The 288,358-nt window shown below is 38.2% G+C and overlaps 3 protein-coding genes across 3 annotated transcripts; 1 reads left to right on the forward strand and 2 right to left on the reverse strand.

The window, feature by feature from the left end:
* Positions 1 to 20,090: 20,090 nt before the first annotated feature.
* ARHGAP31 (Rho GTPase activating protein 31) lies at positions 20,091 to 157,063 on the forward strand. The gene is made up of 12 exons (XM_058184764.1): positions 20,091 to 21,116; positions 90,444 to 90,546; positions 93,127 to 93,271; positions 103,437 to 103,519; positions 105,737 to 105,844; positions 118,654 to 118,808; positions 121,912 to 122,110; positions 124,001 to 124,125; positions 125,132 to 125,191; positions 129,572 to 130,192; positions 142,623 to 142,912; positions 146,126 to 157,063. Exons 1-12 carry the CDS (start codon positions 21,017 to 21,019, stop codon positions 148,541 to 148,543), a joined length of 4,407 nt encoding a protein of 1,468 aa, XP_058040747.1. The 5' UTR covers positions 20,091 to 21,016; the 3' UTR covers positions 148,544 to 157,063.
* Positions 157,064 to 161,340: 4,277 nt separating this feature from the next.
* Positions 161,341 to 190,488, reverse strand: UPK1B (uroplakin 1B). The gene is made up of 8 exons (XM_058184765.1): positions 190,357 to 190,488; positions 175,123 to 175,210; positions 173,896 to 174,096; positions 167,955 to 168,029; positions 167,303 to 167,425; positions 165,610 to 165,789; positions 163,901 to 163,984; positions 161,341 to 161,504 (listed from the first exon to the last, which is right to left on the reverse strand). Exons 2-8 carry the CDS (start codon positions 175,189 to 175,191, stop codon positions 161,454 to 161,456), a joined length of 783 nt encoding a protein of 260 aa, XP_058040748.1. The 5' UTR covers positions 175,192 to 175,210; positions 190,357 to 190,488; the 3' UTR covers positions 161,341 to 161,453.
* A 29,559-nt stretch (positions 190,489 to 220,047) lies between these two features.
* On the reverse strand, positions 220,048 to 235,511 carry TEX55 (testis expressed 55). Its single transcript, XM_058184766.1, has 4 exons — positions 235,278 to 235,511; positions 230,233 to 230,649; positions 226,375 to 226,437; positions 220,048 to 221,098 (listed from the first exon to the last, which is right to left on the reverse strand). The coding sequence occupies exons 1-4, from the start codon at positions 235,353 to 235,355 to the stop codon at positions 221,042 to 221,044; spliced, it is 615 nt and encodes a 204-aa protein (XP_058040749.1). The 5' UTR covers positions 235,356 to 235,511; the 3' UTR covers positions 220,048 to 221,041.
* Between the last annotated feature and the right edge of the window lie 52,847 nt (positions 235,512 to 288,358).

Raw genomic sequence — 288,358 nt, forward strand, 5'->3', positions numbered from 1 at the left:
AAACAAATGGGGGTGAATGAAAAGAAACAAACCCCCATAATGGAGAGAAGGGGAGGGGGCTTCACTGTTTCTTGCCAAAGGCCTGGGTACGCAAGCCCCTTACTTCTTCTACACCAAACACTGCAGATCTTAAATGCAAATTGATAAATGCAAGAAGCATTGTAAACAAATTTCCTGAATTTATCCTTTTTTTAAAATTTGAATTTATATCCCGCCCTTCTCCAAAGACTCAGGGTGGCTTACATTGTGTAAGGCAATAGTCTCATCCTATTTGTATATTTATATACAAAGTCAACTTATTGCTCCCCCCCAACAATCTGGGTCCTCATTTTACTTACCTTATAAAGGATGGAAGGCTGAGTCAACCTTGGGCCTGGTGGGACTCGAGCCTGCAGTAATTGTAATTGCAGGCAGCTGTGTGTTAATAACAGGCTGCATTAGCCTGGTGAGCCACTTCCCAGCCCTTTTTGTTAAACATTGGTACATTTGATATTATATTTGTTTGCGACACATGGCTAAACTCATCCCTCCCTGACTCCATTATTTCAAACAAAGAGTATCTTTTTTTCCGATCAGATTGTGAAACCCGCAGAGGAGGTGGAGTGGCTATCTTTTACAAAAAGTCACTGAATCTAAAAAATATTCAAGTTGCACATAAACTTTCTCTTCCTGAAACTATTGTATGTGACCTGTCCCTTAACATCACACTTCAATTCTTACTATGTTACAGAGCCCCTGACTACAACATCACTCATGCAAACATGTTAACCTCACTGCTAACATGGGCTATCTCCTGCCCATATCCTCTCATCTTCCTGGGTGATCCTAATCTACCTTTTATTAACTGGATAACAAATGAATGTACAGCTGAACCCATCCATACTGCACTATACAATGCTGTTACAAACCTAGGTCTTGAACAGCTAGTAACTAACAACACAAGACTCAACAACTGCCTTGACCTCATCTTCTGTAACAACACAAACTCAATTTATGGACTATAAATAAGCGAATCCTTTTCCAACAGCGACCACAGCATGATAGACTTTTGTCTCAATATATGACCTTACATAAATTGTCATAATAATAGTATTCCAAACTACAATTTCAAAAAAGCCAACTATGACTTTATAAACAACGACCTCTCATCTCTTGACTGGAAAAATCTGTTCTCAACCTGTATCACTGCTGAAGACCACTATAGAATTTTCCTACTTGAAGTCAATAGAGTCATTAAACTTTACATACCACAAACCACCACCAAAAAAAAAAACAAAAAAACACCTCCTGTCCATATCAATTAAAAACTGCAATCCAAAAAAAAATCCCTCTGGAGAAGAAACAAAAAGGGCTATGTAGCGAATTTCAAAAACCGCTACAGAAATATATGCAACCAAATAAAAACTGAATGCACCAATTACCACACCAAGCAAGAAGACCTTCTGCTCACAAATTCCAATCGTGTTTTTTATAATTTTGTGAACAACAAACTTAAAGAGTCAAGATCCATCCCACCACTAAAAGAATCTAACGGCAAAGAATATAATGATGAAACAGTTAAAGCAAACATTCTTTGGCTCAGTCTTTGTTAACACTAATGGTTCATACCCAATATTCCCCAATTGTACTAACAATGAGTATAACGATCTAACACATATAGACTTCATAGAAGATAATGTTCAAAAAGCTCTTTGCAAACTGAAACCATCCCTATCTAATGGCCATGATGGACTATGTGCATACTTCTTAAAAAAATTTTCCATAAATATAGCAGAACCCCTAAACATAATCTTTGAAAAAGCTTTCACGACCGGTTCCCTTCCCAAACTTTGGTCACTAGCCATGGTCATCCCTGTCTTCAAAAAAGGAGACCCCAGCCTAGTTGAAATTTACATATCAATCTCTTTATGCTGTGTCACCTGCAAAGTAATGGAATCTATCATCAACCAATCCATTACCCTCCACCTAGAAACAAACAACCTACTCTCTAATAAAGAATTTGCTTTCAGAAAAAAATTATCATGTAATTTACAACTTCTTCACTGCAAAAACATATGGACTACAAATCTTGATCAGGGCAAAGCAATAGATGCGATCTACATAGACTTCTGTAAAGCTTTTGATTCAGTAGTACATGATAAACTTCTCCTAAAACTAAAATCCTATGGCATTTTAGGGCCCCTCCACAATTGGATAACAGCTTTCCTGTCAAACAGGCAACAAGTGGTCAAAATTGGCAATGCTCTATGAAGGTAGTGTTCTTGGACCAACACTCTTCATACTATACATAAATGATCTCTGTGACCTCATCTCAAGTTATTGTGTTCTCTTTGCTGATGAGGTCAAACTATTTAATACCACTAATAATACTTCTACCCTTCAAGAAGATCTCGACTTAATTTCCGATTGGTCTAAAACTTGGCAACTCCAAATCTCAACCAGCAAATGCTCAGTCTTACATATTGGAAAAAAGAACCCAAACATCAAGTACAAACTTAATGGACATTACCTAACTGACGACCGCCACCCTGTCAAAGATCTTGGAGTTCTCATATCAAATGACCTTAATGCCAAAACCCACTTCAACTACATAGCAAAAAAGGCCCTAAGAGTTGTAAACCTAATTCTATGCAGCTTCTTATCTAAAAACTCTACACTACTAACCAGAGCATACAAAATATTTGCCAGACCTATTCTTGAATACAGCTCATCCGTCTGGAACCCATACCTCATTTCTGACATAAATACAATAGAACGAGTCCAGAAATATTTCACTAGAAGAGTTCTTCACTCCTCCGAAAACAACAAAATACCTTATACCAACAGACTTGAAATCCTGGGATTAGAAAACTTACAACTCCGTCGACTCCGACATGACCTGTGTTTAACTCACAAAATCATCTATAGCAATATTCTTCCTATAAAAGACTACTTCAGCTTCAATCGCAATATTACAAGAGCAAAAAATAGATTCAAGCTAAATGTCAACCGCTTCAAACTTGATTGCAGAAAATATGACTTCTGTAACAGAGTTGTTCTCCACTCCTCTGAATACAACAAAATACCTTATGCCACCAGACTTGAAATCATGGGCTTAGAAAATTTAGAACTATGCCGCCTTCGACATGACCTGAGTTTAACTCATAAAATCATCTATTACAATGTCCTTCCTGTCAAAGACTACTTCAGCTTCAATTGCAACAATACACGAGCACATAATAAATTTAAGCTTAATGTTAACCACTCCAATCTTGATTGCAGAAAATATGACTTCAGTAACAGAGTTGTTAATGCCTGGAATAAACTATCTGACTCTGTGGTCTCTTCCCCAAATCCCCAAAGCTTCAACCAAAAACTGTCTACTATTGACCTCACCCCCAAAAGCCAGTTTTCAGGCCCTTAGAAATATCAGCAGGATGGGATTGTAAGGATCTTGGCGAGAACTTGAGTTGCAAAGGACAGATGCTGTTACACTTGTTGCAGCTAGACACGAAGTATAATTGAAGTGCTAAAAATGAAGTATAATTTGAAATAAAATGTATTTTGCTTGTTTAGTAATTGACTGCCGAATCAGAGTAGTTCCGCTGACTTGTTTAGCAAATTAGCATCTCCTTTAAATCTTACTTCCTAGTTTGTATGAGATGAGAAACCAGAAATTTGTTACTGCGCAGGAAAATTAAATTCTGATTTATTTCTTGCACAGAAGGAGAGGGTGGGGAAAGCACACAATCTAAGTATAAGATTATTTAGGATTAATCACAGAGCATCATTATCTCAAACTTAAAGCTGTGCCAAAATCTGCCTTGCAAATTTCTTCCCTGGCAAAACAGGTTTCTGTTTTTCAGTTTTATTCCAAAGTGCCCAAGCATTTCTTTTAACCTTTTCTTGATACTGTTATTACCGAGAGGTTGGGCTTTTTGTTATACTGTTATGCTTCTTTTTTTAGCATTCTGAACATTCCCTGGGATGCGATGTATTTATCCTGAGAAATTTCTTTGAATTAAATGGAAGTGGCGGAGACAGGAAAGCTGCAGAGCAGAGTAGCAGAAAGATGTTTGAACAATATTCTGCTGAAAGACAGGAATTTCACACAACTTCCACATCTTTGTAGCTAAATAAATGCAAGCATTCCATCAACAATTCATGTGAATTTTTCCAAAATGGGTTTCCTGTTTGAAAGTACTTTACAGATCAAATTTCTTTTCATATGCACCAAGACAAATTCCTTGTGTGTCCAATCACACTTGGCCAATAAAAAATTCTATTCTATTCTATTATACTGGAAAAAAACACTATATGCTAAATTTCTATTTACAGAATTACTCAGGCTATTAAACATCTATATAGTTCAGAAACCCTTCAGTTTTTCAGTCAGAGATTAATACAGGAAAACCTTAAAAACAAATATCAATTACAGTCATTAGAAACCAAGCACCAGATACTGATTTTGCATCATGAGGACCAAACCATTAAAATAAAAGCAGGAAGATTCTAATCTGTTATATATATATATCTGTATGTCTATTTAAGAACCCTGTATTAAGCTCTGTTCATATATACTATATCCTGAATGTTCAGAAATCAGAAATTTGTGTTTGACTGTGTCTGGAATGGGTAAAAAAAACACCTTTCACAATTCTGAAATTGCATCTGGATAACCAAAACACTGCAAAAATGGGTATTAAATTTGCTAATGGAATTAGCACAGATGGCCAAGTTCACCCTTTAATCAAAGAAAAGAACACATCTAACTTTGTTTCTGTTTGGAAACTTCTGGATTTCAAACAGAAAAAACAGAAAACAGAAAAAAAACAGGGAAAAAAAATGACATTTTGGAATTTACTGATTAGGCAAGTTTGTTATGGCTAGTTCAGATTATGTATGTAGTACCATTTCTGTAACAATAAACTTGCACATTATGTATGTAAAAGTAAAAGAGGCTATAATGTTATTATTTTCATTCTACTGTGCTGAAGAGTCAGAAGTTAATGCTTTTCTTTATTTTTTCCTTTATCTTACATTCCTTTCTCCCCCTTTTCCCCGTCCACATTTTATCATTATTTTCATTTGTATTTTATACTTTGGTAAATTTAATAAAATTATATTTTAAATTATATTTTCTTTTTAAAATTATGTTTAAAAAGAATGAATAAATTCCCCATAGTTCCTTTGCATTTAGAAAGGGCATCCTCCCTTAACATTTATCTTAGTTTGGTTAGACCAAGAAAAATGGAAATAAGCCATTATTTCTAGATGTGTTTCTGGTTGTGACCAAGTGTTCTTATGAATGATCCCTTTTGCACCATTTCAAAGCTTTATAAATTGTCATTGAATTACTACCATTATTGAGATTGGAACTTCTGTTCCTAAGCAATGGGGTTGTTAAGTGAATTGTACCTGATTTTATGACCTATTTTCTTGGGTTGTTAAGTGAATAACACAGATATTAAGCAAAATCCCATTGATAATGCTTAATAGAAGCACCCTGGGAAGGTCACAAATGGTGATCAGGTGATCCCAGCATGCTGTAACCATCATATATACATTCTGGTTGCCACTTGCCCAAATTTTAATTACATGATTGTGAGGAAGGTGCAACGATTTGGGTGAGGGCGAGGACCAGTCATAAGTCATTTTTTCGACACCATCATAACTTTGAACAGTTGCTAAACGAATGGCTGTAAGTGGAAGACTGCCTGTAATGGGGAGGGGAAAGAGAAAGGGATGTAAAAGAGAATAGGTTGTCCTATTTCCAAACCAGCACAGAACCAAGATATGCTAGGATATCACTTTCCAAAAATTGCTAGCCAGAGTGATCGATATTCAAGACTGTTGTAAGGTGTGTACCCACAGCTATACCTTCATGCACATCACGTTGTGGTCTGGAAAAGCAACCTGCCTCTGTTAGACTCTTCAGTGGTTCTGAAGTGCTTCAGAGTCATCACTTACAATGGCTTTGCCCATAGTATTAACTGAGCTGTATTTATGAATTCTTTACAGGTTTTTTCCCCCTGGGCTGAACAAACCAACCAACCAACCAGCAATCCTGTGGCATTGTTTGCATTGTTTCATACTCTGTATGGCATAATCTGTGTGGGCTTCATGCCACTAGATGTCAACCTCTGCCCCACTTTCCCATCGTGCCTCTAGGAACATATTTAAAAGATGCCTTCGAGCTTCTGATACGACACTTTCCAGTGAGGTGATGGATTTATGTATGTTTCCTTCCTTCAGCAAAAAACATTTCACCTGGTTAAGTGGCTTTAATTAAGGTTGCTAATACCATTAATGTGAAGTTGGCGCAGGTTTTCTCTTCTCTGCTTTTTCTGCAGGAGTCTATTCTACATGGGCTGAAGTGAGCTCCCTTTTGTTTGGCAATAAAGGGGACAAGGAAGAGATACGGTCGTTCAGAACATTTCCTTGTTGCTAAGGAGTATAAAGCCCTGAGTTCTTTCTGCTAGGTGTAAACCGACAACAAAGCTTTTTAGGATTCTAGAAAAAAAAGATTTGACATAATTCAAGTTTTGGTGGAATCAGGAAAATATCTTCGGAGAAGTGAAAAAGCAGAACTGGGTCAATAGTACAAATTGATAACATCCATTTATGTTCCACAGGAAATGCTTCAACATAGAGATTTCACGAGCATCGGTTTTGATCCTAGAAGATGCATTCAAATTCTTACAGTAACATTAATATTATTTTTCTCTCCTGCTTTTTCCCACAGAAACTGCAGAAATATTGCTTACATACTGTAACATTATTGCAGATCTTCTTTTAAGGGAAAAAAGAGAGAGAGAGAGATGTTTCTCCTTGTGCTACATTATAAAAAAGGATTGCAAGTTATATATGAAAAATGTATGGATATTTTTATTTATTTATTTATTTATTTTGTCAAATACACATTAGATAATATATATAAGCATAAATTGAAAACATAAAATGAATACAACTAAAGGATACCTAAGGACAGGAACGGTAGGCACGCTGTTGTTCTTATGCACGCCCCTTACAGACCTCTTAGGAATGGGGTGAGGTCAACGGTAGACAGTTTTGAGTTAAAGATTTGGGGATTTGGGGATGAGACCACGGAGTCTGGTAGTGCATTCCAGGCATTAACAACTCTGTTACTGAAGTCATATTTTCTACAGTCGAGATTGGAGCGGTTCACTTTAAGTTTGAATCTATTGTGTGCTCGTGTATTGTTGTAGTTGAAGCTGAAGTAGTCATTGACAGGAAGGAAATTGTAGCAGATGATTTTATGAGCTAAGCTCAGGTCATACCGAAGGCAGCGTAGCTCTAAATTTTCTAAACCCAGAATTTCAAGTCTGGTGGCATAAGGTATTTTGTTGCGAACAGAGGAGTGGAGGACTGTTCTTGTGAAATATTTCTGGACACCCTCAATTGTATTAATGTCCGATATGCAGTGTGGGTTCCAGACAGATGAGCTGTAATCAAGAATTGGTCTAGCAAATGTTTTATATGCTCTGGTTAGTAGTGTAATCTTACCGGAGAAGAAGCTACACAATGATATGACATGATAGAAGGAAGGATGATTTGCAAAGATAGGTATAATGATTGTTATTGAAGTCAACTAGATGGAGCTATGTTTAATTTTCTATTCTTACCTTGCAGTTTATTATTGCTTATTCTCTTTCTGAATTTGCATAATGTTGTTTGCCGAGAAAGGCTAGGATGGTTATGCATGTATAATGGTAGTATCATAAAATGGTATAGAGGTGTCCATTCACTGGAATATTTATCCTTCCATATTAATTATTTATAATTAGGGGTACTATACCTGTGCTGTAAACATCAGTAGGTGGCAGAGAGTTAGAGTAAGGGTTAGGGTGAACCAGATTTTTGTATCTGAGATACTGCCATTTCTGGCTATAAGGCTGCTGAAAAACTCCTGGTGCTAAGACAACTTGCAGAAGTGAATGCTAAAATACTTATATATTTTATAGACACTAACCAACAGAGTTGTACACAAGGGTCTATTCATTAGAAACTAGCCAGCTAAAATTAATTGAAGGCCAGCTAAAACAGGAAATGGTCAACATTTAATATTCCCACGCAAAAACAGACAGAAATGTCTCATGAAGAATTTCAAATAAAAAGCACAAGGAAAGTCATACACCAATTCCCTTGAAATATTCCAAATCAGCAGCCAATGTTGCTGAATCAACAAATTAAGTCAACGTATTCCTGGGTTTTTTGAAAGCAGAAAGGAGGGAAGAGGCAAAGACTGTAATTCAGCTATCTAGCAAAAATTCTAACAGAAGCCTATGTGCCTTGTATAGCCATACATAACCATACACTAGTAGTTGTTATCATGCTGCTGTGTGGTACAAAGGATTTATTGGCAGTTAACAAACTATTTAGCTTGCAGTAGCCCAAGAAAAGTAATTCTAGCAGTCTATTCCAATATAAATAATGCCAGCAATGATATATAGCCACAAAGCTGCAATATACTGTATGTGGAGGTATGAATAAACCATAAAGGTACCACACACACACACACACACACACACACACACACACACACACGTTACTGGATTAACATATGCTTATTAGTTACATTAACATTTATTTATTAATATACTAGTTACATTAACATTTATTTATTAATATACTATTCTTTTATTGATTAATATACTATTATGTAGCCTAGGAGTGTCAAACTCACATCATCACACCATCATCACGTGATGTATCGGGACTTTTCCCCCTTCGCTAAACTGGGCCTGGGCATAACTAACACGTGACGCATCCAGCCCGCAGGTCATGAGTTTGACACAGCTGATGTAGCCAATGGCCTCAAAACAATTTATTTATCCATCTATCAACTTGTCCGCTATCTCAATCATAAGAAATAACTCTGGCAGCTTTACATTTAAATTTAAGGACTTATGCAGGAAAAAAGAATAAAAGCCCAGATAAAGTAGCAATAAAAACATTTTTAAAAGGCAATCTAGTAGTGAAAGCAAGAGAACAAGCACATGAATGCCTACAGTAAGAAATATGTTTCAGTTTTGCCTCTAGGTCTACTCTATGCAGTCTAGTGGGACCTGTGGAAGGATTTTCAATAAATTGGATGAAACCCTGTAGAGAAGAACCTGTCCCTGATGATCACCTAATGGGTCTTAGACGAGAGACTTCAAAATGACTTTAGCCATTGGGCAGAGGTGGATAAGGGGAAAAAGAACAGACCAAAAGCAGCTGACTTAACTGGCTGCTGCAGTATTTATCCAAAGTAGAGGGACTGACTTATACTGTAGGTACCAAAGTTTAAGTTGTTGGTTGTTGTTTTTTTAGGAGAAGCAAACAAAAATTTTGAAAAAGACTGGAGGTGCTTTGCCATTTTTCAAAGATCTTATTTTATTATATTGTTAAATTTATTGATCATATGAAAAGGGCTATAGTAGCCTGATTCGACAATGCCCACAAACTACTGAGCTTCCAACTTAGTCAATTCATCTTATCAATGGCTATGACAATACACAATCACACCAACTGGATCAAAAGTCACTTTGAAGATCAAAGTGGATCCTCATGGACTTTCTCCAAGAATTGGCAAAATATTTCATATTCTTTTCTAAAATCTGGCCAGACTTTGGTTATATTATCTGGAATTCTAAAAAATCTCATGTAAGAATGCTGAAATTTCATGAAATTTTAAAATCCCAATTTAAGACCATTAAAATATGTCTTTTTGTAAAAGAATGGGAGGAGGATGTGTCTTATGAGTATAAATACACATGGAAACCTATGTCCACCCAAACCAATGTTAGCAACAATGGATAAGCACTAATCAGGCTTGTGAACCGCCCTGAATCCCTAGGGAGATAGGGCGGTATATAAATATGAAAAATAAATAAATAAATAAATAAATAAAAAATAAATATTTGATTTTAAATGAAATATTGAAATGTTGTTGAGATCTTCCCAGGTTTTGGAACAGAGACAGTGACTTATCAAATAAAGGTATCAGAATGTGTTTTTTTTTAATGGGGAGGTAGTGTCTGCGGTTCATTCAGCACTCCTGATATTTTTTTTTCAACCAAGTTTTTTTTTCTTCTGTGAAATCACCTTATGCAAATAGAAGGTAACTTGCCTATTACACAACCTTCCATGCTATATTCTACAATACAAACAAGAATAGCAATAACAGTTGAAGAATTGAAGTTTTTAGAAAAAGCATGTACAATTGTAATACTCAGCCTGAAGATGGCAGGACATTAACATAAGTTATTTTTATGCTTTTTTTTAAAGTGTTTCTCCAAATTTGGCTTAAAATGTTTGCTTTTTTTTTTTAACCCAGATGTTATAATCGTTTTGAAGCCAATGTTCTTGTGCTCTGCCCAATGACTCTACCAACTGAAGGATAGTTTTAAACACTCATAGATTGGTGGCATTCTGCCAGGAAGGACTGAAGAGTCAGTCTGGCAAAGCTCAAAGGGTTTTGTGTGGAGTCACTGCTTGTCCATAACTGCTGGGCATTGAAAGGCAGCTCTTAGAAACGCTGAACTCAAGGAAACGCCTTTTGCCTTCCATTTCTATGGTACAAAATATTCTGGATTTGAATATGCTCTTTTAGAGAGACTTTCTGGTTCCTTTGATGTCTCCCAGCCCCCCTGAGTTGTCTAGCACAGATGAAAGAGGGGCTGACTAATCATAACCCATTTATTCCATTTAATCTCTTTTTATAACTGATTTATATTATTAAACTCAGGCCTGCCTTCCAGTTTCTCCAAAAATATAATTTCCTTACAAAATAAATTTCACATTTTCTATTTAATTCATAGGATGTTCTAGAATTTATAACATCCCACCCCCATGGGTGTTTTTGAGCTTACTGTGAGATGTGGAAATTGCTGCTTGTATTGTTTTACAGTTTCCCATCTTTCAATCACTCTGCAATTTCCCCAGCTGTCCATGCTTCCTGATCTGCAAAAGATCCAGGACTTTTTTAGTCAAGCTAATTAGATTTCAGATTTTAAATGGAATAGCTTTTCAGATGTGACTTTTCTCTAGCAGTAACAATGATTTTGGCTCTTCATAAACTGCATCCAACATTTACACACTGCTCTCCAACCTGGATACACTTTAGTAGTGTTAGAATACAGCTCCCATAATTCCTGATAACTCATCAGAGAAAGATAATAGGATCTGAAACCCAGCACCATTGGAAGGGAAGGTATGTTGTTTTTGTTAGTTGCGAAGTAATGTCCGATCCATCACAACCCCATGGACAACATTCCTCCAGGCCTTCCTGTCCTCTACCATCCTCTGGAGTCCATTTAAACTCACACCTACTGCTTCAGTGACTCCATCCAGCTACCTCGTTCCCTGTCGTCCCCTTCTTCTTGGCTTCAATCTTTCCCAGCATTAGGCTCTTCTCCAGTGAGTCCTTCCTTCTCATTAGGTGGCCAAAGTATTTGAGTTTCATCTTCAGGATCTGGCCTTCTCAAGAGCGGTCAGGGTTGATCTCCTCTAGGACTGGCCAGTTTGATTGCCTTGCAGTCCAAGGGACTTGCAGGAGTCTTCTCCAGCACCATAGTTCAAAGCCTCAATTCTTTGGCGCTCAGCTTTTCTTATGGTCCAACTTTCACAGTCATACATTGCAACTGGGAAAACCATAGCCTTGACTATACGCACTTTTTTTGGCAAAGTGATGTCTCTGCTTTTTAGTACGTTGTCTAGATTTGCCATAGCTTTCCTCCCCAGGAGCAAGCGTCTTTTAAATTCTTGGCTGCAGTCCATATCTGTGGTGATCTTGGAGCCCAGGAAAGTAAAATCTGTCACTACCTTCATTTCTTCCCCATCTATCTGCCAGGAAAGGGAAGGTATAGCAAGGATAAAATCAAATATAATTTTTAAAATCAGAATTACATTTCAATCCTATTTCCAAATAATTGAGGGTTACAAATAGTTATCAAAAATCTAAACACTGATGGGTTTGCCCTCAAGAAAACTGGCTCCTTGCCAAGCAATTCTTTTACGTTTCATTGTTTGGTAGGAAACAAACAAGGGGAACAGCAATGGGTGCGCTCATATGAGGGTCTAAAAATAGAATGGCAGCTTTAAGGAGCCAAACTTCTTGACTGTCACTTCCTCCGCAGATTAAAAAAAAATCCACCTTGTTTTTTAAAAGGAAGCCAAGAACAGGCACTCAGCTAGATATTTGTCTCCAACCATTTTGCAGCAAATGGCTGCAACTTCTGCGGTCATGTGGCCAGCAAGACATCACAGAGTACTGTTACCTTCCCACAGACATGGTACCTATTTATCTACTCACATTTGCATGCTTTCGAACTGCTAGGTTGGCAGTTCATCATAAGGATGAACCTGGATCACAACGCGGCATGAACTGGTTGGGTGGCTTGAAGGGAACTGTTATGTGACTCAAACCCCATTGTAAAATAGGATCGCTTTGGGATTCTTTTTCTCTGTGTTGAAGTTTGACAAAGGAACCAATTAAATAGCTGAATGATACCTTTCGCTGGATAAAAAATGGGTGCTTTAATTTGCAGCTGTCTAATTGACTCCTAATTTATTTATTACATTTATACATTCCCCGTCTCTTTATCAAGCGACTCTGGGTGCTAAAATTTTGTTTCTGCTACACTACCAAGAAACCAGGTCATGTGTATTCAATGTTAGTAGTATTTAACAATTTAATACTCCTTAATAAAGGAGTCACTGTGGATTTTACTCTGCTAGTGGTTGCTGATTATAGGATGTGGTGCTTATCTTTGTTTTAAGACCATTGACCCAGCATTGTCTGAAGACATTTCTGCGGTCATGTGGCCAGCAAGACATCACAGAGCACTGTTACCTTCCCATAGACATGGTACTATTTATCTACTCACATTTGAATGCTTTCGAACTGCTAGGTTGGCAGAAGCTGGTTGAAGACAGGAGCTCACCCATCACATGGCACTCAGGTCTCGAATCAGGGCTTTTGGCTTTCCAGCAAACAAGCCCAGAGTTTTAACCATTGAGCCATCACCCTGCCCAATAGTATTGAATATTTAGATTAAATTCATGCATTGTATTTTCCCTGCTTGATAATTGCCCAAACTTTGTCGTGAAAACTGTCAAGAAACAATTTTTTTTGGTGGGGGAGTCAGATTTGGTCTTGTTTTTTCTCCCATTATCAGACATGGTTGACAGTCTTTTTTGGAGAGCAGAAATGGATGGCTTTGCCTTTTATTGCCCCTTTGTTGCATGGTTTGTCTGCTCCATTACCTGAGCAGACTATCTGTGCCAGAGCACTTTAGTTTGCTAAAGGCTACCCTCAGCAGTTCATTAATTAATTTACAGAGGAAGGACTATTTCTTCAAATCAGTCAATACTTATCATGCACTCTAACAGGTTCTATACCTACTTTTCTCAGTACTGAAGAAATAATGTAGTGGTTATGAACTTGTATAGCAAAAAGAAGTTTACTAGTTCAAAATTGGCTAGAAAAATGTTTCTTGTTTGACTTTTAAATTCATATAAGTTTTTTTCCTGGAGTATATAGATTCCTTTTTGATAAATACTTCTGTTAACTGATAGAGAAGACCTTCAGTTCTAAACTGAAGAAGTTTCTTGGATAAGAAGTGAAACTTTTTCAAAGAAAAAAACCAAGAAAGTCCAGTTGACTTTTGAAAAGCACCTTTTGGGGTCTGGATGTTTGAGAATCTCCATAGACATATAAGGTTTAATCAGAAACACGTCACACCTGTGTTATAGATACAAAAATGGATGAATTGGGTGGTATAAAAATTAATATATACAGTATATTGCCCCTTTTTGCTAGCCAATGGTGTCACATCACTCTGGCTTGTTCATAATGTAATCTGAGTTTTCATGGCTTTTTCAAAATCATTTTTATTTTGTTTTCCAGTTATGTTCAACTAAGTTGCATATTATTTTGTTCGAAAACTGGGAACTCATTCTAAGCTGCTTCCCTTTATTCTTATTCTGAACAGAGTTCAGCTCTTTTGCAATGTGACTCAGGAGCACTGGGAAATTGGATAAAGAAGGTGGAGAGGGAAATGATGTATAGGAAGAAAAGAAAGTTGGGAAAAGTTGAAAGAGGGCAGGTCACATGCATGTATCAGGTCTAACAGTAATTTGTGTGTGACAGGAAAGCAATCCTAGCAGAAGAACTATATTTAGGCGAGCTCTTTGCTTTCCTGTTGTTCAAATCTTTCTCCGCTCCATTTTCCTCTTTGCATTAGAAGCTGGCAAGAAAATTGATGGAAACATATATAAAAGTATAAAATATATTAAAAAGTCATAGATGGATCTAAGTTTCACGCAGACAAATAATGCTATAGGGAAAATTTCTTAGCTGTGCAAAAGATTGACATAAACCAATGTTAATTTTTTTAGATCAGAGAAATTCAGCAGGCCCATTTCTTTAAATGGCTTCATTCTGGAAGCTAGCATCTGAAAAGAAAAGATATGCAGGATTTTGGGGAGTGTGTGTGTGTATGTATACTGCGATACTCTTTCAGCTACAGGTAGTCTTCGACTTACAACCACAACTGAGCCCAACATTTCTGTTGCTAAGTGAGACAGTCGTTAAGTGAATTTTGCCCCGTTATAAGACATTTCTTGCCACAGTTGTTAAAATGAATCACTGCAGTTGTTAAGTTAATAATATAGTTTAAGTGAATCTGGCTTTCCCATTGACTTCGATTCTCAGAAGATTGCAAAAAGTGATCACATAGCAATAGCACTTAGACTTATACACCACTTCCTAGTGCTTTACAGTCCTGTCTAAGTAGTTTACAGAGTCAAACTCTTGTCCCCAACAATCTAGGTACTCATTTTACCCACCTTGGAAGGATGGGAGGCTGAATTAACCTTGAGCCTGGTGAGATTTGATCTGCCAAACTGCTGGCAGCCAGTGATCAGCAGAAGTAGCCTGCAGAACTGCACTCTAACCACTGCACCACCACGGCTCATCTGACATGATCCCAGAACTCAGCAACCGTCATAAATATGAGACAATTGCCAAGCTTCTGAATTTCAATCATGTAACCATGAGGATACTGCAATGGTCATAAGTGTGAAAAATGGTCATGTCACTTTTTTTCAGTGCCAATGTAACTTCAAACAGTCATGAATTGAATTGTTGTAAGTTGAGGACTACCTGTAATTGACTGCCAGGATAGTGGTTTATAGTGCTTTATCCTTCTCTATGGGTTTATAGAGTCAGCATGTTGCCACCAACAATCTGGGTCCTCATTTTACTGACCTCGGAAGGATGGAAGGCTGACTCAACCTTGAGCCGGTAAGGATTGAACTGCCGAACTGCTGGCAATCGGCAGTCAACAAAATTAGAGTGCATGGTAAGTATTCACTGATTTGAAGAACTAGTCCTTCCTCTGTAAATTAATTAATGAACTGCTGATGGTGGCCTGTAGCAAACTGAAGTGCTCTAGTACAGATAGGAGGACTCAGGTAATAAAATAGACAAACCATGCAGCAAACAAACAATACAAGGCAAAGCCATTCATTTCTGCTTTCCAGAAAAGACTGTCAACCATCTCTGACAAGAAACAAGACCAATTTTTTTCATGTTTCTATCACATGTTAATCCATTTATTAAATAATTAAGCATTTGATAAGAACAGAGGCACTTTACCTTCCTCAAATGGGAAGATGGCCATCAGTTTAGAGATTTAGAACTGGGCAAATTCAGAAGAGGCTGGGTTATCAATGGTTGCTAGATGGATGGCAGTTCTGAAATTCTGAAACCCAGAGTATTACATATATGTATTTAAAATATTTCCTAGAATCCATTTTTTAAAATCACTTGAGTATTGAGCCATTGGTTGCAAGAGACATTGACCAGCCAGTTTGTCATCTGAGCCTGACATCATGGGCTGAGAAACAGTGACTGGCCCAAAGTCACCCAGCTGGTTTTCATGCCTAAGGTAGAACTTATAGTCTCCTGGTTTCTAGCCTGGTGCTTTAACCACTAGACCAAACTGGTTCACCCCAAGGTATAATATTTATTATCTACAAATTCTTTAATTCCAGTTTAAATTTCAGTTGATATTATTCTGGCTCGTTCTAACTATTGCAAAATCCAGAATGTTATCTTGATGGACATAGTTTCATGCAAAGCTTTAGCAACCACCCAGTTCTGATCACTATTCTGTTCTCAATTCCCTGACTAATGCCTAAGTGTTATGTCCTTTTCAGGTTTAACAAAAGACTCACCCAGTACTTTTATAACATCCCTCTATATTTCAATGTTCAGAATGGTGGCATTTCTCATCTCTTTCACATGGTGGGTGCTGGCATGCTAGGAGCATCTCATCTAAATTTTTCTGAAAAAAACAGTATGCTGTCTTACGCTGAAATACTGGGAGGAATGTTAGATTCTGCACTAATGAGAACACACCATTATATAATTATTGTTATTCCTCTACATAAGAAATCTCATATTCCTCGACATAAGAAACATATTCTGTTGCAATTGTAGAGCAGTCCATAATCAACTGATGGACATGTCTTAGGTCAGTGGTAGTCAACCTGGTCCCTACTGCCCACTAGTGGGCATTCCAGCTTTCATGGTGGGCGGTAAGGGTTTTGTCCAATACTGAAGCACTTTCCTTTTTTTTAATTTAATTGACTTTTTAAAAAAATTTCATAGCATTATTTAAAAACATTTTCATTAGGTTTTCATAAAATTCCCCGTGACAATTTAAATTTCTGAAAATATACTATTTGTATTGCCCGCACATAAGTTTAGTTCACGTTACGTAAGTAAAACTAAATGGCGCTATAGTGCGACCGCAAACAAAAGAGCCTCATCCCAGAATAGCTTGTGCATCTCCCCCCACACCACCCAGCTGTACCAGACAAGCAGAACTGGTAGCTGGCGCCCCCCCCCAAACCACATGCATGCGCAGATGATGATACATGGCGCATTACTGTGGAACCAGTGGGCGGTTAGAAAATTTTATTACTAACAGAGATACAAAAGTGGGTGGTAGGTATAAAAAGGTTGACTACCCCTGTCTTAGGTAGATGAGGCTCTGTGTAATATTTGAGATGAAGGATTTAGGACTGCAGGTGGCAAATAAAGATGCAAATGGAAGTGGCCATTGCACACTTTACCATGACCTTCATTTTTTGTTTGGCAAACCTAGCCAGCATATTAAAAAGCAGAGACATTATCTTGTTGACAAAGGTCTCTGTAATCAAAGATATGGTTTTCCCAATATGCATGGCCGTGAGAGTTGGACCATAAGGAAGGATGAGCACCAAAGAATCAATGGTTTCAAATTGTAGTGTTGGAGAGAGTCCCTTGGACTGTAAGGAGATCAAATCAGTCAATCAATCATAATCAACCCTGGCTGCATTTTGGAAAGACAGATATTGAAGCTGAAGCTCAACGAGAAGACAGGGCTCAGCAGAGGATTAGATGGTTAGATAGTGCCATAGACACAATGAACATGAATTTGATTAAATTCCAGGAGGACAGAGAGGGACTGGTGTGCTATGGTGCATGGGGTCATAAAGAGTTGAACATGACTTAACAGCTGAACAACAACAAATTTTTATTTTTGCCTGTTGTGAAGGAATATGTTTAGGGCTGGTGCCTTAATATAGGGAAAAAACAATCCATTGCTTTTTCATCATTTACACACAAGAGCCTCAAGCATCCAGGAAAAAAGGATTCACTGGCATAGTTTGTCCACTTGTAATTTAAAATCATGTATAAGACCATTTTTGGCTATTTCTCACCAGGCAACATTCTGGATTTGCTGCAATATTTCTTACGTTGTCTAGAGGTGTGTGAGATTGATTTATAATTTATTTAAAATTTCCATACAATCAGATCACTGTCTCCAGTTATATTTTTCAAAAAGCAAGGGAAAAAAAAGAAAACTAAGATAAAAATCTATTTCTTAGAGGTCCTTTGTTAGACACATTAAACACATGGCTATTATGAAGTGTCTTCATCTGAAACACTATTATTCTAGCCTTCCCATTAAAATCATACATACATCTGATAATTTGTCACAAGATCCAACAAAAACCATGTCTCTCTCTTAAGACCTTAAAAATAAATACAAGACTCTGTTCCATAAATAAGTTTGGAATAGACTTGCTCAGTGAAGATGTCCCAATGAAAGAACTGTTTAAAAATCAAAGTTTATTTTTGCTTCTGAACAAAATAGGATCCCATATGTTGCTTTGAGTATAACTTCCATAACTTCCAAATTCATGCTAAGGTTCAGGGAATGTTTAAGTTATATTCTAGATAACTTGGAGGGCACCAGTTGTCTGCCTCTCCTAAAACGTATTTAATTTGCAAAAAAATTCTAATAGTTGCATTAGATGGTTTTTGGATAAAAATCACGTAGTGCTTGTATAAGTTACACTATGTTTTTAAAGATTGTTCATAGTGTTGGGAGTCTTTATCAAAGCACTTTGAATACTTGCTTTGTTTTTTGTCCCAAAGGTGCTTTTTCAAGAGGCAACTGGACTTTCTGGTTGTTTTTTTTTATTAATTTTGTCATAACAGTATACATAAACATTGTCAAAAATAAAAAACATATCATGAAGAATATATATATGTATATATATATATATATATAAGTAAAGAATATGCATTAGCTATATTAATTTGATATAGTAAAGGGAACAATAGGACAGGAACGGTAGGCACTTTTGTGCTCTTATGCACGCCCCTTATAGTCCTCTTAGGAATGGGGTGAGGTCAATAGTAGACAGTTTTTGGTTGAAGATTTTGGGATTTTGAGTAGAGACTATGGAGTCAGGTAATGAGTTCCAAGCATTAACAACTCTGTTGCAGAAGTCATATTTTCTGCAATCAGATACCTCTCACCGACCCGTGCGCTCTCACAGAGAGGGACTCCTCAGGGTGCCGTCAGCTAGGCAGTGTCGTCTGGCGACGCCCAGGGGAAGGGCCTTCTCTGTGGGGGCTCCCGCCCTCTGGAACGAGCTCCCCCCAGGACTCCGCCAACTTCCGGACCTTCGAACCTTCCGTCGCGAGCTCAAGACACATTTATTCATCTGTGCAGGACTGGCTTAGATTTTAAATTTACAGGGGTTTTAAATTGATTTTAATATTTATACTTCTATTTTTAATAATAGGGCATTGGAATAAGTTTTTTAAAGATTATTTTAATTTTGTATATTGATGTTTTATATGCCTGTGAACCGCCCTGAGTCCTTTGGGAGATAGGGCGGTATATAAATTTAAATAATAAATAAATAAATAAATAAATCAAGTTTGAAGCGGTTGACATTAAGCTTGAATCTATTTTTTGCTCTTGTAATATTGCGATTCTTTGAAGACATTTTGCTTCTCATCTAAGAATTTTCTTCAACTCTAAAGAACACACTGTTTTGTTTTGTTTTTGTACTTTATAGGCTGTCTTGTTTATTTTTTTAAAATCGACTAAGAAAGCCGATTCCTTTCCTTCTATTTCAAGAACTCTGAAGTGAAAGAAATCATACCAACCCGAACTATTTAAATCACTTTGTATCATTCAATAAAGCCATGACAGAAATAGCACATATTGAAATTTCCATGTGCTTTAACTTTAGAACAGTAGGATGTACAACTATTTCTTTTCAGAAATTGCTGGATACCTTATTGACTAGTTGTGGAATGCTGCAGCTAGGAGTGGCAGGTTACGATCTAATTTTAAGGTTGAAATTTAGGATTCAGTACTGTCAATTGCTTTGAGGAAATGAGTTGTGTTTGTTTTGTAGGTCTTAGGCTGAGAAACCTTACAGTTTCGTCCACTTTGCTTTCTTCATTACTTGCTTGCTCAATCTCTTTCCTCCCTCCCCCATCTCTCCGATTTTAGAAAACAGAGGAACACTCAGTCCAATATGAGGAAACATGGAGAGAGAGAGAGAGAGAGAGAGAGAGAGAGAGAGAGAGAGAGAGAGAGAGAGAGAGAGAGAGAATCAATCAAAAAGAGTTGAGCATTTATTGAAACCAGTTCTACTCCACCCTCCTCCCCTTGCCCCTCCCTGAGTCTTTTTTAGAGTTGACCATTTGTGGAACAGGAAACGTCAGAGCACAAAGCTGCTATGGGCCCCTGCTCTGTGGAATGATTTCCTTTTAGACTGTCCCGTTATCTTTTAGCTGGCAGGACATTCTTCTCCCTCCCTTCTTTGCTGAAAACTACTCTTTTTGCTTCCACTCCCCCCTTCTTACTCTTCTTAAACACACACTCACTCACACACACACACACACACACACTTCACTGGCCATACTGCCAAAAAAGTCCATCCTCCGCCCTCCCCTGCTAACTTCCTTTCAGCATTTCCTGAACTGGATAATCCCAGAATTTGTAAAAGCAGAGGAAAGGGGAGAGTGAGAGAGACTGCATTAAGGAAGAAAGCCAATTCCTTGTTCTCCTAATACTGTCCGATAACCCTAAAACAGAGTAAAGGGTTTAAAATGTAGAGCCTACATAGATTTGTAGCTCTTCATCAGTTTTGTATTTTTCTCTTTTTCTCTCTCTTCCTTTTTTACAAGTTCATTGGGAAAAAATGGATTTGGAGTGTCTGGTTTTTTTTCTATGAAAGACCCAGCTTGATTTAATTTGAAAGCCAGCTTCATTTGATTTGTTGGGATGCATCAGCAACGAAGAACCTCAGCCAAAATCTGATCTCTGTTGCCAGTTGTGCTGGAGACACTGGTTTCTTGACTCCCTCATAGAGAACCATCCTGAACTTGGGCTACAAACTATATGCTGCTTCCTGCTGGAGATCTCTGTATGTACTGATTGTTCCCTTCTACAACAGCCTTAGTTGTAACAGCTTAACATCTGTTGGAGATTAATGTTGAGGCATCCGGCTGAAAGTTCTTCTGGGCTTTCAATGTTGCTGACCAGAAACGGGACACAAACAGCACAAATCTAAGAATAAGAGGGGAGAGCTTTTAACTTATTTGGTGTAAAAAGGGGGGTGGGGGGAAGGAAGGAGGGGTAATCCTCTTTTTTGGAACTAACTCATGAAGAACAAGGCAGGAAAGCTGAAACTCAAGAGGAAAGGAGCCACGAACGTCTTTGGCTGTGAGCTGAGTGAATATCTGGAGAGTTCTGGACAAGATGGTAATCAAACATGGTTTCTTTCTTTTTTAATTTTTCTAATGATGGGTCTGCTGTAGTTATTTAGGGTTGGGAGACTTAGTGGTCAAAATATGGAATTTGTTTATTTCATGTGCATAAAATTTTTTTTAACCTGTTGCCTGGTTCTATCAGTGATCAACCAGCAGGGTGCTTGGTTCTTGTAAATTTATCGCTATCTGCCAGTGAGAAAGGAGAAAAATTTTCCCTAAGACTTGAAGTATATGGAGAAGATGTGTTATATATACACCAAATTGGAAATGGCTTCCTTTTCAAGTTATGTATGTATGTATGTATGTATGTGTGTGTGTGTGTGTGTGTGTGTATGTATGTATGTATGTATGTATGTATGTATGTATGTATGTATGTATGTATATACATGTATCTTTGTATACATAAACATACTATTGAAAGGAATGTGGGGAAAATGGACAAATGTGGGAGAAGCAACTAGTATTTCCTGTGCATTTTATTAAACACCATGTCTTTTGCTTATGATTAATGTTCTCAGATGAACATATGATGTGTCAGACTGTAGGAGGCTGAAGTCCTAATCTGTTTTTAAAGTAGTCAAAGGAAGAGAAAAGCAGATTCCACCCCCAAATGGGCTAGATGATGAGACACAGTGCTGCTGATATTTTTGGAAACTACATATATGATGACAAATGTTTAAGGATTTCTCTGCACCTTTGTGCCATTTGCACAATCCTAAAATGTTGGTCCTTTAATACAAAATGATCTATTAGCAACATAGTTTTCTTTATATCCAATAATAATGGGTGATAGTTATTATTGTATCTGTAGAACAAATGCCTCATAAAGGAAGTGCATTTAGTGTATTTGAAATAAAGAATAGGAGATTGCTGCACAGTGCATTGCTTTGCTCTTGGGTGCTCTCTCAGATACATTTACTTGCCTCGACCATGATATCCTGCTGCGCCGGTTGGAGGGGTTGGGAGTGGGAGGCACCGTTTATCGGTGGTTCTCCTCCTATCTCTCTGACCGGTCGCAGACGGTGTTGACAGGGGGGCAGAGATCGACCACGAGGCACCTTACTTGTGGGGTGCCGCAGGGGTCGATTCTCTCGCCTCTCCTGTTCAACATCTACATGAAGCCATTGTGCGAGGTCATCAGTGGCTTCGGGGTGAGTTATCAGCTGTACGCTGATGACACTCAGCTGTACTTTTCCACCCCGGGCCACCCCAATGAAGCTGTCGAACTGCTGTCTCGTTGCCTGGAGGCCGTACGGGTCTGGATGGGGAGAAACAGACTCAGACTCAATCCATCCAAGACGGAGTGGCTGTGGATGCTGGCACCCTGGTACAGTCAGCTGCAACCGCGGCTGTCTGTTGGGGGCGAGTCACTGGCCCCAACAGAGAGGGTACGCAACTTAGGCGTTCTCCTGGATGGACAGCTGTCGTTTACAGATCATTTGGCGGCCGTCTCCAGGAGAGCCTTTTACCAGGTTCGCCTGGTCCGTCAGTTGCGTCCCTTTCTGGACCGGGATGCCTTATGCACGGTCACTCATGCTCTCGTCACTTCCCGTCTGGATTATTGCAATGCTCTCTACATGGGGCTACCCCTGAAGTGCACCCGGGGACTCCAGTTAGTCCAGAATGCAGCTGCGCGGGTGATTGAGGGAGCTCCTCCTTGCTCCCGGGTAACACCGCTCCTGCGCAGTCTGCACTGGCTACCTGTGGTCTTTCGGGTGCCCTTCAAGGTTTTGGTTACCACCTTTAAAGCGCTCCATGGCTTAGGGCCTGGGTACTTACGGGACCGCCTGCTGTTACCGTATGCCTCCCATCGACCTGCACGCCTCACAGAGAGGGTCTCCTCAGGTGCCGTCCGCCAAGCAATGCCGGCTGGCGGCCCCAGTGGTAGGGCCTTCTGTTGGAGCACCTACTCTGGAACGACCTTCCCCCCCGGTTTGTGTTTAATATCTGACCTTCGGACCTTCCGCCGGGAATTAAAAACTCATTTATTTGTTCAAGCGGGACTGGACTGATTTTTAAATTTTTAAATTTTAAATTTTAAATTTTTTAATCTTCTGTAATTTTATATGGGGTATTTTAAAATGGTCAATCTGACGGTTTTAATTCGGCCACTATTGAATAGGTATTTTAAATTGATATTTTAACTTTGTATATTTATTGTTCTTATCTTGGCTGTATACCGCCCTGAGTCCTTCGGGAGAAGGGCGGTATAAAAATTTAAATAAATAAATAAATAAATAAATAAATCTAGTAATTTCACAAGGAGTGTCATATCAAGTTGGTCTTCTTACAAAGCTGAATGCATTTTACAGAAGGGCATGGCATCTATGGACAAGTATGGCTATGTAAATTACACGGTAACCTTGTCACCCCTGCAGTACAGCTTTTTTCATTTGATGTTCATTAAGAACTGAAAAGAATAGTAAAGAAAAAACTGCAAAAAGATATCTCAGTTATTTCAGGTCAGGGCACTGCAACTTTTGACCCACCAAATCAAAATAGGCACTGTCAGTCAACTCTGTTAAAGGATACTTAAACCTAACTCTCCATGGTGTTTTTATTAAAATGCCTAATCCATATCCCACAACTGGAAACTTGAGCTAGCCGAGACAAGGTTTTTCAACTATGGCACTTTGATATTAGAACTTTTTATTACATGAAATGTAACAAGTATCTTTTCAGTCAATTGTTGGTTTGGGTTGAATCCTTGTTCCCTTGCTATTTTAAGGAGGAAAGTTGCTTAATGGTAGAATATTGTATACACTTCTCCTGGGAAATTAGGTAGGGCCAAGAAAAAAAAACTCCCATGGGGACATTGAAAGGCCATTGCCTTAATGTTGAACAAAAAACAACTTCCTATTAGGAGTATCAGATTATAAGGATAATCAATCATACTCTGTCAATTATTGGAATCAAATATTCAAATTGATTTTGAGATATTTCATTGAATACATTGCTTTTGAATCAAAAACAACTGAGGACAATTTGAGACATGATAACTGACTCAAATGTTACAACTTTTCTAACATATAGGAATAAAACTTGGCTTTAAGTAGTGGTACTCTTAAATTGGTATAAATAAACCAATGAGTTTCATTATCTCTAAAAAATTTGCCTATTAGAAGATTGCTGCAGTCCTGTTATTGGTTGAACCATTGCTGCAGAACAATGGTTCTGCTATACAGTAATTTGTTTAGGCAGATTCTCTAGAAAAGAAGAGAAATTTATCCAGTTGCCTTTTTTTATCCCAAAAGATAAAGATTTCCCCTGTCCAGTCGTGTCTGACTCTAAGGCGCGTTGCTCATCTCTGTTTCTTGGCTGAGGGAACCAGCATTGTCTGAAGACATTTTCCATTGGCTATATGCCAAAGGCACATGAAACACCAAAGTGTTTCCCTTCCCATCAAAGTGGTACCTATTAATCTACTCACATTTGCATACTTTCAAACTACCAACTGGGCATTAATGGGAGCTCACCCTGTTGCATGACACTTGGGTCTCGAACCTAGACTGTCAGCTTTCCAGTTGACAAGCTCAGCATCTTTAATTGCTGAGCCATCATTTGTTTTTTATATGATCCTTTATCTTTTCCCTGATCCATAGCCATATATTCTTATTAACTTTCCATTTGTTCGGTTGAATTTTAGAATGGTTCGGTTAGTCTCTGTATTTAATCTGACTGTTGTATTCAAGTTCCCTGTTTATTTTCTTTATTTTCTTTTACTCTCTCCACTACACCCCAAATGAAAACAAACAACAAAATAAAAAACAAAACAAAACAAAACAAGAAAAAGCTTTGATCATGTACTGAATGAGTCTTCCTTGCATGAATGTTATTAAATTGTAGGCCTGCTATTAACTATGCATCACAAAGACTATGCACCACAATATATATAGTATGTTATATATGTATACTATATATACAATACTTTATGTATACAATATGCATCCACAACTCTTTCTTCTATTGTTGGACATGGGTCATTTTCTTTCTTTTTTAAAAAAAATTATTTATATATTTTTTTCTTCTTTAAAATGCATAAGTGCTTAATAAACAGTGTATTGTCTGGATCATTTTGTTTATACAAAGTATTAATGAAGTAATAGTGAGAGAAATATTAATAATAACAACCATAGTTAGAATACTAATAATTACCTATAGTAAAATTCTTGTATCATTTACTTGTAAATATCAGTAATCTTTCATCTTCTAATTTCTACCTCTATTATCCAACCATTGATAAAACAAATCCCATGTTAAAAAATATTCTGTTTCTTCCTTATCTTTTATTATTAATGTCAATCTATCTAGCTCCGCAAAGTCTAATATTTTTCTAATTATTTTTCCAATGTTGTGCAAATACAATTCTCACTGCTTTCAACACATATATTATTAAATATACAAGCTTATTATTTTTTTTTTGGTATTATACCTAACAAAAATATTTCTGGTTTTAAGTTCATGTGTTGCTTTATCATTTTCTCTAACCATGTATGTATTTTTGTCCAAATTTTTTTTTGCTTTAACATGTGACAGTATGAACCCAGTATGTGATTATATTTCCAACATTTTGCGGACATATTTTTAAACATCTTTGCTAGTCTTGCTGATGGCAAATGCCACCTATAAAACATTTTATACAGGTTTTCCTTGTAGGTAGTTGCCATTGTCAATTTGTAATTTCTAACCCAGAATTTTTGCAATTTATCTAATTCTATGGTATATCCAAAAAATTTTGCCCACACTATCATCATTTCTTTTACCTGTTCATCTTCCATTTTAATATTTAACAAATAACTATATATTTTCTTTATTAATTTTTCATCTATCCCTAAAAATATCTGATCAAGTGCTCTTGGCTCTTTACAGAATCCATGCGTCTTTGTATCTTTCACATATCTTGATTGTATTTGCAATATGTCACTTTCTTAAGAATTCATTTTGCCATGCCACTGAATTTGCCAGCTCAAAAAAGCAAGCAGAGAATGGTGGATTTATTTGTTTTTATGTTCTTAAATAAGAACTTCCTTTGTAAACAGTTTTCAACATTTTATTATAAATTGAAGAAAAATACTTTCCATATTAATTAAGCAGAACTTCTTGGAAGTTGAAAAACTTCCTGAAAAGTTCAGAAGCTGCTGTGCTGGGTGTTTGCTTTTTTTGTTGTTGTTGCATACTTCTTATTTCTGCATAGATCCATTCTGCCCCAAATGTTGCAATTGCAGGTATTTTGATGTGTCACCTTTACAGTCTATGTCATAAAATCTTACTGAATTCTATATCAGTTCGACCAAACCTTAAAAGCTAAACAAGGTTGTTAATACTGGAATGGAATATCTGGATTATAATTTAGTTAAAAAAATAGCTGAGTTTGAATACTCAGCTAAATTATAACCCAGATATTCCATTCCAGTATTGAATTGAATCTTGTTGCATTCAAGATGGATCTGGGCTGATTCATATATATCTACAGTACTTCCTTATGTTTTAGTGAATATATTTTCTATCTAATTTTCTCTTTTTATTATTTGATTGCAATTTTATTTGTAATGGTTGCCATGCTTGGGGCTATATGGCCTTAATCAGCGGTTCCCAACCTTTCTGGTTTCACGGACTGGCAGCGGTGGCAGCAAGTGGTGGGAGGGGATGGTTTTGTGTGCGCAACCTTATCTCGCAGCTTTGTATATCACAAGCTGTGCTGTTTTGTTTTTGTTTTGTTACAGTTAAGGGTTAAGCACACACATACACAGAATCCAATCCTTTATTTATTGTGAAGACAGATATAAGGAGGGCTTATATTTCTTCCCTGAGTGGGCACTTTCCCATCAGTGATTTGTTTCTTTGCTGGATGATTCAGTCTAGCACAGAGGTCTCCAACCTTGGTCCCTTTAAGACTTGTGGACTTAAAGCTGGCTGAGGAATTCTGGGAGTTGAAGTCCACAAGTCTTAAAGGGACCAAGGTTGGAGACCCCTGGTCTAGCAGCAAAGATCAAGTGAGGGGATTAAAATGAGTGAAATGTTGTTTGTTGTTTATTGAATGGCATGTCCTATTGTTTACCACCATGCAATCATCTAATAAAAATCTATATGGTTACAGGAACAATTAGAAGGATGAGAGGTCAAATAGTATAGGTTCAACTTTAAAAATAATAGCAGAAGAGATTTGGGAGTTTTGATTCTTTTGTTCTGTGACAGCTCAAAGAACTAGAATAATATTAACACCAAATTTATCCCTAGGTAGCTGTGATGGCCGACATACATTCAAATGTGACAGTTATGAATCTTGCAGCTGTCTAAAACTCTTGATTGGAATCTTTGAGATGAATTTATTTTTGTTAAGATGGAAAATCAGCCATTGGAAAAGAAGGACTCTTATTCAAATATTTTCTAATAATTAGAATCATGCAATAATATTGAAATAAGCTATTTTCTACCTCTGTGTGAATGACTTGATCTGTGAAGCAGAGAGACTGAACACCATAATAATTGGTAAAAAAGATTTAAGATCTAGCCTCTTTAGTGAGAATTCAGCCGTAATATACAAGATAAGACCTTTTCCTTGATTAAACATTCAGATATGGGACTATGTGGAAAGTGATGTACTTTTCCTTCCCCTGCCACTATAATTTGGATTAATCATGAAAGTGGATATTTATATCACTCTGGATCATAAGTTGCAAAACCATTTATAGATGATATAAACCTTCATTAAAACAATTAAAATTACACACGAGTCAGGAATTATATCAGGCAAGAAATTATAGAAACCAGGAGATTGGGGAAGAAGCAATAAAATTTTATCGATGTTGACTAATCCTAATAACATTTTTGCCTATATTTTTTCCTCATGAACCAATATGATTTTTAATTGGATTTTTATACTAATTGGTTCAGCTTTATTCTATCTGAACAGTTGAAATAAAATTCTATCTGTGATCATCCAAAATCCTAGTTGTTACAGTTTTAATAAGGCCACCAAGAGCCAGCTCCCCAGCTGAAAGCATAGCCTGCTTTAAAGGGAAAGTCTAGATGTAGTCACGGGAAGTGATCTGGCAATTCAATGAAGTTTTTTTCCCTCTGGGTCAGTTCTTAACAGTTACCTTTGGCTTATGCAAGAAGGAAAGGAGGGTGTTCATTGTGCTCCTAAAAATGCTTATTTTCTGCTTTTCTCTCAGCCTAACCATTTATTTGATTGCCACAGAAGAATATTTCATTTTCATGGGGTGCCTCTGAAAAACAAAGATGAAACTGCTGTGGTCCACAGTTTGGAGCAAAACAAAATGCAGGAGCATTTCTTATGGCCCAGTAGTCGGCAGTTGAAAGAGACACAATATCAGGGTTGTTGAGACACTTGGAATAGCTCAATAAAATATATTTAGATGAATCATGATTTAATTGATTGATTAGGTTATTGAAAACTCCTAGCATCCCTGACTCATGATGAAACTTATCTGCTTTATTATTGCCATTTGGGCCTTTTATGACTATAATATGTTTCTCCTTTAGATGAAGTTAAATCAGAGACAGGTAGCTTGATGTTCATCAGATATTTCAAACTTTTTATTCCATTTAGTCAACAGGGTCAGTAGCTGTGGTTTATTTTATTTATTTAGTGTATGGCATCTAAGAGGTCAATCATTGATATACAACGCTAATGAACAACATGATACATACAAACACAAATATAAGTATATATGTGTTTGTGTGTGTGTGTGTGTATGTATATGCATATGTATATAAAATATATGTGGACAGTACAATATATGAGGTAAAATATTAAATTAAGGTAAAACCATAATTAAATCATGATAATATGGAGCCATAGAATTGCAATGGGACAGATGGTATAACTCAATATCTAAGGAAGCTAACCAGCTAACTGCTTCTGATATGGCTGTGATGAGATCATCCCAAATACCTTGAAATTTCCCAAGGACAGATTCTCAAACTGTGTCATGGTCAGAATCATGGAAATTGTAATGTGAAATATCTGGATTCCATCAGATTGCATCTCAGATCTGGATGATAATTCAATTCACTTTTTGCATTTCCCCCCTCTATCCTGACTATTTTATCTGTGAAGAGGCCACTTTTTGCCTTCAAGGGACCACAGTGGTAGGGGACATTATTTATATAAAACCTCTTGCTCCTACATTTGCAATGCAGCTGAGATGTCTTTTTTTATTTTTTTGCTTGCTCCCTTGGTTCCTGGCATATTAATATCATGGAAACTGCTGGTTTTCTGCTAGTGCCTGTTTATACAAAAAACAGAAATCAAAAGACTCCTTGTAGTGAAGAAACTAGAATGTCACAAGACGTTGCAAAAAAAAAAAAGTTGATTTCTTGCCAGGCTCAGTAATCATATAATTCATAATGACAAGTAGAATTCTCCACTATGTAAATTCTATTATCAGAGAGCCATCAAATCATTTAAAAAAAAATCTTAATGGTAATAATTACAAAACCAATCAGTAGAAAATAAGAAAAAAGAGAGAATAAACAGGAAAGTTGTGAGCAGTTCCAGTGGGCCGCACCAAGAAACTTGAAGAATATTCTGTATTGCATTGTACTTAGATTTTGTGTCCTTTAAAAATTAATCCATACCTGGAGAAACTTCTCGTGGGGGAAATTTCTCATTGAATTCATGCATTTTATTTTATGTACCTTTGTATAATTATATCAATGACAGGTATGGATTTTGGTGATACAAATCAAACAAATGAAGAAACAATGAATGAGAGAGGTATTGTGAAAGAAGTAAGAAGAATGGGGCAAATTCTAGAAAATCTAAGACACCTTAGTAAAGGTAAAGGTTCCCCTCGCACATACGTGCTAGTCGTTGCCGACTCTAGGGGGCGGTGCTCATCTCCGTTTCAAAGCCGAAGAGCCAGCGCTGTCCGAAGACGTCTCCGTGGTCATGTGACCGGCATGACTCAATGCCAAAGGCGCACGGAACGCTGTTACCTTCCCACCAAAGGTGATCCCTATTTTTTCTACTTGCATTTTTACGTGCTTTCGAAACTGCTAGGTTGACAGAAGCTGGGACAAGTAACAGGAGCTCACCCCGTTACACGGCAGCACTAGGGATTCGAACCGCCGAGCTGCCGACCTTTCGATTGACAAGCTCAATGTCCTAGCCTCTGAGCCACCGCGTCCCATTAAGACACCTTAGAAATGGATGTATTTTTCTCCATCTGTTTCTCTTTGCTTAATGCTATGCCCTGCTTGTGTCTCTCTACAGGATTAACACATCCTGGCAACATCCATTTCTGCTATATCATCATAACATTACTTTTATCCCCAGCTCATGAGTGAAAAATAACTGTTAGCTGTACAATGAAACCTCAATTTAATGGCCCAAGAAATACTTCCATTGAATACACACTGAATATGAAATTCTGTTATTCACTTCAGTTTATTTTATTTGCAGAATGACATCTTCGTACAGATTATATACATTGATGTAAATGAAATAAATTAATACAAATAAAATAAATTTAACACTCTCCTTCTCTTTAAGTGCCCCCTCCCCGACTATGTCCAGTGCCTGCTATTTCAAGGAATGTCTGGATCCCCCCCCCTGCTGAGTGCAAATCTTCTAAGTAGGGGTTCCTAAGCTCTAATTTTGCCATTGAGAATAGAAATAATGGGTCAGAACAGTAATTGGGAATAAGGATGATGGAATTTATGAATTTGTTTTTCTGTTGACTTTGGGTGGAAATGCTGTAACTCGGTATTGGAGAAAGACTCATAGGATGTGGTTTTCATGGTAATGCTGTTTGTATGTGAAGAGTTGTTATGGGTGTTTTGTAATAAGATCAAAGTCTTTTCTGCTCCTGGTGAGCTGAAAGTGAATACGTTGAAGGTACAGGTTACTAATCACAGGTCTGTTTTTCACATTCCTACTATAATATGCCAAGAAAGATACTGTGTGTCTCAAAATACACCTCAGCTATCCGTGTATCTCAATCACAAAGGAAAAAAAAAAACACCTCTCATTCTTTTTAGTTATTAGCAGAAGTGTCAAGAGGAGATGTATTAATTCTTTCCTTTTTCTCATAATGTTTGAAGCTAGCTAAATTCCTGTGTTGAGAGGCTTCCTCAAAACTTGAGGATATTTTTTTGTATGGTATCTAAAATTGGGTAAGTCATGATGAAAACGTCACAAAAGGAAATTTCTCAGACTAATTGCAACTCTAGTGGTTGCACATATACTATATTTTGCAACCTTGAGACATATAAACTACTTCTTTGTTCTATGGTTTTATTTTTGTTCTATTTTGTTTATCCCTGGTGTATGCAGGGTAGAATTTCTTATTATGAAATACACATTGGAAAACTCATATTTTTTTCAGTCTAGTCATAATTTCTTAATCAAAATAAATTGCTTTTATGGCAACCTTCCCTAATTTCATGCCCTTCAAATATATTTGTCTGAATTTTCTTGTAATTTCCAACAAGGGCATTAAATATAGTAGCCTTCAGGTAATCCTCATTTAGCTACTACTTCTTTATTGAAATTACAATTGCTGAATGAGGAGAGTTATGACCGTTCCTTGTAGTCCTGGCCATCACAGCATCTCCATAATCACCTGATTGTGTCAAGCTTGGCAACTGGCTCACAAATACAAAAGTTGCAGCACCTGGCAGCCATGGGATTACCATTTGCAACCTTCCTGGCTTCTGTCAGTGGAGAAGCTGCAGGAGATCACAAGTGGCAATCATGTGATCATCTCTTCTTTTCTATTTTTGTTAATGGAATGTTGCATTTAATTCTTAAGTGTATTTTTGCCTTTTGTCTGTATTTTCTATATTTACTAAATTTACTAAACTCGAATCTAAAAGTTCGAGTGATAGGATGGTGTTTGATGTAGCTCCTCCCTGTTTATATCTGTTCAGAAGTCTCACAATATTTTTCTTGAACTTGTAATTACATATAGATTTACTTATAAATACGTTCCCATTCTGTAGTTCTGAGATTCCACAGACAATTCATATTGAGGTAAGTCTAAATTAATATAATGAAATGCTATGTGTGTCAGTTAAAAATAAGAGCAAAGTTACAAATGAAAATGGAGCATTGGCCAGAGCTTAGAGTTGCCAAAAGAGAACCAGAATATGTGATCGATCACAAGTGAGATACAAGGCAACAAGATTACACGTTCTTCTAATATGGAGACAAGTTTTATTTTATCAGTTTCCATCAGTCATCAGTTTCATTGTGCTCCACTTGTACCTTGATGAAGGTATCTTTTCTTTTATGTACACTGAGAGCATATGCACCAAGACAAATTCCTTGTGTGTCCAATCACACTTGGCCAATAAAAAATTCTATTCTATTCTATTCTATTCTATTCTATTCTATTCTATTCTATTCTATTCTATTCTATTCTATTCTATATGAAATATTGACCTCACCCCATTCCTAAGAGGACCATAAGGGGCGTGCATAAGAGCACAAACGTGCCTACCGTTCCTGTCCTATTGTTTTTCTTTTCTTCTTCATATATATATATATATATATATATAGGTCTTTGGTTGTTCGGGTTTTCTCCCGTGTAAAATTGGAAGTGTCTTGGCGACGTTTCGACGAAGTCTCATTCGTCATCTTCAGGCTTCAGCTTCGTGCTTCTGGGAGCAATGTGTGATCGCAGCTGTTTCTTCCTTTTAACTGCTAGTGGGGGTTTGAACTGATTGGGTGGGAGCTTATATATATATATGCTTATACCTCCTAATATTTACTTATATATATGTTTATATACTATATAATCTTTTGTATGATACCTATATATATTGTTGTGACAAAATAAATAAATAAATAAATAAAATAAAATAAAATATTCAGAAAGTTCTGAAATTTGTATTGTGATTTTTCAAGACAGATTTGCTTATGTAACATTTAAAATAACCCATTAATAATTTCTTTTAAAAAAATTAAGAGATTCAGGATTTTAAAAAAGTAAATACACTAGGAATATGGTTGTGATCTATTTTAACCTACCATTGTCTGCAACCAATGATTATCCACGGACACTAAACTTTTATTCCACAATACTACAGCTGTCTTTCTATTATGGAAAGAAAAATTAATATCTCAGAAGGTTCTAGCTTTGGTCTCCAGGTGGGGCTGGATGTTGCTTCCTGTAGGTGGAGCAGCACGGAGTGAAATAGAGCAGAGTCTGACTTGGCAGCTACTTGTGTTTCATGACTTCCTGTGTGAGCACATAATGAAAGTGGTCAAGCTGTCTTTTTTAGAGATGCAGTAACAATAACAGATTGTACTACCACTCTAGGATCTTGTCCAGTTATCCAACAGTGTTTTTCTTGAACTTCCTTTAGGAAAACACAAAATTAGACATCAAGCAAATAGGAGAAGGAATAGGAGAAGGAAACTAGGCTTTCATGTTTGATGCAGGATTTGTATTTTTTTTTTTGTTCTGTGATACTTTCAGGGATACTTTCTTTAGACTGCTGTCTGAAAAGAAGCTTTAGTTTCTTTAGTTTGAGCCAAACTACAAATCTGCTGTCCAGATGTGAATTCAGTTTTCTGCATTATTTTTTTCTCCTTTTCTCCTCACTTCTATTGGCGTATACTTTTACAACAGGGTCATGTGTTCTTCTCTGGATATGTATGAATGAAGGAGAATACATTTTCCCTTGATTGTCATACAGTTTTGGCTTGAGAAAATTTAAAGACCCTCATAAATAAATTTAATGATTAGCCTGTTAGAATGGTGCAGCTAGTTAGTTAGAAGAGTGCTCCATTCCTGTTCTCACAACAGAATATCTTATGCCACTAGGCTTGAAATTTTGGGATTAGACAATTTAGAACTACGTCACCTTTGATCTGACTAAGCGTAGTACACAAAATTATCTGCTACAATGTCCTACCTGTCAATGACTACTTTAGCTTCAACTGCAATAATACATGAGCACACAATAGTTACAAACTTAAGGTAAACCGCTCCAAACTCAATTGCAGAAAATACAACTTCAGCAACAGAGTGGTCAATTAGAACAACTAGACACAAGAACAGTTTTTTCCCGAAGGCCATCACTCTGCTAAACAAATAATTCCCTCAACAATATTAAACTATTTACTACTACTATAATCTACACTACTATTAATCTTCTCATTGTTTTCATCACCAATCTCTTTCCACTTATGACTGTATGACTGTAACTTTTTGTTGCTATCACTAAGGGTTAAATTGCAACCTATGACCATCATTTGTGTTGTAAATGTTGTACCTTTGATGAAGGTATTTTTTTCTTTCTTTTTCTTTCTTTTTCTTTTTCTTTTATGTACACTGAGAGCATATGCACCAAAATAAATTCCTTGTATGTCCAATCACACTTGGCCAATAAATTCTATTCTATTCTATTCTATTTCAGAGCTGAATAATCTCAACTTCTAGGGTGGTTATATATTTCTTTCCTCATACTTTGTAGGATTGAGTATATAATAGAGGCAGAAGACATAAGAATAGCTACTATATAGTATTGTGGTGGGATTGCAGCGACTCATGTGGGTAGAACACTGAGTCAGAAGACCACTGACAGCTCGTCAGTTCGAAATCTGAGAACGAGCTGTGTGATGGAATGAGCGTCAGTTTGTTCCAGTTCCTCTCAACTTAGCAGTTCAAAAGCATGCAAATGCAAGTAGATAAACAGGTATCATTTTGGTGGGAAAATAACAGAGACATGAAAGGATCCCCTTCAGGCGTCCCCTGCGCAATGTTGATGTCACTGGCAAATTCTTTCAAACTGGAAGTGCCTTCGTAGGTGCTTCTGTCATAAATGTGGTAGTATAGGATTAAGGACCTCAGAGCTAAGGTACTTTAATTGCACAGCCAATGCTATTATGCAATTCTGAGATCCCAAAGCCATTGTGAGTGTTGGGGGGGGGGCTAATCTTAAAAAGAGGGCAAGTCTTAAAACCTACTTTTTGACTCAGGTTTTTCAGTGTTTGGGAGATATTTAGCAGTTAGCTGTCATGTTAATCTTAGAACAGGATTTTAAAATGGTTTTATGATGTTATTTAGGTATACGTGTATTTCTAAGGCACCTACAGCCATTGATGTGGCAAATCAATCAATCAATCAATCATCACTCATGTCCATTGCTGAGTAGTTTGTGAGATAATCTATGTGTCTGTGGCATTTTGATTGGGAAAAACTAATTCAAGCTTTTGTAAGTTATTTTTTAAATGTAAAAGTGAAGAAATTTTCTACACATTTTGCATTCTGCTGGATCTGCAAGATGCACTCTTTCCATGCCTCTGCTCAGTCAGTTTTGCTGCTGGGTTGGTTGATCTCATGCTCCCTTCCTTGCTGACTGTTAATGTGAAATGCTGTGTAGCGAGCAAAGTGCATAGACAAGCCAGTTCTTATTTACAGCACATAAACAAAAGTCAAAGAGCTGCTTCTACTGAAATTAGTATATGCTGTAGGCGTACTTGCAGTGGATGTTGGCACAAAATATCTCTGAAGATTCATCTGTGTGGAATTTTAATAGACCAAAATCATGCAGCTAAGGATTTGAAAGACCTAGAGGCCTTTTGGAGCTCAGAGCATGGTTGAATTTGAGGCTGGCCTGTCTATGGTTCATTTTCACAATTAGATATATCTCAATAAAGACTCTCTGAATGTGGTATAGGATATGATCATGGATGTACAGGATATGTACTTTGATATTTGAACAGCAGTAGCCTACTTGCCAATTTGCAAATGAGACGTAGAATGCCTTATCAAGTTTGAAATCTGATACCATTTATTTATCAAATTTATAACACCACCATAACATTTCAGGGCAGCTTGCATTAAAAATGATAGGTAACAATGGAATAAAGGATGATATGTATTATAAGTGTAGAGCGAGGGGGAGAAGGGAATAAGAGGAGGAGATTTTGGAAGGAAGAGGAGGAGACAGAGGAAGTGTGAGAGGAGGAAGGAGGGTTTGTTTCTGGGGGGAAAAGGCCGGAAGATAAGGATAGGAAGGTTCCTATCCTTCCAAGGCTGGGGAAAAAGAAGCCTGAGATGATTAAAAAAAAGGCTTAAGGGAGAAATAGAGAGTGGAGGCCTGGGGAGAGGGAGTGAAGGCAATAGGGAGGATAGGAGAGGGTTCTGTGGGGCAAGTCTGAGGGAGGGACCAGTGTGGATCGGCATCCATAGCAAGAGGGCCAGGAGAACCTGGATTCCAGTGGCCCTTTCAGGGGTAGCACTACATAAAGAATAAATAGATAAATAATCAAACTACCATGTAAAGTCATATAATCAGTTTGTCACTCACCCTAATCAAAGGTCTGAGGAAAAAGCCAAGATTTTGAAGGCTTTTAAAACACAGCTGGGTGTGAGGGCCATGCAGATCTTGGGAAGATGCTATACTAGAGTGCAGGGGTTCTTCTCCATGATCACTGACTGAGAGGTAAGAATGAAGGAATTAAATGTTTCTACTGCAGGCCTGTGCATCCTTCTTACCTGACCACAGATAGTTAATGAGATCTGATTTCTATTGTAATGGATTCTAAAGCTATAAAAGTAGAGAGGCTTTTCAGTCATACCATATTTTTACTTTCAATATCCTTTGGATATTTAGAGCATATTTTGATATATTATTTCTGCCCATTTCAAAATATACAATTTGAAATTCAAAACTTTTACCCCCTCCAAGAATCACTGCTACCCTTCTTTTTTAAAAAACAACCACCACCACCCAATGTGCTTATATCACCCCCAAATCACAGCTTTGTCTAACAAATGCATAGGTTCTAATTAGATGTGTCAAATGGTTTACATTAAAAAAACCTGTTTAAGAATAAAAACTGAAGACAGAAAGAAATTTGGAAGATTATCCAGCTTAGCTTCCAGCTCGAGAACTCTGGGATTAGATGTATACAGGATGCTATGCCATGGTTTCTTTAACTATGGTTTCGTGACTAATTCTTAATTGATGGGAAAACATGGTGCATTCAGTTATAAATCATGGGTTATAAAGTACAGTGATTGTCTTTATACAATATGCTTAATAAAAACTGAATAAACTACCTTAACATTTAATGTGATGTGTGAGCACAGCCTGTTATTCTGATGCTCTGATATCAGCCTTTCATTCTTTCTCATAGAAATATGGCTTGTCCCATGGGAAAGCAGCACCAGAATACAATCAGACAGATGGCTCCTAGTGCTACTAATTAAAGGCACTTTTCGCAACAGTTTTATAGAAGAATATAGGAAAAAGAAGCAGGAAAAAAGAAGTAGGGAAAAAAAAACATGTAATGTAAGAAAGAAGTAAATGGTAAAGGAGTCCCTATGTTGTTTATTCCATTAGTCATAGATGTCTTTAAGGGGTGGTGCTCATCTCTGTTTCTTTGAGCCAGCACTGTCCAAAGACGTTTGGCCAACATGACATCACATTGCAGCACAAAGCATACAACGAAACACGGAATGCTGTAACCTTTTCTTGAAGTGGTACCTATTTATATACTTGCATTTACATGCTTTCAAACTGTTAGGCTGGCAGGAGTTGAGGCAAGTGACAGGAGCTCTGTCATGTGGTGGTAGGATTTGAACCACCAAAATACAGACCTTTACTGGTGTCTTTAAGTCACTGAGATACTGCGCCTCAAGAAAGCAGAAGGAAAGTAGAAAATAATAGGAAAAGAAGTAGGAAAGATGTAGTAAAAAGAAGATGTAAATGTAGGCAAACTTTTAGGATCACTCTGGATCATATTATTTGGTTTGAAGCTGCAGGGCAATGTTGCCAATGACATTGTGATATAATCAGAGTAGTTGTGACCAAAACTTTGGGTCCAAGTATTTTTTTGCTATTTAAATATACTGATTTTTGAGAGGACAATTCGTGATCTTTAAGAGGTAATGCTTAAAGTCTCTACACCTATATGTCCCTTAACTTTCCCCCCAAGTATGTGATCTATGTGATCCTGATCTCATCCCAGCTCTTCTCATTTTTCCATGCTGCATCTATTTTTTAAAACTTAGCAGATAAAAATGAAAGATATTTGGGGATCACATTTCATCCTGCCTAGTGAACAACTTCAGTATTACTATATCTATGATGGTTAGCCATCCAGCCTCTGATTATGTAACCCTAGTTGACTGCATCCCAAAGCACTCAATTCCATAATTACATTTTTTTAAAAAATTCCCTGATATCTAACCAAAATCTACTATTTTGTAATTTCCACCTATTGTTTATTGTCTAGACTTCTGGATAAGTTGACCTGTTTCTTAGATGACAGTTCTTCATTTACTTGGAGATAATTATGAGTCTTTTTAAAATGGCAGATTTGGTATATAATAAAAATATTATTAAAATTGATGGTGTATAACAGGGAACCTTAAAAAAACCCCCAACCCTGATCTATAGCCTTACTCAGGCATGATGAGGAATATAGAGTTGTAATACAACATCAGAGAATCGCATATTTCCTATGCCCTTATTTTATATGATCTCTCTCCACTAGTTTCCATTCCTAATTTGGAAAGGACAAAATGTATTTACAAACAACTTCCTCAAAACCTTAAGCAAATGTTTTATATATACATGGATGAATCTGAAAATGAGTTAACCAAAACAAAAAATAGAATAACAAGTTTTACTTGGGGAAAAAAAATCTGCTTAACTTGTAAATTATAAAGCAAAGAAGCAAAACAAAATCTGTTCAGACTATTTAGTGAAGACAGGGAAAATGTATTTTGAATTTGTAAATCTAAAATTCATAAATAAGTTATTCAAAATACAATTTTAAATATTTCCAAAGAGTTTATAGTTTGTTCTTTCTTAAGCACTCACTGGAAACTTATAAAGACTACTTCAGCTTCAATAGCAACAATACACGAGCACACAATAGATCTAAGCTTAATGTAAACCGTTCCAATCTTGATTGCAGAAAATATGACTTCAATAACAGAGTTGTTAATACTTGAAATACACTATCAGACTCTGTGGTCTCTTCCCAAAATCCGCAAAGCTTTAACCAAAAACTATCTACTATTGACCTCACCCCATTCCTAAGATGTCTTTAAGGCGTGTACATAAGAGCACAAGCATGCCTACCGTTCCTGTCCTAATGTTCCCTTTCATTATATCCAATTAATATAATTATTACATACTTATGCTTATATATATGCTTATATATCGTATAGTTATTTCATGCTTATGCTTATATATACTGCTGTGACAAATAAATAAATTGGGGCCGGGATAGCTCAGGCAATAGAGAAGCCTGTTATTAGAACACAGAGCCTGCAATTACTGCAGGTTCGAGCCCGGCCCAAGGTTGACTCAGCCTTCCACCCTTTATAAGGTAGGTAAAATGAGGACCCAGATTGTTGGGGGGGCAATAAGTTGACTTTGTAAAAAAAATATACAAATAGAATGAGACTATTGCCTTATACATTGTAAGCCGCCCTGAGTCTTCGGAGAAGGGCGGGGTATAAATGTAAACAAAAATAAAAATAAAAATAAATAAATAAATAAAATTTTAAAAAAAATATCCAGAGAGTCTTCAAGCAATCAAACAAGGAAGAGACTGTTCATTAAACCACAACCTGAGTTTGATGTGCCACAATTTACTAAGTGTGCAAATATACAGGTAGTCCTTCACTTACAATTACAATTGAGGCCAAACTTTCTATAGCCAAGCAAGACAGTTATTAAGTGAGGTTTACCCCATTTTACAACCTTTCTTGCTACAGTTCCTTGTTTGCAACCAGCCTGTATTTGCACTTAAATGTGTGACCTGAAGAATGTTGTCAGGTTTTTACAAATTCACTAGTAAGGTAGTGCTGGTGGGACTTCACTCTAACCTGGGATTTTGCACCCAGAAACCCTCCTACCCTACAATCCGCACAAATTAGCATTTGTGGGAGTGGTGAGAACTGTCCTTGTCACTAATGGGGAGCTTTTCATAAATCATTGTACCATTAGAAAAGCAGAAGAATTCCCTTCTGAGTGGATTCTAGCAAGAAAAGCATTCTCTCTTCTCTCTCTCATCTCCCCTTCTTAGAACTAGTAACTTCTCATGAGATGGAGCAATGAGTTGTTTCAAAAAAGCAATCTGATTCCCCTGCCAGTCAGAAGCATGTAAGAACACAGATATTATTGGGAGGAGAAGCCATCTGTTCGCTGTTGTACTTTCACTGTTCTTTTTTGTTTTGTTGTTGTGAGATTCTGTTTTCATTATTTCGGCAATCTGCTTTTTGTTTCCTGGGAGTTGTGTTTTAGTCATTGCAACTGAAACATTTGTGCTGCTGTTGCAGTTCTCTGCATTGTGTCCCCATTTCCTTTTCCAATAGTAGCTGCATTCTGTTGCGTTGTATATCCTGTTTTGCATTTTCCTCAGCAATCCTTGGGTGAGGGGTTTCAGCTCCCTTGCTTCTTCCCAGACTGTTAAAGAAGTATCAAAGCTTTTGGCTGTGGTGCCTACTTTCCAGATCTGTTTTACAAGGATGGTTCTTATTTATCCCTGCTCTAGTCCAAAAGACATTCATTTCATTTCAACAGCTTCTTGTGGCAGCTAATGTTGAGGAGAGGTGGGGCGCCTAGAGCAGGTCTTTTTTCAGTCATCAAAAGTACAGGCATCCTGGAAGATGAGCAAAGACACAAGGAATGAAAATAAAAAATAATAGGATACTGTCTGACCAGATGCTATTTTGCAGTCTGAGGTTGAAAACCATTTGTAGTTTTATTCAGAAGTTTCTGCAAAATTATGTATATTGTATTATATCAAGAGATTATAGCTGCAGTAAAAATACAGCTGTATTTTGATTGTATGATGCATATACTTCCATTCTTAAAGTTGACTAATTGACTACTTCACCTGGGGAGGGAAAGAGGGAGGGAGGGAGGGAGGGGGAGAAAGAGAGAAAGAGAGAGAGAGATTCCTTATATTAACCTTGTGAGGTAGCAGAAATCAAGTGCCTTGTGTCCCCTTTAATAACTAACCAATTTATTATGGTATCAAAGTTGTATACAGGGCACCCCTGAGTGGTATAAACATTTGTGAAGTATAGTTCCATTTAGGTCTTGCTTTGTTTTTCTTTTTAATCAGAATCCTTCGGTCTACTTTATGAAACTAAATTGTATATATATATAAATTTGTTTTGAATACCAGAGCTGAATTAATGTCACAATTCTTAACGTACACATCCATCACTCCTGATATCCTCATGCTATTTTTATTTTAGTAAATTCACTTAAAGCAGAAGGTCGAGTAACTTATTTCCTGCGGCTCTTATTAACTAGGGCAGGATATTACTCTTGAGCTATACCAGTGTTTCTCAAACTTGGCAACTTTTAGATGTATGGCCTTCAGTTTCCAGAATTTCTTAGCCAGCATGGCTGGCTAGGGAATTTTGAGAGCTGAAGTCCAGATTGGGTTGTACCAATAGTTTCTCAACTGCCTTCTTCACTCTCATGGTTAAGTTAAAAGACTAAGGCAGAGATGAGCTATATTTCAGTGGGTGGGATCTGCAAGTTGTGCAGAGAATAGTTGCAAAATGGTGAAGCTTTGTTATACCAGTGTAACCAGCATTTCTGGAGATTTTTTTTCAGGGTTTTAGGTTTTTTTTAAAAAAAAATACAGCTGTTGAAATATAACTGTTGATAATTCTGAAAGTTGGGGATAGATGCATCCATAGGATGTGGTAAAAGAAGTGCATTTTTTTTGCAATTTATTAAATTTATATGTGAAGCTCTTACTGTTTCTGTTTTTTTATGTGCTTTATATATGGGACACACATAAAAAAATGCTGAGCTTCTATGGTAACTTCCTGGATACCAGCCTGACTCTAAAAGTCATTTGTTTGATTTCAGCTATTATAGCTTATAAATCATGGCACATGGCTTAGCATATTATACTAAATCAAGAATTTGAGGCTTATTTAAATCACAGTTATCAAATTCTTATAGGATGCGGTGGCTCAGTGGCTAAGACGCTGAATTTGTTGATCCGGCAGTTCAGCGGTTTGAATCCCTAGTGCCGCATAATGGGGTGAGCTCCTGTTACTTGTCTCAGCTTCTGCCAAGCTAGCAGTTCGAAAGCACGTAAAAAAAATGCAAGTAGAAAAATAGGGACCACCTTTGGTGGGAAGGTAACAATGTTCCATGCGCTTTTGGTGTTTAGTCATATCAGCCACATGACCACGGAGATGTCTTTGGACAGCGTTGGCTCTTCGGCTTTAAAACAGAGATGAGCACTGCCCTCTAGAGTCAGGAATGACTAGCACATATGTGTGAGAGGAACATTTACCTTTATCAAATCCTTATATGCTATCTAGCATGGTAAACCTTGTCATAAGCCAGAATTGTTAACTAACATTGATCTAGACTTTCCAACTGATGTGAACAATATAAACAATATTCATACTGTATAATGTTCATTTGTACTCTTTTGCACAAATTTGTACAAAAATATCCACTTCTCTAGAGTAAGTGCCCTCTATTTCTCATAATAATTTTTATTGTTCCTTTTTCAAGCCCTATGTATATATTTTGTCCTTCCCCTAGAAATCAATAATCTGGCTCCACTATTCATGCAAAAGAGATGGAAATAAGTTGCATTTGCATTCATTAAAATAGAGGACCTATTAGTTTCCAGATTGAGTTGAATAAAAGCTCTCTTTAACAAACTTGTCATTAAATGCATCAAATATTCCAGAATGCTAAACTGGCCTTTTGGGAATTGCATTGGAGAAGCTTTTTTCTGGACAATTAGAATTCAACATGATATTAAATGTAACAGATTCTAGCCTATAAATTGGTTTGAAAATTAATAAAAAAGGAAAATAGATGTAACAATCTGTAATTGGCTGGTTTCTTTTTCTTCCCTTTTCCCATTTTTTTTCTCCCCCCTCCCTTTTTTTGTCTATGTGAGGGCATCTTGATTTTGATCTGTATTGAAAGGCATGTTCCCTAACTGCTATTAGCTGTGGAACAAAATACACACCATAAACTATAACTTTGATATTAAAGCCAACTTTAGGCTTTGGAGTGGAAACATTGATATGAAGCAAGAAGAGGAGAGGATTAAAATAACACATTCCTATTTTCTTCTGTTCCAGGTAGATAAACCAGATCTACACCATATTCGTTTTGATCTTTTACTTGATGATAATGCAGATTGTGAGTTTGTGTATTAAGTACTATCACAAAATACTTTGTTTGAAAGAGAGGGTCTTAAATTCCAGAGCAACCTTAAATACGTGAGCCATTAATGGAGCCATGTAAGAATATGATATAATATGATATGATATGATATAATAGAATGGAATGGAATGGAATGGAATGGAATGGAACGAACAGAACAGAATTTTTTATTGGCCAAGTGTAATTGGACACACAAGGAATTTGTCTTGTTGTATATGCTCTCAGCATACATAAAAAAAATGTTCATAAAGAAGCATAAGGTACAACACTTAATGATAGTATAGGGAACAAATAAGCAATCAGGAAACAATATCAATATAAATCGTAAGGATACAAGCAACAAAGTTACAGTCATAGAGTCATAAGTGGAAGGAGATGGGTGATGGGAACGATGAGAAGATTAATAGTAGTGCAGATTTAGTAAATAGTTTGACAGTGTTGAGGGAATTACTTGTTTAGCAGAGCGATGGCGTTCGGGAAAAAACTGTTCTTGTATCTAGTTGTTCCGGTGTGCAGTGCTCTATAGTGTCGTTTTGAGGGCAGGAGTTGAAACAGTTTATGTCCAGTATGCGAGGGGTCTGTAAATATTTTCACAGCCCTCTTGTTGTCTCATGCAGTATACAGGTCCTCAATGGAAGGCAGGTTGGTAGTAATTGTTTTTTCTGCAGTTCTAATTATCCTCTGAAGTCTGTGTCTGTCTTGTTGGGTTGCAGAACCAAACCAGACAGTTATAGAGGTGCAGATGACAGACTCAATAATTCATCTGTAGAACTGTATCAGCAGCTCCTTGCACAGTTTGAGCTTTCTGAGTTGGTACAGAAAGAACATTCTTTGTTGTGCTTTTTTGATGATGTTTTTGATGTTAGCTGTCCATTTTAGATCTTGCAATATGGTAGAACCTAGAAATTTGAAGGTCACTACTGTTGATACTGTGTTGTAAGTCTAAGCAGGTAAGTCTAGGAGACAGATAATTGGATTTGCATTCAGGCTTCAAGTTGTCCATCCACAATTTAGATCAAGAATGCAGATCATGTAATTCTAAGGGCCTATTTTGATCAATTTAGCCCCAAGTTTGTTATTCTTGGAAAGACAAGAGAGGGAGGAAGGAAGGGAGGGAGGAAGAAGGAAGTTGGGAGGGAGGTCGGGAGGGAGGGAGGTCAAAGAGATGATTAGATTTTCTATCCAGTTGTAATTCTGCCTTCATCCATTATCTGTTTCTATCTGCAACAATCCTGAAGATGGCAGATTTTCCTGATGACATGTGGCACCTAACTGAAAAGTTTAACATGTACATACTATATGGCATTGTCCTCACTTGTCCTTCTACTCAGCATGTTCATGACCAGGCAACCCCTAGTTCTGGGGCCTAGTTTTCAATCTAGGCCCCACAATTTTGCTTTCATCTTGCACAAACCTATATGTGAAATGCTTTTAAATCAACTTAGATGCACTGACATAGAAGTAGCTTTCCTTCTTTTAATTTTCCATTATTGCACTGCAATTACAAGGAGAGTATAAAATGCTGGATCTGGAGAATGTTTTCAGGCATGGTATATTCTCTCTCTTCTGGTCACTAGCAAGCTAGCCTATAGCATAGCCATTCCCTCAGACTTTATGCTCATTCTATTAACACTTAAGTTTCTTGAATTGCTTTCATTGTCATTTTTCTCCCCTTTCCCTTCTACCAACTTTTTTCTCAGCTTCCAACAAAGAGAAAATGAGAAATAGTGCTTATTTAGGGAAGAAGTAAGATCATGTTTCCATGACTCAGGTTTATAACAGTATTCTGAAATGATCAGATCTCCGCTTTTTTATTTTGGGAATATTCACTATTCTACTGAAACAGTATTTTAAAATATATATACACACCTTAAGATATAGAAGTCTATTGTTCAGCCTTGCAGTGGGCAGAAAAAAAAGAGAAGAAGGGTGGGTGGATTAAAATAAACATTTGTTGCTTATTTGTCTGTTACTCTGCATCTGCCAGTATCAATGACTTAAGAAACTTAAACATCCAGCGCCTAGTCTGCTTCAGTTATTTTCTTCTACAGGACCTACATACATTTACGGTAGGGCATGTGAGAGATCCTGATGGGAAGTTTGAAGGATAGTCTAGAATGGCAAGTCTGATTTTTTCCCCCTTTTGCCTGTGATATGTTGAAAAGGAAAAACCTCAAAGGAAAAGGAGAAAAACAATCATCTTCCATTAGAAGAGAATATCTGTGGCAGGTAACCCCACAATCAGTCACACTGATGAGGTTACCTAGTTGGTAATGAAATATCTGCAAGCAAACAGCCAAGTTCAAAAAGCATCAAGGACTCAACCACAATCCCCTTGGCTATAATGAATAACATGCTTACAACACCATTTGTTAGTGACTTGGAAAACAAGGAAAGCAGGAAAGGGATTGGTAACAGGGACAGCTATGCTGTTATGTTGTTATGCTGTAATTGCCAACTCAAAGATGGATAGATAAGCACTTCAAATCAGAAGTAAGTTCCTATGTTGTCTGAGCAGTTTTAAATTTAGAAAGACTGGCTTGGCTTGCAGCTGTTGTAAGGTACATTTAAAATGCTTAGTAGTATACAGGGGTTCTCATAGTGATCCATTTGAAATGGAATGCATGGATTGTCAACTTAAAACTATCTTGATGGTTTTGTAACCACTGGTGGTGCAGTGATTAGAATACAATATTGCAGGCTAATTCAACTCACTGCCAGGAGTTCGATCTTTACCTGCTCAAGGTTGACTCAGCCTTCCATCCTTCCAAGGTCAGTAAAATGAGGACTCAGATTGTCAGGGGTAATATGCTGACTCTGTAAACCACTTAGACAGTGCTGAAAAGCACTATGAAGTGGTATATCTATTTAGATATACTGTATCTGAGATGATTCCACTGTATTTCTTTTCTTTTTGCTATAAGCCCATTGAGAACAAATGAACCCTTTGAAAGAGTTTGTATAAATGCTTCAAATCCAATGGACTGCAGGCTTCATTAATTCTGTCTGCCTGAGCAGTGATGGTGATATTTAAATTATCCACTTTGGCTTTTTAAAACAAGAACAGAAGTCCTGGTTCTTCAGTAAAGACTGACTGACTTTCATGTGCCACTCAGGATATTAAAAAAAAAAAACAGTAAAGGAAGGACATTCATGATATAAGGGCCTCTGATGACCAAGATTCCTCAGTGACCTCATGTTTTCAATCAGTTCTCAATTTTTCTTACATTAGCAGCTGTTTATCAAGAGACACCTTCACAGTCTGGTTTAATTTGTGATGCTTTGCAAACTTGTTCTTTCTAATGTAGGTGATCACATAAGCTTGCATAAGTACAAGTTTATGTGCAGTGCCTTCTAATTTCAATTAATACTGGATGCACTTTCTCTGCTACAATGCGATCTTGCGCATTGTGCCTTGATGGGCTTAGAGGCTCCTTTGGCAAAGCTTTGTTATATTCATCCTTCTCTGCAGCAATAAAAGGCGGGTGGTGGAGGAGAAACTTATACAGTACCGGTGGATTCTTAACTGCCTGCTGAGAATTTTGGAATTCTGCCCTTGCAGTTCCGCAGAATTCACTTCCATTCATCCTCAGCTGCTTCCCCCCCCCCCGTATTTATGCCTGCCCCCCCTTTGCAAATCTTCCTTTTTTCCTTGTCCACATTCAAGGTTGTCCACCTACAATATATCTACCTTTGTAAATTAATGTTATCCAATAAATTCTCATATTCTCTCCCTCCCTCCCTCCCTCTCTTCCCCCCTCTCTCTGTCCTGAATCATGTCAATTTATCTGCTTTCTTCAGGTAAAACACTTCTGTTAAAAAATGCAGGCAAAATTTACTTTTTAATCTTTGGGTTAGTCTCCACTCTCCCAGTTATAGCTCTGGTAATACAAGTGTTTACATAGCAGTCCTGCACCTTATTTTGGAAGAAGCTTGTAGATTAAGGCTGATACTGAGCCATAAAACGTTACAATGTGAAAGGGTCAAGGTTTCTTCACAAGAACATTTATTATGCATAACTGCTGATCGTGTTTTTAGGCTAGAGATATCAAAAAAAGAAGAGCTCAAAAGACATTTTGAAAGAAATGTGGAACCTAGTGCTTCAGAGAAACTTCCCAGGAATTTTAAAAGGAACAATAAAACAAAACTTCAATAAGAACGGAATACCCTGTTGGGAACCCATTGCTGGTAGAAAATATTTCCCCAAAGCAGGCAACTTTTTTAAAAGCTAAATTATATTCTCAAAAATGCAAACCAGGAAACAATGATAGAATCATATAGTTTAGAAAAAGGAGGATATAATTTAGAAAAAGGAAGAACGATAGAAGAAAAAGAATGTCAGTAAGACAGGCAAACAAACATCCTTGGGAGCATTCATAAGATAATAAGATTCTGATTCAGAAGATTTATTCTAGGAAATCTAGATCATCTAGAACAGGGGTCCCCAACCTTTCTGGCTCGATGGACCAGTGGAGGCGGGGGGAAGGGTGGGTGGGTTCATGTGTGCCACTTTCAAAAACACAGCTTTGCATGCATTCATAGGCATTCACATGGTCATCCACCATTTTTGTGGCCTGGTTCCAAACAGGCTATGGCCTGGCACTGGGCCATGGACCAAAGTTGGGGACCCCAATCTTGAAGTATGTACTAATCAGAAATTAGTTTCACCTGTGAATTTTGCAAAGTAAAACATAAAATTGAGAGTCATCAATTTCAAAGGGAATTAAAGCAGGTTAATATGCCATTTTCATTTCCAGCCATTCATAGCCAGGTGACTTCTAAGTATACTGGTTTATAATATCTAGAACTTGTTTTCTGCTCTAATTGATAACAGGTGATATTTTAATTCCAATATAGAATAGAATAGAATAGAATTTTTTATTGGCCAAGTGTGATTGGACACACAAGGAATTTGTCTTGGTGCATATGCTCTCAGTGTACATAAAAGAAAAGATACGTTCATCAAGGTACAACATTTACAACACAATTGATGATCAATATATCAATATAAATCATAAGGATTGCCAGCAACAAGTTATAGTCATACAGTCATAAGTGGAAAGAGATTGGTGATGGGAACTATGAAACGATTAAATAGTAGTGCAGATTCAGTAAATAGTCTGACAGTGTTGAGGGAATTATTTGTTTAGCAGAGTGATGGCCTTCGGGAAAAAACTGTTCTTGTGTCTAGTTGTTCTGGTGTGCAGTGCTCTATAGCGTCGTTTTGAGGGTAGGAGTTGAAACAGTTTATGTCCAGAATGCGAAGGATCTGCAAATATTTTCACGGCCCTCTTCTTGATTCGTGCAGTATACAGGTCCTCAATGGAAGGCAGGTTGGTAGCAATTATTTTTTCTGCAGTTCTAATTATCCTCTGAAGTCTGTGTTTTTCTTGTTGGGTTGCAGAACCGAACCAGACAGTTATAGAGGTGCAAATGACAGACTCAAGATATGGATGGATGGATAGATGGATGGATATGATTTTATTATATTTTTATTGACATTTTGTGACTCTATAAATATCCAAAACAATTTGGACTATAGGTTAAAAAAGAAAAGTAGTTGAATATTCAGTATCTCCAAGTAGATACTTGGAATCAAATATTAAAATTTGATTGCAATGAAAGCTGAGGCTCCTGAGTAATATATAACAACTTACTTACAGAGTTCATCTGCCAAGAGTTGATAGAAGATTGTTTTCTATATTTTATTTTAAGCTATAATTTATATCTTCTGGCTATCAGATGTGTCACTAGTGCTTAAAACAGCACTCAACATTACAAATTAATATTTTTAGTTAATAAAATTCAAAACGTTAGAAACTACTCCAATTTTATTTTCAGAGTTTGCCTGGTTTGTAATAGGCACTGTCAGGTCTAATACAACTTTGCAGTAACTAATTGCTTAACTACCATAACTGGTCCCCAAATTATATTTTGAAGAAAAGTATGTATCTAACAATAGCTGGAACAATTGGGAGAAGGGATTGCAGAATCATCTTTCATGCCCTAGGCATCTTATACAGTTCATTCAAACTGAAAAGTAGGAGAATATAGTTTTTAATTTCTTTTAGTTCAATCTGTTGAATTGAGAAACACTGGAAATATATTCCCGAATACTTTGTAATCAAGGTTTTTTTCCCCCTGAATATGTTCAGAAAAAGTTTAGGCTGATTAGGCTGACTTTTTTTTTTTTTGATAAATGGATGAGACAGAATCAAGCTGATGTTATAAAAGCATTGTTCAGAACAGGAATTGGATGGATTAGTAACCCTGAGAATTCCTCATTTTATGTTCATTCTGTGCAGATGTAGAAAGAAAGATTCTATAACAGAAATGCTATATTTCCAGACATTGCTTTTCAAAAATGATGGTAAAAATAAAGTATTGTTTTTCCTGAAAACTCATTTTAATTTCAATACATTAATACATCCAAATAAAAAGAAAACAAGGGCAACAATTGGCAGTGGTGATCCTACCATTGGGCAGAATAAGGCCAATTCTCCAAAGAAAAGTACTGGAAGTTGGCAAGAAAATGTGAGAAGTTAGAACTGGGTTCTGTAAGATGCTATCCTATTGCCAGTATTGAAGGGGAAAAAATGATTGCTTTTTTAACGAGGAATAAGGGGGCATCAAATTGTTCTTCACTTAGACACCAACATTTCTTGAGTGAGACTTGATAGTAGGAATGATAATTTTAGTATGCCGTGAGCTGCTGCTGCTTTCTGAGCAATTAGATGCATTTGTCTGCCAAAGAATGTTAATACGCACATGTAACATATTGATAGAAGAGAAGAATAAGTACAAATTGGAACTTGGACATTGGTACTTCCAGTAGATAGCCTGGAAAAAGGATGGATTACTAATTGCCTTTCTAGAAGTATACAACTTCACTAGTGAAAGAAAAGCTTCCCAGGGAAGTCAGCTCCCTCTCTGACAGTAGTGATTAGGAAGTGAAGGAAGCATCTAATCTGCAGGCAAGGAGGTAGCAAATCCTAATTAAGTCTCAATTTTACCCTACTGAAAAAAATCTGTCGCTCACTCTGTCAAAATGAGAGGTGGGGAAACAGTGCATGGGAGATTAACGATCGCCCAAATCGTCCCCAAGATGGAACCCTCCTAAGTCTGGGGTTATGAAGCTGAAAGCTGTACTGAAGCTGTACTTTTAGAATAAGCCATGCCACACCCGTTGTTTCTTGGAATGGAGAGCTCTGAGGAAAAGCAGGAAATAAGATGTTGATGATTCAGAGTTGTTTCCTTTAGTTGCTGCAAAGGAGACCTTTTGGATACAAGGCCTTTTAATTGAAGCAGAAAAGGATGTGCATATTTTTTTCAAGAATTTTTTTTTAAAATAACTATCTAGTTAGACTTAAAAAATATCATACCATTTTATGATAAGTGCACATAATAATTAGCAGCAAGATGATTAGTCCAAATAGATATCTGTGTTCTTTAACTTCCCATTCTGGTTTTGAAAAACTATCGTATCTGTAATATCTAAAAGGTAAGAGAGGGAGATAATAAGATAAATTGGAAGTGACAATGCCGTTCTGCTTAATTGCAAACTTCCATGTAGGTCTCAACTGATCTGATTAGACCTTTAAATGAGGAATCAGTCCTTATGTTGACAATTAACTGGGTAAGTCACAGAGATAGCGTAGCAGGAAAAAGAAACAAGGATTTATGCCAGAAACGAGGAGGTGGAGAAAGTATGGCCTTGTCCAGTGATTCCCAAACTGTGAGCGGCTCCCAATATCTGCGCCCGCTGGGTCCGGCGCTGATGCGCCATTTCTGGGGCGTCTGGTGCGCATGCGCAGTTGCAGGTCGGATTTCCGGGGAGCCGCGGGCGCGTCTGGTGCGCATGCGCAGTTGCAGGTCGGATTTCCGGGGGAGCCGCGGGCGAAAAAGATTGGGAACCCCTGGCCTTGTCCATCTTTGGCTCTGGCTACATCCAGCTCTCAGTTGAAGAAAGCTTCCTTCCCATGGATTAAATCAACAAGAAGAAAAAGAATCACATGGCAAACCCAAAGATTTGATAAAAAGTAGCTCAGAATGAAATCAGCCTCTAACTATTATGGATTGATTTAAACAATATAATACTATTGTGTAGGAAGCCCTCAATTTACAACTCATTGTTTAATGACTTGATGGCCACGGAAGGGGTGTCTTGTGGCCCATAAAGCACTTCTGGCTGTTGTAAAATATTGCACTGATCCTTGTGGTCACCACATTTCAGGTATTTGTCAACTGGCTCACGTTTAGGATCAGTTGCAGCATCCTACATTTTTGCTAGTTTCTTGATTTTTTTGCCAGTTTTCGACAGAAAATGCCCATTCAGGAAAATGGATTCAGACTTACAACAACATGATTCACTTAATCACCATATGAATCAGAGTTGCACCTGCCTCATTTGCTTAACAACTAGCATAAAAATGGTTCTAAATCAGGTTTGGTCATGTGGGTATCTTGACTTACAATTATCACGACTTACAACCAAAATTCCCATCCCAATTGTGGTCATAAGTTAAGGATTAAATGTATGTTCTCTCCTTTCTTCTCCATCTTCTGGTTCCAATACTTATTTTCTAGTTTTATTGAAACCATTATTTGCTGTTCCATCCAAAGTGCTAAATTAAAATTTGCACCTACAATCCAAACCTGAGCTGAAAACTATAGTCTGTAGTTCATTTATAATCCTACTTTGCAATGCAAAAATGCAAAGCATCAGTTGTTAGCTATTTATTACTTTAGAACAATACATTCATTTTAGGTGAATATTAAATAAATCCCCACACATCAGTTTAATTTGGAAGCAATATTTTTTAGATTAGACTGCTTGTTCATCTAGGCCAGAGGTCTTCAAACTTGTCAGCTTTAAGACTTGTGGTCTTCAACTCCCAGAATTCTCTAGCCAGTTTCAGTTCTGGGAGTTGAAGTCCACAAGTCTTAAAGCTGCCAAGTTTGAAGACCTCTGATCTAGGCCATGCTCTCTACTTCAACAGGGAACAATTTAGAGAATAGTGGGAGGCTTTCCCATCACCTCCTGTGTTTAAATATGGGCATTTAAAGATTGTTGTTTCCCCTAGTATCATGCGATACAATTGAATTTCAATTTAATCCCTAAATTAATTATTTAATTTATATTGAGCAAGTCATAGGGGATTTGAACCTGGGTGTCTGATCTTTATATCCTATATTACTCAGTGCAATTGCTTTGATTAGTGAGTTCAAATATAGATACTGATGGGTGTTTCACACCTACAAGATTCAGAGTTGTTACTTCGTGGTCTGGGTGTAACTTGCTCTTGTTGGAAATCTTCACAAGATGCAATGGCTTGATTTAACACCTAAACCTAGTTGAATCTGTTGCACATGTTCTAAACTCATTGTTTAGCATTTGGGCCAGAAAATGGCTGAGCTTCAGAGAGAGAGACAGAAACAGTGAGAAATGGGACTTTTTATTTGAGGAATGGTTATAAAAGAGTGAACCACAAAATGATGATGGTCACAAATAATGGAACTCCTTCCACTCTTCTATTTTGTCTTCAGGCAGCTATTACATGCAAACAACAGTTACCGAAGTATAGCAAAAATATTGCATTGCATTATCTCTAACAAATTTGTATGATTTTTGAGTTTTTGACTAGCAAGTCAAACCCTGCAGCAGGAAACCAAAATGTGTCATAGTGGCATTCCTTTGCCAATACCAGCAAGGACTCTAATTTTCTATATAATCTCTTTCCCCATTAGCTGGAAACAGGAGGAGATCAGACCTATATATAAACAAAGATCAAACTCCTCTCCCTTCCAACACTAAAGATGTTATCTAGTTGGGTAATGGAACGTCTGCAAGAAAACAGCTAAGCTCAGAAAACACCAAGCTACAAATATTATCTTCTATGTGAAGAGATCTTCTCTGACCTGTTCCTTTCTGTAGATGTTTGCATGATGATTAGTTCATTTATACTTCAGGAACATGGAGGCTTCAATTCAGCCAATGAGTAATGCCCAATTATTTTAAGTTTAGGAAGCAAGAAAAAAACTGCTGGCATGTGAGCCTTGCCTCCCCAGCTAAATAGCTTGTTGAACTCAGCTTTCTTCAACACTGGGGGTGGGAGATGACAAATTTTAGTCTAGTCAGATTATCAACAAGGGATGTACCAGATACGTTGGGAGCAACTTCCCTAGCTCTAAAATCACATCTACCTGAAGGATTAAGCTTTATTTATGTAACTTATTTTTCCAGCCTTTTAATGCATTGTTATATCCCATCAAATTCTTTTGAATTCTCTTCACTTTTTTGCTCTAGGTTGATATTTATATAGCTATAATTACATGCATTTTTGTGTATTTGGAGTGTACACAAATCAGTATTCACCCTTGCTATCTCCAGGCTACCTAATAGCTGTGTCTTTTGAGTATATAGCCATGAATGAATGTCCCTTCAATTACATAAGGTTGCTTAATGAAAAAGAAAATCCATTCACCCCCAACAAGAAAAGAAAACAACTTGTTAATGATTCCCTCCCTCTCCTCCTGCTAGTAGTCCATGTGTTTACCTACATTTTGTCTAGCAGTTTGCAAAACCCACCAATCAATCAAAAACTGTTATGAGTGGCCACTCTAGGAAAGTTTATAGCAAAGGGGAGTAAATGTAACATGGTAAACAAATGCTCCAAAACCATGCTAATGTATCAATAACCCTGCCCAAAGAAGCAAATGGCATTAAATATAACAGCTGTATGTCTCCCCATAACCAGGAGAAACATCTGGTGGACAGACCAGCTAAGTGCATTACAGGGCGGAGAAGAACTGTCTCCAACATTAATCATCTGAAACACAACACTTAGCTATTGAAATGAATATTTCAATTCTAAATATAATTTTCTATGAATTAAGTGACATGGAATTGATGCAGTCTTTTCAACCTTATTTTAATTTCCAGTTTATGATTCACGCAAAGGTAATACATATATGAAAAGTGAAGGTAGTTAATTGGATGAGGACTGGAGTGCAGCATGAAATATTTATTTCTCTCCCCCCAGAAAAAATAAACAAATAATAATAATGAGTGGAATAAGCCAAATACGGATAATCTAAGAAGGATAATCAATACCTTATTATGCTGGCTGTGGCTGGTGCTCAGAACTGGAAGGCACTAAGTTTTCTATGTTTCTCAGCTATGTTCAGAATTCTGCATTGGTCTGTTGTTTGTCAGAAGAAAGTGTGGAAAATGTATTTCTGATTAAAGTGTATATATGCATTGCTGCTGGAGCAAGTATATAACTGATATAAAGTATGATTCTGCACTTTCCCATATTTTTCTACTTTGTGAGTACCACATATTTTAAAATGTATATATTTATTTAAAAATATAAAAATAAAAATAAATGAAACCTCACAAAATTCACAAGTTCTCAGTTCTCAGACCACTGATTGAATTGTTCATGAGGCAATCCACATTCCTAAAACAGAATTAACTTTGTGAAACTATTGTTGTCATTTTACAGAAAAAGCCTTTTGTCATAAATGGTTTTGGGTCACTATTTTGAAAATGGATTTTCATGACCATAAAAGGAACAACATTTTTAAAAATCATTTTAAATTTACTAAAATAGGGCAGACATCTTAAAAACTAACATGCGTAACCTGATGTAATTATGTATTTGCTTGGCTTTTGATGCCACAAGCTTTCTTATTGTATTCATTGAAAAAGAATAATATCACTATCTTTCTCAAAATTCTTAACCCGCCCCCCCTTTAAAAAAAAGGTTTGAAGAAATCTTTGGATAGACTTTGGATAGTAAGAATATTTTCTTGTAAGTAAAAATATAGTTGTTTTAGGCTATGTGGGAAAAACTACTACCAAACCATTGTGGGCAGGCAATATAACTCACTTTTGTGGCATTTTAATCATATTGGCAAATAGAGAGGGAAAATGAATTTTCCACTCTTTCTGGCTTACTTCAGTCATTATTATTATTTGTTTATTTTTTCTGTTTGGGTTTTTTTTATGAAGTCACAACACTACTTTAAATATTGGCTGTTCATTTCTATGGTGTTTAATGCCATTCTGGTTCCATGAGTTTACTCTACCTTCCTACCAATTTAAAATTAATTTTTAAAATTAATTTTAGGCTTGGCATATGGCTGTTCCAGCTTTCATTTTCTTCCATATTCAAAAAATATTTTCCCTCTCTATTTTATCATAATTTGCATAAATGTTAACTGTAGAAAGATAGGATTCAACAGCAGTTTCGGATGAGCAATTGTTGATGATCAATCATATAAATGTCTAGATTCATTTTGTATTATACAGGTAAATTTAAGCTATTGTGAAAATACGCATGTGAAATAATCTTTTAATAGCTTGGAAATCAAAATATGGTGGATTTATAAGATGTTGGTGGTAATTTAAAACCTTCATATCCATGGAAAAATTAAATGTGTAACAATTGTTTTAAAGAATCTTATTTGTTTTGCTCCTCATTTATTTGTTCGTTAGCTACAGTACTCCTTTGTGTGCATCTAAAAATGAATGACAGTTTAGGTTTAACAAAAGATATTGAATTTGTAATTTAATATATTATTGTTTCAACATAGAGATGCTTTGTTTTTAATCTATGTGCTTTGTAGAACTGCTGTGCATTGGATGACCTTATAAATTTAAATTATAAATAAATAAATACTTGGCAGAAAAAGACATTGCCCATTACACTTAAATAAAATCAACTTCCTAAAGTTGTTAATATTCATAATTTTTATGAAGTCTTTAAAAATAACAGTATCTGACTAAAACTCCAGTTATTGTGTTTATTTTTAAAAGAACAAACAAACAAATTAAAAACCACAGCATCAAAAGCCATGAGATAAAAAGGAAGCAGGAATACCAATCCAAATGCCTGCTCCCTATTTCATCAGAGCAGTTATACCTTTTCCAGTTATCTATGTCAGCGGCCCCCAACCTTTTGGGCACCAGGGACCAGTTCTGTGGAGAGACATTTTTCTGTGGACTGAAGGGATGTGGTTTTGTGTGCTGCCTACATCCCGTGGATGGGGCTTGGCTTGTTTGTGCAGTCTGGTTTCTGGCATGCTGAGGACCAAGGCCTGTCCACAGACCAGGAGTTGGGGAACCTTGATCTTTGTGATGCTGGTTCACTAGTTAGGTCACTCTCCCTGAATGGCAGTGGGATTCCACTGTGTATCCTGAAAGCACAGCTTTGAGTTGGATTTGTTTGAAATCCTATGGATCACTTTATATCAGGGGTGTCCGAACTTGGCCCCTTGAAGAGTGGTGGACTTCAACTCCCAGAATTCCCCAGCCAGCATGAGCTATAAATATGAGCAAGTTGCTGGCTGGGGAATCCTGGGAGTTAAAGTCCACCACTCTTCAAGGGGCCAAGTTTGGACATCCCTGCTTTACATAGTCAAGACTGAGCATGACATTGGTTTTGGGTTGCCATTGAAAAGACCATTTTCAGGAGGCAATTGGACTTTTTTGTTTTTTCTTTTGAAGATGTTTTGCTTCTTATCCAAGAAGCTTCTTTAGCTCTGACAGGATAATGGGGAATGGAGGGATTTATATTCCTTGCAGACAGTTGGTCATTTGCATTCTTTTAGAGGGTCGTTGAAGCACTTGGAGGTTTATCTGTGTCCTGATCCTGGTTCCTGTAGCCTGCAATTTTTTCCTCTGGAAATCCATTCCTACTCCCACACCATTCAAAGGACGTTCATCCCAAATTGTATAGCTAAAAGTCGGTAGAGATTCCCAGTCATCCAAGTCATGGAATCCAATTTCATATAGTTATTACATACTTATGATTATATTTATGCTTATATATTGTATAGTTATTTCATGCTTATGCTTATATATACTGTTGTGACAAATAAAATAAATAAATAAATAAATAAAATGGTTGTTCCAAAGGTGCTTTTTCAGACGGCAACTGGACTTTCTTGTTTCTTGTCAACAAGAAAGCCCAGTTGCCTCCTGAAAAAGCACCTTTGGGACAACCATCACCTGGATGACTTGAGAATCTCTACAGATATTGAAAAGAACAACTCTGTTTCTTTGTAGCATGATGAAATTTAGTTATGAATTTCCTCAGGTCATCACCCTATTGGACAAAAAGATGGCACTGGAAATTGCATTTTCAAGTTTTTAAATTATGCTTATCCAGGGGATCCCGGAGACTATTTTGAAAAGACCAATCATTAACAATCCTGTGATATGTCTAATAAAAGGCTTCTGAATAGATGGCATTTTACCAAAGTGTGGGACTACAATTCTTATTAGCCCCAGGTAGTATTGCTGATTGTCAGAGAAAATGGGATTTGAATTCTAAAATAGTTGGTGGGCCCTAGACTGGGGGAAATTAGCTCATTCAAATGTCATCTTCAGGTTTAGAGTTCAGTAGATTAAAACCAATATTGTCATACTATGTTGCTTATCACCATTAAATCCTTAGGAGAGAAAATATGGACTCCTTTTTAGCCTTTCATGCTCTAAATCCTGACAAGAACATGGCACATTTTCATTAGTAGGGCTGTCTGACCCTTCACAGCATCAACACATAACCTCACAGAGAAAAAGTCTCTAAATTGCTTCAGTGGAGTAACAGAAGGGATTATTGCAATTGGATTAATACTTTAGCATATTTGTGGAGAGACAACACTTTTGCTGGACAGATCTTACTTATATCCCTTTTACTGCAATAGGAAAGGGCATGATTTAGTGACTCATTTAGAAGGGCCTGAGCTGTTGAGTCATCCAGAACAGTGTCTCATTTTTTCTTGGAAGTTCTTCCTTTTAAACATTGGGTGAAGTTAATTTATTAGTGTTAAAAGCAATTAGAGAAGGAGGAGAAAAAACAATTAAGTAATTGGTAGGAAAAAAGTAGGAAGAAAATAGTTGGTTGGACAAAATGCTTGAGAAAATAATCGTGTAAGTACTGGACTCAAAAGCAAATGTGCTATAAAGTTGAGGGGGAGGAAAACCTGTTTTTTGTTTGAACTGAGAATGAGGTATTTCATATTTGCAAAGCAAATAGGATGAAAATAGGATAACTTCTTAGGAATAAAGTACTATTCCATAGATACCTCCCCAGTGCCTGTTAGGCTCCTTGCCCTGACTCCTTATTACTTTTAAAGTACCTTTTAATTTAAACCCTCAGAGTTTTTACATGTTGCAAAACAAAGCAGCAGTCCGCAATAAATAGCACAAACAATTGAAAAAAAAACCTGACTCTGGGCACAAAATAAGAATTACAGGCTTCCTTATAAAATGGAAATGATGTGTAGCTATAGTCCAATGTTTTTCTTGGAACTCTGTCCTTCTTCTAGAAATAGGAGAAAGGTAAGGAAAACTGATAGGAAACATACTATCAATGGGAGGCATTGGCAAATAACGTTTTGTAACTTTATGCATTATAATTATATTTACCATGGCAGTCATACTGTATTATAAATGGACATACCATCACAGGTAAATTGACACAACATTTAATTTCTTGAAAATCTCTATTTTCCTTTATTTTTTTAAAAAAATGGCAGTTTTAGTCCGGAAAAAAACCACCTTTGAGAGAAACAGCTGAGCATGGCTTCAGATATGTTTCTCTTATGTATCATACAATGATCAAAATATGAATAAATTATAGTAAGCAACATTATGTTCAGATTATGCTGCTTGGTCAATTGCAAGCCAGATAATCCAGCTTTTCTGGGAAATACCAGGTTATTGATCAGAAATTGGATTTCATAATTTCATGAAGTTGAAAAAAAAAGATATTAGAATCTTCTAGTCCAACCACCTCCTACAATTCCATATCTAACTTTTGCTTGAAAAAATTCTGCTGATGGAGCACTCATGATCCAAGAAGCAGGCTTTCCCACAATTTAATAGTTCCCATGGTCAGGAGATTTCTGTTTATGTCAGGTTTGGAATTTCTACTGTAAATCTTCAGCTCACTAATTCTTGTCCTAAATTATCATGTGTTGGAGTGACTCATTAGATTCTTCTCCTAAATTTTATTTATTATCATGTCAATAAGCAGAAAGAGGAAAACTGGAAAAATAATATGTTGAGAGAACAGTGACAGCACCCTTCACTAACACACATTCACAAAATGATATCAGCAATAAAACTAAAAAAGAAATTGTAAGGAAATTCTAGACCAGAATGAACTAGAAAAGCAAATGCCCGTTCCATATGAACACCAAAGAAGGAATCGAAGGATAGATTATGGGATATAATATGAAACTGTGGAAAATGTTACAAACAACTTCTAAGGATGAGAATGAATAGAATAGAATAGAATAGAATAGAATAGAATAGAATAGAATAGAATAGAATTCTTTATTGGCCAAGTGTGATTGGAAACACAAGGAATTTGTCTTGGTGCATATGCTCTCAGTGTACATAAAAGAAAACATACATTCATCAAGAATCATAAGGTACAATATTTAATGATAGTCATAGGGTACAAATAAGCAATCGAATCATATTAGGAAACAGTCAATATAAATCATAAGGATACCAGCAGCAAGGTTACAGTCATAGAGTCATAAGAGGAGATGGGTGATAGGAACGATGACAAGATTAATAGTAGTCAGACTTAGTAAATAGTTTGACAGTGTTGAGGGAATTATTTGTTTAGCAGAGTGATGGCGTTTGGGAAAAAACTGTTCTTGTGTCTAGTTCTTCTGGTGTGCAATGCTCTATAGCGTCATTTTGAGGGTAGGAGTTGAAACAGTTTATGTCCAAGATGCGAGGGGTCTGTAAATATTTTCACAGCCCTCTTTTTGACTCGTGTAGTATACAGGTCCTCAATGGAAGGCAGGTTGGTAGTAATTGTTTTTTCTGCAGTTCTAATTATCCTCTGAAGTCTGTGTCTGTCTTGTTGGGTTGCAGAACCAAACCAGACAGTTATAGAGGTGCAGATGACAGACTCAATAATTCCTCTGTAGAACTGTATCAGCAACTCCTTGGACATGACAAAAGCCAGCTTGCACATTCTACCATTTGCCATCCTCATTCCTTTTCTAGAAACTAGTCTTAGCCTTAGCTTTCATTCTTAAGATTTGGCAAGGATAGTTTGCTTAAACCAATGGTTTACTGTGCTATCCAGATGCTTTGGATAATAATTGCTGCAGTCTCTTCCCATTAACCATGTTGTCCAAAGGAAATGAAAGTTCATTTCTATAATAGAGGTCACAAAATCTACATCCAGTGGCATTTGCAAGGGATGGGTGCATGGATAAAAAACTTTAAAATGCTGGGCATAATGAGGGCAATGGATATTCCTACTTATATTTGATTTTAATAATCTTCTAGCAGGGGACCATATTTTGAGTAAATCATTATGTGAGGTAAAGGTAAACCATATTACAAACGTGCCTACCGTTCCTGTCCTATTGTTTCTTTCCCTATATAAATATATATAAATATATATATATATATATATATATATATATATATATATATATATATATATATATATATATATATATATATATATATATATATATATATACACACGCTTATACTTCCTTGTTTCTCCTCATATATATGTTTATATATTATATAATCTTTTTGTGTTATGCTTGTGTATATTGTTATGACAAAATTAATTAATTAATTAAATAAATAAATATTAATAAATCATGGATTGCTTAAACATGGTTTTAAACATGATTGCTTAAACATGGTGAATTATTTTTCTATGTATAAAGTGAAATTCAAGACATTATGGAGCAGTGGGTTGTGTGAGCTTGCTTTTGAGCTTGTTTTTTTGTGGCTGATGGATACAATACAATAGCACATAGACTTATATACTGCTTCACAATCCTTTACAGCCTCTAACCAGTTTACAGAGTCAGCATATTTCCCCAACACTCTGGGTCCTCATTTTACCGATTTCAGAAGGATGGAAGACTGAGTCACCCTTGAACCAGTGACATTCAGACTGCCAAATTGCAGTCAGCCGGCAGTCAGCAGAAGTAGTCTGCAACTCTGCATTCTAACCACTGCACCACCACAGCTCTATACAATAATATATGTATGAAGGATACAATAGGAATAACCATTGAAAAACATTGTATTTGTTGTACTAAAAATGCCAAATCCTTCCTTAACAAGCAAAATATTATTCAGCTGGTTAAATCTACAGAAATGATAGAGCTTTGTTATCCACACTTACAAGTAGTGTTGTGATATTTAATCAACAGGGCATTGTCACATAGAATGATATCTGCACCAAGACTGCATACAAGACTGCATGCAATGAACTTTGGATTCTATGCTTTCTCATTTATTGGTCAACATTATCCCATGGTGTTTTCAAGATTTTCCTCCTGCAGGCATCAACACTGAATACATAATGAGTGAAGGAGAATGACTCTTTCAGTGCTGATATTATTTGAATCCTAGCATGGAACAGGATTAATAATGTCCCTTAGATTTAAATGCAGAGCTGGCTGAGGAACTTTGGGAGTTGAAGTCCACAAGTCTTAAAAGAGCCAAGTTTGCAGACCCCTGGCAGATCTTTACATACTTTTGAACAACTTATTTTGAACAATTTTCTTGATCTCAGAATTAGTTTATAAGCTTAGATCTTACAAAGTAGAATATCTGGAGATTGGGGGTGGAGGTGGGGTGGGGTACAGATTAAAAAAACAAAACAGACAAAAAAAACCCATCCACTTATGGGATGCTAATTATCTGGTTCATATGGCTTTCCAAGTGATTTCTTTCTTTCTTTCAACAACCTACCCATATCCCAGGTGTTTAAATAATAACCCTTAATAAAGGATAGGAAACAAGCAGAGGTGGGTTTCAGCAGGTTCTGACCAGTTCTGGAGAACCGATAGTGGGAATTTTGAGTAGTTCAGAAAACCCGTAGTAAAAATTCTGACTGGCTCCGCCCCCATCAATTCTCCGCCTCCCAAGTCCCAGCAGATCAGGAGGGAATGGAGATTTTGCAGTATCCTTCCCCTGCCGCACCCACCAAGCCACGCCCACCAAGCAATACCACGCCCACCAAGCCACGCCCACAGAACTGGTAGTAAAATTTTTTGAAACCCACCACTGGAAACAAGATATCTGACATGGAGCCATCAGGCTTCAGAAATTAGATCACCTAATGCAGGGGTCTTCAACCTTTAAGACTTGTGGACTTGCATTTTGTTTGCAGTGTAATGGCTAAAATAACGGAGATAACCATGTTATTCTTTCTCTCTGTGTGTGTCTCTCTCTGTCTCTCTCTCTCTCTTTCTCTCTCTCTCTCTGTGTGTGTGTGTCTGTCTGTCTGTCTGTCTGTCTGTCTGTCTCTCTTCTCTCTGTCTGTCTCTCCTGTTTGTTTATCTGTCTATCTATCAAATTTATTTGCCATCTCAGGTGACTGTTTTTGTTTGTTTGTTTGTTTGTTTGTTTGCTTGCTTGTGGCTTTTCTGTCTGCCACAGTGTTTCTGACTGTGGTTTGTTTGTCTCATAATACAAAGTAACAGTGTTTTCCAATATTTTACAAATACTTCTTTCAACAGAGCTTGGAAAGAATACATATTACTATTATTTTAATGATTTTAAAAATTCTGTTCTAACTTTCTTTTTATCAAGCAGAGACTATACCTAACCGATCTGACTTTATTCTTTTCATCAGTTGAATTTTTTTTTTTTGAAATATTTTAATATTATTTTTTAAAAGGGACATTTTAGAATACAATTTAGACTGAAATTACCTCCTGAACCAAAAGTTTGCTGGTATTTCTAGTAAATGTCAGAACAGATGAAAATACAGGCGAAAAGAAAGCATTAAAGAATAATGTATATATTATAAGAGTATTAAGTTAATCTATGAATCAGGAAGGTGTCTATTCAAATCTTACTCAACCATTAACTTGCCAGCTCATCTATTTCTCCGTAGTTCCAAACTCTTGCCTAATTTGCAATTTGCAATATTGGGTATAATAAAACTAATCTGTCATGGCAGACTGTAAGTGAAATAATGCCTGTTAGCACTTTGAACAGAGGAAACACACAAGAGAGAACCTCAAACAGACACTGAAGACTTTATTGAGTTTGAGTCAGCAACTTTCCTGATTAGCATCAGCCACAATGCAGAAGACTCTTTTGCTTAATTAGTGTCCCTAAAAGTTAAACATCTTATGAAATAATACCTACAAAAACGTATTTTAATTATGAACTGCACATTTGCAAAAAAACAAAACAAAACCCACGTAATCTTTAAATATAAAAGCTAACAGTTTTCATATCTGAGATTTTATCGTTAGCAAGTCCATGCAGGTGTCTATCATTTGATGTCTCAAATTTTCTTCTGCTAAAAAATGTTTTGTTTTCCTATTTTTTTTTCTCTAGAATGCGTTATGCTTTTTTCTTGCCGGTACTTTTGACTATACTTTGTAAAGTCAACGTAATTAATTAAAGTATGATTAAGGTATCTGTCAAACATTATTTGAAAAAAGTGCTTTGGAACTTGTCAAACTGCAGCACTTCTTTGATGTTCATGAAAGCAGATGACCTTTCTCAAACTTTCTGTAAGTTTTGAAAAATATTGTTGCTGTTTTAAGGAGTTGACTCATTCAAGTTAATGCAAGTTTTAAAACTACCGGATCTGAACAAAAGCCTTCGTTTGACCCAGTTTTGAAGAAAACAGAACTCTAATCAAGTTGATGGTTCCCCCACCCCCATATCCTTCTCTCACAGTTTCTCCACACTTCTTTCCATGACTCTGATCCCCTCTAGCATGCTGGAGGCAGTTCTTTGTCCTGAGCAGAGACAAGGGGATCAGTCATGATGTGCTCCTTAACTGAAGCATGAGCATCAGAAGAGCTTAGACTCTCAGACAGACTATTATTCAATATAAACCAGAACACTTATTGTATCCCTTGGTCATTTTGCACCTAAGTTTATAAAATCCAAAATTTCAATAAAGAACTCTTCATATAACAAAATAAACATTTTTCTTTATCAAATTGAATGCTGATGGTTAAAAATGCATTCAATTGTTCAAGCAAATCACTGGTCTCATGCATTTTGCAACTGATGACTACATTTTTTCCTCTTTAGCATTTTGAACATTTTAAAGCAGGGGACTCCAACTTTGGCAACTTTAAGATTCATGGACTTCAACTCCCAGAACTCTGGGAGTTGAAGTCCACAAGTCTTAAAGTTGCCGAGGTTAGAGACCCCTGTTTTAAAGCACTGCTCATTCATTACTTGTATTGCCTCCATTTTCTTTCACACTGAACCTGATTGAAATTTCCTATTGGATATTCTCTTTTGGTCACCCTTACATGACTACTGTCACAAGGCCACTGTTTGCAGCAGTTTCAGACCACACTTGCTAATCCTGTAATGACAACATCTTACGACTACCAACCTTACTGGAACTTGAGTCCAACTCTTGTATCCATAACAGACCTCCTCTACCTGCCTACTAATGTTTATTGACATTAGACCAAAGAAAAAGTTTTGTACAGTTGAAAGACCCAATACAACAGATTATAGTTGTGCCTGAATGCTATCTTTACTTTTCAGTTAAAATGTTTGAGAAGAAATGCTGTGTGTATTTTGCATAGATGAAATACAACGGGCAAATGAAAGCTGTTGAGCGTATGTTGGTATTTGTCAAACAATTTTGTCTCTCCATTTTATTTTCTACAAAATGTAGCTACAAAAAATTATTGTCTGTCTGTCTGTTTACCTACCTACCTACCTACCTACCTACCTACCTACCTACCTACCTACCTATTATCTTCTCTCTCTCATATCTCTATTTTGTAACTGAGATTTCTTCCTTGATCCTGTACGTAAACTGTGGATTGTACCATAGATCTACATTAAAATTGTAACTGCTAAATGGTTAAATAAATGGAAATTAGCAGATAGTGACATGTCCATCCACATGGAAATCTGCAAAGGGTCAGGTGAAGAGATGGAATGAGTATCATTCATGCTGAGAAGCAAACTATGCCCTTACTACTTTCAAGTGACTTTGGAACACATGGAAGGGGTGGGGGAGTGAGAGCTTGCATCATGATATCACAATATGATTATTGGCTTGGGGGTAACTGTGGTTAGGAATGGATGCCTATGGAGATAGTACTGTTTGTTATTCAGACATGCCTGATGGCAGCTTACATTTTTGTTATATTAAAAACAGCAGGAGGCTCCAGCATTTCATTTCAAAGAAAAAATACTTTAATAGATATATTATGTTGACTTTTCTCATATAATTTATACTAACACATTCAGAGATTAATCATGCATATGTCATAATGCATTACAGAATCCATTTCATTACACTGTAATGCTGGATTCTTGGTGTATTGATGCATAACAAAATGTTTGCATTTCTTTTCCTTGGTGATTCCAGTAATTATTTCTATGTGGGTTATTTTTGCAAAAAGAGAGGGAGGGAGAGGGAGGGAGGGAGAGAGGAGAGACATTCTTGACCTAATTAGTGGGGGTGACCTTGAGCTAGACATTTTCTTTCAATCCTAGGAAGGAAACAGTGGTAAACTATCTCTGAAAACCTTGGTAAGAAAATTGCAGGGACTTTTCCAGGCAAGCTCTGAGAATCATACATGCAATAGAGGAAGTTCTAGGTTAGATATTTGGATATCCTGCAGATGGCATCAGTTATGGAAGTTTCATAGCCACAAATTCTTCAAGGCAGAAGAAAACTAAGTTTCTCAAAAAAAATTTCCCAACTTATGTTACTCATTATGAGTAACTGATAAATCACTGATTGATTGATTTATCAATCAATAGGCACCCAGGTTCAGAGTGAGCTCATGGAATTTCTTAATGAGAGATCATTAAGAATGCACAATGTGCTATCATACCTTTTAAAGGAATTTTATTCATTCATTCATTCACTCACTCACTCATTCATTCATTCATGCAATTTATCTCTGCTTCCATCCACAGGGAATGGGAATGTATATTAACTAACTAGCCCACTCTGCAAGGTTGAAGCAACATATTATGAGTGTGACTGTTGTTGTAACAGCTGAGACTGTTAGCAATATCCCACAACTTTCTATTTTTCATTAGTTATGGTATATTAAATAAATACTATATATTGACTCCAGTAAAGTTTTAAAAACTGATTTCTATTAGAGTCAAACCTGTGAAATGTTAGATGGAGTGTAACTATTAAGTAAGAATGGCATCATTATTTTTAAAGGATTATTTTATCTTTCATTTTATAAGTTAAGAGAGTCAACATGGATATTTTGAAATATCCATGCTACTGGGTATGTTTACAATTATAGCTGTAATGGTAGTTATTAATTTTACACAAATTTGAGAACGATTCTAATTTAAATTTCCCTAAAAGCTAAAAACACATTTTTTCTTAAGTGCTATTTTCAGGACTATATTCCAGATAGACAAAAGAAACACGCAAAATGTAAAACTTTACAAGTCTTAAATGTCACCCATTAAACATGTAATAGATGTTTTCTGGACTTTTATTAGCTGTTGTGTTCTCTCAGCCAACGTAGTAATTTGAAATAATTAATGGTACATTCTTGGATCACCAACAGTAATGATAGAACTATAAAATTTAGGATTCCCCCAACTATTGTATTATCTTCTGAGATCCCAGAAGCTGTTCCTTGCTTCATTTCTCTGTCAGTTAATTTTGTTTAGTAGGCAATTCTTGCACACAATAGCTATAAACATCATCTACAGAATAGCATTAGATAGTAGTATCAGTGAAATGGATAATTGATAACAATGTAAGAAAATTAGTTCATTTGTTTTGCTTTCTCTACTTCTCAATTCTGTGTTTCAAGAATATCAATGTGAATTCTAGTTCACATCAACTCAGGATAGATAATGATGAAGGATAACAGAAACTGACATCCATCAATATGTGAGATGTATGTGTTAACTTCTTCCCCCCTGTATTATGCAAACCCACAAATCTGAACCCACTTCAACTCTGTCTTCTGAAGGCAGGATATTCCTTGCTAAATAATGCATCTAAGACACATTTACATGTTTCATATACATAATGAAGTGCAAAATAATGCTTCTAACTATTTGCATTTTCACAATACTGTAAAGTTGACCCGTCGTAAATTTGACAATAGCATCTATGTGTTTGATTTAATATGCATATTTTCTCAATTTATAATGTTGGCATGTAGTATAGTTAAATATCATTTGTTACAGTTAAATGCCTTTTTTCTTTGAAATTCTTTTCAGGATTGGCAAAACAATATTTTGTATGTGTGATTATAATTAATCCTCCTCCTTCCCCTCCTTGTTCATGCTTTGTAAATGTACCAGAAATGGTAGATTAGGCGCTTAAAGCATCAATGAATGTTCAAAGGTTCACAAATATTAGGGTTTTGTTTTGATGAAATACCAAGTGATTGCTATGAACCGTGTGATTATGAAACCAACCAATTCATTTTACTGGTATTAGAGCGGGGTCTCCAACCATAGCAATCACTTGGTATTAGAGCAGGGTTCATAGCAATCACTTGGTATTAGAGCAGGGGTCTCCAATCTTTAGAGCAGGGGTCTCCAACCTTGGCAACTTTAAGCCTGGCGGACTTCAGCTCCCAGAATCCTCCAGCCAGCTTTGCTCTGGGAGTTGAAGTCCCCCAGGCTTAAAGTTGCCAAGGTTGGAGACCCCTGCTTTAGAGGACTACCTCAGTGTTGTTTTATACTTTAATGTATGTAATTATTAATTGCATTCAAATATAAGTCTCATATCGTATTCATAAATAGGTCAATTAAATTTCTAAGTAGCAGTTCTGAAATGTCCCATATGGGATAGGTAGAGGCAGGTAAAGATTTGTTTGGTTCTCTGCTTAGCATGATCTTCACATTAAGACCATGTAAACACATAGAAGGTGCCTTATCAATCTAATGGTTAAATACAATGCCAGATTCAATAGAATGTTTGTTGATCAATAGATGTTTAATGAAATTGCAAATCTATTTATTTATTTTATTTATTTTATTTATTTATTTATTTATTTATTTATTTATTTTGTCACAACAGTATATATAAGCATAAGCATGAAAGTAACTATATAATATATAAGCATATATATATATATGCATAAGCATGCAACAACTATATTAATTTGATATAATGAAAGAAAACAATAGGACAGCAACGGTAGGCACATTTGTGCTCTTATGCACGCCCCTTACAGACCTCTTAGGAATCTATTTTTCCCTGTAGCCCCACATTGAACACTTTAAAAAAAAAGACATGATCACTGAAAAAAATATATAGAGATGGAGAGAGATTACATACGCTTTGTATATAATAATCTAAATTTGAAGACACATTTGACTTAATTTGATAAAAGAGTGGATCTCAGCTTTCTTATGATGGGAATATGAGCCTTGATATAATGCAGCATATAAGCAATGTCTACCATTCTGTGACATGATCTTCTAGACACATAAACTGAATTTGGAGAGTGATAAACTCAGTGTTAGGTCAACATATAAGTATTTTTCATATACACAGATTATTCAGCAATTCAAACATACCTTCATATTGGTAGTGACTTACATAGAAACCCAGGCATTACTGTCAGTAAACTATGGTTTGTATGTTATGTATATTCAATCAACCCTGGCTCATTGAATGAACTATGATTAAAACAATATTTAGATTAGCACAATATGTGATACTTTTATGATCACATATATTTATAATGTATTGCCACACTTTGGCAAAATTAATATTAGACTAGGTATGTTACTTATATTTAATGTTTATGGCTGCAACCACAACTTCAAAGATTGTGTTGTTTTGGTGTAATTAGCATATAGATGTTTCCTCAACATGCTCCTTTAGAAATTAATCTTTGTTCTCCTGCTGCTGCTTATTTTTTGTAGCCATTTTTTATATTTACTTTGATTTGTCTCTGCTTTCATAGGTTTTAGAGCTATGTCCTTCTTCATAAACAGCCTGGTATCCTGTTTTGCATTTTCCCATGTAACTGCAGCTAGAAGATTTGAGGATTTTTCCATTAATAATCCCCACACCCTTTTCCTGGCCAGTACACTGTTTAAGAAGCATTGAGGTAATTTATTCAAGAATAGAAAACAGTAATAACTAAGGAGAAAAACCACGTATGCCAATAGAAAGAAAATGTGAGCTTGTCAGTGCTGACTGATTTACTTTTATAAAATATCCATCTTAACAGGAAATACAAAATATACTGTATCCTTGCTTTCTATCCAACTTTCAGAAATCTGATCAGAAGCATCATCTATGTGACACACATGTTGTCATCATGTGACGTATCACAACTTTTTACCCCTTTGCTAAAATGGGGGTGGGCATGGCCAGTGCAAGATGCATCTGGCCCACTGTCTGTGAGTTTGATACCCCTGATCTAGGTTTTCTGATGTGCAATTTAAAAAAGCAAGCCTATTCAAATTTAAAAGGATGTGATAGAAATGGGCATCTTTATTTTATAAAGATGGATTTTTATGCATTTGTAGAACCAATGCAGTAATCAATGAGAACTTGCCCACAGTTTTCAATGGTGACCTTCTCCAGTATCTCAGTTTTGAAAGAGCCCTTAATCTAGTTTCTCAATGATTGTAAACTATGTGGAAGGGTGAAGTAGTTTCAAAAATATTAGAATATATACACACCAGTTTCAAACCATGAGCTAGTAAATTCTTTATGATCCCAATTTGTTTGGCAACAAGTGTAATTGTTATTTAATAAATGAGAAAATATGTTTACATATTACCTCTCAGCTTGTTTTTCTCTTCAGGTAAATTTGGGACCATACAAACTGCTAATTTGGACTTGGCTTTTGTATCTTGGACCTGGCTTATCTTTTGGCTACCTTTATATATAGATGCTATGAAAACATTTACACTGAAATTTTAAAAAAATATTTAAAATAATTCCTGACTTGGTACTCACATTACTAAGAATCTATTTTACATCTCTAATTCACCAGTGGAAACTAAAAAAGTCGGGACTCTTTATTTATGACTGAAAAACCTGCCTGGAAATTTGAGTTAAACAGAAGAGAAAAATTGTTTCATTATTGTTGCATGTGACCTTTAGACTGGATTTAGAGCTTGCACTAAAATATGGTTTGTTTTAATCATTGTTTATTGAATCAATTACAGTTGGATGGATTTACACATCTCTTTGATTTAACTCATAAACCATGAGTTACTAACCAAATGGTGGAATTAATAATCCTAGTGGAATCTGTACAAGCCATAGTGGTGGAAGGAATACAATATTGTCTTCTTGCTCCCTTTCTGACTACTAAAAATAATAGAAAACTTGAAAATTATTTCTTTCTGTGATTTTGGCCATCAAGCTAGTTGGGGAGGTGTCTTGCAGTATCTAAAAATGGCAAGTTGACCATCCCTGATCTATAATATTTTTTAAAAAATGACAATTATTTTTTAATGTTTAAAAAGGCACAGAAATGTATGTGTTAAAATTGCTTCTAAATACATCATCTTTGGATAAAAAGGTCATCAATCAAACAGTGGGTCTCTATTCTTTTTAATGAAGCTTTTAAAAAATCCATTTAATTCATAGACTCATAGGACTAGAAAGGACCTCAGAGATCTTCTAGCCTAAACCCCTTCTCAGCGGTATACCATCCCAGCCAAATGTCCAATCTATTTTTGAAAACTTCTAGTGAATGAACACCCACAACTCCATAGACTTATTGTTCTCATTGTCAAAAACTTTCTCCTTATTTCTCGGTTGTATTTTTCGTTTATAAGTTTCCACCCATTACTTCTTATCCTGCCCTTTGGAATTCTAGAGAATAAGTCAATCTTGTCTTCCTTGTGACAGCCCTCAAGTACTGGAAGACAGTTATCGTGTCCCCCCCCCAATTCTTCTGTTCAATACTGGACATACCCTGGACATTCATTATACCAGGGGTCTGCAACCTTCAACTCTCAAAGAGCCATTTGGACCTGTTTTCCACAGAAAAGAAAACACTGGGAGCCACAAAACCCTTCCAGTGCCTGACTATTTCTTGAGCAGCCACAAAACTAGCATAAGTAGTTGAAGTAAACATTCTAGTTTTTTCCTGAAACTTTTCTTTTCTTGGATTTATTCATGGTTGGCCTACCGGGGGTTGAAAAGCTCAATAAATCATGTGCTGGTGGGTGTCGCACATTGGCAGTTGTGATGCACATTTTGAATGACAGGGAGCTGCAACAGAGGGGTGAAAGAGCCACATGCAGCCCCAGAGCTGCAGGCTGCTGATCCCTGCATTATACCATTTAACAGCCAGATCTTTTATCATCTTTGTTGCTCTTCTCTGCACATTTCCCAAGTCTCAACATCTTTTTTGTACCATGGTGACCAGAACTGGATGCAGTATTCCAAGTGTGGCCTGACCAGTTCAGTATAAAGTGGTACTATCACTTCTCATTGTCTTGATCTCTCTGTTGATGCAGCCTAAGACTGCATTGGCTTTTTGGCAACTATACCACATTGCTGGTTCATCTTTAAATGGCGATCCACTAGGACATTTAGATCCCTCTCACAGTTAATTCTGTTGAGCCAAGTATCATGTATTCTATACCTATGCATTTGATTTTTCCTGATTAAATGCAGAACCTCACATTTCTCACCATTGAACTGCATCCTGTTGGATACGGACCCATATTCAAGTCTGTCAAGATTCTCCTGGATATTGGAAACAATTGGCCCATTGCTGGAAATAATTGGTCCATTGCTGGGAGAAAGTGGCAAGAAGGTGACAAGCCACAGAGAGAAAGCAGATCTACTTAACTCATTTTTTGCATCTGTCTTTACACAAAAGGAAAAAACAATCCAACCTATCAAAAACAGCACCACAGAAAACAGATTAGGAACACAAGTTAAAATAGGGGGGGAAATGCTAAGTGAACACCTGTCTACCCTAGACGAGTTCAAATCACCAGGACCGGATGGATTACACCCCAAGGTTCTGAAGGAACTGGCAGACGAGATCTCAGAACCACTGAACTATATCTTTCAAAGATCCTGGAGCACAGGGGAACTGCCAGAGGACTGGAAAAGAGCTGATGTAGTTCCCATCTTCAAAAAAGGAAAAAAAAACAGATCCAGGAAACTACAGACCTATCAGCCTGACCTCAATACCAGGGAAGATTCTGGAAAAGATAATCAAGCAACAAATCATTGAACACCTAGAAGCAAACAAAGTAATAACCAAAAGCCAACATGGGTTTGTCAAAAACAGATCATGCCAGACTAATCTCATTGCATTCTTTGACAAAATGACAAAATTAGTGGACCAGAGGAATGCTGTCGATATAATTTACTTGGACTTCAGTAAAGCATTTGATAAAGTAGACCATAACCTACTACTAGATAAAGTAGAAAAATGTGGGTTAGACAGCACCACCACCAGATGGATTCGTAACTGGCTGACCAACCGCACTCAACGTGTAGTCCTCAATGGAACTACATCCACATGGAGGGAAGTATGCAGTGGAGTACCCCAAGGCTCTGTTTTAGGCCCAGTATTCTTCAACATCTTCATCAATGACTTGGACAAGGGGATAGATGGGGAACTCATCAAATTTGCAGATGACACCAAGCTGGCAGGAATAGCCAACACATCAGAAGATAGGCTCAAGATACAGAAGGATCTTGACAGACTTGAACATTGGGCGCTATCTAACAAAATGATATTCAACAGTGAAAAAAGTAAGGTTCTACATTTAGGCAAAAAAACCCAAAATACACAGGTACCGTATATGTGGTACGTTGCTCAATAGTAGTAACTGTGAGAGGGATCTTGGAGTCCTAGTGGACAACCATTTAAATATGAGCCAGCAATGTGCAGCAGCTGCCAAAAAAGCCAACACAGTTCTGGGCTGCATAAACAGAAGGATAGAATCAAGATCACGTGAAGTGTTAATACCACTTTATAATGCCTTGGTAAGGCCACACTTGGAATACTGCATTCAGTTTTGGTCGCCACGATGTAAAAAAGATATTGAGACTCTAGAAAGAGTGCAGAGAAGAGCAACAAAGATGATTAGGGGACTGGAGGATAAAACATATGAAGAACGGTTGCAGGAACTGGGTATGTCTAGTTTAATGAAAAGAAGGACGAGGGGAGACATGATAGCAGTGTTCCAATATCTTAGGGGCTGCCACAAAGAAGAGGGAGTCAAGCTATTCTCCAAAGCACCCGAAGGCAGGACAAGAAGCAATGGGTGGAAACTAATCAAGGAGAGAAGCAACTTAGAACTAAGGAGAAATTTCCTGACAGAACAATCAATAAGTGGAACAACTTGCCTGCAGAAGTTGTGAATGCTCCAACACTGGAAATTTTTAAGAAAATGTTGGATAGCCATTTGTCTGAAATGGTGTAGGGTTTCCTGCCTGGTCAGGGGATTGGACTAGAAGACCTCCAGGTCCCTTCCAACTCTGTTATTATGTTATTGAGCTTATCTTCCAAAGTATTAACTATTTTCCCCAGCTTGGTGCCATCTGCAAATCGGATGACTTCCTCTTTGATCTCCTCATCTAGCTCATTTATGAAGATGTTGAAGAGTAGTGGGCCCAAGACAGAACCTTGAAGTTCCCTATTACATATTTCCCTCCAGGTAGACAAGAGTTTCACTAAGGATTACCTGCTGAGTATGAATTGTGAAATATTATGAATAAATATTTTGGATTTTTTTTCTGTTTGCATTTATTTATTTATTTGATTCATTCTGCATTTAATTTTTGGTCAGTTTAAGGCAGGGTATATACCTAATCTCCTCCCTCCTATTTTCCCCATAACAGCAGAACTATGAAATGGGTTGGCAGGGAATGACTGACTTAAAAACCACCAGCTGAGTTTTATAGCAGAATTTTCTAGGTGGCTCATTTGTATTTAATATAAAATGTTATAACTACATTCAAGAATACAAACATTATATCTGAAAGTTGTCAAGTAATTCAAATATATTTTTCTTTTGTTTTTCCCGAGTGAGTATGGAAAGAAACATCAAGAGGACATTCGACATATGCATCCACAGCAATATTATAACAGAATGCTTTCTTACTTTCTGCTGGCTCTGAAATATCTTTCAAGAGACCTGCAGGTTAAGTCAATGTTCCCTTTCTTTTAGATTTGTTGACATAAGTGGATCTTGGGGGCCCTTGAGGGAGTAACTATTGCTTAGGCTTTAGCTATGCTGAGTGGAATAAACTTTGTTTACTCTAGGTAGCACCAGGTTAAGATAAAGAGAAAGCAAGTGAAGCATTTTAAGCTGAATAGAAGTTTGCTTTACTTGGTTCTTTGATATAAAAAAGCCTATTTAAAATCTAAGAGATTTTTAAAAATTTCTTTCTTTCTTTCTTTCTTTCTTTCTTTCTTTCTTTCTTTCTTTCTTTCTTTCTCTCTCTCTCTCTCTCTCTTTCTTTCTCACACACAGCTATCTATATTCATATTATAATGAAAAGCTAAAAGTATTTTCACACTATATAATTTAATAAACCACAATTGGTTGAATCCATGCAACACATGAAATCATATACCATTATATTACAACACATAATAATGGAGCTTGAAAGACATGCTACTCCAGACAACCTATTGTACAAGTTTACACAATTTGTGAACTAGGCCTTTTCTTTCAGTTTTGTTTGCAATGCTCTTACTAGTCCTGTATTACGTGAAAGAATAAGGCTCGGTGTTGACTAAGGCTGATGGACATTGAAGTTTAGAATATTGGAATATGTATGATGCCTATTTATAGTTAAAACAGGAATTTGAAAGAGGGAGGGAGAAACAAAGAAAGATAATGAAAGAATGACAGGGAAAGAAAGGAAGGAAAGGAAGGAACGGGAAGAGGGAGTGTACGAAAGGAAGGATGAGGAAAGAAAGAACAGTGAAGAAAAAGGAGGGAAGTAAGGGAAAGGATGGAGGGAGGGAGGGAGGAAGGAAGGAAATTTCCAGTGTTCTCTTGTCATCCTCCCACAAGGAAACTCAATGGGGAAGCTAGCAGGAAGTTGGAAATCTTCTCACTGCTTTTTTTGCCTATTTGTAATAATTCTGTTTCTCTGTTTAGGCAAAGAAATATTTCTGAAATGATGGTTTGTCAAGTTCTTAACCATACTCTTATATTGCATTCTTTATAATTATGTTTTTGTCTATATGCAGATTGTGCAATATCTTTATTTCAGGCTCATTTTTTCCAGCAGTCATGCTTTTATATGCTTCCCCCCTTATTCATAGCATCTTTCAGTTTATCTTTCCAACCATCCTTTTTCATACTGCTTAACAGCATAATCCTATACCTTTATGGAACATTATAGCAATAGCAATAGCACTTAGACTTATATACCGCTTCACAGTGTTTTTACAACGCTCTCTAAGCGGCTTACAGAGTTAGCATATTGCCCCCAACAATCTGGGTCCTCATTTTACCTATCTTGGAAGGATGGAAGGCTGAGTCAACCTTGAGCTGGTGAGATTTGAACTGCCGAACTGAAGCTAGCAGTCAGCTGAAGTAGCCTGCATTACTGCACTCTAACTACTGTGCCACCTCGGCTCTTCTATAAGAGAGAATTATGTATATTATAATTCTTTTCATACTGTTCTGGAGATTAGATACATCGTTTTTCCTTTTCTTCTATGGGAGATAAATTTAATATATTTTCATACTCATAATTTCTCTACCTTCAATTACTCCACTTCCACCCAAATTTCTTTCACTTCTTTCATTTTCTTCCATATTCATTTTTCTTTCAAGATTCACTCTTGTCAACAGCAAAACCTTATCTCCCCACAGTCAGAACTTCTGATCATTTTTGTGCACTGTATATTATTCTTTCAAACTTTCCCCATAAAAAATCTAAATCATGCTTTCAAATCTATGTTCATTCATTTGCTGGGTGTACGAATGAACAGACTTATGCTTTAAACAAAAATATCCAAATTGGTTCTTATTCCAAGCAGACACATACCAGTCACCAGTCACCATTCCCATTCATTCTTGAGTCTTCAAATGGCCCAATTACTTCCTTGTGCTTCTTTGTCCTGTTCAAATGCATTCATATCATTCATGTTGCCCAGAAGTATCATTTCTCCCTCTGGATCATTTTCAGAATATTGAAGTTCTTTTCTCCAAAATTCCTTCTTAGTTCTTTTATTATAACCAGTCTCTGGAGTGTAACATGCAACTGTACCCCACCTATGGTTTTCTACTTTCAGAATCACTCACAGCAAACTAGGTAACACTAATTAATACTTTCTAACATAAATTGAAGCCTTATTGTTTATAATTAAATCTATATTTTCATAAAAATGTTATAGTCTTTGACCATAAATCTAGTAGAATAAGTAAAACCTGATGCATAATAAAACATTCAACAGAGCAAGGTTATCTTTGCGGATAATCATTCTGTCCCAAGATTCTGTCCCAAGACCTTCTCATGACATATGTTTGAATAAGTAGTACACCCATATTTTTACTTCCCTGCATGTATTTATTATCTTTACTCAGCAAAATCAAGCTATTTTCAATCAGATCTGTATGTCTTCCAGCTGGCAAAGTTGAATTAACTGAGAGGTAAGAACAAAATTAGAGGTTGTGGTGTCAAGCATTGCTGGTAATCCCTGAAAGTACTAGTCATAGATTTCTCATTCCTTTGTGCCTAATTGAACACAATAAAATAAAATGTGGGATATGATTAAATTGTTCCAATCTTCCTACTGAATGCCATTTGAGTGTCTGCATTTATCTGTGAGAGTATGTGTGCATATTTTTGTCTGATAGAAAAATTTGAATTTTTGGACTATTAAATTTTGTGTTTGGGATAAAAATATGTTTTAAAATTCATACTTTTCCATTTAGCGTAATTACTGATTAGAAATGTTGGTGCAATTTAAATGATAACCAATTTTATATTGAATCAATTTTACCTCCCCATCTATTTAAAAAAAGTAAAGGAAATACAGTGCATTGGACACAATACTGAAAATAACAAAAGAAACTCTTGTGGTTTTATCAAATATTTGTGGCTTTTCAGTCTTAGAAGTTCACAGAATCATTTCTAATTCAGTTAGTGTAAAGAGTGATGTATTATTCAACATCTTGATTGTCTATTCCAATTTAGTCTGAACTGAACTGTATGATTGATTTGGTTGTCCACTTTGGTTAAGAAAATGAGTAGTAGTCCTATCATAAGTAATTGCATACTTTCAGTTCCCTCAGTCTGAGACAGGCATTAGTCATTTGGACTTCATGCTTAGATTTACCTGCTTGAGAGCCCTGTGTTATACCAATTGTTTTCAGGCACTCCTTTACGCTGATTACATTTAGATGTATGCTGCATGAAGCATTATTTGATCTATATACTACTAAAACATTCAACTTTTTAATATATTTTATAACCTTTCGTTGGGCAAAATGCTGCACCATGTGGCAAAACTTTCTCAGTGAAGGTACCTCAAATGGGCTAATTTACAGAATGCCAGGACCCATCATTCCTGAGGGAATAAAATTTAAGACATTTTTCCCTGTTTCAGTGTTGATGCACTGTTGCTGTTGAGCATCATGGGGAGTGTAATGTAGTGTAGTAAGGAGGGGAAGGAAGGAAGGAAGGAAGGAAGGAAGGAAGGAAGGAAGGAAGGAAGGAAGGAAGGAAGGAAGGCTATTGTACTTAGTCTTTTTTAATCCAGAGATTTAGAACATAAAAACAGATTTGGCTTTACAATTTCTGTTGATCACTTTCTGGACTAAAATTTCCATCAATGGCATATTCATACAGTTATATCTAACTATGAAATAAAAATCTAGCTGGAAATGGTTGAGTTCCAGAAGAACCAGGGCAGATGGTCTATCAGAAACAATACATTTTCTATGTTCTAAGGGATATGTTCAAAGATCTATAATTTCAGACACTTTTATAACTTCCAACAAGATTTGACCAGCCCAATAAGGTTAGACCAGTCCCGATTGGCATTTATAAGAAACCCTATACTTATTTTTCTCCTGGAATATCATTATTTCATCCACATAAAAATCGTATTGTTTGGGCCACCATTGGTCCATCACTCTCATTGTTGTGAGAATCATATATTGTGCATTCTTCAAAGATGTCATTTTTCAAATGGTATGTAGGTTAAATTTTTCCAGAATAAAGCTTTCTGTTTCTATGACTTGTATTAAATGAGTATCACTTCTTCAACTGGTGCGTGTGTTCTATAACAAATACTTCATAGCCAGCTACAAAGTGTCCACTTATATCACGGCATTGTATAATGAATGGCACTGCATACTAGCAACAATATTTTGGCATTAACAAATACATGCTAAATCTATGCTAAGAGAAGAGAATAGAAAGTACTCCTTTCTGAATGAAAATCATTGCTAAAGTGAAAGAATACCTATTTATTTTGAGGCTTTGAAACATGAATAGGAATACTAACTGCAAATCAAACACTAATGCATGATATTTACATTGCTTTTTGAACAAATGTCCATACTTGGTAAAATCGCAGAATTTATAGTCAAACCAACCCTCTTAAATTTCCCTTTTATAAGTTAAATCATATAAATCTAGTAACATGCTAAAATAACATTTGAATTAAGGTAATTATTCTAAAGAGAACCGAGTTTTTAATAGATGTGTTATCTTCATTCTTCATTTAGTCAGAGGAAAACTGATTCAGACTGAAGCTTATTATGTGCAAGGAAAAACAAAGCAAATGTATGTTGTCATGCCCATCGCCACCATCATCATTATCGCAATAATCATTTGTCTTATTTTGCTGCTGCCGCTGCTTCTGTTTACCATCCATGCAGGCAAATGATTTTCATGGAAAAGGTTAGATAGGCTAAAAGGAAGTTCCATTGCTTTAAGAGGAAGTAAGGCCTGACATCAACAGGAAGTTCTGTACTGTTCAGCTACTGTGACTCTCAAGAGGAAAACCCTGTGAAACAATTTGGCTGGTAATTTAAAGCTAATATGCAGGAAGGGAATATGTACTGGTGTCTGTAGAAGAGAGGAAATGATAAATGCTACCTGGTATGACATGGACCAGAGATAGTGGAGCAAAAAAAAAAAAAGTACTTTGTTTTTCCTTAAGCTAGGTTTGAGCCTCTGATTTACCAAATGGAAAACAAAACAGAGAACAAATCACAGAGTAAAAAAGTGTATTTGGGGGTGGGGGCACTAGAGATTGTAGCTGGAGAGAGCTGAATTTATGGGGCAATACATCAGACACCTGATATTTTGCTATTAGAAGTCAAAGAAAATGCTCATATTTTACTATTTAAAGCAAGGTTCCTCAAAAGGGGTCAATATTGACTTCTAAGGGTCCATGGGACTATTCATTATTCTTATTGATATTGTTGTTATTCATAGTACTATGAGTTAAAGTACCAGCATTTATTTAAATTGTTTTCATATAATAAATGACAGCTGATGAACAGTCTGAAACTTCATGGAGCAAGTTAATAAGCTGAAAAATTTGAGTAACCCCTGACCTAAAGCATGAATTCAAAGGTGTCTAAATTGATATATTTAAATGTTAAAATTGTGTTTGAAATAAGTACTACAGCTTTCCTCAAAAGCACAAAACTCTATTCACCTTTGTTGTTTTAATTCCTCTTTCTACTTTCATGACAACCAAAGTTTTGGGTTTTTAAAAAGGGTTTTAAGGGTGGGAATACGAATGAGTGGTCAACCCACAGCAAACAGTTGATTAACTTATTTTTTTTTTTGACTGAATGCTTCAGGATAGGAATAGGAGCATTTTATCTCCTAGAAAACGTTTGTTCATCTCGTCACATCCTGCATATAAATGGTTTGACTTTCTGTGATCCTTCAGACGGTTTGGAGACTGATTGCATTCCCCCTCATATTTTGATCATTGCCCAACCCTGAATTAAAAGAGACTGGACTGGAGGGAAGAGCAGGACAAACTTTTTTTTTTTAAAAAAATAGTTTTTATTGAATATTTTACATTTTAAAACCAAAAACATAATAGGAAAAAAAAAAGAGAAGATAAAAAAAAACATACACATACACCAAACAGTAAAATACGAAATATAAATAACAACATTATGTAACATTTTAGGCTTCCAGTGACGTCACCGCTCCCTTTGGGCGCTTGAACAGGGCGCTCTGCATTAGAAGATCGTAAAAGCCGGCGAAACAGCAGAAATCAGTTTTTCGCCGGCCTCAGCATACCCCCTGGGCGAAAAGGGGTTTGCAGAGCTGTGGGGGAGTGGTAGATCTCCTCAGGGGCTTTGTTCTGAGGAGCTAAATTCCTGGGTTTGAGGTCCCACCGAGCCCCGCTGCGCTCCGACTTCAAACGTGCTCCTGCTTTGTCAGGAAAAGGGAGAAGGGACCACTTCTGCTCAAAATGACTTTTCAAATGGACTGACTTCTTAAGCAGATGGGGAAAATCACAAGCGTTCGATCTTTGAAGTAGAAACAGCACGCAAGTATCCTGACTTTTCCCCTTTTGAAATTGGAAACCTTTTTTCTTTCTCTGTTTAATTGACTCTTTAAAATGGCATCTGAAAGTGAAAGTGTGAAGTTCTCAGTTCTCAGTCTAACAAAGTAGCGCTATTTGTGGATTGCTATAAACGGAGGTCTCCTATACTGAAGGGGGCAAAGAAAAGCTTTTAAGTTTAAATTCTTGACTTTATTGAATTTTTAACATTATATAACATTTTACAATTTTCCGCATCAACAATTATCTTTATTACATTCAATTTTCCTAAGCATTCTCTTATTCTTGTATAACCATATTAAGCATTCCTGTATACAAAATTGTTATATATACTTACATCCTATTTATTGACATAATCAGTATTTTATCCTTACCAATATTCAATACTCTTAGTTTCCCATTAATCAAATTTCAGTTTACATTCTTATTTTGATTTCTATTTTCTAGCCACATATAGAATTTATTCCACACTTTAGGACAAACTTCTTATGGTTTTAAAAATAAATAAACCTGGGAATTCTGAGCCAACTGTAACTGAAATACACCATAAAGCAAACCAGTGTGGATGAAGAATGTTAAACTAAAGTATTTTATCCAAGACCATGAATAATAAAAGCATAAACATGTATACTCAAAACAAATTGCACTGAGGTATGGAAAAATTCCTTATAACTACCTTTGTATGTAGAGTTCTCCATGTTCTTTTTCCTTGTCATGGTTGCTTTTTCATGTGTGAAAAGTGAAATTTGCCTACAGAATTCCAAGATTGAAAAACTAAAACGTGACATTTCCATGTTATTTCTGTATTTGTAATTTAAAATTTCACATTTGCCAGAGTTTGCCTGGATGGAATCACAGCGCAATGAGTAAGAGAAAATAACAACTTTGTTTATCCGATTGATTGATTTGTGTGCTGCCCATCTCCTCTAGAGGCAATTGATTTAATTCAACGATAATTCACATTAATATACTAATACAGTCAACCTGTATTATACTATATATACTATATTTAGTCAACCTGAAATACAATGTAAAACTTTTGAAATCCGTAGAAAATACAGAAAATCAAACTAATGAAAACATTGAAATAAGCTCAGAGAAAATATTATATTTAATATATTTGATGGAAGATTCATTTAAGCAATTGTATATGATACACACAAAAGGTCTCATTTTGTAAACCTAGTTTTGGCTACTTCTGCATGAGGTCAGATTTGGGTAGAAGAAGAGAGAAGTGATATGTATGTACTGTCCAGTCATAGCACTATATTATAAGCAAATCCTTTCTATAAGAAACAATCCTTGAAATAAAAGACATCTGGCAAGTTTAAGAGAAGCTAAATTAAATTGGTCTCCCATTAAGGATATCCAGTAAAAAAATATCTAGGACTTAAGTTTGTCATTTAATTGGCGTTGGAAGGTTTGTAAGCAAAAGAATATGGAACCAGCTGCAATTTCTCTGCTTCAGGAAGTATCTAAATTATCTGAATTGATGTGAGGTCTCCTGGATGAAACTGTAATCAAATACTAGGCCAAAAAACAAGCTTTTAAAAGGAGAAAGTAAATTGGAAGACTGTGTATCATTCTATACCTATTTATATCTTTATTTTTTTGGAACAGGATAATCACTGATTCCTATGTTTATTTCTCTTTTTATAAAAACATCATTTACCACTGCATTTCTCTGAGGTTTAATTATTTCATTTCATTTCCTCATACAGGCAGTCTTAGATTCGGTATTTGGAAGACCATGCTAAAAATAAGAGTAGTTAAGTAACAGAATAAGGACTGAATCATAGATAAATACTAATATTCCCTTATTTGGGGGTGTGAATTTTCTTTTTGAAGTATTTAAGCAATGATGGGTTTAACCATTTTGTCATTGATGATTGACACTGACTGAGCCTCCAAAAGAATATTCATTACCTCTTGATGTTTGATTATATGCAGTGCATTTATTGGATTTATTTCAACATTCATCTGCCAGTTATTGTGATTTAAATAGTCAAGTGATGACAAAAATGGAGGATGAAATTACCCATTATTTTATTTTTCACAGTCATTGGACAAATTGAAGTTCTGCCCAAATTTGGTGTTTTTTCCATAAATGAAGCTATTGTTATTTTTTTCTTTGTGTTATTGCTTCTGCCATTTCTGTTCCTTTTTCATTCTAATTACAGTGGTGGAATTTGGTGCTTTTCTATTAACTTATAGAATACCTCCCAACTTCAGTTACTGTCTAGGGAGATTCTCAGTCATCCAGGTCATAGTTTTCCCAAAGGTGCTTTTTCAAGAGGCAACTGGACTTTCTTGTTTTTCTTTGAAAATGTTTTGCTTGGATGTTGAGTTTGGAGGAGCTTGGATGAGAAGCAAAAGGTTTTCAAAGAAAAACAAGAAAGGGTGTTGAAAAAGCACCTTCGAGACAACTTAGGTTACTAATTTCACAAAATACTGTAGATCAATTCAATTTCTGTTTTAGTGAGTTAATGCTTATACTTAAAACATTGCTTTCCTCCAGCCTTCATTCATTTGTTATTTCCAATTATATCTTTTCCTGGAGATTTTTTCAGAGACTAAATTCCTGACCACTTTGAGGTCTAGCAGGCCTATATACTTGACTTTTGTATGTTGCTTCATCTAACTGAAATAGAGTTTAGTCAGTTTTGCAAGTTATTATACTAATCGTTGGGACAAATTGCTGAACTATCTGATATTGTGACAAAATGATAAAATAGAATGATTAGCGCTATAGCCTCCATTACAAGATTCTAACATTGCTAATGGCCTGTTCAAAGTTCAAAAACAAACCTATAGCAGTCAAAGTAGGATGGATCATGGAAACATAAAAGGGGCTATTAATTTTTAAACCTGTTTGATGTTGATTTGCTATCTTCCTGTTTAAATAAAGGTGTCTCAGACTTCCAGGACTTAAATATAAACATTGGCACATGAATATAGTAGGATACTGTTTTTCTCCTCTATAAATTAAATGATGAAAAGTGTTCAATTGATAGCTATGGGAATTGAAAACCTTTGTTTAAATACACATTGAAGGGTAGACATCTGTTCACACAGTTGTTTTATCTTCTGATCATGGGTCTATTGAAGGGGGAAAGGGCAGGTCCATTTTTTAATAGTGACATCTATTAAGGATTATTAATGATAAGGTTCCACAATTAATGTTGTCAGAAAAAAGGAACATCTGTAAGATTTCTTAAGCAAAAATAAATGATGGAAAAAAATAACCCATTTGTCAATTAAAAAAAAAAGATATACAGATAGAGTGTGTTATTGGCAGTTCACTAAGAAAGAGTTCTTGCAGTTATGGTTGACAATTGACATAGGTGCCCGCTGTCACCTATGGAGTTAAAGGAGGTGACCTAGTACAAAGTTCCCCAACCTTTTTGGTTCTGCAAACCAGCAGGAGTCGTGGCAGCTTCGGTGGTTTTAGTGGCAGGGAGGAAATGGTTTTGTGTGTACAACCTAAATCCCGCAAATGCACCAATGAAGCTTCGCACTTTAGTGGCCCAGTTCCCAAAAGGCTGCAGCCCAGTAACATTCTGGGGGTTCGGGACCTCTGACCTAGTGTATGCAAAATGTACATTCAGTGGTGAGAATCATTATAAAATAATGAATAATAAAGTTGGCATCATCATGTTTGCTTTATTAATACTTACAAGAAAAAAGATGAATTTCTTGTACTAAACTGCTGATACTTACAAAAAGATAATTTTGTCTCCCAAAAGGAAAAATAAATCTTGCCCAACAAGGGGCACTAAGACATATGGTGTTTATGCTATGCTACTCCAGAATCAGTTATTTGCCACTGTTTGGCAGTTGAGCAACTTATACTGTAAGTATCACTTATAGGTAATACTGCTGTGAAGTGTAAATATAAGTGATACTACTGTGAAGTTCATGTTGTTTTTAAGGCCACTATGGTCCTGTGACTATTTCCTAATGTGGAAAGTTTAGCCTCACTCTGAATCTAGGGCTGCAGCCATCTTGAGAGGTCATTCTAGGGGAAAAGTATCTCTTTGACTTCCATGTTCAATTGTTCCCTCAAAAAAAAAAAAAAGCAAAGTGAAGTGGCTAAACAAGTTTCTGTAGCATCTTCTTCTGAACTTTTCAAAAGATGTAGCTGTTTTAACGCTTCTCATTTTGTTTGTAATCCCATTTATGGGAAGCCTCTCTTTTGAATGCCATCCACATGTTATTTATCAAGGCATGAAGTGACATTAGGTGAATGGCACTGACAATAAAGGTGCATGCTTTGAAGGTCATGGTTTCCTTTATCTAAGACCATCTTGAACCATAGAAGAACAAATCATTCAGTACTAGGTAAAGTAAAACTAGACTGCCTACTTGAAGCACCAGTTATGAAAATAATGCTTAAGTGAGCAGATAATGTGGAACCCCCCCAATGCTTAGGAAATTTGAAGGCAGGTCATATGAAATCTCCAAAACATTGACTAGAGCAGAAAGTAACGAGGAAAACTCTGCACAAAAAGCTTTTTCTAGATATATACAATTGGCTAACATTTCTTTGACATCCTATCACTTTAAGGGATTTTTAAAACAGTTTTTTAAAAAGCTTTATTGTCTTAATATGTTCACTGTGAGTTGTTTTTTCACTCAAGTAATATTGGGGGGGCCTACATTCTCTCTTTATTCCTCATCTGGTTTCCATTGTAGTTGTAAAATGAGGACCTTTTCCCTTCTTGGCAAAACTAGCAGAAACTTTGTGACACGAATTCCCTCTTCCAACTTCTAAGCCTCCAGCATGGTTTCAATTATAGACATAAGTAGATTGGGAAATTCAGTCATACCCCTTTTCCTCACACATAAGAGCTTTCTTTTTTTCTTTTTTTTAATCCTGTCTACTGCCCCATGAAAAATAGAAAACTAGTTCTTTTTCAGAAGTTTCAGTACTTTGTACATGTTGGAAACAAAGAAAGTTACTGCAAAAGTTCAATATATACAAATTCCTTCTCTCCCTCTCCCTCCCTCCCCCCAACTCAATTAGATTAATGTTGTGATTCTTTTCCACTAAGAACTGTTGCAGACAATTTAGGACAAAATTCTCTCAGTACTTTGTGTGCTATGATTACCGTCTTAACCCAGCTCCTGCTAGTACTGAGTCAGAGAACTAAGCCACTTCTGGATTTTCACATTACTGAAAAAGAACATTTTTGTCTTTTGCTTTCCTGCAGTCAATTTATTGAGAAGTTTGGCTTTGCAGAAAATTGATGCCTAGCCCTTTAATCCTTGGAATTTGAGGTCCAGGCTTATAATTTTTGGTCACAAACCAAATGAATGTATGGTGGACGTTTCTTGACATCACAAAACCCGCATAAGAAGCAGGCTGTTCTGGTGCAGAAGAGTTCAGGATGGGAGAACAGCAGGAAATAGTCTGCAAAAAAGGGGAGGAGCTCATGTGCTGGTGGAAATAGAGGGTTGAATGTCAGATTTCATTACCAATCAAATGACTGAAGGATGATAAGGAAAAAAAAAAAGAAAAGAAAAGCTAAACAATCTGATGTTTGAACAAAGGTATTTCTGGCCACTTTGGAAGAAAATAGGACAAAAGAAAACAGAATAAGATTTTTTTGCATATTTTATTTTCTCCTGGAAAATCCAGGCAATTTTTACGTCTTTGTCTCTTCTTGTCCTTGTACTTCTGCATACAAGAAAGTAGTTACACTATTAGATGTAATTCTTATTCCCATTGTTAAGCAGTTCACCATTAAAAAGGTCCTAAATATGATTTGCAAATTTCAAAATTTGAAATATTTTGCTTTCTTGGTAGCTACACTATACTGAGGATGGTTTTATAGAGAGCAGACATATCCTGTCATTGGATGGAACTTGTTTAACGAGATTTGTAAACTCTTAATTGCAACTATCTTATCTTCAAAATTAAGCTACCACCATTGTTTATTCAGGCCAGAAATAGGAAGATCATAACATATCTTAAGAATCTAGACATGAATCCACAGCAAGCTGAGATTGCAGTATATCAAAATAATGAAATCTGTATGGTGATGCCATGACACAAATCCCACACTTACGTACTTGCATCCTGACATATGCCAAAAATTCCCAAGTTCCAGATTTTGTTATTTCCATGTATAGATGTCTGTGAGTTATAATTTACTAACAAATCAAAGTGTCTGAATGTCCAGAGGGTTTACATTTGAGGTATTTAGCATATTAAAGATCTTTAAAATATCCTTTTTAGCCACATGTTATAAACAGTAGTGGGTTTCAAATCCTGGGGCTACCGATTTGCTATGGGTAGTGCATGGGCGCACACACTTGCTTTCTAAGCGTGTGGCGCTTCTGCTCATGCACAGAGCCAGAGGTGGGTTTCAGCAGGTTCTGACCAGTTCTGGAGAACCGGTAGCGGAAATTTTGAGTAGTTTGGAGAACCAGTAGTAAAAATTCTGACTGGCCCCGCCCCCATCTATTCTCTGCCTCCCAAGTCCTAGCTGATCGGGAAGAAATGGGAATTTTGCAGTAACCTTCCCCTGGATTGGGGACAGAATAGAGATTTTACAGTATCGTCTCCTGCCACGCCCGCCAAGCCATGCCACGCCCACCAAACCACACCCACAGAACCGGTAGTAAAAATTTTTGAAACCCATCACTGTGCAGAGCGTTTTTGATGATGCCTAGGTGGGTGGGTGAAGCCTCCCGCTGCCGCTATCGGTTCGCCTGAACCGGGGTGAAGCAGGAGCAACCCACCACTGGTTATAAACCATATGGCATAAGCTGTATGGATACAAAAGCTTTTCACACAATATCATATTTTAAGCTGTATTTGCAGGGCTGCATCACAACATGCAGCTTGTTTGTGAGAGGCTGTCTGTGTGGTTTTGCACATAAGTCCTCCATGATAATAGATCTGTTCTGCAAGGTGCAGAGTGGATTCACATGTATCATTAAGTTAAGAGGGCAGCTTGTTCAGTTTTAGTTTAGCATGCTAAAAGAATTACAGTGTTTATAGATCATAGCTTAATAGCAGGTTATGCACATGACACTTAGTCAAAATGTGGTTTTCTTGTTTGTAGCATATCGTATGAATATAGCCATTGTGGTTTAAAACTTTGTTGTAGGGAATAATGTATTATATAAATGCAGATATTTGTGTTTTGTTCCGAAATGGAGATTAAACTATGGCTTAGGTTTTTTTGTACTGCACCAGCATATACATTTTGTAAATATTATATTGATAAGACAAATAATAGATTATCTTCATGTGCATGCGAGGTCAGAATCTAGTCATGTTGCTAAAGTTTTAATATTTTATTTTTGCTGTTTTTTTAATAACATGGCAGAGCAATCTGGAAATGAATGTAAATATCTTTGTTAATGTGAAAATTCATCTATGAATTCATAGCATCAATTCATCTACAACTATGATACATTTTCTGGAAAACTGTAATTTACAGAAACTTGCACAATTGTATGAATTGGTAAAATTTTAAAGTAATAAGATAATTATTTAAGCAATCATATTTATACATTGAAATATAATTTGTATTTGAGCTAGACCTGATTTTTTTCCCTATAAGACAATTTGTTTATTTAGTTAAATGATTAGAAATATATTTTACTATATTATTACCCTTCATATATGTTGAAACCATAAAATAGAAATAATTTCCTATAAGACAATTTGTTTATTTAGTTAAATGATTAGAAATATATTTTACTATATTATTACCCTTCATATATGCTGAAACTATAAAATAGAAATATAACTGAAAAGAATTGCATAAATGCTTGAGACCACTACTGTAAAATATGACTACAGACTATCTTGTTCTTGTAAAATGAAATATGTTCTCCTCAATGTGAGATAACTAGAGATGAGACGTTTTAGAAATCTCAGAGCAATTGTTTCTTGCAAATTGGGTGGGCTTTTAAAAAGAAAAATAGGAAAATATGTGAGAAATTGTGATACAAATATTGTATTTATTATTTGTTTGTTTTTAGCATCCTTTACAAATATGTGGTCACTTTGTTATTTAAAATATGATATGATAACTTCCTTTGCTTATGAAACTCTGGGGTATTGTATAGAAATGAAATGTATAAGTTGATTACATAATAATGGGAAATGAATCCATTGAAGTTACTTTAACTATCCTAATTTTTCCTGTAACTATAGCTACAAACTGCTGAATAATAATAAAGTGGCATCCCTGTAATTTTGCTTATGTATGATAAGTAGGCAGGCAGAAGATAAAATTAAAAACAACATGAAAAACATCAGTTTTTTAAAAAGCCTTTGATCTCCATAAAGGACATGACTGGCTAGAGTGGAAGTCCACACTTCTTAAAGTTGGCAAATTTGAGAAACACTGTCCTATAGAAATAGAAAGTACTGTATTTCAAACAAAGGCTAAAAGAAGGCAATGAGACAGAATGTACATTTTTCCACATGAAAAAGGTTTTCTAAAATCGGTCTCATTTTCTGAATCTGAGCTCCTTCTTTTGATTCCTTCTTTTTATCTTTGTGTAAGTATTTGGCATTTGTATTCAATGAGATTTTCTCACTCTTTCAGGTATTAGTTTATATATTTATTTTTAAATTTTGGTGTATTGTCAAACCTAGATTCAGGTCTTTTCCCGTGTAAGGTTGAAAGTATCTTGGCGACGTTTCGACGAGGTCTCACTCATCATCTTAAGGCTGGTGTCTTTGGCTTTGTGCTTCTCGAGCAAAGAGTGGTCGGAGCTGCCGTCTCTCTATAAATACTGGTGGGGAGTGTTGCTGTGAGCGGGTTGGTTGGCTGTCTGGTTGCATCTTGATTGGTAGATGGATATATATATATATATATTTGTTTTCTGAGGTTTTCGTGGGTGTTTGTATGTAGGTCTTTGGTTATTTGGGTTTTCTCCCGCGTAAAATTGGAAGTGTCTTGGCGATGTTTCGACGAAGTCTCATTCGTCATCTTCAGGCTTCAGCTTCAAGCTTCTGGGAGCAATGTGTAATTGCAGCTGTTTCTTCCTTTTTAACTGCTAGTGGGGGTTTGAACTGATTGAGTGGGAGCTTGGCTGTGCTCTGATTGGATGGGGTTTTTTTGTGCTCTGATTGGTTGGGGGTGTGTCCTGTTTGGGTGGGGGCTTGGTTGTGCTTGGTTGTGCTCAGATTAGTCTGAGTTGCAGGGGGATTTGAGCTGGTGAGCTGCATTGCTGTTGTTTGGCACCACCACACATCCACCCAGAAAGCAGACCCAAACCCACACTGATCATGAAGCACGACCAAGGACCAGAAGCCAGACCGCAGCTGCAACATTAGCCATTTCAAACCCCTCCAATCCATACATGCAGCAGACTGACACCCACTATGAAGATGTAGCACGACCACAAACACGAAGCCAAACAACAGCAATGCAGCTCACCAGCTCAAATCCCCCTGCAACTCAGACTAATCTGAGCACAACCAAGCCCCCACCCAAGATATTGTTCCATTTTACAAAGTAGAACCATATGCATGTTTCTATCTGTCATACATATGCTTAGAATAGGGAGTTTATTTTGCTTTTTATCTAGCAATTATTTTGATTCATACTTGCATCACAACTGTATATTTATTCATCATCAGCTATTTTTAGTAACAAATATTAATAATGATGTTTAATACCTTCTCTTCTTCTTGTAGTTCCTATAGTACTGAAGAGCTGCGCAGAGTTCATTGAGACTCATGGAATTGTGGATGGAATTTATCGGCTTTCTGGTGTGACATCCAACATTCAGAAACTGAGGTGACAAAAATGAATCCATGTGAAGCCTCTTTTATACTTTTGCTTTTCATGAGGGGGCTATAAATATAAATATGTGGACTGGACATTGGTTTTTGTTTAAAAAATAGCACTAGAATGTGAAAGGTATAGCTACAGAATAAAACATCTTGTGTGTCATTATATGGGAACTTTCAAAATTCGGCGGTTTGAATCCCTAGTACAGGTCTCCTGCGTGAGCAGGGGGTTGGACTAGATGACCTCCAAGGTCCCTTCCAATTCTGTTACTGTTACCTAAGTAATTTAAACTATTTAGACATTTGAATATAGTTTAGTTTATTTATTTAAGTAAGTTCTAAGACCATTTACTTCACTAATGAATGTGGAACAACTTATGAGGAGTAAAACAATAGAAAAGTAAAATACAAAAGGCTAATAAGAAAAACTGCATTGGGGAAGAATGATATCTATATAAAATACAATGAGTTCACACTTAACCCAAAATTTGTTGAAAAAGCCAGACCTTTGACACCCTCTCACTAGTCAGTGAAGGTGAGGCCATATGGAGGAATGGTGTTCCAGAGGACTGGCACAGCACAGAAAATACAGATTTCTGGAATCTTCTAAAATGACATTGCTTAATTTAATGGAACCTGAAGTGTTCAACTCTTGTCAGGTATTATAAATGAGGAGAAGTGATTCTGCAAGCTGTATGCCATGTTGATATTCCCCCCAGTAGTAGTAGTAATTTTATTACAGTCAGAAACAAGCATTACAAATAAGTATTGAAAAATAAATTAGGATAAAATTTAATTTAATTTAATTTAAAAAGACGAGATAATATTTAACAAGTGGTAGTAGATTGTCGGTGGGCAAAGTCTACTTTTGCAGATAGTGAAACAAAATTTAGCTACTTTCAAAGAGACATTGGATTGACCCAATAACAGCAATTGAATATAAAAAAAAGACTGGTGGTTCCCAGATATTTTATCAGGTGAGGTGTTAGGAGATGGGTTCGTGAATCCTTATAGAAGGTACAACAGAGTAGAATGTGAGCTGTGTTTTAATAGCCCCTTGTCCACAGGGGCACAATCTCAACTCATATAGACTTTTTTTTTTTAATATTGACCCTCCAAGACTGCTGTGGGAAGTACATTGCAGCATATTAAAGTTAACCAGGCTGCACTGGTTGCCGGTGGTCTTCCGGGTGCAATTCAAGGTGCTGGTGACCACCTTCAAAGCGCTCCATGGCTTAGGACCGGGTTACTTACGGGACCGCCTGCTGCCACCGATAGCCTCCCATTGACCTGTGCATTCCCACAGGGAGGGTCTCCTTAGGGTGCCGTCAGCCAAACAATGTCGGCTGGTGACCGCCAGGGGAAGAGCTTTCTCTGTGGGGGCTCCTACCCTCTGGAACGACCTTCCTCCGGGGTTACGATCACTCTCCGACCTCCGAGCCTTCCGACGTGAGCTCAAAACCCTCTTGTTTCATTGCGCAGGGTTGGCCTAATTTTATTATGATTTTTAATTGGGATATTATTATCATTTTAACAGTTTTAATGGGAGCCAAAATTTAATTAGATTTTTATAGTATTTTTAATTGTATTATGAATATTGTTTTATATTTGGCTGTGAACCGCCCTGAGTCCTTCTAGAGAAGGGCGGTATAGAAGTTTAATAAAATAAATAAATAATAAATAAATAATACGTTTGGAGATTGGGGATAGTTATAAGATGTAAATATTTTGCTGCTTTGCAAAGAGGAGTTTGACTGCTTAAGGAAACAGTCTTAGGAAGAGCAGACTGATCTTGTTGGGCTTCCAGATATGTTGTTTGAACTCATACACCATCATTAAAAGTGCTTCCCTGGGATAGCAAAGATACTGAAGTTTTTGGGAGTTGGTCCTCAACCATACTGATTCATAACTGTCCTCTATAAAACAAGGACTCAAACCTGCAGGGAAAAATGTTGATATTCTATTCAAACATTAGAATTGTCACTGTTTGCAAATGAAATCTTGATCATATTCAGGGATTTTGAAAGCTATTTAATTCTCCCAATTCTAGTTTTTCAAAGCTCATGTAATTATTATTATTATTATTATTGATTTGTTGATGTCAAGCAATGGATTCTTGGTCTTTTATCCACATAAAGAAGTTTCATTCATTCTTTTTCAAACACTTTTTTACATGGTGATGATGGGGTACAAAAGTTGAAAGGCTTATTTTCCTCTACATGTGTATGTGTATTGTAGCTTTCTATGAATCTGCCCCTACACAGATTTTGAAATTATGGCCAGTAGTTCAACAGTGGCTTTTAATGGATTGTCTTCACGTAAGTAGCATTTATACCATACTAATTACAGTATCTGAAACTAGAATATGCAGAATCCATGTAGTTCTGAAGGTTACAATAGCTTTCCATGGTGATTCTAGGTGCCAAGGAGGTTTTCCATGGCTGGCGTACAGTATTATATTATCAGATCTTTGTTTATCAAATCAGAATCCGTGTTGTTGTTTTTTTAAATGAAGATATAAAGTTTGTTTCTACAGTATCTCATTCTATTCATTAACCCCATTATGTCCCCCTCTCTGTTGTTGCAGACAAGAATTTGGATCAGATCAATGCCCAGACCTGACTAGGGAAGTTTACCTACAAGATATTCATTGTGTTGGATCACTTTGCAAGTTATACTTCAGGGAACTGCCAAATCCTCTTCTCACATATGAACTTTACAAGAAATTCACGGTGAGGTGTTTCTGTTCCGTTTTTTATTTTCATTGTTCATGAAGGCGTTATTGCAGTTTTACAATGCATTCCGTTTTTGTGTATGTAACAACAAGAAAACAAAAATTCCTGCGTTTCCTCAAAAAGTCTGAGTTTCATCCTATGCATTTGTAATTATTTATGTATTTATGTAATTATTTAGGCTGTGAAAATATTTCTAGACCCCTCACATCCTGATCATAAACTGTTTCAACTCCTATCCTCAAATCGACACTATAGAGCACTGCACAGCAGAACTAGACACAAGAACAGTTTTTTCCCGAATGCCTTCACTCTGCTAACCAAATTATTCCCTCACCACTGTCAAACTGTTTAATAAATCTGCACTACTATTAATTTTCTCATCGTTCCTATCACCCATCTCCTCCCACTTATGACTGTATGACTGTAACTTTGCTTGTATCCTTACGATATATATTGATATTGTTTCCTGATTGCTTATTTGTACCTATGACTATTATAAGTCATAGTGTACCGTATGATTCTTCATGAACGTATTTTTTCTTTTATGCACACTGAGGGCATAGGCACCAAGACAAATTCCTTGTGTGAACAATCACACTTGGCCAATAAAAAATTCTCTTCTATTCTATTTAGCCCAAAACACACAAAATAAGAAAAACATAGCCCAGGATTTCCCATTGTTTGCCATATGGCCATTTTTATTATAATGGAGGGAAAACTTTAAATACACAGAAATGAAAAATATTACTTGTAAATTAAACTCATATACAATAATTTCAATCTTTATCTTACCTAATTCTTTATTCTTTCCCTGCCTTCTTTTTTTTCAAAGGTGGGGGGAGGTACAGTCCCTAGCTTGTTACTTAATGCTAAATGCAAGCACTAAATTGAATTGTGTTTTAATGTTTAGTAAGGCCACACCTAGAATACTGCATCCAGTTTTGGTCACCACATTACCAAAAAAAAAAGATGTTACAACTTTGGAAAAAGTGCAAAGAAGAGGAAGTAAGATAATTAAAGGCCTGGAGACTAAAATATATGAAGGGATTTGGGTTTGGCTAGTCTAGAGAAAAGAAGGATAAGGGGGACGTTTTAGTTGATGGCCTTGTTAATATTTGTTTTTAAATTCTTTTAAATCTGCTATTTATTTGTTGTATTTTAAGATGGCTGAGTCCTTCGGGAGAAGGGCGGTATAAAAGTTTAATTATAAATAAATAAATAAAAAAACAGGATAAGAGTATTCCAGTATTTGAGAGGTTGCCACAAAGAGGAAGGAGTCAACTTATTTTCCAAGCACCAGAGGGCAGGACAAGAATAAATGGATGGATGCTAACTAATCAAGGAGAGAAGCAACCTGGAATTAAGGAGAAACTTCTTAACAGTGAGGGCAATTAACCAGTAGAATAGCTTGCCTTCAGAAGTTGTGGGTGCTTCATCACTGGAAGTTTTTAAGATAGGACAGTCACTTGTCTGAAATGGTATAAGATCTCCTGCTTGAGCAGGAGGTTGGACTAGAAGACCTCCAAGATCCCTTCCAGTTCTATTCTGATTGATTATTGTTTATACAAAACTTCAGTTGCTTGAATAAGAGGAGTTTCTTTTGGAATACTCTACTCAGAGATTTATGCAGTCTGGGAGATTTGTCAATCTTATGACAACTTTCCAGTCTATGTGGTATCATCTAGGAGAGGCCATTTTCTCATTGTGGAATTTATGAGATATACAGTATAGAAATGGTCTCTCCACAGTAACCCATGCTTTCCAATCTCCTAGATTTCTGAGATACACACTGTGCGGAGTTGCTGTTGAAGATGGTTCAGAGTTTGCAATCTGTGCCAAAGGCAGATAGAAACTGGTAGACTACAGTACTTCATGAATGCAAGGTCACTTAATATTAATTCTTAATGAGCTGCACTAGTTGGCTCTGATCAACCCCAACTCAGGGGATTAATTTTAATATGTAAAGCTGAAAATGATTTAGGATTTGGTTAACCTCTAGGAATTTATTTTATTTTATTTATTTGTCACAACAGTATATATAGGCATAAGCATGAAATAACTATACGATATATAAGCATATATATAAGCATAAGTATGTAATAACTATACGAAACTGGATACAATCAAGGGAACATTAGGACAGGAATGGTAGGCACGTTGGTGCTCTTATGCACGCCGCTTACAGACCTCTTAGGAATGGGGTGAGGTCGATAGTAGATAGTTTTTGGTTAAAGCTTTGGGGATTTTGGAAAGAGACCACAGTCTGGTAGTGCATTCCAGGCATTAACAACTATGTTACTGAAGTCATATTTTCTGCAATCAAGATTGGAACAGTTCAGATTAAGCTTAAATCTATTGTGTGCTCGTGTATTGTTGCGATTGAAGCTGAAGTAGTCTTCAACAGGAAGGACATTGTAACAGATGATTCTATGAGTTAAACTCAGGTCATGTCGAAGGCGGTGGAGTTCTAAAGTTTCTAATCCCAGGATTTCAAGTCTGGTGGCATAAGGCATAAGGAATGCCTGTCTCTTTATTTTTGTTTCTGTATCATTAAACATATTCTTAGAAATAGCCTGTTTTAGGGATTGTCCAATTACTAGAGGAAGACTGGATTCATAAGAATTCCAACCACAACTGTGTAACTTATTTTTCCTTAGAAATTAGATTGTTGCCAGTGTTGAGATTATGGCTACTCTAGAAAAAAGAAGGATGAGGGAGGGCATGATACCAGTATTCCAGTATTTGAGAGGCTGCCACAAAGAGGAGGGGATCAACTTATTTTCCAAAGCACCAGAGCGCAAGACAAGAAACAATGGAGTTGGTCTAGAAGACCTCCAATGTCCCTTCCAGCTCTATTCTGATTGATGTTTGAGATAGAGTCGTTTCTTTCAGAGACTGTCAAACTGAATGGTATTCTAGTTTGCAATTAAGCATTTATTTTTTGTGACCCATGTAAAGCAGGGGAGGTGTTAGCAAGGAAAATAGGTAGTTCCATCATATGGTCAGCTCAGCTGCCTTGCATGGCACCACTTGGAAGAAGGGTATCTATTGGCTTTGTAGATCATGGGCATCCACTTGTAGGAAGGCAACTTCTGTAAAATGGTGAATGTGAAATTGTAGCCCAACTCTCATCCTTTTTACATGTATGTGATGTTGATGTACATATACAAAAGAAATGGGGTTTGAATCATGACAGCATAAATTTGGCCTATTGCTCTGTTGCTTTTCTTGCCGTTGTGTCCAGGGAAACATGCTGTAAAAGAAAACCTCGTGAGTTCGAAAAGTTTGATTGAACTCGTGAGAAGGTTTTCTTTTACAGCATGTTTCTCTGGACACAATGGCGAGGAAAGCGACGGAGCTTGAAAGGTAAGACCTGCGTCCCGCTTCTTGCCCGCCTCACCTGCCACCCCCAAATTGCATCCCTAAAGGGGGCAGGTGGCTAAGCAAGGGGCAGGAGCCCTGCCATGCCCGGCGAGGGTGAGGGGAGAAGAGACAACAAGGGGAGCCACGTTTTGTTCCACGCATCTTGCTTTTCCCCCACCCCACCTGCCACCCCTCTTGATAAAGAGACGACGGGGAAGGGAAGCAGCCAGGCTGGGGTGGGACATGTTGGGCCGCTCAGCTGGCGCAAAGAAGAGGGAGGGGAGGGCATATCCGGCCTCGCCTCCTCAACTCATTTTGGTTGTGTGGCAAGCAACCAGAGGGAATGGGACCGGCTGCCCATGTGTGTAAGTAGTTGGGGGGGGGCTTATTTTGTGGGGGGGGGGCTTATATTATCGCATGTGCTGAAAAGCCCAATTGGGCTTATTATCCAGACATCTTTTATTTACTGGGAAACACGGTTTCTCTCTCTCTCTCTCTCTCTCCACATATATGCATTTTTATAGCATACAATTTTCTAATATCTGAAATTTTGTTCACAGTATTTACTTGAAGAAATATATCACACAGTTTGGAGAAGGATAATTATTTTCTGGTTTCATTCTAATTTGGGAAATATGAATGAGGTCAGTTCATATTAGAATGTGATTTGAGCCTATTTAAAAATTGCAGTAAATCTATTTTGCATGTAATGGCTTTTGAAAAAATATTATCTTCTTTCCCATTACAGCAAGCAATCTGAGTCAAAATTCCCTTTCAAATATTTTTGTTCGGGTATTCTGCTCAATGCTGTTTTGACTACTGGTCTGCAGCTGGTAAGGTGCATAAACCATGACTTACAGTGCACCATCATTTTACACATAAATGGTAGCAATAATTCAAACATTAAAAATAAAAAGTAGAGCTTATTTACATTTCTGGAAAAGTAAAGGTGAACTTAATTGAGAAAAAAAATGACAGCAAATGATATATGATAAAGGATATCTGTGATGTGATAATGATGATAATGAGTACTGATGTTTAAAAAAAAACAGTTGACAACATCTGTTATGAAAGTTGTTCTTATACTGTATGCATAATTTAAATAGAATATAGGTTTCCTGCAGACTGCATTCCCAATACATTTTCCCTCAAGTGAATATCATGGTTATCAATCAAGTACTAGGTCACTTTCCTCCTTCTGCTGGAAAAAAAACAAGGGACAGAATTCTTGAAAAGCTGTGGACTGAGACTAGAAAAGAATGGGATTTTCCAAGTTTCCATTATCCTGGAATAAAATCTGGAATTTCCAAGAAGTAGGTACTCCAGAAAAATTCCAACTATAGAGCTTATCCTCTGCATTATTGAATACTTTGCAATTGAATACTTAAGGTCAATGAGAACGTTTATAATTTATAGAGATCTTTTTAGTTGAACTTTGATTTATGTTTGGGGCAGTGGTGAAATCTGAACCGGTTTAGTATCGGTTCACTGACTGTACATGCACGCTGTGTGCGCATATGCAGTGCACAACACGCACCAAATGTAAGGTGCATGCGCGCAGTGCACACCAAAAGAAGGCATGTGGTTAGTAGAACAATGCGCAGGGGGGGTGATTAGCTGTGGCACACAATCATTATTTATTTTTTTACTTTTAAAAACATTGCTTAAAAAAAGCCTCTGATGATCGCACAGCTCAGCTGGGATCATCAGAGCCTTTTAAAAGCATTTTTAACAGCCTCTTTGGCCGAAGAGGTTGTAGAAAAAATACTGTTAAACATAAAAAAAGGTTCTGATGATCTCACAGCTCAGCTGTGATCGTTAGAGTCTTTTTTAACCTTTTAAAACCATTTTTTACCTATTCAGCCGAATAGGTTGTAAAAAAATGCTTTTATAAATTAAAAAAAAAGGCTCTGATGATTGCGTGGCTCAGCTGGGCATGGGCGGGGGGGTGGGCAGAGATTTTTGCTACTGGTTCTCCGAACCACCCGCCACCATCGCTACCAGATTGGACAATCCGATCCGAATCGGGAGCATTTCACCCCTGGTTTGGGGGATTAGTCTATTATCCAAGGAGGGCGAAAGAACCATATCCTCTGGTTAGGTCTTCAGATGTTCAAAGACTGCTATTACATCTCTTTTATCTGTAGACTAAACATATCTCAATCTTCTTTCTATTCTTTATAGGGTTTGGTTCCAGACCCCTTACCATCTTGGTAGCCTTCCTCTGAACTTGCTCCAATTTATCATTGTGTTTTTTAAAAAAAATGATGATGCCCAGAAAAAAATCTTAAAAAAACATTCCTAAATAACATCAGAACTGGGTAGAGTAGAACAATTCCGGCAGTTTGAATCCCTAGGACCGGTCTCCTGCATGAGCAGGGGGTTGGACTAGATGACCTCCAAGGTCCGTTCCAACTCTGTTACTGTTATTGTTAGAATTATTGCCATGATTTGGATTCTATGAATATGATAATCCATCTCAAGATAGAACTTACTTTTTAAGCAGCTAGATCACACATTTTGCTCAATTTTGTGATCAAGAAGGTGACCCAGATCCTTTTCATACATACCAAACCAATTTCCCCTTCCAATTGTTGGAAGAAAAATTCATCTGGTTCATTTCCAAGTGGGGAGAAAGACATTGGAAACATGGAGGCTGATTGGAAAGATGGTTTATTGAGGGACAGGACCACTTGGGTTTGAAATCCTGAGCACCTGGACACATGGAGAGGACAATGAGAGGTATTTATACCCTCTCTTGGGCTTTGAACTTGAGCTTCCTGTTCCTGTGCAAGAATATGTATTCTATTGGCTGTAGTTAGACTCCCATGTGGAGTCATGTTTGTCGGAATCAAATTTGTTTGAACCTTGGGCTGATGTAATGTCCCCAGGTGATTTCACAATGAAGTGAGCCCTGCTGCTAGATAATCCTATAATGTCTTGGAGGGTCATGTCTTAATCCCATCACCCTGGAGCTGAGCTCTTTTGTTTTGTAGATAGGCTGGCCCACTCCTTCTCAATGGGCACCAAATATCTGCTGGGGGCAAGGAGCTGAAGCTCTGAGTTTCTGTCTCCCTTAAGATTTCTATTTCTCTTTAAGGGGAAATATTCTGCCTTTTTAATATTTCCTAAAGCACGGGTCTCCAACCTTGGCAACTTTAAGACTTGTGGACTTCAACTCCCAGAAGTCCTCAGCCAGCTTTGCCACAAGTCTTAAAGTTGCCAAGGTTGGAGACCCCTGTCCTAAAGTATTTCTGTCTTCTAGGAGAGGGGTGGGTTAACTTTCTACACTATATTTATGTAGATCTATAAATTTCTCTCCATTAAATCACATTCTGTTCATCCATAATGCTATCCCTTAGGTAAGCTTTCTTTCTTTTTAGGGACTGTATATCATTGTTTAATTAACTAGAGGTGTACATGGCATACATTTGCTCTTTGCTGTTCTGTCAATCAAGTGTTAAGATTTCTCAAGATTAGTTCCTCCACCTCATAAAACACTGTTTACAAAAGTAAAAAAATATATAGGCACAGTGCAGAGGCTAGAAACAAAGGTTCAATGCAGTAGCCCTTCATTTCAAAAATTGCCTTCAGCCTGATCTACTTGTTTTTCATATCTGCCACCATCAGTCCCTGGATTATAACGGTCTTAGCTGAATTACTATTCATCTCCTTTTATTCTGCCTATAAAGTGGGATCAAACAGTATGGACTTTACTTATTGTGCTCCTGTGAGAACAATATGAAAGCTTTGTTACCGTAAATAATTAATTTTATGGTCGTTTGGTGCAAACAGAATAGACTAGCTCTTGTCAGATTTTATACTTGCATTCCTAAGGTACTCATTATTGTATGTATATACAATATAATGCAGTGCAAACCATACAACCTCTATGCAGGCACTTAATTATGATAGTTAATGTTTAATGCAGCATAGTCTTATGTTCCCACATGTCCCAGCACTCTTTATTGGATTGCTCTTTCAAAATACAGCTAATAGGAATGCCAATGTTTTTCTTTCTGCAATGCTTCTAAAATAAGGCATTTCTTTTCTATGGTGATTTCCCCCCTTCTTCCTGGTTTGTCCTTGTCTTTTAAATAGATATATCAGAATTTAAAAAATGAAACAAATTTTTAAAGAGCTTATCTCAGGAAACAATACAACAAAATACCTTATGCCACCAGACTTGAAATCCTGGGTTTAGAAAATTTAGAACTCCTCCGCTTTCGACATGACCTAAGTTTAAGTCATAGAATCATCTATTACAATGTCCTTCCTGTCAAAGATTACTTCAGCTTCAATCGCAACAATACACGAGCACACAATAGATTTAAGCTTAATGTTAACAGCTCCAATCTTTATTGCAGAAAATATGACTTCAGTAATAGAGTTGTTAATACTTGGAATACACTACCTGACTCTGTGGTCTCTTCCCAAAATCCCCAAAGCTTCAACCAAAAACTGTCTACTATTGACCTCACCCCATTCCTAAGAGGTCTGTAAGGGGCGTGCATAAGAGCACAAGCGTGCCTACCATTCCTGTCCTATTGTTTCCTTCCATTATATCCAATTAATATAGTTATTACATACTTATGCTTATATATATGCTTATATATTGTATGGTTATTTCATGCTTATGCTTATATATACTGTGTGACAAAATAAATAAATAAAATAAAAATAAATAAACTGTCTACTTCTGGTCAGCCTATTCCTAATTTGAAGGATTTTGAAGGCGTTTCAGTTTAAGCAGCCATCATCTTCCTCTATTCTCATCAATACCGATTTTGATGAATCATTGATCTGTAGTAAAATTTTGCACTACTGTTTTGTAATTAAAGTTCTAATTTGGTAGCCGAAATTAATGAGTAACCCCAAAATATTTGTCTGCAACAAAATGGCAGAAAGTCACTCCCAAGCAGCTCTGAGTTGCATATGATTGACCTCTAATCACAGACAGTCCAAATAGGTAGCAAAATTGCATGCCTTCAGGAATGGCTGCATTCTGATTGTGTATGAATATGCATTTTCTTCTCTCAGGAAGCCTGCCACAAAGTACAACTCTAAGCCAAACTTACACCTTCTTTTAAATGCAAATAGCACCTTCAGGGAGAATTGGTAATTATCTCCTGTGAACAGAGATCATGAGCAGAGGTGGAAAATCCCCAGTTTGAAATGGTTATATTAGTGGTGGGAACAGATTCCTCACTGGAGCCCAAAGATGACATTTCTGTTCAGTTCTTGAAGGTCATATGCTGTACATTTAGAAGATTCATTTTCAGTCTTTGACATATCCAGATAATAATAAGAAGGACTCTTGCTTCAGTCCTCAGAGAGCCAATTCAAGTTATGGACAAATAAACCTACTCTGAAGCTGTTGTGTTTGTCCTACTATATCCAGTATTTTTTAAAATAGAATAGAATAGAATAGAATAGAATAGAATAGAATAGAATTTTTATTGGCCAAGTGTGATTGGACACACAAGGAATTTGTCTTGGTGCATATGCTCTCAGTGTACATAAAAGAAAAGATACGTTCATCAAGGTACAACATTTACAACACAATTGATGGTCAATATATCAATATAAATCGTAAGGATTGCCAGCAACAAAGTTACAGTCATACAGTCATAAGTGGAAAGAGATTGGTGATGGGAACGATGAGAAGATTAATAGTAGTGCAGATTTAGTAAATAGTTTGACAGTGTTGAAGGAATTATTTGTTTAGCAGAGTGATGGCCTTTGGGAAAAAACTGTTCTTGTGTCTAGTTGTTCTGTTGTGCAGTGCTCTATAGCGTCGTTTTGAGGGTAGGAGTTGAAACAGTTTATGTCCTGGATGTGAGGGATCTGTAAATATTTTCACGGCCCTCTTCTTGATTCGTGCAGTATACAGGTCCTCAATGGAAGGCAGGTTGGTAGCAATTATATTTAAAATACTTTCTAGCCAGCATTGTGTTCAATGGTCCCATGTAATCTGGGAAGTGCCAGTTTGTGGAGAAAACTGATTGAGGTGGTGATCTCTTTGGCATTCATAATGTGATCATGAAGAAAACAATGTCATTCCCTAATATAAAAGGTAAAGGTTCCCCTCACACATATGTGCTAGTTGTTCCCAACTCTAGGGGACGGTGATAATCTCCGTTTCAAAGCTAAAGAGCCAGTGCTGTCCAAAGACATCTCCGTGGTCATGTGGCCAGCATGACTAAATGCCAAAGGTGCACGGAACACTGTTACCTTCCCACCAAAGGTGGTTCCTCTTTTTCTACTTGCATTTTTTACGTGCTTTCAAACTGCTAGGTTGGCAGAATCTGGGACAACTAACTGGAGCTCACCCCATTACACGGCACTAGGGATTCAAACTGCTGAACTGCCGATCTTTCCATTGACAAACTCAGCATCTTAGCCACTGAGCTACTATTCCCTAATATACTAATTGATATATCACCACTGAATTGAAAACTTTGTATAGTACTCATGACAAATAGTTCTTGGCAGATCTATATTTTGTGCAATTGCTTAATCCCCTTGTAAGCTAATGATCAATATCACACTTTATTTTTTTTAAATTCCTCAAATGTCATTATTTCCTAATACATATTACCATTATTTTACTGTCACAACTTGATGGAAGGCTGCTGCTGGTTTTCATTGGTTTCAGCAGACGTTATTATTTCCATGTTTGTTTAGTTTGTGCATCAATTTGGTAATGATATTGTGGCCAACATTGTTTTTGCCTTCATGAAACAGTTGGGAACTAACTGAATATTTTTTTGATTTCTTTTTGTTGATGTCTTTGCAGGAAGCAGTCTCGTGCATCTCTGAGAAAGAGCAGTTGGCCCAGATTCAAAATGTTATCCAGGAACTTCCACCCTCACATTATAGGTAAAAGAGAAAATTTAGTAGTTATTGTGGGTTGCAGGAAGGTAACATCAGAAAAATATCCTTTATGCTGAGGTTGCTCTGTTTTTAATTAGTTAAAAGACTGAATAGTCCACTAATAGTCCACTAATCAAATAATTGCTCAATAACTTAGCTATATTTGTTTCAATATATTTTTAATGAAACAGACAGGATGTTATATTATCAGGACTAATCATCTTTGTTCCCCACCTATCCAAACCACTTTCTTTGCAGCCACATTCTTCCAGTGCCTCTGTTTCATGGTTACTCATCTATTACTGACATTTATTACTGTATTCAGGTCTCTAGCACATCATTTTGAAATTCCAGGAAGCCTTTTATTGTCAATTTAAATATTTTCAGTCATAAAACGCTTTTTGTTTTGAGTCTCTGCTGTATAAGCATTGTTGTAGATAATCGCACAACCAGCTGGCTACTCAGTCACACGTAGCTTCAAGAGAATTCAGATGAGGTTTTACATAGCTCAGGTTAGATCTATTTTGTGTCTTCTCCTCATTCAGTTTCAGATGTTCAGTAGGAGGAACATTGTGGGTTTGTGGGGTCCCAATGTCTCCCAGTAGAGATAAGTAAGAGTAAGAATATTTCAATGTAAGGGCGGAGTGAGTAATTAACCAGTGCATTAGTAGCTAAAGTAGTAGACCAGAATGTGGAAATTGAAGTCCTCATGACCCAAATTTTAATTTTTAATGTGACATAATATGATTATAGGCAGTGATCACATTAGCTGCAATTTATTAATTCATTTTTTTATAAAAATAATGAAATGTAGTGTCTATTCTTAAACATCTTTGTTTTGGCCTCTTTCACTTTTTAGATAGAACATGGATGCTAGCCGGCCACTCAAAGGCCAGTATAACTAAGACAATATCTACATTTATTGGTGACTGGAAATCCTTTCTGGACTTTTGCATTTAAAAAAAGCCTGAACCTATCATTTATGGCTTTGATGATTAGACAGTAGAGATTATAGAAAGAAGGGAGTCACAACGTAGTTAATTTATAACTGTACTTGTAACTTCTATTAAGAAGGTTTATTCATATATTTATTATTAATGAAATTTGTATACTCACCCATCTCACCAAAAGTTACTCTGGGTGGCACACAACAATTGAATAAAATTCAAGGGCCGGATAGCTCAGGCTGGTAAGGCCTGTTATTAAGAACACAGTAGCCTGCAATTACCGCAGGTTCAAGCCCGGCCCAAGGTTGACTCAGCCTTCCATCCTTTATAACAGGGGTGTCCAAACTTGGTCCCTTTAAGACTTTTGGACTTCAACTCCCAGAGTCCCTCAGCCAGCAAAGCTGGCTGAGGAACTCTGGGAGTTGAAGTCCAAAAGTCTTAAAGGGACCAAGTTTGGACACCCCTGCTTTATAAGGTAGGTAAAATGAGGACCCAGATTGTTGGGGGGGCAATAAGTTGACTTTGTAAAAATATACAAATATACAAATAGAATGAGACTATTGCCCTATACACTGTAAGCCGCCCTGAGTCTTCGGAGAAGGGCGGGGTATAAATGTAAACAAAACAAAAACAAAACAAAAAAAGCCACAGATATAAAATATATATAAAAATATACATTAAGAAATATTAGTATAAATGTACAAACCCTTAGGCAAAGAGTGGATAACAATAGCTGCCTCAACAATGGAGCCATCTAAGCATATCAATTGGAGCCCCAGGCCTCATAATATAACCAATGTAGAGAGTCATCCAGAGTGTCAGAAGGGATGGATCTAATCTAATTTTGGAGCTGGGGGGGGGGGCAGGAGAGAAAGTCCCATAACGTAGATGCCACTTCTGTATATTATTTTTCTTTCTGTTCTATTTTTCTGCTTTTTTTCTTTTTGAACCCTTAATTTTTTCTTCATTTTTCTCTTTTCTTTTTAGTTTAGTTTGTATTAGTCTTATTTTTGTCTTTAAAATTTTCAATAAAATTATTTTTTAAACTTCTGTAGCTATAACCCTAGCTACAAAATGATTGCACATTCAGTCCCAATAGTTTATATTGTCACCTTAAAATATGCTCAATAATTGGCAAGCGGTATAGATTTTAGTTTAGACATTAGCACTGTGCTACTGCGTGTTACATTAATTGTACCTGGTTCAGGTGGCCCCATAACCAGCACATTACAATAGTCATATTTGTTCTTGATTTGTCTTGACTACTTTATTTTAGGACCTTGGAATACTTAAGCAAGCACCTGGCACTTCTGGCATCCTTCAGCGGCATGACCAACATGCACACTAGAAACCTGGCTTTAGTGTGGGCACCTAATCTCCTTAGGTATGATAAATGCTCTTACTCTTTTTCTTTATCTTAAAGGCAATACTGAGAAAGTTAATGGAAATGTATAGTAGATGTGCACATCAAAACTTTGTGGACAAATCTAGCTGTCAGGGAGGATCATACAATCAAATATGCTGGTGGAGGTGAATCTCGGGAATTTATTATTTGTTTTCCCATTTTGATGGCCATAAAAACTGATGAGGTGTTCATATATAGTTCAGTGACCATGTTTTCTTGTAAAAAGTAAAGGGAATACCTGAAAAAGATGCAAATCTGAAAAATTATAAAATGTATATTTTAATAAAATATTCAATCAAGAGTACATGTAAACTTATATTTTATGTGTGTGTGTGTGTGTGTGTGTGTGTGTGTGTGTGTGTGTGTGTGTGTGTTTTAAATTTTATACACCTTCATAATCTGGTCACACGGGAAAGAAAAACTGGACAACTTCCTTATACACCTCAACAGCCTACACCCCAAAAATTCAATTCAGCATGGAAACAGAAGCTAACAACCAACTTCCCTTCCTGGATGTCTTAGTCTATAGGAAATCCAATGGCTTCCTAGGACACACCATCTACCAGAAGAAAACACACACAAACCGCTATCTGCACGCACTCTCACACCACCACCCAGCACAGATCAACTCCATAGCCAAGACACTCATCTCCAGAACAAAACGCTTAGCTGACGAATAACACCTAAAAACCGAACTACACACTCTCACTAACGTACTAACATCCAATGGATTCCAAAGAAATAAGATTACCAAACTAATCCATAAAGAAACCCCCACTAAAATCCAAGACAAAGAACAAGAAAACGGCAAAGTCCTCCTCCCATATATAAAAGGCACCACAGATAGAATCAGCAAGATCCTCCACAAACACAACATCAAGACAGCATTCTGCACAAACCGAAAAATATCCACCATCCTAAGAAACCCCAAAGACAAAATCGAGTTCAGCAGCACCGCCTGCAGCACCACATACATTGGACAAACCAACAGAAGAATAAGTGCACGCATTGAAGAACATAAGAACTCAGTCAGAAAAGAGTAACCATCTTCTTCCCTGGTCCAACACCTTAAAGCCACAGGACATAAAATTGACTTTAAAAATATCAGAACTATCGCCAAAACTGAACACTTTAACAACAGAATAATCAGAGAGGCTATTGAGATAGAAAAACGCCCACACAGCATGAATAAACGAGATGATACCTCCCGCCTACCAGCCATTTGGAAACCCGCCCTTATTGACAAACGAGTCCCTAACATGAAGAATGACGCAAGACCCATACTCACGAGTGCCACATGGCATGTCACCACCACACATCCACGCGGAAAGCAGACTCAAACCCACACTGATGATGAAGCATGAACACGGACCAGAAGCCAGACCACAGCTGCATCATTAGCCATTTCAAACCCCTGCAATCCATACATGCAACAGACTGACACCCACCATGAAGATGTAGCACGACCACGAACGCGAAGCCAAACAACAGCAGTGTAGCTCACCAACTCAAATCCCCCTGTAACTCAGACTAACCTGAGCAAGCCCCCCCACCCAAACAGAACACTCCCATCCAATCAGATCACAGCCAACCCCACCATCCAATCAGAGTACAGCCAAACCTCCAACCAATCAGAACACACCTCCACTAGCAGTTAAAAGGAAGAAACAACTGCGATCACACATTGCTCCTAGAAGCACGAAGCAGTAAACACCAGCCTGAAGATGACAAATGAGACTTTGTCGAAATGTTGCCAAGACATTTCCAATTTTATACGGGAGAAAACCCGAATAACCAAAGATAGATAGATAGATGATAGATAGATAGATAGATAGATAGATAGATAGATAGATAGATATTTGTTTTCTGAGGTTTTCGCGGGAGTTTAATAGTCTTTGGCTATTTGGGTTTTCTCCCACGTAAAATTGGAAGTGTCTTGGCGACGTTTTGACGAAGTCTCATTCTTCATCTTCAGGCTTCAGCTTCGTGCTTCTGGGAGCAATGTGTGATTGCAGCTGTTTCTTCCTTTTTAACTGCTAGTGGGGGTTTGAACTGATTGGGTGGGAACTTGGCTGTGCTCTGATTGGATGGGTTTTTTTGTGCTCTGATTGGATGGGGGTGTGTCCTGTTTGGGTGGGGGCTTGGTTGTGCTCAGATTAGTCTGTGTTGCAGGGGGATTTGAGCTGGTGAGCTGCATTGCTGTTGTTTGGCTTCGTGTTTGTGGTCGTGCTACATCTTCATAGTAGGTGTCTGTCTGCTGCATGTATGGATTGGAGGGGTTTGAAATGGCTAATGTTGCAGCTGCAGTCTGGCTTCTGGTCCTTGGTTGTGCTTCATGATTAGTGTGGATTTGGGTCTGCTTTCTGGGTGGATATGTGGTGGTGACATCCTGTGTGGACCTCGTGAGTGTGGGTCTGGTGTCATTCCTCATGTTAGGGACTCGTTTGTCAATAAGGGCAAAAACAATATTTGTTTTCTGAGGTTTTCACGGGTATTTGTATGTAGGTCTTTGGTTGTTCGGGTTTTCTCCCGGGTAAAATTGGAAGTGTCTTGGCGACGTTTCGACGAAGTCTCATTTGTCAGCTATTGAAGTCTCATTCGTCAGCTATCTATCTAAGTAGATAGCTACTTGACCACTGTCCAAAACAAATCTAACACCCCCAAGCACATCCTAGATCTGACCAACCACTGCCTATCCAACACATACTTCATCTATAACGGACAAAAATACAAACAAACAGAAGGAGCACCCATGGGATCACCCCTCTCACCTGTCATTGCCAACCTCTACCTGGAACACTTTGAAACCCAAGCTCTAGAAAAATCTGATCACAAACCCAAACTCTGGCTCAGATACGTAGATGACACCTTCATAATCTGGCTACACGGGAAAGAAAAACTTGACAACTTCCTCACACACCTCAATAGCCTACACCCCAAAATACAGTTCACCATGGAAACAGAAGTTAACAACCAACTTCCCTTCCTAGATGTCTTAGTCTACAGGAAACCCAATGGCTCCCTAGGACACACCATCTACCAGAAGAAAACACACACAAACCGCTATCTGCACGCACTCTCACACCACCACCCAGCACAGATCAACTCCGTAGCCAAGACACTCATCTCCAGAACAAAATGCTTAGCTGATGAACAACACCTAAAAACCGAACTACACACTCTCACTAACATACTAACATCCAATGGATTCCAAAGAAATAAGATCACCAAGCTAATCCAAAAAGAACCCCCCCCTAAAATCCAAGACAGAGAACAAGAAAACGGCACAGCCCTCCTCCCATATATAAAAGGCACCACAGACAGAATCAGCAAGATCCTCCACAAACACAACATCAAGACAGCATTCTGCACAAACCGAAAAATATCCACCATCCTAAGAAACCCCAAAGACAAAATTGTGTTAGAAAATCAAGGAGTATATGAAATCCCATGCACTGCCTGCCCCACCACATACATCGGACAAACCAACAGAAGAATAAGTGCACGCATTGAAGAACACAAGAACTCAGTCAAAAAAGAGGAACCAACTTCTTCCCTGGTCCAACACCTTAAAGCCACAGGACACGATATTGACTTTAAAAAGACCAGAACTATCGCCAAAACTGAACACTTTAACAACAGAATAATCAGAGAAGCCATCGAGATAGAAAAACGCCCACACAGCATGAACAAACGAGATGATACCTCCCGCCTACCAGCCATTTGGAAACCCGCTCTTATTGATAAATGAGTCCCTAACATGAGGAATGACACCAGACCCACACTCACGAGGTCCACACAGGATGTCACCACTGCACATCCACCCAGAAAACAGACCCAAACCCACACTGATCATGAAGCATGACCAAGGACCAGAAGCCAGACCACAGCTGCAACATTAGTCATTTCAAACCCCTCCAATCCATACATGCAGCAGACTGACACTCATTATGAAGATGTAGCACGACCACGAACATGAAGCCAAACAACAGTAATGCAGCTCACCAGCTCAAATCCCCCTGCAACTCAGACTAATCTGAGCACAACCAAGCCCCCACCCAAACAGGACACCCCCCCAGCCAATTAGAGCATAAAAAAACCCCATCCAATCAGAGCACAGCCAAGCTCCCACCCAATCAGTTCAAACCCCCACTAGCAGTTAAAAGGAAGAAACAGCTGCGATCACACATTGCTCCCAGAAGCACGAAGCTGATATATATATATATATATATATATATATATATATATATATATATATATATATATATATATATATATATATATATATATATATATATATATATATATATATATATATATATATATATATATATATATATTTGTTTTCTGAGGTTTTCACGGTGTTTGTATATAGGTCTTTGGTTGTTGGGTTTTCTCCCGTGTAAAATTGGAAGTGTCTTGGCGACGTTTGACGAAGTCTCATTCGTCATCTTCAGGCTTCAGCCGTGCTTCTGGGAGCTTCTGGGTGCTCCCAGAAGCACGAAGCTGAAGCCTGAAGATGACGAATGAGACTTCGTCAAACGCCGCCAAGACACTTCCAATTTTACACGGAGAAAACCCAACAACCAAAGATATATATATATATATATATATATATATATATATATATATATATATATATATATATATATATATATATATATATATAGTCTCTTTCAAGAGACCAAAAGTAGAAACAGTGGTGTGAAGTTGAATTATCTGATCAAATATGGCAGTGATTCTCAACCTGTGGTCCACGGACTTCTGGGAGGCCTACAATGTCATCACAGGCTTGAAGCCTTGAAGAAATGTTGATTTAAATCTTGAGTTATGTCTTGGGAGTCCATGGCTACAAAAGGTATTTAAAGGGGATCTGCGATGAAGAAAAGGTTGAGAACCACTGATATAGGCAATGACTGGAGAAAGGAACCAAACCTGTTTTTTGAGCTTTTCCCAAAGTATAGTAAAATGATTGCTGAAAGATTGGCTATAGCAAGAATGTCAAACTCGATTTCATTGAGGGCCGCACCGGGGTTGGGTTTGACCTCAGGGGGCTGCAGTGGGCATAGCCAGGATGGGCATAGCCAGCTTAACATCAATTGTGTCAGGGCTGCCTGTGAGGTCCAAGCACCCTGCCAGCAAAAATGGGCTTCCAAGCTCCATTTTTGGCTGCAACTGTCTCTTGCAACCCTCTGCCAATGAAAATGGAGCTCAGGAGGGCAACCCTCCCGAGCTCCATTTTCACTGGCAAAGGCATTGCAGGCCGGTCCTTCATTGTTTCCAGGGTGGCTCCATGGGCCAGATCCAGCCCACAGCCCTGGAGCTTGACACCCCTGGGCTATAGTTCCACAGTATTTTTCAATGGGGCATGAAAATAGTATTGTAACTCCTAAAATAGGCTTTGTATAGATTAGAACAAAAACAAAAATCTCAGACACATCCCCTCTAAATTAGGAAAGAAACTGCAAAATCCCAACTCTATTTATGTGTTTGCTGTAACCATGCCTATTTGTCAGATGCATCTGGTGTCCTCATCACAAGGCACAAGAAGTGATGGAAAACACACACACACTCATACACCCACTTTTGTACTGAAGTTTCAAGTATTAGGTGGAACAATAATTCATGTAGAGTATTGGAGACATCTGACATAGTACTTCTCCAAGCAGCAATACACTGAAATGAATTTGATTATGGAAGCACTATTGCACAGATTTGTTTCATGTAGTTTTGGAAACATAAGCTTCTCATCAGAATTTTCCACTGTGTGTATGCAGCCATACACTGCATGTGAACTACTACTAAGAATGAGTTTGTTCAAAGATACCAGTCTCAACAAGAGGCTCAGGGTTTGAGCATCAGAAAATACAGGTAAAACTTGTCTCCATCTTTGCAGTTCTTGAACTGCTCCAAAATTGAATTGTTTCTCCTTCATAGTCCATCTTTTTTCCTTTGGGGAGGGTGGGTTTGGTGGGGGTGGAGGCTACACTTATTGATATAAATATGGATCCCCAGGGAAAATGAAAAGTAGCTGTACCTGCCTTACAAGGCTATCCTGTTGAAGGAATCCCTTCTGAGTTTTATATAGTATTTCAACCACAAAGCATTGTGTTGCCCAGAGATAATTTCTTCAGCAACACTTTGGCATGTCAAGATAAGAAAGAATTTATCAGTTTCTACTTTTTGGATAGGTGGGGGAAGCTGGAGTTGGAAGGAGAGATTGTTTGAGCCAAAACATTGATGTGATGAAAAACACAAAGCAGACTTTCTTTTCCTTTTTTAAAAAGCCAAACTCACAAAATCCATCAAGTTGAATTGTTTTCTGATGTTTTCCCATCCTTTCCCATTTGATGCTTTGAAGTGATGGTTCCACTCAGAGATAACTTAAATCCTGCGGATTAACTTGGACTGCAGTAGCCCCAGTTCTAAGTAGAATTGCTACACCAATGATCAGAATGTTGCCTAGAAAATGGCTCATACTGTATGCCTTTTAGTGAGGGGTTGTTAAGATCTGTTGTCGTAATTAGGCAGAGTTCTGAAGTTCCTGGGGCATCCCTCCTTACAGCTTTAATGATCTGGTGTAGTAGAAGGAGGCTTGCTGTAACACTATATCTTGTATTCACATGAAAGTGCTTGCTATGCACTTTAAGGCTCTTGTCTTCACTCTTTGCTGGACAGAAATGGGACATAAATTTCTGCCACTAGGCAGCAGATTTAAAGTAACTCCGCTCAGATAAGAATTTCATCAGAATGTTCTTTGAAGTAATCTGAAACAATCCTTGCTAGTGTATGCTGTTTATTTTTTGCTGACATAATATTGTTGGCTGAGATGTGTTTCATGTTTGATTATGTCTCATGCTATTTTATTTGTCTGGTCTGCTATAAAACAATGCTGCCCTGTTGATTTATAGCATTTCATCTTAACCCTTCTTTTAGGAAGCTGAAATGACAACCAAGCATTCCCCTCCTCCGCCCATTTCATCTCATGCAACAATACTGAATGTTCATGCTTTAGTTTGGCCAGCTTAAAAATGCTAACAGGATCAGCTGGAATAAGGAGTCTGATGAGATGGAAAATGCTTATTTCATAACTGATATTTGCTTTAGAACAAAAGGGTGTCAAACTCATGTCATCACGGCGGCATCAGGTGACATATCAGGACTATTTTCCCCTTTGCTAAAATGTGCAGGGGTGTGGCCAGCACGGGACGCATCCAGCCCATGGGAAAGCAGCTATAATCATCATTATCCTTGATGTGCCCCCAGCTCCAGCTGATAATAATTGCCAATTTAAGAAAAGACTGTCCATTAGATGTTATGTTAAATATATTTCATCTGGAGAAATCTTTGCTAGCATTAGAATAGGTACTGTGGGCTTCTTTCTGGAGAGAGATTTTACATGGAGCTTCTTGTTCCTAATCTGATATTCTAATCATTGTACCATATCGACTGACTGTCTTCCTAGGTTTAAGAAGTTATGGGTGTTGAAGGCTACACATCTGAAGGATATTGTGTAGAGGAAGGATTATTAAAACTGCCATTGCAACGTTTGATAAAAGCCAGTGAAATCAATGGGAGTTTTTGTCACATTCTTTCAAGCTCTGACTTAATGAAATCTAGGGAAGGGGCTTGTTATATTGTACTTCATTTTTGTTCATAAATTTTGGCCTTCCTTTTATAAAAGCTTAGCAAAGACATTTTGCTAACTGAGCAAATCAATACACTAATACATGTACAAAAACCCCATCGGGATAATTGAGTCTCTTTAATGGGATGACTATTCTTGAAATTACTTTTAGCTTACACAAGGATTGTTCTTGCACCAGAATTGTTCTGAAACGCAAATTCCACTCATGAAACTATTCTTCTCAGTTATGATCTGTGATCTATTTTAATTCTTCCCTTGCTGTCCTTCTAAAAATCTATATTTTGGTTCCACCATAAGTTGATTATTACCATTTGTTTCTCCTAAAAGAGTAATAAAGAATTACGAGCTGAATATAGCCATGGAAGTTCTCTTTGAAGATGTTCCCCCAGACTCTGACTCTTTTTTTTTTTTCTGTAAAGGGGAGGAAATACTCATTGAAAGACACACTGCAGTGTTTATTTATTATTTATTTATTTATTTATTCAAATTTGTATACCGCCCTATCTCCCGAAGGACTCAGGGCGGTTCACAGGCACATAAAACATTTATATACAATTAAAATAACTATTAAAAAACTTATTCTAATGCCAAATATTAAAAATATAAATATAAATCTTAAAACCAAATTTAAACCCCTGTAAATTTAAAAATCTATAAATTTAAAATCTAAAATCTAAATTTAAAATCTAAGCCAGTCCTGCACAAATGAATAAATGCGTCTTGAGCTCGCGACGGAAGGTTCGGAGGTCCGGAAGTTGACGGAGTCCTGGGGGGAGTTCGTTCCAGAGGGTGGGAGCCCCCACAGAGAAGGCCCTTCCCCTGGGCGTCGCCAGGCGACACTGTCTAGCTGACGGCACCCTGAGGAGTCCCTCTCTGTGAGAGCGCACAGGTCGGTGAGAGGTATTCGGTAGCAGTAGGCGGTCCCGTAGATAACCCGGCCCTATGCCATGGAGCGCTTTAAAGGTAGTTACCAACACCTTGAAGCGCACCCGGAAGGCCACAGGTAGCCAGTGCAGTCTGCGCAGGATAGGTGTCATACGGGAGCCACGAGGGGCTCCCTCTATAACCCGCGCAGCCGCATTCTGAACTAACTGCAGCCTCCGGATGCCCTTCAAGGGGAGCCCCATGTAGAGAGCATTGCAGTAATCCAGGCGAGACGTCACGAGGGCGTGAGTGACCGTGCATAGGGCATCCCGGTCTAGAAAGGGGCGCAACTGGCGCACCAGGCGAACCTGGTAAAAAGCTCTCCTGGAGACGGCCGTCAAATGATCTTCAAAAGACAGCCGTTCATCCAGGAGGACGCCCAAGTTGCGCACCCTCTCCATCGGGGCCAGTGACTCGCCCCCAACAGTCAGCCGAGGACTCAGCTGACTGTACCGGGATGCCAGCATCCACAGCCACTCTGTCTTGGAGGGATTGAGCTTGAGCCTGTTTCTCCCCATCCAGACCCATACGGCCTCCAAGCACCGGGACAACACTTCGATAACCGTTGGGGTGGCCCGTGTGAAAAGTACAGCTGGGTGTCATCAGCGTACAGCTGGTACCTCACACGAAGCCACTGATGATCTCACCCAGCGGCTTCATATAGATGTTGAACAAAGGCGAGAGGATCGACCCTGCGGCACCCACAAGTGAGGCGCGCGGGCCGACCTCTGCCCCCGTCAACACCGTCTGCGGCCGATCGGAGAGATAGGAGGAGAACCACCGATAAACGGTGCCTCCCACTCCCAATCCCCCCAATCGGCGCAGCAGGATACCATGGTCGATGGTATCAAAAGCCGCTGAGAGGTCTAACAGGACCAGGGCAGAGGAACATCCCCTATCCCTGGCCCTCCAGAGATCATCCACCAACGCGACCAAAGCCGTCTCAGTGCTGTAACCGGGCGGGAAGCCGGACTGGAACGGGTCTAGATAGACAGTTTCATCCAGGTGTAGGGGAAACTGATATGCCACCATACTCTCTACAACCTTCGCCGCGAAGCGAAGGTTGGAGACCGGACGATAATTACCTAAAACAGCCGGGTCCAGGGAAGGCTTCTTGAGGAGGGGTCTCACCACCGCCTCTTTCAAGGCGGCCGGAAGACTCCTCCACCAAGAAGCGCTTGTAATTGCCTGAGCCAGCCTCGTGTCACCTCCTGAGTGGCCAGCACCAACCAGGAGGGCACGGGTCCAGTAAACACGTGGTGGCATTCAACCTACCCAACCAGCTGTCCATGTCCCCGGGAGCCACAGGGTCAAACTCATCCCATAAAATGTCACCAAGACCGCCCTCAGCCATCTCACCTGCGTCACTACAATTCTGGTCCAGACCATCCCGAAGCTGAACGATTTTATCGTATAGATAACCGTTAAACTCCTCAGCACGCCCCTGCAACGGGTCATCCCGCTCCCCTGATGTAAGGGAGCGAGTCACCCAAACAGGGCGGCTGGGCGGTTATCTGCCGATGCAATGAGGGAGGAGGCGAGCTACGCCGCTTCCTCAATGCCACTAGGTAAGTCCTAGTATAGGACTTCACTAGTGTCCGATCAGCCTCGAACGGCTAGACCTCCAGGAACTCTCTAGGCGTCTTCTCTGGCGCTTCATCCTCGCAGCTCCTCGGAGAACCAAGGAGCTGGTTGGGACCTGCGCCGGGTCAGAGGCCGCAAAGGCACGACTCGGTCTAAGGCCCCCGCCGCGGCCCGTTCCCAGGCCGCAACAAGTTCCTCAGCCGAGCCGTGAGCCAGACCCTCAGGGAATGGCCCAAGCTCCGTCCGAACCCTCCGGGTCCACCAGGCGCCTGGGACGGAACCAACGCATCGGCTCCGTCTCCCTGCGGTGGGGAGTAGCGGTCAGAAAGTCCAGGTGAAGAAGAGAGTGATCTGACCATGACAAAGGTTCAATGACTATTTCCTTCAAGTCCAGATCTCTCAACCACTGACCAGAGACAAAAATCAAGTCCAGAGTGCCACCCCCAATGTGAGTAGGGCCATCAACTACTTGGGTCAGGTCCAAGGCCGTCATGGAAGCCATGAACTCCCGAGCTGCTGTCGATGACGAGCCGGAAGATGGCAAGTTAAAGTCCCCCATGACTAAAAGTCTGGGGGTCTCAACTGCCACCCCGGCCAGCACCTCGGGCAGGGCGACTGTCACGTAGCAAGGAGCCAGGTATGCGATCAGTAATCCCACCTGACACCTATGACCCCATCTCACAAAGAGGGATTCGCACCCAGCAATCTGAGGTACAGTGGTCTCCCTCGGCTCTAGGCTCTCTCTAATCACAACCGCCACCCCTCCACCCCTACCCTGGGCCCTTGGCTGATGGAATGCACGGAAACCCGGCGGGCACATCTCAACAAGGGGCACACCCCCTTCCGTGCCCAGCCAGGTTTCCGTAACGCCTATAAGGTCCGCAGCGCCCCCCTGAATAAGATCGTGTATTAGGGGGGCCTTATTGACTACGGACCGTGCGTTGCATAACATCAGCCGAAGGCCCAGGCTCTGAGGGTCTTGACCATCCGGGGAACGGGAAAAGGACGGGGGATCGGGGCGCGCGATCGCCTGCAAACATCGACCGCGCGCCCCCCCAAAACGATATGGTCCCCCCCTTCCGCCATATCTGCCCCTCCCACTTACCGTGCAAATCAGACCACCCTCACCAGCAGGAACGCAATCTCCCCCCCTAACCTCCGAACCCATTAAAGAACCGTCGCGAGCACGCGCAAGGACTGGCTCCCCACCCGACGGACTACCCCCAACACCCGCCCTACCCCTCCCACCCCTTAAAAAAGCCCTATCTAAAAACCCCCAAAGGCTCTTTTTTTTCGCATGCCACCTCTGTGGGTCCCAAGACCCGTCATTGAGGCCGGCCCTTGATAATGCGGCGGGCCATTCCTGCGAGGCGGGGGCACCTCGCAGGCGCAAGAGTTCCAAAGCAGAATATCGCATAAATGTTCAAAAGCATAAGCAGGAGTAAGCAAAGACTGCCTGCAGATTTTTGCTGCATCTTTGAAGGGTTCATGGCTCTCCAAGGCTTTGATGGATCTCTATAGAGTTGTCCCCTTTGTACAGTATTTAAGTTTCAAAGCAGACTTCATAAACTCTAGTAGAGGATATCTTAATACCCAATTGTTCTGGTTTCTGAGAAGGGAGAAGAATTTGGGAAGACTAAATGGGTGAATAGGCTATGTGTGAACAGAAGGTATACAACCATGGTTCTAAGGTCAAACCATTTCTCTGCTTTAGCTTAGCTTTATCGGTGTTGATGTATGATATGATGCACCCTTCGTGGCATGGTATTCCTAAAACACTTGTCTGGAGACCATTTGAAACTGATTGTCTACCCTGTCTCTGTATTTTGAAGGGAGCAGTGCAAGTTCTGTGTGATTGGCTCTATTTTGCTATCCAACAACATGTTGGTATTGATGAAAATAGAATGGTACTTTGGACTAATCTTTTCTTTCCATAAACCAACTACAGAATAACTTATATTTTAAATCTTTTATACAAAAGAGACCATGCCATTTAAAATGTACTTCATGTAACTCGGGTAATGTGTATAGTTGATTTGCCTACCCTCTGGAACGAGCTTCCCCCAGGACTTCGACAACTTCCTGACCTCCGGACCTTTCGCCGCAAGCTGAAGACGTATTTATTCTTCCGAGCAGGACTGGCATAAGAGGGGTTTTTTAATTGGACTTTTAAATGGGGTTTTATTTTATAATATGTATTTTAAAATTTAATTTATCGGCCTTATTGAATAAATTTCTTAATAGTGATTTTATTGTATTGTATTGTACTGTTTTTATCTGGCTGTTAACCGCCCTGAGTCCTTCGGGAGAAGGGCGGTATAAAAATTAAATAATAATAATAATAATTATTATTATTATTATTATTATTATTATTATTATTATTATTATTATTATTATTATTATTATTATTATTATTATTACTACGCATGTTGTAGTGAAAGTGGGGAGACATGAAAGGAATGCAAAACAAAAAGGTTTACAGTTAGGGTCAATTTCTGCTGTTATAACAGTATTTTTTGCTATAAAGTTGCAGACGTGGCTTATTAGGACATTTAGTTCTCTTGTTCACAAGCAGTGCCTCGGTGGTGTGATGTTTCGTTGTTCTTCCAACTGCTTCTCTGATTGTGCTTAGATCAAAGGAGACTGAGGCAGAGGGCTGCAATGGAGCTGCAGCTTTTTTGGAAGTGCGAGTCCAACAGTTGGTGATAGAGTTCATATTGAACCATGTGGATGAGATCTTCAGTGAGAACATTTGTGTCCGGCCAAAGGATAATGAAAACAATGAAGGTAACTCCCTCTCAACTGTTTTCTTTTATGTTAGCAATGATCATTTCCAAATGTATCTGACCTCTTTTGGAAAATAAACTTAGTTCTTCCCAGCACATAACCTATTTACATTACTTTTAATATTTAGGCCTTGTGAGGTAGTCGTTCAGAGCACCTGAATCCCAATTCTATTGAGAAAAAAAAAACAGAAGAAGGAAATGAAGGGCATCTATAAGATTTTTTTTTTTTAAAAATGGACTCTGACCTTGGACTATTTTGATATAATATAATTTGATGACTAATATAAAGCCTGACTAATAGTGAACAAGAGGGGATGTGGTGGCTTAGTGGATAAGATGCTGAACTTGTCGATCGAAAGGTCGGCAGTTCAGCAGTTCGAATCCCTAGTGCTGCGTAACGGGGTGAGCTCCCATTACTTGTCCCAGCTTCTGCCAACCTAGCAGTTCGAAAGCACGTAAAAAATGCAAGTAGAAAAATAGGGACCTTTGATGGGAAGGTAACAGTGTTCTGTGCGCCTTTGGCATTGAGTCATGCCGGCCACATGACCACGGAGACATCTTCAAACAGCGCTGGCTCTTTGGCTTTGAAATGGAGATGAGCACCGCCCCCTAGAGTTGGAAACAACTAGCACGTATATGCGAGGGGAACCTTTACCTTTACCTTTAATAGTGAACAAAAGTCTGCTATCTCAATTTGTACATGTAGTCCTTGACTTATGACCACAATTGAAGCCAAAATTAATGATGCTAAAGTGAGAAAGTTGTTAAGTCAGTTTTGCCCTGTTTTATGACTTTTCTTTGCCACATTTGTTAAGCAAATCACAGCAGTTGTTAAATTAGTAACACCATTGTTAAGTGAATCTGACTTTCCCATTGACTTGTCAGAAGGTCACAAAAGGGGATCACATGGTCCAGGGTCAGTGCAGCTATCATAAATATAAACCCATTGTCAAGCATCCAAATGTAACTCACATGACCATGGGGGATATTGCAACAGTCATAAGTGTGAAAAATGGCCATTAGTTGCTTTTTTCAATGCCGCTATAACTTCAAAGGGTCACTAAATGAACTGTTGTAAATCGAGGACTACCTGTAATTATTTTTTTTTTTTGTCCTTTAAGGCTTTTTAACGTTGCTTTCAGAACCATTAATAGGTTTGGGAAGATCCAACCTTACCAAACCTTTAATTTATGCACAGAAGGAATAAAGGCATAAAATCCTCAGTTCACATTGGGAAAAAAGTTGCAAAGTTTCTCATTCATTGAAGACTGAATTATGGGGATCTAGTGAGAAGTCTCAGCTTTTATTATTCTCTTTTGCTGCTCATTCCTCTTAATCTTGCAACCTGATTACTTGGAAAAGCAGAAAACGGGAGCATGGAAAAGAGAGCTAACAGTTGGGAAAACTTTGCCCTCATCATTGACCTAATGTATATTTTTACAGTAACTCATCACACCAACAAGATATAGGAAAAGTCCTGAGATATTTGGTTTGAAATTTATCAGCTATCATAAATTGGCATTATAATGGGCTGGTGGGCACATTTGAATATTAGACAATATTGCCATCACTAAAATGACTGTCATGCAGTTTCTCCATTCACAAATTGATGCTAAGGATGGGTACAGTATGGTTAGCCATAACGTTTCCATTTAATGGAAGGCAGTGAAACTGGAGAGGTTGCTCCTGACATCACTAATGTCTCCAATGTCCTCTAATCCCTGATTATTTTGTCTTGTTCCTGAGCACGTGGGCATATTTCCAAATAAACCACCAAGTTGCTATCTCCACACTTTATTTTTGCTAAGATCAGAAACCTTCTTGGGGACAAGAAATGATATTAGCAGCTGATACCTTGATTTTTACTGTGTCAGTTTCTGACACATCAAGTTTTGGATTAGAAGAGTATTAAAAACAACAACAACAAGTGAAGTATGGCAAGGAGTATGTGCCAAGACAATTGTTTGCAAACACATTACTACCCATGGATGTTATATATCCCATCCTTGTGCTGTTTCACTAGCTAGAACAGCAATCATGCTGAAAAATCAATTTAGCCGCTGTTCTGTCCCATAACAATCTTAAAAAAGAAAAAGGTGTAAATAGTATGGGCTCATAAGTTGCAGCTGCCGGGTGGACAGGCTGCTTTAAATTGTTCCTTTCTGGCAATTGTTAATGGCAAAACATTCAGTTAAGGGATTATTTTCACCACATATCATGAGTAGTACTCAATAAAAGTTGCAGACCTGTTATAAGAATTTCCTAGGCCCCCTTATAAACTGCTCCATATAAATGGTGTATAACATGATAAAGCCTTTCAGAAGATACCATTTTCATGGTTTCTATATAATAACGTTTAAAAAAAGATCAAAATATTTAAAATCAAATGCCAAGTCCATTATTCAAATTGTAAAAACACAATCATAAGACTTTCACCCCATCTCCCCTTTCCATTCAGGTATATTCTGCTTCACTTCTATTTAATCTGGGTTTGTCCTCTTATTTTATTATAAAGTGTGTTTGGAGGTGAGCTTTCTTTGCTACGGCTTTTCCAATAAATAAATAAATAAAAATAAATAATAAAAGTGCCAATTTTGAAGCTGGGAAAGCTGTCTTTAACCACCAGGACATTTTTTTTTTTTTTTTGGAGTTCCAGGGCTGTAACTTCCTACTTCCTTCTAGAAATAGCAGTCAGTGTTGAATAGGAAAAACAACAATGATATTCAGAACAAATTTCCAAAATAATCTGGATGGGAGAGAAGTATTGCTTCATCTTCAAAACTAGAAAAAGAGCTTAGTCTTCCCAAAGTTCAGCACAAATAAACACCCGTACTTTCAGAAGATGCAGGCCAAGGCACTGTGGAGTATGGCTGCTGCTAAGCAAGGGACTATTGAAGTAGAGGCCAGGGTGTTGAATTACATTACTGGATAAGGAGTGAATTTGTTCAACAATCACATTTGCAAACAATTTCAATGGGAAATTTTATTCATTAAAGGCATTGATTGAGATATCTATTGCTTTTCCATTTCTCTCTGCTGTTTCCACCTTCCATTCTATCCCAAATTAGGCTAGATTCTAATGTGTTTTTCCTTCCGTTTTCCAGAGAATAAACCTGTGATGAAGAGCCTAACTTTACCTTCCACTTCTCTGCCAATGAAGCTGGTGAGCTTGGAAGAAGCTCAGGCCAGAAGCCTCTCAGCCTGTCACCCTGCCCGCAAAGAGCGAAGGGAGAACAGTTTGCCAGAAATTGTTCCAGCCACGGGCTCCTTTTACCATACCGTCCTTGATTTACCAGACAGCAAGTAAATATTCCTTGTTTTAGTACCTGAAAACTGAACATAAAAGATAAATAGGGCCTTGAAAGAGCCTATAAATTTAATAAATAAACAAATGTCATCCAAGGGTCCATCATTGTCTAACTCAGAGTTCCCCAACGTTTCTGGCTTTTCAGACCAGTGGGGGAGGGAGAGGGGATCATTCCACATGAGCGGCCAGCAAGCACACACGCACACAGCTCCTGCCACTCATGCAAATGAAGCCTACCTGCTTGCCCACTGCTTGCAGAAGGGAGGATGTGCATACTTGCGTTTGCCAGCTGTTTTCACTGCCCAGTTGCAATCCCCTCACGGCCCACAGGTTGGGGTCCCTGGTCTAACCTGTCTTCTTTGGTGCTCTGAGGCATCCTGTTAGATACAATTGGTGTGCAGCCAATTTGCACCAACCATAACAGTGTGCAGCCAAGCACTATAAGAGAAACCATCATCCATTTGATAGCGTCCGTGAATCAGCTTAGTGCAATTTTGGGAAGAGGAACTATATCCTTACGATTTATATTTATATTAATTGTTTCCTGATTGCTTATTTGTACCCTATGACTATCATTAGTGTTTTACCTTATGATTCTTGATGAAGGTATCTTTTCTTTTATGTACACTGAGAGCATAGGTACGAAGACAAATTCCTTGTGTGTCCAATTACACTTGGCTAATAAAAAATTCTATTCTATTCTATTCTATATTCCCCAGCACTGTATAGATCAGTGGTGGAATTCAGATTTTTTATTACTGGTTCTGTGGGCATGGCTTGATGGGTGTGGTGTGGTTTGGCGGGCATGGCTTGGCGGGCATGGAAGGGGAAGGAGACTGCAAAATCTCCATTCCCACCCCACTCTGAGGCCAACCACAGGTGGTATTTGCCGGTTCTCTGAGCTACTCAAAATTTCCGCTACCGGTTCTGAACCTGTCAGAACCTGCTGAATAGCACCTGGTATAAATATGTCAAAACTTAAAATATGTGTTTAAAATATATAGACTTCCCCCTCCCCCAATTTCTCAGTGATGCTGTGAGAGGGATAACAGTAAATCCCTGTCAGTGTCAGTACCTCCAGTATCAGGCAGACAGATGGATACAGGAATAGTTTTTCTGCTTTGCTTCGTTTCAAATGTTTGATCAGCAGGACTGAAATACAAAGGCTTGAGGCACCTGAGATAAGACAGCCACCTACTGGTAACCTTCCCAAATTGCATTTGCAATATCTACCTTAATCTTCATTCTTTATTTTTGTAGCATATCCAATATTTTACTCTTATGCATAGTTGGATACTGTTGAAGGATGGCTAAAGCTGTTATGCAAGACTTATAAGTTATTCCAACCACAATGGAATCGTCATCAGTACTTTTTAGATACTTAAATTGCTGTTGGCATATGGCATTTGATTATGTTCCCATAATAAAATTAGGGCCTGAGTAGCCACATCTTTGTACGTGTAATAAATTCTGAATCCCATAACGCATTAGCATGAATGGCAGACCATGCTGAACTCAGAACTCAGGTCAAATGTTATTTTACCCATAATTTCATTGGGTGGAGTTGGCCAGTCATTTCCCACATCATACATAATATAAAATATATAATTAGTGGGAAAGGGAAAGCAGTCGTTTTCTGGGTCAAACTGTCTAGCCTCTTGGCTACTCTGATGGCAAGAGCCCTCTATGTTTCAAATCAAAGCCTTCACACCATCTGCCACCTGATCTTTTTTTAGCTGGAGATGCTGAAGTCTTTCTTGGCTACAACTGAAAAGCGGTAAAATAAAGTCTGAGAGGAAATGAAGGCAAACAAAAGGGACACATTAAAAACATATTAACTGTTAACCATTGCTACTTATTTACAGATCTTTGATTTTATCTTTCAGGAGAAAATTATCCACAAAGTCCAAGAAATGGAAGTCTATTTTTAATCTGGGCCGGTCAGGATCAGAAGCTAAGACTAAACTGAGCCGCAATGGAAGCGTGTTTGTTCGAGGACAAAAAATCTCTGGTAAAGACTCTTTATGGCCTTCAGTAATACAGCTTCTCTTTTCTCCCTTAGCTTGGCCTTGGCCAACAGGGAAAAAAACAAAACCGTTCAGCACTTTGCAAAAGATCATTCATGCTAATAAAGTAACAAGGATTAAATGCCAGTATGAACGACGCTTGACAACAGCATGGGGGAGATTGCATATTTAATCTCTTGCATCATGCCAAGTATCACTTCAGTAGGACAATAACAGGCAGTCATATCCCAAAGCCTATGAAATTCTTGCTGTGAATACTGTCTATTATTTTACTCTGTTGAACATGCATTTCTGAATTCGCTGAATGCAAGCGCAGGCAGAGGTCAAGTGTGTGTCTGCCTAAGCTGTTACTAAGAATATGCCTATGCCAGTCATTTTATTAAGGAGTCCTGGAACATGTGTCCATCTCATCTTGTCTGGGGTTTTTGATGAGATAATCACTATCTTATTAAAGAAATGTACCTGCTCCCCTCCAACAATCCTTGTAGAGCAAAGAAGATACAATTACTATGTGTAGCTTTTAATTCTTGAAAAAAAAATTATTACTAGATAAGTACCTTACATGAAGGAACAGGTGTCCAAACAGTTGTCACAATGAGAATGATGAAGAAAATAATCCAGTCTTGACTAACAGCCCAACACTCTGTTTAGGGAGAAGATAGTGGGCTCCTTGAATAAAGAACAACGCACAATTATTCATTGTTTATCAATAAGCAACTCAGAAAATCCTTACAAAATCGTATCACTATTTTGGCAGATAAACATGCTGAATAAAACTTGCTTTTTTCACTGTGCTAAAAAAAGTTAAGAAAGCATTGCACCTCTTATACCTTGCTAGCTGGTAAACCTTAGTTTTAGTTGTAAATTTAAAATAGAGCTGTATGTATTCTCAGGATATTAAATCTTTTTCTGCACTTGTTATCAATTTTCATTTTTGAAAAACTGCAGTGTGTGTTTATTTCAAACATTTTACATCCTTTCCTTCTACAGAGAAAGCAACCATTCGACCAGCTAAAAGCATGGACTCACTTTGTTCACTTCCAGTAGAAGGTAAGATTTGGTCAGTGTGTATTGAATATGGAAAATTCAAATGCCCATTCTTTGGGCATTTTTATAGCAGAAGCTGAATTTGTGTAATTTTGATGGACATACTGAATATCTATTTATAGTAATCTATTTATTTACTCAAAACGTTTTGTGGGGTTTACTGCTTGCAATGCAGTCCTGTTCACAGAATCAGTAGATTGGGAAAAACACTAAAAAGTACTTAATACAGTCACTGATCAGACAGAGTGCTGGAGTAGCCACTTGCCTTTCCCAATTATATTCTTTTTCTAGATGAACTCATGGTTCAAGAAAAAAAAAGCCAAGATTTTCACTATGATATGAGCCAGCAGTGTGTGGCTGTGTGCAGTGTGCAGTGTGCAGCAGAAAGCCCACTGCAACTACATAGCAAAAAAAGCTCTAAGAGTTGTAAACCTAATTTTGCGTAGCTTCTTTTCCAAAAACACCACACTACTAACCAGAGCATATAAAACATTTGCTAGACCAATTCTAGAATACAGCTCACCTGTTTGGAACCCTCACCACATCTCTGACATCAATACAATTGAACGTGTCCAGAAATATTTTACAAGAAGAGTTCTCCATTCCTCTGAAAACAACAAAATACCTTATCCCACCAGACTTGAAATCCTAGGCTTAGAAAACTTGGAACTCCGTCGCCTTCGACAAGACCTAAGTTTAACTCACAGAATCATCTATTGTAATGTCCTTCCTGTCAAAGACTACTTCAGCTTTAATTGCAATAATACAAGGGCAACCAATAGATTTAAACTTAATGTAAACCGCTTTAATCTAGATTGCAGAAAATATGACTTCTGCAACAGAATCATCAGTGCTTGGAATACTTTACCTGACTCTGTGGTCTCTTCCCATAATCCTAAAAGTTTTAACCAAAAACTTTCTACTATTGACCTCACCCCATTCCTAAGAGGACCATAAGGGGCGTGCATAAGCGCACAAACGTGCCTACCGTTCCTGTCCTATTGTTTTTCTTTTCTTCTTCCTATATATGTTTATATGTGTATATACTATATAATCTTTTTGTATGATGTTGTGACAAAATAAATAAAATAAAAAAATAAATAAATATCCTTGGCTGTATAAACAGAGGCATAGAATCAAAATCACGTGAAGTATTAGTACCCTTTATAAAGCCTTAGTAAGGCCACACCTGGAATGCTGCATCTAGTTTTGGTCACCACATTACAAAAAAGACTTTGGAAAGAATGCAAAGAAGAGCAACCAAGATGATTAAAGGCTTGGAGACTAAAACATATGAAGAACAGTTGCAGGATTTGGGTATAGCCAGGGGTAAAATCTAAAAATTTTCCCTACCGGTTCTGTGGGCGTGGCTTAATTGGTGGGCGTGGCTTGGTTGTCAGGTGACTGAATGGGCATGGCCAATAATAATAAATAATAAAAATAATAAAGTATACAAAACTTGGGAGCGCATCGGTCTACCTTCTTCAAAAATAGAGGCACCGGTCTACCAATTGCCTTTTTTTGGGAGGCACCGGTCTACCTTCTTTAAAAATAGAGGCACAGGTCTACAGCGCTGATCAGCTGTAGTGTGGCCCTTTGAAGCGCTGCGGCAGTCATTTAAGGCTGTTTGCAGCTATATCACCACCGAGAGTTTCGGGGACAGAGAAGAGGAACAGCGAGGCGTGGGCGGTGAGGGGGGGGGCAGGGATTTTTGCTACCGGTTCTCTGAACTACCCGCCCCCCATCACTACCGGATCGCACAATCCGGTCCAAACCGGGAGCATTTCACCCCTGGGTATAGCTATTCTGGAGAAAAGAAGGACTAGGAGGGACATAACAGCAGTATTCCAGTATTTGAGAGGTTGCCACAAAGAGGAGGGGGGTCAACCAAAGCACCAGAGGGCAGGACAAGGAACAATGGATGGAAACTAATCAAGGAAAGAAGCAACCTGGAATTAAGGAGAAACTTCCTAACAGGGAGGATAATCAACCAGTTGAACAGATAGCTGTCAGAAGTTGTGGGTGCTTCATCACGGAGATTTTTAGGACAGGACAGTCACTTGTCTGAAATGGTATAGGATCTCCTGCTTGAGCAAGTGGTTATACTAGAAGACCTCCAAGATCCTTTCTAGTTCTATTCTGATTGACTATTGTTTATGCAAAACTTCAGTTGCTTGAATAAGAGGAGTTTCTTTTGGGATACTCTACTCAGAAATTTATGCAGTCTGGGAGATTTGTCAATTTTATGAGAACTTTCCAATCTGTGTAGTATTATCTAGCGGAGGCCATTTTCTCATTGTGGAATTTATGAGATGTACAGTATAGGAATGGCCTCTCCACAGTAATCCATGCTTCTCAATCTCCCAGATTTCTGAGACACTCTGCTGTTGAAGATGGTTCAGAGTTTGCAATCTGTGCCAAAGGCAGATACAAACTTGTAGACTACAGTACTTCATGAATGCAAGGCCACTTAATATTAGTTCTTAATGAGCTGCACTAATTGGCTCTGATCAACCCCAACTCAGAGGATTAAAATTTAATATATAAAGCTGCAAATGGTTTAGTATTTGGTTAACCTCTAGGAATGTCTGTCCCTTTATTTTTCTTTCTGTAACATTAAACATATTCTTAGAAATAGCCTGTTTTAGGGATCGTCCAATTACTAGAGGAAGGCTGGATTCATAGGAATTCCAATCACAACTGTGTAACTTATTTTTCCTTAGAAATTAGATTGTTGCAAGTGTTGAGATTACTGCAATTTTGAGTCTTGGATGAAGGAATTTTTTTCTACTAAGCCTTTTGATTGCTTTTTGATTAAAACAAAATTGTATCAATGTCAAAATAGGCTGTTTGATCACCGATATTGGCTCTATTCTGATAAACATGGGAAAATTTTTCCAAAGTGAAAGATTGGCTATAAGAAATTATATTTAAAATTATAATTATATCAGTTTTCTGCAGTTTATGCTATACAATATAGGGACAAACCTTACTGTTATTATTGCTACTTCAGAAAAATGATTTGTGGCAAGCAGTTGCTGTGCTGCATATCGCACTATAGTATTATCACTTATATCAACAAATACCTTAAGGTAATGGATGACTGCAGTTTATGGGGGTAAGGGAGAAGTGGGAGAAATAGTGAGAGAGTTTTTTCATATTTCTTCATGGGGGGGATCCACTTTAATGGATTCAGAGATGGAGAGGGAGACAGAAAGAGAGAGCAAATGTTGCAAATATGGATCCAGAGAAAGGTTGAGGGGAAATATATACACTTTTCTCCTTTTCTTCCCTATTTCACCACCTCCCAAGCTTTATATTTCATCCTGTCCATCTTTTTAAACAATTTTATGGCTGCTGCCTTCGGCTTATAAAAAAGATAGAGAATTGAGGAGGAAGTGGAAAATACCCCCTTTACCCCAAGTTTTTCTTTTGTTGAATATACTTTCCCTATCACCATTTCCAAATAGACTGTAGATAGAATCCATGACTGGGATACAGAATACAGATTTGAGGATACCAAAGTAGGTCATGATGACTGCTTTTGAAATTATAATTGTAAAGGGGGAGAGCTTAGAAATAAATTCAGCCAGTGGTCTAAAAGAAAATTGAATCAAGTATAGCAAATATTGTGCAAGGAAAAAGCTCTCTTTAAGTCAGCCTGGTTTATTCCTACTCTCAATAAAGTATTTACCATAGGATTACAGCATTTGTGGGGTGATACAGGTGATAAACCACACATCATAATTCCACAATGCAAACTTTGTCCCTTATGAACTTGTGTTTGATACCTTGATGCAATTATGAAAGGCCAGAATTCGCATCATGGTGTTGCAACACATTCTCATCATTTTTTCCTCATCATGGTGTGTAGCAGGTACTGACACAAGGACATCCTGAAAGTTAGCTTTTGCTGGGCCATTATAAAGATGGAACAGACTTTTGAAGGAAATATTAATCGCCCTGTGTGCTCTAGAAGAAATAGAAGATACGATTTAAAAGGTCTATCTGGCCAAGTATTCAAACTAATCTAAGATGACTAACCATGGGATATAGTCCCCAGATAACATCCAGATCTCCACATTGATCCCAAGGTTCTTCCATGTTCTGTGATATTAATTTTATTCTAAAGAAGCAAAATAGTATCAATCTCTCCTTTATTAGTATCATTCTACCATAATTTTTTCTTTTAATGCCCCTTTATATTTTTTTCCCCCCTCTCCATAAAATCACTAGACATGTGTCTGTGACCCTTAAACATTAAAACAAAAAACAAACAAATTAATAAATAAACAATGTACAAGCCAAGCCAAAAAAAGATTGACCATCTATGAGAGATCGGATTGGCGAAATTCATCTTTGTTTTCTTCCTTCCTTCCTTAGGAGAGGATGAAAAAGGTCATTTCAAGCGCACAATCACGAGTGGAGGGTTTTTTATTCCAATGATGAAACAACGACTGGGGGGACCTAGCAGCTCATTTGACCTCAACAAACAAGACACAGAATGGGATCTCAAAGGTGCCATGAAAGGAGCAGAGGGAGGAGCAGAGGACAATGCAGAGAATCATGTTCCACGGCCAACTCAAATGAAACCACTTCCTGAGCAACTGAAGGTATTCCGTGCCACTGAAGACCCTGAGAATGAGCAAACTTCCCCAAAGATGTGCCGTATGTTCTATATGTCAAATGATGGGACATCAAATTTGGGATTCCATGGGACCCTATTCCCCCTGGAAGCCTCTCCCCGTCACCAACATAAAGCCTTGAATATCTCAGAGCCCTTTGCTGTCTCGGTACCCCTTCGAGTATCTGCAGTCATCAGTATCAACAGTACACCTTGTCGGATGCCTGTCAAAGACAAAGCAGCTTTCTCTGGCCTTCAAGAATCTTCTTTTCTGGGAAAAGAAAGTGTTATTTCTTCAGTTCCCGAAGATGACAACCATGACCAATTAGACCCTGTCGCAGTCAAGGAGGAAAAGAAGCCTGAGTCCAAATTCATAACAGGTAAGCTTAGAATAAGAATGGATGACGTTCCAGGAGATGTTAAACAGCATCTCCAGCCATGGCAAATGATCAAAAGAATGAGATTTGCAAACATTTGGAAACAGTTGTGCACCCTGACTTAGAAAAGGCTGTAGTAGTTTGTTCACAAGAGACCTCCAACATGGGTAAAAGAGAATATTTGAAATATCGAAAGCATGTCATGGATATTCTTGAAGAATATTTGACACATGTGTTTTTTCACAACATTGCTTTTTTCTTTTTTCTTTTTTTGGTGGGAGCATGCAGTTGAAAATGCCATTTTACCTGAATACCTATTGCTCTCTCTATCCATCCATTCTTTTTTTCTTTTTGCTAGTGAAGAAAGAAAACCTAGATATATTACAGTGATTTTTTTTAAAAAAAAGTAAAACTGGCAAAAGAAAAGCTAATTAACAAGGGGAAAAATCCTTATAATTATCAATAGCAATTTAAAATTGATGTAATCCTTCAAGCTTGTTAAATCACAGAGCAACGCATTGTGATATCTTCTCATTTTTATAATATAGAGATTCCCCCCCCCCCAAAATAATAGATATCAATCTGATATCCTGCCTCTGTTCTTTAAAAGTGAGGGTTTTTTATAAGAAAAGTGAGGGTTTTTTTCCACCAGTTACATAAAATTATTAAAAATATCCTGTGGAACAGAGTGCCTTTAGGAACACATGGGTGACTTTGTATTGGAGGTCCCAGAGCCTGAGGATGTTATGAAAACCTTGCCTGCAGTGATACAGCTGGATGATCTTTTTACTTAGTTATTAATGGAACAAAAGGGAAATCTTAGTGGTGGGCTGAAATTAACTGTCAAGTTATTACATGTACTTGGAAGAACATGAAGACAAAAACAAGTTTTAGAAAGGATCAATTGAGGCAGGAAAGCACCTGGCAAGGAACGGCGTAAACTTCCCCTATTGCTTCCCACTCTAAACCTCTTTTCATTAAAAATATAATTAAAAAATCAGAGTGCAGTATTTTACATACCTAGATTTCCTCTTAAATCAGATTATTGCACTATATTGAAAAATCTAGAGCAGATTCTGGCAACACACTGCTAGGCCATCTATTACATTCTAAAACAGGGGTAGTCAATCTTTTTATACCTACCACCCACTTTTGTATCTCTGTTAGTAGTAAAATTTTCTAACCGCCCACCAGTTCTACAGTAATGTGCCGTGTATCGTCATCTACGCATGCCTCTTGCGCATCATGGATTGGGTTTGGGGGGGGGGTGCCAGCTACCAGCTCTGCTTGTCTGTTACAGCTGGGTGGTGTGTGGGGAGATGCACGAGCTATTCTGGGACGAGGCTTTTTTGTTTGCAGTCACACTATAGCACCATTTAGTTTCACTTACGTAATGCGAACTAAACTTATGCGTGGGCGATACAAATAGTATATTTTCAGAAATTTAAATTGTCACTGGGAATTTTATGAAAACCTAATGAAAATGTTTTTAAATAATGCTATGAAATTTTTTTAAAAAGTCAATTAAATTAAAAAAAAGGAAAGTGCTTCAGTATCGGACAAAACCCCTACCATCCACCATGAAAGCTGGAACGCCCACTAGTGGGTGGTAGGGACCAGGTTGGCTACCACTGTTCTAAAATATCTATAAGGGCTCCCAAAACAAATGAAATGATATTTTTTGAATAATTAAATGGACAGTTCAGAGATTCTGGTGTGAGATCTTATTAAACTCTAGACTTCTTTTCTAGATGTCACAAGAACCCAACATGAGGTTGCAAGATAATGATCTTGTGAAAATTTAGGCATTAAAAATATTTAGGCCATAACTGAAGTTCTTATGATAGCATTTACAGCTTGAAACTGTTGAAAACTCCATATATTTAGAGATGTTGGGATATGAAGGATCATGCTAAATCATATACTCTATATATGTAAAAGAACCCAGATTCAATATGTGCCGCTTCCAGATAGAGATCTTTACATCTATTTATTTATTTATTTATTTATTTATTTATCTATTTATTTATTTATTTATTTATTTATTTATTTATTCATACTTTTATACCGCCCTATCTCCCTAGGGACTCAGGGCGGTGTACAGCCATATAAAAACACATAAATATACAAAGTAAAAACATTCATCTAAAAAACTTATTATATAGGCCAAAATTTAAAATAGACATATAAACAATAAAACCCAATTTAAAACCAAATCTAAAATTTAGACATTTAAAATTTTAAAAAATCTAGTCCAGTCCTGCGCAAATGAATAGATGTGTCTTGAGCTCGCGGCGGAAGGTCCGAAGGTCAGGAAGTTGATGAAGTCCTGGGGGAAGCTCGTTCCAGAGGGTGGGAGCCCCCACAGAAAAGGCCCTTCCCCTGGGCGTCGCCAGTCGGCACTGCCTGGCCGACGGCACCCTGAGGAGTCCCTCCCTGTGAGAGCACACGGGCCGGTGGGAGGCATTTGGTGGCAGTAGACGGTCCCGTAAGTAACCCGGACCTATGCCATGGAGCGCTTTGAAGATCATTACCAAAACCTTGAAGAGCACCCGGAAAACCACAGGCAGCCAGTGCAGTCTGCGCAGCAGGGGTATTACATGGGAGCCACGAGGGGCTCCCTCTATCACCCGCACAGCCGCATTCTGAACTATCTGGAGTCTCCGGGCGCTCCTCAAGGGGAGCCCCATGTAGAGAGCATTGCAGTAGTCCAGGCGAGATGTCACGAGAGCATGAGTGACCGTGCATAAGGCATCCCGGTCCAGAAAGGGACGCAACTGGCGAACCAGGCGGACATGGTGAAAGGCTCTCCTGGAGACGGCCGTCAAGTGGTCTTCAAAAGACAGCCGTCCATCCAGGAGAACACCCAAGTTGCGTACCCTCTCCATTGGGCCAATGACTCGCCCCCAACAGTCAGCCGAGGCTGCAGCTGACTGTACCGGGATGCCGGCATCCACAGCCACTCCGTCTTGGAGGGATTGAGCTTGAGCCTGTTTCTCCCCATCCAGACCCGTACGGCTTCCAGACACCGGGTCAACACCTCGATAGCTTCGTTGGGGTGGTCCGGTGTGGAAAAGTTCAGCTGAGTGTCGTCAGCGTACAGCTGGTACCTCACACCGAAACCACTGATGATCTCACCCAGCGGCTTCATATAGATGTTGAACAAGAGGGGCGAGAGAATCGACCCCTGAGACACCCCACAAGTGAGGCGTCTCGGGGCCGACCTCTGCCCCCCCCCCGTCAACACCGTCTGCGACCAATCGGAGAGATAGGAGGAGAACCACCGATAAACGGTGCCTCCCACTCCCAATCCCTCCAATCGGTGCAGCAGGATACCATGGTCGATGGTATCAAAAGCCGCTGAGAGGTCTAATAGGACCAAGGCAGAGGAATAACCCCTATCCCTGGCCCTCCAGAGATCATCCACCAATGCGACCAAAGCCGTCTCAGTGCTGTAACCGGGCTGGAAACCGGACTGGAACGGGTCTAGATACATCTTTAATTTGTAATTTGTAGACTGTTCAGATTAGGAGCATACTAGAAATCATTTCTTATTACATATAATTATGCTACCAACACACGTAGAGGGCATTGTTCATCTCACAGCTATATAATAATTCAGGCACAGTTGACTTCAGATTATCTGTCCTTAAGATAAATTCAAATTGAGAAGTGCATAAATCCAAAAATAAAATTAAGATGGCCTCCATTCATAACCAGGATAGAAAATTATTTTCATTTTAAAAGCCAGACATATCTATCTATCTATCTATCTATCTATCTATCTATCTATCTATCTATCTATCTATCTATCTATCTATCTATCCATCATCATCTATATGTCTGGAAGTTTCCTTTTTAGTCTGTTTTTCTTTCTCTTTATTTGTCCAAAGAATAAACATATTAAGCACACATTGTACTTAATGCAACAAATTTCCATTTGCTCTTCTATGCAGATTCAATATGAAGAAAGCTGTCTGCTTAATTCAACAATGCATGGACATTCATTGTTGTAAACATGTTAAATACAGCTACCTTTTAAAAGACTCAGGGTGTATATAAGATTATTGAAATTATGGTTAACTTTGTGTTGATGTGTAGATAGACACTTCTCTGGGAAACTTGGGGCTGTAATAATTTGTGTCTCCACAAGGTGGTTTTATTCCTTATTGTCACATGGGCCTTTAATCAACCTCTTGGAAGACTTTAACCACAGCTGATTTACAGTAGTTATCATGAAGAGGCCCTTTGATCTGTGACATTCAAACACATCCATTCATGACAATATAATAGGGCTTCTATCTTTTTAAAAAAATTAAAATTAAAATTTTTACAATGCATGTGAAAAAAATAACACAAACTAATAAAGAACAGAAACAGTAAAAAATCAAAAAGAAAGAAAAATCTACAATACAGAAACAATAAAAAAATAGAAGATTCCAATTTATTTGCATCAAATAGCAATGCAATTGCAAAATTCACCCTTATTCTATTATTACAAAACAATTCACTTTTTTTTATATTCAGGGTTTTTTTCTAGTAATCACAAATCATAAGTACATTTTTTTCTGTTTCATGCAAAAAGTCCATAGGAGGTTTCCAGTCAACCAAAATGTAGACATTGTTTTTTTCTCTACTCAAAATGATTAATGCGGCTATTTCTATTAGTTCCATAATATTCACCAATCATTTCTCCATTATAGCATGTGTCAAATTTTTCTACTTTTGAGTACAAGTAATCCCATTGCAATTGTCATATATAAAAACAAAGTTCCACAAGATTTTTTTCCAGCTGCGTGTCCATTAGTTCCCAAAACAAAAGTCTCTGATTTCAGTTGTACTTTAATCTTTTAAATCTTCTGAATTAATCCATGTATTTGTAATCAAAAATGTTTTGGTTTTCTTATATATCCACCAAACATGATAAAATGTCCCTTCTTGTTGTTCATATTTCCAACAAAAGTTTAAAAAACTTTTATATATTCTAGATCATTTTTTTGTTGACAAATACAAATGTTACATCATTTCATAAAAAGTAAAAATAGAATGTAATGTAAATTTCAGTCCTTTCAACCATATATTTTCCCATTGGTTCATTTGCATCTGATGGCCATTTTTTTTACTCATTATACATTCCTTTACTTGTTCTTCTACTGTCTCATATTTCAGAAAAAGTTTATATATTTCAGCAATGACATGTTAATCAGTGAATAGTAGGGTTTTTATTTTTTATTTTTTAAAGTTAGTTTTATTACACACATATTAAAACATTGGACACGGTGTAACGGTCCTGGCATTCTCTTTACCATACATACCAAAATGAAAGATAAGTATCATATATACCTTATTACTTATATACAATTAGTTTGTTCAGTATTTACATATATAAAGACATCCTTCTTCTATCTATATTAGTTATACATTTGTTTTATCCATTATCATTCTATTGTAGTTACATACATAACTTTAATTCTCCATTTTATGAATTCTAGTCAGTTCTGGTTTTTTGACCCTCTTTTCTGTTCCAACTATTGTTGAAATTTATTCCATATCTCGTGGTATTCTGACTTGCCTTTATTTTTCAGTTCCAAGGTTAATCTATCCATTTCCTCACATGTCAAAAATTTTCTTTATCACTTCATCTTCTAGAGGAGTTTCCTTATTTTTCCAATTTTGGGCAAAACTCATCCTTGCTGCTGTTATAATACGTTTTATTAAGTAAGTTACCCCTTTTATTTATTTAAATTTTTATACCGCCCTTCTCCCGAAGGACTCAGGGCGGTGTACAGCCAAGGTTAAAACAATTAAATATACAAAATTAAAATATCAATTAAAATAAATATTCAATAATGGCCAAATTAAAACCATCAAATTGACCCAGCCTAAAATACCCCATATAAAATTACTAAAATTTAAAATTTGAAAATTTAAAAATCAAGCCAGTCCCGCTTGGATAAATAAATAAGTTTTTAAATCACGGCGAAAGGTCCGAAGGTCAGATAGTTGGCGCAAACCGGGGGGAAGTTCGTTCCAGAGGGTAGGTGCTCCAACTGAGAAGGCCCTTCCCCTGGGGGCCGCCAGCCGACATTGCTTGGCGGACGGCACCCTGAGAAGACCCTCTCTGTGAGAGCGTACGGGTCGGTGGGAGGTATAAAGTAACAGCAGGCGGTCCCGTAAGTACCCAGGCCCTAAGCCATGGAGCGCTTTAAAGGTGGTAACCAGAACCTTGAAGCGCACCCGAAAGACCACAGGTAGCCAGTGCAGACTGTGCAGGAGTGGTGTTACCCGGGAGCAACGTGGAGCTCCCTCAATCACCCGCGCAGCTGCATTCTGGACTAACTGGAGTCTCCGAGTGCACTTCAGGGGTAGCCCCATGTAGAGAGCATTGCAATAATCCAGACGAGAAGTGACGAGAGCATGAGTGACCGTGCATAAGGCATCCTGGTCCAGAAAGGGGCGCAACTGGCGAACCAGGCGAACCTGGTAAAAGGCTCTCCTGGAGACGGCCGCCAGGTGATCTTCAAATGACAGCCGTCCATTCAGGAGAACGCCCAAGTTGTGTACCCTCTCTGTTGGGGCCAGTGACTTGCCCCCAACAGACAGCCGCGGTTGCAGCTGACTGTATCGGGGTGCTGGCATCCACAGCCACTCCGTCTTGGATGGATTGAGTCTGAGTCTGTTTCTCCCTATCCAGACCCGTACGGCCTCCAGACAACGGAACAACACTTCGACAGCTTCGTTGGGGTGGCCCGGGGTGGAAAAGTACAGCTGAGTGTCATCAGCGTACAGCTGATAACTCACCCCGAAGCCACTGATGACCTCGCACAACGGCTTCATATAGATGTTGAACAGGAGAGGCAAGAGAATCGACCCCTGAGGCACCCCACAAGTAAGGCGCCTCGCGGTCAATCTCTGCCCCCCTGTCAACACCGTCTGCGACCGGTCAGAGAGATAGGAGGAGAACCACCGATAAACGATGCCTCCCACTCTCAAACTCCCCAACCGGCGCAGCAGGATACCATGGTCGATGGTATCAAAAGCCGATGAAAGATCTAACAGGACCAGGGCAGAGGAACAACCCCTATCCCTGGCCCTCCAGAGGTCATCCATCAACGCGACCAAAGCTGTCTCCGTGCTATACCGGACCGGAAGCCGGACTGGAACGGGTCTAGATAGACAGCTTCATCCAGGTACTGGGGAAGCTGCCATGCTACCACACTCTCTACAACCTTCGCCACAAAGCAAAGGTTGGAGACTGGACGGTAATTACCCAAAATAGCTGGGTCCAGGGAAGGCTTCTTAAGGAGGGGTCTCACCACCGCCTCTTTCAAGGCGGCGGGAAAGACCCCTTCCAACAAAGAAGCATTTATAATTCCCCGGAGCAGCCTTGTGTCACCTCCTGAGTGGCCAGCACCAGCCAGGAGGGACACGGGTCCAGTAAACATGTAGTGGCATGTAACCTCCCCAGCAGCCTGTCCATGTCCTCGGGAGCCACAGAATCAAACTCATCCCAAACAACATCAACAAGACGTGTCTCAGTCATCTCACCCGGATCATCACAATCTTGGTCCAAACTATCCCGAAGCTGAGTGATTTTATCGTATAGATAACCACTAAACTCCTCAGCGTGTCCCTGCAAGGGGTCATCCCGTCCCCCCTGGTGTAGGAGGGAGCGGGTCACCCGAAACAGGGTGGCCGGGCGGTTATCTGCTGACACAATGAGGGTGGAAACATAGGAACGCTTCGCCACCCTCAGTGCCACTAGGTAGGCTTTCGAAAAAGACCTAACTAGTGTCCGATCAGCCTCGGAATGGCTGGACCTCCAAGTACTCTCTAGGCGTCTTCTCCGGCGTTTCAACTCTCTCAGCTCCTCAGAGAACCAAGGAGCCAATTGAGATCTATGCCGGGTCAGAGGCCACAAAGGCACGACACGGTCCAAAGCCCCAGCCATGGCCTGTTCCCAGGCCGCAACTAGTTCTTCGGTCGTGCCGTGGGCAAGATCCTCAGGAAATGGCCCAAGCTCCATCAGGAACCTCTCGGGGTCCATCAGGCGCCTGGGACGGAACCAGTGCATTGGTTCCGTCTCCCTGCAGTGGTGAGCGGCGGTCTGAAAGTCTAGGCGGAGGAGAAAATGATCTGTCCATGACACCGGTATCGTTACTAAATCCCCTAATACCATTAAACCACTGTCCAGAGATATAAATCAAATCCAGTGTGGACCCCCCCGTGTGTGTAGGGCCATCAGTTACTTGAATCAGGTCCAAGGCCGTCATGGAAGCCTGGAACTCCTGAACCACCGTGGACGACAAGCCGGCCGATGGCAGATTGAAGTCCCCCATGACCAAAAGTCTGGGGATCTCAATCGCCACCCCGGCAAGCACCTCAAGCAGCTCAGGCAGGGCTGTAGTCACGTAGCAAGGAGCCAGGTATGCGATCAACAGACCCATCTGATTCTTATGGCCCCATTTCACAAGAAGGGATTCACAACCGGCTATCTGAGGCACAGTGGACTCTCTCGGCTCCAGACTTTCTCTCATCACAACCGCCACCCCTCCACCCCTACCCTGGGCCCTCGGTTGATGGAATGCTCGGAAACCCGGAGGGCACAGTTCAACGAGGGGCACACCCCCTTCTGTGCCCAACCAGGTCTCCGTAATGCCCATAAAGTCCGCGGACTCCCCCTGAATAAGATCACAGATCAGGGGGGCCTTATTGACCACGGACCGGGCATTGCACAACATCAACCGGAGGCCCGGGCCCTGAGGATCCTGACCTTCCGGGGAACGGATAAGAACTGAGGGACCGGAGCACGTGATCGCTTTTAAACAGCGAGCCCGTGCTCCCAGAAAATGATACGGCCCCCTGCTTCCGCCATATCTGCCCCTCCCACTTACTGTACAGATGGAACCAACCTCTACGCCTGGAACGAACCCCTCACCCCCCTCCCTCGGACCAGATAAAACGCCGTGAACAGACCCCAGGACTGGACCTACCCTCCCCGATGGGTTCCCCCCGTCGCTTCCCTCCCCCCTTTAAAAAACCCTTATTAAAAAACCTATTTACAAAACCCCAAAGATTCTTCTTCCTCGCATGCCACCACCTTTACTCTATACAGCAGAGGTCTTCAAACTTGGCAGCTTTAAGACTTGTGGACTTCAACTCCCAGAATTCTCCACAATTCTGGGAGTTGAAGTCCACATGTCTTTTTTTTTTTTTTTCATAAAAAGTTTTATTTTTACAATCATATCAAATAATTCATCCAATGTACAGTTATATACAATTAGTCGGGCTTGCCCAATCACCACCCCCCTTTTTAACACTCTTCCCTCTTCTACCTTCTTTTACTTTCCAAACCTTCCTCTCCTTCTCTTATCTACATCCGCCTCCTCCACCCTACACCTTCCTTCTCCTCTACTATCCCTCTTCCTTCCTCTTCTCCTCTTTCCTACCTCCTACTCTCTCTTTTCTCCCTCCTCACCGTTCTAAAATGGTAACTATGCAGACCCGATCCTACATTAATTATATTTCTTCAATAATCCCTGTACATTAACCATCACTCCATCTCTACCAAACCCCCCCCAATTCCCCTCCCCCTTACCCCCCACCCCCCATCCCGACTTCCCAGAACAAAATGCAGGGTATCAAAACTAACAATCATAATCCAAAATAATTCCTAAATTATAATCTCTAGTCACACCACACTTAGTCACACTCTCAATTCCCCTCTCCTTCAAAAATATATCTAATACAAAATATTTCCTAAATTTACTCATATGCTATTCAATATTTTTTTTTATCTGATACTTATTTTAAATATAATCAATCCACATTTTCCATTCTAGAATATATTTTTCTAGTGTATAGTCTTTCAAGTAAGCGGAGAGTTTTGTCATCTCTGCCAGATTTGATACTTTGAGTGTCCATTCTTCGATTGTAGGTAATTCTTCTTTCTTCCAATACTGAGCAATCAAAAGTCTTGCGACTGTTATTAAGTTCAAAATCAATTTAGTCTCTATAGCTGTGTAGTCCATAATTATTCCTAGTAGAAAGAACTGCGGAGTAAACTTAATCTTCTTTTCAAAATATTCTGCATGATCCACCATACTTTAATCCAAAATGCTTTAACTTTTTTACAAGTCCACCATATATGGTAATAAGTAGCATCTTCACAATCGCATCTCCAACATTTAGCAAGATCTAATATGTGTTTCTTGTAAACAGGTAATGTCATTTTTAAATTGTTTCAAATAATGAAATACTTTCCTTCTCTTCTACGGTGAGTTCAGGCCATTAACATTCCAAGATAGGAAACTTTTGGAGCACCAGCCGCAGATCACATTTTACTTTAGGCCTTGCTCCTCCCACTGTTTCCGTTGTAGTAGTTGCCAGTTGTTGTTGTGCCTTCATCTCTTGTTCCTTGCGTTTAGCAGCAGCTCTTGTCAACCTTTGTTCTTTTGAATCTAAACCCGTCGTAGGTATTTCCAACACTTGTAATAAATCTTCTTCCATCACAATCTGTTCTTGTACCTGCTTCACTTCTCTTTCCTTCACTTCAGCCTCCTTCCTCTAGCTTCCAATGGGGAAGACTTCCAACTTTAATACCTCAACATAAAATTCTCTTGCTTTTCCAACCGTATTGAACGATATACTTTCCTGCATAATATACTATTATACCAGTTGGAATATCCCATCTATATTCAATCTGATGTTTTTAAGTTCATTCACCAGGAAGGCAAATTCCTTCCTAGCCCTTAACATTTTGGTGGAATTTCCTTTAATATCAAAATATCTTGACCAGCAATCTGAATCTTCTCCCCTTATATGAAGCTTGCAAAATCTGATTTCTCACTGTTCTGTTTGTAAAATAAATAACAACATCCCTTGGCAACTTTTTTGCCTTGCTATCCAAGAATTCACACGATATATTTTATCAATTTGATAAGCCACATCTGCTGGACGAGCTGCTAATATCTCAGCAAATACTTCAGAAAAATTTCCTTAAATTCTCTTCCTTATTTTCTTTCAAACCTCGAATTCTAAGAGTAAATTCCATATTTCTATATTGTATCAAAACTATTTCATCCTCTGTTTTTCCATTTTACTTTGAAATTCATCCATTTTATTTTCTAATTTTAAATTATGTTGCTTAATTTCTTCAACCTCCTCCTCCAATAAAATCACATTCGTTGCCAAACTTGTACTGCCATTACAAATCCTTCTTTAACTTCTTTATTTCCCACTTGAATTTCTGATATCTGCTCTTTCATTTCAGACATCTCATCAGTTATTACTTTAAATTTTTCTTCTATAAAGCCTTTTAAGTTCTCTTGTAACGCCTCTAAATTCAATGTTCTAGTCTCTGCTGTATGAGCTGGAGAGGCACCAGCTGATAAAGTTCCAGAGCTCTTTGTTACAGTAGACTTTAATTGTTTGGCTGCCATCTTCTATAAAATTATATATTTATTTATTTCCAACTTAATATTCACTTTAAATCTTCTTAACCTCTAAAAAACACAGTCTTTTAAAGCAGTATTTAAAAATCTCCCCTAGATTCTATCAGCAGGCAGCAAAGAGTTAAAGAGTAAAGCAGCAAGTAACATGCAAATTACCAACTGCAGACTGAACGCTGAAAGTATCGCTTTCGCTTTCCACTCGTTAACTTGTTAACAATTCGCCTCCATTTTTTTACTGTTTTCAAGCTTGTTACAAAGTATCGGGGAATCGGCTTGGCTACTTGCATAAAGTTCTCCCACTTTCGTTCTGTCCGGTATAATCCTTTATTGTCCAAAATAAATCTCGGCGTTTGGTCGTGGTGATTGGTTCCGCCAAAGCAGAAGAATCCTCGGATCTGGAGCACTTCGGGTTACTGGAGGGAACTTAACCCTTCAAACCCCTTTTTTCTCAGGGGCTTTAGGGAAATTCAACCTCTGCCCTCAGCTCACCACCTTCTCCTTCTCCCGAAGAAGGGGTTTTCCGAACCGCTGGACAGCAGATTTAAGCTGTCCTAGCGATTCCACATAATCCAGAGGTTGGTGATCGTAAAGATCACCGCCATCACCTACGGTGCCAAACCGGAAGTCAGAGTCCACATGTCTTAAAGCTGCCAAGTTTGAAGGTCTCTGCTATACAGTATAGAGTAGTAGAGTTTTTATTATGGGCTTCAGAAATCTGAAATTTCACAAAGGGACAGCAATGAGAGCATTCTATAGCTCTCAGCCCAATAGGGCTGCCCAGCAGTTTGAAGCTTCCATCTCAGTATGATGCCTTCCAAAAGCACCAGAACTATGGTCACATGCAGTCGGCTTCATATTGAGAAAGGTTGATTTAGAATAAGTTGACCTTTTCATTATACGGTTTCTTTGTTTTCTTTTGATTGTTTTGTTTTCTTCTTTAAGATTTGTATATCTGTTTTTTATTTGATTTGTTTATATAGATTCTACTACTGAGAAAATAGCCATTGTTAAGAAGCTGGAGTCTGTAAGTATTCCTCAAGTAACAGTCAATGCCCAGGAGACAAAAAGTGGAAGCAACAACTGCAGCCAACCTTTAAAAGATAAGCTCGCCCTGGAACAGAACCCTCTGGTTATGATCCTTGCAAGCCAGCCGCAGACAGAGAAAGCAAGTCAAGACCAGTTTGGGATTAAGGATATGTCAGAGCAAATTTCCTGGCCACCGGAGCTATCAATAGATAAAACAGAAGATAAATCACATCTAAAGGAATTGGTAAGAAAAAGTATTGAAAGTCTTCTTTGGATGTTATGTTGTCTGACCATTTTGCGATTTTATGAAAAAGACACCAACTATTACTTCCTCAAGTGCCATTCTTGATACACCTTGTAATACTGGACATTTTTACACAGTATATTTCAGATTTTAAACATCTCCCAAACTGAATCAGGGTGATTTGGACATAATAAATATGTAAATCAAAACAGAATTCACCCAAAGCCAAATAATTTGATTCTGAACTATCTCTGGTTTTCACTAATGATTGTGAGTTTCATATGTTTACAAACACACTGCAATGTCTAAGAATCGATCCAAAGATAATCTAAAACATTTTCCACAAAAAACAAACAAAAGCAGTAATGTTATTCAGAAAATTTTCAGTTTGCATGGATAGGCATATTCTACTTGTAACTTTCTTCACATTTGTCCATTAAAAGATAGAAATGTGTTGGTCTGATTTTCATCTCAGAAGGGTAGAATAAAATTTCTGAATATGTCATTCAGTTCCACAAATAATTAAATTAGTCATTAGAGTGTTCTCCATATTAATGTTTTTTAAAAAAGAAATGTCTGAACCTTTTTTAAAAAAAATTGAGCTCTCTTCCTCTTCTAATAAATGTCAATAAATTTTCATCCAATTAACTGAACATTAAAAAGAAATAAAACCCTACAGCTTATCCATGAGGGGATTCAAATTTCAGATCTCAATTCAATTCAGTCCCCAAAAAGAATTGAGGCATTCTAAATAAACTAGACTAAAGCTATTTGGGAGGGGGAGGGGATCCAAGTTCTTTTTCACTCATTGCTTACTAATAACTTCCAGTCTTGCTTCCTTTGAATCAAAAAGGCCCAGAAATATTTTTCCCCCTTCTCCTTTGCCATTGCCAAATGTTAAGTTTAATAATGCTGATCCCAAATCTCTTGATAGAAAAATTCCTGGAATCACATTAACATCACTGTGATCACCATACCAAAATGATGGTTCTGATCTCAATTTTATGTTCCCTGCAAATAAATTTATCACTACCAAACAATTAATTCATACTATTTTCTCTGAACTGGATTTCCTTTGGGACTCTTTTTAATATCTCTACAGTACAATTTATTAGTTATATCCTGTTTCCTAATTTTACATTTTTAATAACAGCATAATCTGTCATGAAAATGCCAGTTAGTGAGTGGATTTGAAGTAAAATAAATAATTGAAAAACCTCATATTAATCTGCACTCATAGCTGATTTTCAGATACTCGCTCCGAATTCTTCAACCTATTCACCCCCTTCATGAACCTTCAGGTTGATCATTGATCTCCAAACATGTATTATATGAAAATGATAAATACTATGCTATCTAATAGCACTATGAATAATAACAACAATATAAATGGATAGTCCCAACCATTCGTGAGGAGGCAGTTAATATTCACCGTTTTGAGGAACCCTGGCTTTGTTTTTTGTTTTGTTTTTTTCCCCTTCAAGTCAGCATTGACCCTTGACAATTGCCTGGACAATTCCCTCTAGCTTTCTAGGCAAGATTTTGGACATGTTTTGCCATTGCCTTCTTCCTAGGACTAAGAGAAAGTGATTGGCCCTTAGCTGGCTTTGTATAGCTAATGCAGGATTAGAACTGATGGTCTCCCAATTTCTAACCTTGAGCCTTACCACTACACTGATCTGGCTGGTTGACTTAACAGTAGACTGAAATTATCCTGCTGGGAAGCTATGCTAGCTGATATATTTCTGCATTTGCCATAATGTGATCTATAAGGAAAGCTCAATAATAAAATGTTATAAAATATTGTTCCTATTCATAGAACTTGTGCAGTGAATGAATACTCCATTTTTTTTCCCTGATCATTTTTAACACGATAACATAGTCAAGATTCTGTACCTGTAGAAAATGCTTAGTCCTAGTTGGCCTTTTTCAAATTCCATTCCCCTTAAAAGTTTTTCTTTTCCTAAGGTTTGGATTTCTTATTATTCTCCATAGAAAACAATCAACTTCAAAGCTCAGCATTTGGCAAATTTTTCATAATGGTCAATTGGCAAATGGATTTTCCTCCATCTGAAGAAGAAAGTGGATGGAAAGTGAAAAATAGCTCGATATTAATACCCATTCTCTTCACAGTATTGTACTGCATACTCCTCCACTGAAGTGAAATGTGGGAAGAAACATGATTGATAAAAGGCAACATTTGTTTTAACTATGGAATTGATTATTATCACTAAATATAATTATGGGAGAACCAGTTTGGTCTAGTGACTCAGAGGCCAGGCTAGGAAAGTCAGATGGGTGACTTTGGGCCAGTCACTTTCTCTCAACCCACAATGTCAACCTCAGATGACAACTCCGTCAATTTTTGTTGCAACTGATGGATCAACACTCAGTTGAACTGAATAAAAGTGGACCCTGCACTCGTGGAAAAATGTTAGGAAGAAAAAAAAAGATATGATGATGGTAATCAATATAAGCAGTTTTAAAGGGCAATAGCTAATTCATGGAGCTATCAGTAATTATCTGTAATTATTACTTTTGTTGGCATTGTATTGTTTTTAGATACTCTTAAAGCATCCAGCTGCTAGAGAGCTACAGTTGAAAATAGTTGTTTTCCTGCTGTCGTATCTGTAAGCTTGCTGGATGCATCAGTTAGTTTATTTGTGACACAGAATGCTGGAATAAAAAGATCTTTTGACTTGTTCAAAAAAGTCTCATTTATATGTTCTTAGCCTATTTCTACTTTCATACCTATCAAAATTAGAACTGTGTTAGGGTGTCACATTTTATCAACTTTTGACATTGTAATTGTCAAGCTTGATCTTCACATTGAGGGAGGGGTCATTATGGAGTTTCCGATGATATGAATCCACTAAAAATATTATAGTTGATTGAAATAGTGTATTACTTGCTGATTTATTCCCACTGTAATAGTGCCTCATTTTTAACGTTTGGTTTTCAACAAAGTAGGATAGACAAATAGCAAGATTTCTGTCTTCAATAGAGGAAATTTTCATTTTAGCATTATTTATTTAATAAAATTTGAATCTATATGGTTTTTAATGGAAAAGGATAATAGAAGAACTTTTCATTCTTTCAATAGAATATACAGTATGCATAGCTGTTATTCTAAAACTTTTATGTAGTTGGTTTTAAAAGGGGGCACAACTTATAAAAAGGAATTATGTGATCTAGGTGATTTCTCTTTTTCAGGTGGTGGATGATCATTCCAACATTGTGATGAAACCACTGTGGCCAGATATTCCACAAGAGCTGAAAATTGTTGAGTCTGAAGAGGAGTTTTTGTGTACTGGAAGTGCTCTAAAGACAGACGAACAACAACAATGGGAGTTTAAACCAGGACTTCCATCTATTGCATCTTCAGAAGCAAAGAGTTTAGTGTGCAGTTCTCTTCTGCTACCAACTCTCCCCAAAGAGGAAAACCTAACTGAAGGTCCATTGGCTATATCTGACATTCTTTCCAAAGAATCAAAAGAGGTACAACTTTGCAACTCTGAGCCATTCAGAAAGCAGAGTAGTATTTCTTTCACCTCAGTGAAGCTGCAAAATATTCCATGTTCAAAAAATAGCCCACAAGATGATGACACAAAAAATGACCTCCCGTCTCAATCCCCAAATTGGAAGTTTCCATCAGAACTAAAAGAAAACACAGCTTTTGCAACAGACAAGCCATCATATTCCAAAGAAAATAACTTAGATCAGCCAGAATGTGAAAGTAAGAATTGGCTTCTTCAAAGAGAGAAAAAAGTTGAAACAACCAAGTTAGAAAAAAGCACTGCCACATATTCAGAGAGAGTTCTAGCCAATTCAAAGATTCAATGTAGAGCTGAAGTCCCATGGGTCAAAAAGGGCAGAATAAATGATCAAAACTCTGCTAATCAACAGGAGGAAGATACACGGAGTGACCATGTCCATAGTTTAGAATTGCTAGAGCCATGGGAAGATCATCAATGGGTCACCAGTCCCCTTCATTCTCCTACCTTGAAAGAAACTCAAGGGAAGGCACTTCAGGAGTTTCAGCCCCAGAACCAAGGAATGGCCCAAAGCCATTTCAAGAAACCATGTTTCAGTCGTAGCTTTTCCTTAGATAGTAAAGATTTTTTGAAAGCTCATTGGGCTATAGAAATACCTTTAGCTAATGCACATGAGGAACAGCTTTGTGGTGACCTAGAACAAGGAATGAAGGAATATTCACCGGGACAGTGGAAAGAAAGTTTTCAGAAAGCTGAAGCCTGGTTGAATTGTTTAAAGGAAACTTCAAACTTACATGAAACAAACACGAAATATCTAAGTCATGAAGCAGGCTTTGCAGCAACGGAGTTGCCTTCTGGTCTTGAAGGATTGCCTAACGTTGCCTGCAAAGCATTGGTTAAGAAGGAAGTACCTAAAGATGAAAAAATTCAAGAAAACATGAAGCTAGATTCCCCTTTGTCACAATTTAACACTGAGGTCAGTTTATTAAATTCAAACTGCACTGGAAAGCAGGCAACAAATATTCAACAGAACGACAGACCTGGAGTTCCTGTTATGAAAGGACCATGTTGTACTAAAGAGCTGCAGATCAATAAAGGTGAAGACATTCCATGTAAAGGAAAGCCAAGGCCCTCTTCTCTCAACCTGGATTCTGTCCTTCCACTCGCCTGCCTTTTTAATTTTGACAACTTGTCTTTCCCCTCTTCACCCAGGCACGTTGTCTGCGTGCAGAAAGAAGCTAAGTCTAGTGATTCTGCACCATCCCTTCCTGTTGCTTGTCCAAATGAAAATAAAACTGACCTTTGGGGGTCCCACTTTGATCCTCAAGACTTAGACTTAGAATACATAATGATGGCTCACGCCACCACTGGTCGTCGCAATTCTGCCCCTGTAAGTGTTTCAGCAGTAAGAACATCTTTCATGGTTAAGATGTGTCAGGCTCGAGCTGTGCCAGTAATTCCACCAAAGATTCAATATACCCAAGTTCCCCAGCCTTTGCAGGCACAAAACCCCAACTGCAGAATCTCAGTGGCATCAGAGAATAAAGAAACAGAAGCCAAGAAAAGTCTAATCAAGCCCATTCAAAATGCTCAGGGTCAGCTGCAACTGCCAAAGAGTCCACCACTCGATGGGATGATGGGGAAAGAAAACAACAGTACACTCATTTTGGATTCAGCTGCAGCTAGAAAAGCTGAACCACCTTTTTCCAATCATAATACTACTCAGGAAGCACCAGTTCTTCGGCGAAAGAGAACCTCTGAAGGAGAAACCACTGGAGATACTCCACAGTCCTCAAAAATGGAGAGGCCATCCGGGGTTTCTAAGCCTTCTTACAGATCTAGACCAGGAAGACCTCAGAGCCTTATTCTATTTAGTCCTCCCTTTCCTATCATGGACCATCCCTCTTCTGCAGACTCTAGAGTATTATCTCCCATAAGAAGCCCTACGCAGACCCCTTCTCCAAGTCCAATTTTGAATGATTTATTAGGGGCAGCCCCAGGGGCAGGTGTCACTCTTCGTAACAAGATGACTATTCCAAAGAATGGCCAAAGACTAGAGACATCTACAAGTTGCTTTTACCAACCACAGAGGAGGTCTGTAATTCTGGATGGAAGAAGCGGGCGCCAGATAGAATAATGTCTTTCAATATCTCTTCCCTGGTGGATGAGATATACTGGTAACACTGAGAACTATGAATATGATGCTATTATTGCTAAATGCTTATTACTAAAACAGTAATTGTTGATTTCAACAATCCTTAATTTTATACTTTGTCACATTTAATAGATGAAATTATCCCACAGGTGAAAGCAACATTTTACTGCAAGGAAAGGCTGAGGTAAAAGTTGTCTAGAAATGTATTCCTTTATAAGACACTCTCATGCTTCTGCTTCCCACCAACAGACATGAATCGTCTCAGCTAATGTTCCTTTCCATGATCTTGCTTATTGCCTATAATGTTGAAATTCTATAATGTTGAAATGCTAAGTATTGGGGATTCCAGTCCTGATATGTATTAAGAACAGCAGACCTGCTCCATGCATCTATATTCAGACCTACAAGGAGCATTGTCCAAAGAATAATGTGCACACTGGGCGCACAAATAAGTGGTGAGAGAGGAATGCTGATGTGTTTGAGTGAAACCTATTTTGATAAGCTATTATTACTAAAAACACCAATTATATCTTACATTTCTCTAAATGGTTGATGGACTTTAATACTGATTATAGAAGATTGTACAAATAGTCATACAGTATGAAATATCTGCTCTGTCAATGATTAGAAGACTTAGTGGTGTAATAGAAAGGATTGAACCTGCTCCAAATTATTTTCATCCTCCTCCAAAAGCACTAATTTGTAGCAGTGTCACTTTTGATAGCTGCTAAATGGAGTGATAGGGTAGTCATAATAAGCTTCAATCCATTTATTAGAACATTATAGTGTACTGATGTTTATTGAAGATATTATAATATTATTTTCTCTACCCCAGCCCCAGAGTGGCTGCTTTGCAAATGAGACTGAATTTAAGTTGCTACCCAACTTGCATCAATAAGTGGCACAAAGTAAATTTCAATTAGCAAATAAATTCCAGCCCAAATGTCTGGTTGCAAGTTATTAAATCAGAATTGGGGATGTGAAGATCTACCAAGAATGACATACATGTGTTAGATTTTGTTTTTTCCTTGACTCTCAATATCATAGACTAGAACCACATATTCACAAAACACAGTTGAACTAGAGCTAGGATAGAAAATATGTAGACAAGTGACTTTGTTGTGAAAATATGTGACAAGTGACTTTGGTATACATATAAGATATTGAAATGACATATATTGTAATTTCACTAATACTTATTTTGATAGATGTACTTCTACCTAGAATTCCAACTTTGATTTTGAGAATAAGTTGCTTCAAAATGAGCACCTCTTACTTTTGAAATCCCTGTTTCCTTTTTTTTACTTTTCAATAAAATTTATGTAAGGCAATTTGAAATAATAGCGAAAGAGGATTGGCAGTTCTAAAACATTGTGGTTCTCTCTTTATAACAGAGTAATGGATGACACAGTCTTTATTTGTACATTGTTATTAACAAAAAAACATTATTTTAATTGAAGAGAATTTAATTGAAGAGAAATTCAGCTAAAGACGATTGGAATGCTATGGATTTTAAAGATTTTTAAGATTCATTTTGAGAATAAATCAGTTTCTCCATTTTTTGAAACAGAACAAGAGGTTCTGCTTTTTGCATCCTTAGATTAGGTCAAGGCTTGGAATGCTGCTTATAAGAGTTGGCAAAGAAGGAAAAGAAAAAAAAACCAGTGTCCTTATAATGCCCAAGGAAAGAAGGAAGGGCACTGTGGGCTATCATTTTTGGTGGAAGAAAGAATAGGTTAATGGAGTGAAGCAGAGTGCTGAACTAGAAGGAGTTAGTACGTTATACCATTTCTGGGAAACAAAAATAATTTACTTGCTCATTGAATGGTATCTAGAGAGAAAGAAAGATTTGCAGTAGTTACCTGTGGGATGGTTTGTTCTTTTGCTTAAGTAATGCCTAGGATTTGCTTTAAGCAAAGTATATTGACTATTTTCCTAGTGACAGATATATTTTCTAAAAGTGTGCTATAGAAATATATTAAAATGCAGTATAATTAAGACCTAAGAAGCTGTCTCTAAATAGCAGTGCATCTCTGATTCTTGGACAAAGCCAGTGTTTAGAAATTAGGCTTTGTTGCAAACTCCTCTTGTGTAGGTTTCCCACACTTTTGATAGAGAAAGATCATCAATTGCTCTGTCAGCTAAATGTGGAGTCTGTCCTTCCTGATTTTTTTCCCCCTGCAATTGTTCTTCATATCAACACAGGACTTTACCAACTATTGCTAAGCTTATCTGAAACAGATCTCACTCAAAAAAAGTAATTCCAATTATTTCATGGCAATGGTCCCTGGGGTGATGGTGGTGAAGAATTGTTTCATGAGATGAGAGATATGATTAAGAAGCTAGGAAAGTGCCTGTATGTCACTTTGCATCCTTAGCACTGTTTTGCTTCAATTTCTTGTCAGTTTCAATTCTTGGGTGCGTGCACGCACACACACACACACACACACACACAATTTCAGTTGAGATTAGGAAAATCATGGGCAAATCTTTAAAATGGATGGGATTCTTCTTCCATTGTATTCTAAAAGAAAGGCTTAACTTTGTGGGGGAGAGTTGGGGACAGTGGTGGGTTTCTACTGGTTCGCTCTGGTTCAGGCGAACTGGTAGTGGCAGAGATGGGAGGCTCTGCCCACCCACCTAGATGTCATCATGGATGCTCTGCGCATGTGCAGAACGTTCTGTGCATATGCAGAAGCACCGCGTGTGAGCAAAGCAAGCACACGCGGGCACTCCCAGTTCCAAACTGGTAGCGAAGGTAAATGGAATCCACTACTGGTTGCGAGGGGAAGGAACAGGTGAGGACTGCACTTGGTTTTTCAGTGGCATGCTGAGACAAAACTCCAGAAGTTAGATCAAGGATAAACTAAAATAAAATTGATTTCATTTCATTCAAAAGTGAATTCGGTTATTGGGTGGTGGTTGTTGTTTTTTTACATGTATTAAATGTAAAAATTTTCCATGCATTTTTTAGTTTTCTCCCTTCTTTCATAGTAATAAATACAACTTGTTGGCAACTTTTGAAGGGACACATCCACTGTAGTCAAAGCATTCAAGGTCCCTCTATGGCTGTAAGGTCTCAAGCTTTGCATCTTTCCTGTATATGAAAAATGCTGTATGCCATGTTAAATTGCTTATAACATTTTAACTGTAATTCTTTAAGATACAAGTATACTTTTTTCAAGATTTGTTTCTGATAATTTTATTAAAATAAAACAAATTTAAGTTGAGGATAAATCCCTGTTCCTTCCTGCCCCTTCCCCTCCCTGAAGAAATTATGAATCAGTTTTTCCTATTGCTTTCAATTTGAGAGGAGGAAGCCAAACCCATTAATGTGAGCTTTGTGTGAATGCGTTGAATTTCACTTAATCATCATGATGAGTATTGTTTTCATGGAGTGCTGCTCCTCTATTTTAGTGCTTACATCACGTGGAAATTTTGCCAAGTCTCAGCCATGAGATTAAACTGGAGTTTTTATAAAAACATATGTGTGTCTTAGTGTTGTTTTGACAATGTACATAGTTATTGTGTACTTGATGAGAACAAAAGATATTTACTTTTGACATTTCTATTACAGTCTTCCTTACTTGATAAGCTAAATCAGGGATGGAAAACCTGTGAACTTTCCAGATGCTTCTGAAATTTAATTTCCAAAAGCCCCAATTAATATCAAGTTCTGAGAAATATTGGTGAGGAATCTTTCAGCAATATGAAGGGCTATAATTTCTCCATCTTTGAATAGCCCCAAGCATTAAGGTTGCTCGTCACCATCACAGGTGTTATTATACAAGATCATTGACAACCGATCCTTTAACGAAATTGAGAGAATGTACATTGTTATTTCATTCTCATCTGAAAAATAATCTTTGGAGCAGATTTATACTCCAGGAAGTTGACTGAACTATTCCATGTGGATGGCTCATCTACCTGTGGGAAGCAATCAGAATATTAGCGATCACTCTGCATCCTTTGTAACTAGTCCAAAAGTTACAGACAGACTTAAAATTCTTGCTGAACTTCAGTCTTTTTCATATCTAGTAGAAGAAAATCCAATCTTCTGTGTTTCCAAAGCAACTTGCATAAATCTAACATTACATTTGGTAGCAGCTGGATCTCATATTCTCTTACAAAGCATCTATCTTGACTACTGTCACCACAGGCTCATAACTCGAAGGGATTTAATTCTCTTTCTATCTCTCCTCCAGCTGCTTCCTTTTCATTTTTCAAAATCTAAATGCATTAATTGGGATCCTGTTCGTGTCTTTAGATACATTAAAATGAAAGGCCATTTGCATGCATTTTGACTGATATATAACAGAAGTTAGGATGCTTAGTCTGATAGTTTACTTTTAATGATATATTTAGCGTGGCTATATAATTAGGGAGTAATCTGGTTTGTGCTGGAATCAGATCTGGGCAATCTGCTAGTTCCCTGGATTTGATGGGATTCATGGCTTCTTCCTTATTCATGGATATACACACAAAAAAGACCTGATATTTTTTTGAAATTGGAACTTTCACTATTATACTATTATACTAAAGAAAGAATAATAGTATCAGCTACATATTTTCTCCTTCTTTGAGAAGATCGGCAATGTATCATTTAATATTTTAAGGGGGCATGAAAAATTCCAATGAAAAGTCAGCAGTGCAGAGTTGCAAGGAGTGGATTTGGGTGTTTTTCCGCTATGTCTTTTGGAGGAAATTGGGAATGGGTCTTTATTTTTATAATATTGTTAACTGTGTAGTCAAACTTATCATTGTCATGTGTTTTCTATGGCAGATGTTTAGTAATAGTCCTCAATTTATGACTACAGCTGAACCCCAACTTCCCCTTGTTAAGCAAGACACTTTTTAAGTGAGTTTTGCCCCCATGATCTTTCTTGCCACAGTTGTTAAATGAATCTGGCTTCTCTATTGACTTTGCTTGTCAGAAGGTCACAAAAGATGATCACATGACCCCGGGACACTCTAACCATCATACACGCCAGCTGCCAAGCGTTCAAATTTTGACCACATGATGATGCAGATGCTGCAATGGATGTAAATGTGAAAAACAGTCATAAGTCATTTTTTTCAGTGCCGTTGTAACTTTGAACTGTCACTAAATGAATAGTTGTATATTCAGGGCTATTCTGTAGTAGCAAAAAGTTCTATTTCTCTTTAATAGAAATACTGTATAAAATGGGCAAAGCTTCTCCTTTAATACATTGGAAACCTAGTAGGACCCATACAAAATAAATGCTCAGGACTATATTCTTGCACTTTCTAAAATAGTGAATGTTTACAGGACTACAATATTCAGAACAAATTTTAAGTTATATCACTTAAAAAGAGCAAAATCTGGTCTATTATAGGTAGTCCTTGATTAATAACAATTGCTTAGTAATCATTCAAAGTATTAGATGATTATTTTTTTCTACAAAGAGTTGATTCAAAACAGAGCCAATGTTTTGGTCCCTAATCCATAGCCATACACATATTGTTTTTGTTGATTGAATGGCAGTGATGCTAGTGGAGGAAGGAAATGCATCATATCCTTTTAGCCTTAGTGAAAGTGCAATCCAGAAATATTTAATTTTAGCAATAAGAAGGAACGTTAGCACTTCAAAGCAAATACAGCAGCTGCTTAATAATAAGCCAAGGGATAAAAGACAGAACCGGGGATAAAATAACATAGCTGAGTTTTTCTGGAAAAGGAACATTTTCTGAAAGGCAAAAGCTGAAGCAAAGAAACAAAAAACAGATGTTGAACTCATTTCCCACTGCTGAAAGAACTTGGGGGGGGGTGGAAAGCTTGTTTTTAAACGGGGAAGTTAATCTCTGTCTCAGCAAATACAACATTCGTTTTTCAATATTTCATTACCGCTACCTTAGGCAACTGAAGTTCACCAAATTTTGCCCAAAGAAAAATGATCAAAAGGAATCCTATGTCCCTCAATGTATCCTGGAATATCTACAGCCTTAAATCACTTGTTAAAGAAGAGCCTTGTTTAACTGTTACAGAAGGAATATTCTTTCAGTAAGAACTATGCAACTCCAACATGACTGGAAACACTTAGGTCATATTTAGATGGGCTGCAGTGTTGCTGAAAGCACTTGAAGAGTGGCATCTGGAAAAGCATTTGTTCAGATACTCATGAACAGCATTACAGGGATCACACCCATGCTTATAGCCTCCTGTCTATAAACGTGCCATAAGGCAGGGGTTAGCAGTCTTTAGAGACTTAAATTTGAATTTAAGAGAATTTGGATTAGAATTAGAATTTGGAGAATGAATGCACTCACAAAATGGCTGTGATATTCCTAGAAACAATGTAAAAGCTGAGGCAGGATTTTTGTTTTATTTTTTGTTTTTGTTTTCAATATGGAAACTATTATTTTTATTTTAAAACATTAAATGTCAGGAGAGCTGGGCGATTTGCTGTGTATCCAGGGCAGTATTTTTATGGGATGGAGAAAAAAGTAGTACATTCTTTGATTCAGTAACTTCCATTTGTGCTGGGAAGCAACTTCTAGAATTCTCAGCCACCATGGTCTGTGATTATTCCAGGTTGGAGTTGGTTATCATGAAGAAGATACAGGATATTATGATAAAACAAATGCTTTGCATGTAGATGAATCACAAATTCCGTTTCTGGCTTCTTCAGTTATAGATATGAGCTAACTAATTACCAGAAACCTCTTCATGAGATCCTGCAGATTGGCTGTAATAACAAGCACCAGTAGTTGGTTCTTGTTTTTAGCAGCTTTTCACAAGCACGTAAATGTAAGATGATACAGAGAACATTGGCAACAGCCTTGGAGGACAAAATGAAGAACCATTACTAAGGCAGAGGTCAGATAAGCAGGAGTTGAGCCCATTCCAAGAAACTAATTTGAGAAATCATCTCAGATAGGCCCTTCCCTAGTTCACACAAAGATAAAGGAAGGGAGGGGGAAGCACATTCAGACTTACAACATTCTGTTCTATGCCAGCTACAATAAAAGGAGTCCTGACCTACGTAGTATTGGTTTCTTACTCCTCTTGAAGTTGTAATATGAACAAAGAAACAACACAGGTTTTACAGGAAAAGAAGTATGTGAAGAATTGAGAAATAATTGAGTAGTCTTAGCAACATTTTTTTGTGAAAAACATGGTAACAAATTCAAGTCTATATTCCTGCCCACTGTGCCCCTGTAATAGAATATTTACAATTTGTACCAAAAACATATGAGAATACCTATCGTAAGATAAGCTATTTGTTCACAATATGGTCTAGAACATTTTTGTATAACATTTTTGTATAACATTGTACAAGAGGTAACAACTAAAACCATCCCTAAGAAAAAGAAATGCAAGAAAGAAAAATAGCTGTCTGAGGAACCTTTGCAAATAGCTGAGGAAAGAAGGGAAGTGAAAGGCAAGAGACAAAAGAGAAAGATACACCCATCTGAATACAGAATTCCAGAGACTAGCTAGAAGAGATAAGAATGCCTTCTTAAATGAACAGTGCAAAGAAATAGAAGAAAACAATAGAATAGGGAGGACCTGAGATCTCTTCAAGAAAATTGGAGATATGAAGGGAATGTTTCATGCAAAGATGGGAATGATAAAGAGCCAAAATGGCAGGGACCTAACAGAGGCAGAAGAGATTAAGAAGAGGTGGCAAAATTATACAGAAGAACTATACAAGAATGAATTTAATGTTCCTGATAACGTTAAGTGGGTGATCACTAACCTCGAGCCAGACATCCTAGAATGTGAAGTCAAATGGGCCTTAGGAACTGAGGACCAACAATGCTAGTGGAGATAACAGTATTCCAGCTGAGCTATGCAAAATCTTAAAAGACAATACAGTAAAAGTGCTACACTTAATTTGCCAGCAAATTTGGAAAACTCAACAGTGGCCACAGGATTGAAAAAGGTCAGTTTACATTCCAATTACACAGAAAGACAATGCCAAAGAATGTTCAAACTATCACACCATTGCACTCATTTCACATGAGTAGTAAAGTTATGCTTAAAATTCTACAAGCTAGGCTCCAGCGATATGTGGATTGAGAACTACCAGAAGTACAGGAAGGATTTCGAAGGGGCAGAGGAACTAGAGATCAAATTGCCAACATACGCTGGATCATGGAGAAAGCTAGGGAGTTCCAGAAAAACATCTGCTTCTGCTTCATTGACTATGCTAAAGCCTTTGATTGTATGGATCACAACAATTATGGCAAGTTCTTAAAGAGATGGGAGTACCAGACCATTTTATTTGTCTCTTGAGAAACCTATATGTGGGTCAAAAAGCAACAGTGAGAACTGGACACGGAACCACAGATTGGTTCAAAATTGGGAAAGGAGTCTTGCAAGGCTGTATAACTGTCGCCCTGCCTATTTAACTTATATGCAGACTACATCATGAGAAAGGTGGGGCTAGATGAATCAAAAGTTGGAATTAAGATTGTCGTGAGAAATATCAACAACCTCAGATAGGCAGATGATACCACTCTAATGAAATGTGAAATATTTATAATATTATGATATTATATTATGATAAAAATGATTTATTTTGAATAAATTTATGTTAAAAATTTTATTTTAAAAATTTTATTTTTAATAAATTTTTAATTTATGAAAATAAATTAAATATTTAAAATAATATTAAATAAATAAATAAAATAAAATAAAATAAAAATAAATTTAAATATTTAATTAAAAATTATGATATTATGATATTATGATAAAAATGATACCACTCTAATGAAAGTGAAGAGGAACTAAAGAGCCTCTTGATGCAGATGTAGAAGGAGAGTGCAAATGTTGGCTTGAAACTCAACATTAAGAAAACTAAGATCATGCCATCTGGCCCTCTCAATTCCTGGCAAATAGATGGGGAAGAAATAGAGGTAGTGATAGATTTTATTTTCCAAGATCACTGCAGATGGGGACTGCAGCCAAGAAATTAAAAGATGCTTGCTCCCGGGGAAGAAAGATGGCAAATCTAGGCATGAGCTTAAATGGACTCCAGAGGATAGTAGAGGACAGGAAGGCCTGGAGGAACGTTGTCCATGGGGTCGCAATGGGTCGGACACGACTTCGCAACTAACAACAACAACAACACATGGTCTAGACCAAGGGTCTCCAACCTTGGCAACTTTAAGACTTGTGGACTTCAACTCCCAGAATTCCTCAGCCAGCTTTGCTGGCTGAGGAATTCTGGGAGTTGAAGTCCACAAGTCTTAAAGTTGCCAAGGTTGGAGACCCCTGGTCTAGAAGCTATTGTAGATCTCCATGAATAGGAGGTAGCAGTGTGATTCCTTCACTAAGGATATTGTGAAGTCACCTCCAATGACAAGTTTTCGCTCATCTTTCTTTTACTATTTCTGCCACTCTTTTTGATTCACTCTGTATTACAGCTCTAAGTACCAAAGTTGGTGAAAATATATACACAATATGTATATACAATATGTGTGTGTGCGTGTGTGTGTGCGTGTGTATGTGTATAATTACTGTATATCTTTATGGAACTGCTAAACAAAACCAAATTTTTGATGTGTATTTTGGAACCTAAAATTTTTAACTTATCTGTGAATATATACAATACTAACTGATTCTCACCACTTTCTTTGGAAAAGTCAGTGACTATTTTAAAGGGAGAAGCTGTTTAAGTCATAGACTTCAATTGATGCAGTAATACAAATTAAAGCAACCCTTATTAAATGGTTGTCCAGTCCCTACTTCAACATATCCAGTGTAGAATAAACTACAATGTTTCCTTCTTACTGGTGTCACTGTCAAATCAAACCAAACCAAACCAAACCAAACCAAACCAAATCAAACTCCTCTTAGCTATTTAAAAAAATAACATCTCTTCCAATTATTATCCCTTTTCCTATTTTGCATATTGAAGGATAAATACAATGATGACTTTCAGTCTCTCCTCAACAGAATTTGTTTTTGCCATCTCCTGCTCTTTTTCATTGCTCTCCCTAAACTGCTCCAGGCTGAAGACTTCTTACAGTGTGGGAGTATGGATACTATGTTGTGAATCCAAGGGAATTTATTTCTCATCAGATTAAGTTGGTAAGTAGTAACTCTCTGGAGCATTAGTAGCAACACCTAGGTGTATGGAATAATACTTAGCTATTTACCCATCAGCTTTACTCCCTGTTTAACCACTGCAGAAATGTTGAATAGCCTTAAGAAAACAGCTACTGCTCATGAAAAATTGGGTGATGGTGAGTAGAACAGTTCACATACAGGAGGTTACTGTTCTTTCTGCGCCAACTCAGAAAGCTCAAACTGCCCAAGGAGCTATTGATCCAGTTCTACAGAGGAATTATTGCGTCTGTCATTTGCACCTCAATAACTGTCTGGTTTGGTTCTGCAACCCAACAAGAAAGACACAGACTTCAGAGGATAATTAGAACTGCAAAAAAAATAATTGCTACCAACCTGCCTTCCATTGAAGACCTGTATACTGCATGAATCAGGAAGAGGGCTGTGAAAATATTTACAGATCCTTCACATCCTGGACATAAACTGTTTCAACTCCTACCCTCAAAACGACACTATAGAGCACTGCACACCAGAACAACTAGACACAAGAACAGTTTTTTCCCGAAGGCCATCAGTCTGCTAAACAAATAATTCCCTCAACAATGTCAAACTATTTACTAAATCTACACTACTATTAATCTTCTCATCGTTTTCATCACCAATCTCTTTCCACTGGTTTTGGTTGTTTTATTGAAAATTAATTCTGGTTGTTTTATTGAAAATTAACAAATCTTCTTTGTGTCTTTGTATCTAGCAGTTGTCTGGAGTAACCCTCTGAATAATCAATGTTATGGTAAATACAGAAAAAAAATCAATAAACTCTTAATCTGTTATAGAAGTTTCCTTTTCAGCATATTCATTCATGGGCAATTTGAGAGCAGTATATGACCTTGCCCTCTAAACTTCACCCCACTTCATCACATTTGCATTGTGGAAGAAAGTACACGTGGAAAACATTTTTGTGCATTCTATCCCTCAGCAAAATCTTCATTTGGGTCATTGGGAAACAAAATGAAAGGCTTAAAGCTATGATATTCTATTTACAAATTCAAATGTTATTTCATAAAATTAGGTAAAAGCGGTTTAATGTTGATACAGTGAAATCAAAATTATACTTAGGTATCCAGGTCCTACAGTTAAAGAATCGCTTATAAAACATGATTATCTTTACTGGGGTTTTTTTAAAAATGAAGATTTTTTGACTGAATAATTGAAGTTTCCCACTAAAAAAAAACATTCATTCTAGTTCTTCAGCTTAGGAAAGCATAAGAACAATCACTATAATGTACAATCAATATACTTGGGTTACATGTGAGACAAAATTCTATTCTCTTAACCATCTTTCTTTTATTTAAAAAACACAGTTTATTAATAAAGATTTGAACAGGAATAAAATATACAGAAAATGTATTTCTTTTTGGAGCTTACATTTCATGGAAAATCATTTGCATCTTACAATTCTCTGTACAAGGCATACACTATCACAACAAAGCTTACAGTTTGCTGTGTTAACAAAAGATGGATTGCGTAATTGGTTGGTCATCTATATATTAGCCATTCATATTAAAATAGTAAACATGATTTCATTGTGAATTCTAACAAAATATATTTAATTCAAGATCCAAGGAAAATGTTAGGGTATATCTTGTATTCAATGTGTTTTCAAGTATAATTGTTCCTCTACATTTGGTTCTTTTAGGAAGTCATTCTCTCTTGTAAATAACTTAGGAATCATATCAAACATTGGTAAATTGAGGATTGTATGTGTATACCAGTAATCAGAGGTAGCCTAAAAATACTGCAAAAAACCCTAGATAATCATTCCAAACAACCAGTTCAACACTTTATTTTCTTAAAATAGCCATTTCCAATAAAAGAGAATAAATGTAGCTCAGGGTTGAACTAGTGTTGTCTGGGCAGGTTGCTTGCTTGCCGTTGGTTCATTAGCCAAATAGCGAACACCATCAGTTTATATATAGTAGCTTGCCCTGCCAGTGTTGGTAGGACTGTGGTTTTCTCCTTGAGTGAAGGAGCAGGTGGTTTTCTGCTTCATTGTTTGTCTGGTATTAATCCCTGTTTATTGGGTTTGGATGCTAGAGATGATGTGTTTTGGTCTTTTCATTTCCTTCTTAGTTTTTTTAATTGTCTCTTTTGAATGATATATAAAAGTAGTTTATCTCTATGTATCTAATCAAGGAACTAATAGAGTAACTACCAAAGAAAAAAGCACATCTTCACTAATACAGCCAGGGCAAGGTGCTGTATACAAACAGGGAGCAAATCCAACGTTCATTGGCACAGATGATGTTACTTGGTGGAGTAATAAAACATTGGCAAAAAAACAAACAAGCAAGAGAGCACCAGGAGCTCTACCTCCATTTTCTCATATATTGCTATGTCTTAGCATGTCCTTGATTGTTACAGAGTAGTTACATTTAGAATAGTCAGGTCTTTGTGCTTACTATAGCTACAATGTCTGAAATTAAGGCAATGGGAGAAGATAAGCAAAGATTAAAGGGACATCTCGAGAAGTTCCACAGAGAGAAATTATATAGATATGAACTATCTGTCAGTGCCAGTTTAGTGTACTGTTAAGGCATCAGGCTACCAACATGGAGACCATGAATTGTAGACCCACCTTGTACAAAGCCAGTTGGTGACTTTGGGCCAGTCACTTTCTCTCCACCCTAGAAAAGAGGCAAAGGCAAACCACTTCTGAAAAACCTTGCTAAGAAAACTTCAGGGACTTATCCAGGTAGTCTCTGAGAAATGGTCATAATTGAACAGAAGAAAGGAAAAAAACCTATAGATTTATGCAAAAGAGCAAGAAGAACAGTTTGCGAGGCCATTGCATCTTTAATATTCAATTCTGCTCCAGTAGAACATCGTACAAAGAAGGACCCAAGTCTGGAAAAAAAAAGAAATAATTCAAGGAGAATTATTGGAAATATCTTTTTTTATGCAGCACATTTTGGTTTTCCACTTCAAAATTCCATTGAACAGAAGAACAGCCTGAAGTTAATTTGTACAAGCAGCATAATTAGGTGTGGGACAACTAGCTCTCTGAATTAAGCATGTATTGTGTTCAACATAGAACCCCAAGGTTGTTTTATTACCATAAAGAAATACAAATGCATAAATTTAATAAGCACCATGGCTGACAGCAAAACTATGAAAACTTCTGCAAGTAAAATGGTTCTCAGGTCTTCCTCTTTTTATGGAAAACTATGAAAAGAAGCAATGATATAAGTTATTGGAAAGCATCTCAGAAAGGCTTTCCTTACAGTCACTGCCAAAAAGTATGCAGAGAAACAAATATTCAGACTGCCCAGGAATTTAGGACAACCTTGTTTCCATGCAGGTCTGTGCCTGACTGTGGCAATGTCTAGGGCAGAGGTGACAAACTTTTCCTGTTGACAGCCACATTCCTTTTCGAATAATACATGCCAACATTAGGTGTGTCTGAACCCAGCAGTAGAGAAAGCCAAGCCAAGCTCAAAGTGGCCAAGAATATGCTTTTTCTTTTTCTTCCCTGCCAAGGAAGGGAAGAGCAAGGTTTTTTTCAAGACCTTACTCTTTAAGACCTTGCTTTTCAAGACCTTACTAGAGCAAGATCTTTTTCAAAGCTGGAAAGAAAAGCAATTAGCCTTGCCTGCACACATAGGGCCGGCTGTATGGACTGCAGCTCCCAGATTTCCCCAGCCAGCATGCATTTCTGTCAGCAGAAACTATGGAGAATTCTGAGAGTTGTCAAATTTAAAAACAAAACAAAACACCAATCTAATTGATTGGTTGAAATACAAAAATCAGTAGTTTAATCAGGGCGGAAAAATAAATATGTTTAAATATAAAAAGAAAGTTTATTTCAGAATTTCAAATTTTCCCCACATTGCCCTTACTATTGTTACATTCTCATCAGTGAGGAGAAAACAATGAGTAAAATATTACATTGATGTCATCTAAAAGAAAAGTAAGAAAAAAAGCAGGGGGTGAGGGGAGTAGCCAGATTGTGAGCTAAACGTCTCAGAGTCTTTTAAAGGTCTTGTGCTAGACAGAGAACACATTAAAAATCTGAACTGATTATTTATGGTAACCCAAAATGGGCTATCATAACTAATCCCAAATATTCAAGCATATTTAAAAGGGAGAGACTAGAAAAGAGGATCCTGGATCTACTTTTGAGTAAACCAGTGTCCAATTTCTTTTAAAATAAAGTTTGAGAAAATAAGAAAAGCTTCTCTTCCCTTCCCTTCCCTTCCCTTCCCTTCCCTTCCCTTCCTCAATTATTGTGTTGTAGCGCAGTGGCACCTTGGTATTCAACTGCTCTGAAACTCATCAAACTTGGTAGTCAATGAATTTTGACATGAAACTTTTGTCCCAGTACTTATTATTCATTTGGTACTCAATGCACAAGCTAGAACTTGTTGGTGTCAGCTGTCATTATACTTTGTATAAATTCATTTGATACTCATTATTTCTGGATTCATTGTGCTTCTCATAACCAATTAAAGATGAGTACTGAGGTACCACTGTATTTATTAAGATGAGAGTGAGAGAGACTGTCTAGCTTGCCTCAGCCTATTGATGACTTTTAGAATTCCTATTCCTGTTCAACCTGGCTATCCGTAGTTCAACTCCAACATTATTTAAACATCCTAAATATTCTACTATGCCTGTCATTCAGGTGATATGTTCCCATTATGTTTGTCCACATGCCTCTCATTTGCTGATAACCAGTCTTCCTACATATTCACGTTCTTTTTATTGCCTTTCTAGAGGTCATTTTATATTTACACTGAGGCTTGTTATACTGGTTAAGGGACTCTGTAAACTCAGGTAGCCATTGCAAGTGTCCAAGAAGGACAGCACAAACAAGTCACACTGTATATTTTGAACAAGTTTTCCCTGTTATGAAAGGCTTATCTGACCTTAGCTGGCTTACAACATTAAAACTGTGAGTTCATTCCCAAAACACTGGAGAGTGAATTAAACTGTAAACTTTTGAGATGGTTTGCTAAAACCCAAACAACTTTAATTACAAACAATAATGAGTATCAATAGTATAAGCAGGCAAGTCTTTGACAGAAGTCATTTACAAACAAAATTTAATGGAATAAAAAAGGATAAGGAAAAGACATTCACTAATAGGACCAAACCTTTCCATAAAGAATGGATAACAAAATGAAAAAGTAAAAGAATAAAAAAGTAAAAGGTTAAGAGCACAGCTTGAAATTAACACTAAAATGCACATTAAAGACACTAAATCATGAAGACCAACAAATAAAGTTCTGTTAGATACTTACAGTCCAGCACAGAATGGCAAATCCAAACCAGGCAACGCCCCAGGCATGTCTGTTCATGGGGCCAGTAATAGTTTCAAAGCAACCCTAGGGGAAAATAAAGAGGAAGAGGATCAGCTAGAGGCATGTAGATCTAGTTGCTAAACCTTCATTCAAAAGAAGGACTGATGTAAATGAATACAGGCAAGATTTAATGTGAACTTGTACCTGCCTGATTCATATGGAACTAGAATGAACTCTCTTGTCAATACTGGCAGTTTCCAGAATTGTGCAATATGGCTTGCAAGCCATAAATATGTGCACAAAAGTGTATGTGGAAGGTTAAAAAAAATGTATTCAGGGAAATTGCTTGCAAACTATGTACACATTAACAAAAGTCCATACAAAAATGTGCATTTTAGATTGAAATTTGCACAAAAATGTTTATGAATTCTTACACAGGTATTTTTATGTCAAATTTGAAAACTGAATATGTATGAGCCAAAAAACGCCAACATGTAGGAATCATGAGAATAGTTTGTATACTAATATTTGCAAATAAGTAAAAAAAAAAGTCATCAAGCAAAAAGAGAGAAAATACACTTCCTGGTTGGAGGTTGAGAAGATTTCTCTAGAAATAAAATATCTTTAACTTCATCAATCCAACAAGGGACTGGACAATAACCAAAACAATTATCTAAAATTTCATTAATGTTTTAGCATCCATCTTTTCAAAGTAAATTTCTTCTCAAATAGCAGTACTGCTGCGGTTAAAAGTCACTGAAACCACTGATGTGATTATCCAGATTGAAATGGAGGTATCCCATTTTAAAGAATTGAGAAAATGAAGGCTATCAGGTACATAGAAATGGACTCAAGTCTATTAAAGTTATGCTATAATCAATGAGTTTGTTTTTAAGATTATCACAGAAGTCCATCCCCTCACATTTTAATCAAATAATGGTAGGTCAGTAGCTCTAACAGAGTGATGAAGAAATGGCATTATATCCATCAATAATATTTCAGCCTGTTGAATTTGTATAATTATGGTCAAGATTAAGTCCTTAAGTTTAATAAGCAATAGCAGCCCCAGAAAATCTACTCTCTGCTCTATTTCCACTTCCTTCTCCACACTCCTTCTGCAGAAGTAGTAGTGTCACTACTTTTCCTCCTATTAACAGTTAACTGGTATCCTCAGACTGACTCATTTCAAGATGGCCGCAGCAGCCATCTCTGAATTTTTCTGGAAATTGCCTTAAAATAATGGCATCAGGTGACTACCTTGATGAACGTATCTTTTCTTTTATGTACACTGAGAGCATATGCACCAAGACAAATTCCTTGTGTGTCTAATCACACTTGGCCAATAAAAAAAATTCTATTCTAGCAGTAGCATTCTGGAGAATTGCTTGCCTTAGTCCCCACAAAGCAACTGCTCTTGGTGAAGGGTTGGGAAGACAGAATGTTAGAGGTTGACTTATTTTAATTGGCAGCTATCCTGATTTGCTGCTTAATACAGCTGCTTCATTTTATCTTATGATAGGGCTGTTCTTCTCTGACAGGGGTGTAAAGCAAGGAATACAAGGTGAAGAGGAACACTTCAGCCTACAGCACCGGGAGAAAATATTATTAGCATTAATAATATTTCAGATATTAATATATCTGAAATTAATATTTCAGAGAAGGCGAATATCAACAATTCCTGCAGAACAAAAATAAGAAGAAATTCTTACTGTCTGATGGTAATAACCTGGCACCCCTAATTTGCAGCCATCCAAGTTAATTGCTTTTCCTAGGAGATCCATAACACAGCACTGTCGTGGCCAGGGAAAATCTGCATCACTGTTCACCGTCCGAAAAATGGAGGTATATGTTTGCCAGTCGGTTGGACCATTCACACCACAGCATTTATTCTGGATTTATGAAGGAAAAATGCATTTGTTGGGGTACAATAATAGGGCACTGCACTTGTCATTTAAAAATAAAATATGAAAGAAATTGCAGTCAATTTACTTTTTTTTAACCAAAAATGTGAAAAAGATTTACGTCCAATGAACCAGCATCAGTTTTACAATGTTTCATATTGTAAATTGTTTCACATTGTAAAAAATACTGAAAATTGTTGGAATGTAACAGAACTGGATGGAATACAAAAAGCACATCAAGGAGCTCTGATTTCCTCATATAGATAAGTTACCTGATAAATGCAGTATGAAATCATATCAATTGGGGGGGAAAAGTAGTTTACATTTTCAAAAGCTCCCCAAGTTTTGAGCTAACTCTGCATCATCCCATTACTTTTAGTCAAATTCATACAAAAATGTTGCTTATGGTCAAGACAATAAATAGATAGATTGTTACAATCATTCAGAACAGATCTCATATATCAACAACCTGTAGTTTGTGCAATTGCATAGAACAAATAAATTAGAAGCTCAAACAGGAGAAGGAATGTGTTAGATATGTTTGCCAACTTGAGTTATTTGTAAAAATAATAAAGGTGGGATAGAAATGAATACATAACATAGTCCTTGAAGTACTTTATCTCTGTTTGACAGTAATCCCTGAGATCAGGACTCTTTATTCTATATGCATTGTAATCACATTCTATCAAATAGAGTTATAATTCCTTTTCAGAGTTTTTCCATGAACCCAGAAGGTTGAGAATAGAGTCAGAAAGCAATTTTTAAAATATATATCCAGTGGTGGGATTCAAGTATTTTAACAACCGGTTCTCTGCCCTAATGATTTCTTCCAACAGCAGTTCACCAAACTGCTCAGAAAGTTAACAACCAGTTCTCCCCAAGTGGTGCGAACTGGCTGAATCCCACTACAATATATATCCATTGGCCAGGCTTACAGTATGTGAATGTTTGAAGATGGCATTTGTAATCTCCAAAGTTCTAAGCAAAACAATAAGATTCAAGCTGATCAGAAATTGTAAGTAGTGATGTACTACAAGCAATTTCTAATCCTATGTGTGTTCACTTTTAAATGACCTTTCCACTCAATTGGAGTAATGCATGATAGATTTATAACTGCAATCCCTTTCTTTTAAACTCCACATTGTTGTCAAACTCAAGAAGCAAAAACCACCTAGATTTCAACTGCAATCCCTTTCTTTTAAACTCCACATTGTTGTCAAACTCAAGAAGCAAAAACCACCTAGATTTCAGAACGATGTCTTCAATGCTATAAAGCTGAAAACTGTAAGATCAACTTTAGTAAGCCAATTAATCCAGAGTCTCTTTGAAATATGTCTTTCCCATGATCTGCCCATCTGGTCTGTGATGAGTCTTTTCACACAAACTGAATTTCTCCCCCATCTGCTTCCCTCAGACTTTCAGGCTAACCGTGTCACAATCTTAAAAAAATATTCTTAAATGAGAGTGAAGAATTAGTCCCAAAGTAGTACAGTACTCTTACCTGCAACATGAGACGATTCCATGTCCGGGTAATACCTTCACTCTTCCATTTGTCATCATTGTTGATTGGGTCTGGATTCTGGTATTTTTCCAACATTTGCTTCAAGAAAAGTTCATTTGTAAGCTAAGTGGTAATGAAAGAAACGATTATGAGTTTTTCCCCCTATTTGGAGAACACTCCATAAAGTCAGAAGTCACATCCTTGGTAACATCTAGCAAATACATCTTAGATTTTTTTTTAATTAGTTAAATTAATTTTTTTTCAGTAGTACATGCTAACTAATGTAAATAACATTAGCACAAGCTTAACCCACAAATTCTAGTTTTTGGTAGACTACTTCACTGAGTAACTTTAAGGAATTCATAGGTGAGTAAGCTTTATTTTTTTAAAAAAAGAATGACTATATCACTGTAATGTGTTTGCTAATGAAGAAACTCTAGTCAACAAAAAAATAAAATCCCCCAATCCACAGATGTGGTAGAAAGATTTCCTTTCCCTTTGATTAAAATAATGAATTAAAAACTTGGTCATACCGTATAAAGGTGCTGCAAGACCTTCAACATGTTTGCAGAAATAAATCCCTCCCCTTTTAACCTCTACACTGAATTGAGAGCATCTGAGAGAACAGACACATCACTGGCAGAATACTCACAAAATCCCGATGCACTGTTGCTGTGATGCTAGAGGCCACTTCAAAGGCAAAGACGATCATCATCAGGATGATGTACTAAATATACACAAACAAAACCCATGTCACTAAGAACATTTGATACACTTCCAACTCAAACTGAGTGCTTTAACGCCCCTCCCCTGAAATCCGTCTCATTCCTTCTGTTTCTTCCTCCTTCATCTTTTAGTTTGCTAGAATTAAAAGCTTGGGAAAGAAGCATGAATGGGTTCTCAAGCAACTTTCAACTAAATTATTTGTTCATATATTGTTCATAGACCTCTACTGAAAAAGCCACATTGACCACAAAATGCAATTTTAAAAAATGATGGAATCAGAGCTGGATTAAAACAAGAATCCTGCAATTCCTTTTTTAAAACAGCACAGAATAGGAACCAGCTACATTTTTCCTAGGAGAAAGTTCCATAAATGGGGCTGTTGGAATTCCAAGTAACACCCTCAATGAAAGAAAACTCTGAGGCTTGAGTGTCCTCAAAGTTACATTTTATTGGAGATGTCATATTGGCAGATCTGGAAAAACCCAAATCTGAAAGTTTCCAGGTTTTCCCCACCCATTGGAAAGTTCAAGTCCCTGCCCAACACCCACAAGTCCATCACATGGTCCAATCAGACATCGTCCCAACTGGAGATGCCTACCAGGTCCAGCCTCCCAGGTGCAGGGCAAGTTGTCCTTGACTTCTTGAGAAAGGATGTTATTATTATGACTATATATCATACATACTCCACACAATCCCCCCTCCCAGTTTCCTACAGTAGTAAACATGGCAGGTCTGAAGGCCTAATACAAAAGATGGCTTCCAGGGCTGACAGAGGCACTATTACTGAGAATGATCTATTCCTGTTAACACGTTGTACATCAGCTAGTGGAACCAAGTCTAGAACTCGCCAACCTACTTTAGTATCTGTGTTAGGTGGTATTGAATTGACAGACCTTTAAAAACTTTTTTTTTCTTTTGTCTGCAAAAATTTATAGGCAATGAACAGAATGATGTGGGTCTGCTTAACAATCCAGGAATCTACCAGCCATACTTCTAGTTAGCATTAATTTGCTATACTGAAAACATATAGGTTCTCTTTGACTTACAACCAATCATTTAGTGACCATTCATAGTTACAATGGTACTGAAAAAGTTAGTTGTAACTGGCTATGACACTTATGATTGTTGCAGCATCCCCACGATCACATGATCAAAATTCTGGTGCTTGGCAACCAGCATGTAATTAGGATGGTTGCAGTTTCCTGGGGTGATGTGATTACCATTTGCAACTTTTTTAGCCAGTTTCCAGCAAGCAATGGGGAAGCTGAGGGTAGGCTGGATTTGCTTAACAACCACGGGATTTACTTAACAACTGCTTAACAACCATGGCAAAGAATGTCATAAAAGTGGGTGCGACTCCTTTAACAACTGCCTTGCTTAACAAGAAATCAGAATTTCTGGTCCCAATTCTGGTCCATAAATTGAATTGCAAATTCAATATCAAGGAAGATCAATCCAATTGGATGCATGTCTTAATAAAACAGCAATCAATCTAATTAACAGAGTAGTGTACAAAGTAAAGCAGTAGTTGGAATAATAACATAATCTTCACATGTTATTTTAACTCCCTTCTACCAATCTTAGTCCTTACTTAGTCCTTAGTTCTGACTATTTTATAAATTCAGTTCTCAGCATGAACCAGATTTTTAACAACACAGCCACAAATGTGTAACAAGTTGTTCAATGAACTCTCTGCATAGCAAAGTTTCTCCTTTGCCAGTAATATGGGCTGGAAATAATGTGCTCAAAACCATGTTTGATCTTCAAATCATGCCTCCAAAATTATAAGCTTTTCCTGTTGTAAGCTATTCAGCTCCCAAATATACAAATCCATTCATTAGACTTGTCTATTAAAATAATATTCACTTGCAAACTGTAACATTCTATGATTATGTTATCCACCAAATAACACTGTCTATTATGCAAGTAATAAGCCATTCCAGAGATTATCTGGCAAATACAGAGAACCATCTTTTGCATTTGTAGGACAGTATGACCTGCAAAATCCATGTCAACATGTTATGATTGATGTCTTTAATGAAGCCTGGCCTGCATGGTATTCTGTGTAATCTATTCACTGCATTTTGTAAAGCCTGAACGCTCTCATGCATTGAATTCTAATACTAATTTTCTCCAAATTCTGGGTATCGCAATACCAGAGGATTTTTTCATCCTTAGTTCTTGAAGTAACTTCCTTATGAACAGCAGAACAGGATTAGCTTGACCATTAAAAATGTAACATCTTTTGAACTCACATTTTGTTGAACTAACAAATCTAAAGTCTGAGAAAACATTTTTTTAAAAGAAGCCCTAGCTTTAAAAAAGAGGAAATTGCAAAAAACGAAAAGGAATTTTTAAGAAGGGGAAAATAAACTTGATGTTCTGTCATCTTAAAGGGAAATGAAAAAGATCTGTGTAAATATTTCATCCCAGAATGAAATTTCTGCACAGAAATCTTAGGAACAGCTTTATTAATACACTTAAGAATCGGTGCCCAAACTTAACATAACATAACATCAATATAATGCATCTATCCCAATGTATATAGTCCTTCAAAGCTCTTCATTGAAGTGCTAATGATTTGACATAAAGCTATTTCCCATCTTTTTAATACCATTTTAAACGCATCCATTTTCTGATGTTTTGAAATAACAAACCTTGCTGCTACCAATAAAAACTCAATCAGTCTTATAGCGAATTAGTTTCTATGTCTGAAGAAAATTATATACATTATATCAAATTAACATAGCTGTTGCATACTTTTACTTATATATATATTTTTTCTTTTATGATGTGTTGTTGTTTTTTATGTCGATGTTTATGTCGATGTTTATGTCAATGTTTATGTCGATGTATTATAAATACATATTTATTGGGTATACTGTTGTGACAAAATGAAATTTAAAAAAATTGGACATAAAATCAACAGGAGGGTTTATGCCAAAGTCTGCTGAATGATTTTCCTGTTTTTTGCAAAATATTTTCACAAAAATTAAAACTAGTTGGGCATTGCCATACAACTAGCTTTGTGTAGTGCTCTGCTTAACATACATCAGGAACTTTATAATTTATGTAGTACAACTTTACTGCAGTGTAAAGTTTACCATTAATGATCTTAAAGATTAGTTCTTGCTAATTTACTAAAGGTTAAAAGTCATTCTGCACTAAAGATTCCAATAAAGTTCAACACGTTGAAACTTTTAAGTCATAATTTCATTACCCTGTGGCCTTAAAATAAAAGTTTAAGATGTTAGATATTTTAAATGAAATATGTATTATAAATAAATATGTATTTATCTTCCTATTTCTTCTCTTAATTGAAAAACATAAAAATCATTTTTCAGATTTCATGTTCCTAAGAGTTAAATGTATTAATTACTAAGAATCAACAAACACTTGATGGCACATAAAAGGTTCTTCTATAAGGTATGTATTTAGACATACCTTTTTCTATAGAATATATTATACTATAGAGATTATTAACTTTTGGTTTTTTAAATCGCATACTGGAAACATTTACTTTTGTATAATATAACTGCAATAAATTGTCCCAGCTCTGGAGCTGCTTTAGGCAATATCAGCACACTTCAACCTAGGAAAAATCATCTATTTCGTCTGAAATTACTGTTACTTTAACATTTGAATCCATTTCAATGCCTGTAACTACCTATATTTATTTCTAAAAAGTCTTGGGGGGGGGGGAAGGAAGATAAGGTCTCCCATAATAATGACTTCATTGCTAATCTCAAGATGCCAGACTGTTTTTCTGTTTGTACTTTTTCAGTACTTTACAAGTCTGCTAAACTGTAGTTTCTTTATACTTCGTCAAAACCGAGAACAAGCTATGTGTAATTGGAATTTACTTCAGGTACTATTGAGGAATTACTAAATCCTGCTGTTTGTGAAAAGGTGATTTTCCTAAGAGTCTAAGCTTCTCTACTAAGAGTCTATTAAGAGTCCAAGCTTTTCCTGGTAATTTCCAATTTGACTTTCATACATTTCAGAATAATTTGTCATTTTTATTACAGTGTGGGATTAAATCTTTCTCCGTTTAGGATCTTTTGGAAATGTTTATCCAGGATTTCTAGCACTACTTTTTTTTCTGTGACAATTTTATACTTGTATTTCCTTTTGTCTCACAAAATCATGCTTTTCTTCCATTTATAAATTTCTTTGCGACCCATCACAGTTTTTGTATAAATGAGAAGCATACGTACAGTAATTTAGCATTTAAACTCTTTTCTGCAACATGAAAGTATTGCAGGAATATTGGCATACATGTTTCATGATGTGTGCACCGTGTATACTGTATTTGTCTGAATACAGTTTATATTCTAACTTAAGAGTAATGTTATGATGGAAATGAATTTTTCAGTTTCTTAAAATTGTATAGGAAAGCTGTAAAAGTATATAGAAAATTGTCTTGTTTATCCATCCATCCATCCATCCATCCATTTCTTCAATTCATTTGGCTTCTAGGCGATATGTGTAGGTATGTATTATCATGTGTGTGCAACGTGCATATCTATATCTATATTGAGATATATGCAGATATAGATATTGATATCAATATCACACATATTCATATAATGCTAATTCTGCTGTTGATAGGTTCCTCAACTATCCCAAAAGTTTTCTGCCACATAATGACAACTTTCTATAAGGCCATAAGAATGGGAGGCAGGATATTACATAGGAGAGATCCCAATAGAGATGAGGCTTCTTCAGTTGTGCTCATAGTAGATAAGTACACTTGCAGGTATATTTTTCTCAACATTCAGGTTGGTTTTTCAGAATTTACCTGGGAAAAATAATACTTTCTTATGTACCCAAGCCTAAAATTATATTGGAATAAAGTTGGTGACTAGTGCTTGGAATTGCACACAGAAATAAACTGTTAACCACTGCAATTCTTGCAGAAAGGATATAACATGCAGCATCAAAACACAGCATTATGCATGTGGGCAACTGCATTTTGGACCAGCTGAAATTTCTGAATACTCTTCAAATACAAGCTCATGTAGAAAGAATTACAGTAATCTAGGTGAGTGATTGTCCTTGGAGCATCCTATTCCAGATTAGACCACTACAAATGATGCATCACCTGAAACTGGGCAAAGATCTCCTGGCTAGGGATATGTGATTCCAAGATGTCTCCAAGAAGAACCATTCCACCTCAGATTTTAAATTTGAGAATTAAAGCTAGTAGAGTCCTACAGTCCATCAGATTCTGAATTAACAACTGCTCCATCTTTCTTGGGTTGGGTTTGAAACTATTTTTGTCTATCTATAGACCATGATAGTCCTCCAGCTACTATATCAAGACTATTGTGAAAATTACGTAACTACTGTATGCAGTTCTGATCATAATCACTTTCCTCTTGCCATATTTGGTCGCATATATATGTCAGTTAAAAACTTTGTTTAATTTTTAATTGCACTGAATGGAAAGATCTTCTTTCTAAAGAAATGTGGCTTTGATGCCTCTGATAAGAACCTCATCTTAAAATTGTAAAACTGAAGACCTGGGGGGTGGAATCATTTTTTCCTTTTTTTTATTCATGTCACAGTGATTGACGGCAAACTACAAAAATACCTTTCACCAAAAAGTTTCTACTTCTAACAAACTAAAACTGTCATTAATTTTTATTTGTGCAAGAAGTGCCAGCACATATAATGATTTCAGTCTCTGAAACTCTGCAAACACAGTATTTCCTTGACAACCTATTCATAATTGTCTCCCATGGTATTATCACTGTTTCAGAAGTTCCTTTGTGCAAAAACCACAAGAATATACCAAGATATACAGCTACCAGATATATTTCTTAGTTGGCAAGATCCCAATACCTTTTGTTGCTACAACTTACCACTAATAGCATTGTCCTGCTTGACTTTATGACACCAACAATACCAAGAACAGATAGACAAAAGAAACAGAAACCAGTGAAGATCCCAATCCAGGCAGCACCATATATATCATCATTGTCGGTAGCTTCCAGCAATGGATATAGAGAGTGTTGATCAGACACGAAGAATATACATTCAGCCATGAGCGCAAGACCACAACACTGAAACCAGAGAGACACACGAGTCATTCCAGAACATTCTCTAAATTTTTGCATTTGTTTTTAAGGCTAAAATCTGAGCCAAACCAAATACTCCATTTGAACCTCACACTTCTTTCTTTTATAAAAAGGATACTCCAGATCAAAAACTACTTATACAAATTTGTGATGGGAAGCATTATAGATATTTTGCATAGCTTCCATTCTTCTAGCTTCCAAGTGTTTGCTTCAGTTTTAGACTCCTTTGAAAGGAAAAAACCCTTCACACTGCAACAACCAGTTATTAATTTACAAGGGAATGTATTCATGCATTCAACTAAACCAAATTATGATTTATTTGGTTGGATTTAGCTTGTTGCATAAATCTCTGCCATTTCTAAACCAGAATTTGGGGTTTATCGTGATATATCAATGTGTTCTGTCTCCATCCTCACTCTGGAGTAACGAGCTGGCCTTCAGCCAGTGGGTTCACGGCTCCTATCAGTCCTGGCCAAGAAAACGCAGCTGCCTGCCAAAAAGTTCAAACAGATTAAGACTTCAGCTCACTTCAACACGGTTCAGCTAATTTGCCTCCCGTGGAACTGAGAGCAGTCCCAAAGCTCCTTATATATCCTGTGGGGTGGGGCTCCTGCCCCACCCTTCCCTTTGATGACACCGCCTCTCTAATCTTCTGAAGCGCGGGTCGATCCAGGCTTGATTAGTATGATTATCAGCTGCGTCTGAGGGCATAGCCTGAGGAAGGGAGGAATCAGGGGATGTCGGCCTCATTACGTCCTCCGACTGGCCTGGTTCTGGCTCCTGGAGCCAGGCCAAAGGAATCAGTGCTTCTGAGGTAAGCCTTACCAGCCCTTCCCCCTCACTCTCGGAATCACTTTCGGGCATGGGGCCAGGTTTTGGGGCTGGAGCCACAACACAATACAACCAAATGTAGTTTACAAAGCTAACTATATTATTTTCAAAATAATGGCTTAATAATGTGTGAACCTAGACAGCAGTATATTTCGAAGAAGCCATTGTTAAATTACTTACCCCTATGACAACATTTCCCAGGATTAGTAAGCCCTGAAAGCATCGCACACCAGTATCTCCTTTTGCCATCTTCGGTTGGCAATGCAATCTAGAAAGGAATTATACATGTGTTAATACTGCAGATTCTTTCAAAAGTGCTGTCTTTTCCTCCTCTTTTGAACCCTGAAAGCTGTACAATCTTCAGTCGTGTCCCAGACTATAATAAAAAGCTTCAAAGACTTCAAAAATCACAACAAAATGATCCTACAGTCTCTACAATAACTTTTTAAATTGTACAGGAAGAACACCTGTGCTCACCTCATTAGCAAATAATGTGTCTTAAAGTACAACATGTATCTAATCCTTTAGTTCTGAGGGATGGGATGGAATGAAATAGAATGGAATACTTTATTGGCCAAATATGATTACACACACAAGGAATTTGTCTCTGGTGCAAAAGCTTTCAATGTACATTCAAAGCAACATCCTCATCATCCTCATCCAATAACAACAACAGTGAAAATCTTGTGGGACTTTCAAATACAGATGGATCATCATTTGGAACATAACACGCCAGATATCACGGTGGTTGAGGGGCAAAGTGTACAGTTTATTGATATTATTGATATTATTGATATCGCTGTACCAGGAGATGCCAGAGTTGAAGAAAAAGAACTGGAAAAAAATCACGAAATATCGCGACCTGGCCATCGAAACTACACAGCTATGGATGAAACATATTACAGTGATACTCATTGTCATCAGGGCACTTAGTACCAGGTCCAAGAATTTTACAAAACACATCAAGAAATTGCAGCTTCCTGCAATAACACCAGCGGAACTGCAAAAAACTGCGCTACTCAGAACATCATATATTTTAAGAAAATACTTGGTTGATACCTAGGACGCTGGCAGCAACCCATATCAACCATTAGCACCAGTCAATCATATTTGTGACACATTTTTAAATGTTCAGTTAACTGAATTTCATGTTTAATGAATAAAAGAGATAATAATAATAATAATACCAATAAGAGGTAGTAGTAGAGAAGATGAGAAGGATAATAATAGTACCACAGGCATACAACATGGGTAAATATACTTAGATGTAAGACAACACTGTGAGGATTAGGTGTCCAGCTGAGTGATGGCACAAGGGAAAAAACTATCAAAACAGCTAGACCCAGAGACAGTTTTTTCCCTTGTGCCATCACTCTGCTGGACACCTAATCCTCACAGTGTTGTCTTATATATTTACCCATGTTGTACGCCTGTGGTATATTGCATCCTGACGGGAAGAGTTGAAACAGTTTATAACCAGAATTTGAGGAGTTTATAAATATTTTCTCAGCCCTCCTTCTGACCTGCACAATATACAGGATAAATATGTCAAATATGACCACCTGTATAAAGCACACAGTATTTAAAATGACACCCACCAGCCAATCTCCATCATAGCCAAACTGGACAGATTCTGCTATTCAAAACTACATTTGGAAAACTGTATTTTAAGTGAAACATTTCTCATGTTCATTCCTCACAGAAAGCCATGTGTCATATAAAATGTTTTATTAACCTTTTAGGTGGGAATTATTACTTAGGAATTGATTAAGCTTCTGAACACATAATGTATTGTCAGAAAATATTTGTATTTCTACCTCAGTTGAATTTGCTATAATTTGGAATCCACTCTACATGCTTCAATTCATAATTCATTTCTTCACCTGATTATTTGTGGTAGGATTAAAAGAATCACTTTACTTGCACATTATACCATTCCTAGGAAGACAATGAGTGAGATTTTTCATAGCTTCTCATACCTACCTGGGAGATTCCTTCAACCTTGGGCTACAGCTTCTGCTTCATGGTTGAAAATGTTATTTCCTATTTTATAGCAGATAGCCTACAGCAAGCTTGATTCAACCTTTTTGGGTGAGAAAGTCACACCCATCAGAAACTCTGTCACAGCCACTGTTATGGAACTGGCTGAGAAAATAATTCAAAGAGCCGGTTGCAGCTAGAATAAAAGAGACCAGGAAAGTAACATTCCGGCTGAAAGTTTTAAACTTCTGAAACTTTCTGCTCTGCATTCCACTCTTTAGTATCTTCCATGGAATTTACACACCCTCTCCACCATTCTCTCTCATGTACTTGCAGGAGCAAGACTACTAGGCAGGTTTTTTTTCAGAGGAGAAAAGAAATTCAGTGATATTCCTATGGATGAAGTGTGGTGTTCTTGTTTATTTTTAGTTATGAGATGGTGGGGGGGGGATGTGAATGTCCTTTTACATTGCACAGTTCTCGGTTCCTTCTTATACTCTCAATTGCTTAAATATAATTTTAATAAGGATTTTTAAATGAATAAAAGTTAAACATAACATATATAAAAGAGAGCTAAGAAAAAGAAAAAAAGGATGGAAAAAAACAGTACAAAGAAAAAGACAAAGAAGTGACTTCCAATGTTCTTTACAGCACTTACAGACCAACATATTATCCCTCTCTCAGATTACAGCATATGGTTCAGTGTTGGGATTCAATTTTTTTTACTACCAGTTATGTGGGTGTGGCCATTTCTTCCCGGCCATCTGAAACTTGGGAGGCAGAGAATAGATGGGGGCAGGGCCAGTCAGAGGTGATATTTACTGCTTCTCCAAACTACCCAAAACTTCCAATACCAGTTCTCCAGAACTGGTCAGAACCTGCTGAATACCACCTCTGATATGGTTTCCTTCTATCTCATTTTTAAATCAGCAAACTCATAAATCACCATTTCATTTTTTTACAGAAAAATATCATAAAAGTATTCCACTCTTTTATAAAAGAACATGTTTTGTCCCTGATTAAATAGGTCAAATTTGCCATTTCTGAAGATTTATGTACATTTAGTTGGATTTTGCCTCTGTATAACATAAATCTAGCAACTGTGTCTTGTACTGTTTGATAAGAGAGAAAAACAACTCTCTTTAATGTGATATTCATTCAGATATTTAAAGAGCTCTATCATGTTTCTTGTCAGTCATCCTTTTTTCAAGATGAAATATGATGTCCCAAACTGGAAAAAAAACCTCACTAGTCAAGGTGAGTCTAACCAAAGCAGGACTGACTGGAATGATTACTTTCTGTAATTTGGAGACTATGCTTCTCTTGATGCAAACTGAGTGTCTTCTTTCCAGTTATGTGACACTGCTGGATCGTATTCAATTGCAGATAACTACATCCACAATCTTTCACTTGCTCAGTTGATATACCAGATGGCTGCCATCCTCTACTTGTACATTTGATTTGGGGTTTTTTTACTGTGAACTTTGTACTTATATCTATTGTATTATCTTCTGTTATTTTTAAACTATAGTTTTTATTTTTATTTCTATGTTCTACCTTACCTGACTTTGAATCATCTGCAAATTCGACAAGCATTTTCCTCAGTCAGACATAAAATTGGTTGTTGTGGCATACCACCTAATACCATTCTCCAATTTTATGGATAACCATTGAATTATACCCTCTTTGAGTGTGTTTAGTTAAGCTAGCTATGTAATCACTTTATTGCAGTCTGTAAGTAATCAGCTTGCTGGTTAATGTATTTCAAGAAATTTTGTCTGATCTTTTTTATTATTTATTATTATTATTATTATTAATCATACTTTTATACCGCCCTTCTCCGAAGACTCAGGGCGGTTTACAGCCAAGGTAAAAATTGTACAAAAAGAAACAAATTAAGAACATTATTTAGACTATTGCTTGACATAGTGTAAGCCGCCCTGAGTCTTCGGAGAAGGGCGGGATATAAATGCAAAAATAAAATAAAAATCTGATTCTAAAAATTGGCTCCATAATTTAAAACTAATAAAATATAAAATAGATCCTAATAAAACCACTCCTGTTAAAATTAGGCCAACCCTGCCCATTGGAATAAAACAGTCTTAAGCTCGCGCTTAAAGGTCCGGAGATCAGGGAGTTGGTGTAACCCCAGAGCTGAAATCAAGATATTATAGATATAACATTCTACAATCTATTAAAGATGTAATCAAATATTAGTTTGCAAAGATATGTTCTTCACAATTTCTTGGTAGCTTCTAATAAGTATTCCTTTGTTTTCAAGATGTTTACACATTAAATCCTTACAGATTTACTTAGGATATTGCTAGGTATCAATTTCAAATTGGAGTTTTATGAAATTTCCTTTGTTCCTTTGGGGGGAACTTTTACTGTCCTCCACTCCTTAGGTACTTTACTAATTCTTTTTCAAAGATAGTATAGTTCAACTGAACAATTATCAAATTCCTTCAATACTCTAGGAAGTAACTGACTTGATCTTCAAGTTTAAACTTTTTCTAAATGAATAGGTTTTCTGTAAACATATTTGTATAATCTCACATTTCAGTCCTGCTCCTTCATCCTACACTTCACAATTTCCTGCTGGAACATGTATAGCTGTTGGAGAAAATTGAACCATATCGAGTAATTCTTCCACTGTGTTACCTATGGATGTTTTGCCTTCTTCATTGAGCAGCTGGTGTGCTGATCTTTTCATTTTTTTTAAATTTAATTCTTAGTAACTCTTGCTTAGTAATCTATTATCAGAACTCTCAAATGTGGCTTTTCAAGAGGCAACTGGACTTTTTGGTTTTTCTCTGAAGACGTTTCACTTCTCATCCAAAAAGCTTCTTCATTCTTCCATTCCCCACCATCCAGCCAGAGCCGAAGAAGCTTCTTGGATGAGAAGCAAAATGTCTTCAAAGAAAAACCAGAAAGTCGAGTTGCCTCTTGAAAAACCTCCTTTGGGACAACCATGACCTGGATGACTGAGAATCTCCATAGATATCATCAGAACTATTATCACTGCTTGCCAGCTGCTAATATGCCTTTTGAAAAGCTCTAAAAATCAAATGGAGAATTTGTGTTCTGCTTTGTTTTTTGGATAAGTAAAATAAAAATAAAGCACTGAATATTTGAGGGTCTGCCTATCCCTGATTACATCTACCCATTTCATAAGAGATGCGTGTTATAGGTCCCCTCTACTAAGAAATATCATCTGATGGGACTCAGGAAGAAAGCTTTTTCTGCCATGGTGCCCATACTTTGCAACATCACTTACCTGGAATCTAGATTGGCCCCAGACCTTCTGGCCTGTAGGAAGGGCCTGAAGATTTGGCTTTGTCATCTTGCCTGGGCCTATGGTAATGGTGGTCTGGAGCAGTGGTGGGATTCAAATAATTTAACAACCGGTTCTCTGCCCTAATGATTTCTTTCAACAACCAGTTCACCAAACTGCTCAGAAAGTTAACAACCAGTTCTCCCGAAATGGTGCAAACTGGCTGAATCCTACTACTTGTCTGGAGCCTTCTAAATAGCTATATGATTAGTAAATTGGATCCTGAGCACCAAAGAATTGAGGCTTTTGAACTACGGTGCTGGAGAAGACTCCTGCAAGTCCCTTGGACTGCAAGGTGATCAAGCCAGTCAGTCCTAGAGATCAACCCTGACTGCTCTTTAGAAGGCCAGATCCTGAAGATGAAACTGAAATACTTGGGCCACCTAATGAGAAAGAAGGACTCACTGGAGAAGAGCCTAATGCTGGGAAAGATTGAAGACAAAAGAAGAATGGGACAACAGAGAGTGAGGTAGCTGGATGGAGTCACTGAAGCAGTAGGCATGAGCTTAAACGGACTCTAGAGGATGGTAGAGGACAGGAAGGCCTGGAGGAACATTGTCCATGGGGTTGCAATGGGTCGGACACGACTTCACAACTAACAACAACAACAAATTTGGATTGTGAGCTTTAAGATCATGTTTTTTTTTAATGATTGTAATAGTTTTGGTTGTTTTTAATGTGTTTTAATGGTTTTTGTTCTATGACTTTGGGTTTTTTGGTACTGCTTTTGTGTTTTAAATTTGTAAGCTATCTCGAATCACATATGTGAAATGAGCAGCTATAGAAAATGAATGAATGAATGATTTTATTGAAGCAAGGGGGTCATGAAAATGAATTGTTTTTAGATACACAGTTCCTGACACCTTCCGCTATTTCTTTTTAATGGATTTATTTTCTCTTTTTTAAGAAGCCATTTTTATTTTGATGAAAAAGGGAGGAAAAGAAGTCTAACAGATAAGTAGTCCCAGTAGTCACTATATTCTTAACTACTTGAAGTTTGACAATAAGAACAGGCTTCAAACTTGTTTATAGCAAAAGCACTATTAGTTTGCTTTATTTAAGGAGGAAAAAGACAAACAGAAAAATGCATTGAAAGGAGAAAAGAAAAGAATACCTCTGTATTATTGGCTGGAACTTAAAGACTGGCTCCAGATTAGTATTGATACCATCAGTTATTTAAAAACGTGCATGAATTTGGTTTCAAAACTCTCAAGTGAGTGAAGAAAACAAGTGAAAAACTAAGCAAATATCTAAATTTTCTTGCTGGCAAAACTGTTCATTACCACAACAACAAATCTCTTATGGCTTAAAGACTACTGCAATAAATATGTTAAAATTTGAGAAGCCCAGGGGTTCTTTAACACCTTTGATGCTAGTAATATTCATAATACAACACAAATAATACGAAGTTAAAAGAAAGCGAGAGAGAAAAATGTAGAGAGGAAAAATTCTGCCTTGATATTGGATGAAATGTCTGTGTGACTTCTAAAATGTCTAATAAAGTTTCTAAATCAGAGCTATCTGAAGAGCTATCTGAAGATGTTGAATTACAGTTGCCAACATTCCACATTCACTATGGCCAACAAAATATCTGGTTGAGAAATTATCATAGTTACAGCTCCAACCTCTTAGAGACTGCTAGACTGGGATATCCCTAACTAGTTCAGCCTTGCTCAAACTGTTTACTGGCATTGATAAAATTCCATATTTTAGACTTGTTTATATCAAAATCCCAGTATAATATCTCAGCTATAACACATGGGTTTGGGATTCAGAACAAGGGCAGCTACACGCCTGTAGAGGTATCTTTTTCCAAATCAGGAATGGCCTGGAACTGGCTGTTTTGTTGTGTATGAAACTTCCTAACTGAGCTTTGGTGCTTTTAACATTTGTAGAACAAAAGCTTAAAAACTAAAAGATTTTTTTTTGCTAGTAAACAAAGAGTAGGAAAGCACCCTGACTCCACCAAAACCACAGAAGCCTCGGATAAAAGAGAAATATTTTTGAAAGGGTGTGGTTGAGAACAGAGTCTCTATGGGCATTGAATCTTATTCTATAATGCCCGAGCTTGCATTCTCAGAAATTTCATTGGGTAATGGGAGCTGTTCTTTCACTGTAAAATATTTCATTTCCTAGGTTTTTCTTCCTAAACAACTTATGTCTGTACACTTTGTTGCTCTGAAGACTCTTAAGAGTTAGGAATGTTTGTTTTTAGCACTATCTTTAAACCAGATATTAGTTTGTTTGCTTATTTATTTATTTAAGGTAAAGGTAAAGATTCCCCTCGCACATATGTGCTAGTCGTTCCCAATTCTAGGGGGCGGTGCTCATCTCCTTTTCAAAGCCAAAGAGCCAGCGCTGTCCGAAGACATCTTCATGGTCATGTGGCTGGCATGACTAAATGCCAAACGTGCAGGGAACGCTGTTGCCTTCCCACCAAAGGTGGGCCCTATATTTCTACTTGCATTTTTAAGTGCTTTCAAACTGATAGGTTGGCAGAAGCTGGGACAAGTAACGGGAGCTCACCCCATTATATGGCACTAGGGATTCGAAACACTGAACTTCCGACATTTCGATCAACAAGCTCAGCATCTTAGCCACTGAGCCACTGCATCCCTGTTACTTATTTATATTCTGCCTTTATTTGTTTTATAAATAATTCACAGTGGTAAATATATTCAACATAACTTCCTCCTCCTATTTTTCCTAGAACAAAAATCCTCTGAGGTGAGTTGGGCTAAGAGAGAGTTATTAGCCCAAGATCATCTAGCTGGCTTTCATGGCTAAAATGGAACTAGAACTCACAGACTCTTGCTTTCTACCCTGGTGACTTAACCACAGACCAGACTGGCTTTCGTGTATATGGGTGACACAAAATACAAAAGATAGTCTAAATTGCACTGGGTAAATAATCATGCACCAAAAGTGTTTGTTAGTAGGTTGAAATGTGCAATAAAATGCTGAATGTTAATACTAGCCAATTGGGTTAAAATTGGGCATTGGTTTCACTGTGGCATACTAGCCAAAATGTGCTAAAAGCTTAGTCATTTAGCGCCAGCATGGGAGCAAAGATCAATATCTAAGGGTGCATCTGATGACCCTGTTGCACAGAAAACTGAAACTCAAATTATAAGAATAGTAAACATAAAGAGTATTAACTAACAAATGAAATGGAAGGAAGAAAAAATAGATATCTTGTGATGTTATGAAACCAAAAGGGAAAAAAGCAAAGAGAGGAGCCTCTGAATGAAGGCGGTAATAATCTTGTGGAGTGGAGTTGATGAATACATGCATAAAAGTGAGAGTATATGCTTCATTTATGAATGAAATGGCTAAATTGAATGGCAGAAACGATGGAGTGGTATAAGTGTGTGTGTGTGTTTGTGCATGCATGCGTGCAAGCATTTGCACCCATACATTAGTGACAGCTGGATGCTACATCCATTGAACACTAACAATGGAAGAATTATGGAAAACACTGTGGATCATTCTGAATGAATAAATTCAAGGAAAAAATTATTTAACAAGATGACATGAATGGATGCCTGGGAAAAAGACAGCATAGTATAGAACAGTGATTCCCAAACTGTGAGCCGCGGCTCCCCAGGGAGCCGCGCCACAGCCACAAGGGAGCCGCGAAGAAGCAGCGTCCGCTCCACACGCGGTGCCGCGAGATCCCAGATGCACAAAGCCGGACACGGCCGCAGCGACCGGGACTCGCACACCGCAACTCGGGACAACTCCAAAAGCCAAGGGACCCCCGCGCAGCCGCACCCACACACCCCGCGGGGCAGGCCACAGCAGGCAGGAAGACGGCAGACGCCGACGACGGACCAAAGGAGAAGCGCGAGCTCCGGCCCCGCCCGCCCGCCTGAACCACAGCGCCCGCCCAGACCCGCCGCCTGATGAAGCAACGCGCACCTCCTCCAGTCTGCCCGCGACGCCACTGGCCTCCCAGACCACCCGACACGCTGCCCAACACGGCCGCGCCACCACGCCGACGGCATCGGGAAAGAGGGCTGCGCGAAAATAGCAAAACCACCCGTTAGTTCCTCCCAGGTGAGCCAGGCTGGAGGCGAGAACAGCCACCTCCTCCACAAGGCGGAGACCCGAGGAACAAGGGGATCGCGAGAGGCCAAACTCCGAGACCAAGCAGGGACCCCACGCCTGGGAAAGTTCCACAGAGGCCGCTCCCATCAAAGGAGACGGCGCGTCCATCAGCAAAACATGAGTATGCCAAACACTTTGTAGAAACAGACTTTTTGATTAAACTCACATACCTATGTGATATCTTTGAAAAGTTGAATGTGTTGAATCTCTCTTTACAAGGAGGCAATATGCACATTTTAAAGTTAACAGAAAAGATTTCAGCTTTCAGAAAAAAATTCAGAAAAAAAGACAAAAATAAAAAAAAAAATCGGATGTACCTATTAAGGGAGCCGCGGAAAAAATCCGAAGTGTTATGGGAGCCGCAAACCGAAAAAGATTGGGAACCTCTGGTATAGAAAACTGATTGAGCAATTCAGAAATACAGGAATTAAATTAAATGAAAAAGAATGGTAACTGTTGGTAAGCAGTTGCTTAGAAAAACATCTAAAAGTTTGTTTTAAATGTGTGTTTTAATGTAAGTCTATTCATATGTATATATGAATGCAAATATAAAAGCATTATTTATTTGATTGTCTGTGATGAAAGACAGAATTAGTGAGCAATATGAGAGTTATGACTGGCCCAGTGGGACAGATCAAATTTCTGTTAACATCCAGAGTTGAACTTGGAGGGAAACTGGATAGTGAAACAAAATGGAGAGAAATGAAGGAAGAATGCCTGCGAAAGTGAAAGCATGAGACTGGTATAAAACCTGATCAGAATATAATCTCCAAATAAAATGAATGGGAAGTAGATGTAAGGAAAGATATTGAAGAAACTTCTTGGAACAAGGCATGAAGAATGCCACAAGTATGTTAACAGCAAAATGTTTGGTGGAATAATGAAGTTTTTTTTTCTTGTGAATTGGAAAAATATGCATAAAAGAATGATTGCCATGAAAGACAGAGCAGAAAAATACTGTATAGTATGCTTAAAGGGGGAATTATAATTGTAATATAATCAAGTAGGTAAAGGGACAGATAATATTAAAAATCAGAGCATTGTTGATGGAAATGAAGACTTTTTGAGGTAATAGATGAAGAACCAGCAATTTGAATAAATTCTTGCTTCCAATGAGCATTCTGGCTTGATCTCCTGTATTTACTGAATGGGTGGTTCTTTTGGTTGCTCAAACAGCACAAAGCAACCTTTTCTGACACCATAAATTAAATGAGTCAGTCTTTCTCTTGTTCCTGTGCAGAATTTACTGTTACATACTTTCTAACCCTTTTACTTCCATTGTTACACGCTTTCTAACCCTTTTACTACCATTGTTACATGCTTTCTAACCCTTTTACTTCTACAGTATTTTAACTTCTTCCCACAATTATTCAGATTCTTAATCCACTAGGCACAGGTTTATAGTTATAATTTTAGGTATTGGGTTTGGAAATTTTCTAGACTTTTTCTGTCAGACACGTATTTGTATTGTTGTGATTAGTAGCTGGTAGACTGATCCACAATCTGCCTCCAGCATCCGCATCAATAGTTCAGCAGAACTTTTCTATATCTTGCTATGTAATCTCTTAGATTATGGCGTTGTCCATTTGGAGATGTCCCGGTATAGAATGATATTTTATATTAAAATAATGTGTTAGACTTCTATATGCCGTAGAAAATGGGCCCTGCATCACTGCAGGTAATCTAATCTAATCATATACAGTTTTCTCCAACTTTTCTTTTAAAGTCACAAGAAATTATTAGAACATGCTTCTTTGGTACTGATTCTATTATTTCTGGTAATTTTCCATACAATTCTTCATCTATTTCTTCTTCCATTGATGATGCATATACCTGATTGCTTATTTGTACCCTATTAATATCATTAAGTATTGTACCTTATGATTCTTGACGAATGTATCTTTTCTTTTATGTACACCAAGAGCATATACTCCAAACAAATTCCTTGTGTGTCCAATCACACTTGGCCAATAAAAAATTCTATTCTATTCTATTCTATTCTATTCTATTCTATTCTATTCTATTCTATTCTATTCTACTCTACTCTACTCTACTCTACTCTACTCTACTCTACTCTACTCTACTCTATTCTATTCTACTCTATTCTATTCTATTCCTATTCTTCCTCAGAGTTCCTCAGCCAATAGTTATTACAATTTCACCAGTGGCTACTGGCCATAAGCCCATCAGATGTATTTCACCTTAGCCCTATGCCAGTACCGTCTGCCCTGCTACCAACAGCCAGAAAGATGGACTGTGCAGTACTTCTAAAGAAGTCTTGTAACTGGTCATGCCCATCATAGCAGTCAATTTATAAGTAGCGCTTAAAATTCTAAGTGTGCTTACCAGCCTATAACATTTAACAAAATAACAATCCCAGATTTATTACACTCTATAAGAATGGATAGTATTGATATATATCTCTGTATTTATCTACATGTATGGGACAAGTCCAGACATAATGTCTTAAAGAAAATACACTGAGGCACAGAAGTAGAAATCTATAAATTAAATCTATAAGGTTGCTCAGACCAGAGTAATCTATAATTTCTCAGTGCTTTTTATTAATGAATATCTGGAGCAAGATAAATGCAGATCCTTTAAAAACTTCTTCCCCTGATCTTTCTTAGTCTCTTGTATTTACTTAGCTGCAAACAAGCTGCACTATATTCATTGATCGTTACTCCAAGTGAATGTGTATATATGAATGCAATTGACTCTTAGTAACGGGATATGCGAAATCATTCCTTGACTATCCTGTCTCATAGTCAGGGTATAAGCATTGCCCATATATATTTTGGAACTTCCTGCTCAAGTTCAGCAAGATTGTCAATCAAATATATATATATATACAAACAGTGCCTGTTAAGTGTAAGTTTCAGTTGGTTACTCATCAGTATTGAGAGAAAGGAGCTGATACCAGATGCTAGAATAATTTTCCAATTGAGAAGCATCCAAGCATAGTCAAACAAATGCAAAATTTCTCAGGACTGGCAAGGTATTCTCAAATCCCTCATTGACATTACACGGGTCTGTAGTGACATGCCCTGAATCTAATTCATTTCATTGGAAACAAACCTCTGTTTTTCCATTGAAACTATGCTGCTTTTTACTCATATGTCATCTTGTAGTGGAAAATGCTTTGTCCTAAAGTTTTACAAGCTCTCCAGACTTGGTACACTATAGTTATAGATAATTATAGTGTTTTTTAAATGTTAATATACAAATACACATAATACATTAGAAATTCTTATGATTCCCACTGAACATGGTCAGCGACTGACTGAAAATGCTTGGAGCTGTGATTTCCAACACATATCTGGGGACTATCATATTGGAAAAGGTTTTACTGATGACATTTCAAACTTGTAAAATCATCAGCCCCATCCACAGTTTGATGAGATGATATTCAAAGCATATTTAGCATCTTTTTTTAAAAAAATGTCCTTTCATTGAATTTGTTACTATTACAGCTTTTTACAGAATAAATAAAAAGGAATTTGGCTTTTTATTTTGTTCTTTGTACAACAAAAATGTCAATCATACTGACAAACATGGCTATTATATAGTATTAACAATATTGACAGCAGGTGTCATCTTATGTGCCAGCAACTGTTTTGACAGTTTTGGGTTTGTTGTCATGGACTGCAAATGGTAATGTATGACAAATTTAAGATAATGATCACATTATCCTTATTTTAAAGGGGATGCATTGGAAAATCTGGATTGTATCCAGATAAAACCATCATTATCATCATCATCATCATTATCATCATCATCATTATCATCATTATCATCATCATCATATCATCATCATCATGCCGCCTTCAACATGACCTGAGTCTAACTCATAGAATCATCTGTTACAATGTCCTTCCTGTTGAAGACTACTTCAGCTTCAATCACAACAATACACGCGCTGACAATAGATTCAAGCTTAATGTGAACTGCTCCAATCTAGATTGCAGAAAATATGACTTCAGTAACAGAGTTGTTAATGCCTGGAATGCACTACCAGACTGTGGTCTCTTCCCAAAATCCCCAAAGCTTTAACCAAAAACTATCTACTATCGACCTCACCCCATTCTTAAGAGGTCTATAGGGGGCGTGCATAAGAGCACCAACGTGCCTACTGTTCCTGTCCTAATGTTCCCTTTGATTGTATCCAAATTTCGTATAGTTATTACATACTTATGCTTATATATATGTTTATATATCTTATAGTTATTTCATGCTTATGCTTACATATATATACTGTTGTGACAAAATAAATAAATAAATACATAAATAAATAAATAAATAAATTTAAAAAATTAGATTTCAATGAATTTACATAAAAGAAAATAAATTAAGAACATCAGTTGAGTCGGTATCCTTTTTCCTTCATGTGTTTCTTTTTTTATTTTTGACTGAACATTTATTTGTTATCAGTTATGTTTTATTTGTCATATTATGCAAACTACTGACCATAATAATGAACTGAACAAAGCCAAAATTCATCTCAGTAGCTTGAAGAAGAAGAAGAAAAAGCACTTTAAAAAAAGAGTTGATAAATACATGAAATCTTAATATTTGCAAATATTTGTTGTGGGAATGTTTTCAATCTTATCTTACATTGAAATTCTTAGTAGCTGAGGAAATTTTGGCTTAAATTGTCTTTGCCAACTGTTAATTGTAAGTTATACAAACTATGCTATTTTGTAAGAATTAAGTCTCTAGACAAGAAGCTTGTGACAGTTAAATCAAACTTTAAAAAAAAGACTATAATCTATGACCCACCGGATCATGATTTCAGTGATATTTCCTTACCTAAACTGATAAACAGACTGACCATGGGCAGGCAAAAAAGCAGGAGAGGGAGGAACAACCTTTGACTTCCTGCCAGTTTATGCATTGACTTTGCTTGTGGGAAGCTGGCAGGGACCATCAGAAATCATTATCAAATATCATGATCAAATCTCAGTGCTGCACTGACCATAACTTGACAAATAAAACTACTCTGATGATTATTGAAATTTCAATTCCATAAAAATAACAGGCTCCAAACTTAGAATACATTCTTCAAGTTAGCCCATTTGAGGTACCTTGCTTCAAAAATTGTTACCCTTTGATGTACCATTTCGCCCAATTAAAGATTACAAATAGACAGTTTTAGTAGCATACAATTAGATGCTAGCCACTTATGTGAAGGGCAAGTTTGTGATGCAAAACATTTTACTCACTTGCAATTTATTCTATACCTATTGAGGAACCAGCTTCACTGAACTTGGAATAAGACTTCCAAGTAAGATCAAGTTTAATAGATATTTTAAGGATTCAACTCTGGATCTCGGCATAAATACAGTATCAGAGATTGAATGAGGGACAGTTCAAAAGAATTATAGATAGCTTACAGAATTTAGAAGAATGTACAGAACATGACACATCAATTTTTCAGACTGATACAAGTCCAAAATGGTGCTTTGTCAGCTACGCCATTCAATATAACTCATTACAATATAAGGAAGAAGCTGAAACCGTCTGTAAAATAACTTGAATTAGATATAAAGCTACAATGTCCACTTACAGGTATCACTTTCTGTTAACTTTTCCTGAATAAAAAGGAACTGTTTGCTCAAAAACAGTGAGAAGGCTTACAGTTTTTTCACTTGCTTTCTACAAGTTTTTCTCACCTATATTAAGCAGCAATAGCTGAAGGGTATCATTGGCATCATAATTTGTTTCTTCTCAGAAATATAAAAATAAAAAGCTTAAAGCAATACCCCATGTTTAGATTAAACTGTAAGGTATGTAAGTAATTTAAGGGTTTTCTATTTAGCTAGCATGATCAAACAGAAGCAACCCAGTGACAAATTTTGTTTTAATCTCATTTGTGTTAGATGTTAATATGTACTAACTTTACAAATGTATTAGATTTAACAATAGAAAAAGATACTTTAGATCAAAACTCAAGCACAAGTAAGCTAGAGACCTAAAATATGTTTACTCACCTTCCTTCACTCTGAAACCAAACAATTCGTTGTGCCAACCCCCCTCCCCCCGTCACTTTTTTAAAGTGCCCAAGGCACCCAAGAACAATGGTATGTGATTGGTCAGAAGGGAAGACCTATCATACAACACGGCCCTAATCTGGTCCAACCAGTTCTTAGTTGTGATAGGGCCAACAGGTCTCTTGAGCCGCAACGTTTACCCATTATAGTGGAATGTGGTCGTACTCATACCCATTCACCAAACTTTATGAAGTTTCTATTATTACATGCCGTCAAACATTAACAAGTGATTCATATGATCTTTAAAAATAAAGCAGGAAAAAAAATTAAGAGCTGTTATTCACCTTACTAAATATATACAAAGGAAGCAGCCTTATTTAGAAGACAATAGAAAGTGGCATTTAAGGCAGTATTCTGCAGAAGAACAAGAAGATTAAGGAGCTGTATTTATGACATTTTCGTTTCCTTCAAAAGTGTTACACAAGATATATGCAAGTCTATATTTAAAATGAAATTCAGGAGGGTTAATTGCATGGCTCCATTCTGACCCATAATTTTAGGTTGTAAATTAGAGACATCCATATGGGGGTGTAAGTGGGAGATAGAGGGGTCAAAAAAGTCAGTACTTGTGCTGTCACAAATTGATTTTTGAATCTTTCCCTATGCAGATGCCCTGGCTATAAAACACTTTGACCTGACCCATTTATTGTGTTAAACAGAATAAAGTTGGAAGGGATCTTGGAGGTCTTCTAGTCCAACCTCCTGCTCAAGGAGTAGATGTTATACCATTTCAGATAGGTGGCTGTCCAGTCTTTTCTTAAAAACCTCCAGTGATGAACCATCTACAACTTCTGAAGGCAAGCTGTTTCACTGGTTAATTGTCCTCACTATAAGGAACTTTCTCCTTAATTCCAGATTGCCCTCCTCTTTGTGGCAACCTCTCAAATACTGGAATACTGCTATCATGTCGACCCAATCCTTCTTTTCTCTAGACTGGTCATATCCAATTCCTGCAACTGTTCTTCATATGCTTTTGTCTCCAGGCCCCTAATCATCTTAGCTGCTCTTCTTTGCACTTGTTCCAAAGTCTCAACATCTTTTTTGTAATGTGGTGACCAAAACTGGATGCAGTATTCCAGATGTGATCTTATTAAGGATTTATAAAGCAGTACTAATACTTCATGTGACTTTGATTCTATGCCTCTATTTATACAACCGAGGATTGTATTAGCTTTTTTGGCTGCCGCCGCACCTACTGGTTCATGTTTAAGTGATTGCACACTAGCACTCCAAGGTCCTGCTCACAGATACTCTTTTTGAGCCAGATTTTGCCTAAACTGTACTATAGCTACCCTTAGTTGTAACTACAGCTGTGTTTAAAATGCAATTCTATGTAGGGAGTGTCTTTATATAGCCTTGAAGAGCATCCAGAAGCTCCAATTAGTGCATAAAGTAGCGGTGCAGACAGTTATGTGTGTTCCCAAAACAGCACATATCACACTCTGCTCCATGACCTGGATTGATTGCCAATTTGCTTCTGGATCCAATGCAAGATTCTGGTTTTAACCTTTAAAACCCTTCATGGCATGAGACTGAGCTATTTGATTGCCTCTCCTTATATCAGCTGAGAACTATTAGGGAGGGGCTGTTTCCACCCTCATTCTCTCACACAAACTATCTGGACTGAGCTAGATGGTCTTGGAGCCAGAATAAAGGAACTTGGATGACACTTATAGCCTTTGCATTAGTAGCAGAAGAATATATCTTCTAAAGTGATCACTTTTATATGGTTTCACTATTCTGCTACAGTTAGGAAGGAAATCAAGCTTTGTTTTAAGTGTTGGAATAGGACAGGAGATCCTTGGGTTCATGTCCTTCCTGAGCCATGAAGCTTATTGATGGCTTTGGGGCCAGTTATTGTCTTTTATGCCAGAATAGCCACAGGGATTTTGTTGCAGGAAGAATGGAAAGAGGAAGTGCTATATTCTGCCTTGAACTTTTGGAAGAAAACGAGACTAGAAATTTAACAAATTAATGAATAGATACACATGTTTCCCCGAAAATAAGACTGGGTCTTATTTTTTTGGGTGGGGGGCAAAATAAGCACTACAGCTTATTTTGGGGGGGTGTCTTGTTTTTCCCATGTACAGGAGGCCCACTTCTTCTACTTGCTTGCAATGGGGCAGGAGGCTGTGTGGTGCACTAGTGCCACCGCTGTGAGGCAGAGGATAGTGGAGCCAGGGTAAAGGAACTAGAATGACACTTTTATAGCTTTTGCATTAGTAGCAGAAGAATATATGCCCCACACTACCTTACCTCAGGGCCCCGCAGCCAGGCCATCCATGGCCCTGATACCTGTCTCACATTGTGGCTGTGGCACCAACACACCACACAGCCTCCAGCTCTGTTGCAGCCCCAAACAAGCAGAAGTAGGTTGGGGACCACATGGGCTCTTGCTGCACATGGCTGCCGGTGCTGCTGCCATGAGGCAGGTGTCGGGGCATGGATGGCACTGGATAAGCCAGTGTGGGGTACATGGGGAAGCTTCACCAACACCCCGCCTCACCTCATGGCTGTGGCACCACAAACAACCAGACAGAATGGGCACCCAGTCAGCTGTGCAGGTTCTCGAGTAGGGCTTATTTGGGGAGTAGGACTTATATTAGGTGCATGCATAAATACATGCTAGGTCTTATTTTCAGGATAGGTCTTATTTTCGGGAAAACAGAGTATTTAAAGAACCTGTTGCTATCAATTGAAAAAAGAGGCTGCAAAAAAAAATGTATATTTCCTCCCATCTAAACATCTACATTTCAGGAAAGTGTTGCAAAGATTGTTTTAATGTTGTGATGTTCATTTTTCTACTATAATAGGAGTGCCCAACCATGTCAACTTTAAGATTTGTAGGCTTCAATTCCCAAAATTCCCCAGGCAGCCATGCCCTAACCCTGTATTAGAGTAACAGGATTTACTTTATATCCCTTTCTATGGATAAGTTAATCATGGTTTATGCACTTAACTCATTTTTCCCTGAGTTTGCACATGTATTGAGCTATAAACTCACAGTGTGGGTGGAGCCATGTAATTAACTGGTCTAAAATACAATCAGGTAGTTTGTAATTCAGCTAAAGTCCAGAGTCAATATATCTTTCCAACAGAAAGAGAAAATAATGTTTCTTTTTAATTTTAAAAGGCAAAATTATGTTATTTAATGACTAACATCTGGGTGGAGTCCAACTTCAATAATAATTCATCCAGTCTACTAGTAACATTTTGCCATAGAGAAAAACATTAAAAGATTTCTTTTATTAAGATTTTGCCAACTCATTAATTTTTCTCCCTGAACACAAAGTAAGTGTAAAAATGAGGAAGAATCTGACTATGCTGAACTTGGTATGATATGAGCAACCTTTCAGGTAGTTCTTGAGTTACTTCCATAATGGAAGATTCCCATTACGGCAAGAAGTTGTAATGGTTGTAAAATGGATCTGTCATATGACTGGTCTGATTTTGCAACATTTTATGCAATGGTTGTTAAGTGAATGCAGCGGTCATAAGAACCCATTGCTCGCTATGGATTCAGTTTTGCCAATAAGCAGAAGAAAATCCCTACATTTAATCGGTATGAATGATTCATGAGTTGATGTTTCAGGGGTTGTCATCAGAAGAGAAGCTATATTCTAGTTCAATTTTTTCTCAGCTTTGTGAACTCCCATGCTGACTGGAGAATTCTGGGAATTGAATTCCATATGTCTTAAAGTTCACAAGAATGAGAAACAGTCTTCTAGCTGATAGTGAGCATCTATGCCTGGCATAATTTGCAAATAAGTGGTTCCTGAACATGTTGCAGAGTTGATCCCTCATTCATAAGCCTAGGTGTGGAAGATAGAATGGAATTTACTCTATCGCAGCTGGAATTATTGATAAGAGACTGTTTTCTGCCAAACTAGCTTAACAAGCCAATGGCGCAATGTAAGAGGCCAGATTCACTAAGCAGACAATGATCTTTACACTGTTTCTTTTTAAAACAGAAAGAGAGACTTATTGGATATGAGCACACTGTGTCAGGGAATGCCATTGCATTGAACAAATTGATTAAATAAATTGACTTGGTAAAACAAACAGATGAAAGTTTAGCCTTTGACTGGGTTGCCTGTTGCATGAAACAACAGTTTGTTTAGCCAAGGTTTGATGAATAGATTGATAATTGTCTGATTTACACATTACATAAACCACAACATCGTACATGACTTTTTAGCCATGTATCCAACCATGACCCAGGTATTCATCTCATGTATGCACACCTAATAATAATATCTAATAAACCAGTAATCTAAGACTTTCTTATAGAAAGGTCCCATATTTGTCCATCTAGCCCTGCTTCAGAGGTGGGTTTCAGCAGGTTCTGACCAGTTCTGGAGAACCGGTAGTGGAAATTTTGACTGCCCCTGCCCCCGTCTATTCTCTGCCTCCCCGAGTCCCAGCTGATCGGGAGGAAATGGGGATTTTGCAGTATCCTTCCCCTAGAGTGGGATGGAGAATGGAGATTTTACAGTATCCTTCCCCTGCCACGCCCACCAAGCCATGCCACGCCCACCAAGCCACACCCACAGAACCGGTAGTAAAAAAATTTGAAACCCACCACTGCCCTGCTTGTTTATTCTTCCTGAAAGGGATCTCAGTTTTTGCATATCATCAGGCCTTTTTTGAAAATGACAGTGCCACAGACGCAGATTGACTCTTCTAAATACAGATTATATGCCCTCCCACTGATCTTCCCTCCAACCTTGAAGCTGCCTAACTATGTGGCAGTTAAGCTTAATGTTGGATTCGGGCAATAACGAGGCAGGAGACCAGGATTGTGACAACAGCTCTTTACTATATGGTGAACCCAGCAGCCAGTGCTGAGAAAAACCTCTCTTTATATACAGTTTAGCCGGAGGCTTCAACCAATCAGCAACGTGCTATTTTCCCGCCAAAACTTTTAAAGATACATTACACTCCTTCCCTCCCAGAAAACACTTTACCAATATTTGCATAAAATTATCATCTTATTTTTCTACGTAATCACGCAGGTAGACTGGGCGTCTCCTGACTCTTTCGGACCTGCGCAATTCACTTTCTGAGAGTGAGTCGAGCTGACCGGAGGGACTGTTTGTTCCTCTTAGCTCCTCCCCTTGGCCATCCGGTCCTGGATTATTGCAGAGTCGTCCCTGCTGTCTTCAGGATGGGAACCGGTTGGTGTCGCTGGACCTCCTGGAACTCAGATAAGTCTCGCGTTTGCCCCGGGTTTGAGTTAGTGGTGTATTCAAACATTGGATAGTCAGGGCCTGTTTCATCTGATTCTGTTTTACTGGTTATGCATTTCCTTATTTGGTCTATGTGGCGCTTCCATACCCGGCCATCCTCTATCTCTACTAGATATGATTTTGGTCCTGTTATCTCTAGGATTTTTCCTGCTAACCAGGTCGGGCCCTCGCTGTAGTTGTGTGCCCACACTAGGTCGCCTATTGCCATCCCTCTTGTTTTACCCTGTACCCCTTTGTAACCGTCTGGTGTGTAGTTTGGGTTTAAACGGTCTAGTGGGCACCTGAGTTTCCGACCCATTAATAACTCCGCCGGGCTTCTGTCAGTTGTGACACAGGGGGTTCTGTGTTGGACGGCCAGGAAGGTATCGATTTTTGTTTGCCAGTCGCCTGGCCTGATTCTGGACAATGCTTCTTTGCGCTCGAGCGAACGTTCTGCAAGGCCATTCGTCGCAGGGTGGAAAGGCGCCGAGAGGACATGCCGGATGCCCTCTTCTGCCAAATATCCTCAAACTGGGTTGCCGTGGAATTGCGGGCCATTATCAGAGACTAACGTGTCGGGCAACCCGTGGGTTACAAATAGGTGCCGTAGGACTGAAATCACGGCCTCGGCTGTCATGGATCTCATGAGAATGATTTCCAGCCATTTGGAGTAGGCATCGACTACTACCAGAAAGGTTTGGCCGTGGAAGGGGCCGGCAAAATCGATATGGATCCTAGACCAGGGGCCCTGGGGTCTCTCCCATTCCCGAATCGGGGCCGTTGGGGGTAGCGGTCTGGACTCCTGGCAGGCCTGGCATTTCCCTACCCTTTCAGCAATTTCCGTGTCCATTAAGGGCCACCACACATAGCTTCTCGCTAGACCCTTCATTCTCACGATCCCTGGGTGGCCTTCGTGAAGGAGCTCCAATACCTTTTCCCTCAATTTCTCCGGGATCACCACTCGATCCCCCCATAGCAGGCACCCCCCTTGAGCTGAGAGTTCCCCACGTTTTTTTACAAATTCTTTAAAACGCTCGCCCGGCGCAGCGGGCCAACCTCTTTGTACCCAACCAATTACAGTCCTTATTGTAATGTCCTTATACGAAGCCCGAGCCACCTCTTTGGATGTGACTGGGCCAGAGTCCAAAGAGTCAATTAGCAGAACTGGTATCCCGGAGTGGGGTCTTGATAGTCTCTGGTAGCGGGCATCTGCTCAGGCGTCTGCATGCCTAATTCCTTTCCTGGCGGTGTAGTAATTTGTAAGAATATGCCAGGAAGATAGTCCATCGGGTCAGTCTGGGCGAAAGTGCCACGGGCGTTGGGCGGTCGCCTGCCAACAGGCCTAGCAAAGGTCTATGGTCCGTGATGATTTCGAAATCACGACCAAATACATATTCATGGAATTTCTTTACTCTGGAGACTATAGCCAAGGCTTCCTTATCAAGCTGGCTATAATTCCTTTCCGCTGATGACATGGTTCGGGAGTAGTATGCAATAGGGGCTTCTGTGCCATTTGGCAACCGGTGGCTGAGCACAGCCCCCACCCCATAGGGAGACGCATCGCAGCTTAACACTAATGGCAGCGTGCCATTTTATTGGATAAGGAGGCTATCACTCGATAGGAGATTCTTTACCCCTTCGAATGCCCTAGCTTCCACCTTTCCCCAAGACCATGCAGCCGTCTTTGCTAGTAATTTATGCAGCGGCTCGGCTATTGTTGCCTTATTTCTTAAGAATACCGCGTAGAAGTTGACCAGACCTAAGAATGCCTGTAACTCCGTTTTGTTCTTTGGAACTGGGGCCTTCCTGATGGCCCGTACCTTGCTTTCAGTGGGGTGAATCCCTTCTCTGTCTATTCGGTAGCCCAGGAATTCCACTGACTCCACCCCGATCTGGCATTTGTTCAGTTTAACTTTTAGACCGGCAGACTGGAAAATGCCCAAAACTTTTCACAGCCTTACCCCTAGTTCCTCTATGTTCTCGGCGGATACCAATACATCGTCGAAGTATGGTACCACCCCTGGTAGTCCTTGTAACAGCCGCTCCATTAGGTTCTGAAATAACCCTGGAGCCACGCTCACCCCAAACTGTAACCGGGTGCACTTAAAAGCCCCTCTGTGAGTCACAATTGTCTGTGCTTCGGCTGTGCTGCTATCTACGGGTAGCTGTTGATAGGCTTGGGCCAAGTCTAGCTTGGCAAAAACTTGCCCTTGCCCCAATGAGTGCAGTAAGTGCTGTACCACCGGAACGGGGTAAGCACTCTTTTGCAATGCTTTGTTGAGCGTTGCCTTGTAGTCAGCGCAAATCCGGACCGACCCGTCCGGTTTGACTGGGGTGACTATAGGGGTCTCCCATTTAGCATGGTCAACTGGCACTAGAATTCCCTGGTTTACTAGTTTGTCCAGTTCCCGGTCAATCCTGGGCTTTAGGGCGAACGGGACCCTCCTAGCCTTTAGACGGATAGGGGCAACTTGGGGGTCTAAGTTAAAAGAGATAGGGGTCCCCTTGTACTTGCCCAGGCAGTCTTTGAAAACGTCCCCAAACTCCTTCATGAGTGCGTCTTTGAGGTCGACTTCGTTTCTGAAGATTCCGGTCACTCCCATGCCCAATGCTCGGAACCAGTCCAAACCCAATAAGCTTGGCAGGGTCCCATCGACGATGGTGATGGGCAGAGTTTTCTTGTATTGTCCATACTCGACGTGGACGGACGTTACCCCTCGAACAGGGATGCGATTCCCTTGGTAGTCTTGTACTTTTAATTTCTGTGGTTGCAGCTTGCGCTTTGCGATGGCGGGTAAGGCTCTCACGAGATTGTCCCAGGACATGATCGTGATCGATGAGCCGGTGTCCACCTCCAATCGGCACGGCACCCCCTCAATCTTTGCTTTTGTAAAGATTTTTTTCTCTAGGCGTGTTGATGCGTGACCCACTCTCACGACAGTCTGATTCAACCGCGCCTTTTTAAACTGACCACTCGCGGGCGCTTCGCGTTCCAGCGCTCTGATTGGCCGGTTTGACTTTTTGGCGGGAAGGTTGGGGTGCTCGACAGGCCTGTGCTAGGTGCCCCTTCCTTTCGCACCGCCGACAAGTTGCATCTTTAAATCTGCATTGTTGTCGTTGGTGTTGCCCTCCGCAACTTCGCAGTCACCCGGTCTTCTTTCTCCGGCCTTCCGGTGTGGAAGACTCCTTCCTCCTCCTCACCGTCCGATTTGGCCTGGACCTCTTCATTGTGGACCGGGGTTGATTTCGCACCAGTCGTTGGTGCGACCTGCTTTTGTAGGGTTTCCGCCGCTTGGGTAGACATCTCGTGAGCCCTGGCTTCGTCCAGGGCGTTTGCCAGCGTTAGGTTGCTTTTAGACAGCAGCCGCCTCCATAACGGATGTCCCTGACCCCGGATGAGTTGTTCCAGCAATGCCTCATCCAAGTCTCGGTATTCGCAATGTTTTGAGGCTTTCCTCAGGGCGGCCATGTATGCGCTGATGGACTCGCCCTCTTGCTGTCTGCGCTCCCCGAATTCGAACCGTTGCACATACTTGGACGGCGTTGGTGCATAATGGGCTTTCAATAAAGTCTGCAGAGTTTGCCACGGTACCGACTGTACCGGCGTTGGCTCCGCCACGGATTCTGCGGTGGCGGAAACTTCTGGGCCGCAGTGGCTCAGGAAATACGCTCGTTTCCTGTTGTCTGAAACTCCTTGAAGTTCGTTCGCCTCGAGGAAACACTCGAAACGAGCCATGTATGACCCCCATTTTTCCTTAGCTGGGTCGAATGGCGCTGGCGGTGTGTAGCCGGACATCGCTGCTTTCTGCCCCTTGTTTGCTGGGTTCGCGTCTTCCTGGTGAGTTCAGCTCTTTTCCTGGTGCTCTTAGCCTCGAGATCCCACCTTCGTCGCCAGTGTTGGATTCGGGCAATAACGAGGCAGGAGACCAGGATTGTGACAACAGCTCTTTACTATATGGTGAACCCAGCAGCCAGTGCTGAGAAAAACCTCTCTTTATATACAGTTTAGCCGGAGGCTTCAACCAATCAGCAACGTGCTATTTTCCCGCCAAAACTTTTAAAGATACATTACACTTAAAATCTACTGTTTTCCTATATGAATTGACAAGAATGGGATCCAATCAATTTCTCTTCTGCATTTAGATATTCAATGAAGTAAATACAGTTGTATGGACCCTTACCTTTCTCCCTCTGACCACATGGGCTGGGATTATCATTACACACACTAATGCCCCCCCCAAAAAAAACACTATTTATTTATTTACTGGATTTTTATACTGGCTCAAATAACTCCTGATAGTTTACAGTAAAACCACAGGAAACTATTTGTCAAAAGGAATCAACGTTGGGGTTCTTGGTGCTCTCTGAGCTTGAATCAATTTAACTACAAAAATAACTCCCATCCATTTAACCCTTACAGTCCTTCTCTCAGCCCTGCAATTACCATTTGGATAAAGGCATTTTAACTCTTTTAATGAGGTAAACCAATGAGGAGAGTGTCTGATATGCCTCCAAGGCAGACTATTCCAAAGCATGAGTCCATAACGAAAAAGGATTAGCTTTGCCTCCACAACTCCTTGACTTTTCATAAAAATGTAACTCTGAGTGTTCCCTTCCTCCCTGCATGATCCGCTGTAAATACTGTCTGGAGAACATAGTCCCTAAGATGTCCCACAGATAGGTAGAGATGTGTGTGTGTGTATGTGTGTGTGTGTACGTGTGCATACATATTGCATTTATAGATTTAGTTGGCATGTCGACCAAACAATGTCGGTTGGCGGCCCCCAGGGGGAGGGCCTTCTCTGTGGCAGCACCGGCCCTATGGAACGAGCTGCCTCCGGGGTTACGACAACTCCCCAACCTCTGGGCCTTCAAACGTGAACTGAAGACTCTACTATTTCATCGTGCGGGACTAGCCTAAGAAATATTTTATTGTACTTTTAAACGGGTTTTAAATCAGTCTTAGACCGTTTTAATTGATTTGGCCATTAATATATTTGGTTTTAATTTGTTTTTAAATATTGTTATTTATATTTGTATTTTAATATGGCTGTAAACCGCCCTGAGTCCTTCGGGAGAAGGGCGGTATAGAAATTAAATTATAAATAAAATAAAAAAATAAAAAAATATTGTCCTGATCAAAAATATTCCAAATATTTTGCAATAGAATAAGCCAAATATAACATGTAACCTCCATAAACTAACCTAAAATAGACAACCACCCAGCCACCATTAAAAATCATTACATACAACAAAAATAAAATGTTCAAGAACCATCCGTCCACATAAATAAAACTGTTTGCTTTGGGGGGGAGGCACCAAGAAGACTCAAATGCCCTTATTCTCTCTTAAAATTCTTTCTCTAGACCAAATGTGCTGGTGTGTTGGAAAGTAATTTCCAATTTAGTCTGCACCCAGCACATTCTCACATAATCCCTATACTGTATCAAGATGAGAGTGAGCACCCATCGTTTAATTTTAGCTAGCAAAAAATGTGGCTTGATGTTTATTTATCAGGACACTAAAAAACTGTTCATTAGCAAAATGAGACCAACACAAACAGAGAATAAGAATAAGCAAAAACTCATGTTATCTGTACAGCTATATATCAAAAGACACAGAACTAGAAATACTATTATGGTTAATTGGATACTAAAGGGAACCAAAACCATTTGCTGGGTAGGAGAAATGTGTCTAGTAAGGCAAACAAATTCAGTTTGAAGGAGGAGGTAAGCAAACCTAATCTGAAATTGTGTGTTATTTCCCCAAATTACTGGATGTTATATCACAAAACACATTTGGTCCGTGGACTGCACAGGGAGTCTTCGACTTATATCCATTTGTTTAGCGATAGCAATAGCACTTAGTCTTATATACCACTTCACAGTGTTTTATAGTCCTCTCTAAGCAGTTTACAGAGTCCTCATTTTATTTTATTTATTTATTTATTTATTTATTTATTTATTTATTTATTTATTTATTTATTTATTTATTTATTTATTTATTTATTTATTGAATTTCTAGACCGCCCTTCTCCCGAAGGACTCAGGGCGGTGTACAGCCAGGCTAAAAACATACACAATATACAATATTAAAAACTAAATTAAGACACTTATTACACAATTGGCCGAAAAATTAAAATAATTAAAATCTAAAAAACCCCAATTTAAAATATAAATAGAATTTAAAATTTAAAAACTAAACAGTTTAAAAAAGTTTAAGCTAGCCCCGCGCGAATAAACAAATATGTTTTCAATTTTACCAACCTCGGAAGGGTGGAAGGCTCAGTCAACCTTGAGCCTGGTGAGATTCGATCTGCCAAACTGCTGGCAGCTGGTGATCTGGACCGGGAGGCCCTATGCACGGTCACTCACGCCCTCGTGACGTCTCGCCTGGATTACTGCAACGCTCTCTACATGGGGCTCCCCTTGAAGGGCATCCGGAGGCTACAGTTAGTCCAGAATGCGGCTGCGCGGGTGATAGATGGAGCCCCTCGTGGCTCCCGCATAACACCCATCCTGCGCAGGCTGCACTGGCTACCTGTGGCCTTCCGGGTGCGCTTCAAGGTTTTGGTGACCACCTTTAAAGCGCTCCATGGCATAGGGCCGGGTTATCTACGGGACCGCCTACTGCGACCAGATACCTCTCACCGACCCGTGCGCTCTCACAGGAGGGACTCCTCAGGGTGCCGTCAGCTAGGCAGTGTCGTCTGGCGGCGCCCAGGGAAGGGCCTTCTCTGTGGGGCTCCCGCCTCTGGAACGAGCTCCCCCAGGACTCCGTCAACTTCCGGACCTTCGTACCTTCCGTCATGAGCTCAAGACACATTTATTCATCTGTGCAGGACTGGCTTAGATTTTAAATTCTATAGGGGTTTTAATTGATTTTAATATTTATATTTCTATTTTTAATGATAGGGCATTGGAATAAGTTTTTTAAAGATTATTTTAATTTTGTGTATCGATGTTTTATATGCCTGTGAACCGCCCTGAGTCCTTTGGGAGATAGGGCGGTATATAAATTTAAATAATAAATAATAAATAAATAAATAAATAACAGAAATAGCCTATAGTACTGCACTCTAACCACTGAGCCACCGCAGCTGATAATGACTGTTTGAAGTTACAATGGCTTACAACCATTTTTTACACTTATGACCATTGTAGCATCTGCACGGTCACACAATAAAAATTTGGTTACTTGGGAACTGGTTCATATTTATGACGGTTGCAGTGTTCCAGAGTCATGTGATCACTTTTTGCGACCTTCTGACAACTAAAGTCAATGGGGAAGCCAGATTCGCTTAGCAGCTATGTTACTAACTTAACAACTGCAATGATTCACATAACAACTGTGGCAAGAAAGGTCATAAAATGGGGAAAACTCACTTAACAACTGTCTTGCTTAACCACAGAAATTTTGGGCTCAGTTGTGGTCATTAGTCAAGAACTATCTGTACTTTTAACTTACAAAATCTTACGAAAACCCCAATATTTCAAACTTCAACTAAGTATAATATAATAGGATATATTCTAAAGGGAAAGAACTCATGCCTTTATATAACTCCATGCCTTGTGTCGTGGTTTCCTGTATCTATGTACAATATTAAAAAATAAATAAATAAAGAATACCTCAGATTAATGATGAATGGAACTGAAAATTTAAAAACTAAACAGTTTAAAAAAGTTTAAGCTAGCCCCGCGCGAATAAACAAATATGTTTTCAATTTTACCAACCTCGGAAGGGTGGAAGGCTCAGTCAACCTTGAGCCTGGTGAGATTCGATCTGCCAAACTGCTGGCAGCTGGTGATCTGGACCGGGAGGCCCTATGCACGGTCACTCACGCCCTCGTGACGTCTCGCCTGGATTACTGCAACGCTCTCTACATGGGGCTCCCCTTGAAGGGCATCCGGAGGCTACAGTTAGTCCAGAATGCGGCTGCGGGTGATAGATGGAGCCCTCGTGGCTCCCGTGATAACACCCATCCTGCGCAGGCTGCACTGGCTACCTGTGGCCTTCGGGTGCGCTTCAAGGTTTTGGTGACCACCTTTAAAGCGCTCCATGGCATAGGGCGGGTTATCTGGGACCGCCTACTGCGACCAGATACCTCTCACCGACCGTGCGCTCTCACAGGAGGGACTCCTCAGGGTGCCGTCAGCTAGGCAGTGTCGTCTGGCGGCGCCCAGGGAAGGGCCTTCTCTGTGGGGCTCCCGCCTCTGGAACGAGCTCCCCCCAGGACTCCGTCAACTTCCGGACCTTCGTACCTTCCGTCGCGAGCTCAAGACACATTTATTCATCTGTGCAGGACTGGCTTAGATTTTAAATTCTATAGGGGTTTTAATTGATTTTAATATTTATATTTCTATTTTTAATGATAGGGCATTGGAATAAGTTTTTTAAAGATTATTTTAATTTTGTGTATCGATGTTTTATATGCCTGTGAACCGCCCTGAGTCCTTTGGGAGATAGGGCGGTATATAAATTTAAATAATAAATAATAAATAAATAAATAAATAACAGAAATAGCCTATAGTACTGCACTCTAACCACTGAGCCACCGCAGCTGATAATGACTGTTTGAAGTTACAACGGCTTACAACCATTTTTTACACTTATGACCATTGTAGCATCTGCACGGTCACACAATAAAAATTTGGTTACTTGGGAACTGGTTCATATTTATGACGGTTGCAGTGTTCCAGAGTCATGTGATCACTTTTTGCGACCTTCTGACAACTAAAGTCAATGGGGAAGCCAGATTCGCTTAGCAGCTGTGTTACTAACTTAACAACTGCAATGATTCACATAACAACTGTGGCAAGAAAGGTCATAAAATGGGGAAAACTCACTTAACAACTGTCTTGCTTAACAACAGAAATTTTGGGCTCAGTTGTGGTCATTAGTCAAGAACTATCTGTACTTTTAACTTACAAAATCTTACGAAAACCCCAATATTTCAAACTTCAACTAAGTATAATATAATAGGATATATTCTAAAGGGAAAGAACTCATGCCTTTATATAACTCCATGCCTTGTGTCGTGGTTTCCTGTATCTATGTACAATATTAAAAAATAAATAAATAAAGAATACCTCAGATTAATGATGAATGGAACTGAAAATAGCACATAGTTTTTGAGACAAACCCTTGATGAGTCTTGCATCAGGCACGGGATTTCTTTTAACATTATATAAACTCCACCCGACTGAGACAACAAATTTGCTTTATAAATTTCAATGAAAGGTGTGCCCAAAAGCTCCTTGATTTCAAAGGGAGTCAATTGGAATTTATTCTATTGATTCCTATTTCAGATTTAGTAAGATTTTGTTAGAATAGCCCAGGTCAAACTGAATACAAGAGAAACTACCAGTGTTTCTCTGAAAATAAGACCCTGTCTTACATTTTTTTAAACCCCGAAATAAGCGCTTGGCCTTATTTTCGGGGAGGTCTTATTATTTGGGGGCATGTGGAGGAAGATGGGGCTCCTCTTGCTGTCTTACCTGATTTTCAGCTCTGCATTTAAATATTTTCAAGGGGGGCTTATTTTCATGGGGAGGCTTATTTTACCACATGCACTCAAAAGCCAACTGGGCGTGTTATCAGGGGATGTCTTATTTTCAGGGAAACAGGGTATATAAAAATAAGTCCAAAGCACAGAAAATATTGGTTGGATCTTATAACATGGGCTAAAATATATAGTTGACTAATTTACCACTCAGGGACACAGTGGCTCAGTGGCTAAGACACTGAGCTTGTTGATCAAAAGTTCAGCAGTTCAGCGGTTCGAATCCCTAGTGTCATGTAACGGGGTGAGTTCCCGTTACTTATCCCAGCTTCTTTCAACCTAGCAGTTCGAAAACATGTAAAAAATGCAAGTAGAAAAATAGGGACCACCTTTAGTGGACAGGTAAAAGCGTTCCGTGCACCTTTGGCATTTAGTCATGCCGGCCACATGACCACAGAGATGTCTTCGGACAGCGCTGGCTCTTCGGCTTTGAAATGGAGATGAGCACCGCCCCCTAGAGTTGGGAATGACTAGCACATATTGGGAATGACTAGCACATATGTGCGAGGGGAACCTTTACCTTTACCTACCACTCAACGAACATAGAGAACCAGATGGTTTCCAATTGGTAAACTACCATAATCCTGTTAAATATAGGCTAGTGTGCCACTGTTTTTCTGTGCCTGTTTTATTATTCCTAAAGTTGCAATGGATGACGCTTTGCTAAATATTCTGATTGCAGAATGTAGATAGTATGATAAAGAAATTATTTCTACTTTTACAGAAAAAATGCTTTCGGCTGTATAGGAACTTTATGAAAATTTCTTTGCGTAAAGCCAATAAAGACACTGAGAACTTCATTATCAAAGTCATCTAAATGTCAGCCATTGTGACCTTAAGACCTAAAGTGCTGTTGCATCTTATAAAGTCCCACCAACATTATGTCTTATTTCATTTTCTTCTACTATTCCCTTTTCCTTTTTTTATCTTTGCATCCCAGATCACGAGCAATAAAAACAGATAGTGAAATATTTATGTAACACATATTTTTTGCCTATATACTTGAATAGGGAAGGCTTCGCCCTAAGGGCCAATGATTTGTGCATGACACACCCGATGCTTGCTATGCCAACATAATCAGGACACTTGCTGCTTTTCCTTCCTTCCACATCTCTGAAAATTAGACCATTGTCCAGTGAAGTCTTCTTAGTTGCTGCAAAGTGGGATAGAGCTGCAAAAATCTAGGCAACTGCTAGATGGCAGCAAAGAGATACCAAGTACTCTCTTTGTTTCCATCTAATGGTAGCTTAGGGTTTTGGACTCCAAATATGATAGTCTTCCAACAGAAGCTTAATTTGGTAACATGGGCAGCTTCATGCTTACTGGGCAAATTAGAAAAACCAGGAGATTATATGAATTTCAGACATTATCTAAGCAGAGCTCCCTGGAACAGCATCTGAGGTACTAGGAAAGGCTAAAATGATAAGATTGTTTTTCAAACTGTTTTTGGAAATACAGGCATTGTGAGTCTTTATAGTACTACATTATTCATTTACAAACTTTTAATGCATTTTTCACCTGCCAGAAGACTGTTTAAGCAGCTGATTCCTGCCCTCTTTCTTCCACCATATCCTTATGCAAATATTTATATAATTTTTCAAATTAACAGTCTTGCCAAAGCAATGGGAATAATCCAAACTGGAGCATCAAAGAAACCACCATCCATATCCGCATAACCCAATGATACATGATCTGAAAAAGATACCTAATTTATAGGGTTTTTTAAAATTTACATTTATATCCCGCCCTTCTCCGAAGACTCAGGGCGGCTTACACTATGTTAGCAATAGTCTTCATTCTATTTGTATATTTATATACAAAGTCAACTTATTGCCCCCAACAATCTGGGTCCTCATTTTACCTACCTTATAAAGGATGGAAGGCTGAGTCAACCTTGGGCCTGGTGGGACTAGAACCTGCAGTAATTGCAAGCAGCTGTGTTAATAACAGACTGTCTTACCAGTCTTAGCCACATGAGTATCCCTATGTATGAGTATCCCTATGGCTTTGGCTTAAGGAATGTCATCTGGAGAAAGTGACTAACAGAAACAGATTACCCTGCAGCATACATAGATACAATGTGATAGGAAATTTACCTTAAATGTCCTCTCTACAGCAAAGAGATATCCTTATTCTGACTGTGAGTTTATACTATATGTATCATGTTCAAAAATCAATAAAGATCAGGATAGTGACATAGATAATAAACTACTTGATGCAATGGGAAATTAAGACACGATATAGATCTGACTCAGTACACTGGCTCTATACAACAGAGAGGATGAAAAAATGAGAGTAAAAAGATTGGGAAAGCTATAACTCCAAAGATTGTTCTGCAGACTAGTTTAATACTGTTCTGCTTAATATTTCTTAAAGAACAATTTCCATGTAGTTAAGAAGAAAGGAAATGTCTTCTGAACTTGTTTTCAAGGGGAAATGTTTGGGTGAAATGTTCATGGGCAAAACAAAGGATTCTTATGCTAAACTTGGTTGTGGGATAGCTGAAAGTAGTGTGTGAGTTTCTGGTCATTTGTTTTTCAAATAATCTCTCTAGCAACCTGAATACTTCCTGGCCTTTCATGATCCCATTAATCTGAGGGAGAACATTTGGAACTAGCCAGTGGTGGGATTCAAATAACTTAACAACCGGTTCTCTGCCCTAATGACCATCTGGGTGGGCATGGCCATTTTTATTTATTTATTTTTATTTGTTAAACACAACAGTATATATAAGTATAAGCATGAAATAAGCATACGAATTGGATACAACCAAAGGGAACATTAGGAGAGGAACGGTAGGCATGCTGGTGCTCTTATGCACGCCCCTTACAGACCTCTTAGGAATGGGATGAGGTCAACAGTAGATAGTCTTTGGTTAAAGCTTTGGGGATTTTGGGAAGAGACCATAGAGTCAGGTAGTGCATTCCAGGCATTAACAACTCTGTTACTGAAGTCATATTTTCTACAATCAAGATTGGAACGGTTCACATTAAGTTTAAATCTATTGTGTGCTCGTGTATTGTTGTGATTGAAGCTGAAGTAGTCTTCGACAGGAAGGACATTGTAGCAGATTATTTTATGAGTTATACTCAGGTCATGCCATGCTGAAGGCGACGGAGTTCTAAATTTTCTAAACCCAGGATTTCACGTCTGGTGGCATAAAGTATTTTGTTGTGATCAGAGGAGTGGAGAACTCTTCCTGAAAAATATTTCTGGACACGCACAATTGTATTAATGTCCGAAATGAGGTGTGGGTTCCAGACAGGCGAGCTGTATTCGAGAATTGGTCTAGCAAATGTTTGGTTAGTAGTGTAATCTTTCTGGAGAAGAAGCTACGCAATATTAAGTTTACAACTCTTAAAGCCATTTTGGCGATGTAGTTGCAGTGGGCTATGGCACTTAGATCATTTGATATGAAAACTCCAAGGTCTTTGATGGGGTGAGGGTCATTTACAAGGTAATGTCCATCAAGCTTGTATTTAGTGTTCTGATTCTTTTTTCCAATGTGTAAGACAGAGCATTTGCTGGTTGAGATTTGGAATTGCCAAATTTTTGACCATTCCGACACGAAGTCTTTTTGAAGGGTAGCCGCATTGTTGGTAGTGTTAAATAGTTTAACATCATCGGCAAAGAAAATGGGGGTGTCACACCCCCTGGACATGGTGGGCATGGCCAGGGGGTGTGACAGGCAGCACTCGGCCTCCTGCACCCCCTGGGAGCAAAAACAGGTTGCGGGGGGACGGGACACACTGCACCCCCCACGCTTCAGTTTGGGCCTAGTAGGCCTCCCTACATTTACCTGGGAGCCAAAATGGGGCATGTGGGGACTCTTGGAAGGGGCGAGGCAGTAAGGGGTTGGGACAGCCAGCAATTTAACTACTGGTTCACCCAAACTGGGCCGAACTGTCTGAATCCCACCACTGGAACTTGTTCTTCCCTTTTTTTAAAAAAAGGATCAGGAATCCAAACAGGAGTGCTGTGGTCATGCATAACTGGAAAGAGCAGTAACACACATACCCTTTGTTACCTCACTATGAAAACAAAAAAAAAATATTTAAAAAAATCTAAAACTTTCTGAGAATAAATTTAAACACAGGAGGGCTTGCACACACTGTACTTGCAAAAGCCTGCCCCTTCAAAGAACATTTTTGAGAAATTGGAGTACTTTTATGCTCATGAAGGTTTCAGGAAAACTCCCAAGAGGCTGAAGAAGTGTTCCACCCCCTCTAGTGATATCATTGTGTCGCTACTTACAACCCTGAATGAATATCTCTCACTTCCAAACAGGTTTTAAGCAGGGGTGAAATCCAGCAGGTTCTGACAGGTTCTGGAGAACTGGTAGCGGAAATTTTGAGCAATTCTGAGAACCGGTAGTGGAAATTTTGAATAGTTTGGAGAACCAGCAAATACCACTTCTGGCTGGCCCCAAAGTGGAGTGGAAATGGAGATTTTCCAATATCCTTCCCCTGGAGTGGAGTGGGAATGGAGATTTTGCAGTATCCTTCCCCTGCCACACCCACCAAGCCACACCACGCCCACCAAGCCATGCCCACAGACCAGTAATAAAAAAATTTGGATTTTACCACTGGTTTTAAGCCATTTCTTGTAAATGCTTAGAGCACTTGAAGTAGAGTTTTCTAGCAGATATATATTCATTTCTGTTCCTTGCAGTATGAATGTGAAGACTTTTTGGTATTTCTCACTAAATGCTCTTTTCCAATGTTACCTGTGAAGCCAGTTATTCAGTTCCTCATTTCCTCCTTATTTCCATGTTCCTTGCCCTTTTAAATGAAACTATCAGGATCTTCCTAAATATGTTTTATTGCTGGCTGTCCACTTTTACTCTGTTCTCACTCTAGTATTTTAAAGTTGTAACATTATTAGTATTCTTGTTTTTCATGGTAATTCACTGTGCAGGCAGTGAAACCCAAAGCATCCGACAATGAGGAAGGAAGTGGAGAGAAGGGAGAGGAACTCAGGTATAAAACAGATGTAGGAAGCACGTGCAGGGTCAGCCATAAAGGGTTCAGATGCTTATGCACTAATGTTCAAAGTATTGGGAAAAAACAGGGTGAACTTGAAGTCCTAGTTAGTACATGAGGGCAGGTACAACATTGTTGCCTTTACTGAATCTTGGTGGTATGGAACCCATGATTGGAATGTACTCCTAGAACAGGCTTGTCAAACTGGTGACTCGCAAGCCGGATATGTCACGAGCAGGCCACGCCCACCCCGGCTCCGCAAAGGAAAAATAACATCGTGCTATGTCACAATCCGGCCTGTGATGCAATCAAGTTTGACACCTGTGTCCTAGAAGGATATAAATTGTTCAAAAGTAACAGACCCAACAAAAGAGGAAGAGCTGTACTGTAAGTAAGAAATCACTATATATCCACTGAATACAGAATACCAAGGATAAAAGCCTTCTTGAATGCATTTGGGTGACTACTAGAGGAAAAAGAAATGACATTGCTGTAGGTGTATACTACAGGCCACCCAATCAAGCAGAGTAAATAGATGAACTTTTTGCTAATCAGGAAACACACCACTGTAGTAGTGAAAGAATTTAACTACTCTGGCATCAACTGGGAGACAAACATTGCAGCGAATGGGACATCAAACGGGTTCCTGAGATGCCTACTGACAACTTTGTCATCCAAAAGATAAAGGAGGGAACTAGAGAATCAGCTACACTGTATTTGATTCTTACTAATAAAAGGATGAAATGACTGAAGGGACATTGTAGGAACTTTGGGGGAGAGTGACTATGTCATACTAGAATTCAACATAATGCAGGCTCAGGTAATTGAACAATGTTTTAGATTTTAAGAGAGCTGTCTTCTACAAAGCTAAGAGAGAGATTAGGAAGGATTCCATGGATATAAATCCTACAAGGAAAAACAATTCAAGATGCTTGGGAAACTCTGAAGAACAAGATTATAGTCCTCAATGGAGCTATACATCTACATGGACAGACCATGCAGTGGAGAACCTCAAGGTTCTATCTTGAGCCCAGCATCTCAACATCTTCAGAAATGATCTAGATGAGAGTGTAGGAGGGGAGTTCATCAAATTTGCAGACAATCCTCCCCAAACTGGGGAGCAGGGGAGGATTGCTAACAATTTGGAAGATAGACTCAAGATTCATAAGATTCCTGATAGACTTCGGTCCTATCCAACAAGATGCAGTTCAGTGGTGAGAAAAATAAGGCCCTACACTTAGGAGGGAAAAACCAAATGCACAAATATAGAATATGCAGTACCTGGCTCAAGAGTAAAACTGTGAGAAGGATCTAGGTATCCTAGTGGACCACCACTTAAGTATGAACCTAGTGGACCACCACTTAAGTATGCAATGTACTACAGCTGCCAAAAAGTCAATGTAGTCTTAGACTCATCAACAGAGGGATAGCATCAAGATCATCAAAATGATAATACAGATTTATACTGTACTAATAAGGCCGCACTTGGAATATTGTGTCCAATTCTGGTCACTATAATGGAAAAAAGATGCTGAGCATAAGAAGAGTTTAAGGAAGAGTAACAAAGATGATAAAAGGTCTGGATGCAAATACTATAATGAACCATTGAGGGAACTAGGTATGTCTATAGATAACATGATCGTATCTGTCTTCCACTATTTAAAGGGCTGTCGCAGAGAAAAGGTGGGGCAATTTATTCTCCAAAGCACCAGAAGGCAGGACAAGAAGCAATGGATGGAAGCGCATTAAAGAGAGATCAGTCTGGAACTAAGGAGAAATTTCCTGACAGTGAGAACTCTGGAATATCCCAGAGTCATGAGTGGTCCATCATTGCAGGCTTTCAAGAAAACATTGGACAACCATTGGTCCAGAATGGTATAAGATCTCCTGCTTCGGGTAGGGGGTTGTATTAGGAGACCTCCAAAGTCCCTTCCAGCCCTATGACTCTATGTTCTAATGCACTTATCTTTTTAAGTTGCCACAAGATGAGTCCTATTTTGTTCCACTATTTACATGCATCTCCTGAGTCAGTTATGTTACAAGAAACAGGGTATTATGAGAATCAGTAAGAGTGCTGAACTGAAAGTAGGAACCAAGGAACTGGTGGCTGGATTCATACCATACACTTTTTGTGTCAGTGAAGGATCTAATAGCTATATAGAATAGAATAGAATAGAATAGAATTTTATTGGCCAAGTGTGATTGGACACACAAGGAATTTGTCTTGGTGCATATGCTCTCAGTGTACATAAAAGAAAAGATACGTTCATCAAGGTACAACATTTACAACACAATTGATGATCAATATATCAATATAAATCATAAGGATTGCCAGCAACAAGTTATAGTCATACAGTCATAAGTGGAAAGAGATTGGTGATGGGAACTATGAAACGATTAATAGTAGTGCAGATTCAGTAAATAGTCTGACAGTGTTGAGGGAATTATTTGTTTAGCAGAGTGAACTATACAATATATACTCACAATCTATTCAATTATGTTGGTTAACTTTGCTGGGATGTTTGTGTGTGTAGCTTATGTATTCTGTGAATCCAAACTGTTTGACAGATTTTCTCTGAATTTATTGAGTGAATACAGAAAGTAGATTAATTCAGTATCTAAGGTAAACGTGTTGTGTGAACTCATCTATAAGGTCACTGCAAGCCAGTTGTTATGTCATTGACAATCAGCCTCATAGAATTGCACTGAGGAGAAAAAAGATGTACGGGAGCCTTGTACATGTTCTGCATTATGCTTCTCAAAAGAAAATGGAATATAAATGTAATAAGAGAGTTTGCTGGCCTGCCTATACAGGCCATAAACTAAAGCAGTAACAAATGAAATTCTGGAATCTGCTTCCTTGAACAGTGAGATTGGTGGCAAATGCACCTTGAGTGCAATCTCAAAACAACTTGAGCATCACTTGAACATCATTGGCACTGACAAAAATCATAATTTGTCAATTGCAAAAGGCAGCTTTACTTGGAACAGTTTACATTTTGCAACAACCGTCAAGCATCAACATCTGTCTGTTCCACATCCTTGGAAGATCTCAATGGGTGGATAAAAATACCAAATCCAGTCTGAGCATCACACTGACTGTGCAACAAACCATAATAAAACCAATCTATCAATATGTCAGCATGAATAAATCCACACATTTGTAGAAATACTAAAAAACAATTTTGGGGAAAGAAAAAAACCTTTTAAGGGGGATCCTCAAAGGAGTGACCATAATTAGTGCTCCACATTGAGATAACTCTTGAGATATCTGAAGCTAAATATACTTAGATCTTCTGTTTTCAGAGACACCATTACCTTGGTAGCCCTCCTCTAAACTCAGTCGTTTATTGGTGTCTTTTTAAGGTTAGTTTGTCTAGAACTGGACAAAGTAGTCTAGTGATCTAATAAAACACCTAAATTCTTTTAATAGGTATTATGAACATGTATTCATAATATGTATTAATAATACATAATTACTTAATAATTATTAATACATAAGTATTAATACATAATAGGTATTATGAACATAGGAATTATGATGCGATGGCTCAATGGGTAAGTCGATCGAAAGGTCAGCAGTTCAGCGTTTCGAATCCCTAGTGCTGCGTAACGAGGTGAGTTCCCGTTACTTGTCCCAGCTTCTGCCAAGCTAGCAGTTCGAAAGCAAGTAAAAAATGCAAGTAGAAAAATAGGGATCACCTTTGATGGGAAGGTAACAGCGTTCCATGCGCCTTTGACATTTAGTCATGCCGACCACATGGCCATGGAGATGTCTTCGGAAAGCACTGGCTCTTCAGCTTTGAAACGTAGATGAGCACTGCCCCCTAGAGTCGGGAACAACTAGCACATATGTGCAAGGGGAACCTTACCTTTACCTATGAACTTACCATTCTATGCTTGTGCCTTTCTTTCCCTCTCCAGATACAAGACTTTATACTAGTCCCTGTTAAATTTTATCCATTCATTCGTCCTTCAGGAATTTGAAACCATTTCATCTAATCTAATTCCTGTCAAGAGTGGCGTTCCTCAAGGCAGCGTTCTTGGACCAACACTCTTCATACTATACATTAATGATCTTTGTGACCATATATCAAGTAATTGTGTTCTCTTTGCTGACGATGTCAAACTATTTAACACCACAGACAATACATATACCATTCAAAAAGACCTTGATCATCTAACCACTTGGTCTAAAACTTGGCAACTCCAAATCTCAACCAGCAAATGCTCAGTCTTACATATTGGAAAAAAGAACCCAAACACTAAGTACATACTTGATGGACATTACCTTACAGATGACCTCCACCCTGTTAAAGACCTTGGAGTTTTCATATCAAATGTTCTAAGTGCCAAAGCCCACTGCAACTACATAGCAAAAAAGACTCTAAAAGTTGTAAACCTAATCTTGCGTAGCTTCTTTTCCAAAAACGCTATACCAGAGCATATAAAACATTTGCTAGACCAATTCTAGAATACAGCTCGCCTGTCTGGAACCCTCACCACATTTCTGACATCAATACAATTGAACGTGTCCAGAAATATTTTACAAGAAGAGTTCTTCACTCCTCTGAAAATAACAAAATACCTTATCCCACCAGACTTGAAATCCTAGGCTTAGAAAACTTGGAACTCCTTCGACAAGACCTAAGTTTAACTCATAGAATCATCTATTGTAATGTCCTTCCTGTTAAAGACTACTTCAGCTTTAATTGCAATAATACAAGAGCAACCAATAGATTTAAATTTAATGTTAACCGCTTTAATCTAGATTGCAGAAAATATGACTTCTGTAACAGAATCATCAGTGCTTGGAACACTTTACCTGACTCTGTGGTCTCTTCCCATAATCCCAAAAGTTTTAACCAAAAACTTTCTAATATTGACCTCATTCCATTCCTAAGAGGACCATATATATATGGTTTGCCAAACAACAGCAATGCAGCTCACCAGCTCAAATCCCCCTGCAACTCAGACTAATCTGAGCACAACCAAGCCCCCACCCAATCAGTTCAAACCCCCACTAGCAGTTAAAAAGGAAGAAACAGCTGCAATCACACATTGCTCCCAGAAGCACGAAGCTGAAGCCTGAAGATGACGAATGAGATTTCGTCAAAACGTCGCCAAGACACTTCCAATTTTACGCGGGAGAAAACCCGAATAACCAAAGATCTACATACAAACACCCGCGAAAGCCTCAGAAAACAAACAAATATATATATGCTTATACCGCCTAATATTCCCTCATATATATGTTTATATACTATATAATCTTTTTGTGTGATGCTTATATATATTGTTGGGACAAATAAAATAAATAATAAATAAATAAATAATCTACCTTTTGAGTTTATCAAAATATATTCTGAAATTTAAAATAGAATTAGGACTCTTCCTAATTTCTCTGCCCTTGATATCATGAATTCAAAGATGACATGGTTTCCTCCAAATTTATCCTTCTTGATAAATATTAAACCCAGGCTTCATTGTTCTTTTATCTCCTGACAGTTGTCTACAAAAGATGACAGGATTTGGTTGGACATCTGACTCTTGGCAGGGTTAGATTTACAGCACTGCTCAAGGTGGCTAAAATCTCCCATTATCACTATTGTGTGCTTCTTTAGAAATTTTGGTAACCAGACACAAAAATAGATCCGTATCTGCTGCCTCTCAAAGCAGTTTATAATAAATGCCATGAGGATGTCACATTGATTTCTCTCTTCTTTTATTCTTATGTCAAAGCTCTTAACAATACATGAATTTTTGGTGTGTGCTTTATTTATATGTAGCGCAACACTCAATTTTTGTTGAGGGCATTGCTTTCAAATAAGTTATAGTATCCCCAAGGCTATGTTTCAGGCACATGTCACCCTACCAAGTTTCAGTGATGGAGATGACATTTGTCATTGCACAGGTTATCTGTTCTACAAGTTAACCATTCTCTATTCTACTGTTAACCATTCTCACATGGTTAACAATCTGGGGAAACATCAAGTGGATGGCAGCTTTTCCCCATTCCCATAATATAAAAGAGATCCAAAGATATACAGCCCAAACACTCAGTTAACAAATGTGTTTATAGAACTAACACACACATTACTAGCAAATTATTTAAAAATAATTGCAATTTCCTTCTAATTGTTTCCAAAGCTTCTCTAGATTCAGAAAGATGGGTCGGAACAGAAACAGCAACTAAATTACTTTCCACCCAGAAAGTATTTGAAAAATTAACTGAATAGTCATTTGTCAATTCTGAAATTGCAAATAGAGAAGACAAATTGTTAAAAATATAAATAACAGTGATTTGTAGAGGTCCTTGGTTTCTCAGGGATAATAAATGTAAATTTTATACATTTGCTATCTGTTTGAAATGTTAGAAATGGAGCATATAATGATGTATGGTATTAAAAAACTTTAAACCACTGTAAACCTCCAGCCATTCTAGAAAACCATAACGTAGTAGTAACTCTACATAACTTCCAGTTTGTTAGTGGTGAAGGATGCTTTTATTTTCGATGGAACTGAAGATGTAGTACTTGGAAGAATATATTATGTTCAGGTTTTTTCTTTGACTTGCTAGCTTTGGGCTGTATACAACCTGTTAATTTTTCCTTTACTTTCTTACATCCCTGTTACCAATTTTCTTCAGCAAGCTTCATTATAAGCTTTTGATGCCATCTGGTGGTCACAGATAGAAATGTTACAAAAGTTTTACCTTTATTTTTCCACTGTGGTATTTGATTAATTACAATTGCAAGAAAATAAATGTTGGGGTGAGTGTTTCTATTCTTCCAAATATGACTTATTTTAAGACATTATATTCCGTAAAGATGAAGATATGTGCACACAACTGACAATAGCATGCTTATTTCTCACAGAACTGTCTGATTTTTTTTAATACCTCCCCCCACCCCCCCGGCATTCTTTTGTATAACTCAGTTATTTATTTTTATTTTATTTATTTATTTTTGTCACAACAATATATATAAGTATCATACAAAAAAGATTATATAGTATATAAACATATATATGAGTAAATATTAGGAGGAATAAGCATTATATATATAAGAAGAAGAAAAAGAAAAACAATAGGACAGGAACGGTAGGCACGTTTGTGCTCTTATGCACGCCCCTTATGGTCCTCTTAGGAATGGGGTGAGGTCAATATTAGAAAGTTTTTGGTTAGCCAGGTATGTTGTTATGTCTCTCTTGTGCTTGGATAAGTGCTGTTAGAACATGAATTCCCTATTAATGTACCAAATATGGTTTTAAGAGAATTCCCTGATTCACAAGCAAACATTAGTTTTCTTGCATCACTCTGAAATGGCATATAAATAAAGAAAAAAGTGCCTCTCACACCAATGCATAAAGGGACAATTTGCAACCTTATTCTGCTGCCTTCATTTGAAGGAAGAACAGATTACAGAAAGATACTACTGTCCTGGAGCTGTATGGTTGCCACAATGCTATCTAGAAAACTCCCATATACTTTTAAATCCTACAGAACATAGTAGCCATTCAATTCATTTCTTCTCACTTTCTCACACGCAACATGCTAAAATAAACAGGAATGTCCTCTGCCTAGCTGTTTGGTCTCTCACTGAGCTAGGGCAGTATCAAATTTAACTGATGGCGCTAAAATATTTTGCCAGAAGCATAGCGAGGAAGGAGAGAGGGAGGGAAGGTAGGTAGGAGGGTAGGTCTTGGACCTGGAAAATATGCAAAATAAACTGCAGAACTAAAAGACACGGAAAAACAATTTAAAGTCACTTAAAATGCCTTTGAAAAAAATCTTCAATCTATTGTTTGGGATCTCAGAGCCAACCACAACTACAGCAAAATTCTGAATACACACATTCACTCTTCCTAGTTTTTTTTACCACAAATGTAAGGTCTGCTTTTTTTGACAAAATGTTGATCCATTGGTTGTGACAGGAATTGACTGTCAGCTTGTTGCCTGAGCCCAATGTTGTGGGCTGAGAGTGAAATTGGATAAAGTCACCCAGACAGCGTTCATATCCAAGGTGGACAAGAACTAGAACTAAGTTTAACTCATAGAATCATCTATTGTAATGTCCTTCCTGTTAAAGACTACTTCAGCTTTAATTGTAATAATACAAGAGCAACCAATAGATTTAAACTTAATGTCAACCGCTTTAATCTAGATTGCAGAAAATATGACTTCTGTAACAGAATCATCAGTGCTTGGAATACTTTACCTGATTCTGTGGTCTCTTCCCACAATCCTAAAAGCTTTAACCAAAAACTTTCTACTATTGACCTCACCCCATTCCTAAGAGGACCATAAGGGGCGTGCATAAGCGCACAAACGTGCCTTCCGTTCCTGTCCTATTGTTTTTCTTTTCTTCTTCCTATATATATATATGCTTATACCTCCTAATATTTACTCATATATATGTTTATATACTATATAATCTTTTTGTATGATACTTATATATATTGTTGTGACAAAATAAATAAATAAATAAACTCACAGTCTCCTGGTTTCTAGCCTGATGCCACTAGACCAAACTGGCTCTCTAAAATTCTGAATATTTTTTTTAACAGATTAACAGAGTTGGAAGGGACCTTTTAGGTCATCTAGTCCAACCCCCGCTCAAGCAGGAGACCTTATATCATTTCTGTCAAATGGCAGTCCAATCTTTTCTTGAAAGTCTCAAGCGATGAAGTTCCCACAACTTCCGAAGGATAGCTGTTCATTGATTGATTGTTCTCACTGTCAGAAAGTTCCTCCTCATTTCTAGTTTGAATTTCTCCTTGGTCAGTTTCCATCCATTATTCCTTGTCTGGCCTTCAGGTGCTTTAGAATATAGCTTGACTTCCTCCTCTCTGTGGCAGCCTCTCAAATATTGGAAGACTGCTATCATGTCTCCCCTGGTCCTTCTCTTCACTAGACTAGCCATGCCCAGTTCCTATAACTGTTCTTCATATGTTTTAGTCTCCAGTCCCCTAATCATCCTGGTGCTCTCCTCTGTACTTTTTCTAGAGCCTCAACATCTTTTTTATGTAATCAAAATTCAGGCACTTGCCAACTGGTATATATTCACAACAGTTGCAGTATCCCAGGTCATGGAATCACCATCTTCAACTTTCCCAGCCAGTTTCCAACAAGCAAAGTCAATAGGGGAAGCTGGATTTGCTTAACAATGGTGTGATTCACGTAACAGCCGCAGTATTTCACTTCACAGCTGTACAAAAATGTCATAAAATCAGGCACAACTCACTTAACAACTGCCTTGATTAGTAACAGAAACTCCAGTCCCAATTGTGGTCTTAAGTCAAGGATCATGTGTATATTGTTTCATTCCTAGACATTCTGAAGACATAGGAAACACACAGCTTATTTCCTAGTTAAGTAATACTTTCATTTTTAAACAAAATGTTGAGTGGGTGGATATTGAGATAGATAGATAGATAGATAGATAGATAGATAGATAGATAGATAGATAGATAGATAGATAGATAGATGATAGATAGATAGATAAGAAAGAAAGAACAAATGCGGCAAACTCTTTGCACTGCTTATTCCTTTCCCTTTTAGTATTAAACTGACAATGGGCCACACAGTTTATGGATTGTAATTTTAGTATAGTTAGACCATGTATTAATTGACAGACTGGATTTTATCATAGATTTTAGTTGTTATTTATTATTTTATGCTACAATTTTTAATTGTATATTTACTGAGCATTTTTATTTATTCTGGTCTCTGGTCTATGACTGTAACAAACTGAACTGAACTGAACTGAACTGAGATAGATAGATAGATAGATAGATAGATAGATAGATAGATAGATAGATAGATAGATAGATAGGAATATCGAAGGTGGAAGCCAAGGTAGAGTTTATTGTTTTGATGCTAGCATGAAAGCAGAATTACCAAGCCTGGGCTGGAAAATTCCAGGTGGCCATTAGATGGTAATGTCTACACATGATAATCTTATTCACTTACATTACAGTTATCTCCATTTCCAAACAGGTTCAATCAGAAATTGCAATTAATGTTTCCAAACAATATAATGCAAAATAAATTCTGGCACCTGGATTTTAAGTTTAACATGATATTAATTTCAAATACACCGTAAATTATGAAGAGTTCACTTGGTAGGATTGTCGATTAACCACAGTCAATTCATAATTAGGCTAAAACGAAGAATTGCTATTTAAACTAGTGTGACACATAACTTCAATGTAAGTTCGCAATCAAGATGTAGCTCTTTAAACAGTACTAAACCGTATCCTTTCCATATTGATGAATAGTCTAGGAACCATTCTCTTAAAGATATTAAAATAAATATTTATAAACCAGAAGAGTTCTACTTTACTCTGAAAATGGTACTTCACATTTTCATACTTATTTATATAAAAAACTAACCACCAGTACAAGCGTCAAACTTACACCAAAAGGTGAGGCTAGCCTCTGAAATCCTAGAATGGTTTTTTTAATGTGAAAGGGGTTTATTTTTACATTCCCACTCATAGAAAGCAGGAAGAGATTATTTACATTACCCATTCTGCAGTTCAACTACTTTCATAAGATCATACGACCTTCCAGATTATGAAGATTAGTGCAAAAGTACTAATGAGAAGTACAGCACCTGTGTGAATATGCATTTCCTAAATTCTCTGCTATCTGTGCTAAGGCAACCATGGTTTTGTGGTTGTTGTTATTCTAGGTATACTAGCATCTGCATGGGGAGTATTTAGTTACCGCAGATATTGTTTAGATCTGTAAGATATGCATACAGACAGGATAAAAATGGGTAGCATGGCAGCATGTTGTCCTCTTTAGAGTGTCCAAAGATATATCCTTAAATTTTCAGTTGTATTTATTATTGCTTTTCATTTTCCTCATCTGGTTGATTCCTCTGATTTATCATTGTCTGGACCTAGAAGACAACAGAAAACAAAATATCCAGCGTTTCAGTCATTATAGATTCTTCAAATATAACAGTAATTACAGAAGATACCTTATGAGGATTAAGTCTATTTCAGACTTTGTATGTGTGGTGCTGTTGCACAGTAGAATGTCTAATGAATGCAATTAACAATATTCATACTGTTTTGGGTTAGAATAGAATAGAATAGAATAGAATTTTTATTGGCCAAGTGTGATTGGACACACAAGGAATTTGTCTTGGTGCATATGCCCTCAGTGTACATAAAAGAAAAGATACGTTCATCAAGGTACAACATTTACAACACAATTGATGGTCAATATATCAATATAAATCATAAGGATTGCCAGCAACAAGTTATAGTCATACAGTCATAAATGGAAAGAGATTGGTGATGGGAACTATGAGAAGATTAACAGTATTGCAGATTCAGTAAATAGTTTGACAGTGTTGATGGAATTATTTGTTTAGCAGAGTGATGGCCTTCGGGAAAAAACTGTTCTTGTGTCTAGTGCAGTGGTCTATAGCGTCGTTTTGAGGGTAGGAGTTGAAACAGTTTATGTCCAGATAATGCAAAAATTTTATGTAATTATCACAATTGTGACAAGTACATCTTGTGAACTAATTGTGAGCTTTTCTGGACCAGGAAGAATTCAGATCCTTATTATCACATAATTGAACTACAGCAACTATGTGGAGCTACCCTTGAAAACTACCCAGTGGTTTAAACTGATACAGCTTGCAGTAGTTCAGATTGACCCCTCTGAGATTTGACTACATAGCATTCTATTCCAGAATCTGCACTACCTACTAGTCATTTTAAAAACCTTGCTTCAAAGTGAATCAGGCCACCCTATAACATCTACAGAGGCCTTGGACCAGGGCCTTCTCAATGGCTACATCGCTAGTAGAGGTTGCCTCTATATCTATGAACGATGTCTTCCCTGCTGAACTTCTGAAAAGGGAAAAAAAGCCATGGCTTGTTAAAAACAAAACTGTCTGGTTCAGTTCTCAGACTGTTAAGACAGTCTGTTATTAACACAGCTGCTTGCAATTACTGCAGGTTCAAGTCCCACCAGGCCCAAAGTTGACTCAGCCTTCCATCCTTTATAAGGTAGGTAAAATGAGGACCCAGATTGTTGGGGGCAATAAGTTGACTTTGTATATAATATACAAATGGATGAAGACTATTGCTTGACATAGTGTAAGCCGCCCTGAGTCTTCGGAGAAAGGCGGGATATAAATGAAAAAACAACAACAACAACAAGAAAGCATTTAGGACAGTGATGGCTAACCTTTTCCAGACCGAGTGCCCAAAGTGCACGTGCACACAAATGCGCATGCTCGAACCCCCAAAATGCAATGCACATGTGGCTCCCACACATACGCCCTGCCCACCATGTATGCGCACGGCCTCCACATGTGCCCCTGCGCATCCGTGGCAGAGACCTGAAGAGCAGTTGGCCAGCGGGAGGCACATGCGCATGTGCAGCAGAGCTGAACCTGGGCGACGGCTCGTGTGCCATCAGAGAGGGCACTGCATGCCACCTCTGGCACGCGTGCCATAGGTTCGCCATCACGGATTTAGGATGTTAGGTTTTCTTTTGTGATTTAACTTAGTTGGTTAGGACAGTATATAGTTATTGTCACAGTTTGATATTTTTAACCTTTATTTCTTTTGTGTATTGAAGGAGAGTGGCATGAAAACACCAGTAATAAATTCTTATTATTCACCTATGTATACTGTAAAAATATTGTTAATCAAGGAATCATAGAAGAAGTTCACTCTCTCCTTACTGCAGGCCTGGCTTCTGCATAAACTAACACATCCATTTTCATTTCTAAAACCTAACAGCCAGTTTGGTCTAGTCACGGCACCAAGCCAGAAATGAATGATGCCTAATGTGAGTTAGGCATCAAAGCCGGCTTTATGACTTTGAGCCAGTCATTTCCTCTCAGCCTACATCAGCTTCATCAAGAAGCTGGTCAATCAATTCCTATCATAACCAACAGATCAACAGTTGACTCTGTGTGGGGGGGTGGGGGATGGGGGTAGGTTGGAAATAAACTTTGCATTTGCAGGAAAAATGCTACAGAGGAAAAAATAATAATTTCTATAAAAAAAGAACATAGGCTGCAGAGAAACAGTTGATTTATTCTCCTTAGTCTCTTATGATAAGAAAGAAAGAAAGAAAGAAAGAAAGAAAGAAAGAAAGAAAGAAAGAAAGAAAGAAAGAAAGAAAGAAAGAAAGAAAGGGTGGTAACTCTCCAGAGAGAAATCCAAACATAAAAGCAAGGAAGGATTTCCCGACTCTGAGAGCTGTTAAACCAGATTGGCATGCCTCCTGGAGTCATGGGTTTTCTATCATTAGAGGTTTTGGACAGTCATTTCACATGATCTGAGGATTCCTGCCCTAAACAGGATATTGAAATAGAAAACCTCCAAGTTCCCTTCAAATGATCCTATGAAGTATTTTCAACACTCTAGATCCAGTAACATCACTGCATTATGCCCCCTGCAGCCATCAAAGACCAAAATACTTAGAGGAAAAATGCCTCCAATCAGTGCTTTAGAACATGCCATAGGACATACTGTACACATTGTATTTGTATCTATGTAGGTACACTGATTAAAAACATCATGACAAATACTTTCTCCATATATAATTCACCTGGTAGCAAGGGGTTTGTTTTGTTAAACAAGAGGTATTTGCTATATATACCTGCTCAAGGTACCTCAAGTTCCAGGCAAAGTGGGATCATCCAGTACATATACCGTATATACTCGAATATAAGCCGATCCGAGTATAAGCCGAGGTCCCCAATTTTACCCCAAAAACTGGGGTAAACTGGGGACTCGAGTATAAGCCGAGGGTGGGAAATGAGGCACCTACCGGTTGGGGAAACCCTCCCTCCCTCAGCTGAGAAGGCTGGCGGCTCCCCCGCCCCGCCCTCTCACTGCACCGGCAGGGCTTCCCCGCGCCGTCCGGTAAAATGTGAAAAAAAAAAAACAAAACTCGAGTATAAGCCGTATATACTCGAGTATAAGCCGAGGGGCTTAAAAAAAAAAACTCGAGTATAAGCCGTATAGACCCGAGTATAAGCCGAGGGGACGTTTTTCAGCACAAAAAACGTGCTGAAAAACTCGGCTTATACTCGAGTATATACGGTATTTATTTAATAAGAGCAGAGAGGACAGGATAATTTTATTCTGATTTTGGGTCTCCATGAAGCTCTGGCCCTCATCTGTTTTTCTGCAATCCTTGTAAAGAGTGCCCCTTATAGTCATGTTAAAAATAAACAAAACCAACAAATCCATGATGAGGAGATGAGGGAATGAAAGTACTGATTGGTTTCAAATTGATACCTGTGCAGCAGGGGTGAAATCTACTTACCTTCCTTACCAGTTTGGAAGTGCACGTGCGTGTGTCACATTTGTGCGCAGAAGGTAAAAAACACATTAGTTCCTGGTTAAAACCAGGAAGTAATGATACCTGGGCAGGTGGACGGAGCTTCGCTCCACCATCACTACCAGATCGCCAAACCACCGATCACGGGTGCTAACGGATCACCAGATCCAGTCAGAACTGGGAGCATTTCACCCTTGCTGTGCAGGGACCATTTTCAGCCAATGAAACACCACTTCTTGATGGTCAGAGAAATGTTGGGAGTTAAGATTTACTCTGCTCAGTCTTATTGTTATTTAGTTTCCCGTTTTCTAGAGTTGTGTGATGACATATTTTGACCTATGTTAATCCGCTAATTTGATATTTATTTACTTTATGGAAATTTATCTATTTTTGCTTCAACCCCTGATAAAAAGTCATATCACATTCAGAAAAAGGCATTGTATTTCTTATGAGTGACTCTTTTCTCCTCAAGCTGCTGGTTTGAAATTTAGCACCATTTTTCCTTGCAACAATTATTACTGCAAGTATTACCAGATTTTGTCTAAAAGCCAAAATTATGAGCACTGTAAAAGAAATGTACACAATCCAAAACCTGTGTTCTAATTTCTATCACAGTTGGTGCCATAAAATCCTAGCTTGTTAATTGATGAAAAACAAAATGTTTTGCCATTTATTATTTCTTCACTGGTAAACAAATCAATTATTCTCCTTTTTCCAGATTTGCATATCAAATTACATTTGTCTACTTCTGGAGCGTGCAGAATTTACTGACTCAGATGGAACATACATATGGATTATCTGGTCTATCTTTTCATTTTCTAAACCTGTGCAATGCTTTAGGTTTGATTTAGAAGAGGTGCTTCAAAATGTATGGGAGTAGAAAGCAACATTTTTCTGGGACGCATTAAAACAGTGAGAAGATTTCTGCTGCAGCTTTGCAATATGGAAAGAAACACAGCTGCCTTAATGACTCACAGATCAATGCTGTCCTAAGCTCTGCAGAGCTCCACAGAAGCTCTTTCAGATCAAATCCAGATTACTACATAGCCCTACAACCTTCCATAAATCAACACAATTTTCCCCATAATTCAACTATGGGCATACAGATGTTCTCTGGCATTATCACAGGCTTATTTGCTGCAACAGGTAGTCCTCAGGTTATGACACCAATTGAGATGCTAAGTGCTGCAATCATAAAGCACAACATCATGTGATTGTGTTGCTTGGTGATGGCAATCCCAAGCAGTGCTGGCTGCTATCATAACCACAAGAAGTGCAGGTTGTTAAGTTGGAAGAGGTGAGAAACATAGTTAAAGAGCACATAATGGGTAGGACAAGCCAAGGTAGGGCCTGGGATGGTTGATGCAAGTCACAAGAGGGCCTGGGAGGGTCAATGTAGACCATGAGTTGCAGGAGGCCTAGGAAAACCAGCATGGGCGGGAGTATGGCACAGGAGGGAGAAAAAACAGAAGCCACTTACTAGAGTGTTTTGCAGCTTTTTCAGCTTTGTTTGGCAATCATTTGACTGCAGATTCCTTCAACATCATAATGCAAGCGAAATGCAAGCCAGATTGCGATCACATAGCTATGCTGTGTTGCAATGATTGGAACCTTGGGAGGTGAACTTGTCTATCCATTTTTCAGTGCTGGCATAACATCGAAAGGTCACTGTTTGAATGGACATAAGCCAAGGACTATCTGTAATACTGTTATCTTTTCTAAAGCAATTTTGTTGTTGTTAGTTGTGAAGTCGTGTCTGACCCAACTTTCCTCCTAAACGTTCCTCCTCTAAACCAATATGTATCTATATATGCTCAAAACTGTACCTTTTTCTTCACCAAACTATTGTAAACATACCTGATTTAATATAAACTCTAATGGATTCTCAGGTTTCACATATACCAAGTTTTCCGTGATCTCCTGAATATAAAGAAAGTAGCAATTACATTTTTTTTCATAAAAAGCAAGTAATAAAGATGTGTTCCCCCCCCCCCCCAAAAAAAAAAAAAAGGAATTGAAGGCTGCATCAAAATACAGATTCTAAATCATAGGACAACCAAGTCCACCTTCAGCCATGAAACACACTGGGTGACTTTGAGCTAGTCACTCTCTCAGCTCAGCCTACTTCATAGGATTGTTGCTGGGATAAAATGAAGGGAGATTCCCATATAAGCTGCCTTGTCTTCCTGGAAGAGTAGGCAAATCCTGTGTTGTTGTAGTATCCCATGATCATTTGCGATCTCCTGCCAACTTCCCTATTGATTTTGCTGTTGGCTTCCACAAATAGTGAACATGTAACACTGATCACAGAACAGTGAGGGAGGTTCATCACTTGAGACTTTCAAGAAAAGATAGGACTGCCATTTGTCAGAAATGGTGCAGGGTCTCTTGCTTAGGTGGCGGGGTTGGACTGGATGACGTATAACCGTGATGGCGAACCTATGGCATGCCATGCAGGGCATGTGAGCTCAGCTCCGGTGGGACCGGAAGCTGGCAAACGGACCATTTCCGGCCTTCGGAGGGCCTCCGGGGGGGGTGGGAAAGGCCATTTTCGTCTGGGGAGAGCAAAAAATGGGCCTACCGGGCCCACCATGCCATCACTTGGCAAAAATGGGGGGAGTGCGGGGGTGGATGGGTTGCACGTGCATGAACAGGGAGCAGGGAGCATATAATTATGGGTGTGGGCATGCACATGTGCAACCCCTGCCCATGCTTCCCTCGCTTTTGGCACGCGATGGCAAAAAGGTTAGCCATCACTGACCTATAAGATCACTTCCAACTCTGTTAATCTGTTAACACTATAATGTCATAGTTATGAACTGGCTGCTATTTACTCAAATTGTGATCATATGACTGTAGGGATGCTGTGTGGCAGCCACAAATACAAGGACCCATTGAAGGTCCCCTTTGTTCAGCATCATTGCAACTTTAAATAGTCTTTAACCAAGCGGTCATTCAACGATGTCTACTTGTACGTCGGTTTGGTTTGGTCATACCCTATCAACTGTATTGAATCCCATTCTTGGGACAACACTTTAAGGAGGACTTAAGAAAATTAGAAAAGAACCAGAGGTAACCATGATGATGACATTAAAAAAGTATAGGACTGGGAATGTTTTGTCTTCAAAAGTGAGAAAAGGGATGTGCATAAGATAGGACTTTTCAAATGCTTGAAAAGATGTCACATACAAGGAAGTCAAGTCAAATTTAAAGGAAGACAGATTCTGATTGAACATTTGAAAAAATAGTATAGTATAAGAGCAGTTCAATGGTGGAACAAATTACCCAGAATGATGGTGGGCTCTCCTTCACTGGTTGTATCTAGCAGAGATTGGATATTCATCTATTGTAGTTATATTAATTTGAATTCCTGCACTAAGCAGGGGTTGGATTCACTGGCCTAAAAGGCCCCTTCCAACTCTATGATTCTATGAAAAAGATGCAAAAGTACATTGTCTCAGATTTAAAAATTGGGTCACTTTTTCAAATGGAAATAATAAGATATGCACAAGATACAGTATGTATGTGTGTGTGTGTGTGTGTGTGTGTGTGTGTGTGTGTGTGTGTATGTATGTATGTGTATATATATATTATATATACATTATATATTACATCATTTGGTATTTCTATATGTACATTCAGACATCTATTTGAAGAACTAAAAGTCCAAGTTAAAAGTATCTGATAATGATGTCGTGGCTGAGCTACCACAGACACCACTGATCACACGTCCCCAAACCAGAATCATCATAGAAACAGCATTAAAATGCACACACTCCAAGTGTAACAAGGATCAAAAATCAAAACCACCAACAAAAAGTCATTAATTTAGCATGTGACACATAGTATTTATGCACACTGCTACACCTCCACTAATACTGGTATCTGTTTTTTGTTTTTCATCTTATATTAAAGTTTTCTTTTGTAGTAAAAATGAAGTGTCCTTTGAATCAACTATGTTAATATATCTGTGTAGCTTTTTTTGGCAAGAATATGAAAATGGTTTATAATTTCCCAGCCCTAGAATTTCCCAAATGATCCTCCATCAAAGTCATAGTTCTTGACTTACAAATGAAATGGCCTTAAAACAGGTGCTTTGGGACTTGTAAAAACACTTCTGGACATGGCAAAATGTCACCACCTGCCCCCACATTGGTCACGTAGTCACATTTTGGGCGCTTGGCAACTGACTCATTTTTTATCACTGGTTGCAGTGTCTCTCGATCATGTGATTGCAATTTGTGACATTTTTTGCTGGTTTCCAGGGTTTTGTTGGTCTCTAGCAAAAAATAAATAAATAAAAAATCCACACCCATTTGAAACAATGGGTTCATTTAATGACTGTGTTGTTTGCTTAATAACTGTGTGATTCACCTAATGATCAGAGTGATCCGCTTAAAGGCAAAAATTATAAAACAAAATTGGTCCAGTCATATGGATGCCTCAACTTATAGTTGCAAAGATTTTATGACGAGATTTCCAGTCCCAATTGTGGTCATAAGTCAAGGGCTACCCATAACTAGGTCAAATCCTTCATAATTGTTTTCAAGATCAAGCAAGGTTATTAGGCGCTGAGGCCATGAATATTTACTTTAAGTTAGAGAATGTTCCAGTAAGACAAGCGAAAAAGGCCAGTGGAATGCTTTGCCTTCTTGATAAATATCTTATGCTTGAAAATACTTGATTGCGTTTGTCTAACAATAATACCACTGAAATATTTCTGAACTAGTTTCTGAAGTGCTAGATCGAAAACAGATTTTCAAGTACAACTGGGAAACAAAATGTTAAAGACAAGTTTTAAGAAAATCATTTTCCAACTGTATTTATTTATTTATATCCCACCTTTATTGTAAGCATTCTTCAACTTATGATATGACCATAATTGGGATGGGAATTTCCGTTACTAAGCACGGTAGCTATGTGAATCACACCTGATTTTACAATCTTTTTGCTCCGTTGTTAAGTGAATCACTGCTGTAGTTAAATGAAACACACAGCTGTTAATAATTCAAAGGTTGCAAATGGCAATCCAATGACCGAGATGCTGCAACCATCATAAATACATGCTGGTTGCAAAGTGCCTGAATTTTGATCATGTGATCATAGAGATACTGGTATGGTCATAAGTGCGAATCCCAGTCATAAGTCTCTTTTTTCAGTGCCATTGTAACTTTGAATGGTCACTAAATGAATAGTTGTAAGTTGGGGATCAGCTGTATTCAATATAATAGTGCAGGGGTCTCCAACCTTGATTGGAGAACCTCCCAGTGGGAGTTGAAGTCCACAAGTCTTAAAGGGACCAAGGTTGGAGACCCCTGTAGTAGTGCATAACTTGTATTCAAAATTGGAACTATTTTGTTTTTAAAGGCAAACTTGGAGCATAGGAACTTGTACTGTTTCTTGAAGGTTAGCCTTGATAATGTTTTTCCAAGAATAACATTAATTAATAATAATAAACATTTAAGGGGTTAACATATCATTATCTTGAACTGAATTAGATACACAGGACAGTTAAGTAATCAGGGGACAAATAAGGAATGTTATAATCTTGAAAGTAGGATGAAGTAACCTTAATCTGCAGAGACAACCTAAACTGCTGGGTCCTGAACTCAGAAAACTTGGCTACATAAGGATGAGTAAGATAATTCAACTCAAAAACTGCAATATTCATATTCAAGTTAAATAGTCGGGAAGGGCAAGAAGAGAGGAAGTCACCTGAAATATCTGCAGGATGTTATGCTTCTCCACATATTGAAGAGAAATCTCAAAAGGATCTAGATAAACTGTTGGCATTGGCTCATTCTCAGGAAGTTCCTCAGCTAATGGAGCAGACTGTTGTACCGCTTCTTGAGATGCTACTTCTTGAACCTGCACAATGTTTTCCACTGATCTGATCACAGTCCTTGGAGTATAATTCGTCAAAGATCCAAGAGTTTGGAAAGATAAAGAGGGAGACCAAGTCTCAATTTGTGGCACTGAAACCTTTGGAGCTAGCCCAGAAGTTTCTGGTACTTGATCTATAGCTAACACTACTTCAAGTAGTTGGGCATTAGTCCTAGATGTTTCAGTTGTAGACACTGGCAATGTAGGCTGTTTCTGCACTTCAGTAATCAGAATGTTTTCAGGCTGTTCCTACAACATATGCAAATCAGAAAAAAAGTTAGAATCAGTTAAGAATCAGAAATGAACATGAATTTTTCTTATATATTATTTGATCTACAGTTACAACATAGATATGACCGCCACACTATTCTCTTTCAGAAGAAGCAGCATTCTGCAAAATACAGAAAAGGAGTAAAACTAGTAGGAAAAAAAGAAAAGTAAGAAAAAAAGAAAATATATCTACTTTACACAAATGGCATTTATAGTACTTTTCCATAAGTTTTTACACTGCAATTTATCCTTACTTCCTCTTTACTCATATGCCACTTTATTCATTGTCTGTGTTAACACTTACCATCTCTTCCTTTTTCAGCATCTTTCATTAATTCCATCCATGGACTACCCTTTGTCTAGATTCTAGAACCACTAATTATTTTTTCATACATCATTCATTTTTGTACTCAATCTGCATTCATTCAATAACCATTCATTCTTGAAAAAAACATCTGCACATACGGGGCGAAATTTCTGATTCTTGATTTTTTCTGTAAACCAGGATTTTGCTAGGATTCAGCTGAACCCTGTTGTTCCTATACAAAACTGTAGCAAACCATCATTCAGGTTCATTTTTCTTTTGTAACTCATGAATCTCTAATATGTCACCTGCTTCCAATGGCTGAGCTCATATATCACATAAACAACAACAACAACAAAAACAATAGTAAGATACATCTAATACATAAGAATCTAGGCTGCTAAGGCAACTTTAGTTTGCATAAAGGCTAGATCTTTATATCAGCAGCCAAACTCATGCCAACAATGGCTAGTGCAATGCATATCTCAGTCACTTCGCAGATCAGAAAAAAATATGGCTGTCTAAGAAACAGGAAGTGGATATGTAACTCAATTTCTGGTTATGTCTAACATATTACATTGTCTTGGTTAATCTAAGTAATTGCCTCAACGTTGCCTAGCAGCTTGGCTATATACTTTGCATTTATCTTTTATTCCATAGTTTTCTCTTTGTTTTGCTTTTGGGGGAATTTGGAGTATGCCTTTAAAAAACAGTACTATTATCATGTACTCTAATATTTAGTTAAGTATAGTAGCTTTCCTTTTATCTTCTCTCTAGTAGAGTCTCTAGTAGAATCATCAATTAGTTCATTAATTAAAAGTTTAAAATCCATACTTCCAAAATATATGCATCACTCAGGGTAGATAACAACCAATATATACAACCACAATTGGAACTAGAATCTTGATTGTTGAGTGAAGCCATTGTTAAGTGAGGCACCCTTACGACTGTTTCACTCAACAAACATAATCCCAGCTGTTCCAAATGGGGCAGTTAAGCAACCACGCGGGTTGTTAAGCAGATGGAGCAAAAGACCTTATGCCACCAGACTTGAAATCCTGGGTTTAGAAAATTTAGAACTATGCCACCTTCGACATGACCTGAGTTTAACTCATAGAATCATCTATTACAATGTCCTACCTTTCAATGACTACTTCAGCTTCAACCACAATACACTAGCACACAATAGATACAACTTAAAGTGAACCACTCCAAACTCGACTGCAGAAAATATGACTTCAGTAACAGAGTTGTTAATGCCTGGAATGCACTACCAGACTCTGTGGTCTCATCCCAAACCCCCCAAAACTTTAACTTAAGACTGTCTACTGTTGACCTCACCCCATTCCTAAGAGGTCTGTAAGGAGCATGCATAAGTGCACCAGTGTGCCTACCGTCCCTGTCCTAATGTTCCCTTTAATTGTATTCATTTTATGTATTCAATTCATGCTTATACTTATATATATTATCTAATATGTACTCGACAAAATAATTAAATAAATAAATAAAATAAATAAAAAAGAGCTGCCTCCTGAAGAAGGCCAGGCAGCTCCATGCCGTGCACAGAAGGGAACTCCTGCAACGGGCTGCAGAACTTAAGTGTGCATCTTCAGGATCCAAGTTTCATTCCTGCAGCCCACTGGAGGATTTCCCCTCCCCTCTGTAGGTAAAAGGGAACCTCTGTAGCAGGTTGCAGAAACAAAACTTGGATCCCGAAGATCTGACCTTCGTTTCTGAAGTCCGCTGGAGTTCATATCCCCTCCCCTCTCATAAGAGAGCTGCTCTGGAAGGCAGAAAGAATGGAGCTGGGATTTTCCAGATCGGACTTTCATTTCTCCACCCTGCAGAGGAGTTCGACTCCCCTCAGTGCAGGAAGGGGAACACCTTTGAAGGAGTGCAGAAATAGGACTCAAATGTTCTGGCTCTGACCTCCATTTCTGCAGCCCTTCAAAAGAGTTTTCCTTCCCTCCATTTTCCTTTGAGGAGTTACAGAAATGGAGGTCAGACTTTCTGAGGTCTGACCTCCATTTCTGCAGTCCTCCGAACTCTTTGGAAGGACAGCAGAAATGGCTAAGTTTCTCTCCAATGGCTAAGACTTTCTCCTAGCAAGCAGCCCTTTCATTCTCAAAGGGTTGCCTGCCAGAAGGAAATCTCAGTTCTGCAGCAAGAGTTTGCAAATCCATTGATTTTATGGGGAAGCTGGCAGAGAAGATCACATAGTCACAGGGCGCTTGCCAACTGGTGGTAAGCATGAACAGATTGCCAAGGACTCAGATCAGGATCAGGTGACTGTGGGGTGTGTGTGCTGTAAAGCATCCTTTCCAAGGCCATCATCAAGGACTTCCTGTACAGAATCAAATCATTCAAAAGAGAAGAATGTCACTTAAAAAGAACAACAAATATCTAATAAATATTATCTAATAAAAACAGGCAGAGAAGCTTTTAAGTAAACTGAATACTTTGCCAAAGAGAAAAATCTTGAAAGATTAATGAAAGACCCCAAGGGAAATCATTGGCTTGGCCAAGAAAGTTTCATGGTCAGTCTTTTTGGTGTTGCTCTATCACAGTTGGGACACAGTTGAGTCACAGCTGTCTATAATAAGCACAACAAAATCTGCTAGAAGGATAGATTCGTTTTAAATATTAACGTTTATATATTTATTAAAATTGCCATGGTTAGTTTTAACAATCTTAAGGCTGCAATGTCTGTCAGTCAAACAGCTTAATTAAGTTAAAACATGATTACTAATAGAGCATTCCTAGTTAACCTTAACTCTTAACGGTTAGATATGGACATCCTGATCTAGAAAAGAAATCCTCTGAAAATACAAAGTTGACCTTATTTTTATTTTTAATAATGGGAGAAAAGGCACGTTGCATAAATTTGGATTATTTATCAGAGACAATTTAAATTCAATTTTACTTGATTCTTTTTTCTGAAATTTTACTATGTTGCTATATGTCAACAGTTCATTTTGTGTATTGTTATTACAAATATACAATACCTAGAAACATCCCAGCAGCCCTCATCTGGACTGGGAAGCTATAGAGGCCTGAGCCTGGTTAGTACTTGAATAGAAGATCACCAGGTAATACCAGACCTGTAGGTGGTCTAGGATATCCAAGGCAAATATATTCTGTAGTGTTGCTTAACAAAAAAAGTGAACATCTTGTAAAAATTAGATGTTGTTCCAGGGGATTTTATTTTATTTACATGTACTAATTTGGTTAGGTTTCATAGTACCTCACCCTGGATCTCTAGGACTCAGGACTACAATCTTATGTGCCCTTTATGTTTACTTTGAAGTGAAGAATTCACTTCAAAGTAAACATAAATTGGGTTATTCCACTTTGGGGAGATGGCAACAGGTGCAACTTGACAAGGAAAGAGTTGCAATAAATGTAATGAAGGTGTAAATGTTGTTGTGTCTGAATTATCACTCTTTTAGCACTGAATATAATTATGATATGATACATCATAAGATTAAATTGTCTGTTAATCAATTCTTCCCAGGCAGGGCCAAGGAATTGTAAGAGTTGAACTCCCAAACTTAGGTTTGGGAAAAGCTGCAACAAATATTTAAAGTGTTCCCTTCAATTTCATGGCAGTTTAAGGGCCTTGCCCTTCTTACATTTTTACAAACCCTTTGTTGCAGTGCCCCTTGCTCCTGGATAACAAATTTAGGCTTCCCCTCTAATAAAGTTTCTAGTTCATACCAACTTCTCTTAAATCTGATGCCCTTTAAATTACAGCACAGCCGTCCTAGGCTCTTCTTGTCTGGGATGACTAGGTGTGAAAATTTCTGGAGAGTGTCAATTTAAACTAGGGGTCCCCAACACTGGCTGGGGTATTCTGGGAGTTGAAGTCCTCCAGGCTTAAAGTGGCCAACGTTGGGGACCCCTGATTTAAACCAATGTTTCTCAATCTCGAGAGCTTTAAATGGGTGGACTTCAATTCCCATAATTCCTCCAGACAGCATGCTCTCTAGGGGGGAATCTGGGAATTGAAGTCCACTCATCTTAAGGCTCCGGAGACCCACTTTTAAGCGAAGATTGCCGTCTATGAGGAATAGAAGCGGGCGCCTTCCCAAATAGGGCAACTCTTGTTCGGGCGTTGGGTAGCTTTGGAGGTTCTCGGGGATCCGCAAGTAGCTACCCAGCGCTGCGAGACTCTGTTATTTTTGCATACATAAAGATGGAGAAGGTTCTTAGGCTGGAGGAAGGAGAGGTATCCTTACAGGCTGTTCTACGAGACTCAACGCCCCTCTCGCCCACCGCTTGACTCATCGCGGCGCCTCCTCACCTGTTCTTCTACCGACCCCGACCCCGGCACCGGCTCGGGCTGCGGCTGCGGCTCTGGTTCTGGCTCTGGCTCTGCCATTTTGGAGCAAAGGCGCGTTTCATCTCCCACCTGTCCGGTAAGGTCTTGTGCTGCTTGGGATGTTCCGTAAAGTTGTTGTGAGTTCTATTCCACCCGGAGGGGGAGAGTCGGCGAGAAGACGTCGTAGTTACTATGGAAACTACTCCTAAGATTGCCTTCCTGAATCTTATGGTAGGTCACGTAAGCAACAGAAAGTGAGCTCCTAGGGAAGAGAGAGAACTTGCTGCAAGTCACCTGATTGGTAACCGGGCATTTGTCCCCGGGGTAGACATTTTTCTAGAAGGCAAAAGTGTTCTCGTGTATTCTCGGCCTGCTTTGAAGGTGGGGATTTTAGAATAGAATAGAATTCTTTAGAATAGAATAGAATTTTTTATTGGCCAAGTGTGATTGGACACACAAGGAATTTGTCTTGGTGCATATGATTGGACACACACACTTGGCCAATAAAGGAATTGGTCTTTGGGGCATATGCTCTCAGTGTACATAAAAAGACAAGATACATTCGTCAAAAATCATAAGATACAGCACTTAATGATAGTCATAGGGTACAATAAGCAATCAGGAAACAGTCAATCTCAATCTCAATCGTAAGGATACAAGCAACAAAGTTGTTTTTTTTTAAATTTTGTCACAACAGTATATACAATCATCAACATAAACAATAATCCATCATGAGAGAAAAAGTATATATAAGCAAAAGTAAAAGTATGCATATAATACTATAATGAAGAGAACAATAGGACAGGAACAGTAGGCACTTTTGTGCTCTTATGCACGCCCCTTATAGTCCTTTTAGGAATGGGGTGAGGTCAATAGTAGACAGTTTTTGGTTGAAGATTTTGGGGTTTTGAGTAGAGACTATAGAGTCAGGTAGTGAGTTCCAAGCGTTAACAACTCTGTTACAAAAGTCATATTTTCTGCAATCAAGTTTGAACCGGTTGACATTAAGTTTAAATCTATTGCTTGCTCTTGTATTGTTGCGATTGAAGCTGAAGTAGTCTTTTACAGGAAGGATATTACAATAGATGATTACAGTCATGTGGGCATACGTGGGAGGAGATGGGTGATAGGAACGGTGAGAAGACTAATAGTAATAGTAATGTAGCCTTAGTAACTAGTTTGACAGTGTTGAGGGAATTATTTGTTTAGCAGAGTGATAGTATTGGGAAAAAACTGTTCTTGTGTCTAGTTGTTCTGGTGTGCAGTGTCCTATAGTGTATAGTGACTAGATGTTCCGCTTTTGGCGGGACAGTCCCGCTTTTTAATAATTTGTCCCGCATCTCGCAGCATTTCAAAAAAGTCCCGATTTTTTTTCACTCCCATTCTGAAAATGGGAGGCGGCAACGCAAGAGGAGGAGGAGGAGGCAGAGAAGGGGGAGTGGTGGAGAAGGGGGTGCGAGATCGCCCGCTGCCTGGAAGAGCCGAGAGGAGAGCCGAGGAGAGCCGAGCCTGCCTGGAAGAGCCGAGAAGCAGCAGCCACTCCTCCTCCTTCAGCCAGGTGGCAAGACTCAGCGCGCATCCGCAGTCCCCCCCCCCCCGGTCAATGGTGTCCTGCTTTGCCATCGCTGAAATCTGGTCACTTTACTATAGTGTCATTTTGAGGGTAGTAGTTGAAACAGTTTATGTCCAGGATGCAATGGGTTTGTAAATATTTTCACAGCCCTCTTTTTGACTAGTGCAGTATATAGGTCCTCAATGGAAGGCAGGTTGGTAGCAATTGTTTTTTCTGCAATTCTAATTATCCTCCAAAGTTTGAGTCTGCCTTGTTGGGTTGCAGAACCAAACCAGACAGTTATAGAGGTGCAGATGACATATTCAATAATTCCTCTGTAGAACTGTATCGGCAATTCCTTGGATTTTCTGTGAGAAATGTGCCTTTTCCTACCAGAATGGCTCAATATAGGAACGCAATAAAATATAGTTTTGGAGAGAAGTTGTGGAATGAACATTCAATAGAAAGTTCATTGAGTAATTTTTTAAGTGTTTGATCTTCGGAAGTCCTGATAAAGTAGAATATATTTGACATAGGTAACAGAAGATTGTGGTCTTGGTTTTTAAAAAACATACTGGCAAAAAAGGGACTCTTCCCTGGTTATTAAATATCCATTATCTATGTATGACCTTTCAAAATAGTGTATCTCTGATCTTACAGGGGAACGTAGAATTGATAACATAAAATGATATTATAATAAAACCATATAGATATTTATTTCCCAGCTGGAATACTTAGATTTAGTAGTTAACAAAGCACAGTAGGAGAAAAGCTGTTATTCCAGGATAGTAAAAAATCTGAAGGAATCTGGTTTAATTTTTCTGAGCTCAAATTTTATAAAAAGCTTTCATGAACTGCAGCTCACTTTATCAGATATATAGAATGATTAAATCATGTAGGTTTTAAATTGGAATGAAGTAGAGTGGGAGAATTAATACAATTGTTATTTGGAAAAGGTGCTGCCCTACACCTAATTTTTAGTTACAGAAGGAAAACTCAGAAAATACATACTTGTGAACTCAAAGCGTGAAGGAAGTTCAGGCAATATAAATATCCGATACTGATAGTGTTGGTTGTTTTTAAAGCAGCAGGTGACATAGAGATAAATGGATGATCAAGATTGTAGTATATTTGTATGTATATTTGTATGGAAATACAATGGCAAATAATTACCGATATTTCTGCTATTACATAATAACATAGTTCTTGCTTCTCAAAAAAAACTCATATGAAGTCATCAGAAAGTCCAAAATATTAGTATTTTAATTGGAAACAGTTCAAAGTTTAAACTTTCTTGAAGTAAATAATAATTCAGGGTACAGTAACAGAGAAAAGTGTTCTCATTCAGTCTGTTTAGTGAATAAGTTGCTTTGCACATTCCAGAAATAAACCTTAATGCAAACGTAATACAAAATATCCACTGATTTCAGAACTTGATATGTGTTACTGAACAGTATAAATACGCATTGGATTTGGATTGTATGTGGTTTTCTTTTTAAAAAATAACTGTACTCATTAATGTGTATGTGTCAATGAATGACCCATGCGTGTGCGTGTGTACATGCGCGCATGCACACACACACACACGCACACACACACAGACTAAAAGTTAGTAACATTTTCAATGTAGTGAATTCTTGTGTTTCACTACTGACTAGTTTCCTTAATAATTTTCCAGTACCTCTCATCTTTATCTCATGTATAACAATATTTAGTAAATTATCTTTGCTGGCTGATTCAGAGATTGTTTTCTGTTGTGGAAAAGACTATTAGGTTAATAATCCCTTATGCTTTTCATCTTCAGTCTTAGCAGTGAATTTTTGCCGCATTCAAGTTGGGACATTATTTTTACCTTACTAAAATCCTTTTCCACTGAAAATAATTTCTTTTCTATCTGAAATTTGACATGGATATTGACCACAATAATAAAAATATACTTGCTGCACATTTTATCACATATCACAAAAGCAAAATACTTTTATTGGTATTTTAATAAACTGAAATTTTAAAATAGTGTAATTAAAACCTTTCTATATTGATTTCTAGGGCTATACAATATAGCATTTCTGGATTTTGTTTCAAAAAAATGCTTCAGAGTACAAGGAGGTACAGACATAGGACCTATTTTGAGCACATCCAAAGAGGTAGTTTAATGTGCCTAATAGTCCATGATGCAGCATAATGTGTGTCAGCATAGATTTGATCTATTTCATAGCCAATTTTAACTCTGCTTGAGTTTAAGTGAGTAGCATTGTTCTAATAGTGAAAAACACCAATCACTTCATTCTAAAATGAAGTGAAACGGGTTGGAGAAAATGGCAAGTTCACACATGGCTAGAATGGTGGGTTTAGCCATTTGTCAGAACCTGAATTGAGTGTATCTCAGTAAAGCAGAAAGGGTTCTCCTCTCAGCTTTACTGGAAAGACCTACCTACTCCCATGATCACTTGAGGTACCTGATTCATGAGGTGGAAAGAGACAATAAATCCATTCCATGTGTGTGATTTTATAGAGCAGATAGATAAAGACAGACAGACAGATTAGTGGCTACCCAATTTTGGACAGTTTACAATTAAAAGTAAAAAGAAAGTACAAAACAATAAAAAAAAAATGGACAACCTCAGAAGCAACATAAAACCAAAGCAAGGCCATCTAACAGGAGGTCAGCCTTTTATTGATCCATAGCTTGGAAGAATACTTGGGTTTTTAATAGCTTTCTAAATGTCATCAAGTTGAAATATTCCAGAGGCAGGCACCATGACAGAGATTACTGGAGATGGACTATGCGTTATCGGCTGAATTGCACCAGCCAGGCAGAAACAATTGGCAGATAGAGGATCCCTCAGTAATAAGATCCTATGCTTTATTATAGGTGATCACCAACACTTTGAATTTCACCTGTAATTTCACCAGTACTTTGAATTTCAGCTATAAACATCTAACCAATGATAAACAAATATTTTTCTATTCAGACCTGCTCCACACAGTGGGATAGAACTTTGACAACATCACTTGAGATGTATAATTGGGTGTCAATACTGACAATACCTCCCCCAAAACCAATAGATGACCTCACCCAGCAGTTTCAGGTAGATTTTTAACAGAAAAGGATTGAATGTCAAGCACTGCAGCAGTCCACAAATGAGGGGGCTGTTGGCTCAGTCTCTCAAGCCTGTTAACACTGATTGAAACCAGCCACAAAAAAAGGAGGAGGGCCACTGCAAAACATTGTTCCCTGCCCCAAACCTTGCAGTTGAATCTAGACGGATACCACAGTCAAGCAGCTGAAAGATCTAGAAGCGTAAGGAACTCTCATTTCCCCGCTCTGCCACAGTAAATCAATAAGGAGAACCAATGCTGTCTCGATACTGTTTGAAACCCAACTGAAATGAGTCTAAATAATCTGTCTTCTTTAGGATCCTCTGGAGCTAAAGCCCAACTATATTCACTAAAACCTTCACAACAAGGGAATGGATGAGAATTTGTCAAGGTTGCCAAATTCAGTGATGGCCTCTTGAGGAGAGGGTGTACCACAGTTTGCTTCAAGGCTGTGAGGACAATCACCTCCCTCAAATAAGCAGGTATCACTTCATGGATCCAATGACAGGATACCTCCTGGGTAGACTTGACAAAGCAGAAAGGACCTGCATTTAACAAACAGATGACTGAGCTCTCAATCGGAGCTTGCAGTTGGAAGGGCGTGTCAGTTTCCTCAGGACACATAGGATACACATATACTTCAGATAATTCTACAGGACCATACAACATTCTCTTCTCCAAATCCTCAGATCAGGGGTGGGTTCTACTTACCTTTACTACCGGTTCGCAACGGGATTGCGCACCCTATGCTCTTCACTTCTTTCCAGAGATTGTTCTTTGATGATGGTGGATAGAAGGAAGGTCTCAAGGGACTGAAATCCTTTGAATTATCTTAGTAATATAACATAATCATACAGACTCCAGCTGTCTGTAAATTATTATGTTAGGGATGGATCTGAGTATGGTTATTCTCACTGTGAGAGAATGTTGCTAGAAATGTAAATAGTCAGAACGCTATCTTGAACTGTTGTTGTTTTTTTGGGGGGGGGGAGAGGGAGAGGAGAGAATTAACTTTGACTAGAATTCAAAATACCTTCAATGTAACTTTTATTCTTCTGTAACAAAATATGTAAAACTAGAATAAGCGAAGAGCAATCAGAGAAGTAAAAAATGCATTAAGATAGCTTACCTCAGTCAGAAGTCTTCCAGACTTCAGTTTTTATAAATCTGAGCCAAAGGAACTGTTGGCTGAGAATTATGTAATTATGGAACTTAGAATTCTTCAAATATGGAAGTTACTAGCATAGGAAACCAGAAAACAATATGTATGGCAGTGGTGTGTTGCCCCCGGATCGGACTGGTTCTTGTGAACTGGTAGTAAAACTGGGGGTAGGCTCTGCTCAACGACCCTGATGTCATCAGGAAGCTTCTGCGCATGTGCAGAAACAAGCGCATGTGAGCGAGTGATCCCGCTGCGAACCAGTAGTAAAGGTAAGTAGAACCCACCCCTGATGTATGGATGTATATGAAGACAGAAGAAACGGGACCAAAGATATAGAACCCACTGAAAGAGTTGTATTTATGTATGCGAGAAAAGGATTGCATCTTTTACCTGTGAAAATCTCCCAATCGTTCATCTGTCAACAAAATCTTGTATAGCTGTAGGCTTAACATGCATTTCCAAATTAAATTCTATCTCTGAGTTTTGAAAGGCTATTATAACTAGTAAAAGGCAAGTGAGAAACAATGTTGTCACAAAGTGAGGTCATGGTTGCTGAAGCATCACAAAAGATTTGAGGTGGATGCTTACTACTTCACATAACCGGGTCATTCTTGAGTAGCTGCTGAATTATTTATTTTAAAAAGTTATACCTTGTTTTTTTCTTGTCTTCCAAAAATGAGTTCAGGCATACAGTTATACAATACAAGGATAGGAAGGGACTTATCATCCTGTTCAATCTCCTGTTCTAGAGCAGGAATCCACTATTGAGATCCTTCTTGATAGATAACTGTCCAGCCTTTGAACACCTCCAATGAAGTAGAAGCCATCACCTCCTGGGGCAATTTGATCTAAGAGTAAGAACAACTCTTATTATTAGGGAAGTTACACTAAATGAAATTAAATATCATTAATATAAAAACATACTTATTTTATCATTAATGTCTTCCAACTTCCAAGATCTAAAGCTCTTTTGAATAGTTCCATTTTAACCAACTTCATAAATGCCAAGAGTAAGGCACCATATGGATTACAATGAGCAGGATATTCCAGGGGGTGGTGACCATAATGAAAAATATTAACTTCTCTTATAGCAGGGGTGTCAAACTCGCGGCATCACATGATGTATCAGGACTTCCCCGCCTTTGTTAAACTGAGTGTGGCCATGGCCAGCACGTGACACATCTGGCTCGTGGGCCATGAGTTTGAGAGATCTGTCTTATAGCATCTGTCTTATAGGGCAGGGAATGGGAATATGAACTAGACAGGTTGATTCTTTTTGAAGCAGATAGTCCTGCATGTAATTGTATATAAAGTCATATGGAACTTCATTGGTCAAAACCAATACTTTGAATTGCAGCCAGCATAACCAAGGCAGAGCCTGCACCACCATTATTATATGGGAAAAGTAGCTCTCAGCAAACAAGTGGGTCCTGCATTTTGCACAAACTGCAGATGTCAAGTAGTCTACAAAGGCAGCTCCATGTTGTGCACATTACAATAATTATAATACTCTATCTGGGAGGTGGTGAGGGTGTGACTCACTGTCACTGGTTAATAGTCAATCATCAGGGAAAATGCACAAACTATTAAATAAGCCATTTCAAATGCAAGCCATGTTGATATTTTAGCATGTATGCAGTTATATCACTCACACCTACAGTTTTATTTTATAGCATTAAAAATACTTTGTCAGTTTCTAAGTTCAGGATATCTATTTGTTTGTTTAATTGCTTAATCAACAAATAAATGCACTCTTGCAACAAGGAGACAGGCAAATTACCAGTCTGTTTTACTGTAATGTGCTTTCAATATAATTTGTAGAACAGTCTAGATGCCTCTTACCAAAAGTCAAACGAGAAGAGCAAAAAGGCAATATCTGCTTAGATTGTCTGTATAATCAAAGGGCTTTTGCAGCAGGGGACAAAACTTCAAGGAGTCATTGGAGAAGCACTTACCAGATCCATTTTCTCAGGCTCCTCCATACTTCTCAAAGGCTATAGGTTGTGCATGAATCCGACCTGTTTGTGGCAGAGGTTACACTACAAGTGAGCCTATTTACTTCATCAGGATCACGTGCCAAAATTATTCTCAGATCATATTGCAAGATTCTTTGACTCTACCCATTTCTCATCCTGCCCGGGTAGATTAAGTGAAGGCTATGGTTTTCCCAGTTGCAATGTATGGCTGTGAAAGTTGGACCATAAGAAAGGCTGAGTGCCAAAGAATTGAGGCCTTTCAATTATGGTGCTGGAGAAGACTCCTGCGAGTCCCTTGGACTGCAAGGCGATCAAACAAGTCAGTCCTAGAGGAGATCAACCCTGACTGCTCTCTAGAAGGCCAAATCCTGAAGAAGAAACTTAAATACTTTGGCCACCTAAAGAGAAGGAAGGACTCCCTGGAGAAGAGCCTAATAGTGGGAAAGATTGAGGGCAAAAGAAGAAGGGGATGACAGAGAACACGGTGGCTGGATGGAGTCACTGAAGCAGTAGGTGGGAGCTTAAATGGTCTCCAGAGGATAGTAGAGGACAAGAAGATCTGGAGGAACATTGTCCATGGGGTTGCGATGGGTCAGACACAACTTCGCAACTAATAACAATAACAAATCGTGTTCCAAAATCTGACTAAGGAGTCCCTTAGGAAGAGCCTGCTGCTTTCTGAAAGTATTTGAGTTACAGTCACAAGGCACAGTTCACCGATGTAATAAGGATGTAGCTTAAACATGAACTCTTAATTGTGTCCGATCCAATTCACTCTTGGTCTTCCTTTACCACTGCTTCCTCAATAAACCAAGGATCAGCACACAGGGAAATATTGCTCATGACCAGGCTTATAAAATAATTGGGATGCTAGATGCTCCTCACCTCACCTGAGCTCTGAGAATGGAGGTTATATTTCTTCTGTACTGAAATCTATGAATAATCCAAGTTAAACTAAAGGAGGTCAGAAAGGGACCTTTCCCTGTAGCAAATTACACAAACAGAATCCCAATACATAAGCAGCTTGCCCTCATGGCATAATGACATGTGCATTCAGAAATCTTCATTCATATAGCAGTCACTGCCACATTTTCTCCGACAATCAGACAATGTTTTGATGTAGGACCTGAAATTCAGAAGCACAAATTTTGAAGGAACTAAGATCACTGTCCTACCCAAACAGGTCCATACAATCATCCACAAGCAATTGCCTGGTAAACATGGGCTTGTCCTCAATTTAGCTTCCACTTTTTAAAGTCCAGGGAAATGTTTGACCAAATTTAATCATTAAGTCCAACAATTACTTTCCTGTAATGTTCCTGCTACTTCTACTTCTTGAACTAAATGTTCCTTAGTAATTAGCATTAGTCAAAATTAACTGATCCTTATGTCTTCTTCCAGGAAGTTATCAGCAAAAAAATTCAGGAATTTTCACTATGCTTGGTGTCTCAACAGATGTCAAGTAATTAAAGTTCCTATCAGAACTTCATGCAGTTTTGTTTTAGAAAGCATCACCAATTTGTAGATCTTTAAAAAAAATAAAAGGTAGTAGGCTCTCATTTATCACTGCTCCAATTTTATTAACATTTGCTTTTTTAAAGCTATGTTCAATTTTACCAGGTAGCTGGATTAATGTACTCTAAATTAGGGGTCCCCAATCCCCGGGCCATAGGCTACTACCAGGTTGTGAACTGCGTAAAACTGAGCTGCTCGAAGTGGCAGAGTATGCATGCATCCCCCCTTGTGCAAGTAGTGGGTGAGCTCATGCACATGTGCTCCATTTGCGTGAGCGGCAGATGCACATACATGCCACTTGTGCAAATGGAGCTGTGTGTAGGCGTGTGCTAGCCTGCTGCTCACATGGAACTATTCCCTCCACCCTCGCTGGTCCACAAAACCAGAAAGATTGGGGAACTCTGCTCTAAATGGTATTTTATCTCTGCTACATTCCTCCCATTCTGTTAAATAAAGAAAAGCAGGGGTTGCAGACAGTTTGATCTTTTCTCTTCAAAGCACATGATTTATGAGCAAATCTTTTTTCCCCCAAAATTTTCAAAATCTTGCTTTGAACCGTTTAATTATGAATTAGAACTGCAGGATGATACTTTTGAATCTTGATTAAGCTGAGTTCTAGTTTGATTTTTGTAGTTTTAAATATAATGCACATGTGGATTTCTTAGTAATCCATTTGTTGTACCATTCTAATGCCCAGCAGAGAGCAGCAGAAGCTTACAACTCTAAATTGTAGAGAGTTGGATTGTATTCGGAATATGCTCTTATGTGGCTTTCTAGCTTGATGTTTAATGTTTCATTTGTTAAAACAATATCCAGTATATATTATGTTAAAATTAGTATAGAAGAATGTTACTTTCATATTCTTTCCAGTTCAGCTTTCTTCGTTACAGTCTTTTGTATAAACCACATCTCTCAATTCTTGCCTTCCTCATCCCCCTGAAGAAGACGACTGAATTTGTATTTGACACAAAGGCTATCCTTTCTGTGCAATTTGCTCCAAAGTTTTCTGTCACAAGCACGACTGAAAGGAACTAAGTGCATTACACATTATACATTTCAACAGGGTTCTCACGTACACCAATTTCACTGTGTGTCAATATGAGTGTGCATGTGCACACATAATTTAGTAAATGAAAACATTGGCTAAAAATAGGAATGTATCCACAGAAAGAGAATGCTTGGTAACTAAGGTTACCATCTGTTCCAGAAATAAAACATCACTATCATTTTCATATGTTAATTCTGTAAAATTGATGCCAGTTTCAAAGGACCTTCCTTTATAGTGAGGCTGAGTTTGGGCAAATCCAACATTATGATTTCTGAATAGCAATTATACATAGTCTGCTATGTTAAAGGCATAGAGAAGGATAAGAAAAGTTTAGAGTTCTGCTTCATTTGCTGCTTCTTTACTTTCTTCTCCCAGTCAGTTCTTTGCCTTTTCTCAAGAACTGCATTGGATTTATCTTGAAGGTAACAATCAGTTTCCTTCTTCTGCACCTGTCATCTGTTTGGCTTTTGACTTATTTTTTTCCCCTTGCTGTGTTCAGCAACAGAATCTAGTGCAAGATACTAGAAATTATGTTTGCTACAAATCTTTTAAAGGAAATATTACTCTGAACAGTTCTCCTAAATTAGTCATACCGATGAGGTAATGCATAAAAGAGGCCAAATAAATTCAGTTACTTGTCCAATTTGCTTTAGGTTTTGCCAAATTTAGATCAATTGTGGTAGCACTTTATATCTCCTTCTCCACATAAATGCAAAACAGAAAAATGTACACACCCCCACAGGCACACAAAGCTCCTGGCTCAATATATGTTGCTTATTATTTTGAACTCAAACACTTTTTGAGCCATTTTATTATACCTGCACCTTTTATTTAGTTGCATAAATCAAGGCCAGGATGAGTTACGAAAGATAAAAATGTACCATCTGGTGAAAAAGAAGGCCTTTTCACTCATGATTTTGCAACCATAGAACAGGTTTTCCTATCATGTTATATTATGGTTTGCTGATCAGATAACAGTTGGAGCTTTATAAATCGCAAAAGCTGTGTTCTTGTACTACATAAGTCCTAAGCTCGCAGGTCGCGGGCTAAACGTGTCATGTGCTGGCAATGTCCATGCCTGGTTTAGTGAAGGAGAAAAAAATTGTGATACGTCACGTGACGATGCAAGTTTGACATCCCTGCCCTAAGCAAATTACCTATCTGACTGTGTACACACACCTGCAAACATACTATGAAACTATGACCACATTTTGAGACTTGAATACAGCACTATGTTTTATTTGGGGATGGATGGTTGCTCAGAGATTCTCACATGCAGAATACTATACAATAGCCACCCTTTATCTTGTGCGTATATAGACTGGAAGGACCGCCAGGAAGCAATTTTTTGTAGCATATATAGCAATATGTTATAGATATATAGAAGAAGCATGAGTAAAAAATACAGGTAATCTTTGATTTACAACCTTTTGTTTAGTGATTGTTCAAAGTTACAACAGCACTGAAAAAGCCAAAACTGAAAAAAGTGACCGATGGCCATTTTTCATATTTAATGATTGTTGCAGCATCGCCATGGTCACATGATCAAAATTTGGGTGCTTGACAACTGGCTCATATTTATGATGGTTGCAGTGTCCCAGGGTCATGTGATCACCTTTTGTGACCTTCTGAGAAGCAAAGTCAATGGCATCTGGTGGCTCAACAGGCTAATGCAGCCTGTTATTAACAGCAGCTGCTTGCAATTATTGCAGGTTCAAGTCCCACCAGGCCCAAGGTTGACTCAGCCTTCCATCCTTTATAAGGTAGGTAAAATGAGGACCCAGATTGTTGGGGGGCAATAAGTTGACTTTGTATATAATATACAAATGGATGAAGACTATTGCTTGACATAGTGTAAGCCGCCCTGAGTCTTCGGAGAAGGGCGGGATATAAATGCAAATTAAAAAAAAAAAACATTAACAACCATATTACTAAGTTAACAATTTCAGTTATTCACTTAACAACTGTGGCAAGATAGGTTGGGCAAAACTCAACAGCTGTCTTGCTTGACAACAGAAATTTTGGGCTCAAATGTGTTAGTAAGCCAAGGACAACTAATATTAACTTCTTGTATTATTTGTGACTCAAAAAATCCATCAAGTTATAAAAGATTTATCTCCTTCACAAAAATAGTAGTTCTTAATTTTCCATCATAATCTCATGGTTGGCTGAAAATCTAACAATATGTGTGAAAATTGGTTATCATTATCAGATGTTTCTTTCCAAGCAGTCATTTTGAGTAAACGTACAATATCTGATTGAGGAATAGGAACTCAGTGGAGACCATATATGTATCCAATATATATTGGATACCAAAGGTCTCAGCTTCAGCCCTTGGCCCTTCTGCTTGAAGAATGATTGTCAATAGTCAGCTGGAAAAGTCTCCTGATTCTGAATCACAAAGGATTCTTGGGTAAACTTTCTCAGCTCTGGTATCGAATTATTTAATTCTTGTCATGTGTGTGAATTAACTATCCTCCAACTGCTGTGCAAAAAAAAGAAAAAGAAAAAAGAAAAAGGAAACTTACAGTTGGATGGTCATTTATGGATTGCCAGAAAAAAGCAGCACATCCCACTTAAAAGGAGGACAAAAGAGGACTACTAATTTTTTTTAAAAAATGTATTTGTAAAAATCCTCCTTTTAATCTCCATTTTATAATTGTTTATTGCCTTAAGTGTTCTCAGTACACATTTCTGCCTATATGTACTTAATGGATGTAAATTTAAAGTAGCACAGTCTTAAACAGTTATTTTAAGTGTGTGTGTACGTGCTGTGTTTCTATTCATACTGCTATTTAGGTGTGGTCTGTTTGCTAGTCAACATTAGGGTCCAATTCTATTTTAAGGCTAATTAAATTTATTCTTGCTTTTTCATCCAGTCTAGTGCATTATAGATCCACTGTGAGTAGGGAAATGCTTCCGAGTCAGAGAGGTAAGAGAGAATGGACATCTTCTCATCTCATAATAATTACTTAGACTTCCATATTTGCAACTACTGTATCAAAAAATGCCCCAAAAAAGGTCTTCCTGCATTTTTTTTGGCTCCATTTGAAAGAAAATTTGTTCTTAAAATGTGGCTCAAGTCTCTTAAGATCAATATTAATGCCAGTGTTTCTTGATTAATCAACAATACTAGATACTGTCTTTTTCCTTTATTTCTATTGCCAACAGGAGGCATAACATGCCTGGCTTTATCCTTAGTGCTTAGATGTTGGTAGCCAGATGTTATTCTATGGCAGGGGTGTCAAACTCAAGACCCAGGAGCCGGAGCCGGCCCATGAGGTGCTTAGATCTGGCCCACGGTGTCTCTGCCAGCAAAACCAGAGCTCGGGAGGGCTGTCTGCGGCCCTCCCAGGGTCCGTTTTCAGCTGCTACAGCCTCCTGCCACCCTCTGCCAGTGAAAATGGCGCTTGGGGGACCACATGCAGCCCCTCCCCCCGCTCCATTTTCACTGGCAGATGGTGGCAGGAGGCCGTCGCAGCAGAAAATGGAGCTCTGGAGCCCATTTTCACTGGCAGAGCACTTGGGCCATCACAGATGCCCCAGACACAAGTGATGTCAAGCTGGCCATGCCCACCCTGCCACGCCCACCTGGGCTCCCAAGGTCAAACATAGCCCTCAATAAAATCGAATTTGACACCCATGTTCTATGGGGTTAAAACTCTACTAGGACTTGATTATATACTACACTATATAATCTATACTGTACATTTGCTTTAGGAGCTATGCAGGTTTTAGTACTAGAATAGCTAGAATAATGGTAGGTTCAATCCACCATTTCTTTAGGTTCTCAAAGCAGAGAGGTACAGATATTGCATTATGCCATGTCCTCACAAATGGAGTTTTACTTCTACTTCCCTCCCTTGAGGAGGGCAATTTCTCTCCTTTTACACAGTATTGTAATACATCCTGTATTGTATTTTCAGGTACATTGACCTCCCTCCCCCCAGGAGACTTGACATGACCAGTTTCATCCTTAAATAAAGATTTTTTTCTCTTCCAACAGTAAAGTGAACCCCATCACAGGCAGGTGTGACCTCATGCCTCTCTTTTCTGACAATTAAAGAGAACTCTTAGCACTTCTAATAGGGCTTCCCTTTCTTCCTACTGCAGAGATGTATGTATTCAGAGTAAAGTACCAAATGAATGCTCAGAAAGATAGCAAGAGAGAGGCTGAAGCTGAAATCGCCATTGTTTGGTAGAGGCTTGACTTGGCTTTCAGCCAAAGAACTCCCCCTTCCCTTCCGGCTGATGCCATCTTTTGAAGGCTCCTGCCAACACGAGCCAGATTACATAGACCACCAAGCCCACCAGTCCAAATTAAAGTCTCACAGGGTTCTTCCTGGGTAGAATCTGTCTTCCTTTCAGGCTGGAAGCTACACCTCCTTTCTGAGCTGTTGCTTTTCTTTCCACAGAAAAGGTGCAATTAGCTGCTGTATATCACCCGGCTTGAATGCTTTGCCTTGTTTAACACAGGCTTTAATTAAAGACCCCACAATGTTAGAAAGCCACAGTAATTATTCATCTGAAAACATTTACACAGAGTCCCCTGTTTCCCTTCTTCAATAAATTATCAACTTTGCATCTCCATAATTTATCAAAATGACTAAAAATACATTGTCTCAGCCCCCATGACCTCACTTCTCGCTCTGGCTTTTGTGTCTCCAAAATGTGATCAGTTTGTTTTTCTTAATGAAAACATTTCCTGCTGACCAAGAAAAGAGAGGAAGAAAAAGAAAGCCTTTGATAATCAAACTTGATGAAGATGGTGGCCATCTTCAGACGGCCTCTTCCGTCTGAAGATGATGTCAGCTATCACATTTGATGGCTTGAGTGGAATACATAAGAATTAGTTGGATTACTTTTAAAAAATTAGATATAATGCCTTTAAAGGTTACCACCTTTAAAGCGCTCCATGGCATAGGACCGGGTTATTTACGGGACCGCCTGCTGCCACAAACTGCCTCCCATTGACCTGTGCGCTCCCATAGGGAGGTCTCCTCAGGGTGCCGTCAGTCAAACAATGTCGCCTGGCGACCCCCAGGGGGAGGGCCTTCTCTGTGGGGGCACCTACCCTCTGGAATGAGCTGCCTCTGGGGATACGTCAATTCCCTGACCTCCGTATCTTCCAACGCGAACTAAAGACTTTTTTGTTTTATCACGCAGGGCTGGCTTAACGTAATTTTAACATGGGTTTTATTATGGTTTTATTATAGTTTTAAATTTTTGTCTCAGCTTAAATTGAATTAGATTTTTAAAATGTTTTTAATTTTCTGTGTAATCTGTTTTTATTTGGCTGTGAACCACCCTGAGTCCTTCAGGAGAAGGGCGGTATATTAATTAATTAATTAATTAATTAATTAATTAAATAAATAAATAAATAAATATTGCAAAACAACATAGTCTTTAGGAGTTGAGTCTGAGCTTCGTCAATGAACCATGCATTATCTCTCAGTCCCTAGAATCCTTCTTTCTTAGTTCAGAACTAATTCGACTACTGGCTTATGTTCTCGTTGTACACATCATTGTAAATGGTAATATTTATTTTTGGCTTTGACTGTGTAAACTCAGTTGTTATGGTCTCTCAACTGTGGTTTGCTTAGATAATGTACAAGTTACCTTACCATATGGGACTGCCTCTTCCTGAGGGTATTTGCCTATTCCACAAGGACAGATAGGGTGGGTGCATTCCAGATCCCCTCCCTTAAATGTTGTAATCCAGCAGATGCTCTAGGACGGGCCATGCTGGTTGGGAAATTCTAGGAGTTGAAGTCCACAAGTCTTAAAGTTGCCAACTTTGGAGGTCTCTGCTCTAGGAAGTGAACCTCCTTGGTAGCAGCCCTATCCCCTGGAACATCCTTCTGTCCAGTGGTGAAATCCAATTTTTTTTACTTCTGGTTCTGGGGTGTGGCTTGGTGGGCGTGGTGTGGCTTGGTGGGTGTGGCAGGGAAAGGATACTGCAAAATCCCCATTCCCACCCTACTCCAGGGGAAGGATACTGCAAAATCCCCATTCCCTCCCCACTTCTGGAGGAAGAATATTGCAAAATCTCCATTCCCACCCCAATCTGGGGCCAGCCAGAGGTAGTATCGTTTCTCTGAACTTCTCAAAATTTCCACTACTGGTTCTCCAAACTGCTCAAAATTTCTGCTAACGGTTCTCCAAACTGCTCAAAATTTCTGCTAACGGTTCTCCCAAACCTGTCAGAACCTGCTGGATTTCACCCCTGCTTCTGTCTCCCCACAAGATTCTAGGATCTATATTTTAGAAACTTATTTTTATTGTTCCTCTAGATTTTTATTGATGTGGGCTTGATTTTTTTATTGATTTTTGTTGATGTGGGCTACCCAGAGTTATCAGTTGTAATAAGTGTCATAAATATATAAATAAATAAATAAATATTGCAAAACAACATAGTCTTTAGGAGTTGAGTCTGAGCTTCGTCAATGAACCATGCATTATCTCTCAGTCCCTAGAATCCTTCTTTCTTAGTTCAGAACTAATTCGACTACTGGCTTATGTTCTCGTTGTACACATCACTGTAAATGATTTTTGGCTTTGACTGTGTAAACTCAGTTGTTATGGTCTCTCAACTGTGGTTTGCTTAGATAATGTACAAGTTACCTTACCATGTGGGACTGCCTCTTCCTGAGGGTATTTGCCTATTCCACAAGGACAGATAGGGTGGGTGCATTCCAGATCCCCTCCCTTAAATGTTGTAATCCAGCAGATGCTCTAGGACGGGCCATGCTGGTTGGGAAATTCTAGGAGTTGAAGTCCACAAGTCTTAAAGTTGCCAACTTTGGAGGTCTCTGCTCTAGGAAGTGAACCTCCTTGGTAGCAGCCCTATCCCCTGGAACATCCTTCTGTCCAGTGGTGAAATCCAATTTTTTTTACTTCTGGTTCTGGGGTGTGGCTTGGTGGGCGTGGTGTGGCTTGGTGGGTGTGGCAGGGAAAGGATACTGCAAAATCTCCATTCCCACCCTACTCCAGGGGAAGGATACTGCAAAATCCCCATTCCCTCCCCACTTCTGGAGGAAGAATATTGCAAAATCTCCATTCCCACCCCAATCTGGGGCCAGCCAGAGGTAGTATCGTTTCTCTGAACTTCTCAAAATTTCCACTACTGGTTCTCCAAACTGCTCAAAATTTCTGCTAACGGTTCTCCAAACTGCTCAAAATTTCTGCTACCGGTTCTCCCAAACCTGTCAGAACCTGCTGGATTTCACCCCTGCTTCTGTCTCCCCACAAGATTCTAGGATCTATATTTTAGAAACTTATTTTTATTGTTCCTCTAGATTTTTATTGATGTGGGCTTGATTTTTTTATTGATTTTTGTTGATGTGGGCTACCCAGAGTTATCAGTTGTAATAAGTGTCATAAATATATAAATAATTAAACTAGGAATTTGTAGTATTGTTTGCTTGATACTGGACATATACTATCTTTTTAAGATATCTGGACATAATCTTTCATTTTACAAAAGTACAATATAAACTTTGATCCTGATTATGTGCCATCCAATCGTGTTTGACTCCTAGCAAACATATAGATAGATTTTCTGCATGACAATCTAATTCCTCACTTTTTCTTTCAACTTTCCTAATGCTGAACTTATTGCCACTATATATGTATATTTGAATCCATTCACTTTGCTGCTTGTTGTCCTTTTTCCTTCCACTTTTCCCAGCATCAGAACCTTTTCCAGAGAGCTGGGTCTTTGTATAATTTTTCCAAAGTAGGATAATTTGAGCCTGGTTATTTGTATCTTGGATGATTTGTTTGATGTCCACTTGGTTTGTTTTCTTTGCTGGTTGTTCTACCTCATGGGTGTCAAACTCGTGACATCACATTGTCATCACATGACATTTCATCACATGGTGTTTTTTCCCTTCACGGATCTGGGATGGGCGTGGTCTGTGCGTGATGCATCCGGCCTGTGGGCCGCCAGTTTGACACCCCTGTCTACCTGTTGTCATTAATTTGGTCTTCTTTATTCAGATACTCCTCACTTAGTGACCACAATTAGGACCTGCAACTCTGTTGTTAAGTGACATGGTTGGTAAGCAAAATGTTATATGACCACAACAGACTTACAACATCACTTCTGATTCAATCGTTGAGCCCTGTGGGTTGCTAAGTGAGTGAGACATCATGTGATTGCAACTTATGATTTTACTGCCGGCCTCTGCATTGACTCTGTTTATAGGAAGTTGGTTGCAAACTGCCTGAATGTTGATGATGTGACTGCAGGGACACTATAGCTGTTGTAAATGTGAGGATTTACTTTTTCAGTGCCTTTGCATGGTTGCTGAACAGGGAATCATTAAGCAAGGTCTACCTACAGTCCCATTTTTTTCACTATGTGCTTTGACTTTGAGTATTAGGACTTGCAAATCTGTTGCATTTTCAGCTACCAGGGTAGTATTATAAGCATAGCACCAGTTATTGATTTTTCTGCCTCCAAACCACACTTATTTTCTTCCAATCAAGCTTCCTTTATTATATGCTCAGCATAGAGGTTTAAACCTTAATTAGTCCAGTAAAAATATGGTGGTCATTAAAATTATTGCAAAACAAATAATTTAAATGAATAGGTCGACTACCATTAAAAATGTACAGAAAGCGCTCTCACAGAGAGGGACTCCTTAGGGTGCCGTCAGCCAAGCAATGTTGGTTGGGGACCCCCAGGGGAAGGGCCTTATCTGTGGGGGCTCCTACCCTATGGAACGAACTTCGCCCTGGACTCCGACAACTCCCTGACCTTCGGATCTTTTGCCGCGCACTGAAGATGTACCTATTTTTCCGTGCAGGACTGGCATAGAATTTTTAGATCTTATTATTGGGTTTTTAATTTTTAATTGGGTTTTATGGTTTAAATGTATTTTAAATTGGGGCCAAATCTGAATAAGTTTTTTAGTTATTGTTTTTATTTGTATTGTGTTATTGATTGTTGTTTTTATTTGGCTGTAAACTGCCCTGAGTCCATCGGGAGAAGGGCAGTATACAAATTAAATAATAATAATAATAATAATAATAATAATAATAATAATAATAATAATAATAATAATAATAATACTAATTATTATTATTATTATTATTATTATTATTATTATTATTTATAGATCAAAGTTACTTTTTTCTGTTTCCACTGCTATTGAACATATGATAATAGATTAATATTTACAAATCTCAACTCCCAACTGAGATTCTTAGTTAACTTTTTGGGCATTCTACTCTTCAAATATTTAACTGCATTATTTATCCATTTTATTACTTATTATTCCAATATGTTTTAAAAAAATCGTCTAGAACTTATTTTGTAAATTTACTTTCTAATATAAGTGTTAACTTCTATTAGTGCTTGTCATCGTTCTAATGATCTTCCTTTCTTATATGGAGTTATTTCCAACATAGCTGTACTGGAATATGGTGTCCCCATTCCAGAAATAATCAGAGTGGGTATAAATAAATCTAATATGCATTATAACAAACTTTGGGACATTTGAATTGCTTCCAAGTGTCATGTATCAGAACAAAGCTTCGGGTCAGATCTAATTCTTTGATCTTATTCATCTCAATCAACCCAATATTGTGGGTTATGGTCACCCTGCACTGGCAATTACTTGTCAATATATTATACATTCACCATGTCATTTCTTCTTTGCTTAGAGCTATTTCTCAGATTCTTAAATATATTTCTTCTTAAACAAATAGGCTTTTTAAAAGACTACCCAGAATATATTGGTGTGCAGTACTCAAAATTGTCTTATCGTTTTTTGGCCCTTTAATAACACCAGCTTGGCAAGTGATAGAGGGAAATTGTAAATGTTAGGATATTACTTCTCAGTACCCTCAATATTTGTTCAAGAAGTAATTACTTTGTGAAAAGTTTTGTACTTTTTTTGCTATTTTCATTAACCAGAAATATCTAAGAAAACTGGAAGACTCCACAAATAGTTCTATCTTAGAAAAGAAATATGTCATTGATTTAATATAATTATTCCTATCTGAGAATAGCTGTGATGGATTGGATAAATGTAGAAGTCTTCTTATTTCAGAGGTGATGTTAGTGTTCTGTAGCATTTAAATTTGTCGTTTGGAAAGGATTCAGATGTCTAGGTTGCAAAATGTTTGTCCATTGCCTATATCATAGTACACTTACTTTTGTAGTATTGACATATGCTAGATATAACATATATAAATATAGGATTAAACAAAGGGAAAGCTTATATTTTCATTAAGAAAATAGTTTAAAGAGAGGAACAGGAAACAGAATTAGAGGAAATGGATTCAGTCTTAAGTGACCAAAGAAATTTGAATTTTGGAACTCACTGCAGCTGGATTTAGTTGATGTATTAAATAGTTTACTGTGATTTAATTGTTGATCTGGAATCTTATTATGAGTGATTGAAACAACTAGAGCTTTAATCCTGCCAAATACTATAGGGAGACTCTTCAGGACCAAAACTAATTTCTAAGTACTAGAAAGTAAAATCTGACTCGGTATCACGGCAATTTATTTGTTTCATATATAATTGCAGAAATTTTTCTAAAGCATTTGGTACTGAGCACTACCCAATAGAATTGTGAACTGTTTTGGGATGGTGTTGCTGGTGGTGGTAAGAATCAATATAGCAATTTTTAGCTTCCTGAATATATAAAAATAGTGATATGCAAAATAATGAAGAATTGTCAGGAGTCATGAGGAAAAAAATTACATATTTTATTTGCCCTGGATGGTCATATCCAGTTTAATACTGAATTTAGGATTAATACTGTTTATATTGTTCTGCATCTCTGTTTCTCTATAAAAGCAAATGCTGGATAAAGATGTGGAGGTTTGGGGAATGATGCACATGTGTCTTGTTGGGCTTTCCAAATGCACCAAGGGAAAATGGGTACAAATCCAAAGTAGGTGAACATCTTATGCTGATCCAGAAGCCCTCTACTACATATGTTCTTGGAGAAATAACCTACCTGCAAAAATTTTTGCAGCTTTCATAGGTATATTTGAAGTATTCATTTTTGTACTTCTTGTGTTTTTATTTTATACTGATAGCTAATAAAAATAAGGTCACATTAGAGCTGATCTTTCTTTTTGTTGATTCACCTGAATTGATAGGAGTATTTGGATGTAAATTCTGAAAAGACAAAAAGAGAAATCAAAGTTTGGGAGAGAGAGGAGTTTTATTTAGGGATGGAAGGAATCCTCCCCCCCTTCTAAAGCTTTCTACCAGCTAAAGTAGGATGAAAGCTGTGATCCCACTACTCTACTTTCCATGCATGTCTCTGGATGAGCATTTATCCTATATTCAAGAGTTCAGGGTCGAGCAGAAGTAGGGAGATCCCCATCCAAGCCACCAGCTATTGAGCTGCGTTTGGCCTTGCAGAAGGAGCATTTTAAAGAGGCTGGTGCTTGCTGAGGGTAGAGAACAGCCTCTCCTTTTCCCCTTTTCTCCATTAGAATCCATGGATTTGGTGGAACTCATGACAGAGGCTGACTTTTCCTGCCCTCCCTTAGTCTCCCTGACAGCTGCATCCAGGGTACACAGACACACCCATACACTTCTATTTATTGTTGTTATGTATGCTATGAAACTCAAGAGAATTTAACATTTCAATTAATATTAAATTCATGTACTGGTATGTTGGTGTTCCCAGACTGCAGACAACAAATTGATAGGGGGGGAAAAAATCTAGGATTCGTAGCTGTTCACCCAGGCCTTTGGTGAGGGAGACCAGCTCTTCACTCTTTTCTCTTTTTTTGTAATTGATTTTATTTTATTTGTAATTGATTTTATTTTAGTTACTTCATGGGGTATTCAGAGTTGTTGAGAATTGGGTGGCATATAAGTTTGTTTGTTTGTTTGTTTGTTTGTTTGTTTATTTATTTATTTATTTATTTATTTATTTATTTATTTATTTATTTATGACATTTTTAAACCACCCATCTCCCCTCACAGAGGGACTCTGGGCAGTACAAAATGAAGCAGTAAAATATAAAAAATGATACAGACAATTAAGCATTTAAAAGAGGCAGGAATAATTAAAACACTGTTAAAAATGAATTAAAAAGCAAGGAGGGCTGTCGAGGTGAATGCTCCTCTGGGCTTCCTATGCAAAGCTGCATAATCAGTCCTGTCTGAAAGGCCAGGAGCATGTGGGCCTGTCTCACCTTTGGGGAAGAATATTCCAGTGGGTAGGAACAATAGCAGTCAGAATTCTTTAATTGATGGAGTCTACAACATGTATTTCCTGCTTGACTGGATGGGCTGGGCTGGGCTGAATGGGATGAAGAAAGTTCCTTAGGCAGCCTTGCCCCTGCCATGCGAGCTTTAAAGGTCATGACCAACACCTTGAATTGGACCAGGAAACAAACTGATACCCAGTGTAGATAATTGGAGCTAAAGTATTACATGCACCCTTTGGGCGCCCAAAATTGCCCATGTGGATGCCTTCTGCACCAGCTGAAGCTTTCAGATACTTTTCAACGGTAGCCCCACATAGACTGTGTTGCAATAGTTGAAACAGGAGATGACCAGAGCATGAATACCAAGTAGAGAGCCTCCCTATTCAGGAAATGATATAACTGCACACAATACTTAAGTTGAGCAAACACGCCCCCCTCCTAGTCATGGCCACCATCTGTTCTTTGAGCAGGAGCTGTAAATCTAGGATAACTACCAGATTATGCACCAGGTTCTATTTGGGGTAGTATAACCCGATTCAAGACCAAAGATGATAAATTCCTGCATACAGAGAGACTGACCCAGGGTACTTGGTCTTATCAGGGTTTAGTTAAAGTTTCCCATCCAGACTCCCAAAGCCTCCAGGCATCATAGAATAGAATAGAATAGAACAGAACAGAATAGAATAGAATAGAATAGAATAGAATAGAATAGAATTTTTTATTGGCCAAGTGTGATTGGACACACAAGGAATTTGTCTTGGTGCATATGCTCTCAGTGTACATAAAAGAAAAGATATGTTAATCAATATTTCTAAGATACAACACTTAATGATAATCTTAGGGTACAAATAAGCAATCAGGAAACAATATCAATATAAATCATAAGGATACAAGCAACAAAGTTACAGTCATACAGTCATAAGTGGAAGGAGATGGATGATGGGAATGATGAGAAGATTAATAGTACAGATTTAGTAAATAGTTTGACAGTGTTGAGGGAATTATTTGTTTAGCAGTGATGAAAGAACATCCACAGCATCCTTCACTTCACCTGGTCAAAAGGTATATAACTTGTCAATAAATCAATAAAATTATTATTATTGTTATATTCAGGTGGCATCATATTGGGTGGGACTGGTGGGGAAAAAAAGCAACGTAAACTAGATTTACAAGGAAGAACCAACAAGTGAGAATACCAAAATGGAAAAATGCTAATGAGATGGAAAGTAAAGGTGTAAGTAATAAGTTGTCTCTTGAAAGTTTCTTAATACTGCTTATTCATACTGTACTTCAAACACTCCCGTAGCACTTTCTAGGTCACATTCTGATATCATGTGGTCCAAGTGTAGATAAATGTCAAGCCCAATTGTACCATATCAGCTTGTTAATTGTGTTCATTCAGCTTAATCTATTTTTTTGAAAAAGAGAGAAATCTTAATGAGTCTCTGAATTATTAACTTAAACCCATTATTGGCTAGCTGGAAGATAAAAGGTAAATTTTTCTTTTTGCTCTCCATATCTATTTAGGGTTTTCTTAATTGAGTAAATATTGTCATGGATGACAGCCTCTTTGGAAGCAGCAAAATTGCTTTTTTGAACTCAGTTCAATAATTCCATTTACCTAAAACTGGCTTTGTTGGATGTGAAAAAGATACTGTGGCATAGTCAGAATATCTAAGACATGCCAATACCTTGTTCCTGCAGTTCAAGGTTGAAATTATGGAATTTATTACCAGAAAATATAGCAATGCCTACCAAATTGTATGGCAGTCAGAAATGTATGGTAACCCTTTTAATATGCAATAAAAAAGATAAAAACTCCCTTAAGTTCACCTCAACCTCTGATGATTATGTGGACCTATCCAAACAGTTTTGCTGGCAACAGTATATAAGTGGTTGTTTTCTTTTGAGTATTTTCTTTTACTTCAACTTAGCTTTCAGGCCTGGTATTCCCTATTAATGCAGGACATAATGTATGCAATAATTTAATATTCACTTTTAACTGCTGTTTACTTGTGGCTTTTGGCAAGTCCTTCCATCTTGATGATCCTCTTCTGTAACCTACCACCAATTCCAGATTTGTGCTCAAGGGAACTTGCTCTTCATATAATATCTTTTGTTGCTAAGTCTTCTGTAAAACCAGCTTGAATATCTGGTATCTCAGTTTCCATGTAGGACTATGATCTGTTTTGGATGAAGCCAACAGTTACTTTGATGGCATGTAAAATTATGGATACTCCTGGAATGCAATAGTTTGCATATTCCTTTCTTTGGTATTGGTAAATAGACTTCCAATCTATTGGTCACTATATCATTCTCTACATTTGCTGCATACAAACACGTTATTGATTCTTCCTTTGTTACTTGCATGCTTCTTGGGCAATGATGGGATTCAAAAGTTTTTACTACCAGTTCTGTGGGCGTGGCTTGATGGGAATGGCATGGCATGGCTTTGTGGGCATGGCAGAGGAAAGATACTGTAAAATCTCCATTCCCTCCCCACTCCAGGGGAAGTTTACTGCAAAATCCCCATTTCCTTCCAATCAGTTGGGACTCGGGAGGCAGAGAATAGATGGGGGTGGGGCCAGTCAGAGGTGGTATTTACCGGTTCTCTGAACTACCCAAAATTTCCACTACTGGTTCTCAAGGACTGGTCAGAACCTGCTGAATACCACTTCTAATCTGGGGATATTTTATTAATTCCTATAGCCTTCTAACTTAGCAGTGATCAGAGTGGTGTCTACCTTCATCAACTGATATTAGAAGTAAATAGGGAAATTTTTCAAAGGTATTTTAGATATTGACATCTCTATTCTATGGATTTTTGGTATACTGCTTCTATCTTTGTTCTTTTTTAAAAAAAGAACAAAGATGTGGTCATAATATGACTTGCTGCCTCTTCTAACAATTTTCTGAAATTCTCTGTTCCTTTCTGAGGTCTTTGTTATTCTTGGATGTGGCTTTTCTTTTCTTCTGGGCCATTTCCACAATTTCTTCTGACACCCAGTTTGCTTTCTTCTGCTCCTTGGTCTTTGGAGTTTCTTTTCACATTCACCCTTAGCAGTTTCTTTGATCCCATTCTAGTTCCTCTTTAATGAGGTTCAGGACTTCAAAACCATTTACTTGATAAAATAGGAGTTCTTCCTCAGAGTCTTAAATGATATCTTTGCTGTTCTCCCTAAAGTGTTAATCTATTTCTGACATCTTCCTGCATTGCTGTTGCCTGATACAGATGCTTTAGTGCCTTAGCTGATAGTTGGGATGACCTCTACACCTTTGGTGACCCTTCTGGAAATACATACCGGTACTCTTGGTGTACTTTTCCAGCACAGTTTTCTCATCCCTTCCAGGAACACTGCCACCAAGATAAGGCAGTATAGCAGGACTTCAGGGAGAACAGAAAATGTACAAAACAGCAAAATAAAATATCCCAAAATATCCAGGGAAAGGACATCTTTAATGGAGCAACCTTTAGTTAAAATGATTTACTGGATAAGAACAGTAAAGGAGAAATAAAAAATGGCACAAGCAGTTAAATATGGGACTGAAATAGGAATATATAGGACAGCATTTCATAAAGTAAATAGATTTGAATTATGGGACTATTGTGCAAATATGGCATTGGATGTTGGTTGTTGAATGTGATAAAGAACAATATATGAGGGAAGTAAACAATAAATTAAATTAAAGGGATGCTTGGTGCTTGGTGAATAGTTAAACATGGGACCAGTAAAACAAGGATATATAAAGCATTTATGTATATGTGCATAAGGAATGCCTGTGATGACATTAGAACTGTGTCAGTTATAGACATGAACATACATATATTTATATATTCAAATAATGCTACTTTGCTGGCTGAGAACCCAAATGATGTGTAGCAACTGTATGATGCAAAAAGGAGTACAGATCTGATAATTAGTATATCAAGAACTATAATAGTTGTGTTTCACAAGGAAAATGAAGTGAATAATTACATAGTACCATATAGGATGAAAAATTAGAACAAGTACATTAGAGCAAGATATTTTAAAATCTGAAAATGCTGAGAAGTCTATGGGCTGTGGCAAGAAAAAAATGTTTGCCCAAAGAAGCAAAAATGTCTGTATGTAAAAATATTCTCCTGATTCCACTTATAACTTGAACAGTTGTCACAGGTTGTCCATTTGAACACACCAAAGTAGTTTCTGAGGAAATCATTTCTCAATATTTGCGTTTTTATTACTATTATGTATCTTTTTCTTCAATAATATTTTAAGGTTTGTTCAGTACATTTGATCATCTGATAAAATTAATTTATTATGACGTCAATAATACACTCATCAGGTATTTGTTGATAAATTAATCAATAGTATTATTTTAAATTTGCCCATACGAAGTCTTTTTCTTTCAGATTATCTTATATATGGTCATTGTTCAAAATTAAAATTTTCAAAAATTTTCAGTGTTTCAAAATAAAAATTTGAGCCAATTTATAAACAATGATTCTTGCATTTTAATATTTTAAAACTTTAAAATTTAAAACTTTTATCATTTAAAATTCTGATATTTTTAATAGCACAATATAAAAATTAGCAATAATTTAGTTGATTACTAAAAAATGACATCAGTTATACATAACATGATTTAGAGATATTCTATAGAACTGCCACAATGAATCCTGCTAAAACGTTTGTCTGGAAACATTTGAATTTAAAATTGTATCAGTGAACTTTTGGGTGGCCTATGATAAATTTCTATTTCAGTATGTATGTATGTATGTATGTATGTATGTATGTATGTATGTATATAATTTCCAGTTTTGTCATTTTGAGTCCTTTAAATCATGTGAAATCTACCTGCGATATACTAGTCTAATCCATATTGAATCTTGGTAAATGGATTTAATTGACAATTAAAGCTGGATTCTTCCATCTATTGAGAGATTGTTTTTTTTTTTAAGTGACAGGGAATGTGCAAAAATAATCTAAAGTTAAATTGACATTTACTGCTCAGTATTAATGGAGTTAATAGAGTTAATGGAGTTAACAGCATTCCGTGCACCTTTGGCGTTGAGTCATGCCGGCCACATGACCACGGAGACGTCTTCGAACAATGCTGGCTCTTCGGCTTTGAAACGGAAATGAGCACCGCCCCCTAGAATCGGGAACGACTAGCACGTATGTGCGAGGGGAACCTTTACCATTTTATTAATGGAGTGTTTGCTGCCATCATCAGTATGAAATAGCAGGTCCTATTTCCCATCTTTTCATTATTGACAATCCAGTTAATTGAACTGTACCTTAAAGGACAAGTGGACACGTGTCCAAGCCTCATCCAATGTTGTTATAATTCATATAATAAGCCCCCCAGATAAATCTTTTAAAATATAGACAGATAGTCACTGGTAAGTTTCTTGCTCAATGTCCTCTTAGCTCAAGCCCACACAGACAGATAAGCAGATGAATTGACCAATTGAAGAAAGAGTAGAAATAGTGTTAGCTTTTGTCTTCCTAGCAGAATGAAGCTCGCAGCTATAGCTGAGGCAGTCAGGTAAATGGGCTGCAGGGCCTGTTTTAATTTTTCTCAGTCAAAATCGCAGTGTGTCAGATACTAACAATTTTGAAAGTCCTAGATTCCTGGAGCTTCACTTTATCATAGTCAGAGAAAACAAAACAGAGAAAATTAGCAAAGATTCACTAATACTAATTAGTATTAGAAATATGGGGCACTGTGGCCAGGTTTCAAAGCTGGGAACATTTTCAGTGGTAACACATTACAATCTTGGGTGGATGCACAGAAAGCATTCACTTTATGAAATTCCAAGTATTGCAAGATTACTGGAATTAAACCTATGAAAATGATTGACAGACATAGCTTTCTTTTCATATCAACTTATACATATTGGGATGACGAAAGCAGCTGGTTGAGCTATCCAGATGTTTATTAACAACATTAAAGTACTCTATGTAACAAACCAGTATTCACTTTTGCATATCTACAACGTGACAGAATTAAAACCCATTCCTGAGTTATGGAGTCTACAAAATCAAGTCCATGGATAGCCTGGAAACAGCTTCTTTGGAGTTTATCTGGAACCTGGTCCTCCCTATCATCCATTCATAAGAATATGGATTTGGGAAACGTTGCTTCATCTGAAGCTGACCAGATGTGATAATAATTGGTCATCTGAAGGTTCAGCTTTATTGGGTAATCCCAGTTTTGTGATCGGGGAACAAAGAGAAGGTGTTCTCTTGTAATTCTGGACCAGGTGTTTCTTATGAAATCGATAATTAGGAAATGCAGAATAGATAACAGAAGCATTTATTCACATTCCTTGAATTTATGGAATGAGATCCGGGGATGGTCTTCAATTTTGATGATCTGGATAAGTAATTCAACAAATTCATAAATCATCAAGGAACATTTATATTAGTAGGTAGTAAATTACTGAATACCAGTTGCTAGGAAGAAACACTCTAGATATTTGTTTGACCTGATACAGCGAGGCTTATTCTTATAGTTCATTCTAATGGCAATGTTTTCTTAAGGTGCTGGGGACACAGGACAGGAAAGTAATATAAAGCTGCAGTGATGGGCATCAAATCAATAGGACATGGGTTATGAGCAGTGGTGGGATTCAAGTAATTTAACAACTGGTTCTCTGCCCTAATTAATTCTTCCAACAACCAGTTTGCCAAACTGCTCAGAAAGTTAACAACCGGTTCTCCCGAAGAGGTGCGAACTGGCTGAATCCCACCACTGGTTATGAGTCACCATTTATATAGTGAAATAAAAATGTAGCTAAGTAAATAAATGAGTGAAACAACCTTAAGCCGCACTGTAATGATTAACATGAATAAGATCTGGAAAAGCAGAGATATCGATATAAATACAGAAAGCAGGTTAGTTGGAGTGATACTGTTCCCTATAATGAGGTATGGGTTTAAGAGCTGGACTCTTAAGAACAGCTGATCAAAGAAGAATTGACACCTTTGAACTATGTTGCTGTTGTAAATTATTGCATATACTATGGACAACCAGAACAATCAACAGAGAGATGCTGAATTATATAAAACCAAAAACATCACTAGAAGCCAAAATACAAGACTATGTCTGACTTGCTTTGACATGTCAGGCATGCAAATTCATTGCAGAAATCATGATGCTAGAAATGGTTAGTGAATCAAGAAGGAGTAAGCAAAGAACTCGCTTGCTTGATGCCATCAAACCTGATACAAAGATCAACATTCAAGAACTGGATGAAGCTGTGCTAGACAGGGTAGCATGGAGAGCACTCGCCTAATCACCAAGAGTCAGATACGACTGAATGGTGGAGAATGAATGATAATTGAAATGGAAGATAGGTTATAAATTAATGCATGTATAAACTATTATTTTTTGTAGTCTCTCCCTTATTAGGCAGATTCTCTCCAGTCTTCCTCTAAATATGGTGACTGTTCCTTTGTATTTTATTTAATCTTCTGATGATTGAAATGTTCAATTTCTAAAATTTTATAGGTAGCTCTCTATTTCTTACCATAATACACCCTCACCATTATCCTAAATTGTAATAGTTATAAATTGAGTCACCCACATGACTGACTGAAATTTGTGACTCTCTTTTTGGTGGCTGTTATGACAACACTCATAAAGTAGTTGCCATAGTCATTAAGCAAACACTATGGTTGTTATGTGGACAAATGGTTTGCTATGGGCTGATTTTGCTGAAAATCAGAGATAAATGCCTACCTATCATGTGATAGTGGGATGCTACAAATGGCTATAAATGGGAGTAGATTGCTGAGCACCCAACATGCAGGCATATGACTGTTTGGAGGGCAGTGGTCAAACTTTAGAACTGCATTGTAAATACCCACAGGAGGTCCGTCATACCTTTCAACAATCACTAAGCAACTTGTTGCAACTCAAGGACTATCTATAATTATTTTAAAATGACATTTACTTTGGGACTTCTAATGAGATGATAACAAGCTTGGGTATTATAGGTGCTCTTAAGATCTATATTTCAGTGGAGTGGGAAGTTCCTAAGTAAAGGAAAATATTCTTAAGTTTAAAAAGTTGTATTTTATTTAATCTTCTGATGATTGAAATGTTCAATTTCTAAAATTTTACAGGTAGCTCTCTATTTCTTACCATAATACACCCTTACCATTATCCTAAATTGTAATAGTTATAAATTGAGTCACCCACATGACTGACCGAAATTTGTGACTCTCTTTTTGGTGGCTGTTATGACAACACTCATAAAGTAGTTGCCATAGTCATTAAGCAAACACTATGGTTGTTATGTGGACAAATGGTTTGCTATGGGCTGATTTTGCTGAAAATCAGAGATAAATGCCTACCTGTCATGTGATAGTGGGATGCTACAAATGGCTAAAAATGGGAGTAGATTGCTGAGCACCCAACATGCAGGCATATGACTGTTTGGAGGGCAGTGGTCAAACTTTAGAACTGCATTGTAAATACCCACAGGAGGTCCGTCATACCTTTCAACAATCACTAAGCAACTTGTTGCAACTCAAGGACTATCTATAATTATTTTAAAATGACATTTACTTAGGGACTTCTAATGAGATGATAACAAGCTTGGGTATTATAGGTGCTCTTAAGATCTATATTTCAGTGGAGTGGGAAGTTCCTAAGTAAAGGAAAATATTCTCAAGTTTAAAAAGTTGTATTTTTTTTTTTTTGTCTATGGAGATTCTCAGTCATCTAGGTCATGGTTGTCCCAGAGGTGCTTTTTCAAGAGGCAAATGGACTTTCTGGTTTTTCTTTGAAGACATTTCGCTTCTCATCCAAGAACCATCTTCAGCTCATTTTTGTTTTGTTTTATTGACAGCTATCTCTCCCCCAGGTATCAAAATAGTATTGTGTTTATATGAGGGATTGAGTCATTGTTTTAGTCTACAAGTATGGAAAACTGTGTTTTTCTCTCCCACTTACTACACAGATGCATGTATCTGATTATAAACTGTTGTTTATAACTGAATATAGTACTATTTACATTATATTTTGTTCTTATATTTGTTCTCCTATATTATGCACAATTGTCTCACAGTTTATATTCTCCATAGTTTTCTTCTTTTTTACCAATAGAAAAATAGTTTTAAATGATGAACATATGATTGAGTTTTTCTTTATTTAGAAAAAGACCAACAAATGGCAGTTATATTCTTCAATCATAGAATTCCTAAGCAGAAAGAATTCAAATGTGGGCTCTGTGAGTACCACAAATACTAGATGGTCTTCTTTCCTAAAATTCATTCATTAATTGTGAATATTTGCATGAAACAGTTTTTAAATGTAAACCAAGTTAGGTGCCCAGAACAGTGCAGGGGTTTTCCAAATGTATTTTCCAAGCTACTTCTTGGAGTATACCAGACTTGATATCTTGGGTCTAGAAAACTTGGAACTTCGTCGCCTTCGACTGGATCTGGGTTTAGCATATAAAATCATCCGTTGTAATGTCCTTCCTGTCAATGACTTTTTTAGTTTCAATAACAATATCACAAGAGCTACAAACAGATTCAAACTCAATGTCAACCGTTCCAGTTTAGATTGCAGAAAACACGATTTCTGTAACAGAATTGTATATACTTGGAATGCATTACCTGACTCTGTGGTTTCTTCTCATAACCCCAAAGGTTTCACTCAAAAACTGTCCACGGTTGACCTCACCACTTTCCTAAGAGGACTCTAAAGGGGCGTGCATAAGAGCACAAACGTGCCTACCGTTCCTGTCCTACTGTTTCTTTCCCTATGTATATACACGTTTTTAGTACCTCATTTCTCCTCATATATACGTTCATATATTTATAACCTTTTATGTAACGCTTGTATATTGTTATGACAAATAAATAAATAAATAAATAAATAAATAAAATAAAATAAGTATTTCTTATGAGCCAATTGAAACAGTCTAAAAGCTGGCAATGGATTGTCCATCTTGAGGGCTGTTAGTTGTCACATGAGACTGTCCATTCAGAAATGGTTCAGATTCATGCCACTTAGTCACTAACCCCACACATGCAGCAAAGCATATTCCAGATTTGAGGTTTATTTATTTATTTTATTTTACTTTATTAAATTTTTATACCGCCCTTCTCCCGAAGGACTCAGGGCGGTATACAGCCAAAGATAAAACACGAAATATATACAATTAAATTAAAACATTTAAAACCTAGCAAATTACAGAAAGGCTGATAATTAAAAATTTAGTTTAAAAATTTTAGAAATATTAATAAAACCCCGAATTAAAATTTAACACTATTATGCCAGTCCCGCTTGAATAAATAGGTGTGTTTTTAGCTCACGATGGAAGGTCCGAAGATCAGGCACTTGACGTAAGCCAGGGGGAAGTTCGTTCCAGAGCGTCGATGCCCCCACAGAGAAGGCCCTACTCCTGGGGGCCGCCAGCCGATACTGTTTGGCAGATGGCACCCTGAGGAGACCCTCTCTGTGAGAGCGTACGGGTCGGTGGGAGGCATAAGGTAACAGCAGGCGGTCTCGTAAGTACCCGGGTCCTAAGCCATGGAGCGCTTTGAAGGTGGTAACCAAAATCTTGAAGCGCACCCGAAAGACCACAGGAAGCCAGTGCAGACTACGGAGCAGTGGTGTTACATGGGAGCCACGAGCGGCTCCCGTTACCACTCACAAGAGCCGCATTCTGGACTAATCAGCCTCCGGGTGCACCTCAAGGGCAGCCCCATGTAGAGAGCATTGCAGTAATCCAACCTAGATGTAACCAGAGCATGAGTGACCGTGCATAAAGCATCCCGGTCAAGGAAGGGACGCAACTGGCGGACCAAGCGAACTTGGTAAAAGGCCCTCCTGGAGACGGCCGCCAGATGTTCATCAAAAGACAGCCGTCCATCCAGGAGGACGCCCAAGTTGCGAACCACCTCCTTTGGGGCCACTAACTCGCTTTCAACAGTCAGCCACGGATGCACCTGACTGTACCGGGTGCCGGCATCCACAGCCACTCCATCTTGGAGGGATTGGGCTTGAGTCTGTTTCTCCCCCTCCAGACCCGTACAGCTTCCAGGCACCGGGACAGCACTTCGCCCGCTTCGTTGGGGTGGGAGAGTACAGCTGAGTATCATCAGCGTACAGATGATAACTCACCCCGAAACCACTGATGACCTCACCCAGCGGCTTCATATAGATGTTGAACAGGGTAGGCGAGAGAATCGACCCGAGGCACCCCACAAGTGAGGCGCCTCGAGGACCACCTCCGCCCCCGTTAACACCATCTGCGACCGTCAAAGAGATAGGAGGAGAACCACCGATAAACGGTGCCCCCACTCCCAATACTAGATGGTCTTCTTTCCTAAAATTCATTCATTAATTGTGAATATTTGCATGAAACAGTTTTTAAATGTAAACCAAGTTAGGTGCCCAGAACAGTGCAGGGGTTTTCCAAATGTATTTTCCAAGCTACTTCTTGGAGTATACCAGACTTGATATCTTGGGTCTAGAAAACTTGGAACTTCGTCGCCTTCGACTGGATCTGGGTTTAGCATATAAAATCATCCGTTGTAATGTCCTTCCTGTCAATGACTTTTTTAGTTTCAATAACAATATCACAAGAGCTACAAACAGATTCAAACTCAATGTCAACCGTTCCAGTTTAGATTGCAGAAAACACGATTTCTGTAACAGAATTGTATATACTTGGAATGCATTACCTGACTCTGTGGTTTCTTCTCATAACCCCAAAGGTTTCACTCAAAAACTGTCCACGGTTGACCTCACCACTTTCCTAAGAGGACTCTAAAGGGGCGTGCATAAGAGCACAAACGTGCCTACCGTTCCTGTCCTACTGTTTCTTTCCCTATGTATATACACGTTTTTAGTACCTCATTTCTCCTCATATATACGTTCATATATTTATAACCTTTTATGTAACGCTTGTATATTGTTATGACAAATAAATAAATAAATAAATAAATAAATAAAATAAAATAAGTATTTCTTATGAGCCAATTGAAACAGTCTAAAAGCTGGCAATGGATTGTCCATCTTGAGGGCTGTTAGTTGTCACATGAGACTGTCCATTCAGAAATGGTTCAGATTCATGCCACTTAGTCACTAACCCCACACATGCAGCAAAGCATATTCCAGATTTGAGGTTTATTTATTTATTTTATTTTATTTTATTAAATTTTTATACCGCCCTTCTCCCGAAGGACTCAGGGCGGTGTACAGCCAAAGATAAAACACGAAATATATACAATTAAATTAAAACATTTAAAACCTAGCAAATTACAGAAAGGCTGATAATTAAAAAATTAGTTTTAAAATTTTAGAAATTTTAATAAAACCCCAAATTAAAATTTAACACTATTATGCCAGTCCCGCTTGAATAAATAGGTATGTTTTTAGCTCACGACGGAAGGTCCGAAGATCAGGCACTTGACGTAAGCCAGGGGGAAGTTCGTTCCAGAGCGTCAATGCCCCCACAGAGAAGGCCCTACTCCTGGGGGCCGCCAGCCGATACTGTTTGGCGGACGGCACCCTGAGGAGACCCTCTCTGTGAGAGCGTACGGGTTGGTGGGAGGCATAAGGTAACAGCAGGCGGTCTCATAAGTACCCGGGTCCTAAGCCATGGAGCGCTTTGAAGGTGGTAACCAAAATCTTGAAGCGCACCCGAAAGACCACAGGAAGCCAGTGCAGGCTACGGAGTAGTGGTGTTACGTGGGAGCCACAAGCGGCTCCCGTTACCACTCGCGCAGCCGCATTCTGGACTAACTGTAGCCTCCGGGTGCACCTCAAGGGCAGCCCCATGTAGAGAGCATTGCAGTAATCCAACCTAGATGTAACCAGAGCATGAGTGACCGTGCATAAGGCATCCCGGTCAAGGAAGGGACGCAACTGGCGGACCAAGCGAACTTGGTAAAAGGCCCTCCTGGAGACGGCCGCCAGATGTTCATCAAAGGACAGCCGTCCATCCAGGAGGACGCCCAAGTTGCGAACCACCTCCTTTGGGGCCACTAACTCGCCCCCAACAGTCAGCCACGGATGCAGCTGACTGTACCGGGGTGCCGGCATCCACAGCCACTCCATCTTGGAGGGATTGAGCTTGAGTCTGTTTCTCCCCATCCAGACCCGTACAGCTTCCAGGCACCGGGACAGCACTTCGACCGCTTCGTTGGGGTGGTCCGGGGTGGAAAAGTACAGCTGAGTATCATCAGCGTACAGATGATAACTCACCCCGAAACCACTGATGACCTCACCCAGCGGCTTCATATAGATGTTGAACAGGGTAGGCGAGAGAATCGACCCCTGGGGCACCCCGCAAGTGAGGCGCCTCGAGGACGACCTCTGCCCCCCCGTTAACACCATCTGCGACCGGTCAAAGAGATAGGAGGAGAACCACCGATAAACGGTGCCCCCCACTCCCAATCCCTCCAACTGGCGCAGCAGGATACCATGGTCGATGGTATCAAAAGCTGCTGAGAGATCTAATAGGACCAAGGCAGAGGAGCAACCCCTGTCCCTGGCCCTCCAGAGGTCATCCACCAACGCGACCAAAGCCGTCTCCGTGCTATAACCGGGTCGGAAGCCGGTTCTATTCGGTGGATCTGCTTTAACAAGAACGTAATTCTGTTTTCATAACCAAATTATTCTCTGACTACCTTTAGGCTGATTAGATCACCAAGCTGTGGTTAGAATAGAATAGAATAGAATAGAATAGAATAGAATAGAATAGAATAGAATAGAATAGAATAGAATTTTATTGGCCAAGTGTGATTGGACACACAAGGAATTTGTCTTGGTGCATATGCTCTCAGTGTGCATAAAAGAAAAGATACGTTCATCAAGGTACAACATTTACAACACAATTGATGGTCAATATATCAATATAAATCATAAGGATTGCCAGCAACAAAGTTACAGTCATACAGTCATAAGTGGAAGGAGATTGGTGATGGGAACTATGAGAAGATTAATAGTAGTGCAGATTTAGTAAATAGTTTGACAGTGTTGAAAGAATTATTTGTTTAGCAGAGTGATGGCCTTAGGGAAAAACTGTTCTTGTGTCTAGTTGTTCTGGTGTGCAGTGCTCTATAGTGTCGTTTTGAGGGTAGGAGTTGAAACAGTTTATGTCCAGGATGTGAGGGATCTGTAAATATTTTCACGGCCCTCTTCTTGATTCGTGCAGTATACAGGTCCTCAATGGAAGGCAGGTTGGTAGCAATTATTTTTTCTGCAGTTCTAATTATCCTCTGAAGTCTGTGTTTTTCTTGTTGGGTTGCAGAACCGAACCAGACAGTTATAGAGGTGCAAATGACAGACTCAATAATTCCTCTGTAGAACTGAATCAGCAGCTCCTTGGGCAGTTTGAGCTTACTGAGTTGGCGCAGAAAGAACATTCTTTGTTGTCCTTTTTTGATGATGTTTTTGATGTTAGCTGTCCATTTTAGATCTTGCGATATGATAGAACATAGAAATTTGAAGGTTTCTACTGTTGATACTGTGTTGTCAAGTATTGTGAGAGGTGGAAGTATGGAAGGGTTTCTCCTAAAGTCTACCACCATTTCTACGGTTTTGAGTGTGTTCAGTTCCAGATTGTTTTGGTTGCACCACAAGGCTAGTCGTTCGACCTCTCGTCTATATGCAGATTCGTCATTGTCTCGAATGAGACCAATCACTGTTGTGTCATCTGCGAACTTCAGTAGCTTAACAGATGGATCATTGGAGATGCAGTCATTGGTATACAGAGAGAAGAGAAGTGGGGAGAGCACACAGCCTTGGGGGCCCCTGTGCTAATTGTACAGGTATTTGATGTGATCTTGCTTAGCTTCACCTGCTGCTTCCTGTTTGTTAGGAAGCTTGTGATCCACTTACAAGTCTGTTCCGGTACCTGTAGCTGGTTTAGCTTAGTTAGAAGAATGTCTGGAATGATGGTATTGAATGCTGAACTAAAGTCTACAAAAAGGACCCTTGCATAGGTCTTTGGAGACTCAAGATGTTGTAGGATGTAGTGCAGAGCCATGTTAACAGCATCATCTGTTGATCTATTTGCTCGGTATGCAAATTGCAAGGGGTCTAACAATCCATGATGGTTTTCAAGTAGGAAAGCACTAGCCTTTCAAAGGTTTTCATGACTACAGATGTTAAAGCAACTGATCTGTAGTCATTCAGTTAGATGAACAAGCCACTCGGTTTTGTTTTTAGAAAGGAAATATCAGAGGCAGAAATGCTATCGACAGTTTGGAGGGTGTATAAAATATAAAAAAGGGGAAAAAAGTTAATAAAAGGGTAAACACCACCCTAACAGCCATTTATTTCCCCCTTGAATTGTTACTATTTACAATATTGCTTATTCCCTGTGCAGAAAAACCCTATCTCTTTCATATATGTGCTAGGAGGCAGTGCTCATCTCTGTTTCAAAGCCAAAGAGCCAGCGCTGTCCGAAGACGTCTCTGTGGTCATGTGGCTGGCATGATTAAATGCCAAAGGCACATGGAACGCTATTACCTCTCCACCAAAGGTGGTCCCTATTTTTTCACTTGCATTTTTTACCTGCTTTTGAACTGCTAGGTTGGCAGAAGCTGGGACAAGTAACGGGAACGCACCCCGTTATGTGGCACTAGGGATTCGAACCACTGAACGGCCAACCTTTCAATCAACAACCTCAGCGTCTTAGCCACTGAGCCACTGCTCAGGTTAAAGAATCTCAATTCACAATAAAAAAACAGCACAATTTAGGTAGGAACTGCTGCTGAAGCAACTCCAACACTGGAAATTTTTAAGAAAATGTTGGATAACCATTTGTATGAAATGGTGTAGGGTTTCCTGCCTGGGCAGGGGGTTGGACTAGAAGACCTCTAAGGTCCCTTCCAAATTCCAAATTGTTGTTGTTGTTGTTGTTGTTGTTGTTGTTGTTGTTGTTGTTGTTATTATTTTATTATTATTATTATTATTATTATTATTAACTGCTTCAGTCTGCCAAATAGTAGGGATGACCCTGTATGGGAAAAAAAAAGGTTTGATTTTCATAGCATCCTGGGACACATTATAATCATGTTAAGGCCAATTTAGAATTGCCCACAGCTGCCTGTAGCTGTTGATGCATACCTATGCTGTGATGGGATTGATGGGTAAGCATAGATTGCAGATGGTGGCAGATGTGCACACCTCCCAAATCACAGCTACGTGTTGTGCAGAGGTGCGCGTTCTGTGTGCTGATTGGTTGATCTGACTTTCTGTTCGGTGCTTTGCTGTTTGAATGGCCCCTAGCCAGAATGTTACATTTGCAGAAATATAAATGGAATGCCTATGCAACGGTTTCTGAACAACAGATGCATATGTCCCCCCGACGTGCAGTGTCGGAGAAGTCTGCTCGACCCTTTATGCTGTGCTAATACTTACTGCATTGGTGCTATGAGTGATTTAAAGCTGTCTCCGTTTGGGGGTTGCATTCTGAGAATTAGCTGATGTTATAGCTTTGAGGATGGCAACCAATTTGTCATTTATAGCAACATGTTTTGTTTTCTTACTAAATGCAGAGTTGATTTCAACCATAGAGCAGCAATAATTACTTCACAAAATTAAAAAAAAGAAATGAAGAACAATATTGCATAATTTTCATGCCAAGAGAACAACAATGGAAAGACACAGGATAGGATGATAGTCATATTCTTTGGTGCATAAGAAGCATTTTGTTTTCTGATGCAGGCAGTGCCCAAACAGGTACAATTCAGGCATCAAGATTTGCAGCATTTTCACACTGGGTGATTATTTTAAAGGTATCCGTTATAGATCTGATAGGTGTTAATGTGAATGTAAAGATGTTGCTAGGAAACTTGTGGGGAGCTAAATGAAGAGTTGCTGCTAATAAAGGCACTGACAGAACAGAGATAAAATGTTTTCAGCTTTTCTGTAAAATTACATATGCAGCATTTAAACATTGATTTAGTTAAACACATCCCCCTTACCTCTTTGGTGAGTCAGCGATGAACAGATGAATAGGAACTGGGGAGACCCAAGTTCAAATTCCTGTTCGAATATTTATTTATTTATTTATTTATTTCAATTTTTATACCGCCCTTCTCCCGAAGGACTCAGGGCGGTGTACAGCCTAGTAAAAATACAATGTATAAACATTAAAAAGAAATTAAAAAGAAATATTATAACATGGCCAAGATTTTTAAAACCATTTAAAATCATAAGACATAAATACCCCAATAAAATATCAATCCAGTCCCGCTTGAATAAATAAGTGCGTTTTCAGCTCACGGCGGAAGGTCCGAAGATCAGGCACTTGACGTAAACCAGGGGGAAGTTCATTCCAGAGCGTAGGAGCTCCAACAGAGAATATCTGCTCATTGGGTGAGATAGGGCTATTTGTTAACTTTTAACCCAACCTACTTTATGGCACTGTATATGAGACAACCCCATGTATATTTTAGCTTTTTTGGAGTTCTACATTTGATATGGATTATTAATATAATAGTGTAATGTAATGACAACAACAATAACAGCATGCATTCAGTAACAAGACTAACAACAATATAGCTCTGATTGAGCTTTGTAACCCACAATGGGATAGTCTCTATTCCTTCACTTCAAGAAATAGAATAGTTTATGTGAGGATTAAAATGGGGGTGGGTGCAGGAGTGAAATGCTCTGAAGTCTGCTACTGGTTCGCTTTGCTATGGGTTCGCTTTGCGCGCGCATGCACAGCATGTGCCAAATATGTGCTTGCACATATGCGCACCACAGGCACTACTGCGCAGCACTGAAAAAGGAGGATTAAGAAGCCTTTTCTGAGTCTGCAAAGGTAAGTTGAACAGCGAGTGGGAAAACAGCTGTGCCGCGCAATTTAAATTAGTTAGAAAGCAGGATTTCCAGCGAATATAAATTGAGTGGCACAGCTGATCATCGGAAGTACTGGTTCACTCAAACTGGTAGCATTTGTTTTACTACTAGTTCTCACGGACCGGTAGCATTTATTACTATGGGTTCAGGCAAACCGGTCCAAACCAGTAGCATTTCACCCATGGGTGGGTGCGACATGCCCCATTTTAGAAGATGAACAGATAATTCAAAATTGCCTTTCACAGTTATCATATTCAAGGAGGTTTATAAACTCACTGCTAAATTGAGATTAAAAGGCAGGTAAATTATATGCCTGCTACAGAGGGGATCCATTAGACAGCTTCTCAAACCTGGCATTAATGCAATCCTTACAACCAGGATAGCATTGCTTGATGTGGTTCCCCTGCCTACAGAGTTGGCCTGGAATGCTCCTTTTATGGCATAAATCTGTACTGTGCACCAGGAGCTGTCATATTTGAATGAACCATAAATTAGGCATCCTGGGTGATAAAATTCACTGTTTGGAAACATAGAGGTGTTGGTGCTAAGATTTTGGCTTAATTCCCACTTGAGTAATTATATTCTGCTTCCTTTTGCAGTTTCAACAGGAGAACATATTTTTCACTGCCTGCTGTAATGTCAGAAATTGTTTAAAGAAACACCAGCCGGGGAAATTCTATGACAACAAAATAACTGAAGAAATGATGAGAAGCTAAAACATTTTTTAAAAAAAAACTTACTTAGAAACCACTGTAACAAGGTGGTTAGATTGCTGTATTTCAGCTGGGCAGCATTTTCATATAATTGAATATCATCAGCCATACTTCAGCTTAATTTAGCTCGTAGACATAGTCATCTGTTCCTAACCATTTTGATTGTGATGTCACAATGGAAGCTCTGTCTTTTCCTACTTGTAATGGGTTGCACACTTTACTCTCCTTACTGAAGGTGAGTATACTCACAGAATTTTTGTTAGGACTAAATTGGGAGTGGGGTGAGCCTGGTATATTTTCTTTATAGAAGAACAATGATTAATAATTACATTTCAGAGGATGATTTATATTTTAGCACTTTTAAAAGCTCCATTATAGAAACAAGTGTATATGTGTGTTTGTGTATGTGTATGCAGTTCTATAGTACATATAAAAACATTTTGAAATGTAACTGTTTCATCTTAAAATACATTTAAAGGCGGGTAATATATGATTTGTGAATTGCTAATATTGCATATTGCACAAATTTTATGATATGCTTGAGTTGTTAGGAGTTGCTTTCTGATCATGAACTATCTCCTTTGAAGGCTGTTTGTAGATGCAGGGCATTTTCCATTGGCCTGGATCTGGTCTGAGCAGGAACATTTAAAATGCAGCATTTGAATCCAGATTGAGTTGTACTGCATGCACTGTTAATGATGAATGTGTACTTATACCCTCTGATGTATCACATTCAGAGCCGAGCTAACAGCTAACATACAGAATTCAGCACATTCACAGCAAGGCACAATTTGGCTTTTGATCATGTGTAGATATTTACTCCCTTATTTTTTTTTATTATTTACATTTATATCCCGCCCTTCTCTGAAGACTCAGGGCGGCTTACACTATGTTAACAATAGTCTTCATTCTATTTGTATATTTATATACAAAGTCAACTTATTGCCCCCAACAATCTGGGTCCTCATTTTACCTACCTTATAAAGGATGGAAGGCTGAGTCAACCTTGGGCCTGGTGGGACTAGAACCTGCAGTAATTGCAGGCTGCTGCTGTTAATAACAGACTGTATTAGCAGCCTGAGCCACAGAGGCCCTTGATGCTTATTAGCTTGATTTTTATCTTCCCTTTTACCAGAGTTTGAGGTAGTGAGTTTAGCTCTCCAATTTTTCCCACTTCATGGCAACAATCTTAAACTGATACTGCCATACCCAAATTTATCCATTCTCCTTCTGTGGTTGGAGATTGATGTGAACCTGATTCTTCTTGATTGTAGTTCAGCAAATTCTCATGTCTTCTGCTCAGAGGTGGGATTCAGCCAGTTCGCACCACTTCAGGAGAACAGGTTGTTAACTTTCTGAACAGTTTGGTGAAATGGTTGTTGGAAGAAATCATTAGGGCAGAGAACCGGTTGTTAAATTATTTGAATCCCACCACTCTTCTGCTCCATATTTTCTGTCTTATTGCTTCTCCTTTTCCTATTCATTTCAAATATTCTACAAATAGACAAATAAAAAGAGAAAGAGAAATTAATACAGATCAAAGCTTCAGGTTTTTTACAAAAAAAGTTCTGTAGTTTCATAAAGTCAAGTAGGTGGTTTCTCTGAATCTAGAAGCGCCTGAAACCCCTGACAGATAACTCAGGAACCAATTAGTTATTAAAGGATTCTTTGTTTATTTTTTAAAATATATTTTTGTAAACTAAAAGTAATTTGACCATGGTGGCAGTCTGAGCAGAGAGAAAAAAAGAGAGAAAGCCACTTCTTTCCCTGATAACATAATTTAACTCAGTATCATCTTCTTTATCTCCTATACATAAGAAGGAAAATTATGGAGATAATCTATGGAGATTTTCAGTCATCCAGGTCATGGTTATCCCAAAGGTGCTGATTCAAAAGGCAACTGGACTTTCTTTGTTTTGCCTGAAGACGTTTTGCTTCTCATTCAAGAAGCTTCTTCTGAACTGAAGTGAAATGTCTTCAAAAGCAAAACAAAGAAAGTCCAGTTGCCTTTTAAAAAAGCACCTTTGATACAAGATCATCTTTAACATGTTTGGTGGGGGGGAGGGCTCAGTTTTGAACAGAAAGTTTGTTAAAAGATAAAGTTCTAAGGAGGATTTCTCTCCCTCTCTCCCTCCCTGTCCCTCCCTGTGCTACGTAGTGCAAGCAATTAGTGTATTTTTGTCCCAGATGCTTTTTAACCCTCTTCTCCCTTCAGGCAAAAACTGGCTGACCAACCGCACTCAACATGTAGTCCTCAACGGAACTACATCCACATGGAGGGAAGTATGCAGTGGAGTACCCCAAGGCTCTGTTTTAGGCCCAGTACTCTTCAACATCTTCATCAATGACTTGGACGAGGGGATAGATGGGGAACTCATCAAATTTGCAGATGACACCAAGCTGGCAGGAATAGCCAACACTCCAGAAGATAGGCTCAAATTACAGAAAGATCTTGACAGACTTGAACATTGGGCGCTATCTAACAAAATGAAATTCAACAGTGAAAAAAGTAAGATTCTACATTTAGGCAAAAAAAACAAAATGCACCAGTACCGTATATGTGGTATCTTGCTCAATAGTAGTACCTGTGAGAGGGATCTTGGAGTCCTAGTGGATAACCATTTAGATATGAGCCAGCAGTGTGCAGCAGCTGCTAAAAAAGCCAACACAGTTCTGGGCTGCATAAACAGAGGATAGAATCAAGATCACGTGAAGTGTTAGTGCCACTTTATAATGCCTTGGTAAGGCCACACTTGGAATATTGCATCCAGTTTTGGTCTCCACGATGTAAAAAGATGTTGAGACTCTAGAAAGAGTGCAGAGAAGAGCAACAAAGATGATTAGGGACTGGAGGCTAAAACATATGAAGAACGGTTGCAGGAACTGGGTATGTCTAGTTTAATAAAAGAAGGACTAGGGAGACATGATAGCTGTGTTCCAATATCTCAGGGGTTGCCACAAAGAAGAGGGAGTCGGGCTGTTCTCCAAAGCACCTGAGGGTAGAACAAGAAGCAATGGGTGGAAACTGATCAAAGAAAGAAGCAACTTAGAACTAAGGAGAAATTTCCTGACAGTTAGAACAATTAATAAGTGGAACAACTTGCCTGCAGAAGTTGTGAATGCTCCAACACTGGAAATTTTTAAGAAAATGTTGGATAACCATCTGACTGAGATGGTGTAGGGTTCCTGCCTAGGCAGGGGGTTGGACTAGAAGGCCTCCAAGGTCCCTTCCAACTCTGTTGTTATGTTATGTTATGTTATGTTATGTTATGTTATGTTATGTTATGTTATGTTATGTTATGTTATGTTATGTTATGTTATGTTATGTTATGTTATGTTATGTTATGTTATGTTAAAAAAACCCACACAGAACCAACTGCCAATTCTACTTTGGTTTCTACTTTAAAAAGCCAATTCTTAAATTTTGAAAAATAATTATTTACATTGGTAGTTTCATTTTCTAAGCATTGTACTATGATTTGCAATAACCTGTGTGTTTACGTTCAAGTGTAACTTGGAGGAAAGTGGCAAAAAGATCTAGAAGCAAAGTATTCTTTATAATTTGCTAGGAGACTGTTTACAGTGTTAAAAATTCTGCTCTGGACTTTGGAATGTTGGGCAAATACTTACAGGAGAGTTAGAGGCAGAATATGTATAAATATATTAATACATTAGTGCAATTTATTGCAGTTGCAGACAAAAAGCTTGAGAAAGTCCGGGTTATGATTTTCAATTAATATTAATATTATTCGATCTTTCTTCTTGGGAATTTATTTTATGAAAGTTAATAAACTTTCTACTTTTAGAAATGGTCCCCTAAATTCTTAGAAATTATTTTTGATTATAAAAATAAGTGAGGAAGTACTGATGGGGAAGCTCATTAAATCTGAATAGAAGAATTTGAATAAAGCTTGCATTGTAACTTTATTTTTCTGTATCACTAGAGTGGCAGCATTTTCCCAAATATTGGCAGGTTTCCATAGGAGAAACATCTGTGGTTTTCTAGTTTCTATACCAGTTACTAAATCAGAGTTGCTTCAGATTAGACCAATCTATTCTGGTCCATGTCAGTTTTGGATATTTTTCTATTCTCTTTTGTTTCCATGTTTTCTATATCAGTCTACTGTTTTAAAAATCAAATATGCTGTTATATACATTAACATATATTTTCCACAAAAATATATGTGGTACATATTTTGTGGTAATACATAACCTTATATGCACTTTGGTAATTAAAAATAAAATAAATCACTACATTTGGAGAAATGTGAAATTCAATAGGTCTGCAGTTTAATAAGGGAAGTATAAATTAGATAGGTTTGCTTTTAATGTACCAATGTACCGACTACAGATATGATCTGGAAATGTTATAAAATATGTGAGAGCTTCTGCTTTGAATTTCCAAAACTGAGAGAATTTATCCATGAAAGAAATTGTCCATCAAAGAAATACATGTGGCCCAAGGACAGATATTGCCAGTATCCTGATTTTTTTTGATGCTTGTTTGCAGTAAATCAGTCTCCCGTATGGACTTTCGAGATGCTTTCAGAATATGAGCAGCTTGTTCATCTAGTGACAAAAAACAAACTTGATTTGACATTAATTGCATAAATTCCATTAATATACACAACTAAAATAACAAGATGACCACAGGAGATAAAGAGAATTTAGTCTTTTCTCCTTTTTTCTCTTTTCATAGATAAAAGCCAAAGTTACCTTTTTGGCCAGTAGGATGAGTCCCACAAAACCTCATGGAGAAGAACTTTCTTGAACAAATTATCTTTATTTGGATTATTTTCATCCTTTTTACTCTTAATAAGATAGGACTGATATCATATTTTTGCTGTTTATATTTATTGATTTTCAAATAATGCAAATAATTATTTTAATTTTACGAAGAATTACTTTAGGTTGTTTTAAGTTAGGATTTAAGAGAAGTTTATTTTATAGATTTTAAATTTATTTTTATTCATACTTCTTAATGTATAGTTTTGAGTCTTTACAGGTGTGTTTTAGTATAAATGTTACAAAATGTTATAGATCTTAGATTCATTCATGAATAGTTTTTAGTTTTATAGATCTTAGCCTTATGTCATTTTTATGCCAGATTATTAATTTATAATGCTATGTTACTTTATTAACTGCTGCTAATATTGTAGCCTGTTCCACTGTAATAGAAATACCCAATATACTGTACCTTATCCAACCTAACCTAACCTCACCTCACCTCATTTCACTTCACTTCACCTCACCTCATCCTACATCATCTACTATATTGGTCAAGGGGATAGGGGTGAGGAGAAAGTGATCATAAATAAAACTCAGGAACTAGGAGTTTTGATTTTGCTGGGGTTTTAAAGCCAGGAAGAATTAGAGCTGAGATGCAAAAGCAATGGAAAAAGGGAAACGTATCAAATCCAGATAGAATTCCAACCCAAACATTAAGTTTTATATAGTTTGTCAAATCTAAGAGGGCCATAATGTAGTAAAATAAGTGTGGAATAGCCTTTCTCAGATGGGGAACCACAGAGCCCTAAATTTCTGGAAATGGTTACTAGAGGTTTTCAAAAGATCATAATTAAAATTTTGATTTTTGAACTAGGCACACCATGCAATACTGGTACTCACAATACTGGGAATTTTTATGTACCATAATCTATCTGCTGGCCTTACACTTTGCTATAGTTGAAAATGGATTGTATAACTTGAAAGTGAACTGTATTGTGAGTTTCATATCTTTTTATTTTAATGGAGTAATTATTTCAAACATTTCATCTAGGGTAAAAAAGTCAACAAAGGCTGGTCTAGAATTAGATAAAATTTTACAATAGAATAGAATAGAATAGAATAGAATAGAATAGAATAGAATTTATTTATTTATTTTGTCACAACAATATATGTAACTATTATACAGAAAGGTTATATAGTATGTTTTCTGAGGTTTTCACGGGTGTTTGTATATAGGCCTTTGGTTCTCACGGGAGAAAACTCGAACAACCAAAGACATATATATATATATATATATATATATATATATATATATATATATATATATATATATATATATATATATATATATATATATATATATATATATATATTTGTGCGCTTATGCACGCCCCTTATGGTCCTCTTAGGAATGGGGTGAGGTCAATAGTAGAAAGTTTTTGGTTAAAGCTTTTAGGATTATGAGAAGAGACCACAGAGTTAGGTAAAGTATTCCAAGCACTGATGATTCTGTTACAGAAGTCATATTTTCTGCAATCTAGATTAAAGCGGTTGACATTAAGTTTAAATCTATTGGTTGCTCTTGTATTATTGCAATTAAAGCTGAAGTAGTCTTTGACAGGAAGGACATTACAATAGATGATAGATAGAGTTAAACTTAGTGTCAAGGTTCCAGAAAAACCTCTTCTGCATAAAAAAAAAACTCAGAAGCCATTGTTTTCCAGAGTTCTTTACAAGCATGAGGAAACTGGCACACGATGAGTGAAATTCCAAAACTGAATTTCCGGATTCTTTTCCCCAGTTATACAAACCCCAAGAGTCCCACCCCCCTGACCCCTTTGATGGTCACATGGTCCCACGTTCTCCCAGTTCATTCGAATATCTTCTTGCCACTCTTCCTGCAGATGTGAACACCATCCGACCTTGACCGCTTGAAGAATGTTACCATACCCCTCAGCCCCCCTTCCTCCCCTCAGGGGAAAAATGTGGCAGCGTCTGGAACCCTAAAGTCTAATATGGTTTCCAGGCCTGACAGGTGTCCCCCCTTGGAAAAGAAGCTATATCCTGGGAAAGAAAACAAAGAGTCGATAAAGAAGAATGTCAGTGGTCCACACTTCCCTTCTACCCCCCCTCCCCTCTCCAAGAGGTTTTTTCGGTTTGTCAGGGAAAGTGTCGTGAAATTGTTTAATCAAATTGTCCGCATTTACTTTCCAACTTTTGACCCAAGTAGATTCAGATAATGGATATCCCTTCCAGTGGACTAAATATTGTAATTGACCTCTATATAGTCTAGAGTCAGGAATTTCTTGATTTCATAGTGGGTTTCACCTTGGATTATCAAGGGTGGTGGGGGAGCGGCAGGTTGAGGTCTCAGACCAGACTGTCTATCAGGTTTTAATAAGCTGGTATGGAATACTGGGTGTATTTTCCCCAACATTCGAGGGAGTCTGCGTGGTTGGGTAGCAGTTGGTGGGCGATACTGTGGGAGAGGTGTTGGGGCTAGGCAAACTGACGCCCGATGTCCTAGTTTTCCACAACGGTAGCATTTGATTATTGTTGAAGGCTGAAAGGTGGAGGGTGTAGTTGGTCTTAAGTGGGAGGGTTTTGTAGGTGGTCGTTGTGGAGTTGTAGTTGGTGATTGGCTTTGGAGGGGGTTGAATTCTCTGTCCAGAGCGATGGACACGTTGTACCAGTCATTTAGTTGTTCTGGGATTCCTCTGGTGGAGCAGGCTTTTCTGATGTTTTGATCAATTGCGTCTTTGAAGTAGTGGAGGACGATGCGTTCTGGCCAATGTCTAAGATTGCCAGCAACCCTTCTGAAATCCCATACAAATTGTTTTAGGGGCTTGTTACCTTGCTTCATTGTTTTTAAGGTGGTTTCACATTCTGCAATTAGGTCATCATCTTGAAACCGGTTGCGAAGCAGTGCCATAAATGCATGAACATTGTTTAGTTCTGTGCACGTTCATTGTGTAGCTGAGCTATCCATTCTGAGGCTAGCCCCACGTTCATACCATCTGAGATGGCGTTAATTAGGCTTCTTTCTGATGGGTATTGATGTCTATATTGTTCAACGTAAGCCTCAATTCTGCTGAGAAAGTAAGCCAGGTGGTGTGGATTCCCATCAAAGGTTGGTTTGAAAGGGGGAGGGGCTGGGTGAGGGGGTGCAGGTGGGTTTAGCTGGCCTGCTTGTGGTTGAAGAAGGATTTGGGGGACGGCCGATGCTGTTGTGGCTGGTTGCTGAGTTGTGAAGGGGGGTGGAATTCCCCCTGGCTGCTGAGAAGAAGTCCTTGAAATGCTTCAGCTTGCGAGGCAAAGCTCGGCCTGGGGCCCCAGAAAAGAAAGGTGCTGAACTGGCTGGTTGCCATTGGTACTGGATCCACCCTTGTCCAGGATAAAATGCCCAGCCAGGAGGAATAGAAGCAGCAGGAGGCAGCATAGGCCTCTATTGGCGGGAAAAGTCAGTTGGAGGGGGGAGTTGCGATTCCCCCCAAGTCCCTGGTGCTGCCTGAACTCCCTGCCGTCTGAAGGAGGGAAGGGAGGTCCTCCTGCGTTCATCGGAACGGCTTTGAGCTTCAGTAATTTCTCCCTCTCTGGTGGGAGGGAAGGTGAATTTAGGCTGAGCTAAAGGCTCTCGAGTTGGGTGAGCTGAGCTTATATTAGGCCTCACTTCCAAACGCTCAAAAGTTTCAGGGAGGTCTAATAGGGACTGGGATTTCAGGGGGTTTCTCAGGTCCCAATCCAGTGACTCTCCCGATTCTCCGGGTTTTACTGTCCTCCAATGAGGTTGAGGAGAGGGAGGGGGCTCTCCATTCCGCCCCGGGGAAATGTTTTCTCCCGAACGACAGCTTACCCACGAATCAGAGTCTTTGGGCCGTGCTCCAAGCTGACAAGCAGGCTCTACCACTTCGGGTTTTTGAGTCATATCTTCCGATGGGAAGTAGGTGATTTCAACTAAATTGTTAGATTCAAGCTTCTGTGCTGCATCCATGCTTTCAGCTGGCTGCTCTTCCATCTTCACTGGGTCTTTGCACCGCTGTGGAGGTTGCGGAGGCTGGGGCCCAGCACCCCCCCAATGGGCCCCCTCTGAGCGGAGGAGAGGGTACCGTTAGCAAAAGAAAGTTAGGAGTTTTGGAATAATGTCAAGGTTCCAGAAAAACCTCTTCTGCATAAAAAAAAACCTCAGAAGCCATTGTTTTCCAGAGTTCTTTACTAGCATGAGGAAACTGGCACACGATGAGTGAAATTCCAAAACTGAATTTCCGGATTCTTTTCCCCAGTTATACAAACCCCAAGAGTCCCACCCCCCTGACCCCTTTGATGGTCACATGGTCCCACGTTCTCCCAGTTCATTCGAATATCTTCTTGCCACTCTTCCTGCAGATGTGAACACCATCCGACCTTGACCGCTTGAAGAATGTTACCATACCCCTCAGCCCCCCTTCCTCCCCTCAGGGGAAAAATGTGGCAGCGTCTGGAACCCTAAAGTCTAATATGGTTTCCAGGCCTGACACTTAGGTCTTGTCGAAGGCGACGGAGTTCCAAGTTTTCCAAGCCCAGGATTTCAAGTCTAGTGGGATAAGGTATTTTGTTGTTTACAGAGGAATGGAGAACTCTTCTTTTAAAATATTTCTGGACACGTTCAATTGTATTGATGTCAGAGATATGGTGAGGGTTCCAAACAGGTGAGCTGTATTCTAGAATTGGTCTAGCAAATGTTTTATATGCTCTGGTTAGTAGTGTAGTGTTTTTGGAAAAGAAGCTACGCAAGATTAGGTTTACAACTCTTAGAGCCTTTTTTGCTATGTATTTGCAGTGGGCTTTGGCACTTAGATCATTTGACATGAAAACTCCAAGGTCTTTAACGGGATGGGGTCATCTGTGAGGTAATGTCCATCAAGCAAGTACTTAGTGTTTGGGTTCTTTTTTCCTATATGTAAGACTGAGCATTTGCTGGTTGAAATTTGGAGTTGCCAAGTTTTAGACCAAGCGATTAGATAATCAAGGTCTTTTTGAATGATAGATGTATTATCAGTGGTGTTAAATAGTTTGACATCGTCAGCAAAGAGAACACAATTACTTGAGATATGGAATATAGATATAGATATATGAGATATAGAATAGAACAGAACATAACAGAACAGAATATAATTTTTTATTGGACACACAAGGAATTTGTCTTGGTGCATTTGCTCTCAGTGTAAAGCCCTGAAAGTGTAAAGTCCTAAAAGTATAACGCCCTGAAAGATTCCCTGCTTTGCAATTTTGTTAGATTACAGCAAGCAGCATGTGTAAAAACATGGGTTCATTGTGCCTTAAGTGCTCTAAGATAAGGCAGTCTAAAATGTCTTAAATAAATGTATAAATATCTCTGGTGAAAATATAATCAAGGTACATATTTTGAATTATATATGATGCTCTGATGGAACACCTTAGAGCAGGCATTCTATATTCTAACTGAGGATCATGCATGAGTGAAAAGAATATGGCAGGACACTCCCAAAATGAAAGAATTAAGGGTGTGTGTGTGTGTGGGGGGGAGATTGGCCTCATGATAATACTTCCATGAAAAGAATGCTGTTTGAGTTGATCAAAAGTTTTCCTCAGGGACAGAAGCCTAATTGTTTTTTTTTGTTTTCGTTGTTGAAATATTGTTGGGCAAGATCCTGATAATAAAATTACTACATTCACACTGTCTCTTCCTATTGCCATATAAAACTTATTGGCATGAACCCTCCCATCAACAATTGTCTTGTAGGCAACAACATTGGATTCCCTGTATCAAGGAGAAGCAGTCAGTGTGAGTTTAAGAATGGATTCTTCTAGTGCCAGTTTCTTTTTAGAAAGAACAATTTGCTGGTTTTCAGAGGGCAGCTGGTAATAAAATGCAAAGCAATCTTTCAAAAATGTCTTCAGAAAACAGGAGCTGGAATCATGTGAATTAAGAATAGGCAATGGGAACACAACCAAGAGTAGAATGTTGTTATGGATCTAAATATTTTTGCATTGTATTTAAAAAAACATTGTCCCTCTTTTAACCCTGCAATAAAATAGGCATGATACAAGAGAAAGCAGAATTACAGAAACTAGATTCAAGGAAGTCCATTCAGAAATCAATTCTTATATTTACTTAATTTATTTTTGAGTATTTCAGTTGAAAAAGAAATAGTTCATTTAAAACACAATGAGAATTAACATGATACCAATTTTATCAAGAGCTGATTTTTATATCAAATTTAATAAAAATATATATGTGCTGAGCCATAAAAAGCTTGCCTGGGAAAATCCTAATCCCTAAAATATTTTATTATAACCAGTAGATCTTGATTTCTAAGCTGTTATTCCTTTATACATTTCGTACCCAGAGAACATTTTGTACACACAGAGAGAATAATGTGTACCGAGAGTAAAATATTTTTAGTAGTAAAGTACTAAAAAACAATTTAGGCAATTTTCTGTCATATTACCACCACACTCACTTTAACTAATAATGCTGTTAAAATGTGCAAAAACGTGTGGATTTTGTTCTAAAGTGAATTTAGTTTAGAGTAGGTGGTTCTTTTAATAGCAGTGTGTCCAGTTGAGAATGCTAGATCCACCTAATTAAGTTGTACTTTTAAAATACTACAGGGAAGAGTTAGCTTAACAGTTTGAAACATACTAAGAAGTAGAAATTATCAGGTTGGAGAATGACACTATATATTATGATAATATTGTTTGCAGTAATTATGGAGTAATCATTTAGCTATTGTAGTAATAGTTCTGAACAGAATTACTCTAGAAAAGCTATTGCTATTCTACGTAATCTGCACCAAGGGTGAAATGCTACCGGTTCAGTCTGGTTCGCCCAAACCAATAGTAAAAAAGGCTACTAGTTTGCCGAACCGGTAGTAAAAAATGTAAAAAAAAAAAAGTTCTAACAATCAGCTGAGCAACGCACAATCGTTGGAAGTTATTTTTTTCTTTTTAGGCATTTTTTTATTACCAGTTTTCTGGCACTGGTAGTAAAAAAAAAAGGTTAATTTTTTTTTAAAAAAAAGGCTCTGACGATCACAACTGTGGCGCATAATCATCAGAGCCTTTTTTTAACCTTTTGAAGCATTTTTTACTACCTATTCAGGCAAATAGGTAGTAAAAATGCTTTTAAAAGGTAAAAAAAAGGCTTCGACAATCGCGTGCCTCAGCTGTGACCATTGGAGCTTTTTTTCTGACCTTTTAAAAGCATTTTTACTACCTATTTGCACA

Source organism: Ahaetulla prasina, chromosome 5 (genome assembly GCF_028640845.1).
Source record: "Ahaetulla prasina isolate Xishuangbanna chromosome 5, ASM2864084v1, whole genome shotgun sequence".
Taxonomy (NCBI): domain Eukaryota; kingdom Metazoa; phylum Chordata; class Lepidosauria; order Squamata; family Colubridae; genus Ahaetulla; species Ahaetulla prasina.

Coding starts and splice junctions, on each gene's coding strand:
- ARHGAP31 (XM_058184764.1), top strand. CDS start 21,017: ATGAAGAACAAGGCAGGAAAGCTGAAACTCAAGAGGAAAGGAGCCACG. Junction 105,845..118,653: donor TGGGCACCTAATCTCCTTAG/GTATGATAAATG, acceptor GATTGTGCTTAG/ATCAAAGGAGACTGAGGCAG. Junction 130,193..142,622: donor TGAGTCCAAATTCATAACAG/GTAAGCTTAGAA, acceptor TTGTTTATATAG/ATTCTACTACTGAGAAAATA.
- UPK1B (XM_058184765.1), bottom strand. CDS start 175,191: ATGGCAAAAGGAGATACTGGTGTGCGATGCTTTCAGGGCTTACTAATC. Junction 163,985..165,609: donor CAGGTTATTACCATCAGACA/GTAAGAATTTCT, acceptor ATTTTCCCCTAG/GGTTGCTTTGAAACTATTAC. Junction 161,505..163,900: donor TTGCCATTCTGTGCTGGACT/GTAAGTATCTAA, acceptor TTTTTTTTCCAG/ACTTGGGTCCTTCTTTGTAC.
- TEX55 (XM_058184766.1), bottom strand. CDS start 235,355: ATGGCAGAGCCAGAGCCAGAACCAGAGCCGCAGCCGCAGCCCGAGCCG. Junction 230,650..235,277: donor CGGGGTCGGTAGAAGAACAG/GTGAGGAGGCGC, acceptor CATATGTTGTAG/GAACAGCCTGAAAACATTCT. Junction 226,438..230,232: donor ACATCCTGCAGATATTTCAG/GTGACTTCCTCT, acceptor CTTTATATTCAG/GAGATCACGGAAAACTTGGT.